General features: G+C 37.1%; 2 protein-coding genes and 1 long non-coding RNA gene across 13 annotated transcripts; 1 reads left to right on the forward strand and 2 right to left on the reverse strand.

Annotated features, from left to right (window-relative positions):
• Positions 1–8,794: 8,794 nt before the first annotated feature.
• Positions 8,795–100,559, reverse strand: PPP1R21 (protein phosphatase 1 regulatory subunit 21). Of its 8 annotated transcripts, none has more exons than XM_072635629.1 (24): positions 100,150–100,380; positions 94,192–94,243; positions 93,780–93,853; positions 87,870–87,938; positions 82,503–82,649; positions 75,885–75,986; positions 67,743–67,907; positions 67,517–67,575; positions 66,341–66,435; positions 66,062–66,114; positions 65,396–65,545; positions 60,920–61,021; positions 60,740–60,828; positions 52,670–52,806; positions 51,762–51,854; positions 49,640–49,767; positions 44,299–44,451; positions 43,216–43,308; positions 41,385–41,633; positions 33,611–33,643; positions 31,134–31,250; positions 24,910–25,008; positions 23,546–23,674; positions 8,795–9,433 (listed from the first exon to the last, which is right to left on the reverse strand). In XM_072635629.1, exons 5-24 carry the CDS (start codon positions 82,635–82,637, stop codon positions 9,404–9,406), a joined length of 2,211 nt encoding a protein of 736 aa, XP_072491730.1. In that variant the 5' UTR covers positions 82,638–82,649; positions 87,870–87,938; positions 93,780–93,853; positions 94,192–94,243; positions 100,150–100,380; the 3' UTR covers positions 8,795–9,403. The 8 variants fall into 8 exon arrangements, 7 of the variants coding, with proteins under 7 accessions (XP_072491730.1, XP_072491729.1, XP_072491728.1 ...); XM_072635628.1 differs by lacking the exon at positions 93,780–93,853 and adding an exon at positions 87,199–87,320 and having other exon boundaries at positions 100,150–100,177; XM_072635627.1 differs by lacking the exon at positions 100,150–100,380 and adding an exon at positions 87,199–87,320 and having other exon boundaries at positions 94,192–98,267.
• Positions 100,560–100,834: 275 nt separating this feature from the next.
• On the forward strand, positions 100,835–139,856 carry LOC140521033 (uncharacterized). Of its 3 annotated transcripts, XR_011972760.1 has the most exons (5): positions 100,835–101,268; positions 117,207–117,287; positions 123,652–123,756; positions 131,047–131,105; positions 132,004–132,212. It is a non-coding gene; the product is annotated as an uncharacterized lncRNA (long non-coding RNA). The 3 variants fall into 3 exon arrangements; XR_011972761.1 differs by lacking the exons at positions 123,652–123,756; positions 132,004–132,212 and adding an exon at positions 137,896–139,856; XR_011972759.1 differs by lacking the exon at positions 123,652–123,756.
• A 19,648-nt stretch (positions 139,857–159,504) lies between these two features.
• Positions 159,505–223,932, reverse strand: FOXN2 (forkhead box N2). 2 transcript variants are annotated; one of them, XM_072635648.1, is made up of 6 exons: positions 223,709–223,932; positions 195,039–195,586; positions 180,195–180,319; positions 176,895–176,959; positions 160,681–160,749; positions 159,505–160,129 (listed from the first exon to the last, which is right to left on the reverse strand). In XM_072635648.1, the coding sequence occupies exons 2-6, from the start codon at positions 195,570–195,572 to the stop codon at positions 159,612–159,614; spliced, it is 1,311 nt and encodes a 436-aa protein (XP_072491749.1). In that variant the 5' UTR covers positions 195,573–195,586; positions 223,709–223,932; the 3' UTR covers positions 159,505–159,611. The 2 variants fall into 2 exon arrangements, with proteins under 2 accessions (XP_072491749.1, XP_072491750.1); XM_072635649.1 differs by lacking the exon at positions 223,709–223,932 and adding an exon at positions 223,506–223,683.
• Positions 223,933–288,358: the final 64,426 nt, after the last annotated feature.

A 288,358-nucleotide genomic window follows, 5' to 3' on the forward strand; every position in this document is an offset into this window, starting at 1 on the left:
GGATCCTCAGAGATCCTTTAGGATTTCAGGAGGTGAAGACAGGGAAGCCAGGAGGGCCATTTCAGACTTAGGACACTTCTGGGACAGAGAGAGGGGGAGAACACTTGGGGTCTATGCCCAAAAAGAGCAAATCCAGATTGGCCACAACAGGGGGTACACAGGATAGGCTACAAATGTAGGCTGGGGGAAAACCATAAAGGTTCTGGATTCCCAGCTAAACAGTCAAAATCCATAAAGTGTGTTCCTCCCAACCCACCCGCTCCCAATATATTATCAGAGACATAGGTGAAAAATGATTCTGACAGAAGAATGGATTGGAGAGATGAAGCTGCAGCACAGACGTGAAACCATTCAGAGAGAGAAGTGAAATGACCTGACAACTGGAGGGATGAGGGAACTGAGAGAGAAGGAAGAATCAAAGGTGACCAAGCGGAAAAATAGGTAACGAGCCAAAAGGTGGTGTCACTAAAACAAACCAACAAGTCAGAAGAAGGAGCTGGTGTAGCTGAGTGGGTTGGGGACTGAGAGAACGAAGAGTTTGGTTTAGACATGAGTTTTTTTAATTAACTGCCTTCATTAGCCTAACCCTGTGCTAACCATTATGAAGGATATAATACATGATTCCTGCACTCAAGCAGAAACAAACCCAAAGAAACTAACTTAATATCATTTGGGAGACAAACATGTTAGAGATACAAGAGATCTTAATAATTAATCAAATATCTCATTTTATAGCCTTGGAAAGATGAAGTGACTTGTCCAGTCATAGAGCAAATTAGTTGTAGAGCTGATAAGAGAACTCAAGTTTCACCAAAACCACCTACAATCTAATGCTCTTTTAACTCTATCAAAGTGGACTCTACAAATACAAATAGAAAAGTTAAAAAAGAAATAACAATTTGTGCTCTGTACTCTGCTATAAAAAAAAAAGCTTTCGGACCAGCAATATCATTTCTAGGGCTGTATCCCAGAGATCATAAAAATGAGGAAAAGTTCCACATGTACAAAAATATTTATAGCAGCTCTTTTTGTGGGTGGCCAAGAACTGGAAATTGAGGGAATGCCAATCAATTGGAGAATGACTGAACAAATAGTGGTATATGAAGGTAATGGAAGACTATTGTGCTATAAGAAATGACTAACAGTCGGACTTCAGAAAAACCTGGAAAGACATATCAACTGATGCTGAGTGAAATGAGCAGAACCAGGAGAACATTACACACAGTAACAGCCACAAGTGTTCGAAGACTGTTTTCTGATAGACTAAGACCTTTACAGCAATGCAAGGATCTAAAACATTCCCAAAGGACTCCTGAGGCAAAATGCCATCCACATCCGAAGAAAGAACTATGGAATCAGAACGCAAAATGAAGCAGACTATTTTCTCGTGTGTTGTTTTGTTTTTTCTCATGGTTTCTCCTATTTGTTTTAATTCTTCTACGCAACATGACTAATGTGAAAATGTGTTTAACAAGAATGTATGTGTAGAACCTGTATAAGATTGCAAGCCTGGAGAGGGAGGGGGAGAAAAAATTAAGACTTATGAAAGTGATTGTTGAAAACAGAAAACAAATAATTAAATTTAAAAAAAAAAGGCTTTCAAGTCTCATCTGATCCTCATAACATCCCAGGGAAATAAGGAGAACAAGTATCATCACCTTCTACAGAATGACCAATTAGCAAGCATTAATTGGGTATCTGTTACATAGTACACTGCTAGGAATATGGAAAAAATAGCCCGGAGAAGAATTTAAATACCTGGAATCTGGGTTAGGCTTTGGGTATTAGTTGTATTATATGGGTTAATCCTCCTTTAAGAGCTATCCCTCCCTCTCCCCATTTAGAAAATCCATCCATTTAAATGCCCAAGCCTTATAAGTTGTATGATGACCTCTCTACTCAGACCCCTTTTCTTCCAGTTATTCTCTTGCTGAAGGCCAAAGGCACAGGATTCCTTCCCAAGCACTATAAGTCTTTTTCTTGGGCACATACTACCCTAGCCCAGCCCCTACTTCCATACTGAACCTTTGCTTCAAGTATTGTTTGGACGTTTTCTAAACACACTACGCCAGCCCTACCTGAGTCAGTCCCAGTAGCCATAATAGATTTCACACTGACTACCTCCAACGCCAAGTGTAGACATAGCAGCTCTTGGTTCCAGGGCCTGGAGATCCAGCTTCATCATTAGAGAGAAAAAAAGAGAAGGGGAACTAATTAGAGTACTAACCACCAGGCAAAAAAGGTTAGTTGGGGTGCCACCATCAATGGAATTAGAAAGGAACTACAGCAGAGGCAGCTACAGAGAGGGATGATGTGAAAAAGGAGGAAGAAAAGACATGCAGAAAGACAGGGAAAAGACTGAGAAATAGGGAAGAGAAAAAAGAAGGAAGTTAAGACAATGGGAGAGGAAGGTAAAAGTGGGATAAAGGAGGTGATGTTGGGTGTTTGTTTAAAATAGAAGAAAAATTTTAAGAGAAGGAAGGTATGAAAGAAAAAGGGAGAGATAGGAAGAATGAGAAGAGGGTAGAAAAAAATAAAAAGGAAGACAAGAAAAAGAAAAAGGGAAAAAAGGAAGGGGGGGTGAAAGAGTGAGAGGGAGAAAGAAAAAAGGGGAAGCAGAGAGAGAATAAGGATAGGAATAAAAAAATAGGAGAACCTGGAAGGAAAGATAAAGGGAAGGCAGGAAAGGAGTGTTTTAGTTCCTTGCCTAAGTGTTTTTGCTGTTGACAAAATGATCTGTAGCACAGATGGTGTAAAGTCAGCTTTCTCCACTATTTACCATTTCATCATCAGACATGCTCAGGGTGCGAAATCCATACCAGAAAAATAGTACCCATTAATAGTGTGGCTTTTTTTTAATATGAGTTAGCTCATTCAATTAAATTCGATAAGCCCCTAGTGTGTGGGAGGCACTGTGTAATAAGCTGAGGATACAAAGACAAAATTAAAAAATAGTCTCTCCTCTCAAGGCGCTTACATGTTACTAGGAGATATAACGTACACAGATATGTAAATACAAGATAATTTGGAAAGAGATCATATGCTAATAACTGGAGATTAAAGAAGATCAGAAAAGTTCCCTGATAGAAGGTAGCACCTGATCTTAAGAATTCTTAAGAGGTAGAGGTGAAGGGATTTGAATGCATTCTAGAATGGAAGACAGCCTACACAAAAGTGTAGAGGTAGACGGCTGAGTTCAAGGAAAATCAACTGGAAGTTTGAGACTGAATATATTGTTTATATGAAAGGAAATAATGTGGAATAAGTCTTGAAAGGTAGGATGGAGCCAGATTTGAATGGCTTTAAATGCCAAGTTGAGGAGTTTGGATCTTATCCCAGAGAATTCAGGGAGCCATTGAAAATTCTTGAGCAGGAGAGATGGTCAGATTTGTTTAGGAAGATTATTTTTTGGCAGCTGTTTAGAAGACAGGATGGAGAGGGAAAAGACTGGAAGCAGGGAGAAGGAATTAGGAAGCCCTTGTAAGTCCTTGGATTCAGTCTTTGGACTGAGTCCATGTTTTACAGAACAAACTCTTTTTTTGAGATTTGTTCTGTTAAGTTTAGATTCAGTGAAAGGGCTGCATTTGAGGACCTAGAAAGCCACATGTAGCTTTGAGGTCCCAGGTTCCCTACCCCTGATCTAGAAGGAGTCACATCCATGGGGAAAAAAAATCAGAAATATACTCTTTGTTACATGTTTTTAATATAATATTGGAACATATAACTAAAATATAATTTTACTTACTTTAAGCCTTTTATTTATACAGCCTAAATTGTCAATGCCATTTAAATATTCTTCTGAGTTTACCTTTTAATTCTTACATCTCTGAAATGAACATTTCATCTAGGCAACAGTTATCAAAATATTCTAGAAAAGTCACTAGGCATTTGAGGGAAATAAATGAAACTATAATTATCTAAACCCTAGACACTAGAAAACAGTTTATCTTTTGCAAGGACATACTGTCCCCATTGCATGTGACTCAGTACTGCCTCAAAGGTCATCCCTTTCATAAACACAAGATTTATTTCCTACTACTTTAGTGCATATTTCTAAAAGTATTTCCGGCAAAGTCTTATTGTATCAAAATGTTGGTAAACAGCCTGGCCTAGACTCAATAGCAAAGCCATTACAACCATTCATCACCAGCTGTGACCTAATTTTATTTTGCTTCCTGCATCCTGAACAATTTACAAGAAGCAAATAAAAAGTGGAAGTCTTGTTCTGTGAGAAATCAGCCCAATGCAGGATTGGAATAAAATTAACTCCTTCTATGACCTTGAACCTTACCTTCCTCCTCTGTAAAATGGGTTGGTTTATCTCTAAGATTACTTCCAGCTCTAAAGTATATGATAAATCCACACATTCTCTAGCTAGGAAAAATTTCTCTTTCCAATCAAACTCATGCTGCATCCCTCTTACGTTCAGCACTACACTGTAGGTGCTACATGGGATATTAAGAAGAATGACATAGATAAAACAATAGTTAGTTACAATACAAATGAAACTAAATAATTAAGCACAAGATTAAGGTACAGACCATAAGGACTATCTAAGAAGATATACAAAACACTGAGGATTGGGACAGTCAGAGGAGCCTTCATGAAGAAGTGAGATTCAATCTCACCCTAGAAAGAGGCAGAATTTTTGTAGAGAAAGAGGTGGGCAGGTATTTAGGAGATGAGGAGGAGATAGTATAGCTATCTTTACGTACCTAGAAGGATGTCACAAAGGGACTGGATTTGTGTGGCCCCAATGGGTAGAGTAATAATAGCTGAAAGTTGAATAGAGGTAAATTTGGATGTGATATAATGGGGGGGAAATATGATTCAATCAGAGCTGGCTCACAGTGGAATGAACCACTCCGCCTAGTAGTGAGGTCCCCCTCAGAGCCCTCAGGCAAAGGCTGAATGACCACTAGGTTATGGTGTGGAGAGGAATCTTCTTCAGTTCTAGACTGCACCAGATTAACCTCTTAAGTTCCCTCTTTCACCTCCAAGATACTGTGATTTGATGACAAATGACAAGGGTAGCTAGGTGGTATACTGGATAGAGTGCAAGGCCTAGAATCTGGAAGATTCATCTTCCTGAGTTCAAATCCAGCCTCAGACATTTCTTAAGCTGGGAGAACCTGGGCAAATCACTTCACCCTGTTTGCCTCTGTTTCTCATCTGTAAAATGAGCTGGAGAAGGAAATGGTAAAAATCCCCAGTATCTTTGCCAAGAAATCCCCAAATGGAGTCATGAAGAATCAAACAAAACTAAAAAACAACTCAACAATAACAGACAAGATGCTTTGAAAAGTATAAAGCATTATATCTTGTAAAGCTTTTACTGTGTTACCACTTGGTAAGAAAATTTATATATCACTTTAAGGCTATCTTATGTTAACCCACTTGATCCTCACAACTCTAGGAGGTAGGTGCTATTGTATCCCCATTTTGCAGTTGAGGAAACTGAGGCACACCACAGTTGAGTGGCTAGCTCAGGGTCACAGTTATAAGTGTCTGAGGCAGGATTTGAACTTAAGTGTTCCTGACTCCAACTTCAATGTTTTATCCAGTGAGTTACCTAGCTGTTTCTAAGGTAGTAAATATGAACCCCCTTTGGTGCAGACCGTCTCCTGCCTCTGGAATTCTCAAAAGTTTGGGACCATTGAAAGCACTGTACAATTGTACAAATGCAATGTAGTCCACTTTTCTTCTTCCGGTCAAATGTGGGTTCAGTTCATTGCCCTTTTGCTGTGCCTGCAACATACACTGATGGACTCATTCAAAGACTTACACAAAAAGGCAGTAAGGCAGAAGAGTTTTGAAAGCAACATACTGAATTTAGTATATACTTTTTTAAAAAGCAAGTTGTACATAAAAAAGATTTTCAGTTTCATATAATATTATTTTTTCTGCTCTTTGTAAGCAGAAAAAAAAAAATCTGGTTGCTAATTAAATTTAGGGAAAAATACTAAACAGTTCATGTAGTGGGGCTGGCCTTAAAGAAAACGGCTACCTCATCACAGAAAGGAGTAAAGGAGAAAATAGTAAACAATAAAGTAAAACAGTTGTGAGATAATAACCAAAGGGAGATCACTGCAAATAGCCTTGAGTTTCTCAGTAGAGTAGGAGGCAAGTCCCTCACCTGCCCTAAAATTTTAGGACAGTCTAGATAGGGCAGTCTACCTAGTCCTATCTACAGAGCACCTATCTCAGACTGAGTTCTTCATTAGACTGAAATTCCTAGTTTCTGTTCTTAAAAGTTATCATAATTTGTTCTGTAGTAATTACCTATGCCAGTTCCTTCAGAAAGGTAAATGAAGATACACGCATATATAGGCACATATGTGTGCACATACTCATACACCCACACAAAGTTCATTGACTACACTTCCAAAATTGAAATAATCAATACATACTCAGAGCCTGAAAAGGAATTAAAATGGCAAAAGAAAAATTTCCCTAAAGTTAGAAAATATAAAGACATGGTATCATTCTGTGGTCCTGGGTTGACTAGCATTTTTCTGCCGACTCCAACGAACTCAACGCCATTTCTTCTTTGCAACCTCCAGAATGGAAAATAATAGCAATTTCTTTAACCGTAATCCTAGCTTTCTCTCAGTTATCACCTAGAATTTTTTATGTATCTAACAAGGGATCTCCCAAATTGGAGGTCACTATAATAAAGGGAATTTCCTTATCAGGAAGTTCCTATTCCAATAAAATCACAGATACAGTCCCTATCCCAATAACAAAGCAGATGGACTTAGGGAACTCTTTAAAATGAAGACTCTGAAAGATAAGTTACAGCTTTCAGAATCAATTTATATAAACTCAGAAGAAGAATATAACATCAACAGATTATTAAGAACTGAATTTCACTGAACTAGGGAAATACATAGTCCTGAATCCTAAAAAAGATTACTCTCTAAAGACTTTTGGAACAATTTCTATTTTGGGTTTCATTCCTTCCCACTGAAGACAGTGGTAGTCCTTTAGGCACCATATTCATAAAAGGTCAGATAACCAGTGGCTTCAATTACATAAAAAAATCTGATAGAGAAAAAGGAAAGCTTAAAGTTTCTGGCCAGGAACATTTTTAGCAGTTACAGCACATGATGCTAGCTAGCCCGAAGGCAGGAAAGCCACTATTGCTAAACCAACTTTCTGACATTGGCCTCTAATTTTAGCAAACCCAAGTATTTTCTGGGAACAGATTTACAGCAAATAAATAACAGCTGTCTGAAACAAAAACGTCAATTGAATACAATGATTTATAGAGCATAGTGAACAATTACCAGGCAAGCTGAATGACCCAGTTGCTGGCTGATCAATTAAATGTAGCAAGCACTATGTTTTCTAATGACCTTCTTGCCTGACCCAGTTGCAAAGTGTAAAGAAAAGTACAAGCAGCAGCTGGCTTCTGCATATGCCTTTGTCATTTGACCTACCCCCCAAAACGTATTCACTCAACAATCAATCATCCAAGAAACATTTATTGTGCGCCTACTGTGTGCAAGGCACTGCGGTAAGCACTACAGGAGATACAGAGACATCTGAGACATAGTCCCTGCTCCCAAGGAGCTTACACTCTGGTTGAGAAGACAAACATAAATAGATGAAAAGCCAAATAAAACAAGACACAGATAATGGCTTGAGACAATAAACAAGGTCACAAAATGTTACACGTAAGCATATTTTTCAGCATTTGCTCCACACAAATTGCCTATGACTCCAAGCGAGACATGAGTTGGGGGAAGTTATGTTCCGTGCAGAATCAAAGTATCTCATTAAGATGTTGTTCTTGAGCTTATGGCATGCCTCCATTTAGACATACTACTGAACATTGTTTTCTATGGAAACAATGGAAATGGACTCAGAAATGAGTTCAGCGCTACCAGTAAAGCAAAACATAAAAGCTATGCCAAGATGATAAGGCAAGGGTGAATGCTAGATCCATTCTGTCTTTTTCTACCTTGTAGCTTGCAAGGCAAGGGCCTTCAGCAAGCTTCCATTTAGAAGATGATTTCTTTCTTCTCTTTTTTAAAAGTTCCAATTATGAAGAGAATAGAATTCTAGAACTATTCATTCAGTCTTTATTTCAAAAGTTCACATGAGCTACCAGCAGTATTATCAAGCTAATTTCCCAATTTGTAACTAATTACTAAATTACTTAAAAATTAAACATAAAGTGGCAGCCATTTTAATGGCAAGTTTTCCCACTTATCTCCTTAATATCTAAGGACACGGCTCTCCACCAAGAACAAAAGCTTCCTCTATTTTAGAACAAACCATCCCCAGACATGGAGTGCTGCTGTGCCAAATGTTTTCTCAAACACCACCAACTATATTACTATCTTTGCCTTCAAATGCTGAAGTTACAAAGGTTACAGAAAAGTTGAAAGACTCTTCTTATTAATGTTGTTATATAAATCTAAAAAAAAAAATCATACCTTGCTATCTGAAGAGGTTATAATAATCTAGTTTTGAGATACCCAAATGATGATCTAAGGTATTCAACTAAGGTATTCAACTACAGGAATAGAAAGAAAGGGAGACAAACACAAGCAACATTATGAAGGAAGGGAGAGAAGCAAAATTTGGAAGTAGTCACATGTGGGGGAATTAGGGGATAAGAAGAAGGAATGAAGGGAACTCTTAAAAAAATAATTTGGAATGACTAAATCTAATTCAAATGACACAAAGAGATCGAGAAAGACATTTTAAAGTTTTGACTAATTTTGTCTTATTCCAAAAGTTTTTAGTTTCCATTATCAAACATATATTAGAAAGACAGAAACAATTTGCTTTAAGTATGAATTTATTGACGTCAACTTCCATAAGCTAATCATTCTAATACAGAGAGTGATTTGGGAAATGGAGACAATAATAAACCCACGAGAACTAAGTTTGAATGGTCAAAATAATGGAGAGGTTTCCATAAAGAATCTGGAGACTGCTTTCAATTATAACAATAAACAGTGAAAAGTTGCTAATTTGAACATTTTATCCAGAAACATACATCTATTGCACTGATACCAAATCTGTTACCATATAATTGAGTTTGAAAATATACAAAATTGTTTTTTGTTCTTAAAGACCGAAATTAAAGCCTAATCTTAAAAAGTGCACAGTAAAAACAGCTTAAGGAAATTTCTACAAGATCCATGGTATTGTGTATTGTTTTGCATTTTACTGTTGACATCAAATTCTATATTTACCTTACTGGTTACAAATACATTCTAATTTTTTCAAAGCCATATACAGCACTGACTTGTTACTAGGTCCAATAATACTTCAGTTTTTTGAAAAGGCCGACTCCAGAAATGGACAAGGATTTTCAGCACCTGCAGTTCTGGGCAGCAGCAGCATCAGAAAGGGCAGTCACCCGACTGACCCAACTATTCGTAAACTATCGACTTTTGTTCTTTTTAGAATTGCCCTGTATGAAGAAAAACATCAACAATTAGAAAACTTAAAGGAAAATATACTTTGTAGTTAGTAAACCAAGTTATAACATTTCATTTCATCAGGTATTTCCCAAAGGTTTTTTGTTCCTGGCCTTCTTCTCTTCCCCTCCAGCAATGTTCTGACTACCCTGACCACTCCTCCTCTTGCATCCACTCTCTTGCCTCTTGCAGGAAACTGCTCTCTTCTTGTTCTCCTATTTGACTCTTGGATCACCTTCTCCTTTGTCTTTTCCTTTTGCTCAATCATCTTTCAACTTCTTCCCCATAACTTTCTTCCTCTAAGGAAATCCTAGGCTTTTTTCTCTGCTCTCCCTGTATCCTTTCTTTAGATGAACACGTTATCTCCCATAGTTTCAATTAACATCATTTTGTAAATGATTCTCAAATCAAGCCCTAGTCTCTCCCCTGAACTTTAGCCTCATACAACCAACCGCCTGCTGGACATGACCACCTACAAGTCCAATAGGCAATCCTAACATGCCCAACATGGGAGTCATCTCCCTAAAGAGAACACTCTTCTGATTCCCTGTTTCTGTGAAGTGCTCTACTACTATCCTTCTAGTCATCTAGATTCACAACCATAGAGTCACCCCTGACTCTTCCCTCTCCCTTATCAATTATATCTACGCAATTGCCATGTCCTGTTAATTCCACCTCTGCATCTTGTGCACCAAATCTCCTCTCCAATCACACTACCACTCCTCTAGTGCAGATCCTTATCACCTCTTGCCTGAATTATTGCTAAAACCTATTCACTGGTCTTACTTCTAGGCTCTTCCTTTCCCATTATATATTCCATATAACTGCCAAAATAATCTTCCTAAAGTCTGCCCATGTCATTCTCCTGTTTAAAAATTTTTAGTGACTCCCTAATGCCTTTATAATAAAATATACATTCATGCTGACATTTAAAGCCCTTCATGCCTGGCTCCAACTGACCTTCCCAGATTTATTTCACATTTCTCTTTCACAAACTGTACGATCCAGCCACACTACACTACCAGCTGTTCCCATGCCATCTCCAACTTTTGTGTACCTGCCTGGGAGCTGCTGTCCATGCTCAGAATGCACTCCCTTCTCATACTGATCTCCTATAATTCTCAGTTTCCTTCAAAACTGAATGCAAGAGCCATCTTCTACAGGAAGCTTTTCCCGAGTAAGTGGACTCATAGTTAGTCCTCCATATCTAGATCTCCCCTTGGGTGCCTTCCAGTCCTAAATCTGTGATTCTCTGCTGTGTTCCCCAGTTGAATACAAGGTCTTTGAAGGCCAGGTCTATTTCTGGTTTGTCTCTGTACCTCCAGTCCCTTGAACACAGTAGGCATTTAATAAAGATTTGCTGAATCGGATTTTATTCACTCTCATGGTTCCCATTACCTTTTCTGAGTCTCCTAAATCTTTATTTCCAGCCCTGACCTGTCTTGTGTGATCTCCAGACATCTTGTTCTGACTGTTCTAAGAGTCACCAACTGATTTCACTGACTACAGGTTCTCCTCTTTCTAGGCAAGGCTTCGTACAGCTCCCAAACTAATCCTCCTAAATACATAGAACTGGCCATTTCCATTGCTCAAAAATCTTCAATGGTTCCTACTTCTCTAAACTCCTTAGTTTGGAATTTAAAACATCCACAATTTGGTTCCAACTTGCCTTTTCAGATTTTATTTCCCATTCTTCTTCTTCTATTTATGTTCCAGTCAAGTTCAACTACGAGTTATTTCCCAACCTGATCCTGCCGTACCCCACCTTGCTGTATGCACAAAGACAATACCCCCCACCCCAGCCCTGTTTGCTGCAGTATATTTCCAACCTTATCTCCACATTTAAATCTTCCTCTTCCCAAAAAGCTCATCTTATGTGCCAGATCTTCCATGACAGTCTAAGTGATAACTACAAATACGAGTGCTGGTAATCTCTGATTCTTACTATTCCTTCTATTCTAATATTCAAGCAATCAGTTACCTAATCTTGTCAATTCAACCTGAACAACATTTCTCAGACCCACATCCTCTACTCTGTTCCTCCTAAAATAAGTCTCTACTAATCACCCCCCTGGACTTTTGTATTCTCTTCTCCCTAAGTCTTCACACCGCTATTCCCTCCCCCTCCCCCCGCCAATTCATCCTTCATACTGATACCAGAACAATCTTTCTGATGTGTATAGTCATGTCTTGCCTCTGCCCAAAATACCTCAGAGTGGCACTCTAACACCTCTCAAACAAAGTTCAAATTCAGTACTTAACATTTAAAGTCCTACACAAACTGAAACCCCTCTAGCATTCCAGCCTTATTTCATGTTTCTTCTTCCTGATCCCTGAACATGCCCTGGAATTTTTTATCTATGTCTCAGCTCTTAATGTTACATAAGCTTAGAATGTCCTTCCTTCCTGTATAACAGCTGAATTTCTGGCCATAATTTAAATTCAACTTAAATCTCAACTGTTATGTAAATATTTCCCTGATCCTTCCTTTGAGTAAGCACCTTCCTCTTTGAGCCTCACAGAACGAGAGTTGTTTTACAACTCTAACATAATTCCCACGTAACGTGTTACAATCCTGTTATTACAGTAACATTACAATCATTATTTTTTATCTTATCCTCCAAATGCACTGTTAACTCCATTAGGTCAATGGCTGTGTCTTATCTTCGCTTCATATTTTCCCCAGGGCCTAGCACTATGCCTATACACGCTTGGTACTTAATAAATATTTACTAAATCTGAACATTGTGTGACCTTGGTCAAGTCATCTAACCTCCCCATTGTGCTTGAGTTTTCCTATCTGTAAAAGAAGGAGATTGGATTAGAGGATTTCTGAAGTCCCTTATAGCTCTAAGTATGTGTCATATTTTAACTTTGGCTTCCAAAAAAAAGTGCTCCATTTGAAAACCAATTGTTATTCTAAGTCATCTAATATTTCTTCTGCTTATTAAATATTATGCTTCTGGACCAATTCTTTCCTTCCCACTCCTTGTAATTCCCCTGCCATTTCCACCCATTAGTTATAATGAGAAAACTACTGACTTGGCATCCATCAAAACTATACATATTTATTTTAATCTGAGGGACTCTATAAAGCTGGCAAAAAAACCCTTTTCTCCAGCACTCTTCTTTGTTGCTTAAATAGATTTTCCCGTTGTTGTATTAAGTCTGAATAAATATACGTGTCTTTATTTGAAAGAGGGGAAAAAAAGTTAATCAATAATATCCTCAGGAAACCATTTTTAATCATATTTCCACATTTAACTATTAAACATAAGTACTTAATGGAATCAATACAAGTGAGAAATGCATATAATACAAAGAACATGCTAATGGCAGCCAAAAATTCTTCAGGATGTTTATATGGTATCCAATGGTGAGAGCACTGACTCAATGATAGGCTGAGACAGACCTGACAAACAGAATTAGCAACAAACACGAACAAAAGGTACCAAACAAAAGAGACAAATCAATACATAAATGTCTAAAGGACAATCTAACAATCTAGAAGGGGAACACATGAAGAGACTTTTATTGTTAGATGGCCTGAGAAACAATGAAAAGTTTTATTAAGCATACTAGATCTCATTTGAAAACTTCCTACATGCTTAAAGTAACCAAAATCCAAACACTTGGAGGGTAATGCAGAAACTAAACTTAAACATTTTTTCAGCTTAGTTAAAAATGTCTGTCCAACCAGTAAGGACAGATCAGTTTCCCAAAAATCTGTTCCTTGTTATCTGGGTAAGGAGATGAAATACGCCCTCTGTTAAAACTAGAGTTAGTGAATTATTTTTATGAGGAAACCCAAAATACAGGCTTCCGTAATGCTAAGTTTAAAGTTACCATCTGAACCAACAAAACTTTTGTTCCCTATCACTAATATACTCAATAGGATATTCCTACTCTAATTTTGAACCTAACCTTGGTTTAAAAGACCTTACAGCAAATCAGGCTTTATCATCATGCCCAAATAAACAATAAGAATCCACAAAATAGCAAACATCACTTGTGATAAAATAGCCAGATAAAGGGGCACCAAGGTGCTGCAGATGAATTCACCTCTCCATCTCATGAAGTAAGCTTGCGTTACTAAACTGAGGGTACTGTAAGAACACGGGTAGATAGGGCCAAAACAAGAGATGCTTGAAAGATATGCCCCAAATACATTTTTCTGAGGTATACATCACTTCAGAAGCCATAAAAATGAATCACAGTGGTTTGTCTCATCTCTTTGCATGATGCTTCTGAGAGACACATACCAAAACAGAGTCCTTGATAACCAGGGGGCCAAGCAAATACCATAAAACTAAAATGAAAAGCAAACTGGTACAAAGTAAAAATTCCTACATACTGACAGAATTAATTTCCAGAGAAGTTATCCACTAATTAGCTAGTCCACTGTAATCTAGATTAGTAGCAATCCCATAATTTGTGACTAGCAAATTTCCACCTTCGACAGAGTCCCCAAACTTTGTTATTCAGAGTTGTAATCCAGCAAGTTATAACTTTAACTAATTGTCCTTTGGTGACCTCTCCCCAGCATGTTAACCTCCTTCCCCAGTGTCTATTTAACAGCCCTCCCTCACTCAAAACAAAGTCAAGTGCAAGTCATGTCATCATTTCTCTGATGGCATGGTTTTCTTTGGCAATGAAGGATGAACACACACACCCTTTCCTTCCATTCAGCCCCCCAAAATCTTGAACCTAAAAATCACCATCTTAGATTTCTCCCTCTCATTCTTTTCATCTTTTTTTTGTGTTCATAGAAATCTAACTTCCAGAAAACACCTCATCTCTGGACATGCTTTCCAGTTCTGGCTGATCCGTTCTTCATGTCCCTCAAGCATATTCCTTGCAGCCTACTATTACTTGTAGGGACTGCCCTACTACAAGCATTCAGAAACCTCTCTCCCTTTGAGACTCTCACAATCTGTCAATGTGGCCCTGTCCAGATCCTTGTGGCTATCATGTACTGGACCAAAGATGCTCACCCTCCTTGCTCAATGAGCTTAGTAGCTGGCTCAGTCTTCTCCGTACCAACTACTGCCCTCTTTCTTAGGGAGGACTTCATATTTGTCTTGATAGCCTCACAAACCCGTCTTTCAGCTCATAAATGAATGTTCTTATTATATCTTCACTCCACCTCAGCTCCCCATAGGGGTAGTCACATACCTTAGACCTTACCATCACCTCCAATTTATACCATTCTCACACACTTGAATGCTGAAATTCCCTTTTCTGATCACAATCTCTCTCTCTGCCTTGACTACTCCCAACCACATTCTTCATTGTCACTGTGACCTGCAATCACTGCTCCCAGTTCAAGCTCAGCACTCCTTCTTTGGTCTCATTTCCTTTTCGTGGTCTTCATCGCAGAGTAAAGCACAATGACCATAAGCCATCTTCCATTCTGGCCTCCCTAGACCCACTCTGCTCTCACTTTTTATACACTGTCAGTCTTCACATCTGGGTCTCACCCTCATCATTCACCTTCTCTTTTCCTAATTGCTGGAGGAAATTATGCACTCTTGCTACCTGGACCCATGACAAGTTCTTGTCACCAGGTCTCAACTGGGCCTTTACTGTAACACAGCAATCTTTTTAGTCTTCCTGGACTTACTCCTGTCACTCACATGGTCGTTATTCCAAACCTTCTCTCTCAATCCTTTATACCTTCCTTAAGGTCCCTCTCAGTAAGGAATCTCAAATCCTTTACTGAATAAAATCAAGACCATCTGCCATCTTCCTCATCTCCTTTACCCCATACTTCAAAATCCTTCTACAATATCTCCTCTTCCTTTCCTCCTTTGTCAACGCCATACACATACACATATCACCTCTATCTCCTCCAGGAATTTGCACTCATATATCATCTTCTCCCTCTCTCGTCTTCAAACTTTTCCTTTCTTCTGGCTCCTTCCCAACGTCCCAGAAACACTCAGATATTCAAAATGTGTAAAAACCCATCCTTTCAAACGACTGTACTCTGTTCTCCTATCACTCAAGGAGCTGTTTGCATTATAGGCTCCACTCACTTCTCCACCCTTTGCAATTGGGCTTCCACTCACATCACTCTACTAAACACACTGTCTCAAAAAGTAACTCAAAAAACTCCAGCTGCTAAATTCTGTTGGGATTGGAAGCTCAATTCCGTGTGGACAGTCTCGGGCAGGTAAAGGTGGGAGCTTCTAAATCTTAGAGCTCTCACAGAGACCCCCCCAGGAAACGGCAGGGAATCGAGGTGAACCGAGCTATCTCGAGTAATTCCGCCTCTTCCCGTGAGAAACGTGATGGGAGAGAGATCTCCCCGCCCTCGAGATTGTCCCGGATCTGGGCACACTATTGTTATCTAACAGCACGGTATTCAGATGCAAACTATGCGGCTGAAGGTTAAGTAGGATTGAGGAAGCCTGAAAGCTCTCTTAGCACGTGAGGAGCCAAGAGGACAGTAAGCTCCGCTTCTCTTCTCTCTCCCCTCCCCCTCTCTCCCCGCTTGTACTTCTACTTCCAATCCCTTAAGATCCTAGCCTCCTTAGGAAATCTCCCCCTCTTCCTCCTAAGGAAGACCCCCCTGCACTTGTAACCGAGACCCTGAAATAAAGCTCAACCCTCGTTCGACTCTGGAACGTCCTTTCTCTCATATGAGCATCCGGTTTTGGCCAACCGAAGACCTCGGAGGTGAGGTAAGAAGACTCGGGTAGCCCACACAGGCCTCTAGGCCTGGCAAAATTCAATGGTCTTTTTTCAGTCCTCACCCTTTGTCACTTCTGACATTGCTAACCACTTCTCATCCTGGCAATGCTCTTCTCCTTTGGCTTCCATGACTTTGCACTGGGTTCTTCTTCCTTCTCTTCCTTCTCAGGCTAGTCTGCTGCCCACCCATGCCTGATGAAGAATTGGTGCTGCTTATGGGTTTGCCCTGGACCCTCTCCTCTTTCTTCAGTCTCTCTCCTATCTCATCAACTCCCATAGATTCAATTTTCCTCTTTATGCAGATGACTCTCACATCTCTAGCTCCAATCTTTGATCAGAATCCCAATCTTACACTGTCAATAACCAACTAGAAATATCCACCTGGACATCCCCTCAGCATCTCATACTCAACATGATCAAGACAGAACTGATTATCTTTCTCTCTAAACTCTTCCTTCCTCCAAAATCCACTATTTCTATTAAGGACACAATCAATTTCCAAGTCACCCAAGGTTTACAACATCCAGGACTTCTAGCTCTCCCTTACCTCTCCTCTCAATCAGTTGCTAAGTCAGGTAATTAATTCTGCCTTCACAATATCTCTCCACTCACACAACAACAGCTTTAATTTAATCCCTTACTAGCTCTTGCCTCTTCTACCACAAGGGCCTCCTAATTAATCTCCTTGCTTTTTTTTTCTACTGTTCTTCTTTACAACATATTCTTCAGGCAATGGCCAAAATAACTATTCCAAGACAAAAGTGTGAATGTCATTCCCTTGCTCAAGTATCTTCAGTGGCTCCCTACTGCATATTTAACAAAATACACATATTTTTTTAGATTGGCATTTAAAGCCCTCTATAATCTGCCTCTAACTTACTACAACTATTTCCCAGTATTTCTTTCACATAATCTAAAGAATACTAGCTATTCCCAGAATTCAACAAGCCACTCCCTGTCTCTATGCACTCATATAAACTGTCGACCATAACTAGAAAGCAGTTCTCCCTCATTTTTCAGCCATGCCTGGCTCTTTGTGGCCCCATTTGGGGTTTTCTTGGCAAAAATATTGGAGTGATTTGTCATTTCCTTATCCACCTCATTTTACAGATGAAGAAACTGAGGCAAACAAGTTTAAGTGACTTGCCCAGAGTCACACAGCTAGTAAGTGTCTGAGGCTGGATTTGAACTCAGGAAGATCAGTCTTCCTGACCCCAGGCTCAGCATTCTATCCACTGAGCCACTTAGCTGCCCTCAGAATCTTTCTCCTTTCTTAAAAGCTCAATTTCGGAGCTACCTTCTCTGTTAGCCAACTCTAATCTCCCTACTTCTTAGTGCTCTTTATCTACTCACACTACCTTTTGTATATTTATATATGAAGATGTTTTACTTTCCTTCCCCCTAGAAGAATCAATCAGGTCCTTGAGGGCAAGGCCTATTCATTTTTCTCTTTATATTACCAGCATCTCAAGTAGTACATTGTATATTTTAAGTGATTGAGAAATATTTGTTGACTTGAATTAAAAGAAAAAGACAACAAAATATTCCAAGACCAAGTTAAAGTCCATGGAGCATGACTTCATATTACTGTTACAGCATTCACAATATGCTCGGTACTAAAGAATATATATGTAATATGGTACCTGACCTTCAAGAGTTTACATTCAAAAGTAATCATATATCTCTAGACGAACACTCTTTATTTGTGTATGTCTGTGTATAGAGTTGATCTTCATTGACCTCTGATCTGAATGTGGGTATAATCCCTCCACAAATAAAGAACATAGCTCATCCATACTTGTCCCGCTAGTGGAATTCCTGTCTGTGTATACAATACAAAAGGTCCACCCAACTCACCAGGGCTCTTCTTCACATACTGTTGACATTGTGTAAATATCAATGGTGTACACAGGCCTGTATATCAGTTATTCCTCAGTCTTTCCATACGATTAGCCTATCTTCTTTTCCAGTCATACATTTCTCTCATGATAGCCTTTGTGCTACTAAGTCCTCATCTGCAGTGTGCTGGAGCCTACTCACCCCCACCAGGTGCTTCTCCATTGCCTTTTGGAGCATCTTCAACTTCCATCCTTTGGCGAATAAGATTCTACAGCTCATATCCATCAATGAATAAAAATGCATTAAAAATGCATTAAGTGCTTACTATGTGCAAGGCACAGGACACTAAGTGTGGGGATTTAAATACACAAGTAACGTGGCCTCTGGCTGAAAGGAGCTTACATTAAAATGTGGGAGTGGTAGCCAGTGAAGGGAACTCTGGTCTCAGAATTAAAGGGATTGTGAGTTGATCCACTGGACAGCAACTGATATATGCTTTCCCCAAAGCAAAAATGTTGATCTGACTACTGTTCAAAGTAAGGGGCAGAAGGTAAGGTGAGGTGATGGAGGGTAAGGTGGTTACTAAGTACGGCAGTAAGGCAGAGAGCAAGATGGCAAGATGGCCTGAATGGATGGCTGGGTGGGATGTGAAGAATGGTCTGGTCAGCATTCAGCTAGATGAGTTTGTGCTCACTCACTTAAGACAGCTCAACCCCTCCAGGAGAAGTTCCCAAACTGAACAGATTAAGTCTTCCAGGGAAGAAGGTTGATTTCTAGAAGGGTAGATTTAGAGGATACTATTCCAGGTGAGAAAAAATGGGGCAATGAGAAGATAGTTCATGTATACAGAACCGTCCTGAGATCAGTCAGACGAGCTTGCACTCACCAATAAAAACAATTTAACCCTACGGTGGGTTCCAAAGTTGAAGAGATTACACTACTCCCTTCCCCCTCAAGGACTAACATACACCATCACTAGAAGAAAACTAAGTTAAAGAGGAAGCCTTGTTTCGGGGGGATATTTGGGATCATTAAGACAATTGTACAATTTCCTAAAGGCCATCTAACCTATGTTCCTGGTCAGCTCCTAGCCCAGCTCACTGTATATGTTTCCAATGAGTTTTATGGAATATTCATGTGATTGTGTATCATAGTCTGGACAACAGGCATTCTAATCTATGATCAATATGATTTTATGTGAATAGGTAGGCTTAAATCTTTTCAATGACCATGACTAAATTTAGGAGGATATGTAATGTTTTAGGACTTGATGCAATCACTACAATGTCATCTGCAAAAAGGAGCCTCTGGAGATCTTTACCATCTAACACGAATTCCTCTTCCATTTGACTCTATACTAGGTATCTTCCTTGATGGCGGCAAACACTTTTGACAAGAATGCATTTCCTTGTTTGCCACTTGATATTAATGACAAGTTTTCTTGGTTAAATCTTCCATAAACTCTTACATGTGTAATGGGGGTCTGGCACATACTCAGGACATCTCTAAGGGCATCACCCCATATGAAGAGAAAGCCTTCAGAAGAGTCATGATGGCATGTCATGGAAGAACCTTGGAGCCACTTCTGTAACTGGTTCTGGTCAGTTACCCATATGTTGGATAGCAATCTCTGACTGGCTGCAAAAGCATTCAAAAAGGACTAGTAGCAAGAACCTCAGCTATTTTCTCTGCAGCTGAACTATGTTGGTTTGACTCCTTTGCTGGTAGCATCTGGTAAAAGACAATACTGTATCAGGAGGTTTTGTACCTTCTCCCCCCTAAGACCATGTAGTCCCATGAAAATGGACCTTGGTTCTTTGCCTGCTTCAGTATTTTCATTCTAGGTAAAGGAAGCAGCATAAGTAGATAAAGCACTGGCTTCGAATTAGGAAGACTCTTCTTCATGAGTTCAAATCTCACCTCACACACTTACCAGCTGTGTGACCCTGGGCAAGTCATTTAACCCATTTGTCCCAGTTCCTCATCTGCAAAATGAGCTGGAGAAGGAAATAGCAAACTGCTCCAGTATCTTTGCCAAGAAAACCCCAAAATGTGGTCACAGAGACAGGGACATGAGTGAAACGACTAAACAACAAAGGAGATTAACCCACATATTCTTGTCCTCGGGAACTTTGAGAGTTCAGGACCATAAACCTCCAGATCCCAGTGGAAGAATCTCAGGAGTCAAAATCTATTCTGAGTTCTATAGCCAGTTTGGCATCAATGCTCCAAGGAGCAAGAAATGACCTTTGAGATGCAGTTCAATGGGAGCTAAGAGTACTCATCCAACAGTCATTCCCCCTTTTGCACATGAACTTGGCAAGACCAATGTTATAGAAGAACTGTGTTTACTCCAAGATCACTCTTCCCAGAGACCAAGGCAGGATAGGAGAATATGCCTCCAAGGAGTTGGAGGAAAATATTTGTACTTTTGCTACTGCTATGTCTTCAAAGTAAATACTCCTTAGAAAAAAAGCTAATTGATATTAATTGGTTAAATAATATTGAGATGCTAGTCACTGGTGGCTAATAAGTGGGGACACAGCTGCTGGGTGCTCAAGCTACTAACATTAGAAAAGAGATATTCTCAAGCCTCTCAAGCCTCTACTCCTAGAACCAACATAGACAGACATAGCCAGCCTGGTTCTGGAACAGTGGGTCAAAGCATACAGAGTATGCATGATTCTGACTTATGCATGGAAGATAGTTTGTCTTTCAGGTGGCATTTTGCTCTACTGAACCAAACTTATTTTTTTTAGTCAAATACAATAAAGCACGGTGGGATCCTCTATTCTCAATAGTCTGAATCAAATGTGGAGAGTAGAGATATGGTCTACTGTAGAATATCATCCATGGAAACTGCCTATTATCTTTTTATAATCTCACAAAATTTTTGTATAAAGAGGAAAGTAAGCATATGGGTCAACAGTTCATGACTTTGGGTTTTTGTGGGGGGAGGGAAAAGGGGACAGGTAAAATAAGCACCTGAGATTTTCCCCCCACACCTTTGGTATCCTCCTTCTCCCTCTTAGTTAACTTGGGATAGATCTCTAACACACTTCAAAACTGTGTGACTGCCATCATGAACCTCCTCTTACCATACTTCATTCTAGTTCAGCTGCTTTTTCTGTCTTTACAAACATCATCTCATTTGAATCTCACAGCAATCCTGGGAGGCAGGGGCTGTCATTATCCCTGGGTTACTGATGAGGAAACTGAGATAGGCAAAAATTACGTGACTTGAGATCAGATGTGAATTCAAGTCTTCCCTACTCAAGACCCAGTGTTCTACTCACTGTGTCACCAGCTGCTTCTAAAAGAACAGGCGGTATTAGTGATAATCAAGTACTGTGTGGTAAGGTGCCCCCCACCCCTTTACAAAGCAGAGACTTTCCCAATCCTCCTCAATGCTAGCGCATTTTTTCTCTACTGATTATCTCCAATTTATCCTGTCTATCACTTGTTTCTACATAGCAGTCTGTGAATGGTCTTCCCCATTAGATTGTGAGCTCTTTGTGAGCAGGGATTGCCTTTTACCTTTCTTTATATCCACAGTGCCCTGTAATACTATAAATGCTTAATAACTATTGATTGACAGAAGTTTGCCATAAAATTTTTTACAGATTTTTGTGTTTTTTAGTCTATTTGTTGTCCTTCTAATTTCATCCTTAAATGTCCCAAGGATGTCTTTGTGTCATTGAATTAATTCTCACCAAGCTTCTTTTAAACTTCTTTTTCCCTCTGTAGTTTCTTACTGTTTTATGAGACAATTAGGTTTCTCTTTATGGTTTAAAATTGAGATTATGTTCTAAACTGCTCTTGGTTATACAAGAATTATACATTCTACGTTTTGCAAGAAGATCAAACGTTTGGTGGTTGGGTAGTTTCTGGGCTCCTTTGGCAATTTAGTTTAAGAAATGGTTGATAGTGACATACATTCTTCCATTCATTTCCTATTTTTCATCATCAAGTTTTTCTAAATGACAATGGATTTATTTTCACTTATACATCACACTTTCTTCTCATTTTGTTCTTCTAGTTTCTTATTAATTTTGATATCTTCTCTTTCTATATATATGTATATATATATAAATATATATTATATATAATTATATATACATATATGTAATTATACGTGTGTGTGTGTGTGTGTGTGTGTGTGTATATAATTAATGGTCTGACTGCACACAGTTCATCCGTGGACTCATACATCAATAATGAGATTTCTCTCAAAATATAAGCAATTTTCTTTCTGTGATGTTATTTGGTGCCCACTATTTCCAGCACCTCCTAATTCTTTCCTCAAATAAAGTATTCATGGTACGTAAGTGCAAGCTTCTCTACAGACCACAAATTATATTTTCCAACACATTTTTTTCACTAGGCCCATTTGGGCATTAAAATTACCAAGTACCAAAGTATGTATATGCTGATTTAATTTGGAGTTTTTTTTATCAAGTCCTTCATAAAATTTCCCTTCTTCATCCTTTGTGACAGAGGTCTAGAAATTTAATTTTTTAACAGTGATCACTTGTAAATAATCCACACGAACCATGCAGTAAAAGATAAGCAATTGTCTCATGAAATGATTCTTGTTTCCTTTGGATTCACAATAAAATCAACTCTGCCAACTCCATTATTTGCCTCCTCAAGGAGGGTCTATGTGCAGTCCTTTCATTGAGTTACAACTTCCTTTTTTGTGCATATTTATCAACATGACCTTTCTAATTATGTATAATACTACAAATATATTACATGATATCTACTTAACCCAAGCCTAAAGAATAAGAGAATTGTGGGAAATTCAAAGGATTTCCCTCTCACAATCAGGAAGATAATCAAGGAACCCTTGCCCTGCACTGCAAAGAACTGTCACAAAAGCATTTTTTTTTTTTACACAAACACAAAGAAGCAGTCTTTTCAGGGACCGAAGCTACTCTGTGCAGTTTGTCACCAAGGTAATAGCAGGCACACTATAAGGAATAAAGATGCTAATCAGCAAACACTGTACAGGGTTTCAGAGTTTTGATCTTCCAGGCATAGAATTCCACAAAGGACCTAATGTTCTACTTTTAGACACAGAATCTATTAAATGAAAGTACACATGCTGTTTGAAAAAATGGTTTACAACTACCTACACAAGATGTTCTTTGGCTTTTCTATTTCATGACTTAGAACTAAAATGCAAGTAAAAATATTACATATAACAACCTATAGACTATATGATATACAAACACACACACACACAAACAGCGATAGGGACTAAACCTATGAATTCAAAGACATAGGGAACTCCCTAGATGAGAAAACTCTCTCTTATTAGTTAGTGAAAATCAGCAGCTTATTTGAAACTTAAAGAGGGCTTGTCTAGAACATTTACTTGCTAAGAGGCACAGAGCCAGTATATGCGAGGCAGAAAATGAACCCAAGTCTTCTTTACTGAGACCAGCTCTTGTCCATTATGCTATGCTCTTTGACTTATCTCTATCCATAGGGAAGATGAGGCATCTACATACACACATACACATATCCATACAAGGAGAGAACAAACACACACCCTTTGTACATACCTTACTAGCCATCTTTAGTGTATCAATTTCTTCCCTCTGTTTCGATAAGGTTTCGTTCATACTGCAAAGGTGATCACTCATCATACTAAGCTGGTCCTCGTAGCTCCTCTTAGTAGTTGTCAATTCATCCTAAACAGCAGAAGAAAAGAATCAAGTGGCTCGCTTGTCAAAGCTCTGCAGTAGTCTCTGCATTCAGTTAATGTAAAATTCTGGAGATCAAACCGTCTCCAAAGAGGCTTTGGCTTAGGGATGGGGAACCTGAGGCCTTGAGGCTACAAGTGGGCCTCTAGGTCCTCAAGTGTGGTCCTCTGACTGAATCCAAACTTCACAGAACAAATCCCCTTAAAATGATTTGTTCTGTAAAACTTGGACTCAGTCAAAAGTCCATATCCAAGGACCTAGAGGGCCACATGTGGCCTCAAGGCTACAGGTTCCCTGCCTCTCCTTTTGGCTGATGAGCGTTCACACTAAGATATGCAGCTGTTGTGAAGCAAACAAGAGAAAATGTGTCAATAAAACTTTTTTATGGCTTTAAAAAATGTTTTCAGTTTCTCTCAACTGATCTTTAAAATTCCCCCAATACAATATTTAAAGTTTTACCATCAAAATTTATTTGCTCAATCTTATTTTCAAGGTGCAAGTTTTTCTAAAATAGGCCAGTTTAAGGTGTCTCTCTTTGGCAACACCACCTTCCTCCATTATTCCCTTTGACTCCCCTTATTCAAGGGCTGCTTTCCTTCCTACCCAGTTTTCCCTTAGTCACAGTCTACTCCTAAATAATCTGATGGAGATAAATGCTAAAGTACTGGCATAATTCCATTCAACAAACATTAATCACCTTCTACCTGCAAAACACGCTAGGCTAGGTACTGAATAATATTTTCATTTTAATAGTTGCTTACTGGAGATAAGGCCTTAATGCAAGTAAGTAATCTAATAGTGAAGACTTTAGAGGCCTATTTTGAGGGAGACATTCTTGCAACAGGAGTGAACTTTCAGCATAGGATACTATTGATCAGCTATGGATTAGAAGGGATAAAAAGAAGAAAATATACAGAGTAATGACACAGAATAATCCCATTTTTCAATTCACCAAGTATTCATGTGGAGCAGTGAAAAGATGTTAAAGTCTAGTCTATTAAATATTGTCACAGTTAAAATATTATTAGAGGAACAGCTAACATAACCTTAACTTTCATTTAAACATTATTTAATTCAAACTACCTGGAAATGAGTTACTAAACAAGCATTTCTTTAAGGACTGACTGCCACCATTCTTGGTAATAGAAAATTGATTTTTCTGCCCATGAAAACCCAAGAGAAAATATAAACTTAAATTACTTTACTAACATTTCTGAACTTACCTGCAATCTGCTAATGTTCTGACTGGCTATTTTCATTTCTTCATTCAATGAGTCTTTAGATTTTTCTGCTAAGGACAATCTTTTACAGAGTGCTCGGCACTGTCAATTTAGAAAACATTAAGTCAGTACAAGAAGAAAGGTTATCTGTGATTCATTTCAACTTCAGGAAGAATTTGAAAACAAAAATTCAAATGCAAAAAGCTACTTTCAGATAAAATTCAATTCAATAAATATTTACTAGATGCCCACCATGTGCCAGACACCATGATAAGCAGTAAAGGACACAAAAACAGGCAAAAGACATTCCCTGCCTTCAAGGAGCTTACAACCTAACATTGGAGACAACATGCAAACATATACAGCAAGCTACACAAAAGATAAATAGGAAACAGCAGAGGGAAGGCAGTGGAAATCAGAGAGGTTGAGAAAGTCTTGTGGGTACGATTTTAATTGGGACTTAAAGGAAGCCAGGTAGTCAGAGTGGAGGAGGGAGAACATTCCAAATACGAGGGACAGTCAGAGAGAATGCCCAGAGCTGAGAGAGGGAGTATCTTGTTCATGAAGCAGTCAGGAGGTCAGTGTCACTGGATGTGACTGGCTTTGAATGCCAAACAGAGCACTCTGTATTTATTCCTAGAATACTGAAAAAGGTTTATTGGCCAACAAAATGATAAACCTGGTGGAGGCTTCTCCACTACCAGGCAGTTACAAATGATATCTATGTAATTTACTAATTGCCCAGCATGCAATATTTGTTATTTATCATGGAACAAGGCAAGGAATCATTTCCAAGACTATTAAAGATTTCTAACTGTGTAAGATGGTTCAGAAGACTTAAGTGCTTTTTCTTTAATTTCTGTCCAGATTACATGAACAATCAATGTTTTCAATCGTCCTACCATTAAATCATATTATATACATATGAAAAAGTAGTCATGAGATTCAAGATTCCTATTCCTTTCTTGGAGGGCTAGAACTGAATGAAAAAGAGGTCAAAAAAGAAATTCTAACTCAGACTACTGTTCAAACAGGGCATATTACTGAAGTACAAACTATAAACCTGGCCACAAAATTTAATTAACTTCCTTCCAAATTTCTGTGATAAAACCAAGGAAGGCAACAAAGAAAATCAAAATGGACCTCATTAAGATTCAGTGTTGGTACCTATAAGTTCAGACTAATTATACCAACAAAGATCTACAGGAAGTCATTATTTTCTACTGATAAAACAAGGCAACACTAAAAAAAATTTTTTAAATGTTTGTTCTATAGCCATATTCAAGTATTAAAAGTGTTTCGAGAATTCGGTAGCAGAAGTTTCTACTCACTCAGAAAAGGGCTTCTTTCTCCACTCCCTGTTCTGAACAGTCTATCACTTTAGTCACTACACCTGTTATTTGGTTGGTTTTTGGTTGGTTTGGTTGTTGACCTTCATCTTCGAAGAGGACCAAAATGACATCATCATGATAAAGTGAAATTTCAGTATGTCCGACTGTGGCTGATCAGACCAATACCAGCTCGGAATAATCTATCATAGGGTGGGCACAGATAGTCCATATGAATATTTGGGTCAGATATCCCAAATCTGCACATCTTGCATTTACTTTGTGCTGTCTCAATTCTGCTTTGCTCATAGAGCATAGCACCCTTTCTGATGTGAGCATGCCAAGCTGAGTGGTCCTATGACAGTGTCTCCCATGTTGCACAGTGAAATCCAAAGTTCTTGAGAGAGACCTTGAGAGTGTCCTTGTATCATTTCTTCTGGCCACCATGTGATCACCTGCCCCATGTGAGTTCTCCATAAATAGTCTTTTGGGCAAGCGTACATTTTGCATTCAAACAACATTGCCAACCCATCGGAGGTGCACTCTCTGAAGCATAATTTGAATATTTGCAGTTCAGCTCGAGCAAGTACTTCAGTGTCTGGTACCTTATCCTGCCAGGTGATCCTCAGAATCTTCCTAAGACAGTTCAAATGGAAGCGATTCAGTTTCCTGGCATGGCACTGGGTAAACTGTCCATGTTTCACAAGCATATAACAATGAGGTCAGCACAACGGCTCTGCAGACCTTCAGTTTGGTAGTCAGGCTTATATCTCTTCTCTCCCAAACTTTTCTTCTGAGCCTCCCAAACACTGAGTTTACTGCAGTTGGAGCTGGATACACCTTTTTCTAAAGTGGGCACAGTGAAAGATAGCACCATGAAGCTGGTGTGAGTTGTGCAATCAAAACTAATCTAATCAGCAAGTTGGTATGCCTGCCCAAAGGAGTAAATGACAGGCTCATGACAATGCGATTGCCACTTGTAGGAAAACGCCATGCCACCATCATCAGTGTCTATGCTGCTACCATGACAAACCCTGATGAAGTCGAAGAAAAATTTTATGAAGACCTAGAGATCCTTATCATCAATGTGCCAAAAGAGGACAAGTTTATAATTATGGGCGACATTAATGCTAGAGTAGGCTCAGACTACCAGACTTGGCAGGGAGTCCTGGGGAGGAACAGAGTTGGAAACAACAATGGTCATTTACTGCTGAAGACTCATGCAATATATGATCTTCTCATGACCAACACTGTCTTTTGTTTACCTAAACACAGTAAAACTTCATAGATGCAGCCTTACACACAGCAAACACTGGCATCTAATAGACTATGTGACTATAAGGAGAAGAGACAGATAAGATGTGAGAGTGACAAAGGCAATATGTGGTGGAGAGTGCTGGACTGATCACAGACTTATCCTTTTCAAGCGAAATATTCACATTCATCAAAAGCGCTGACCTCAAGGCAAAATGACTACCAGAAGAATTAATGTCAACAAATTAGAGCTCTTCTCTGAGAGTGAACAGTTTGTTGCTGACTTGGAGGGAATGTTAAGCCAACACACAGTTGGCAACAGTGAAACAGAAAAAGAGTGGGCAGCTTTCAGGGATTTGGTGTACAGCACTGCATTTGCTCACCTGGGTCAGAACACTCACAAACACCAAGCCTGGTTTGATGAAAACGATGGGGAAATTCAGAAGCTGCTAAATGAAAAACAAGAACTCCACAGGATTTACCAGCAGGATAGTTCATCCACCTCTAAGAAGGCAGCATTTAATTCTATCAAAAGCTAAGTACAAGCAAAGCTTAGAGATGCAGGATTCCTGGCTCAGTAACAAGGCAGATGAAATTCAGTTTTACACTGACAGTAACAATCCAAAGTGCTTTTATGATTCCCTGAAAACTATTAATGGACCAAAAACCTATGGTGCATCACAACTCCTATGGTGCATCACAACTACTCAGTGCTGATACAGCCAAACTGATTAGTGATAAGGACATGATCCTAGAAAGATGGGCTAAATACTTCCATAGATGGTCTCAACAGACCAGAATTAATCAATGCTGAGGCCATTGACCATTTATCTCAGTGTTGAAGTCAATCCCTCCTTAGCTGAACTTCCAACTGAAGAACAGGTTTTGAGGGACATTAGTCTCCTTTCATGTGGCAAAGCACCTGGTGCTGATTCTATTCCAGCTGAGATTTACCAGGTAGGGGGACCATCGCTCATACAAAAGCTGACTGAAATCTTCCAGGTTATATAGCAAGAGGAGGTTATCCCCCAGGAGTTCAAGGATGCCTCCATTGTCCATCTCTATAAGGATAAAGGGAATAGATTGTCCTGTGACAATCACAGGGGTATCTGTCTCTCTTAGTCATTGCTGGCAAAATTCTTGCTAGAGTCCTTCTTAATAGGCTGATCCTTCACCTGGAAGATGGTCATATACCTGAGAGCCAGTGTGGCTTCAGAAAAGGCCAAGAAACAGTTGATATGGTGTGTGCTGCCTGACAACTCCAGGAGAAATGCCAGGAGCAGAACAGAGGTCTGTACACAACGTTTGTAGCTATGACCAAGGCCTTTGATACTGTTAGTCGTGAGGACTTATGGAAAATTATGTCAAAATTTGGTTGCCCGGAGAAGTTCATCAATATTGTATGTCAATTTCATGATGGCATGTTCCGGGTTGTGAATAATGTACAATGCTCTCGTGCTTTTCCAGTCATCAATGGAGTGAAACAGGGCTGTGTGCTTGCTCCCATGCTTTTTAGCATGATGTTTTCAGCCATGTTGACAAATGCTTTCAATGAGGATGAACATCAAGGTCAACTACTGTACTGATGGCAAGTTCTTCAATTTGAAAAGGCTACAAGTCAAGACCAAAGTGGAGGGAGTGTTGGCGCATGATTTTCTCTTTGCAGATGATTGTGCACTCAATGCAGCCTCTGAAGCTGAGATGCAACAAAGTATGGATCAATTCTCTGGTGCCTGTGCTAATTTTGGCCTAATAATTAACACCAAGAAAACACAGGTGCTCCACTAGCCACCACCACACCATCCATACATGGAACCATCGGTTACAACAAATGGAAAAGTTTTGAATGCTGTGGATAAGTTCACTTACCTTGGTAGTATACTTTCTGTACCAGGAAAGGAACAAAGTCAATCAAAGACCCTTTTCCTTATGTACAAAATTCCTTCATTCTCTACCTCCTCCCAATCCATTCGCTTCTTTAGCAAAGAGTATACGTAAGCACATATAAAGCAAAGTTCTACATGTCTTTTCCTACCAATTTCTTTTAAAACTTTAAAAAAAACCCTATAAGATTAAAAACTACAATTTACAACTGACTTTAGATAGGAAAAAAATACAGTAAATGAATAGTGAGGATATGTGAAAAATTCAAAGAAACAGTGATGTGAAGGGAAGATGGACCCCAAACTAAACAAAAATACACAATGACAACATTTGAAGGTAATTTTTAAGTGGCAAAACAAATGGACAATAATGGTACTATCATATTAAAATCAAACTATTTTTTTAAGTAAAGTAAAACTTTCTTTTAACAAATGGTAATCTACTGGCATGTAAGTTTATCCTTAGTCCTAATCTTACAAAGCATTTTCTTCACAATAACCCTGTTAAGGATATATTTTAATTAATTAATGAACTTAATAAAAATATTCAACAGGCTTTTGTTACACACCTAGTTATATGCAAGGCACTATAATATGGACACAACTAATGTACTTTTAAAAAAACAACTAATGTACTTTTAACATTGTTTCCCAGTTAGGTCATCCTTACTTCAGTCCTGGCTCCACTCCTCACTCTCCAGACTTTTCTACTCACTCCCTTCCCAGATCCTTTTTATAAGCTATATTCCCACCACCACCACCCCCATTAGAATGTAAGCTCCTTAAGGGCAGGGGTTGTCTTTTTCTCACCTTTTATTTGTATCCTCAGAGTTTAGTACAGAGTAAGAAATTAAAAAGTGCTTTATCTTTATCTGTGTGTTACAACTTTCTTTAAATATCACAGACACTACCAGGTATCTTGGTTTAGAGATGGTGGTTCAAAGGGAAAGGGATGGCTGAGGAGGAAGGCATAAAAGTGAAGCCTACTGAAGTTTGGATGCCACACTGCTTTTATATACCTCTTCCAACTCCATCCCCACTCCTACTCCTCCCAACAGAGGCTGAAGCCCATAGAGTGGAGTGGGGAAGAGAGTACTGCCATCTTTGGAAGTTAAAAATGAGCTAGGCAAGGGAGGGCCTCATAATTATCCACACTGTTATGTGTTTTATTCTTCCTTCTAATCCGTGTGTGTGTGTGTGTATGTGTGTGTGTGTGTGTGTGTGTGTATGACATGTGTAATTTTATTCCTGTTAAAAAGGAAGAGAAATGGTTTTAAAATATTTTTATAGACTAGATTTTTTCCTAATATTTCCCTGAATTATGTCAAATGCCTATAATTTCATATTTTCCACAAATATTTCTAGGTGTTATTCTATACTTTTAATGGCAATTTTAAAATGCCACTTATTTTAAGTGTTTTGATTTTATTTTGAAAACAATGTATAAGGGTCATATAAAAATCACTGCTAGCTTTTCCACGGTTATCCATCTATATGGACTCTGTAATGCTAAGTTATTCAAACCAAAGTTTCAAAAGGATCACAGAAAAAGCTGAGGATACCTCAGTCTCTAAATTACAAACTCAAAGATGGTCCCTAAACTGAAGTATAGAATTAGCTGTTTGGTGTACAAGACGGGCAATACGAACTATAATCAAGTAACTGTAGAACATACATCTTTGACTTTACTGTCCTGAATCTTAGCAGTGTTCTAAAGGACTTAGAAAGAACATAACAAAAGATCCAATCATTGCCAACTCACCTCAGCATGAAAATGCACTGATTTGCTATCAGCCAATTGAAGTTGGGATGTAAGCTCCACTATCCTTGCCATATAATGGTTTTTTATTAAATCCTCACGGGATTCAACATCTGGAACCTGGGGGAAAAGGAACATTCATGAGCTGGCTCAGTATTAGTGAAGGAGATAACTGTATCACAATGGCAAAAGAGAAAAGGCATTCTATGTTCAGTGAAGGGAGCAAATATACTCCCTTCAATTTGCAATTGGACTTAATACTCAGTAAAGAATCCTACCCCTTGAAGAAACTTCTGAATCTAATAAGAAAAGGAGAATATACAGACTAAACAAGCTCAAACTGTCTGGTGTCCATTATGCTGCTTACTGTCTTGAAATGTAGTTGTAACCAGAGACAAAGGAGCAAGAAACTCAATGTTTTAATAGGCTTTTACCTACTCCTAACAAACTTCCCAGAGAAAAATGTAGATCACCCTATTTAATTAATCTTTATGAGCAATGCTGTTTTCAATTTGGAGAAACTTAATATGCTACAGCACAATTTAAACAGTAACTCAAATTCCAAAATTTGATTGCTTATCTAACAGGACACATTTTGGCAATTTTTATTATAAGGCATTCATTAACACAAAAAATTAGCATAAAGTCTAGCCATGGTTCACACAATGCTTAAAAAAGCTAAACATTTCAGACATAACCTTGAACAAAGAAAAGACAAATCATGCCCAAAGCACAAGTATCAGGATTAATTTACTTTATGTCATCATCAAATATTTATTGCCTATTCACTGAATACATAGCGCTGTGCAAATGAGTCCAATTTTTACAAGATGAAAACTAATAACCCTTGTATAATAACCCAATAGGGATTTGTGTGGAAAGAGTTCATTATACAAGCTCAAGCTGTAGGGAGGACCTCTCTGTGAAAAGTGAAAAAAAAGTTACCACAATTCTATACTTATAAGTGGAAATGAGGCAAAGAAAATAGGTAAGAAAATACCATGGATAAATCCCTTTTTAGAGAAATAAGACACAAAAAGAATCAAAGAATTTTAAAGTCAAACCTCAAGTTTTTTAAAACAAATCCATACCTAAAGAATAAACTCCTCTTTAACATATTTGATATCCACCTTCTGTTTGAATAACTTTAGTGACAGAAAACTTACTACCTTCAAAGAGAGTCAATTAAATTACTGGACAATTCTGTTAGAAGCTTTTCCTTATATGGAGCATGAGATCATCTAGGCTAAGAACTATAGCAAAGACTGTACTATTCTGAATTGTTCAGATGCCTGATAGATGCTTCTGCAAGTACACTGCCATATCAGATACTTCCTGGGAAGGTTTTAATGGGACCGTGAGAATCCTGTTTCAGGCCTCTGGAAAGTTTTCCCAGGCTATAAAAGGGCAGAAAGGACAATAAGAAACAAAGTTCAAGACAGAGGCACAGTATTTCTCCCTAGGTAGGATACAGAATGTAGGGAAGGGAAACATTTTCTTCCTTAAATCTGAAAATGCTCCCAACTGGAGTAACCTCTCTTGTCCTCAATTTCCTCATCTATAAAATGAGGTCAATGACATGGTCCTACTATCTATACTACCCCTCAGATTTCATAAATTGAAACTGGATTTTCAAAGGAGAAATTTCATGCAGGTTTTCTCAAAATCTCAGAAGAGACATAATGTTCAGATATAACTTAAAAGCTTTTCCTATCTAATAGAACATTTCTCCATTCAGTATTCAAAAGTTTCATGGTCCAGAACATTATTTATTATAATGCTGACAGATACAAACTTTTTGGTTTGCTCTAAAACCAAGCAAGAGGCTGGTCAAAGTTTATCCTCAACAGCCTTGTAACAGCATTAAAGATTTGCTAACATGAATACATAATCAGTCCACTATTCACCTGAGACTAAGACTGATAGTAAAATGAATGAAATCCAATTTTAATGGTAATTGCCAAGGATATATTAAAATTAAAAATTTAATGTGCAGAAATTCAATTCATTGGACCAGTGCACCTTGGTTTAAACTCCTTGGATGATCTCTGAAAGAGACACTAAGTATGTTGCTCATCAATGCCCTGAAAGGCTTTAGTGATTTTTCATTGTGAATTTCAAATATCATGCAGTAGAAAGAAAATATGAGCAAGATGACTAATGAATGTAGCTTCTTGTCTTACATGTCAAGCCTCTGAGTTTGTGGAATAGTTTGGCTTGCACCTTGCTAAATTGCTAATTCAAGTCATTTAACAAGGTAATTGCAAACAGAATTGTAATTTGTCACTGACAGTTAAAATTGAATTGGGAGGGGAAAACATATGGATCATCACTGAAAAAAGAAAATTGGTTTCCCATTTATAAGAATCTTCAGTAAAATGAAATGAGATGAAGATTGAGAATTTCAAGGAATTAATTTACACAAATACGCTGCCAGGTACTAACTGAGAAATATGCAAGAGTTATCAACCGCACAGTACCTCACTGTCTGATGTCATCACCAACATTCCAACCTAGAATACAAGAGAAAAAAAATATTTAGAATAAGTTACCATTTTTTCCCTAAGGATTCACTACACAATACTTGGTATGGTTGGGATATTTTCAACTTCAACCCGTGTTGGGAGTTTACTGTTAGGCTATACTAAGGATGCTTTGCTGAGGGGCAATTAAATACATTGATTATTATTGCCATGACACAGTTAGCAGGGAATAAACAATGACTTTTAGCTGTATAACCTATCAAAATGCTCTCTGTTTAGGATTTTTCAAGAAAAATTAAGTTACACTAGATTACTGGATTTATAGGCATCAGTTTCTTGGCCCTCAATTCCTGCCATTTCTACATGCCTGATGTGTCCAGAGAAAAGAAATGATAGGAATGTGTGTCATTCTATGGTAATCATCATAATAAAGACCAGTGAACCCAAACATCAGGAACAAAGTCTCTAGACAAGAGCTCCAGATAAAGATCAGGAGAAAAATGGCAAGAATGGTTCCATAGCTTTCATTTGACAGCAATATGATAGAGACATCAATTTCAGTAAGATTTACATTAACAAAAGTTAAAGTGTAGTTTTAAATATATTGATGTTTCTTAATTTGGGGTCAAAAAGGTTTATAGTTTAATATTTCAAAAGAATATTACAATTATAATTAAAAATTACAATTACAAGAATTAAGAGCATTCTTCACAATGGAAGTATACATTTTGAGTACACTGACTTAAAGAAATGTCTGTAAATTAAATTTAAATGGATTCTCTGGTAATATGACAAGACTTTTTAAAAATTCCCCCTTCTTGACTAGTAAACAGTAGACATCTAACATGAATGTTTATTCTTTGTGCTGATTAACAAATGTTATCATGATCACAAAACTGACAACAGTGCCTTTTACAAGTATTTAGAGGAGCATAATTTTCTATCCACTAGAACAGTAGCTTCAATTAATTTTCCCTTCCAGTTAGAAAAATTTTACAGGAACACACCCATTAATTTAGTCATATATTTTAAAATACATATTTAAATAGGGTCAGTATGGGCAAGCTAAACCATAAAATGTATTTGTTTCTCTTTTTGCCCCTCCCAACCCCTGCTAGCATTTCCTCCTCCTTCTCATCTTCCAGTTGACCGCTAATCTGAGAAAAACTAATTACATCACAGTTCTTCAAAGGAGTGACATTTATATAAATTGAAATTAATTATGATGTACATGATTATGGTTTTTGAAATCATTATCTTAATTCAAATCTAATTCCACAATAACTGAGTAAAATAAGAATTTGGAGGTAAAATAAGAATTGTCTTCATCAGTTGTTCTCTTTTACCACCACTACTGATAAATTATGCTGCATTTTCAAAAATTCTGGAATTTTCACTAAGAGAAACAATTTAAAGGACTTCTTTAAGCTACTATTGGATACGTAATGAAATTTCACTTCTTTCTCCCTCTGCCCTCATCTTTTCCAATGTCTCTTCATTTTTACAGACCTTACGAGTTCAACATTAGAGTCCCCTCCTGGTAATATTAAAATGGAGTGATCATGTTAATTAACCTTGTATTTTAAACCAGACACAAACGTGCTACCAGAACCAAAAAATGAAAAAAGTTTTCACGTGGCCTGTTGAACATTCATTTTCAATACTGAATAATTACTCCAAGACATAAAAAAAGAAAAAAGAGAGGCTAAAAAGAATTATTAAAAAAAAAAACCTCAGGCATAGATCTTCAGATTAGGATGCATAAAAAAGTAGAACACAAAATGGTCAGTTAGCTATACTGGCACTCAGTTTGCTCACTTGTAAAACAGAGATAACACCTGCACTTTTCAGCCAAGCTCTTTGTAGACCATTAAGCAATATGTATTACATCTATCTATTCTAGAGAGGTAGCATGTCAGAGTGGAAAGAGTGAAAGAATAAAATTAGGAAGACAACTTAACCTCTACCTCAAATTATCTGTGTGACTTTGCATGAATTTCTTCACCTGAGTCTCTTCTTCCTCTTCTGCAGAACAAGGATAATAACACCCCTAGGACCTATTTCACAGGGTTGTTGTGAGCTCCAAATAATAATAGCTAGCATTTACATCATGCTTCAGGTTTGCAAAACACTTTATAAATATTATTTCTTTTAATTCTCACAACAATAACAGGATGTAGGTGCTTTTATTATCTTCATTTTATAAATGAGAAAACTTAGACAGTCAGAGGTTAAATGACTTGACCAGGGTCATAAAGCTGAGGCAATATTTGACCTCAGAACTTCCTGACTCCAGGCCCAGCACTTTATCCATTGCAACCTACCTGCCCCAAATGAAAAAGGTATGAAGTTCCATGCAAACTTTAAAACACAATGTAAATGCCAACAATTATAAGTGCTATTACTCAAAAAGACTACACTAGTCTTAAATGGGATGACTCATTTCACAAAATTCACTTGCGTATCAAACCTAGTTTACTTGTGAAAAATATATAGGTTATAATTCCAAATCAGGAAGACTCTGATGACAAAGCTCCCAGCTACTGGGGTAAGAACTCACCATCTGACAAAAACTAGGAAGTAGTCTGGTAGAAACGAGGCATAGACCATGATGTCACACAGTATACGAAGATAAGCTCAGAAGGAGTACATGACTTAGATATGAAAGGTGACAGTATAAGCAAATTAGGAGAACACATTAAAAATTACTTGTCAGAAGTATGGATGAGGGATGAGCTCATGACCAAACAAGAGATAGCGCTTCACAGGAGGTATAATGGATAATTTTGATGAAATAAAATTGACTTTTTTTCACAAACAAAATCAACGCAGCCAAAATTATAAGGAAAGCAGGAAAATAGGGGGGAAATTTTATAGTAAATTTACCCAATAAAGCTCATATTTCTCAAATACACAGAGAATGAGTCAAATTTTTAAAAAATAGGAGCCAATCCCCAATGAATAGTCAAAATATGTGAACAGGGAGTTTTCAGAGGAAATCAATACTATTAAGTCACAGGAAAAAAAAAACCACTCTAAATCACTAATAACTGAAGAAACGCAAATTAAAACAACTTTAAATACCACCTTATACACATCAGATTGGCTTAGGTAACAGACAAGGATAATGCCAAATGTTGGAGGGGATGTGAGAAATCAGGTACACTAAGGCACTGTTGGGAGAGCTGTGAATAATTGTACTGTTCTAAAGGACAATATGGAGCTATGCCCACAGGGCTATAATATAATGCAACCCTTTGACCCAGCAATACCACTACTAGGTCTGTAACTCAAAGAGATCAAAGACAAAGAAAAAGGACCCATATGTACAAAAATATTTATAGTAGTCCTTTTTGTGGTAGAAAAGAATTGGAAAGTGAGAGAATGTTCATCAAGGGGGAATGGCTGAACAAGCTATGGCATATCAATGTGATGGAATACTAATGTGCTGTAAAGAAAGGAAGAAGGGGATATTTTCAGAAAACCAAGAAAGACCTATATGAGCTGATGCAAAATAAAGTGTGTAGAACCAGAAAAATCTCTACAGTATCAGCAATATTGTAGAAAAAAATCAACTGTGAATGACTTACCAATTCTAATCATTACGATCCACCACAATTCCAAAGGACTTATGATAGAAAATACTCCAGATAGTGAACTGATGAACTCAGTATAGACTGAAACCATTTTTTTCCTTTCCTCATTTTTTTTTCAAAACATGGCTATAACGTAGAATGTCTTACATGACTGTGTATGTACAATCTTGCCTTCTCAATGGATGGAGCAGAAGGAAGATGGGAAAGAAGAATGTGAAACTAAAAATAAAATTTAAACTAAAAGAAAAAGGAAGACCTCAACGCAAGCCCTGATTCTGACAGGTACACAACATAGAAATGTGGGGTGTGTGTGTGTGTGTGTGTGTGTGTGTGTGTGTGTGTGTATGAATTTATGGGCACATATGAACACAGATCTTCCTGACTCAGCAGTCTTGCCCTCTAAATTACTTACTGTGCTATGCTGCTTCTCATATGGGTACATTATCTACAGTATATTATTATACTATTACATATGATTATATTATTAGATAATATAAATTATTTCACTAGTTGAACTGGGTTTGATATCCAGTTTGGGTTAGGTGAATTTGTTACATTTGAGACCAGTATAATTAAGCAAAATAATGATTTGGTTAGCTTATTTATCCATAATTCATAATTTGATTTAGCTATTATATATATATATAACTTATATATAATACATAATATATGCAGAACTCATTTAATGATTTATGAGTACATATGATGTACATCCTCCACAAAGTCAATCTGATGCATCACTGTGGCATGGAGGTAGCCCTAAGGCCCACACCGAGAAGCACATAAGCACTGGCTGGTGCCACCTCACTGTACAGACTTCAAGCATTATCTTAACAACAAACTTTTTTGAGAACCAGCCAGGGAGGCTCATCACCGGCAGGTTGACCATGGCAACTCAGGAAACCAAAAAACCTTTACATAGCCCTGAGCTCTGTGTAACCCCTTTCTGCTTTTGGAGTGACAGTGGCAGAAAAGAGGGCTGATGATGCTAAGAATCACATATTGTTAGATGACTTATAAACACTAATTTAAGTGGTTGCATTATAAATGTAAGATCCTTGTCCAGTGACCAACTGACACTAGAGAAAATGAATCCTATTAATCTTAACACTCCTTCTATAAATGAAACCAGAAGACAGAAAGAGTAAAGAGCAGATAAACAGAGAGAGGTCTCCCAGGCTGTCTCTAAAGAGTCAAATAAAGGCACTACATAGTTGGTCTTCTTGTGCATCCCAGAGCAACAAGAAATATTATTTCATGATACACATGATCATCTCACATTGATATGCAGATGGATAAGCATTTGGGGAAAAAAATTATGAAAATAATCATTCCTTAAGCACTAATATCTGCTTCAGAGGATGTGGAAATAAATAAATTCCATAAAGAACTTGATTATACCTCCTAGATCAGGGGTTCTTAACCTATTTTATGTTATGACCACCTTCAGCAGTACCGTGATGCCTACAGACCCTTTTATCAGAATATTTTTAAATGTATAAAACAAAATATACAGAATTACAAAATAAAACAATTATATGCAATTTTCAAAATATTAAGGAAACATGTCCACAGACCACAGGTTAAGAAACTCCTAATTAAATCAACACAAACTTTGACATTCTAATTCAATGCAAAGGGAAAGACAGCGAAAAATATGAATTAAAATGATGGTTCTGGAGTATTGAATGCCAGAAGTCTTTGGCTTCTGAAAACTGAAAACTCATACCTATATATATCCACAAATACTTTTTTCAAGAAGAAAGTCAGGTGACAACAGACATGGCAAACTCCAAATAACATAACAAAAAAGTGCTCCTGATTATACTTTAACAGACAAGAATTTACTAATAACTAGGAATATTTCTGAATAGGTCATCTGTGTACAGTCAGGCAAATAACATCTTAAAGCAAAGATGAAAATCAAAATACATTACAAGAATTAAATTGAGCAGATTTCATGCTGTGCAACAGAGGAAATGCCAACCTAATCTATTTGAGCAAACTATTAATGTCAAAAATAGAACAGGGATAAAAAAATTGACATCAATACAGACTTTTTTCAGCCTTTCCTGAAGAAGCTTAGCCAACACAAATCAATCACAACAGTGAGGGGACCCCCCCCAAAAAAAGCTTCCTCAGCCAACAAACAGCTGGTCTTCTTGCTAAGCACAGAAATTTGGCAATCAAATGCAAAACCAGTTTTGAATGCATACTCATTTGTAAAAGCTTAGAGAGGATGATCCTGTAAGTCTATGAGCAGCACTGCCTCATAAAATAACAAGATGCAGTGGAGGGGAACAAAACTACAGGAAGCTCTCTGAAAAGCAACACAGAGATTTTTAAAATGCAAAGTCTTTTAAAAATTGTTCTAACAAACTCTTTCCTTCTTCAATGATAGTGGAGGTACCACACACCCCTGATGGAATATATATGAATGTAGAAACATCACTTAGGAAAAAAAAAAGATGGATAAAGTAGCTAGTCTACATCCAGTTTATAGTCTGCGCTGGAGGTGAACATTTTGCAGATAGAGAGGGAATTATTCTCAAAGTAGCTAAAAAAGTATAGGATGTGACAAAAGCATGGAAAAAATCCCCGACTTTATTATTACCAAAAATAAGACTGAGAAAATATCAGTAATTGCCAATCATAAACTTATCTTCATATCTATACAAAATATTTAGGAGAATAATTTACACATGCATCAAAGACAATAGGCAGGCTTTTGCAAGTGATAGCCTAAATCAGACCACACCTTTACAGACTCTCAACTGACTAAAAACTAAAGAGAACATAAGATACTACTGTATTTATTACTACAAAAGAGCATTTGACCTAGTAGAGCCAAATATCATCTTAAAGGCTCTCCCCCAATGGGGTGCTTCCTACACCTATACCAAAAATGATGCAAAAATTCCTTAAAATATATAGCGATAAACATAACTTTGTTCAGAGACTTTGTTCTGATTATCAAAATCAAGTAAGGCATAAAACTGGTAGGCATGTTTGTCAAAGGTATTTACTATCCTAATGGAAGAACTACAATAGCAAGGGACTCACTATAGATAATGAGATTCTTCAGATACTCCTTTTGGGGAATCCAAATCCAATCCCTGAAACAGTGCAGCACCTTATAAATGAGAGCTGTAATCACTCAAAAGTTATCTCTGTGTGTGTGTGTGTTAGTGTCTATTCACACAGGAAAGACCAAGTGGATGAAGAATGTCTCTAAACAATACCATGAAATACCAGAGAATGAACAATCCATAGGGACCATCCATCAGTACATATATCTTGGAAAGGCACTGTATGTGGGGAATGTATTGGGACCAGAATGGAAGAGTTTGGACTTCCTTTGAGAAATTTCAGCACTTATAATGACTCACAAGGTTCTACCTAAAACAAAAGCCAAGAAGTTTAAGAACAACATTTTTCCAGTGTTGATGTTTGGCTATAAGAACTGAAACTTAGAATCACCCAAAAGGCAAAAGTAGAAATGAAGAGAAAATCACAACACACAACCAAAGAAGACTCATGCACCTAAAGTAGCACTAAGTATATTATCAGAGATCTATGACTGGAAAAGATGGTTGGGCCAAACATATAGTGAGAATTCAGGATAACCAATGGAAAGTCACATAACCCAATGGTAGCCACTCAATGTTAAAAGAGATGTTGAGGTAGGCCTCTAGAATGTCAGATTGCCCTCTCCATCTCCCACCCCATTCTTGTAGGGGACTTATGGGGAGACACTTAAAAGACCATTTACAACCAGCAAGAATAGAGAGAATACCACATTGATGAGATCACACATCCACTGAAAGAGCATTATATAGATCTGGAAACTAAGGCTGAGAGTGCTTAAGTGGCTTGCCCATGACCACACAGCTAGTGAGCATCAGAGACAGGATTCAGATCCTGGTCTCCCTGATTCCCATCCTGCCCTCTGTCCTCTACGCCATGATGATGCCTTCCATTGGCAGTGTTGCCTCTGAAAACCATTCTGACTAGCAGGCTGCATTTTGCAGGATAGAGGGAGTCTTCCTCCAGCAACATGATACATGCTGCACATATTTTTTATGCTCATCCTGGAAAGGCAGATGAGATCTTTGCCACTGAGGATGAGAAGAACAAGTGAACACCATGAGCCAAGGCAGAACAAAAAGCCTTACCAGACTGGTACTCTGGACAGGTTCTTGCCAAGCCTTGTCTGCTGACTCTTCGTGATCTTGTACAGTGGCATTCACCAGAACAGGATTTTCCTGGGTGGTCTGTACTAGCTGGGGCCCACTTGCATTCTTCACCTTATCTGCCATCCTCTGGTTTTCCTTCTCTAACTTGATTTTGGCTAGCTGGGCTTCCAGCATCCAATGTTCCTTCTCCTGCTCCAGCTTGGCAATCTTCTCTAAACTCTGCTGGACCTTAAGAATTGAAAGATAATTACTGATTTGAACCTGAAATGAAAGCAAAACTGCAAGGTCTAGAAACTATATGTGAGCAAATCAAAGTCATTTCAAAGGGCACAAACATGTTTAGAAAACTGCTCAGACTTACTAGACAAACCACTGGAAGATAAACAGAGTATAACTGTTTTCTTTTCAAACTGCTACTTGGTTTCTGCACTTAATAGAAGTTTTTCCATTTATTTTTAACCCAGAAAGTCACAACCCTTTGTCTCTACCTAAGTGGGCTTTGTCATATGAAATGTAAAAGTGTAAAATACTGAAACAGTAAGCAAAATTTAACCTTATTAGCTATGCTCCCAAAAATTCAAAAGAAAAGGCAGCAGTTGTCTGTCTTGGTGCTACAAAATGCCATCCTCCCCAGAGCCCAAAAGGAACTGGAAAAAAAAAAAGCCATTTCTGAGTTTTCTTCTTAAACACATAATTTTAAATGGAAAACAAAAACTAAGCAGTATATTCAGGAATAATTTTTTTAAGAATTCTACACTGTCTTGTCTGGATCTGAAATTAATTTTGCTGATTGTTTTAAATCTAACGATTGAGTACAGCAATAAAGGAAATTAAAACTGAATGTTCGAGGAAAATAATGGATGCCTATGCAGTAAGTTGCCCCATGTCACATATTTTATTCTTTGATTATAACAATATGACATATCACAAACAAGTAAATTGGTGAAATATCTTAAATTATTATTGTTTTGGAACAACTTAACTAAACAACTTAACTAAAAAAAAGTGACCAATTAAAGATAGAAAATCAAGTAGTTTTCTACTGATGTAAGAAGTGAAAATGGTTCAATATGTCTATAATCATGCTGTCTTAGCACTTTCAAGTCATCTAGTTCTACTGCCTACATAAAGAATCAACGATCAGGGCCAAGTTTTGCTGATACTATTTAAATAATGGCTTTAAGGTCATCAATTGAACAAGATACTATTTAACATTTTAAGCAATATTTTATGCCTATAACAATTTTTTGAATGCAATAAAGTGAAAATCAGTTAATTTAAGCTTAGCAGCAAACAGTTCATGCCAGAAATGGGAACAAGTCCTATTTTTCATTCACCTCTACGAAACTGAAAACTACACTCAAACATATAATTATGAAGGAATTTAGCAATTAGTATAGAGTTCAGAAATGATATTCCATGCTTAATAATAACAACAAAAACAATAGCTACCACTTGCATAACACCTATTTTGTGCCAGGCACTGTGCAAAACACTTTATTTTCTTATTTAATCCTCAGAAAAACCCTCACAGGCAGATGCTGTTCTTAAACGCTATTTTACAAGTGAGGAAACTAAGGCAAACAGTGGTTAAGTGACTTGCCCAGAGTCACACAGCTAGTTTATGAGGCAAGATTTGAACTCAGGTCTTACTGACCACAGGCTGGGCACTCTATCCACTGCTCCACCTGGCTGCCCCACATGTTCATAGCACTCAATAAGCAAGTTTGTCTGTATTCTCTTTAAAAAGTCAACGTGTAAAATCAGTATTTTCATTTTTCTATCACCAGTGTTATTTGAAGTACCATACCTGTTGTGCAAGACCTTCTCTGCTTTCCGTGGAACTCAAAAGAATGCGACGGTTGGCCAGAGCTTCTTCATAAGGCACCGACTCCAAACGGGGCTGCAGCAAAGTCATCATCAACAAGTAAAGGCACGGGGAGAAGCTGAGAAGTGTTTTTTCTATTCTCTCTCATTCTACATGTACAAACAGTAGTACTAAATGTTATATATTTTCAGGGTCACATACACTGTGGAATTGAGAGCAAGCCCATTATCTGTCATGCACTTCTGAGGTTAAAGTAGTTAATTTATTCATTAATATTTTGAATTATGCCCTTGTTCTGACCCGCTGCCAAAAAGAAATGTGTTGAGTCTAAATGTGTTTGTCCTTCACTCCCAAAGAAGACCATGCCATCAGAGAAATGATGACATGACTTGCACTTGACTTTGTTTTGAGTGAGGGAGGGCTGTGCAAAGTCACCAGCCTCACTTCTCCTCCAGGGCCGTCTGAATCCAGTGACCAGATGTCAGAATGACTGGAGATGACCCAGGAAGACGCAATTGGGGTTAAGTGACTTGTCCAAGGTCACAGAGCTAGTGAGTGTCAAGTGTCTGAGATAAGATTTGAACTCAGGTACTCCTGACTCCTGCACTGGTGCTCTATCCACTGCACCACCTAGCTGAGTCTAAATAAATACGGACCAAAAGGACCTTCCTGAAACACCTTGGAAATAATATTTCCTTCCTTTTATTGATTTTAAATTATGGCCTGGTAGAAAAGACACTGGACCTGGAGTCTTGGGATCTGGCTTAGAATCTCAGAGCAAATAAATTAGCCCCTCCTTCTAGCCTTTAGTATCCTTATATGGGAGGGCGCACAGTACAGTGAAAAGAGCATTAGCTCTGGGGTCTGAGGTCCTGGATTTCAAATCCTGCCTCTCATGCATATCTCCTGTGTGACTACAGGCACCTCAGTTTCTCTCACTCTAAAGTGAGACAGTTGGACTAGATGGGCCCCTTTAGTTCTAGAATGATAATAAGAAGGATCTGACTCTAGGTCACCACCCCCAAGGTCCAGTGTGTTATGCCATACTAAGTGCTTTTCTCTAACCTTCTTCAAAGACTTCATGTAGGCAGCAGCTTTCTGCTTGTACAGCAGCATACACTCTGCCGAGAGAGGACTGATGAATCCACCTGCCGCCTTAGGCCCATAGCTCAGCGAAGCAATGAAGTAGTCAACATTGCTGCTGAAGAAAGACGCAATCTAAACAAAGGATGACAAGAAGACAGATTTTGTTTTCAAAGAATATATCAAACATACAGGAATTTCTTTCAAAGAAAAGCTTAAAAGTTGGTAGGAATGAAAATTTAATTTCATTACCCTGCCCCTAACCTCAAATGCATTGATTTGAGGTGACTACCCAGGCAGTGATTGATCAAACTACAGTTTAAATGTCCTAAATTCTGGGAGCAAACCTGTCACACTGTTGATCATTTTTATTCTTCAAGAAGTGACAGAATTTTGCTTGAATGTCTTTTACAACTTTACTTCCATAGCTTCAACTATTGCCTTGAGACTGTTAATATTTGAACTTCTACATTTATATTTTAACTTTAAAAAAAAATCACCTTCCAAATAAAGACATCAAAAACGTGCTGAAAGTTGTAATCTGAACTTTGAAAGTTACTTTATATAGCTCAGTTTAAGAATAACAAGCAAAAGGTACAGTTTGGTAAGAATATATTTCATCAGCTAGATATCAAGTTGTCACTTGAGAAGAACGTTCCTGTTTCTGGTCAAAGCCCACGACAAAATTTCCGTAGTGAAAAAAAAGTGAGATGCATTCTCTAAAAAAAAAGATTCAGCCTTTCACAGAGAGCAAAGCTTTAGTGACTGTAAGTACATAGACATTTAACATTTCAAAGCAAGTTGTGTTAACAAGAAATCATTAACTACGCTGTTTATTGTTCAGGCAGCCAGAGCAAAGACAAAGTCAAAATGTCAGATATGTGTTGAGTTTGAAGAGCAAGCAGACCATCTTTCCTAGAAATGGCTTTAAGTGAATTCTAGATAAAATTATCTAAAAAGATTCATATGAAATAATCAGAATCTATGAAAGGATAACTAAGAAGAAGCTGAGAGCAGTAGCAGTGGTAGTGGCAGCAGAGGCAAAGGCTGCTTCCAGAGCTCTGGGCCCACAGATGGTGGGGGAATCAAGTGACTAATAAAAAATCCTTGAAGCCTGGGACAGTACACCCACCCCCATCCCCACCCCCACTGGAAGAAGGAGTCCTACCTTGACAAAGAGTTAGAAAGTCAAGTGTTTGGCTGGGAAGATTAATAAACATCATAAAAGAACTCAGAATACAGAATCTTACTTTGGTGACAAGGAAGATACATACAATCAGAGGACGACAGCAGAGTCAAAGCTTCTACTCCAAAGCCTCCAAGAGGAATATGAATTGGTCACAGGTCATGGAAGAGCTCAAAAAGGATTTTGAAAATCAAGTAAGAGAAGTAGAGGAAAAACTGGGAAGAGAAGTGAGAGTGATGCAAGAAAATCATAAAAATCGAGTCAATAGCTTGCTAAAGGAGACCCCCCAAAATACTGAAGAAAATAAAACCTTAAAAATAGACTAACCCAAATGGCAAAAGAAGTCCAAAAAGCCAATGAGGAGAAGAATTCCTTAAAAAGCAGAATTGGTCAAATGGAAAAGGAGGTCCAAAAGCTAACTGAAGAAATAATTCCTTCAAAATTAGAATGGAGCAAATGGAAGCTAAACTTTTTGAGAAATCAAGAAATTATAAAACAGAACCAAAAGAATGAAAAAACAGAGGACAGTGTGAAATATTTCACTAGAAAAACCACTGACATGGAAAATAGCTCCAGGAGAGATAATTTAAAAATTACTGGACTACCTGAAAACCATGATCAAAAAAAAGAGCCTAGATATCATCTTTCAAGAAATTATCAAGGAAAAGTGCCCCGATATTCTAGAACCAGAAGGGAAAATAGAAATGGAAAGAATCCACCAATCATTTTTGGAAAGAAATCCTAAAAAAAAACCTAGGAATATAGTAGCCAAATTCCAGTGTTCTCAGGTCAAGGAGAAATTATTGTAAGGAGCCAGAAAGAAACAATTCGAGTGTTGGGGAAACACAATCAGGATAACACAAGATCTAGCAGCTTCCATATTAGGGGACTGAAGGGCCTGGAATATGATATTCCAAAGGTCAGAGGAGCTAGGAATAAAACCAAGAATCACCTGCCTAGAAAAACTGAGTATAATACTTCAGGAAAAAAAAATAAACATTCAAGGAAATAGAGACCTTTCAAGCATTCTTGATGAACAGATCAAAGCTGAATAGAAAATGTGACTTTCAAACATAAGAATCAAGACAAGTAAGAAAAGGTAAACAGGAAACAGAAATCATAAGAGACTTTTTAAATTCGAACTGTTTAGATTCCTACATGAAAAGATGATATTTGTAACTCATGAGACCTTTCTCAGTATTAGGGTAGTTGGAGGGAATAGACAGACAGATTGATAGATAGATAAATAGACAGACAGACAGAGAGACAGATAGATGGCATAGGGTAAGTTGAATATGAAGGGATAATATCTAAAAAATAAAATTAAGGTATGAGAGAGGAATACATTGGGAGGAGAAAGAGAGGGATAGAATGGGGTAAATTATCTTATATATAAGTGCCAAAAAAAAGTTTTACATTAGAGGGGAAGAGCGGGGAGGTGAGAAGGAATGACAGAACCTTACTCTCATTGGATTTGGCTTAAGGAGGTAGTAATATACATACTCAACTGGGTATCTTACCCTACAGGAAAGCAGGGGGGAAGTAGATAAGGAGGGGAATGATAAAAGGGAGGGCAGATTGGAGGAGGGGGTAGTTAGAAGCAAACATTTTAGAAAAGGGACAGGGACAAAGAAGAAAATAGAATAATTGGGAGGCAGGATAGGATGGAAGGAAATATGGTTAGTCTTTCACAATATGACTATTATGGAGGTGTTTTGCATAGTAACACATTTATAACTTAGACTGAATTGCTTACCTTCTCAATGGGGGTGGATGCAGACAGAAAAAAGAGAATTTGGAACTCAAAAGTTTTAAAAACAAATGTTAAAAAACTGTTTTTACATGCAACTGGGAAATAAGATTTACAGGCAAAGGGGTATAGAAATCTATCTTGCCCTTCAAGAAGTAAAGGGGAAGGGTATAAGAGAGAGATAATAAAAGGGAGGGCAGACTGGGAGAAGGGGTAATTAGAATTCATGCCATCGGGGTAGGGGGAAAGGAAAGATGGGGAGAAATTTTGGAATCAAAATCTTGTGGGGAAAAAATGTTGAAAATCAAAAATAAATAAATTTAAATAAAAGAATAATCTACTCAGCAAAAGCAGGTATAATTCTTCAGGTGAATAAGGGTATTTAATGGAATAAAGGACTTTCAAGCATTCTTGAGGAAAAAATCAGAGTTGAACAGAAAATTTGACATTCAAACACAAGACTCAAGGGAAGCAAAAAAGGTAAACGTGAAAGAGTAATCATAAGGAACTCAACAAAGCTAAGATGTTTGAGAAGTGATACATGTAACTCCTAAGAATCTTTATCATTATTAGACAATTAAAAGGAGTTTACATAGAAAAAAAGAGGTGGTGAACCTTTGAGTAAATGAAAAACCAATGATTATTCTGGAGATAAGGAAACAAGAATCCTTCCTCTCCATGGCAGAGAGGTGGCAGACTCATAGGAAAGAATACTGCATAATTTGTCAGGGCTGGAAACTGTAGTGGGTGCATTTGTTTAATTATTTTTGTTACAAAGAAGGGTTGAATCTGGAGAGTGTGACTGGTTTTTTTATTTCTCATTTAGAGGGGTATTTTGGATTTTTTTTAAGATCTTCGTACAAATTCTTTGTTGAATCCAAAGGAGTTTTTTGTTCTTTTCTATTTCTAGAACCATTTCTGGTTGTAATATAATGACAAAAGTCATTAATAAAATTTATGCTAAAAATAAGACTAAAATAAAGTTACTGCTGAGAAACTTATGTTACAGTCAGGACATGAAACAGAAAAAGCCGTAATGAAGAAGGTTTTCTAGCTCAAAAACAGATCTAAAGGAACCCAATAATTGCTGTCTTCAATCATGGTCATAAACATTATTTGGACCAGATTCCTGTGACAGCTTACTGGAGTTCAGATAAAGATAATAAGCTTCATCATGCATATAACATGACCTCAAGAAATTTTTTTTAACCTAGCAGGTTCTACCTGTCAGATATTATTTCAGTCATACTGGAGGAAGGGGTGGATGGGGTGCATGTTGTCCTGGTGTGGAGGATGGGGACAGATGGGGAGAAAATTCTGAATTCAAATTCTTAGGGAAGTGAATGTTAAGAACTGAAAAATAAATACATTTTATATATATATATATCTATATATATACACACATATATAAAAAGAAAAAGAAATCCAGTCACAGAAATTAGTGACCATCTGTGAATTTGCTGAAAGAGAATAAGACTGAAACAATCTCTTTAACAACAATGCTATCCAATCCTTAACATTCTAGAGCTTGATGCAACCATTTTGACATATGGATTACAGCACAGTGTTTTTTAAGTATTTGGTAAAAACAACAGTAACTACAAACATCTAACTACAACTACAACAACTACAACTAAGTTCTAATTCTGCCTAGATCAGAATGGCTAAGACACTAAGGGAAAAATAAAAAAATAATTAAGAAAGTACAATATGGTTAAACTGTATCAGTTAATATTTTTATTAATAACTATTATTAAGTGCTCACTGACAGCAAATTTATTGAACTAGATTGTTTTCTATCTCCAAAGTTCTTTTACTCAATAAAACTAGTTCATATGATTATAGAATTAAAGATGGAATGGACATTAGAAGATCATCCACTTCAAACTCCTCATTGAATAGAAGAGTCAACTGAGACACAGAGAGGTTAATGGGTAGCTGCTAATATGATAATATTTGTAATAGTTGTAGTAGTAGTAGTAGTAGTAGTAGTAGTAGTAGTAGTAGTAATAGCTAGCAGGTATATAGAATTTTGAGCTTTGCAAAGCACTTCATATGTTATGTCACTGGATCCTCACAAGGACCCTATGAGATAGATACTATTATGATCACTACTTTACAGATGAGAAAACTGAAGTTAGGAACAGTTAAGGGACTTGTCCAAGAACACACAGCCTGTCACTGTCTGTGGCATGACTCCAAGAGGTCCTCCTGTCTCTGCTGTACCACCAAGACTGTCAGTATTATCATTCTATCATCTAGACAGATAACAGAACCAGGATTGGACCCACAGTCTTCTATACCACAATTTCAGTACTCTTTCCACAGTACTATACTTTTTTAAAAACTGGGCTTTATGTTAACAGGAATAAAAAGGGAAAAATTACCTTTCCTGCTCCGTTTGTTAATGCCACTACTGAAGACAGGATGCAGTCATTAGTTGTTATAAGCTTCTGAGTAGCTGTTGGAAGTTCATGCTCTATATTAGCTTTCTGACTATAATGCTTGGAAATATCTAAAAGAACAACCAAATAAAAGCTCACATTACTTCACATGACCTCTATGTATATGTTTCTATGTGTGTATGTATCAGACATATGCTAGGTCCTAGGACCTAGGATGTTACATCCATGGTTTTATATTTACTCTTACAAACGACAAAGGGGATAGAGGAAAGGTAATAGTAAAATGGTAAAATGGATTATCTATAGATATCCCTTGCTAATTAGTTTGCCTAATTATAACTCCAACATGCATGAATTTCTTAATTTATGTCACCAAAAGGAATACTATCAAAAAGAGACTTGTCCAAAGATTCCACTCATTCTTTTGAGACAATCTAACAGAAAACATCATTTCCCTTCAGGTGTATGTGAGCCCTGAACTCCCACAACTGGCCAATGAGTTTCCTCCAGGCTGAAAACAGGATTTATAAGGTCCTAATGAGGGCTTAGATATCAACTAAACAAACAAAGTATTAGATCATAACAGATCAACACTGTCACACTTGCCTGGAGTCCTTGCTGGATCTTAGCCAAGAGGTCATTCCATGTCTCACTGGCAAGAAGGGGTTAGCCATTTCAATCTTTAGCTTTAAATGCTATTGCCTCTAATCTAAGGACTTTATAATCATTGGTTCGGGTATTATTGGATGAAAATATTGGAAAAAGAGGCCTGTACATTCACATAGGTAGAAAAGTGCAATAAAACCCTGCTTTCTACAGAACATTAGGTGACTTCCCCATTAATTCTTCCTCTCTTCCTAGAGCTCTCTCTCCTTCTCTCTCATATATCAGTGCTAAGGAACAGACTATATTCTAATATCAGCACAACAGAGTTAAAAATTTAAAACTACAAGAACACATCTCTTCAGAATTTAGAAGACCCTATACCAGTACTAGAACTGAGGATGTCTTGCCATGAGGTCCCTATAAGGAGAGCAACATAGAAAAAATAGCAATTACCTGGCCTTCTTATGGTCCTGACTCTTCAGTATGAGATGGGGGATGAGGGTAGATATTCTGATCACGTCCTATATGCCCAACAAAGTAGCAACTACTGAACAGTCCAAAATAGTTATCTTGGACTATTTCCAGGGTATAATGGTATAATGCCCAATTGACAAAGAAAATAATAATAATAATAAAATACTACCCTTCAGGTCAAATAGTAATCACTCTGATTCAGATTAAATTTTCAGGGCAAGGTTCTTTACACAAGATTATGCACAATGACAGGATACTTTGTACATAACAGATATTTAATAAATGGGGCCCACAACAGGGCCCCAAAGTTACCCAAGTACATGGCGTACAACATACTTATCCACTGTACTGTTATCTATTTCCACATATGACACAAACATTTCATGACTGACATTACTTATTAGGACCTACAATGATATAGTGGATGGGAAAGCTCTCTGTAAAATATCAAGCACTTGTCAAAAAGGTCTTATAGTATCATTGCTATCAAACACGTACTGAGAGATAAAGATAACGCACAAGAGGCATTCCTTCCGCCCTCCTGACTACATTTTCTAAAGTAAACAAATCTTACACAGGCTGATAACGATGAACATTTTAAAACAGACCTCTTTTTAAGCTGGGTAACATAAGATAAACCCTACTTAACATAGCAGAATATGTGATAAAGCAGTAAGAGTTCAGAAGAATTTAAACCTTTGTTTTCTCAAATCTTTGGAATTTGGGGTTTAATAATAAGGACTGTGCATTTTATAAAAGATACCAAAACTGATCACATGAAAGATACAGAGGATACATACTAGTAAAATTCACACACCTTTTCTAAATATATTCAGTATTTCAGCATCTTGGTTAGTTTTAGTAAGAAAAAAAAAAGATGTTAAGAACAGGACAGTGAGCTATATGCACTTAAATAAAAACCAAATGCTAATAATGAGTTTAATCTGGAATTTGTAAGTACTAACAATGTCCCTGAAAAAAGCAAGAATTTCTAAGTTTATCTGCATTCGTTTTTGAACCTTACCTTTCATGACATCATGAAATTCTTGAAGGACTGAAGCAATGTGTGTTAATACTGAATTATAGTTTGCCCGAAGTAGTCCATCTGGCTTTGTACCTGAAGTATCAAAATCACAAGTCTAAACATTTTTGCAACTTACTCTCCCTGAAAAATTAAATACAATCTATCACCACCACCTAGTTTTAGAAAGAGAAGATGGAAGACCACAAAGTAAAGTATGTTGTATAGTGCAGGTACTTACTGAAATCAATGCATGAACATTAAGACATAAATCATGATCATCAAAATATAACACAATAATTTTTGTCTTTTTAAAGAGTACATGAAGAATTTAAAAAATGCATCAAGTTGCATCTAGCACAAAGTATCCACCTAATAAATGGCTGCTGCTTGGTTGAATGAAAAAATCCTTGAATCTCCAAGAACGCTGTGATAGTTTAAAAAGAAAGTAAATCATTAAGAGATACCAAACCTTTCATACCCTTTTCCAAATGTGAATCCTTTAGAAGACTGCTTACTTCATAACCATTGGCTTTTTCTAATACCTTTTTTCTGATTATATTCAGTGACTATACATATTTCAGTATTTATTCAATATTGCTAAATACACATGATAATTAAAACATCCCAACACCAGGGAAGCTACAAAACTTGAGAAAGCATCATAACTAACTACCCATTCAATCATCAGGGGGAAAAAAGCTTTTAAAAATAAAGTGCAGAAGGGAATAAATTATAATTATGCTACTAAAGATGAGCTTATTCAGTAAGAAGTTAACTTGAATTCCTAATGATTGTTCTCCTCCACGTAAGACCTCAGAAGTCTTCATTCGTCTTCATCCACCTTTTTTGTACGACCTAAGAAGAGTAAGTTCTTCCCTTTGAACTAATAAGAGTTAAAACAGACTTACTTGGCAAAGCCAGAAGAGCAACGTAAGCCTGGAGCTTCTCCAACACAGCAGTCATCTTTTTCACATCACTGTATAATTCTAGATTTCTGGCTCTTAATGCAGATGTGCAAACAGAAGATTCACATTCTTCCTCCAAACTAGGAATAGATAAATTTTTTAAAAGTGAGCACCCTGAATGATTTTAAACTAGCCATAGTAAGTTTTTATTACTACCTAGGTTCTGAAACAGTTACATACTGCTAACTGGAAAATAAATATGCTGAAAGGATTTCCCATGGTCTCTGCGTAAGCAGAGGGATTTAACAGAAACAAGAATTCAGTCTCATAAAGTTCTCATTTTTTTCCCAATGATACACAAAACTGATTCTTCCTCTTTTGCTGGAGCTACCAGTGGACCAGTAAGACCAACAACAAAGGTATATATCAATTACCTGAAGTCAGTACTTCATATTACCAAAAAGTCAAAAATTAATTATTACCTAGGATCCTCTCCTGAAGAGGTACTGTCTCTATCTAACATAAATAACCCCCGAAGAAATACTCTGGGATAAAAAAGATCATTTTATAAGACAATTCCTACAGGGAATTCATCAAAACAACAGCAGATATTATTGTCACAGATACAAACAACTATAAGAGGCTTATTTAAAAACCCAAATCAATGGAAAATGGACATTTCACTATAACTCATCACTATCTAAAAACATCTTTCAAGGAAAATAACTGTGGAAAAGAGTAAATCAACATTCTTATATTGAAAATTAACTCCTAACACATATAGTTCACTATTTTAAAACTGGAAATGCTACCTGAGAAAGATTTACTTCAGGAAAGAAAAAAAAGAACCTTTCAGCATAAAAGCCATAGAGAATATCATCAGAAAGACTTCACAGAATTTCTTTCCCTTTTTTTCCCCTCATGACTTAACTATATAACTATTTAGATTTCAGATGTACTTAATCCCCAGGACACTAAACCTTTGTGATATTGAGTATTCTTTTTTTTACCAATTAATTCACCTGAACCAATATAGTAAAGGTTTACTTTAAATGATTGTATCTTATTGGATAAGTCTTAAGAGTTTGTGAAGGACATTCTGGAAAAAAATCTTAGCTCAAGAAAGGGCTTTTCTAGTCAATTAAATCCCCTTTTATAGAGATTCTCAGGCAGATCTCTTCTAAGAATAAGCCAAGTAAGACATGTAACAAAATGGAAACAAAACAACACTACTGTATATGTCAAGTTTCAAAAGTTTCAAATTCAGTTAAGTTTTAAATATAAGTTCAAGTTTCCTGAAATGTTCTGTTTTACACACACAATTCTACTTAACCTCAGGACGTTCAGATCAAAACAAGTAGTTATGGCTGTCATCAAACCTGGTGGTGAGTCACAAAATGGAGGCTCAGCCTGCACCCAGGTATATGTCTCACGTGCAATGATAAATCAAATAGCACAGAACCTTTCTGGGAGCTGCTATTGAAATTTCCAGAAAGATACTACTGCAATGGAAAAGAAATGGCTTCCCAGTATCCCTACTTGGTTACTGAAATGCTGGTCAAGTTCACAGAAAATGAAGCTTCAGAAGCAAAAATTTATATGTGACTGGTGTTAACACAAAGCACAGGAAATTTTCTTCAAAACTAGTTATACTCACAGATGCCCAGAAACAGCTTAGTGTGCTGGCTACTGCAAGTTCTTAGACTATGCCTTAAATGATTCAGGTGGTGGGGGAGTAATCACAAAGAGAGAACAGGAGTACATTTTGGTTTTGATGAAAGTCGAAACGCAGAGTCATTAAATCCCTCAGACCAGACTGTTTCACCTACGATTTGTCTGCTGTTGTCATGCATTGGCAGAAAGAATTTGGCTCAGGACACTATACTACATACTGCTACAATCCTGAAGGAGGGTTCCGGGTACAACACAGTGATTTCAAACTTAAAGTGCACCCAGGAAGAAATGTGTAAGATCCAAGTTTCCATACTATTTTATACCCAAAGAGTTACACAGGAGGATGGACATTCCATACTCTTGGCTGGAAGCCAATACTCCTCTTAGAGAAATAAGGAGCTGATACAAAGACAGTGACTTCCTTTTGTGGCTTGATAGGCTTTGAAATTGACTGAGGTACACTTTTGAACTCTGGGGATTTTTTAGTTTTTTATATCTCTTGTGAATCAGTACACTGTACGTTTATATATACATATGTGTATAAATATATACATATATGCACATGTATGTATTTATACACACAAAGCATTCTTTTTACAGAAATAAAGCTGGTATAAATTAATATTTGTATATTGACAGTATGTAACTTTTAAATATTTTTAAAGTACTTGGAGTTTCCTATATAGCCGAGGTGTTTTTTTTTAAAAAGTCATTTAAATCTTTAATGCTTACCTCAGAAGACTTCATTCTTTTATATCTTTATTTCATGTCTGATTTTTAAAAATCATATAAGACTGTCTCTAAAAATCTGGTTATACCATTTTATGCACACTCATTATTGTATGCTTTTTTCTAGGCTATTCCTACAGGGCTAATTCTCTTAAGCATGAAGATTACTTGCTTTGACAAATCATAACATTTGACCAAAACAGTTGGCCTTATTTTAAGTCAGGTATATATTAACAAAATACTATTTTCACTGAACAAAACATAATGAACGCTACCATGTGCAAGACTCTGGTAGATACAGAAATGTGCTACTCTTGGCCATAGTTGTTTGAAGAGGAATTAAACCTCTTACTATAGATTAATGGTGAGCTTCTCTCCATTCCCACTCCTACCCCCCAAAGACAGCTTTTCTTAAAATTTATCTTAAGGACAGTTCCCTTTGGATTTTATTCTAAATACAGCCAAGTAAATGACTAAATGGCCCAGTTCAGATAGACCAGACTATGTAGGAATGTTTTGGTTTTTTTTAATAAAACAAAAAGAAAATTATTCTTTACAGGGCACTCTCAAATTAAATTAAAGTTCAAATGAAAAAGGCAGCTTACAAATTTCGTATCTTTAAGAGAGCTTAATATCATAAGCATGGGGAAGAAGAGACAAATACAGCAATAGTATCGAGTAGGGTTTAGAATATTATTTGTACAAAATTATTTGTTGTCAACATAAACATCTGTCCAAGTTCCAATAAAGTAGACTATTCCAGCAATCAGATAATGTGAACTTAGTGAAATTGTGCAAAGATTATAAGAGAAAACATAAATATAGTTTGAACTTTTAAGTATCAAAGTTCCTATCTATTTCTTGCTTATTAAGGTTAAATCTCCTAAGGAAGTTTTGTATAGTAATCCTTTTTTATTTTTAGTTCATATGAATAAGAATGGAAGATTTGGAAGGCATGTATTCAAGGAAGGATAACTATTCAAAATAAATGCTTGAGAATTAATATAGTATCTATTGTACTACACCAAGCATTTTTCCTAAGGACTAAAGGGTAAATTATTTATTCTCTTGTTGTAAGTATCTCAAGTGTGGGTTGTATGCTTCTCAAATAGCTTAAAGCCCCAATTAATTTAATTTCCATAATATTTTAACCAAGTTTCCTTTTTCAAACGGTACAGATAGTTCTTGCGTTACATAACTGGACCATCATGTAGACCTCTACATAAACTGATTCTTTACATAATACAAATCTGACCAAGGATGTGGGGAAGGGAGAGAAGGAGAGAAGAAAGGAAGAAAGAAAGAACAGCATGCCTTACGGAGGGAGGCAGCTAGCACACAAGGGCTGGGACAAAGCAGTGAGGACAAGAGGAGGAATACTTGGGGTCAGGGTCAGCCACGTAGGATCCTGGCCAGAATCAACAGGAAGAACACATGGATAAGGACTGGGGGCCAGACATGGACACAGACAGGAGAGGATGCATGACAGATGGGGGCCAGGGATAGACATGCGGTGTCCAAGTGTAGATAGACAGAAGGCAGACATGCAGGGGCTAGACACACAGGTGAGTGGACAAAGTGAGGCAAAAGTCTTCTCTCCACACTGGAGGTCTCAAGTTAAGCCCCCTACTACTCCCATCCAGTGGCAGCAGTGGTCTCTCCATGTATCCATTTTTTTGCTTTCACTTGGAGGATTCTTTTGGTTTTTATTTTTTGGGGGGGGGGCAAGTCATGGAATGCTAAGCTAAGGAGCAGCAGCAGAGAGAGAGAGAGACAGAGAGACAGAGAGAGAGAGAGAGAGAGAGCGCACAGGGTACTGTATATTAAAGTTAACTTAGGTAGTTTTTTGGAGCATAGATTTCTTTCAGAATTCTTTATGAGAAGTGAGTAGACACAGCTTCCTGAATGGGGACCCAGTTAGCTGGGTAACTCAGCTCCTTCTCTCCTGTCTGTCTCCCCCTCTCCTGTCCTCTTCTCTCCTTTCTCAAAATCTTAAATCTACTGCACTCTGAAGCTCATATATTGGAGGGCACTAGGACCCTGCCTAAGAGCTGGCTTCTGGACCCTCCTGGCTTAAAAGTGATTATCAATAGTTAACTGTTGCTGTTTCCCTCCCAGCCTGATGTTTTTTTTCTATGCCTCACTAAAGGGGCCATCCCCTGGCTACTTCTTAAAGAGGTCTATTCACTTAATGGGCACTACCTCACCCTAAGTGAGTTCCTGAATAGACCTTGGCCTAAAAGGGCCAAGGTCTCCCATTGCATCCTGGGTCATCTTCAGTCTTCCTGATGAATATCTCATCACTGGATTCAGATGGCTCTGGAGGAGAAGTGGGGCTGGTGAGCTGCATAGCCCTCACTCACTCAAAACAAGTCAAGTGCAAGTCATGTCATCATTTCTCTGATGGCATGGTCTTCTTTGGCAAGGAAAAACGAACACAACATGAGAAGTGAAATTTACATAGCATGTTCTAAGGGGCCTAACTAGTAAGATTCATGATTAACTTTCCTTGTTCTTCATGACTGAGGACTACTGCATCTCTCTTTCAAAGGGTAGGGAATGGCAACAGTAATGTACAAAGCCTCACTCATAGGCAAGAAAAATGACCCACTTACTACTTTTAAGCTAACTTCCCTTCTTGCCATGACATTCACATACCCCACATTTTTCTTTTAAAAGTTCTTCTAATTTTTCTGCTTCTTAAGGAAATGCAAGTTGGGACCTTTGCTTTGGAACCACAAGCTTTAAGCATAGGAGAAAGAAAAAACAGCCTCTCCACCACTACTACTACTGCTATACTGTTAAGATGTTATTTACCTCCAATAACTCAAAGATTAGTCACAAATGGAGAGAAGTTCCATTGAAAAATTCAAGTTCAGAAAAATATAAGGGCAATGGTGATATTTAACCTCATTCTGTGCAATGAGAATTTACCACTGAACAAACAAATGGTTGTACCAAAATACAACTTGAGTATTAGCTAAATGCTAGCATTTGAAATTGTTCATTTCGTGAAAAAACTATGCAAACTATTACTTCAAATGTTAGATAATTATACTTCATTAGAACTTAATTTGGGGGGAAAAATAAAAAAGTTATTTTAAGTTATAATTTCCTGATGCCAGAATATCTTTTTATAAGCATAATTCCAAGATTCAAAGGTCATCTATATGAAATTATTTAAAGAAAGAAATTAAAGAAAGTTACAAACTAGCTTTTATACACTTTTTAAAACACAAAATAGATATGATTAGGGAAGAATATTTACACCTAAAATTTACTATATCTATTACAAATAATACAATGCTAAAGACCTATCAACTACAATTAGCTGCAGTTTCTCACTATAGCATAAGGAAATCTATATCTAAATATTTTCTAAATTTTATTTTGCAATATATGAACCATGGTTCCTTTGTCTATTATGCTCCAGTCTTGTTATTTCTTAGCGGTTACAATGACAAGACTTACATATCTTAAGGAGAGGAGAAGAGCTAGGAAAATCAGAATTCTCAGTTATAAACAGTGCTGGCACTGATATGCAATAAGGAAGCTGAGAAAACTTGTCTTATACACTAATAATGGATTAATGTTACTGTAGGACAGAGTTTCCATTTTGTATCAGCTTTCTCTTCCCCTCTTTTCCCCTTAAAGGTTAAGCCCAGAGGCAATATTAGGGAAGAACTATGATTTGTAGAAAAAAGGAAGAGTGCCAACTCAGATTTTTATCTTTCAAGTTAACAGTGAGGACAAGCAAATATCCTGTTTTTAATATTCTTTTCCTCTTCTGCTCCAGAAATTTTAAGACTGGAGATTTAAAAAGGAAGACTTTCTGTAAAGATTTGGATGACTTAACATAGTATTTAACTTATTCCACATTATTTAAAAAACTACAAAAGCAATATCTTAAAGAAATATTAGGATGCAGACAATTTTCAGAGGAAGAAATTAAAGATATCTATAGTCATACGAAAAAATGCTCTAAATCACTTTTGATTAGAGAGATGCAAATCAAAACAACTCTGAGGTACCACATCACACCTATCAGATTGGCTAACATGACAAAACAGGAAGATGATAAATGTTGGAGAAGATGCGGGAGAGTTGGAACACTAATTCATTGTTGGTGGAGCTGTGAGCTGATCCAATCATTCTGGAGAGCAATCTGGAACTATGTCCAAAGGGCTACAAAATTGTGCATACCCTTTGACCCAGCAATACCACTTCTAGGACTGTATCCCCAAGAGATCATAAAAATGGGAAAGGGACCCGCATGTACAAAAATATTTATAGCAACCCTCTTTGTGATAGCCAAAAACTGGAAATCAAGGGGATACCCATCAAGTGGGGAATGGCTGAACAAGTTATGGTATATGAATGTAATGGAATACTATTGTCCTATAAGAAATGATGAACAGGAAGACTTCAGAGAGGCCTGGCAAGACTTATATGATGTGATGCTGAGTGAAAGGAGCAGAACCAGGAGAAATTTGTGCACAGCAACGACCACAGTGTGTGAGAGTTTTTTCTGGTAGACTCAGAACTTCACTGCAATGTAAGGACTTAAAAAAAAATTCCCAGTGGTCTTCTAAGGCAAGAATGCCTTCCACATCCAGAGAAAGAACTGTGGAATTCAATCATAGAATATAGCAGATCACGTGTGTGTGTGTGTGTGTGTGTGTGTGTGTGTGTGTGTGTCTTGCATTTTGGTTTGTTAGATGATTTCTCTCACTCATTTTAATTCTTCAACACAGCACGACTATAGTGAAAATGTATTTAATAGGAATGTATGTGTAGAACCTATATAAAATTTGTATGCTGTCTTGGGGAGGGAGGAGGGAGGGGAAAATAATAATCTAAATTACATGGTAGCTATTGTAGAACACTGAAAATAAATAAAATTAATTAATAAATAAATATTAGGATGATATATAAAAAATATCTTTAAAAATTATGCGAATTCTTTGACTAGCACTTATATGTAAATTCGAGGAATTACTATTTCAATATCATTGCCAGATTACAAAATTTATACCTGAAATGTCTATTTATAAATTAAAATTTTAAAATAGGGATTTACAAAGAATATCTGCATATAAAATTTACCTGTCACAACATAGGGACTTGGCTTAATGTGACCATATCGATATATAATATATCCCAAAACACTAGAAAGTAACAAAGAGAAACTATTCATTTTTCATAAATGTATTATTTAGGAATGATAATTACAGTGTTTTTTAAAATTGTTTCCATGCATCACTAACCATTGGAAAGAATAGTTGGAGAAATTATAGTTCAAGACTTTGAACCAAGTTTACTCAGAAATTTAAGTTTATCTGCAGAATGACATGACTTCAAACCCTTGCCCTCAGTCAGTCACTTCCTAAGCCTTAGTCTCCTCCTATATGAAAGGAAGATGGTTGAGCTAAACAACTCACAGGGTTATTGTGAGGAAAGAAACTTTATGAAACATAAAGCACTTTATAAACGTAAGGTATCATTGTTACTCAAGTCATGCTTTTTTTTTTTCAATAAAAGCTCAAACCTGGAGTGTATCAAACAAGTTCAGATATGGCATAAGATGAACATTTTCTATTTTAATAATATTCTGAGGAGATTGGATTACAAGGAGGCAAATCACGAAGACTGACCTCAAGGGAAAAGTACCTTTTTAACTGATAAGGAAGAATCTTCCTAAGAAAAGATACATAGCATGTTAAATGCTCTGAAAAAGTTTTCAATTGCACAGTGGTCTCCTAGAAAAGAAAAATAATCATAGGGTTAATAGAATTATTTGTACCAAAAAAAGTTCCCATTTCCCAGAAACAATAAATGGAAGGTAATTACCAGGACTGTCACAGTATCTTCAGTAATACTCTCAAATAATCGAAGCATTCCTTCCTCAAGAGGGCGAACATAAGATGCATTTTCATGAAGGTACTGTGAAAACTGAATGGAAAAAAAAAGGTCTATGAGATAAATTATTGAAAATAAAAAATGTCAACAAGTTCATGAGTGAATTTACTAGGCTGTATAAGAAATGCTCAATAAAGTTTTGATAAGAATAAATTGCCTTGAAAGACAAGTCAAGCTTTAAATGAAAAGTGATTCCCCTCTCCCTTCCCTATGCCCTCTACTTGAGCTGGTTCCAAAATCTTTACTCTCCATTCAGGGCAAGGGCAGATAGCAGCAAGAAAGAAATCAAAGAAAGCAGTCAGATATGTCTTTTATCTGCAAGGCACAAGGGTCAAGATTTTACTGAGAAATTTTCTGCTTCAAGGAGAAACCATTTGGGAGATTGGTTAGCTCAAGGGTGGGCAACATGCAGTCTTGAGGACACGTGGTCTTGTAGGTCCTTGGATTGTAGCCTTTTGACCAAGTCTAAGTTTTACAAACAAATCCTTTTATTAAGGGGATTTGTTCTATGAAGTTTGGATTCAATTGAAGGGCTGCACTTGAGGACCTAGAGGCCCACACGTACCCTCAAGGCTGCAGGATCCCCACTCCTTGAATAGCCTCCAACATCCCTTTTAACTCTGAGATTCTAGTATAGTAGAGATTCACTACAAGTTGGACCTCCTAACAGAGCTCCATTCTTTCCTTATAGGTATCACATAAAAATAGGAAAAGAAGGGGTATGTGTATGTGTATGTAAATAATCAATCATTCTGCCAGTGAGTCAAGGTGCCAGTACATCTCCCTCTTGTTTAACAACTATAACAAACAACTAACTGTCCTCAGTAGACTTTATTACATGCAGCGTACCACACCCACTACATTCAAATATTGTTAACAATTCATTTTGGCAGAGAAAATGTCTTAATAATGCAAATTTATATAGCACTTTGTAAACCTTATGAAGAGTTTTCTTCCACTACCCCAGTGCAGGTATTATTATCCCCAATTTACAGAGGGAAAAACAGCTGCAGAGTGAACTCCAGTCTACTGAGGCCAACCCTTTAAACACTACCATAATGTCTCTTTAATGATGTCAGGAATTCTTCTGGCATTTTGTTTTTAATTTTGACCACATCTGTGATTTCAAGAGTGAAGAGTCTGATGTTGTTAATACTTTGAGAACTCATCGAACAATTGAGACTGTTTAAAAAATATTTTAAAAGAAGTAAGGACAGTTAAAATGAATAAAAAATATTGCACAGTCCAATAAGAATGGTGTCAGGAATATTAAAAGCCCAGAATGAACTGGGCTTGACAAGGGAACTAATAATAAAAAGGATTGAGAGATTTTTAAAAGTTACATTGGGAAAATTATCAGAAAGAAAGATAGTGCAGAGCAGATGGTACTAAAATAATGGACACAAGAGGAAAGAACTGCCTGTTAATTTAGCTTGTTTTCTTGGGCTGGAAATGACAGAACCAAAAAGCTAACAGACGTTACTAACCAAGACAAGGAAGGAGAGACCATTTAACTTCCCTTTGATTACTGCAAGTCAACAGGCTCAGATAAACTATATTCTATTATTGTTATCACTGCTATCTTTATTGAAAAATGGCATTAGTAACTGAAACAATGGGAAGTTAAAAGGAGGCAAATTAGGCTTGATGTCAGGAAAGAGTTCCCCAAAATTTGAGTTTTCCCAAAGTGTAATGGGCTATCTTACAGTTACTGGATTTCCTGAAGGCCTCCAAGCAAATGAAGCATGGAGTATCCCTTGTTAGTATGTCAAATGTGGATTTTTATTTATACAAGTATTGGCTTAGATGACTTCTGAGGCCTTTCCCAATCCTAAAATTCTGTGATTCTATCTTGGGCCACACTGCCTACGTCCAGGGGTAAAAATCTTGTGAGGAATACACATACTATAACATAAAGTTTTCTTCATAATTCTTATAAGCTGAATGCAAGCAAACATTTGGTTCAAAAACAGATATAATATAGCAACAAACTAAGTGGCATTTAAAAAATGAATGTTCAATCACATAACTTAGCCTTATTCTTAAGCATCAAGTTCTTATAGAATCACTAAAGTTTAGAGTCAGAAGGAACCTATGGTCCACCTACTCCCACTTATGCCTGAAAAAAAAAAAAGTACCTTTTTTCTAGCAAAAAGTCATCCAGTGTTTGCTGAAAAATCTTAAGTGAGGAGGCAGTGCACTACCTCCAGAGGTAACCCATCCTACTTTTGGAAACCTCTAATTAATAGGAGATTTTTCTTTACATCAATCCAAAATTCCCTCTTTGCAACTCTCACCCACTGCTCCTAGCTCTGTCCCATGGCCAACCAGTACAAGTCTAACCTCTCTTTCACATGAGAGTCTTTCAAGTATTTTTCAATAGTAATCACATCTCCTCTAAGACTTATTTCTCCAGGCCACTAGTTCCTCCAACCAATTCTCAAAAGGCATGAATTGGAGAACTTTCATTATCCTAGTCAACTTCCTCAATGTTTTTCCTAAAATACGTCACCAAGAAATGAAGACAGGAATTCCAGATATGATTTGGCCATGACAGAATATGAAAGGACCGAAAGCTCCTTATTCCTAGATACTAGCTATCTTTTAAGGCAGCTGGAAATTATATGAGCTTTCTTGGTCACCACAGCTCACTACTGACTCATAATGAGATTATAGTTCACTAAAACCTCCAGATCTTTTTTTTAAGAAATTATTAAAAAGTCATAACTCTACTTTGAACTTGGGTTAAAAAATCAACTTCATGAGTAGGGAGGGACTTCTTATTTATCCTTATTAAATTTCATCTCATTAGATTCATGCCAATATTCAAACCCATCATAATCTTTTGGAATCCTGTGTCTCAGTGAGTTAGCTCTCCCTACTTTGTGCTATCCACAAATTTGAAAAATATGCCATTTGGGTCTTTATACAACTCACTGTTGTATCATCAATCCTTAAAGCCCTCTACTAGGGCTGATGTAGACCAACTAACAAGGAGGCTTTGCATCTAGTCATCTAACCAACTCTGGATCCATTTATTTGTACCATCACTGAATCCACATCTCTCTATTTTTCCCACATAAACAGCACTAGAGAAGTGCTTCATCAAATGCCTTAGGTAAATGCTGTAATCTATAAAAACTTTCAGTTTTTTCAAAAAAACATTTCCTGTCAAACAAGTTATCTATGGGCTTGCTAGCTCCTCACCTCTTACCTAGAATTCCCTCCCTTTCAAACTGCTTCATCTCTGAAAACTATCCATACTGAGGTACTTAGAACCTGCTGATCTAGCTTTTTCCAGGCTTCAGATATTTAGCCCTCCTTGACTGTAACATCAGAAGCAGAAAACCAGTCAAACTTGCTTAAATAGGATGCAACCTGTCCCTATCAAACAACTAAGTTATCCTGGCACAGATAATAAGGATAATAAGGACCTAGGAGATGCAGTGAGACCTTGATTTAATGATATACCAAATCAGTGGAACAACTTCTCACAAGACTACACTATTTCCTCCTATCATGGCCTAAGGGTCACTGTGCCTAAGACTGGTGACATTCCTAACTGTAACCCTTACCTAAATTTTCAGTCCCATTCTGGAGATGCCACTTATGAACCTAGTTTGCAGGAAAACAGAGGATTACTCCCAGTTTGGGAAGTTTCTCCTGCCTTTTTCAACGCTTCCTTGGGTGTTTCTAGCTGAGCCTTAAAATATACCAAGAACTTAAAATGGCCCATCATCAACAAAATGGTGCCAAAACTTCTCAGCTCAAGGATTCAAAACTCTCTACCATCTGGCCCTATCCTATATATCTGGTCATATCTGCCATGGCTCCTGTAAATTAATTACATACAGGTAAACTGGACTATCACTGTCTCTCCTACCCTACTCCTTCCCAACCCTCACACCAATCCCCCCCACACACACACACACATACACAATCTTTGCACACTAATCCCCAAAATTTTTTGCCCACCTGTCTCCTCTTTGCCTACCAATATCCTACCAATTCTTTTAGAACTGCTACCTCCAATGTGAAACTTTTGTCAATTACTCCCATCCAATGATTCCTCTTCTCCTCTGAACTCATGATATTTTTTCATATTCTTCTTTAATGCATGAACTATCTTGTGACATCTCCTACATTACTGTTACTTAATCCTTGTGTTGTTATTTGACTTGACATGTTATTGGCTTGTCGCCCAACTAGAATATAAGTTCTGGAGGGCTAATCCCCTTCATCCCCTTCATGCACCTAGCACCACGCCCTCTATATAGAAGGCACTTACTAAATGCTCATTAAACTGAATCATAGGTAACAGGTACTAAATATCTGTTGATTAAAAGTGTTTGAAGAGTAAAATGTCTTCTTCATATGAAGGTGAAAAAAATACTGAGACAAATTTACCTTCTGATTTAATGGTGATATAGTATCAATCGCAGAATCGATGGGAAAAATCTGGACTCTCTGTTCTGTGTAGGTATGAAAGTTCAGAAGAGCTGTCACAAGATCTTGAATAAAAGCCAAGGCTTGCCCAGCAATATCCCGCATCTTCAGCTTTAAAATTACAAATACATAATTAAAACTGAAACAGTAATACAACTGCCAAACTACTATCTCACAATATTCTTGAAGTTTTTTTCTCCTTTTAAAGCCATCTTAACATTTTTAAATAAATAATTTCTTAATTTAAGCTAAATTCTCCCACCCCACCTGTCAATATTCATGCCTAACTAATATGAGAGATATGAAAAATTAGGAAATATAGTCCTTTCACTTAACTGAAGTAATTTGTATCACAGATGCCTTACTAAGTCTAACATGATATGTTAATCAGTTTTACTTACCTAAAAGGTGATATACTTAAAGAAGTAGGGGACTTCAAATGTCACACAAGATAGTAAAAAAATTTTAAATGGGCCTTGTTTTTGATGGGTGTCAGTGTGCAAACATCACAAATAAAAACAAGTTAAATCTTCTGGCTGAACGTCCTTCAATGATATCAATCAACTAACTCTTTGGTATTTTTAAAAGAATGAGCACTGAAAAAGAAAAATTTAACTTGGGGTTTACCTGATGTCTCCTATTGTGTAGTGGAACATTCAGAGCATTATACTGACTAAATCCTAGAAGACAAAGAGTTATACATAGGATATGAGAGTTCCATTTTACATAAAACAGCAAAAAAGCAGTTTAACCCCAAAACCATGATAGTTTTTGATCTAAGTTAAACCTCTGGACGCAAAAAAAGACAGCAAAAACCAGCCACAATTAGTCTTCTATCCACACAGATAACAACCATTCAGCCTGGCATATCCCAACAGTGAATTAGAAAAATTTTATGCTACCTACTTGTGTCATTAAAAGGTACTTTTTCATTGATGATAGACAAGGATTCCTCTAATCTACTTGATAAATCCTCATGAAGGTTATTCAGCTGAAGTTGACTGTAAGAAAAAAACCCCTTAATGTTAGAAATCAAATTCTAAACCATATATTTACACACATCAACTGCAAGTTACCTCATTTTCAGATTACCATGTCTTAGACATGAAATAAAGCATGAAGAGCTGTTGGGTTTTGAATGAATAAAAAGACTAAAAAAATACTCAATCACTCACTACCTTAGTCCTAAAAAACTACAGTTTCTAGTGAAAGACTTTAATAGTATGAGATTACTTATAGTATCTTGTCCATCCTTTAGTTTATTTTTCCAAACTTAGATTCACCTTTGATTTCAAAATTATCAATTTTCTCCCTATGATATAAGATATAAAGTAAATAAAGGGATATTAAATTAATCTGATCTCAGAAAAGAAAATTCAGTCATTTAAGTTTTGTATTTAACCTCACCAAAGGTTTGCTGAATCACTTATGTGATCCCTTCAATGCCAAAGAAACCAAAAGAAAAAAATTTAGTTGACTTTACCTTTTTACACTCTACATACATCTACAACACTTTGAGCTGTTCTAAGTATCTAACTGTAACTATAAATTTAAATTTTTGCTTTTATAATTTTAACAAAAATAAAATTTGAACTAGAATATTTAGATATTTCCAAATGATCATAAACCTTTATTTCATTAAAAGCACATTTTAAAAAAATTTAAAGCATAGCCAAGATTTGGTACGGTGCCTTAACTTCACAGACTATCTGCAGAACAGTCAAGTCACTTAGAACAGGAAATAATACAAACCTTACAGTGCAGCTTATGGTGCCCTGCCTCTAAATTCTGAAGCCATTAAGACAAACCACAAACTCTACTCTCAAGCTAGATACTAAGATGCAGTCCACATGAACAAAGTGCTTAAGATTATAAAATTATAGATCTAGGAGATATATTACAAGTTATCTAATCCAACCCCTTGGTTTTTACAGATAAGGAACATGAAGCACAGAGACATATGACTTGTCCATACATAGCTGGTTAATTGCAAGGTCCAGACAAGAGAGGTCAGGTCTTCTAAATTCCTATTTAATGCTGTTCGAAATTTACATTTGTTACATTCAACACGCTTAAACATACCATTCTTCTGTTCGAAGTCGACAATCCTTGGCCTCTTTTTCCAGTGTTTGTGATTTTACCTGAATTTAAAAAAGAAAAGCCAAAAATTCTCACTTTGTAAATAAAAGTATATTAAGAGAGGTGTTTCAAATAAGATTCTCATCTTAAATAATATTCTGTTTTTCAAAGCACACAGAATAAGGATCTGACTCTTGTTTAGACATTTTTAACAAACAGGGAAGCTTACTTCTAATCTGGCCTTGTCATTCTGCAGTTTTTCTATGGTTTCCATGTACTTCCGTGTTAAACCATCTACGACTGCTTGGTGCTGTGCTGCTTCTGTCTCCAGTGTCTCCAGTCTGCTTCTCAGTTCTGCCTCCATGTGTCTATGCTGTTCATCAGCTTCAAAAAACTGAGAAGAAAAAGCCATTATTCTATTATCAAGAATATCTTTGTCTCCTGAAGATTAGCTTCTGGAAGCCAGGGAATCTCACTGGTTAAGGTATAACTTCCTACTGCACTATACTCCAATCACAAATACAAACAAACCTTTTTAAAATTATTCTCCAAAGACCTGAGGTGTTTTTCCCTCTGGTAAAAGTCATTTACCAATTCAAATGGTTATATCAGAACATTAGCCAGAAAATACTGAAGCATTAACACTTTAGCCAAGTTCAAATAAATTTTTAAAGTATGCAAAATGAGGAATTTGAGCTAAATATTCTCTCTCTTTAAAGATCTAATATTGTATAATAAATATTTTCAAAGGCCAAATAATTCTTCACACAAAAATTTTCCCTCACCATTTACATGGAAGCAAAAATCAAACAATATAGTTTCAGACACGTTATATCTTGTGATTTGACACAGTACTTTTAAAAACCGCAATTTAAAGAAAGCTATACACCAATTTCATTAATGAATATGGATGCAAAACTTCTAAATAAAATACTAGCTAGGAGACTATAAGAATATATCACGAAGATTATACATTGTGACCAAGCTGGACTCATTCCAAGAATACAGGGATGGTTTATCATAAGGAAAACATTAATATAAATGATCATATCAACAACAAAAGTAATAAAAGTCATATGATTATATCAATTAATAAGGAAAAAGCTTCTGACAAAATATAATACATTCCTGTTAAAAACATTTGAAAACCTAGGCATAAAATGATAAGAAGCATCTATCTAAAACTAAGCATTACTTGTAATAGGGATAAGCTAGAACTGTTCTTAATAATATCAGGAGTGAAACAATCTCCAATATTATTCAATATTGTATTAGAAATGCTAGTAATAGCAATAAAAGAAGAAAAAGAAATAGAAGAAATCAGAATGGCAATGAGGTAATAAAAACCATCCATTTTTACAGACACTATGATGGTATACTTGGAAAATCCCAGAGACTCAATTAAAAAGTTAGTAGAAAATATAATTTTAGCAGGATATAAAATAAATGCACATAAGACATCAATATTTCTATAGATCACCAACAAAACCCTGAAAGAAGAGATGGTAAGAGACAGCCCATTTAAAGTAATTTTAAGATCTATGGAAAAGGGAAGAATTTATGTCCAAACAAGAGATAGAGAATATTATGAAATGCAAAACGGATGATTTTGATTACATTAAACTGAAAGGTTTTTGCAAACAAAAGCAAATGCAACCAAGATTAGAAGCGAAGCAGAAAGTTGGGAAACAATTCTTACAACCAGCGTCTTTGATAAAGGCCTCATTTCTAAAATATAGAGAAATGATTCGGTTGTATAAGAATACAGAAAGTCATTCCCCATTTGATAAATGGTCAAAGGATATGAACAGGCAGTTTTTCCCACAAAAAAATTAAAGCTATCTACAGTTGTTTGAAAAAATGCTCTGAATCACTACTGATTAGAGAAATGCAAATCAAAATGACTCTAAGGTACCACATCACACCTATCAGATTGGTTAACATGACAAAACTGGAAAATGACAAATGCTGGAGAAGATGTGGGAAAATGGGAAGACTAATGCACTGCTGGTGGAGTGAACTAATCCAACCATTCTGTAGAGCAGTTTGGAACTATGCCCAAAGGGCTATAAAATTGTTGGGCATACCATATGACCCAGTAATACCACTACTAGGTCTGCATCCCAAAAAGATCATAAAAACAGGAAAAGGACCTATATGTACAAAAATATTTATAGCAGCTCTTTTTGTGGTAGCAAAGAATTAGAAACTGAGGGGATATCCATCAATTGGGAAATGGCTGAACAAGTTGTGGCATATGAATGTAATGGGATACTACTGTGCTATAAGAAATAAGCAGGCAGGCCTTAGATAAACCTGAAAAGACTCATATGAACCAATGTCAGTGAAATGAACAGAACCAGTATACACAGTAAAAGCCACATTGTGTAAGGACTGACCTTGACAGACTTCGCTATTCTCAGCAATGCAAGGATCTAAGACAACCCCAAAAAGACTCATGATGGAAAATGCTATTAACTTTGGAATCTGAATACAGATGGAAGCATACTATTTGCTCCCCTTTTCTTTTGCTGTTTTGTTTCTTCTTTCTCATGGTTTCTCCTATTAGTTCTAATTCTTCTTTACATCATGACTGATGTGAAACTATGTTTAATATGAAAGTATAAGTAGAGCCTATGTCAAACTGCACGCCATCTTGGGGAGGAAGGAAAAGAGGGTGTGGGACAAAAATTCAAAACCCAAAATCTTATGGAAGTGAATACTGAAAAACAAAAAATTAACTAATTATATAAAAAATAAAGCAATTGTAGACAGCATAAAATGCCTAGGAGTACACCTGCCAAGACAAATCCAGGAATTACATGAATATAATTATAAAATATTTTCTATACCAATAAAGTCAGATTTAAATAATTGAAGAAATAGTAATGGTTCATGGGCAGGCAGATCCAATACAATAAAAATGATAATTCTACCCTAAATTAATCTACTTATTCAATGCTATCCCAGTTAAGTACCAAAAAATTATTTTATTCGGCTAGAACAAATAATAACAAAACTCATTTGGAAGAACAAAAGTTCAAGACAGCAAAGGAATTAATGAAAACAAGTGTAAAAGAAGGAGATTTATTAACAGTATCAGATCTTAAACTATATTATAAGGCAGTAATTATCAAAAATATCTGGTATTGGCTAAGAAAGCGAAAAGTGTATCAGTGTAACGGAGAAGACATACTGTACATAGTGGTAAATGACTCAGTAACCTTTATTTAACAAATGTAAAGATTTGAGCTTTTGGGATAAGAATTCATTATATGGTTAAAAACTGTTAGGAAACTAGAAATCAGTACTAGAAGAAATTGGGTATAGACCAAAATCTTACAGCATTTACCAAAGTAAAAATGGGTACAAGACCTAAATATAAAGGGAGACATCACCAGACCAAATAAGGACCAAAAAACTCAAATCTAAAACTACAGTAAGTGACTTCTGCAAAACTGCACAAAAAGTCAGTCACTAGCCCATGGGCAACAGGAAAGGGTACTGCCAGCAAATGCAGTGCTGAGGCAAGAAAGCATGCCAAGAGCCTCCCATCTCAAAAAGACAAAGGCCAGAAACATGGAGCCTGTAGGAATCTGTATATAAAGAGGCATTAAGAAAACATCCTCCCTAAACACTCCATCTCTCCAAAGTTCCAGGAAGATCAAAAAATCCCAGGGTTAAGAACCTTGTAAGACCTGAGGACTGTCAATTCAGACCAAGATAATCAAGACTCCAGGGACCCCAAAATTCCTAGTACTCTGTCTTAAGATATCATAGAGGGTCCAAAAGATGCAGTGCTGTGAAACTCAAAGATTCAATGAGCTTAACCCTGGAAAATGGAGGTCAGCTCAGGAACCCAGAGTACCAGACTGAACAGCCATCTAAAAAGCATAGAAGGGAGAGGAGCCTGGACCTGGCACAGAGCCCCCATTCAGGAACTAATGCTAGAGAGATGAGTAAATCTAGTAACAATAAAAACATTGACAACAGCAGCAGCAACAACAACTAACATTCATTAAGCACCTACTATGTGCCAGCGCCTTTGCAAAATGCTTTACAAATACCTCATTTGATCTTCACAATATCCCTGATGTAGGTGCTATATTTTCCCTATTTTACAGATGAGGAAACTTAGGCACAGAAGTTAAATGACTTGCCCAGGGTCACACAGCTAGCATCTGAAACCACATTTGAACTCAAGACTGTGGGTTCAGCTATCCACTATGTCACCAGCTGCTTCAAAGAAGACACCAACTAGCATAAAAAACTGCTGTGGATCTAAATCAAAAAAGAGAGTAATAACTGAAACAACTGCAAAAGTCAAAGGGGAAAAAAAAGGATTTTCCACAAAGACTACATCAATACCTAGAAGAAAAGAAGAGATAAATAAAAAAATAAAATTTTTTCCTAATTTGTCTGTTTTCCTTCTAATTTTAGCTGCATGGGTTTTGCTTGTACAAAATAAATAAAATAAGAACTTTGGAGGAAAGAATTAGCAGCTTAAAAGAAAAAAAGTAAAATTTGCCTAAATAAGAGATACTTTGAAAGCTAAAAAACAAAACGAAACAGAAATCAATGATTCTGTAAATACTGAAACAAAAACAAGACTGAAAAAGCAGGAAAAAATGTAAGATATCTGACACAAAAACAACTGACCTGGAAAACAAGCCTAGATCACTTAAGAACCACTGAACTTCTTGAAAATGATTATTTTTTTTTTATAGCCTAAACTTCATTTCAAGAAATCATACATAAAACTTTCCAGATCTATCAAAAGCAGAGGGCAAAGTGAAGATAGAAAAATTCACCAATCACCCCTCTAGGAAAAGCCCCTAAAAGGAAAATAGCAATGTCATAGCCAATTCAAAATCCCCACATGAAAGAATACTGCCAATACAAATGCAAGCCAATACTATAAAAAATGACAGTGATAACTAAATTATTGTACTTAATCAGTATCATACTAACAGAACTATGAAAGGATTACTTTACAGAGCTAGAAAAAATAATAAAATTCATTTGGAGGAACAAAATGTCAAGAATCTCAAGGAATAATAAAAAATATGGGAAGGGAACATATTAGTAACATCACAAAAACTATTCTGTAAAGCAATAATCATTAAAACAAGCTGGTCCTGGTTAAGAAATAAAGAGATCAATCAGTGGAAGAGATCAGATACACAACAGAAAGAAGCAAATGAACATAGTAGCCTCACATTGGTAATGCTCAAATATGCTCATTATTTAACAAAAACTACTGGGAAAACTGGAAAGTAGTCTGGAAGAAACTAAGTATAGATCAACATCTCATACAGTACATCACAGTAAGTTTTAAATGGATATATCACATAGGCATTAAGGGTGACATTAGAAACAAATCAGAGAAGCAAAAAATTAGCTTAGATCTATGGAAATGCTCGTGATCAAAAGAGGAATAAAAGCAATCACTGAAAGAGAAAAAAGGGCAATTTTGATTATATAAAATTTTTAAGTTTTTGTACAAGCAAAACCAATGCAGCTAAAATTAGAAGGAAAACAAATTAAGAAAAAATATTTGCAACAAATTTCTCTGATAAGGGTCTCATTTCCAAGATATATTAGGAATTGACTGAAATTTGTAAAAAATAAATGTCATTCCCCAATTGATAAATCATCAAAAAATATGAATTGACTGTTTTCTAAGGAAGAAATCTAAGTTACAGTCATATAAAAAGACATTCCAAATCACTAATAATTAAAGAAATGCAAACTGTAGCAACTCTGAGGTTCCACTTATATCCCATTAGATTGGCAAAGTTGACCAAAAAAGAAAGTGACAAATATTGGGGCAGTTGCAAGGAAACAGGCACATTAATGCACTAAAATGGAGCAGGAGTTGGGCCAACCACTTTGGAAAGCAATATGGAACTATATTCAAAAAGTTACTATGCAGTGCATACCTTTGACTCAGAGATACCACTCATTACAAGGTCTATGGCCCACACAGATCAAAGAAAGGGGAAAAGAATAAATATATTCAAAAATATTTATAAAAGCTCTTTTTATGATGGGAAAGAATTGGAAATTAAGTAGATATCCATCAACTGGAGATTGGTTATGGTACACGAATGTACTATAAGAAATGGTGAAGGGGAGAGTTTCAGAGAAACCTGGAAAGACTTTGTATGAATTGAAGCAGAGTGAAGTAATCAGAATCAGAACAATGTAGACAGTAATAACACTATAAAGACAAAGAATTTTAACAAACTGATATTAATTAATAATAAATTCACTAAACAAAGTAATTTTTTTAAAAACAAGAAATACTTCAAGTAGAAGAATCACAGGTGAGATCCCACCTGACAGATTCTATGAAAAATAGCAGAAAATCTTGTAATAATGTGACATTCCAAAAGAAGCAAAAAATATAGGCTTATAACCAAGAATAACCTTTCCTACAATACTGCACACAATACTACAAGGGGTAGGATGGGGGAGAAACTTTAATGGAATAGAAGACTTTAAAGTATTTCTGAGGAAATGACCAAAGCTGAATAAAAACTACAAAATAAAAAACACAACAGTTAAGAGAACCCTAAAAAAGACAAATTTATATGAAGAAATGGAAGATATTATGTAATGATGACGTCTTAATATTATAATAGAAGGAGAAGAAACAGGTATTAATGTTTTTAAAGAATACTAGAATTAAATAAGAAAAACAAAGGACCTACTTTCAATTAGGAGGGTTTTAAGAGGAGAAAAAACAGGAGGATAAAAAGAATATATTAGTGTAGAATGGAGGAAGAATGGAGTGGAGTTTGCTGTTTCTCATAACTAGGCTGTATAAAAAGAATATGAAAACATAGAGGAAGGGGTGGGGGAGGAGCAAACATTAGATAAACCTCATTCTTATCAGAAAAGGAGCAAGAAAGGTCAAACGCATGCAGAGTTTGGTGTAGAAATAAATCAAATTTAACAGGGAAACAAATGGAATGAGGGAAGAGAAGAAGCTAAGAAGGAAAATTAGTCATAAGCAAAACAAGAAAAAAACCCCAAAAACTGAAGAACTGGAATCTAAGGTAGTGTCTATTAATTGGGGAATGGCTAAACTGTGGCATGCCCCTTGCAGAGATGGGAGGTTCTTAAGTCTTGCACATATTTTCAGACTTTTTTAATGTAGTGGAACAAATAAGTTAATTTTTTCCTCTAATGTTTTTTTGTCTTTAAAAGATAGTATTTGTTATATGGGATGGTTATCTGGGAGGGAGAGTGGAAGGAATACCAAAGGAAAATATGGTGATGCTAAAAAAAAAGCTATCAATATAAATGTATAAATTTTTTTTTAAAAAACTGTCGTATGTGAATACAATGGGGTATTATTCTAACTTCTTCTTATTAGTCCTTTGTACTCAAAGAGGATCAATGACATCGTGATGTTGGGGTTGAGGAACAATCTGTCTGACTGTGTCTGATCAGTCCAATATGAGCTAAGAAGACCCTATCACAGGTCAGGCACAATGGAACATTTGGAATAGAGACGTCTCTAGATTTGCACGTCTCACATTTCCTTTGCGATACTGTGATTCCGCTTGGCCCATGGTGTACAAAGCCTTCTTTGATGTGGACATGCCATGCTAGGTGGTCCTGTGCCAGCGTTTCCCACATTTCACAATGGATACTTAAGTTGTTCAAAGAGAACTTGAGAGTGGTCCTTGTATCGCTTCTTCTGACCTCTGAGACAGCCTTGTATAAGTTCTCTATAAAATAGTCTCTCAGGTAAAAAGAAATGAAAGATTACCTTTTCTAACTTAAGAAATGAGAAAAGACACGAATTCAGAGAATCCTGGGTAATTCGAATTGATGAAAAACGAAAAAAGAAAAAATTATAACAAAAACATTGTAATGAAAAACTGAAACACTTAAAAACTCTAATCAATGCAACTCTACAATCATGACTCCAGAGGACCTAAGATGAATGAAGCACATTGCTCACTTTTTGATTGAGAGGTGATGAACTCAAGATACCGAAAAATATATACAATTTTAGAAATGGCCACTGTGTGGGTACATTTCGCTTAGCTATGTATATTTATTAAGATTGTTTTTCTTTCAGGTTTTTAATTGGGAGGAAGGCCTCCCTCAGGGGAGGCGATGATAATAGGGATTTAAAAAAAAAGAAAAGACAAATAGGACCATTAAAATTTCTTTTTAAATGCAAAGACGCAAAAATAAAGAAGTTCAGTAATATATGTAATTTTTTTAAGTATGTTAAATGCAATTCTCTTTTGCATTATCCTCTGTATACTCTTTTCTGGTGTTTAAACTTAGAACAAAAAAATCAAATTAGTTTTTAAAAATTCAACAGAGGAAACAGAAATTTACTCACTTGTATATGCAACCGCTCATTTTCTTCTATCTTCTTTTGAAGGTCTTCATCAAAGACACTTTTCTGCTCGTGACTCAACTGAGAGGAAGATTCTCCACTTTTCTATTGAAAAGAACAAATCATGTTCACATAACTTTAATCTTTTAGAGAAAAATACCAGACAACCCTTTGAGATGACAAATAATACACAGAGAACAGATCTGATTTGGTGTAGCAAATTTCCACACCATGAGTTTCCTGTGCCAATAAAATGCTAGGTCGAGACAAGCAACAACTTACATTCGGTTAGCACTTTAAAATTTACAAAATGTTTTCCTTATAATTCTATAAGACTGGCAATGAAACCATTAATGTCCCTCTTTAACTGGAGAATAAACACAGCTTCAGAGAAACTAAGTGATGTGTCCATGGCCACACACACTCCAAGTTCAGTATTGAGAAAGGAGCCTCCCGAGAAACAAATAACTCCCTTAATCACATTCCAGAGATGAGCTCATCATCCATCAGTCTACTCTCATTTCTAAAGCTCTCTAATTAAAGGGACTTGCAGAGCTCTGGCGCAGCTTTTTCAAAAAAGGTCTACAGTTGGCTATTTTTAATCCTTTCTTAATTTTTTTTACTCACAGAAGAGTAATATTATGCAAATAATCCAATAATGTTCCTCCTTAACACAGGGACCTGGGACTATCAAAGAAACTTGATCTAACAGTAACACAGTCCTTTTCACATTATTTCTGTACTTCTCTGCCTCTCACTTCATCTCATTTCCTCATCCTGTTTAAAAATGGAAATAGTAACAAAAGCAAGTAAAACAAAAGGTCCAAATCCATGTTGTTGTACATGAAACAGGAAAATGCTCAAAAAACTACCAGCTCATGATGCCACAAAACCTTGAAAGGTTTGAGTTTTGCTGAACAGATTCAGCTTAAGGTCAGTGAGGCATGATGTACTAAAAGTATTTTCATGGAAACTTGTAAAAGTTACTAGTCTGAATTCTTTTTCCAGTGAGATATAATGGATTCAATTCTATTTTGTCTTCTTTGAAACTTTCAAGTGCACCAGTCTCTTCTATCAAAAATCATGCGAAAGAAGTTTTACCTTATACTTTATAACAAAAGTAATCATATACTTGTTAAATAGTGTTGGCAAAAAATACATTTTTGGGTTTTTTTCCTCCAATAGATGATATTTTAATTACCAATACAAATAAATGGTCAAGTGAAGAAACACTGACAAACTGCTGGTAATTCCTTCTGTAACAGCAAGAGTATCAATTAATCAATAAACATTTATTAAGCACCTACTATGTGCCAGGCACTGTGCTAAGCACTGGGGATACAAAAAGAGGTAAAAGACAGGTCTTTCCTTCAAGGAACTCACAATCTAATGGGGGAATCAACAAACAAACAGGTTATGTACAAACAAGCTATGTATAGGATGAATAGGAGATAATTAACAGAGAGAAGGTACTGGAATAAGAAGGGCTGGAGAAGACTTCTGGTAGAAGGTAGGATTATAGACAGCTAGGACTTAAAGGAAGCCAAGGAGATCAACAGTTGGAGCAGACAAAGGACATTCCAGACATGGGGCACAGCCAGAGAAAATGCCCAAAATCAAGAGATGGAGTGTCTAGTTTGTGGAACAGCCAGGAGGCCACTGCCACTGGATCAAAGAGTAAGTGTTAGGAAATAAGACTGGAAAGGTAGGAAGAGGTTGGGTTATGAAGATCTTTGAATATCAAATACCAGAGTATTTGATCCTAGAGGCAAAAGAAATCATCAGAGAAAACTGAGGGGGGGTGATGGAGGTGACATAATTATACCTGCACTTTTTGAAAATCATTTTGTAACTGACTAGAGGATAGACTGTATAAAGAGTTTCTGGAATAAAAAACTCTAAAATCAAAAAGGTCTATACTTTTGAAATAAAAGGTAAAATAATCCAAAGGACATTTAATTTTAGTCCTTCCCAGTTGGAGTTAGGCATAGTCCTAACGTCTTAGGTGCTGGCCTCTACCCCATGCAAAGCAGTTCACTACTCTTCAGGTAACAGATTGTAATTATGATCAGAATCCAGAGTATCAAAAATTACCTTCAAAAATAGCAAATTTTTATAGAATTCTTGCTCTCTTTTATCTGACTGAGAAATATACCTACCGAGAAAAAATATGCGTACACAGCTACAATCTCCAAAACACAATTCCACAAAGACAATTACCCTGGAAGAAAAGTCCATAAATATCCAAGGCAAGAAGAGGACCTCAAAGTTGAGAAAACCAAAATTCATGTTGACAGATGGACTCTGCTTCAGCTTCATACAGAGACAAGAATTATAGTAAAAACGTAAACTAAAATGACAAACCAAAAAGAGTAATAAAAACTCCCAAAAAGTAACATACAAAAAGTCTGTGGTCTTGCCTCAGAAAGAGCTTTCTTTGAGCACTTGGCATGGTACAGAAAAAAAAAATCAGATAAAAAAAGTAATTCTAAATGATCCAAAAAACTAGAAATTGGTGATTAACTTCTATATTTATAAGTATTTAAAAAGGAATTCAGAATTTAAGTAGAATTGGAGAGGTGTGAGAAACTGCACAGTGGAAGGAAGTCAGCACAAAGGCCTTGAGGTACATGTAGAGCATACAGTCAAGATCTAGAGGGACATTGGCCAAAAGTTCTGATATATGTCCTGCCTACAGCATGGTGCTTTACACTGGGTGTGACTTTTTCCCATATTCATCATAATACAGTAAAGTACTGGTTTAACTGGTATTGCTTCTCCACACTGACATAAAATCTTACAGAGGTTATGGAAAAGACTGAAGGCTTTGTAGTCAAGGAACCAGGATTCCAATCCTAGGAGACCTGAGAAAAGTCACAACTTCTCTATGCCTCAATTTTCTCATCTGTAAAATGAAGGGATTGAGTGAGATGACCTCCACTAAACCTAACAGTTCTAAACCTGTGAAAATATGATACTACAGAGCACCCAGATTTTGAAAACACCAAAACCATGATGTCATCAGCATATAGTGCTCCCAGTGAGCATCATAAGTGATCAGACAATGTAGACTGGCACTTGTTCTTCCCTGTAAAGAGAAGATGATGAAAGGGTCTTCCTAATTTACAGGTTGGCCTTCTACCCACTATATTTCTAGTGCCTCTCCAATTAAAAATTAGACTTAGGAAATAAGCAATTTCTAAATCATAAAATCTCCAAAAATATGAGTATTTATATATAGCATCAAGAAAACTGTCATGTTGTATTAAAACTTAAGGGAAAAAAAACCCAACTTTTTTTTACCTAAGGGGAGTTCATTTGGCCACAAAAAAGCCAAGCTGGTTTGTCAATGATTTCTTTAAGAATAAACGTTTAGAAACTGTATCCACATCCTTAAATGTTTATGGTAGGTGGATAGTCCAATTATTCCCTCCACATATGATCGGTGGTGATATCTTAAACAGGTTTCAAAATGAACACTACCTTTTACTAGTAGCAACACACTATAGCAAAATTACTATTGTTGCTATTAATTACTATTAGGTATACGAATTGGACCTGTAATTTAATTGATAAAGTCAATTTAAAGGTAAGGAAGTTCCCTTTACCAATGTAGGTTAGCACCATCTCTGTAACTTAGAAGCTTGAAGAGCTATCTAGAGCACTTAGAGATTAAGTGATTTGGCCAGGGTCACACATTGGGTATGTGTCAAAACTCAGTTTTCCTAGCTTTGAGGTTAGCTCTTTATCCACTATAATGTACTAACTCTGTCAAACATAATTGCCAATTGTTACTCCAGATAATATTCATAATAGCAACAGCTGTTATTATTTATAAATCCATATTAAATTTTAAAGTTTACAAAGTGCTTCCTTCAAATCAACCCTTTGTAGAATTTTCTTTCTCATTTTGGCTCTTCCTGGTTTGAGTATCAGCATCATATTTGTGTTATAAAAGGAATATATTTATACCAGGCATGCTGGTTGACTGACCATATCAATAACACCAATAGATATTATATGATTATCTCAACAGATGCAGAAAATGCCTTTGACATAATAAAGCACCCATTCCTATTAAAAACACTAGAGAGCATAGGAATAAATGGAGCTTACCTTAAAATGATAAGTAATATTTATCTAAAACCATCAGCAAGCATTATTTGTATTGGAGATAAACTAGAAGCCTTCCTAATATAATCAGGGGTGAAGCAAGGATGCCCATTGTCACCTCTATTATTTAACATGCAACTAGAAATGTTAGCTCTAGCAATAAGAGAACAAAAAGAAATTAAAGGAATTAGAATAGGCAATGAGAAAACAAAACTGTCATTCTTTGCAGATATGATGTTATACTTAGAAAATCCTGAAGAATAAACTAAAAACCTACTTAAAATTATTAACAACTTCAGCAAAGTTGCAGGATACAAAATAAATCCACATAAATCATCAGCATTTCTATATATTACCAACAAAGTCCAGTAGCAAGAGAAAGAAAGAGAAATTCCATTTAAAATAACCATAGACAATATAAAATACTTGGGAGTCTCCCTGCCAAGAAAACCCCAGGAACTATATGAACAAAACTATAAAACATTTCTCACACAAATAAAGCTAGATCTAAACAATGAAAAATATTCATTCATTGTGGATAGGCCAAGTCAATATAATAAAAATGAAAATTCTACCTAAATTAATTTATACAGTGCCATACCAATAAAACTATCAAAAAAATATTTTAGAGACAGGAAAAACAATAACAAAATTCATCTAAAAGAACAAAAGCTCAAGAATATCAAGGGAATCAACAAAAAAAAAAAAGGGGAAAGAAGTTAGTCTAGCTGTACCAGATTTCAAACTGTTATAAAGCTGTAAATTATCAAAACAGTCTGGTATTGTCTAAGAAATAGAGTGGCATATCACTGGGGAAAAGTAAGTATGAATTACATTATAGCAAATTACCATAGTCATCTACCATGGTAAACTCAAAGATCCAAGCTATTGGAACACAAACTCATTATTTGACAAAAATTGCTGGGAAAAGTGGAAAAAAGTATGGCAGAAACTAGGTACAGATCAACATTTCACACCATATACCAAGATAAGGTCAAAATGGGTACATGATTTACACATAAAGCGTAATATAAGCAAATTAAGAGAGCATGGAATAGTTTATCTGTCAGATCTATAGAGAAGGGAAGAATTTAGGACCAAAGAAGATATAGAGAATATTTCATAATGTAAAACAGATAATTTTGACTACATAAAATTAACATTTTTTTTGCACAAACAAAACCAATGGAACAAAATTATAAGAAAAGCAGAAAACTGGGGGAAAAATTTTTTGCAACATATATCTCTGATAAAGGCCTCTTTTCGCAAACAATAGATTACTGAGTCAAATTTATAAAAATACAAGTCATTCCCCAATTGATAAATGATCAAAGGATATAAAGAGGCACTTTTCAGACAAAGAAATCAAAGTTATCAAAAGTCAAATGAAGAAATGCTCTAAAGCACTACTGAGTAGAGAAATGTCAATTAAAACAACTCTGAGGCACTACCTAACACTTAACAGATTGCCTAATACAAGAAAAATGGCAAACGAACCAGCAATACCACTGCTAGGTCTCTATCCCAAAGACATTAAAAAAAACCGAAAAGGACCTATTTGTACAAAAAATATTTATAGTAACTCCTGCTGTGGTGGCCAAGAAGTGGAAATCAAAAGGATGTCCATCAATTAGGGAATTAAACAAGCTATGGGTATATGATTGTAATGGAATATTATTATGCTATAAGAAATGACAAGCAGGATGATTTCCAAAAAACCTGGAAAGACTTACATAACCAATGCAGAGTGAAGTGAACAGAATTAGGAGAATACTGTGCACACTAACAGCAATATTGTTCAATAAAGAACTGTAAATAATTTAGCTATTCTCAGCAATGCAATGAGCTAAGACAATCCCAAAGGACTAATGATGAAGCATACTACCTGCCTCCAGACAAAGAACTGATATTTATTGAATACAGACTGAAGCATGGTATTTTACACATTCTTTTTTTTTTTGTTTTCTTGTACAAAATGACTAATATGGAAATGCTTTACATAACTGCATATGCATAACCTATATATGATTACTTACTTACTCCTGTCTCAGGCAGGGGGAAGGAGAGGAACAAAATTCATAACTCAAAAGTTTGAATGAAAATGTTAAAAAATTGGAAAAAAATAATTTAAAAAAAACAACTAGCAAAGGTCAGATCCAGAATTCAAAGCCAAGTCTTCCTGACTAGCGGGCTGATGGTCTTTTCATTGTACTACACAATACAATAGTTATAGCCAACATGAGACAATTTAGACAGCTTTTTTCCTCAGGTACTAATGCAACTGTGGATTTAAACTTACACTTGGGGCCTAAGAAATGCTCAAAACTCTTAATTTCTATCTACTTCTTCTCTTAACTAAGTATTGGTGTGATCTATTTTTTGGTAAAAATTTGTCATACTGACCCAGGAATCCAAGGGCATATGACACTTGCACGGGAAAGTGATGAAAACTTTGTAGTCAATACCCGACTGGCAAGTTGGTACTTAATTATTTTTATTTGAGTCTACCTTATTTTTTTTGCCTCGGAGTTCACTCAAAGCAAGTTCATCCTGAAGTAGTTCAACCCTCTTGGCAAGCTGCAGATTGCGAAAAGTCAAACTATCCATTTCTTGTTGCAGTTTTCTCAATGACTGATCCTTCATTTTCAGTTGTTCCTGCATGAACATGAAAAATAGATCACTGTTCAGAATTCAGCCTTCAGGCTTAGAAATAATGAGTTTTTTATTGTTTATTCTAAATTACAGCAAAATACAAATGCAATTCCTTACCTCTAGGAATTTTGAGATATATGTTTATAAAGCTAGGTTCTCAAATATTAAGCTCAAGAATAGATAATAGTTTATCTGTTATGTGACAAACTAATTTGTAGCCAAATTGCATAAATCCACTCATTCACATACTTATCAAATGCAAGCCACAGTGGCAGGAGAGATTGAATAGATTAACTAAAACATGGTTTCTGCCATTATGAAGTTTACAGTCTAACAAATACAAAATAAAACAAATACATAAGAGAGGTTCAAATACTCATGTGAGATACAAGGGAAGGACAATTAACTTATCAGCTGGAGGTAAACAGGAAACATTTCATTTAAAATATATTAGCTGTGTAACTCTGGCAAGTTACTTAACCTCTCTCAGCCTCAGTTTCCTCCTCTGTAAAATGGAAATAAAGGAGTATCTACTTCACAAAGGTTGTTGCAAGGAGTAAATGAGATATAATATGAAAAGAACTTTATAAACCTTCAAGTGCATGTATCTGTTATTATTATCATTACATAGAAACAGACAAATGGGCATTTCAGAAATAAAGAAGAGCATGAGCAAAGACAAAGTGCAGAAAACTACAGGACCTCTAGGAGCAGCCCAGTTCTGCTGAATGCAGACAGTCAGAGAACAACGATGTCAAATAAGACCTAGAAACTGAGGACAGCATTGGGACAGAGAACCTTCAAAGTTATGCTAAGGCATCTGTATTTTATTTGATAGCCACTAGGCAACCACTGAGAGAGACTTTAAGCAAAATGAAATGACCAGATCGACACATAAGGAAGATTAATCTGAAGACTGAAGAATGCTTTGAAGGTGAGGGGGAATGGGAATGGTGATGGGAAGAAGGTCTCTGAGTAGCTTATTACAACAGCTGAGGCAAGTGGTAATAAAGGCCTAAACAAGAGGAATGGCAGTGGGACTAGAAAGGAGGAGACACAGTAAAAGTGTAATTTGTCAAATGATAAGATGTGGTAGGGTAGATGAGTAACAGGAACACAAAGGGTTCAAAAACTACAGCTGACATAATGGTAGTGGCCACATACAGAAATAAGGAAGTCAGAAGAAAGACCAGGTTTTAAAAAAAAAAAGATAACACTTAATTTGGAAGCTTTTTACTCCCCAGATCCAGCCTACTGACCTGTCTGGACATAAAAGTCTCAGAACCAAGCAGGAGAAGGCCCTGAAGGGGCCCTTCCCCTCTCCCAGGCCAGCTCCTACTGCTCATTACCCACCAGCAAGGACTGCCTCCTCGAAGGTCCCATCCTCACTCCCATAAGAGGATACAAGAGCCCTCAATTCTCTCTAAAATTCAAGTCTTCTACATCCTTCCAATAGTTGTGGATGAGGAACATGGCTGTTCACACTGTGGGTGAACAGGGAGTCCCTAACTACAATCCTTGCAGTAATGCCCTGCCATTGTTCCCCTAAGGTGCACTGGTCTTTCACCGTCTGCTCTGTCTCTACATCCTCTCAGCCCCCAGGCCTTGGGCAAAAATTACTAGACCTTTCCCTCTGCCCTGATGAACCCTCCCATATACAAGCTATCTAATTAGAGCTCCTTGAGAGGGTAAATTGTCATGCTCTTCTCTTTGAATCTCCAGCACTTACCAGTTTGGGACTTTTTAAAAGTACCTAACTACTTTTTTTATTGATTCATTTTGTTTATGTTAAATTTAAGGTACTAGCAAATATCTAGACAGTTATGTCCTACAGAAGCTGAAGGTACAGGTCTGGAGATATAGATGTGGGACCTGCATAAAAGTGATGCAAGAAGCTGTCAGAGTGTATGACGATGTACAGGTAGACCATATGGAACAGGAGTTCTTAACCTTAACTTTTTCTTTTATATTCTGACTACTGTATTTCAATACAACTGGTTTCCTATGAACCTCATATGTTCAAAGCATAATTTAGAGAAAGGGTTTATGGACTTCCACAGCCTGCCAAAGTGGTACACGACCTAGATTAGCACAGTGCCTGGAACACACAGTAGGTACTTAATAAATGTTTGGTGACTAACTATAGAAGAAAGAAAAAACAGAGCCAAAGACAAAAACTTTGGGAAACACCAAACAATATTCACAACTAAGGAAGAGGAACGAGCAAAAGAAACGGAGGAATAATTAGAAGGAGGATTTTTAAAGACAGATTCCTTCCTAACTATATTTTGCAAGATAACACGTTTTTAGAAGAACCTTATATTCTTTAAGTTCAATGGCAGCTGATCACAGAATAAGTTTCACTGATATTTCAACACTCCAAATATTCCTTTAAAGAAAACCAATAAAGTACCATTAATTTAGATATATTCACATCTGAATTACAAAAAAGAAGTAATACTTTGAATAGAACTAAAATCATACTTTTTTAGGTAATAATGAAAGTGAGTTTTATTTAAGTCACCAATATACAGGTCTAACTAGTAACTTGTTCATGTTAGGGCTCAACAATATTCTGGAATAATTTATAATTAACATATCAAATTACCATCCTAAGTAGTACAATTCTGTCTACAACAAAGGGCATCATGGAATAGTGGAAAGAAAAACAGATTAAGAATCAAGAAACCTGAGTTCTGGTTCTGACTGCCTAGTCCAAACTATCAGTACAACCTTGAGCAAATAAATCACCTTCTCTCCAAAACAACCATTTCTTTATTGGTAAAAATACAGGGGCTACAGTAGATAATCTTGAAGGTTGCTTACAGCTCTGGAACTCTTAATGTAATAATTATGTTGTCTATATGTAAATTTTTCTTAAGTGACTGATTACAGGGGCTCTCTAAAGCAAACTATTCCCTTGAGAGTTTTACTTACTCATATGATTTTTTCACTAATTTCAAGACAAATTTAGTCCCAATCTAAATAGTTCCAAGACAAATTTGTCCCAATCTAAATGATCATTCTCCAAATGAAAAACATCTGAATGATTTTACTAGCAAATTCTACTAACTACAGAAGCACTCATTCAAATGAAGACCCCAGTGTAATTCTTGTGCAGTTATGCTTCTCTTCCAAGTGGTTCTGCAATGTTTCAAGGATTAATATAATTAGTAAAATGCCATCTGCAAAAAGGAGTTTGGTCTAACTACCCATACAAGAAAAACTGAATGGATGAAGAATGCCTATTCTCCAGATATTCACTTAAATGAAAAGCCAGCACAGCCTAGATAGATAGACAGACAGACAGATAAATAGACGGACAGATGGATAGACAGATATGCACATTTTATATGGACAATGAAAAGAGAAAATGAGTCAGGACCAGAATTAAACATAAGGAAAGGGGAAGGATAAGTAATTTAAAAGCTCTTTCAATTACACCCAACTTTTCCATGAAACAAAGGCCCATCTTTTTTAATACCAATATTCTATTGATGATACTGCATGATTGTGATTCATAGAACACTAGTTTCCAAACCCTCTATAACTAGCCAGGCATCAGACTGGACCTTATTGCATTCAACCATCATGCCTCTAGCCCCTGAGTAGGATATCCAGGCCTCACTAGTGTAAGTATGCTGCCAAATTTACCACCCCCCCATACTCTGCCTAGGTGACAAAGTGGATAGAGCACTGGGCTTGGAATCAGGAAGACTCATCTTCCTGGGTTCAAACCCAACCTCAGACATTTACTAATCTGAGTAAGTTATTTAACCCCATTTCCTCACAGAGAAAATGAGCTGGAGAAGGAAATGGCAAACCATTCCAGTATCTTTACCAAGAAAATCCTAAATGGTGTCACGAAGAGTTGAACACAACCAACGCAAACGAACAACAACACCACTCTGCCATCTCTGTTTCCCAGTTCTTCCTCTGGAAATAACAATCAAATTACCATTTCTACTGAAAAGGTTGTGAACATTTAACTGCTCCATTCACAATCCATTCAGCTAAAGACTACTTAGGTCAAAGCTCTTGGCCTCTCTTCCCTGTTCCAGCGCACACAACCATTTATACCCTCCCCTACCCCTACTCTCCCCACTTTCCAATGTGCCTCTGGAACATCTATTCTATTAACAGCCCTTCACATCAGACTTCTTCTCACACTCCTTTTATCTCCTTGCAAACATGGAAACCTGGCTCTTCCCCAAAAAAATGGCTCTCTCTCTCTAGTCCTCCTCTCTAGTTCTGGAAATACTTTCACCAATGCCCCTTAACACACTGGGCCAAGTGGGGGAGTGACATGCTCCCTGCTTCTATTTTCTCACCTCCCACTTATGTCTCAACCCCTTACAATCTGGATTGTCTTCAGCCCTTGACTTAAAGTCTAAATTCAGTGTTCTCTACCATTAAACCCAATGACCTTTTTCCCCATACTTATTATTCTTGACCTCTCTGCTACATCTGACACCACTGACCACCCCCTTCTGCTGTATACTCTGTCCTCCATGAGTCTGGTGATGATGCTTTGCTGTGGTTCTCTTCCTACCTGTCTAACCAATTTTCTCCGTATTCTCTGCAGGATCATCATCTATGTCCCCTTCTTTTCATGGAGATATCCCAGGGTTCTGGGCCCTCTCCTCTTCTCTCGTTATATTATTTTGGTGACCTCTATAATAAAATACAAAATGGCACTGAAAGACCTTTACAAATCTAGCACCAGTCTGTATTTTCAGTCTTAATATATGTTTTTCCTCCTCACGTACTCTACACCACAGTCAAGCTGATTTTCTTTTACTCCTACATGACATTCTATCTCTTAACTCTATCTCTGCACAGGCCACTCAAACGGGGAAAGCTCTCCCTCTTCACCTTGGCCTCTTAGAGAGTCAGTTCAAGTACCACCTCCTTCAAGAAGCTTTTCCTAACTCCTCCAACTGTTAGCGCCTTCCTCCCCACAATCCCTCACCAAAATCACTTGGTATTTATTTTGTATGTATCCTGTGTTTAACTGTGGACATACTGTATCACCAGAGTATAACAAGAGCTCCCTGAATGCAGGAACTATTTCATTTCTATCTCTGCAAACACAACACTATCAGAGTGCTTCTTCGTGAATAGTGGCAGAGCTGGGCCTTTATCCTAGTAGCCATTTCTTGGTAGCCTACATTAAATACAATCAAACTCTAACTTCAAATATAAAACACAAGCCTCTTATACCTTTAAAGCAGCAGAATTTGCTTGTTCATCCACAACACCTTTTTTTAGGACCTGGTTCTGAGCTCGAAGCTGAAAATATAAAAAAAGTATGAATTAATTCCAAATGCACATAAGTACAAAAATAATTTATAATTTGTTTCAAGAATGTTTCTGAAAAGAACTAAATACTCGATCTTCCAAATACAGTAGCAAAAATACTCAGCATGCACACACACGCACAAAATGTAAAAAACCTCAATGCATTTGCTAGTTTCTTTTTAGTCCGAGCAAACCAATTTTCATTTCCTTCCCAGTTCTTAGTTTACCAACTCTTCAACTGTATGACACGAATTATGTCACTATATTAGAATAAAGCACCCAAGGAAGATGTGCTACCGTGCCTATAAATGTAATTGCTCATACAAACTGACAAATATTTATCGAGTGTTTGACTGGACATCACAGGATCACAGATGCAGAGTTGGAATGGACCTCAGAGATAGGTACAAAAGAGACATACTTATAGTTGCTAGGGAGACAGGATATATACTGATAACTAACAATATGTGTAAGTGCTAAAAAAGAGAGACAGAGAAAGAATATACAGTTGAGTGCTACAGGAGTTTAGAAGAGGAAGAAACCCAATATGGACTGAATGGGGTAGTCATAGAAAAGATAGGAACTGGGCTGATTTTCAGAGGAATGGTAGAATGCAGATAAAAAAGAGAGGTAATAGAAGGACATTCAACTACAATGAGAGAACAGGAACAAAGACAATGTGTTTTATTCAGTTTAGCTGAGGTATGGAAATCAAGTACTAGAACCCTGGTAAATAAGTATCAGAATTCTGAGAAATCAAAGCAGGTTCTTTTCTGAGAAACTGAAAACTTAAAGAGTATGCCCATTCCTAAGTCTCCATAGATTCAGGCTGTCATTTAGAAAACAAAGAATAGAAATGCTTCTCTGTTGCCAAAAAAGAACCAAGGAATTTGAAAATATTGAACACTGAAGTTGAGACCCCACAGAAAACTAGATAAAGTGATATTATAAAGGGAATTAAACAGGATCTTCAAAAGATAAACTAAAAGAATATGGTGACTTCCGGCTATAAAAATAACAACATACATTGAGATTGTATCATCCATGTTAGTTTATGTGAAATGATTGCATCTGTATATGACAACTAATTAAAGTATTATGAGATTGAAAGAAGAGAAAGGTCTCCAGCAATCTAATTGAAAGTCTAACCTAAAAAATCAAAGCATAACTATATTCAAACCTCACAGCCACAAAGAAAAGGCTGAAACTTAAGACACTGACACTGGTTTTTCAATTACCCAAAATGCAATCAACCAACCAGTATTTACTGAATGTCTATTTTGTATAAGACACATCTAAGAGCTCTGAAGAAAATAAAGAATAGAGTGAAACAGAGATCTTGTCCACAAGGAGTTTTCAATCTAGATAAGATGAATGGACATATGCACATGTAATGGTAATTTAAATGGGAAGATCTTTCCCATCCATTAATAGGCCCATGTAACCTGCCTGGGTCACATGGAAGTCTGAGTCACATGGAGCCTGTGGTGGGAGGAGTTTGCTGAACAGGTAGAGCAGGAAGGAGTTGAGCAGAAAGTGAGTCAGAGCTGGGAAAGAGAGAGCAGGCAGAAACTAGTGTGAATGGGAGAGCTTTTTGTGATTTAAGGGAGCTGGTTTGTAGGAAGTCTAACAGAGGGAAGGCTTGGAGATGGTAATACCCCCTGAACTGTTACTGTGCATAGATTTCTTTGTTGCTATGATGGATTTGGTTTTCTGGTGTTGGTTCAGCTTTCTGGTGTTTGAATAAATGTTCTGTTTTTGTCTTCCATGTGGAGAGTCTGTTATATTTTGTGATTCAGAACTGTGCTGATATATTCACAGCCACCATAGGCATTGTGAATATCGCACTGGCGCTACAACACATGAAAAGATGTGTGGGGAAAAGAACCCAAGAGAAGGAAATTAAAGTCTGAAGACATGCAGAAACAATTTTTATTCCAATGGGATAGAAAAAAAGGTTAAAATGATCAGTGAGGATGGGATGCACATGTAAATCAACTGCCAGATTAGATTTTTTAAAAACCATGTATAAAAGATAGTGCAGATAAGAAAAAGTGAATACAAAAACATGGCAAGGTCTAATAATAGTAATAATAGCAGCTAGTATTGATGTAGCATTTTCAGATTTACAAAATGCTTTACAAATATTATCTCATTTGATCCTCACAACAACCATGGAATTCGATGCTATTATCATACCCATTTTATACATGAGGGAATCGAGGGAGACAGAAATTAAATGACTTGACTAAGTTCACACAGCTAATAAGTGTCTGAGGCTGAATTTGAAAGACATGTTCCTGACTCCATGTCCAGGGCTCTGTCCACTTTACCACTCAGCTGTCATAAGGCAGCTGCAATTGAGAAATTTCTGAAACTCAGAAATGCTAAAGTTCAGAATGAATTAAAGCTGGCAATAAATTCTAAGGACAAGAGGAAAATTATTTTAGCTATATAAGGAAAAAATTAGGATCAAAGGAAATATAAAGCCACTGCTCTTAAAATAAGAAAATAAAAATACACAAATTTTCTAAATCTTATTTTACATCATTTGTTTTCTCTGCCAAGAGGAATGATGACTGTACTAGAGGAAATATAATTAAAATTAATAGGGGCTTGTAATCCAAGATAAAATAAGAAACTATTAAGAGAGTGAGCCCTGGATGGTTTTAGGTCACCACGCTAAAATGAAAAACATCCTAGTAGACTAAAAAAATAAAAATCTGGCAAATATGATTCCTGAGCTACCATCAAGGAGCTTAGAAACATAGTTGAATATAAGCCATAACATAGGACTAGGAAGGAATAAATACTGTTCTGATTTAAAAAGAGAAAGACAGAGAAGAGAATGGAGAATGCAAAATTGAGGCCAGTGAGTCTGACTTTGTCAAATTTTAGGAAGAACTTGACAAGCTGGAGAACACCCACAAGAAGATAACTAGAATAGTGAAGGGCCTTGGACCATGCTATAAACACAAGGATTAGCTGAAGAAATTGGGGGTGTTTAAAAAAAAAAAAAAGGCTTAGGAGGGACATGATAGCTATAAGTATCTGGAGAGAAGTAGTATTAGATTTGGTGTGTTGGGTACCAGAGAAGACAACTAGGTCAATGGATGAAAGTTGAAGAAAGTTCCTTAATTGTAAGGGAATCTTCCTATCAATAGAGCTATAGAAATGTGGAATGGGCTGCACTAGATCATATGTTACCAAAGTGGGTGATGTCACCCCCTAGGGGGCTTTGGAACGGATCCGGGGGGACAGCACCTCAGGTACAACTGGGGGGCATTGAATAAAAATCAGGGGGCAGTGGAAGCATAAGGAAAGAAGAGAATTTTGATAAACCCTTTGTACATGTTTCATCCGTTGTGTAACAGAATTAAAGTTGTAATGATATCGTAATAATATTATTTTCCAAATAAACACACTAAATGCAAGTTATAACCCAATCAGGGGTAAAATCTACCAACAGGTCTTAACAAGCAAGTGTTGGCAGGCCAGATCATGGTGCATTGTCAGGAAGTCCAGCATGCATCAACAGAAATGTGTGCATATAATGACTTGTTTATAATATCATACTATATGGTTATATCACGTAATACTGTGTCATCAAAATTTCAACATAGGTTAAAAACCCATAAATTTACAATAATCGATTATATTTAGGATGTATCATGTTTAAAAAAATAAATATATAAATATAATATAAATAAAATAATATAAGTAAATATATTTTTTATATTTTTGAAATGACACAAATTTCAAAAAACTGTTAAAAGGGTTTTAAAAAGTAATTCCAGAGAAGCACTGAGTAATTTTTTTTTAAAAGGGAGCAGTAGGCCAAATAAGTTTGGAACCTCTGCACTAGAACATGGTGAACACTAACCCCACCCTCCCCACCCCCATAATGAAGTTCTCCAAGAGGAGAACTCAAGTTCAAATTTGGTCTCACTTACTAGCTGTGTGGCCCTGGGCAAGTCACTTAATCCTGTTACCTCCAAATAAACAACAAAAAAAAACCCAAATACTGTTGTCATTAAAGGATATAACTGAAATTTTTTCTAGCGTATCTATACTGTCTCTCTCTTGTTTCGTAGATAGAGAATGATATAGGTAATGATACCTGACAGTTTCAAGTCATTATAACTGTATTTTTTAATCCTAAGACATCTGATAAATCTATGCTTCAGCATCACTATTAATACTAGTCCTCTCAGTACTTCCATTTCCTGATCTGCAAAATGAAAGACTTAAAACATAAGATTTCTAAGAACGTTTACAGCTCTTCATCTTATATTTAGCATTTAAAACCCTTCACAATGTAGCCCCTTCCTACCTTTCAATACTACCTACATTTTATTCCCCTCTAGGGACTCTACAATCTAGCTGCACTGTCTATTTGTTATTCCTCAAACCCAACACTCCGTCTCCTAAGTCATGCATGCCTAGAATGCTCTCATTCTCTATCTCTGGCTTCCCTTCAACACTCAGTTCAAATTTCATATTCTACAAGATATTCGGGGCCCCATCCTCCCTTAAGCTCAATGCTAGTGCCTTCCCTCTGAGAGTATCTTCATTTACAAGGTATAAATCTTGAATGTACATAGTTATTCATATCTTTTCCTCCTTGAGCAGAGGAACCCTGTTTCTGTTTTCATCTTTCTTTGTAGCTCTGGCACTTAGCAGAATGCCTGCCACATAGAAACACTTAAACTCCTGCTGACCGAATGACTAACCAAAGAGAGGTTAGCATATCTCTACTGGTTGTGCATTAAGAATATCACCAACTCTGAAAACAAAGTCTGTTATATATGTTTTTGCATCAGCTTCTTTTGGAAAAACTGGTTAGTTCTGCTGCTGCTATTTTCCTATCATCTTCTTCAAATGAGATAAAATGCATAATCCTAAATAGAAAGCAAACCTATTTCCAAACTCTGCCTCTTCAGCTGCCTCTTCCTGTACAGATTTTTTGTTTGTTTGTTTGTTTTTTGTTTCAGGACACTCGTCACTGACCAGACCTCTGTGTGTTGTTTTTCCAAGAAAAGCAGTGAACTATACAGAGCTATTCACAAGCTCTCTCTCAGCCTCACTTTGATCAACAAAATTTCACAAAATCTCATCCTTAGAAGAGGCCTTCAAGACCAGTTGTCCAATCTGTGCCCATAAAAAGAACTCCCTCTCCGATATACATAAAAAATATGAACATTCAGCTTTTCCTTGAATACTTCCAGTGAGTGTGAATACAACTTATTGAGGCAGACTCTTCCATGTCTATACAGTACTAATTATGAAAAAAGACTCCCCTTACAGGGAACCTCAATTTCCCTCGTAACTTCTACCCATTTCTCCTGGGACTGCCCTTTGAGGCCAAGCAGAGCAGAACAAGTTAATTCTCTGTTGCATATAATAGTTCTTCAGATACCTGAAGGCAACTATCATGCCCCACAAATTTTTTCTCCTGAGTAAACAATCCAAACTTCAACCCATCCTCAATCAACATTTACAGGATGGCTTGTCAGGGAATTCATTCTGAAACAGGGAATTTTTTGATATCTCCTCCTTCAATAACCAAAGCTGGGCTCTCATCCACTTATTAGGCTATTGGTAACTGAAGCACCTCCCCCTACAGAAATTTAAGATGGTAAGACATCATCCACTTGGTGTTACTTTAGTTAATCCCCATTTCTGAAGTTTGAAGGTATCAGAGAATATCGCTGATGAAATATAAGTTATCAACCAACTCTGAACTTAGGAACAAGTAGTGTAAGGCACCTGATAATGTGAAAAAATTCAGATACTCTTTCTCCTATGGGCAGGGTCTCGGGAAACTCTCACCTTGTCTTCCAGTCTTAGCCACTGATGAAGATAGTCTATCCTTAACTTATCACTTCAGGGGATAAGATCATCAACTGGTTAAGACAAAATCAATTAAAATAATTTCAATAACCTGAACCACATCTTTATCTGGAGTAGGGCTCTATGGTATTCTATCTCTAGTACTTTGATTTGAAGGACTCTTATTACAAGACTCTCAAAGAGCTTAAAGATTAGAGTACTCAAGGTAGTGATTAGAAGAACATCTAAGTAACTACCTCATTCAGAGCCTCACACTAGACTGTAGGTTAGCCTCATTATAAGATGTCAGGAACCCTAGATATTACAGACCACTCCATGTAATAGAGTGGAAAAGGTAATGAAATAGGAGTCAGGAAATCTGGGGTTGGGCCCCAGCTCTACTACGTATTACCTGTGAAGCCTTGGGTAAATCATTTAACCTCGTGGGGCCTCAGTTTCCTCATCTGAAAAATGAAAAAGAGCATGAGGTAGTGTAAAGAGCACTGGATCTGCAAACAGAAGACCTGGGTTTGAATCTCCTGACTTGGCTTCTTAATATTTTTCTAACCTTTCAGAATCTCAGTTTCCTCATTTGTAAAATGAATGAAATGATCTATACAATCTTTTTTTTAAAATCCCTTCTAAAAAATATAATCTTGTCTCTGCCATTAACTAGTTGTGTGTATCATTGAAAGCTAAGGACCTCAATTTTCTTCAGCTGTATAATTATGACATGGACCAAATGGTCTCTTAAGGGTTTTTTTTTAACTGAAATTCTATTGTTTTAAGTCTCTAAGTGTCTGGAAAGAAAAATATATAGTATCATAACTCTATTCCTACCTCCCCAAATATCAACTATCCTATAATCACAAGTTTAAAATCCCCCCAAAGGCAAATTTAAAAAACAACATGATAGAAGGATAGGCTCCTAGAGAAATAATTGAAGTTCAATTTCCCTAATGTTTTTCCCTGCTCTAAAAGGAATTTTGAAAAGAGGCATCTTATTCTAAGTGCAAATGTACCACTCCACATACATTCAGCCAGCCCTTGCCTAAGAACAACACAAACATCTGAAGATATCCTGAAAACTTTTTGGAAGGACACCAATGGGTCCCAGCAGGAATGTAAAAGCTCCAGCAAAAAACTGAGGATCCACAACAGATTTAACAAAAAAGAAAAGGATAAAGGATTTCTGCTGCAGTGGGCGCAGAAGAAAGATAGATACATATCTTTGTGTACATAAAATAGAATATGTACATAAGACCAGGTTGTGAAGATAGTATTTGTTCTTGGAACAACTAGTTTCTTCTTGAATCCAATACTGACTGAGGAATCTGAACTCTACTGGCTTCAGACTAGAAAACTCTTCTGAAAATGTATTCTTGAAATTTATTAATAATCTCCTAAATGGCCAAAAAAATGGCATTTTCCTCCATCTAAGTTTTCCCTGATCTCTCTATAGCATCTGACTTTGACCACCCCTTTTTCTATAAACTCTCTCTTCCCCTTGCCTTACAAGACACAACACTATGCAGGGTTTCCGTTAGTTCCCTGATCAATTATTTGTGTGTCTTCTCGGCTAACTCATCTCCACATCAAGGGAATAACTCAAGGTTTAGTCTTTGGCCCCAGCTGTCTCTCTTTATATTCTCTTCCCTGAGAAACTAATTATTCTCATAGTTACAACTCTTTTCTCTACAAAGATGACTCCCAAATCTTTATCTCCAGCCATGACTTTTTATTCCCAGACATATATCCAACTGCATACTGGACATTTTCACTTAGCTGTCCTCCTCTCACTTCATGCGGCTTGGATGATCTCAGAAATAGCAATGCCTCTCAGACCACCAGCCCTCAATACCATCAAGTAGAATAACTTCTGTAGAAAAGAGGACTTCCATTTCAATTATCACAAACACTAGCCACTGACAAACTGCCACCAATGAACAGGTAATTGGAAGAGCCAGAGAAACAGCAGTGCCCTTGAGATCAGGAGCCCTGCTTCTAGCTTAGCCCCTGCAGTCATAGTCCAGGAAAGGAATGCTGGTGGATAAGGAGCCTGCCATCTCTGCCAAAGGCAACCTAGAGCCAACTACTTAACCAACTACCACGGACAAGCAGGCTAAGTCCCAAAGCCAGAGACAGAGAATCACTCTCCACACCCCACCGCTAATCCTTACAGCCACAAACCAATTTTTTCTGCCAGCCCCAACCTCCTTGGAAGCCACAACTACTAAAGATCTGGAAAAGAAAGTTCTCACCACTGTCAAATGGTTCAATATCAGAAAGCTATATGGTTTTATGAATGAAGGTGGCCTTAAATAAGATGAACTGCCATCTGCTTTGCCTGTGCACCCAAGGGCCATGGGCCCTTTCACGTAAGGTACAGTTGCAATCTCAGATCTATGCTATCTCCCCCATTAGAATACAAGCTCCGCAGGAGCAGAGCCTGTCTTGCTTTCCCCAGCTTTGTATCTCCAGCTCTTTACACACAGCTTTAAGGCTTATTATATGCTTTCTCCTTTCATTCATGCATTCATTTTATATGCTAGTGACACTCAACATGTCAAACTCAACATCTTTCCCTTCCAAAAAATAGTTTCCCTCTTCCTCTCCTGATCTCTCCAGCTGCTAGTGCCCTGTTCAGCAAAGTCCCTGGGACAGAGAAAAGTACCATAACAGGTTAGACCCTACCATTCCCACCTATCATTAAAAATAAACTTGTATTTATTTTGTATATACTTATTTCTAAATATGTTGCCTCCCCCAACAGAATGGAGGTTACTTGAGGAGAGAGACTGTTTGATGTTCCTCTTTGTATACTCAGTGCCCAGAAGCACCTGGCACATATAAGTTACTTAATACTTGCTGATCAACCTCCTCACTTTTGTCAGTAGCACTACCAAACCTCAGGGTCATTTCAAAATTCTCCCTCACATCCAAAAATCCAATTAAACACACAGACTTGTCCTCCTTTCTCCTAAATATCCCTTTCTTCTAATTCCCATTTTCAACACTCTAGTCTAGGGTGCTGAAAATGGGAATACCTTCATATCTCACTAAAAGATTATTACTACAATAGCCTTCTCAGTATTCTTCCTGCTTTCATTGTCCTCTAATATACCTCAACTACACATAACCACCAGACTGACGTTTCTGAAATACCAGTCATTATGTCACTCTTTTGCTCCAAAACCTTCTATTACTCACCACAGTCCGTAGGATGAAATCCAAACTCCCGCAACTTGACTAGCCTTTTAATAATCCTACATCCTAATAATAGGAGTAAACTTTGTAAAGTTTTCATCATATTGCTTCCCCAATCAAAACCTTCATTGGCTTATCAAACAGAACCCCAACAATTCAGCACAGTCTTCCAGATCCCATCTTACTTTTCTATTCTAGAAAGAGAAAAGAAAAACTCCCCATCATATACTCTCTAGCCTGGACATACTAGTCTCAAAACACGCCCTGTGCTTTCCTATCGCTGTTCCTTTGTTCCCATGATTCACTCCATCTAAAATGCCCTTTTTCTTTCCCTCTCAAAATTCTGTATATTTTTCACAATCCTACTCAAATTCTACTTTCTCCATTTCTTCCCCAAACTCACAGATGAAAGTAAATTCTTCCTCCTCCAAATTCCCACAGGATTTTGTAAATAACTCCTTTATGTCTCTTTACATCCTACATGGTATAGTTATTTTCATTTTCATCATATTTCCATTAGGTTTTAATGAATGTGAGGAAGGGAGGGGAAAATTCTTGATTTTTGTAACCCCTAAAGGTCAGAGCATCAAGCAAAGAATAGACATAAATTAAAGTCTGTCACATGATAGACCAGGCCAGGACTCTGTTCAATCTTGTTTTCCAATATTCTTCACCACTCAGTCAACGATCATTTATTAAGCATTTACTATGTTCCAGACACTGGGGATGAAAAGAAAGACATAAACACAGTCCCAGCTATCAAGGAGCTCACATCCTAATGAAGGAGACATACAAATAACTATGTAAATTCAAAATATATGCAGGGTAAATGAAAGGTAGTCCCTGAGAGAAGGTGCTAGCAGTGAGGGAAGAGGAGGAATGGAAAAGTTCTGCAGAAGGTGAGATTTAAGTTGAGTCTTAAAGCAAGTGAGAGAAGCCAGGAGACATAAGTGAGGAAAGAAAGCATTCCAGGCATGAAGGACAGCCTGTGAAAAGACATTGAGTTGGGTGATTGAGTGTCATGTGGTGTATGAGAAACAGCAAGGAGGTCAATGTATCTGATCACAAAGTTCTGTGGAGAGGAGTAAAGTATAAAAACACCAAAAAGGTATGAAGGGGCCAGATGGTGAACCCTCCCTAATGTAATGGCCTTATCCAATCATGTCACCCTGATCTCTTCACTCATAATGCTCCTATTCCTCACCCAACCAACATGAAATGTCATCTCCTCTAATAACAAATCTTAGCTGACTTTTAAATTCAGCTACAAGGTTCCATGCCTTCCTCAAACTAATAACCTGCACTCTTCTTCCCCTGTATTCCTAAACCTTCTATGTTGGCATTAATCACATCTTGCCTTGTACCTTAACTTTTTAATGTGTACATCTTGTCTCCTTGATGAAGCTTATGTTCCTCAAAGGACATGCCATGTATTTCTCTGTATCTCCCTCTGCATCTAGTACTACACAAGTCAGAAAATGGTTTAGTATAGTCACTACCAAGTACTGTATCAAGCAGAAATTCAATATATCTAAGTGGTATGTCTACAGTGTAAGGAAAATCTAGTATGGTTGCTTGAGTGTGGGTATTTTATTTTTAAGATCCCAGCCTTTAAACCCCGTTCTATATCTTTTCCTACACACTTGTTCCAGGACTGATAAAGGGGTTTTTGGAACTCCTTCAGGCAAGTTTATCAACCAGAAAAGTTAGTCTCCTTACTCTATTCACACCTTGGGAAGTATGTTGTTTCACTGTCACTGTTGTTGTTTTTAAGCAACAAAAATGGAATGATCTAGTTCTGTCCTATGCCAGATGGCACAACGAGAGAGGAATGCTGGACCTGGAGTCTGAAATCTGGCCATTAACAAGTTTCCTAACATGTACAAGTTTCATGATTCAGGGCAAGACACAATCTCTGTCAGCTTCCTCACTATAAAATGAAGATAACAGCACCTAACTCCCAGAGTAGTTCAGAAGATTAAATGAGATATTTGTAAAGTACCTGACTCCACACAAAAGGCTTGTTCCCACTCCCTTCTAACACGGTTTTTTTCATTTTGGCCACAAAGAGCTTTTCAATTTTTCAAAAATACAAATAGCACAGAGATTTGCCACCATTTCAGATAGTATGGGATTCAGAGTTGAATGGGACCAAGGAGGAAAATCATCCATTCAAACTCCTTCACTTTACTGATAAAGAATAGTATCTCGGAAAGTGCGTAATCGCCCAGGGTCACATAGGTAGTTGAAAAGCTAGGGTCGGAATCTGGGTATTCTGAGTACTGCAAGTCCAGCACCCTTCCACCACTACCGCATATTCAAAAGGAGGTGATCCGTACTCGGAAGGCAAAGACAACAGTCTGAGAGGCAGATCTGGAGTCACAGATCCAGAGTCAGAAAGGCCCTCGGAGAACACCGCACCCCACCAGGGGCTGCGCCGGCTCAAAGACGGCTACTTGGCTCCAGGAATGAAGCACCCCAAGCCACACAAGTCTTCCAAGGCTCGGCCGCCCGGGGGCTTCACTCCCCGCCCCAGGGCGCGGGTCCTCAGCACGTGTTCTTGGAGGGCCCAGGAGCCTGGGCTGATGGAGGTCTCCAGACCCCAACCCCGCCCGCCGGACAATTAGCGGGGCGGGGGGGTCCCCCTTTAATGTCATTCAACAAGTGCAGGAGGAACGCGTCACTGTGCAGGGACGAGGCCCGCTTCCTCCAGGGGCTTTCACAGCCCTCTCGGAGGCTCGGAATAGATCCAGCCCCTCCACGCCCGGGCAGCCCCCAAGGAGGACCACCAACATCCGGATGTCGGCGCATCGTGCTGGCCCGGGGAAACTGAGGCCAGGGGCGGGGGAAGCAAGCCACCTGCCCTCCTCCCCGAGCCCCCAGGACCCAAGGCGGGGCTCGCAGGCGGAGGCGCCCAACTCTGCCGCTGCCCGTCCATCCCCGAGGGGCCCCGGACCCCGCCCAGCACCCCCGCCCCGCGCCCTGGGCTGCAGGTGCACCGAGCATCATCGCGGGGCCGGGCCGCTCCGGGGGCATCCGCCCGCCCGCCCCTTCCCCCGGGAGGCTGCCCTGGCCGCTGCTCTGGCGACGGGAGGCGGCGGGGCCGGGGGGCTGACGAGGGGCTGACGGGGGGCTGGCGGGGGGCTGGCGGGGGGCTGGCTACCTTCGAGTACTCCTGAGCCAGCTTCTGGTACTTCCCCTGCAGGTCCGCAGCGGCCATCGCGCCCCCCGCACCGTCCAGGCCGGGCTGCCCGGCCCCAGTCCCGTCCCCTCCACCCCCAAACCCTGGAGGCTCTCGCCGGCTCGGCTCCGCCAGCGCCCTCCTCGGGCACCCGGCTCTCAGCAGGTACCGGCCGCCGCCTCAGCCCCGCCGCCGTCGCGGAGCCTCCACTTCCGGGTTCGCCCAAGGGGAGAAAGGCGGGGAAAAAGCCCGAGAGGGGAGGGAGGCGGAGCGAGGGCGGGCGGACGTCGCGGGTCCCCGCCTACTCACGCAGGGGACGCCGGCGCGCAGCCTCGCCATCGCCAGCGCCACGAGGCTCCGCCTTTGGAGCCCCGGGGGGCGCCATTTTGACGCACGGCCCAAGATGGTGTCAAAGGCGAGGAGGGTAGGAGCTGCCAGAACCGGAAGAAGCGTATGGGAAGGGGGGCAGGGAGAAAGGAGGAGCGGAAGAAGGAGTGACGGAGACCGCTGGTGAACTCATCCATCCGCTCTTTGGTTTCCATGGCAACAGCCTGGCCTCCCGAGGGAAGCTCCCCCTCTCTGCAGACGGAAGGTCGGTGCCGCGCTACGTCCCGTCCCAGGGCACGGCCCTCCCCGCCCCTCCTTGGAATCTCCATAACTAGAACCACAGCCCCAGTCGTCGTGGACTTTGTACGTTAGGGTCTCCAGATGTGGTCCCCCCTTTAGAAAGACCGCGAGCTCCTGGGGCCCCCCCGGTGCTCGGCCCGAGCGGACACGTGGTAAACATTGATTAGCTGCTTCCCAGCTCCCTCAGGGCCGTGGGGCAGTGGGAGCATCACTGTCCCCGATCACGCCAATGGCACCTCCTTTAGAGTTGGTCCCTCCCGCTGGATGATGTGCAGATGTGAGGCGCTTTCAGGAAGAGTTAAAGGAAAAGCAGACTGGTCGGGAACCTTTCAGGGTCTTTTTGCTCTCCTTAATTCCATCATCCTCAACACCACTGCCCTAAGGGGTCCGCTTTGTGGCAGAGGTAAAGAGTGGGTCAATGAAGACTGAGCTCCTGCTCTGTGCCAGGCTCTGTGCAAGGGGCTGGAAATGCAGGTATGAACCAGGAATACGTCCTCTGCTCTCTAGGAACTTACACTGGAATGGGGCATCATGGGGGAAGGCATTGTCTGCCACCTAGAACCCAGGCAAGCATGCCATCATGAAGGTGACATACAATACTGATGAACTTCTCCGGGCAACCAAATTTTGACATAATTTTCCATAAGCCCTCACAACTAACAGTGTCAAAGGCCTTGGTCAGAGCTACAAACATTGTGTACAGACCTCTGTTCTGCTCCTGGCATTTCTCCTGGAGTTGTTGAGCAGCAAACACCGTATCACTGTTCCTTGGCCCTTTGTGAAGCCACGTTGGCTCTCAGGTATATGACCATCTTCCAGGTGAAGGAAGACTCTACCAAGAACCTTGCCAACAATGACTAAGAAACCCCCCCCATGACTGTCACAGGACAATCTATTTCCTTTATAGAGATGGACAGTGGAGTCATCCTTGAACTCCCTAGGGGATAACCTCCTCTTGCCATATAACCTGGAAAATTTCAGTCAGCTTTTGTATGAGCAGTGGTCCCCCTACCTTGTAAATCTGAGCTGGAATAGAAACAGCACCAGGTGCTTTGCCACATGAAAGGAGCCTAATGGCCCTCAAAACCTCTTCTTCAGTTGGAAGTTCAGCCTAAGGAGGGATTGACTTCAATCTGAGATAAACAGTCAGTGGCCTCAGCATTGATTGGTGATGGTCTGTTGAGAACACTGTGGGATGTTCAGCCTACCAATGTGGCTTCAGAAAGGTCTGAAGAACAGTTGATATAGTGTTTGCTGCCCGACAACTCCAAGAGAAATGCCAGGAGCAGAACAGAGGTCTGTACATGTTTGTGGATCTGACCAAGGCCTTTGACACTGTTAGTTGGGAGGGTTTATGGAAAATTATGTCAAAATTTGGTTGCCCAAAGAAGTTCATCAATATTGTATGTCAATTTCTTGATGGCATGTTCCAAGTTGTGGATAATGGACAATGCTCTCGTGCCTTGCCAGTCACCAATGGAGTGAAATAGGGCCGTGTGTTTGCTTTCATGCTTTTTAGCATGACATTTTCAGCCACATTGTCAAATGCTTTCAATGAGAATGAACACTGCATCAAGGTCAACTACCATCCTGATGGTAAGTTCTTCAATTTGAAAAGGTTACAAGCCAAGAGCAAAGTAGAGGGAGGGTTAATGCATGATTTTCTGTTTGCTGATGCAAGCAGCCTCTGAAATGGAGATGCAACAAAGTATGTATCAATTCTCTGCTGCCTGTGCTAATTTTGGCCTAATAATTAACACCAAGAAAACACAGGTGCTTCATCAGCCACCACCACACCATCCATACATGAAACCATCAGTTACAACAAATGGAGAAGTTTTGAATGCTGTGGATAAGTTCACTTACCTTGGTAGTGTACTTTCCAGGGATGTACACATTGACAATAAGGTTGATACATGCACTGCAGAGCTAGCTCAGTGTTTGGGATGCTCCAAAGAAAAGTCTGGGAGAGAAGAGGTATTAGACTGACTACCAAACTGAAGGTCTACAGAGCCGTTGTGCTGACCTCATTGTTGTAAGCCTGTGAAGCATGGACAGTTCACCAGCGCCAAGCCAGGAAACTGAATTGTTTCCATCTTAGGAAGATTCTGACAATCACCTGGCAGGATAGGGTACCAGACCCTGAGGTCATTGCTCAAACTAAACTGACAAGCATGCAAACGTTTTGTGGCCAAAATGAGAAAGCCTTGTTAGAAGTGAGTGGGAACAAGTCTTTTGTGTGGAGTCAGGTACTTTACAAATATCTCATTTAATCTTCTGAACAACTCTGGGAGTTAGATGCTGTTATAATCTCCATTTTATAGTGAGGAAGCTGACAGAGATTGTGTCTTGCCCTGAATCATGAAACTTGTACATGTTAGGAAACTTGTTAATGGCCAGATTTCAGACTCCAGGTCCAGCATTCCTCTCTCATTGTGCCATCTAGCATAGTACAGAACTAGATTATTCCATTTTTGTTGCTTAAAAACAACTTCCCAAGGTGTGAATAGAGTAAGGAGACTAACTTTTCTGGTGCCTGAAGGAGTTCCAAAAACCCCTTTATCAGTCCTAGAACAAGTGTGTAGGAAAAGATATAGAACATGGTTTAAAGGCTGGAATCTTAAAAATAAAATACCCACACTCAACCAACCATATTAGATTTTCCTTACATTGTAGACACACCCCTTAGATATATTGAATTTCTGCTTGATACAGTACTTGGTAGTGACTATACTAAACCATTTTCTGACTCTTGTGTAGTACTAGATGCAGAGGGAGATACAGAGAAATACATGGCATGTCCTTTGAGGAATTTTAGCTTCATCAAGGAGACAAAACATGCACATTAAAAATTTAAGATACAAGGCAGGATATGATTAATGCTAACATAGAAGGTAACTGCTTTAGGAATACAGAGGAAGAAGAGTGCAGGTTATTAGTTTGGGGAAGGTATCATGGAACCTTGTAGCTGAATTTAAAAGTCAGCTAAGATTTGTTATTAGAGGAGATGACATTTCATGTTGGTTGGGTGAGGAACTGGAACATTATGAGTGAAGAGATCAGGGTGACATGATTGGATAAGGCCATTACATTAGGGAGGGTTCACTATCTGGCCCCTTCATACCTTTTTGGTGTTTTTACACTTTACTCCTCTCCACAGAACTTTGTGATCAGATACTTTGACCTCCTTGATGCTCCTCATACACCACATGACACTCAATCACCCAACTCAGTGTCTTTTTGTTATGTACAACTTTAAACGAGATAGAATTTTCCTAAGAAAATTGGGTTGCTTATTTTCTTGTACCTGATCTTATAAATAAATGGGTACTGAGTAACGAAGTCATCTTTGTGATTCAGAATCTCTGATGCTGGCACCTCTATAGAATCAGTATCTTCTGTGATTTCTAAGTTGTCTGTAAACATATAAAAAACCACTCATTTAGTCTTTCATGGTTGAAGTGAAAAAAGATCTGAGGATTTTAGTGGATTGAAAGCTCAAAAGAAGTCAATAATTAACCGGGTTTTTGGGTCCAGACTTATGATTTCATCAGAGTGGGGAGCTCCAATACACACTGACAACTGCTCTATAATTTATATCATTAGTGAGTTGTCTGGGACACTGAAAGGTCAAATCGCTTGCCCAAGTCACAGTGTGTGTCAGAATTGGGACTTGAACCTATGTCTACCTACTATACACCAATGCCAATATGAAATGGCAGCCAAAAAAACCTAATGCAATATTAGTCTTAATTAAGAGAGACATAGTAAAAAGCCTTGAGATTATGAAATAGGATAATGGATGAAGGAACTCCTGTTCCTCCTGTAAAGACAATAAGGTTTAAAGGAAGTATGATTGGTGTGTTCAAGTTTCCAAGGGGGGGAATCTGCTTAGCACCAAAGGGTATAATTTGAAACAATAAGTAGAAGTTAATAATAAAAAAAAAAAGACTTTAATGAAAGAAAAACATTCTAACAATTAGAGGCATCAAAAAGAAGAATGGGCTACTCTGGAAAGCAATGGGTTTTCCTTCATTGGAGGTCTTTAAGTAGAAACTAGATGACCACTTCTCAGAGATATTTTGGAGAAAATTCCTGTTCAGGGATGGGTTAAATTGGATGATATGATCTCTGAGAGTACTTTCTCAGTACTTTCTTAAACTATTTCATCAGTTCTGACTTTACTTTCCTCCCTTATCAAAGTCTACCCTGTAGTTAACTGGCCAGCTGATTATCAAACATTTTTTAAATGCTTACTGTATGTCAGACACTATACTAATCTCTGGGCTACAAAAAAAGTCAAAAACAGTTCCTGCTCTCAAGGAACTCACATTCTAATGAGAGAAGCAACATGTAAATATCTATCTAGGTTCAACTCCATGCAGTTCTCTAATCTTGAATACCTTGTTTGTTCCCTTGTTCTATGCTATTAGACTCCAATCCTTTCCCTGATTACTTCCTCCACTGAGACCTCCCGAACACTGAGTATAGACAAGTTGATTGGGTCCACTACAAATTGGTTTATTCACCTCAACTGGATCCTCAGTACAATAAAGCAATCTTTTTGTCTCTTCCCTAAATGATTTCCTGTCCCCCTCTAGCGGCTAGTTCAAACCATTTTTAATTTCATTAAACCCATGACCTCCCATTCCTTACTTCATACTGAAAAAATGGAGGCCATTCTCCAAAACCTCTCTTTTCATTTCCCTTAATCTCAAAACCTCTTTACACCATCTCCCTCTCTTTCCTTCCCTCCAGATAACAAGATGATCCTTCTCTTTATCAAGGCCAACTGTACTCTTAATCCCCTACCATAATCGGCCTAGAATCAAGAAGACTTGTGATCACATCTAACTTCAAACACTTACTAGCTGTGTGACCTTGGGCAAATCATTTAACCTCTGAGTGCCTCAGATTCCTAAACAAGAAAATGGGGGTAATAATAGCATCAAACTCACAGGGTTGTGGTGAGGATTAAATGAGATATTTCCAAAGCACTTAACAAGGGTCCTACTATATAGTAAGTATCTAATAAATGTTTGTTTCCTTCCTTCCTTAATCTCCTTTCTCTAACTTTCACTCCCTCCCTATCATCTGGTTTGTTGCTTGATGTCTTCTTACATATCCAAAAGATTCCTATCTTTAAAGAAAATTTTTCATTAAATACTCAGTTCTGATCTCTTTAAGCTTTGATCCCATTTTTCTTTTCCCTTTCTCAGCCAAACTCCTAGAAAAAAAGATGTACTGACTCCTACATCTTTCTCTCCTCGTTCTTTGTAGTCTGGCTTCTAACCTCATCCCTTAACTGAAACTACTCTCTAAAAAATTACCAATGATTTTTCTGAAGCACCTCCTCTGGCTCACTCTCCCAAATCTCATAACTGAGTCCCCAGAGAAAAGCTGTTCCTCCCCTCAATGTTCTAGGGGTAACCTTGAGTGTTGAAGGTGTCCAGTACTATTTCCCTGTAGCTCTCATCCAGTGTGTTTCCTAATACCAGTTAATTATCGTTAGTTTATAAGATGTTAGTTTATAGGAGAATATTTGTTGAGAAAGTATAGCAGGGACAAAAGTTACAAAAATATTCCCAAACCAAGAACATACTCTCATCTCTTCATCCACTCAGTACCTGGGGAAAGTGGACTCAGGTTTAAAGTAGTTGATACAAAGTACTCCCTCCTCCAATCCCCCCAACCTGCTGGGCATATACTCCATCCCTGGGGATAGAGGGCTCAAATTCAAAGCAAAAAAAGTAGTGAGACATTTGTGTCAGGGAAATGTGTGGCCAAGTGGTACCTCCTGGACCTAGAAGTCTTTTTCTTTTTTCATAGAGTCTCAATTAAGTTCACCTCTAGGTGTAGTAGATCTGACAGATTAATTGCTACTTTGCTCAGCTAGCATCTTTGCTCAACTAGTTTCTTGAATTCAGTGTCCATCCACTGATAGACTGGATCAAGCAGATCTTCATAGCTCTATACTCATTAGACGCAGCTAATCATGCTACCAGCTCTAGTGGTCTCTGCTATTCTGAGGGGACCTTTAATGGCTCTTCCAATTTTTAAAAACTCACAAGGTGGCAGTCTGGTCCAATCATCTCCAGAGAGTCATTTCCCTAACATTAGGAAAGAATAAACAGAAAAAAAATAGCCACCATGTGCTGAAGAACACATAGCAGCCAGATGAGTAATAGAACTGGTCTAAGTCAAGTCTACCCATTATGTCATCTTAGCTTCAGCCCCCATCATTTCTCACCTAGACAATTATAGTGGCCTTTTCATTGGTCACCCTATCTTAAGTATCTCCCTATTCCAATCCATCCCCCAAAAAGTTTCCAAAGAGATTTTCCTAAAGCTAAAGTCTAACCATGCCACCATACTTACTCAATAAATTCCAATGGCTCCCTTTTGATTCTTTGATAAAATATGAACTCCTCTGCTTTGGCTTTGAAGCCTTTTTAAAGTCCTCTACCACCTGGCCTCAAACTAGCTTTCCAGCTTCATATTTATCACTTATCTTCCTGTACTATATAGTCCATTCCAACTGACCTCTCTGTTCCATATGCAGCACTCCATTTCCCACTTCTATGCCTCCACACTGGCTCTCCCCATCCCTAGAATGCACTACTTCTACCTCATAGAATCCCTCACTTCAATCATCTGCTACATGAAGCCTTTCCTGAGCCCTCCAATTATAAGTGCCTTTCTACACTGTATTATCTTTGATCTGCATTATTGATTACATATTACTTATAAATCAATCAGCATTTATTAAGCACCTACAACATATTAGGCACTGTACCCAGTGCTAGGGATACAAAGAAAGGCCAAAGTCAGTCCCTGTCCCAAGGAGCTTATACTCCAATGGGAGAGACAACATGCAAACAAATATATGTAAAGCAAGCTACATACAGGAAATAGTATATAATTAACAAAGGGAACATAATGGAATTAAGAGGGGTTGTGAAAGGTTTCTTTAGAAGGTAGGATTTTAATTAGAATTTAGAGGAAGTTAGAGAGGGCAGTAGAGCATAGGAGGAAGGAGAGCACTCCAGACATGAAGGAGAGCCCAAAACAAATGCCCAGTCAAGAGATGGAGTTTCTTGCTCATGGAACAACCAAGAAAGACAGCATCATTAGATCAAAGAGTATGTGTTGGGTAGTAAAATGTAAGAAGACTGGGAAGGTATGGGAGGACTAGATTATGAAGGTTTTTGAATGCCAACACATGTTGTACTTGATCCTGGAGGCAATAGGAAGCCACTAGAGTTTCTTGAATAGGAGGTGGCATGATTGGACCTTCACTCTAGGAAAATCACTTATTGGTTGAAAGGAGGATGTATTAGAGTGAGGAGAGAAATGAGGCAGGCAGACCCACCAGCAGGCTATTGCAATAATCCAGGTCTGAAGTGATGAGAGCTTATACTAGAGTGGCACTGTCAAGAGAGAAGGGGAATATTTGAGAGATATTGCAAAGGACTTGACAGTAGATTGGATACAAGAGAGGGTAGTAAAATATAGTGAGGAATCCAAGATGTTATCTAGATTGGGAGACTGAGGGACCAGGAGGATGGTGTTGCCCTCTACAGCAAATGGGGAAGGTAAGGGAGGGGATATTTAGGGGGAATGATGAGTTCCATTTTACACATATTAACTATAAGATGTCTACTTGACATCCACTTTGAAATTATGAAAGGCAGTTTTAGATGCAAGATTGGAGGTTAGCATATGTTTGTGCATATATACATACATATGTATGTATGTATGTATGTATGTATGTATAAATGAAAGAGTAGGAATTATTTAATTTTTTGTCTTCATTCCCCAGCTGTCTGGCACATTGTAGTTGCCTAATAAATGATTATCGACTACTGAGTGAAATATTAAGGCACAAATGGAGGTGAATTGATTCAGTTCTGAGGATCTTAAGAGGGAAAGTAAAATGGAAGTTAAAAACAATACACTAATATGGAAAGGAGGATGAAGGAGGTGGAACTTAATATTTCTTATCATTGAGTGTGAGTATACATATATTGAAGAAGGGGTAGAAGGAACAAGCATTTAACAAACCTCACTTGTTTCCTTCAGTTTCCTTATCTATAAAACGGGGGTAATAATAGAACCTACTTCCTAGAATTACTGAGATATTTGTAAAGTTCCTTGCAAGCTTTAAAGCACTATATAAATACTAGCGAAAAAAATCCCAAAACAAAACAAAAGAGAATAGGCAAAGAAGGGTTGGACGCACAGAAAATTTGGGGTAGAAATATATCCAGCTCAACAGGGAAATAAGGAGAATGGGGGCAGAGGAAGAAGGAAGAATTTAGAGAAAGGGTAAGGTGCATTCCCCCAGAAAGAGGACCACTGAAAAATGTTTTTAATTGCACAGAAGAAAACAAAAAGAAACAAACCAGCAGAAAAACTTTGAAACTAATGTTTTGAATTTATCATTGTTGTACTTCAGTTATTTTTTCAGTCATGTCCAACTATTTGTGACCCCATTTTGGGATTTTCTTAGCAAAGACACAGGAGTGGTTTGCCATCTCCTTCTCCAGCTCATTTAAAGATGAGAAAACAGAACAAATAAGGTCAAGTGACTTGCCCAGGGTGTTTAAGGCTATATTTGAACTCAGGAAAATCAGTCTTCCTGACTCCAGGCCACCTAGCTCATCCCCGTCTTTTAAAAAATCAAAATGGTATGTGATAGATTCCGTTTCATATACAATCCTTTTTTGGTGTTTTGTTTCATATGTGGAAATGCTCATTTTTTTGTTTTCTCTTCAGAAAATTCTGGAATAAAAATACAAAAGTAAATATTCAAGCTCTTTGAAGAAAACATTTTTAAACTTTCCAGGATGGTTTCTATTCTGTTTGTTTTAAATGGCACCACCAAATGACAGCGTTAGTATTACAGTTATGTTGTTGTTTTCTGTGTGTAATATTATTTGACTCTGATTACAATAAAGTTTATCAAATGTACACATTGGTCAAAGTATCTATCAAAAGTCCAAGCTAACTGTATAATTTTAATTTCTAGTAACTAATCTGAGATGTTTGTCAAATTTACTGCAATGAAATCCCAATTGTCTAATATATTACTCTGTCATTTTTTGACTTTATTAGCCCATTAATTGGCTTACTTTCCCCCAGTCATGTACCTTTTTGCAGTGTTATCCAAAAAGAGAACAAGGAAGGAATGTTGCTATGATAATTATAACCTAACTATAGGTGATAAATTCTAGTTGGTTTAAAATCAGTTTTTAAATAGAGGAAGAGGCAGAAGAGAAGGCAGAAGAGGTTTACATTTAAACGTACTGCATATTTAGTCTCACATCTATAGAAACTCAAATTCGCTAAATAAAAATGGAATTTTACCAAGTTATAGACAATTACCTGTTTGAAGTAATTCATGTCTATTATGTATAATATGGGATTTCCCACTAGCAAATAGGAAAGCACCTATTGTTAAATAGCACTGCATATCCAGTTGTTGTTCACTCATTTCAGTTGTGTCTGACTCTTCATGACCTCATTTGGGGTTTTCTTGGCAAAGTTACAGAAGTGTTTTGCCATTTCCTTCTGCAGCTCATTTTAGAGATGAAGAAACTGAGGCAAACAGGGTGAAGTGACTTGCCCATCTAGTAAGTGTGTGAGACCAGATTGAACTCATGAAGGATGAGTCTTCCTGTTTCCAACCTCAGTGCTCTATTCACTGTGCTATGCTAGCAAACCATGTTACTTTAGGGCAAAGTAGAGCATAGTTGTCTGATATTCCATTGTGGGCATGTGATTCATTAGCTTTGTTTGCAAAGTCAAAAGCTAGGAACTTCTCTCAGAGAGCTTAAATTGTGTCAGTCAAATAAAGTATTTTATTTCTAAACTGAATGTCTTTTTAATATTGAGGCTAAGCATTAGGCTTAGTTCCTAGTGCTTGCCTAAGTAATATTTCTTCCTGTTCCTTAATCCCTTAATCATGTACCGATCACTCTTATTGCCATTATTAATTTCATTTGTGCATGTATCTTATCTTCTGTACTAAATTTCAAACTCCATGAGAAGCTTGAATAAGACTTTATTATTTATCTGCATATTTTTCACCATTCTATCTAACACAGCAGACATTTAATAAATGTTTACTGTCATTAAATAGTCTGGTGTAATGGTAATTTAAATGAAGAGATCTTTCCCATTCATTAATAGGCCCATGTGACCTCACTGGGTCACATGGAAGCCTGAGTCACATGAGTCTGAGTCACTTGGAACCTGTGTTTGCTGAATGGGTGGAACAGGAAGAGGCGGAGCTAGAGCAGAGCAGAGAGGAAATTGGTCAGAGTCTCATCAGAGCTAGGAAGGGTGCAAGCACTTGGTTAGCATGAGTGAAAGAGCTTGTTTGTGATTTGTTTAATAGAGCTGGTTTGTAGGAGGCCTAGCAGAGGGAAGTTTGAGGATGGTGTTGTTCTCTGCATTGTTATTGTGTGTAGATTTTTGTTACTATGGTGGATTTGGCTTTCTGGTGTCTGAATAAATGTTTTGGTTCTGTCTTCCATGTGGAGAGGCTATTGTATTTCGCAGTTCAGAACTGCACTGTGATATTAATGGTCGTTGTAGGCGCTGTGAATATGGCATTTTTGCTACATCTAATCTTTTAGTTTTATATGTATATATTCACATGTGTACATACACATATGTGTATACACATGTATATGTGCATACATACTATAATAGACATGTACACTGCATGCATATACATACATACATATCTGTGTGTATGTATGTATATATGCATACACACACACATATGGCAGCATGGCATGGTGGATAAAGAGCCAGCTTCAGAATCAGGAAGATTTGGGTTCAAGTCACACCTCTCACACATATTGGTTGTTTGTAATCTTAAGCAAGTCAATTAGTCTCCGTTGTCTCCATGTTCTAAGTCAGTGGTATCAAACTCAAATGGAAATGGGGGCCACTAAACCATACAATAAGTATCCCCATGGCAGCATAGTGACTTAGAAAATCACATATTAACATTCTCTATGTTATCATTATTTATGTTCTACTCTATTTTCATTTACTTTGTTAAATGTTTCCCAATTACATTTTAATCACTTCTTATGCATTTAACATCTCTGTTCTAGGTAACTCTCTTAGACCATAAATTATTGAAAAATTGTTGATCCTTATGGACTTTTCTCACCTGAAAGTTCCTTACATGAAAGAAATATCAAATACAGTCCTTATCCCTATGTTTTAGAGCAATAAGCTTTTCTTGACTCCCATTTACACAATATAACATTTCCTCCTGCCTTCAGTATTGAAACTGCTATGTAACATTACATATGTAGACATTGTCATTGACTTTCTACTTTCTCATCCCAGTCATAAAGATAAGTTATCAAGTTTCTGCTATGTAATGATTTCATACTAAAGGAGAAAAACAACAGATAGGGACCCAAAGACTTGGATGTGAGTGTTGGCTCTGCTACTTATTCCCTACCAGGGAAATAGCTATCTTGAAATAAGTCATTTTCCTCATCTATAAAATGGGGTGGTTGGACTAGATGCTCTCTAAGATCCCTTCCAGTATGAAATTGTTTCTCCTATGAACATCAGCCATGTTCAATTGAGAATAGGTAACAAGTAGTAAGCAAGGGAGGAAAGTGTTGGGTTTGATTATAACACGCTTTTTCTATAATGATTTCAATCATGTTGCAGAATTTGTAGCACTCAACCATGAAATGAAAAAAGTTTCCCAACATAACCTTCCCCTAGATAATTTCAAAGGCTGGATACATGAATGATATCATCAGTACAATGCTTAATGGTGCATAACTCTTAACATTATCAGGGGATTTTCAATTTCAAGGGCCCTAACTAGAGAAAAGAATGACTATAGACTATTAGTAATCTCATGCATTTGTATCAGGGTGTCTGTAAAGGTTAGTTATATACGATGAAAAAGAAAGTTAGCCATTCTCTCTTGGGTGCCTCCACCCCTCTTGGAACATAGGTGTCCCTGGTCTTTTCCAGACATGTTATCACTCCTCTCATTGGCTATGCCTTACTCCTACTGGAGCAACTCTGAATATTTGGGGAAGGATACAATGGGGAGCTACAGTCTACCATCTACACTGAGTCATCACAAAGGGAAAAGTGCAGACAATTAGACCTGTCCCTTTCCTTAGCCATAGGTATGTCTTATGTAACCATAGAGGTTGAAGGTGGCCCCCCAGAGCACTGGACATGGTTTAATACTGGTCAAGGTCTCTCTGCCTTGCTCCCATCTATTATCTCTCAATCTGCCATCACTTGAATTTCCTAGCATCTCCCTTTCTTGCTCAACTGGCCAAACTGAAAGCAAAGCCCAAACTGTGTAGCCTGTTATGGAGGCCCTCAAAGAACTACACAAAGTCATTATGTGTAAGAGACAAAATTCGAACCAAAGTCTTCCTGATTTCAAGGCTGTCTCTTTATCTGGAGGTGCTTCTAAAATATTCAAAATTTAAAAGGCCAGACCATTCACTGACAATGAGCTTTCTCATTTCTCCTCTTTATATGATTTTCTTCTCTTGTTTTCCTTCAAGACAAGGGAAAAATAAATTGCCTTTTCCAGAGATGGGCAGAGATGGCAGAACAGTTGGTAAAAGTGCTAGACTCTAAATCAAGAAGTCCTGAGTTCAAACTGACTTGGATATTTCCTAGCTGTGTGACCCTGAGCAAATCACTTACTCTCTAACTGCCTTGGTTTCCTCATCTATAAAATGACAATAATAGCAGCTGCCTCACAGGACTATTACAAAGATTGAATAAGATAGCATATTACAATCATAAAGTGATACATAAATGCTAGCTATTATTATTATCATTATTTTCCAGAAGCAATTGCTGCCTCCTTATTTTTAGTCTCTATATAGACAAGTGTTAAAAAATATTTTTTTCCACCCACAAAAACTAGTCTCCAAATGCTCCACTGCACTTTGTATTGGCATGACCTAAACATGAGCAATTACCTTTATTTCTATAAAGAGAGCTTTATGGTAGAATTATATATAATATAGTTGAATATAGTTTCAGTGTATATCTTGGTAGGTAGGCTCCCAAGTATTTTATACTTTGTATAGTTATTTTGGGTAGAATTCTTTTTCTATCTCTTTTTTCTAGATTTTGGTGGCAACTGGCAGGTTGGTAAAGCAGTATATGGAATGATGAATTTGGAGTCAGGAAGACCAGAGTTCAAACCATATCTCAGTCCCTTACTAGCTATATATAACCCTAAGCAAGTCATTTAACCTCTGCCTGCCTCAGTTTTATGTATAAGATGAAGGTAATAAAAGCATCTACCTCACAGGGTTGCTGTGAGGATCAAATGATATATATGAAGCACTTTATAAACTATATATACATATGCACACATACATACATGTACTTATTATTATACAAAAATACTGATGATTTATGAGTTGATTTTATAATTTTACAGTTTTACTGAAGTTATTGTTTCAATTACTTTTTAGTTTACTCTTTAGAGTTCTCTAGATTATATATCATCTGCAAAATGTGAAAGTTTTGTTTCTTGCCTATGCTTATTCCTTCAGTTTCTTTTTCATATCTGATTGCTATAGCCAGCATTTCTAGAATTATATCAAAAATAGTGGTGATAGTGGACACCCTTGTTTTAACCTTGATTTTATTGGAAAGTTCTTTAGCCCTTCTCCATTATATATAATATTGGCTCTTATTTTTAGATAGATACTACTTAGTATAGTAAGGAAAATTCTATCTATTCCTATGCTTATTAGTATTTTTTAACAGAAATGAGTGTAAAATTTTGACAAAAACCTTTTTCTGGCATATTGGTATAATTACTTTTTGTTATTAACATTGTTTATTGGATTTAAAGTGTTCCTTATATTGAACCCAACATGTATTTTGAATTTAAATGCAAACTGGTCATAGTATATAATCTTTTAAATATGTTGCTGCTAGTTAATGTGAATTTTCCTTTTTTCATTTTTATGTCAACAATTTGATTTTCTACTATCTTTTTAAAATCAGACTAGTTATTTTTCTATTGTATATTAGCTTTTCTCAAGATCTTGTTAGTTCAACCAGTCAGTCAGTAAAGATATATTACACATCTATTATGTGTCAGTCACCCTGCTAAGCATTGAGGATATAGAAAAAGACAAAAATAAAGTCTCCCATGAAACACATAGTCTAATAAGGGAAATAACTTAAGGATAAATGTACAAACAAGATAGATAGATATAGATATAGCTAGATAGATATAGATGATAAATTGGAGATACTCAACAGAGGAAAGGGACTGCTTCATTTTTATCATTGTATTTCTAAGGACCAGCACAATACCTGACACTGAGTAGATGCTAAATATTTGCTGAATTGAATTGATTTTCTATTTTCTTGAATTATTAGTATAATGAATAGAGATATTTTGAGAAACATGATTATTATGGAACTATTATGGTAGGATTCCTTTGAAGGTGTAAATTCCAATGCTGTGGCCAATCCATGTATCTTTTCTTCAACTCCAATAAGTAGTCAGCTGGTATGCTTACAATCCTTGTAATATGGAAACCTTTACTCTTCTCTTTTTAAACAGCCCTAACTATTATAAAGTTTTCCTTTATATTAAGAACTACTTACACCTTCTACTAATTGGTTCTAGTTCTTCCCTCAGAAGCTACGTAGAAGAAATCTAACTTTTCTTTCAAATGTTCATCCTTCAAATATCTGCAGATTTCTATCTGGAATGAGAGGATAGGGTTTAAATGACAATTTCACCACTTCCTTTTTTTTTTACCATTTACTTGGCCAGTCTCTGAATCTGTCTGGTCTTCAGCTCCTCATATGTAAAATATATGAGTTAGACTAAGTGACCTCTCAGGCTTTTTTTTAATCTGGTTATTATTTTTTAATTACATGTGAAATATATTTCAATCCCAGCAAAAATAAGATATGAAATAATTCTGTACTTCCTTCTTGCAAAGGGGAACAAATAGGCTGAATATTAAAAAAAAAAAACCTGCTCTCATATTCCAACAACATTTTGTGGTGACAGTATTTTCTGATCTTAACTGTTGTTAGATTTTCTTATCATCAGTAAAACAAAAGATCCGCCTTGAAAAAACTGAGGAGATAATTTAATATACTGCAAAACAGGAAGCATTTAGAGTTTTCAAAACTAACTTCTCTTTTCATATCAGTCAAGAAATCACCTCTGACAGTTATTTTTCTTTCCAAGCTGAGTTTTCAATTTTTTTCATCAAAAATCTCACATTTCAAGATTAAAATCACATGTGGAGAGTAGTGTTGGGTCATTTTTTTTTTATTCCCTCATTTCTTCTACAGATATGCATTGGGTGCCTATTATGAACCTCTCAGAATGTTCCAGCGTAAATAGACCCCACAAAGTCAGTAGCCATCCAGTTCACTAGACCCTGATGGGCTTCTCTTTCTGCATGGTATCTTTCCAGAGCCCACTAGGGGGAGCCTCCTCATTGGATTTTCTCCTTTGCTGTAGGCCTTTTAGTGATTAAATCAAAGTCTACTGGCACTGGAGAGATGAGCATTTGCCAGAAGTAGCTAACCGTGGTTTATAGTTCTCAGGTGACCTCCTCTCACTACACCTGAGTCTTTTAGGGGAAACAATTAGCCTGTTTGAACAGAGCAAGTAAGGCAAATTAATAAGTGGAAAATTACTAAGTTGTTCAGTAGGGCATGTTGAAACATCTCATTCTGTGAAGCTTGAATTTAGGGCGTGGGTGTGGCCACCTCACCTACTGGGTATTTGAAAAAAAGTAAGTGTCATTTCCCTGTCTTTGTAAGGCAGCTCTGTCTGAAGGAAGGAGACAAGGCTATGCTTTCAGAAATCATGTTGACCAAGCTACCTGGGGGAAAAGCTCTATTTTCTGTGCCATAGGATCATAAATCTGGAGCTGATTGCTCAAGATCTCAATAAATATGAAGTCTGGTCTCCTCATTTTAGAAATGAGGAAAGTGGCATTCACTGAGGTTAAATGACTTGCCCAAGGTCACACAGGTAGTAAGGATTCAAATTCCAGTCTTCTGGGAACTTTCCTCAGTACCTAGGACCTTCTTACCCTAGAACATTCCTCCTTCACGACAACCTTCTCCTAGTGATGAGGAAGGGGCCTCCATTTGGGGGATTGGCCAACCACACTTAGTTCCCCTCTAGTTAGTGTTTCCTATTCTCTGAATTTCACCCAGCCCTAAAGAAAGTATTTTTTCCTTTCCCCACCTACCACTTTGTAGCTCCCTTTTGTGAGTGTCTTCCTTCATTAGAATGTAAGCTCCTTGGAGCTGGGACTTTGTTTTTTGCTTGTTATTTTTTTTGTCAATCAACAAGGATTTATTAAGTGCCTATTATGTTTCAGGTACTGCAAGAGCTGGGGATACAAGTATAAAGAATGAAACAAGTCTTACTCAAAAGGCGACTACATTCCAGTGGCAAGCACGTATGTAAAACATAAAGAGAATAAATACAAAAATGAACACAAGATGGTAAAATACAAAGTAGTTTGGGAGAGAGGACACAGAGGGTTGGGGAGTAAGAATAAGGAAAGGCTTCATGTAGATGATAGTGCTGGACCTGTGTCTTAAAAATTTTAAGTTCTTGTGAGGATAAAATGAGGTAATGTGGAAAGCACTTTGCAAATCTTTGAAGTGCTATATAAATGGTAGCTATAATTAATAATAATAATAATTATGACAGTTCACCTTTCATTACAACCCTCAGGTTTATATCAGGCCTTGAAGTTTACAAATTATTTTTCCCATTCCACCTTTCATTCTTTCTCATAAACTCTTTGAGGTTAGGAACTATTTTCCTTTTCTTTCTTTCTTTTTTTTTTTTTAATATTCCCAGTGTCAGGTGAATAATAAAAGCTAATTGAATTGAACTTTTTGAATCGAACTACACTGGCCATGGAGGGAAGCAGGACAAAGATGACTATTCCAGGAGCAGATTTGCAATCTTATCCCTGTGGATTTTTCTTCCAGTCATGGCCCTTTGCATCCTATGTATTTCTTTAGCATGCCCTCCCGGAAGTTCATTATGAAGACCTATCCAATATATTGAAACCTTGTTCAGTTTCTCTTGATACCATCAGGATGAATGTCAGTGCAGCACTGGTTTTTTTTTGCATTCCTAATGTCTAGTACCTTGCCAGTAACACAGTAAGCACTTCAATGTTTGTTGCCTTGCCATGCCTAACTCTTATCTGCTATAACACCTAGCTTCCCATCATATATCTTCTGTAGGCTCATGCTCAATGGGTTTCAGGCCATTTCTGGTGTTTTCTACAGGAAAAGTACTTTTGTACTGCTCTGACATCCCCTTCTTCACAAAGTCAAGCTGCTTGATAGAATCAATTTCATAGAAACCTCTTGATTCTTTATGAACAGGAAAGCCTCACCTTGTAAGGGGCTGGCCCTTAGCAAAATCATGAAGCAGGGAAAATCCAATTCCGGCCTCTCCCCACCCAAATTTGAACTTTTTTTTTCCTGTCTCCCATGAACCCAACCCCCATCTTCACCACTACCCTCCAGACTTTTCCCCAAATCACAGTTTTTGAATGCTGAGCCTAGAGTCTTCTTCTATGCAAAACTCTGATATTAAGCAGTTCCGGAGTGTAGGTTTTCTTCTCAGAGAGTGGGCAGGTACTGGGGAGTGGCCCCATATAGTACTGAGGGAGAGTACAGAAAATGAAGGCACAAAAGGTGAATAATTTTCTGACTCACAATATTATCATCAAAGGCCAACCCTAGATACACTGCTGAAAAGCTTATGAAATCTCCTTTTCCTGCTTTTGGCCAGGAGCTTCTGAAGACTGGAAAAATTTTAAACCTTCTAAACAAGAAAAGAAAAATAAATTCTGTCCCTTCTCTAATGATAACTCCTAAGAGAAAGATACTGTGATTCTTATCTCATCCCTGGCCTTGTGTCATCTGCAAATAATACTCCAACTCACAATGAGCTTTCTTTCCCAACTCTCATCACCTAGCAACCACAGGAGAAAGTCCATCTCAATACTCCCTGGATCCCCTTCCAGCTCCAGCCAATGCTGGGAAGACTTGCTTTCACTTATGTTGTTTTTTGTTCTTTGTTCTGGAATAAGACCAATGACACCAGAAAGGTGACTTTCAAGTGAATTGGATTTAAGTGAGGCAGGGCTGTGCAAAGTCACTAGCCTCATTCTCTCCTCCAGAGCCTTCTGGGTCCAGTGGCAAGACATAGATTGGGATGACCGGAGATGGCCCTGGATTCACCTAGAAGTGAATGCAGAAAGAATAAGCCTGAAAAAGGAAGATGTTCCCAATTAATGTTGGAGTATCAGGATAGTGTAATGGATAGTCTGCTAACCCTGGAGTCAAGAAAATCTGGCTTCCACAGACACTTATTAGCTATATGACCTTAGGTAAGTTACTTAACTTCGGACTGCCTCAGTTTCCTCAACTATGAAATAGGGATAATAATAGTCACTCTCTGGGTTGTTGTGAGGATCAAATGAGATAATATTTATAAAGTATCTGCTATATAGTAGATTCCTAATAAGGCTCTCATTAAAAATTTGAAAATAGTTCAGATGTTTCTAAAAATCTCTTCCTCCCTCTCCATTTCCCCTTCCCTTCTTTGCCTTAGCAAATTTATGACCTGGGAAACATACTGCTTGCAACTTGGCCAATACCTTATAACTTGGTCAAATGAGTACCAGCCAGAAAGTTACCATTCTACATTTATATAGTGTTTTAAAATTTATAAAACTCTCTCAACAAACCCATGAGATAGGTATTATAAGTATTATTATCCCCATTTAACAGATAAAGAAACTGAGGAGGTTTGGAGATGTTAGGTAAATATCCAAGGTCACAAGTCTAGTAAATGTCCAGGATAGCCCTCCGTTTACCATAACATTCTGCCTCCCCCATAAAAAATCCCTATGAGTTACATCTTCAAATGTTACTCTCAAGGTGACTGGCCTAGGAATGGACAGGGTCCAGAGACCTTGCTACAGATGTATCCACAGGGCTCTGGAGATAATCACACAGAGTGTTCTCAGGATGCAGCATACACTGACCCTTGGCCACATTTTATTATCACCTTCCTCTCCAAAAGCAAACTTCCTAGCTACTAGGTGGTAGGTGACATGGCTAGGTACACACAGAGAGCATCTCAAAGCTACAAATGCTATAGCTTCCTGGAACCATTGCTAAGGCAGGACAACTAGGAAAGCACATGCAGCGCCATGGATAGGTCCAAGATCTGCTGCCCCCTCTGCCTTTGCCTATACTAGCTCCCTAGACTCTCTCCATTCTCCATTACATGTAGGTCAATTTGACTAATATTATATAACTTCTATTCCTTCTGACTCTCTTAAGAACCCTAGATGACAATAAGACCTGGTCCTTGAAACCCTAGTAGAATAGAAGCCTCCCCTGACATCCATATCAACCAAAAAGTCAGGGTTTTGTCCTTTGACATACAGCTTCCAGTACTGGAAGCTGTGGATGAGTGACCTTGACCAAGTTACTTAATATCTCTTGAGCCTCTGTGTCCTCATCTATTAAAGGGAATAATGATGCTTGCACTGCCTCTTTTATGAGTAGAAGAAGGGTATTCAAGAAGTGAGACGGGCCAGATTTTTGGATTGAATCAAGAAGAATAAACTAGATGTGAACAAGGCCTAGACATCTCTCTCAATCAATCAAAGGCAAAAATTAGTTTCTTAATATCAATCAGAAGGAGTGAGTATTGCGTGAAAGCAAATGAGGACACAGGAAGTGTCTTGTGACTGAAAAGAGTTGGTCATGGCCAGTGGGCCTTGGCTAAAAACAGCAAGCCTGTTCAGAAACCATGATTCCAAAGCAGGCAAAACTAGTTTTGGAACAGTGCCTGCCAAGCCCCTGAGAGTGAATCACTTTTGGGAGAACAGTAGGGAAAGGACAGGGGCTGGGCAGAGAAAGTATTCTCTATCTCCTTCCCTCTCCCCTCTATCAGAAGATGACCTAGTGAACTTTGAAAAACTTGGACTTCCCATCATATCCTAGCAATATCCTTGGAGCAGCAGTGTCTGATGGCAGTATTAGAATTTGAGGACAAACTAGACACTTAAAAAAAAAAAAACCAGCTTCAGGACTATATAAAGAACACAGAAGAAAGTAATACCAAAGGAGAACTTCATTAACCAGGATGATTTCCTATTTGCCACATGTGCTCTCTAGAACTAAGCCTACTTTCTCCAGTACTCTGTATGAATTTGTGGGAGAGTATGTCCTAAATTTTGGAGGGGGAGATTGGTTTTATACCAATTGTTCTTTTAGTAAATACCTCTAACAAAAGACTAACCCTGGGTGGCCAATTAATATCAGTAATAATGAATGGGGAACACACTGTTGGGGACTTGTGAGTAATGCTGTTAGGCACCTCTAGACTTTGCCTAGAACCCTGAGAAGTAATCAGCTGTCTATTGGAGACTAGACCTTCCGTGGAAATAGGAATTAAGAAGTCATTCAGACCCTGCACTACAAGAGGAAAGTGTTTTGCAAACTATAAAGCATTTTATATCTAGAGAAAGGCAATGATTTGTAATGTCTAGAGTCAGCCTCAGAATGAGGAAGATCTGAGGTCAAGTCCTGCTTTTGACACAAACAGGTTTTGACCCTGGGAAATCATTTATACAGACAAATCTCGAAGGTTATTAGTTGCAGAACAGGTGCTGATCTAAATTGGTGCAAGGAGTTTCCTCACTGGAAGTTCTATATATCAATATAACCTATATATCAATGAAATTAGTTCCTCCCCAAAGTGTGATTATTACTATATTACATCATTAAAATAAAATTATAATAACTATACCGATAGTTATTATAGTACATTGTCTGGACCGCTTTTGCCCTTTTCAAATACTTCTTTGTATCAGTTATTTCTGCACCTTAGCTCTTCTTTTACGTTACATAAGCTTCTTAAGGACAAGAACTATGCAGTTTGTCATTTTGTATCCCTAGCACTTAACATAGTACCTTGCATATAGCTGGCATTTCACAACTATCTGTTAAATTGAATGAAATATTATGGATCAATAGCAGATAGGGTCAGAAAGATAAAGCACAGACAAATTGTGGTGGAAGAATTTGAAACTGTATCAAATAATGGTGTGAAAAGTAGACATCCTTGCTTCATTCCCATATTTACTAGAAAAGATTCGTGTGTCCTCATTGCATATTGCTTTTGGTTTTAGATGCTTTTGATGATATTGTAAAAAATCCTTCTATGCATATACTTTGTAGAGTTTTTAGCATAAAAAAGTGTTGTATCCTGTCAAAGGCTTTTTCTGCATCTATTGAGATGATCATATGGTTTGGAATGTTTTTATTTTTAGCATTAATTATTAATTATGTTGATTGTTTCCCTAATGTTGAACTATCCTTGCATCCCTGGTATAAATCCCACTCAGTCATAATGAATGATTTTTTGGGTAAATCATTGTAATATGTTTGATAGGATCTGTCTAAAATTTTTGAATCAATATTCATTAACAGTACTGGAATAGTTTTCTTTCTGTGTTTTTATCTTTCCCTGTTTCAGGTATTAGGACTATATTTGTCTCATAAAGCTAATCTGTTAGAGTGCTTTCTTTCTCAATTTTTGGGAAGAATTTGTGAAGTATATAGGTACTAAGTGTTCCTTACAAGTTTGATAGAATTCTCTTATGAATCCATCAGGACTAGGAGTTTCCTCCCCTCACTCCCCTTCTCACTTTGTTAGTTTCTTTACAACTAGATCTATTTTCTTTTCTGATATTGATTTATTTAAGATCTCTGTCTGGCCTTCTGATAGCTTGAGGATTTTATATTTTTGAAGGTATTCCTTTATTTCTTTTGTATCTTCAGTTTTGTTAGCATATAACTGTATATAATATGTTCTGACTATTCTTTTTATTCCTTCCAGTTTTGCTGTGATTTAACCCTGCTTATTTGCTATTTTATTGATTTGATTTTCTATTCTCTTCGTTAAAAATCAGATTAGCTAAAGGTTTATCAATTTTGTTAGTCTTTTCAAGAACCAGCTTTTAGTTTTACTTATCATTTCTATAGGTTTTTTGCTTATAATTTATTGCAGGAACTTGAAAATCAGACAAAAGGTTTGTGGACCACAGGTCCTACTGAAGATTAGACCGTGTTCTAAACTAAAGGCCATCTCTTGATTATTTATGGAAATAAAGATAGACTTACCAAGTAACAGGCATATCTTGCTTCAACAATTCAAGGATGTGATTGTATCCCTGTAGGTAACCTCCCTGACTCCTTCCCTCCAATGTAGATTATAACCCCTCTTTACGTTAGTAGATCCCTTCATAAGCTGCTGTGGCTTAAAAAAAAATCATATCATCTCAGCCTTAGAATAATAAACCTCTTTGTATTTAACTAGACTGGTCTTCAAATGACAGGTGTAGTCTTTTACTGGGCTCATTTTCAAGTTTTCATTTTGCTGGTACCACCTTTAAGAACTCAAAGTCACCTCTAAGTTACAATGAGGAATTGGAATATGACTTACGTGAAGAAATCACTGAATTCTTCAATTTAGTAACTACTTTTCCAGCAGTTATAAAAAGTAATAAGAATGAATATTTTTCCTCAGAAACTCCAATGGATCTGGTATCTCCATTCATTTAACTGTTCCCTTTAATGATGCTGAGTCATAACTCATCAATGTCTCCCATTCTGTGTGACTCCAGTCCCTACTGACTCATAAATTTGCTCAGTTTCTGCTGGCACATAGCAGATGCTTAACAAATGTTTGTATTATGCTGTATTGTACAGGGAGTGCACCCAGTGTCCTGGAGAAATTCCTCAATTTCTCCTGATATTTCAAGGATATCAGTGAAACACTCAGGCTGTCCACCTGTCATCTCTCACCTTTTCCAGGTAACCCACCCATCTTTTCCTATATCCGTTCCATAATGTTCCATATTGACATCTTTTACTCCTTTCCTTGAAGTTTCTCATTTCCACTTCTTCGGAGAAAGCTTAGTTTCATGTCTCACAGCCCTCTATAATACCACCAGTAAAATATTGATGTTCAAAAGATTATATGTTTATTATGAAAAAGCACTTGATAGAGCAAGGCTCTTTTCTAACAGTGTCTTCCATTCATACATCAAAATTCCTTGAAAGATATAACACTGATAACCTTATTCAATGATCTTATCACAAATATCAGAGGAAGTATAAGGCAGATGAATGTTTGCCAAAGGTATTTGCCACTGTGATCCAGCATAGAGTCTAAGATGAAAGATTCACCTATGCATGACAAAGTTCTCCAGACCCCTTGTTTGTGGAGTACATCATGTTGGTTGTATATTGCAGATGCTTCCATAAAGGATCTATAGAGACTCAAAGTAATTTGGGCTGAATTTCCAGAAGGGAAAGTACATGAGGATGAAGAAATGTCTATTGCTCAAATTTTGACATAAAGTTAAAGAGGCAACCTATGGAACTAGTTCATTAGTATGCATATCTGGGTTAGTATAAATAGACAACAAATTCGGCCTAGAAAAAGAAAAAAGCAGAAGGAAATGAGTATAGAAAGTGGTGAAGTTAGGGAAGTTTTAGAAATCCTTTAAAGACCTCAAATTTCTCTTAGAAACTAGTATTTATATAGCTCTTTACAGCTTACAAAGTGTTTTATAAACCTTATCTCATTTGATTTTCATACCTGGGAGGTGAGGTCTATAGGTATATGATTATCTGCATTTCAAAGATGAAGAAACAGGTCCAGAGAAGTTAAATTACTGGCCCATGGCCACATGATGAGTGTCAGAGACAGTACGTGGATGGACCTCATCTTGGGGAACCTAATTCCAAGATTCAATCCATTATGCTTCACTGCCTCTCATGGTCATTAATACTTAATAGTTTTTATCAAAGAGAATGTAGGTCATGGACAAATCTCTACTTTGTTTCTTTCAGAAGTCATACAGGAACACCACTTTTTTCTAAGGCAAAAGAACATAAGAAATGCCTCCATGGCCAGCTCCATATTACTTCCAATCCAGGGATCCTGATTGAAGGGATACAAAAGGGACACTTATAAGAGACCACAATCATCCTTCATGATAATATCCTTAATCATTTCCAGCTATCATTAATGATTCATTCTTGATCTAGAATCCATTCATTTGTTTTAACCCTATGAAACCTATTTATACATGTGTAAGGGGGGTGGGGTTGATTAATGGATCTATGATCAACTGAGAACCCCAATCCATTTAATGAGATTGCAGGGTGTCAGACTTCAAGTAGTTCATTTGCATTTGTAAGAGTGTAGGCAAACTGCCCTTTCAGACGTAAATGGTCAATTTGCATATGAAAGGGTCAGAAAGGAGCTGAGGATTGTCAGAGACAACAGATTTGCCTTAGGTCTAGAATTCCCTGGCTTCCAAGGATGAACTGGGGAAGATGGAGTTTAGGAATGGAAGAACAGACTTTTGCCATAGAATCATAGATTTAGAGGTGGAAAGGACCTTTGAGACCATGAAGTACGACTCCCTCATATTACAGGAAATTAAAATACAAGAAGGTGAGTGACTTTCTAGTTCAACAGCTAGTATTTGAAACCAAATCACTCTGACTCCAAGTCTAGCATTATATCCACTATTGTATCTCTAGTGGCTCCCATGTCCTTTTATGAAGAAGGAATTACCTCACTGGTGTTTCTCCTTACTCCTGTCTCCTCCTTGTTGATCTCCTTCTTTATCGAGTGGTCTTTGCTTTATCGTTGCTCCTGAAGTGATTCTAGAGCCTAGGCTTAGTTGGAACCTTTCATGTGGCTACCTTTTGTAGAAATCTTCATTACTTTCATGTTTATTTTTTCCCATAGTAGGAATCCTTCCCCCTCTGTCGTCCGCCTATCTAAATGCTTCAAGCTCCAATTTCTTCTCCAGGAGCCCTTCTTTTTGGGTTGGTGTCAGTCCCTGATATTTCCCTGACTCCTCTAGATTTCACTGATCTGGCCTGCATTCTACGTTACATAGAGTCACAAAATTTTAGAGCTAGAAAAAAGACCTTTACGATAATTAAATCCAACTCCTTATCAGCTCAGAGTTCACCACTTCCAATCCCCAAATCAGCTGACGTAGTCACGGGATTTCATCACAGATAATGAGATTATAATTTGGTAATATAGTGTTAAACTCACAGTAAAATTGAGACCACACCTTTATGAGGTAGGAATAAATCTCCTAAGGGAATCCGAAGGGAATGGGGTGATTAGGTGAGCAAACAAGTTAGCTATGCCCCTGGGGGCTTTCAATAGCTAAACTCCAGGGAGTTAGAGAGAGGGAAAGAACTAGGGCTTTGATGGAGAAAACTGAGGGGGTGGGGGAGGAAAGGATTTCTCTGCCTCTTTTTTTCCTCCCCTTCTACCTTTTCTTCCTTCCCTCTCCCCCAATTAGCTAAGTGACTTGTGCAGAAGAAGACAACAGCCTCCACTACTTGTCTCTGTATTTCCTTTGCTGTTTGCCTTCATACCTGTTGTAGTTATTAAAGTGTGATTGCTGCCTTATTTCCCTTTGCCAATCATGCTCTTTTCTGGTGAGTGCCCAGAGAATAGGGTGTGTTTGCTCTTATTTCATAATTTCATAAATAAATTATCAATCCAGTATTTTTATTCCATGAAGTGTCACTGGCCCCATTAAAGTGTCTCTGGATGGAAGAAAAACTTCAGTGTTTCTTCATTGGCAAAATGAAGACATTGGACTAGATGGTATCTAAGGTTCTGTTTTCATTCAGTTTTAGAACTCTAGGAACAGAAACACTGTCTACAACACCTCTTAAATGTCACTATAGAGCCTCACACAGATATACTCCATTCAGAGTTCTAGATGAGTGAGGCAAGGTCATGGAGAGAGAGTTTAGTTGATGTTAATGATGATAGGACCACCTACCATCTAAGCCCATATGCCAGATCATCATGCAGTTGTGTCATGATTGGGGCTACTCACTGACCCAGAATGAATTAGCTCAGACCTTAGAATAGTTCAGTTCCCAGTTTGGGGCCAAACCTAGTGAAGTAAAGCTTTGAAGCACTCATCATACCATGTTTGTAGGCTGCAATGATGACTACATCAACCTGATGTTTGTCTTCTTTCTAGAGAAACCAAAGATTGATAAAAGATTTACTGTAATAATGTGGGGCAGCTAGGTGGCACAGTGGATAGAGCACCGGCCTTGGAGTCAGGAGGACCTGAGTTCAAATCTAGTCTTAGACATTAGTTGTGTGACCCAGTGGCACAATACTTTGGAATAAAGCAAGGGCAGTTGGTGAAATAAGACCTAGAGAGAGACTACAGGAAGACATATTATTTACCAGTTAGTGTAGTAACTGGCTGCTTACTCCCTAAGGATATCTCTGGAGATATGGAAGCCTCTGATACCCTTCTCAATGTGCAAGACAAATAAATACTGTTCAAGAGGAGGGTCTGTCTCCTACTCCACTTATTTGTCAGCTGCTGTCTATGCTGCCTATCCCAGTGAAGACAGCATGGTGCTTTCTCTCTCACTTGTTCAACAGACTGTTTACACACTGGAGACTAAACACCAGTGGATAGTTATTTCTATGACAAAATGAAAATTCTTTATCCTTGCATTTAAGACCCTCCACACCTGGCTATGACCTACTTTTCACATTATTTCCCTTCATGAACTTGTAGTCTATATTCTAGCCAAATAGAATGAGTAGCTGCTTCCAGATTCTTGTTCTTGTTCTAGACTGCAATGCCTTTGTGTAGACTTTACTTCATGCCTTAAAACCCATTTGCTCATTTCTGCCTGTTGAAATGATTCTCATAAGAAATATATACAAGGATACATTACTAATTAGCTTCACCAGTGACTCAGAGGTTTCTGTGAAGCAGTACAAAATAATAGTCACAGGGAAACAGTCTTCTCCAGAGCTAACAGGCTAGGTCTAAGTGGTCACATATTGTTTTATAGAAAAAAAAAATGAAGTGACCTGGAGCCTTTTTCAAATGTACCAATCTAGGTTAAGCAAATGCCAGCCACCTTTTATATGAGCTATTTTAGAGTACATAAACAGGATTAGTGAAATTTATTTGATGTCTGAAACCACACTCATGGACTCATCAGTTATTCTAGCAGTTTCTGTCTATCTGTTCCCACACCCACCTCTCTGGCTGGGAGAAGGGACTGTCTGGCCAGTCTGCATCAGATCCCTTCAGTTGCATCCAGGGTTGTGTTGGAGCCAGCTCAAACCAACTCAAGAGAGCTGATTGTTAAATGTTCAGTATGAAGATTTATACCTCAGATATCACCAAATGCTACAAACTAGAGCTTAATTTATTGTTTTGTTGATTTTCTAGACTTAATAAAGTGATGGAGAAAATGTTGATAATGCAGATTAAACTTAAAAGTGTGTCCTTCATAATTCATTTTTTTACCAGCACACATTCTGTGATCTGTGAGTGATAACTGTAATTAATAAATGCTGTAGATATTCAGAGAGAAAGAGATCAGTGTATATTAGCAAGGTTATAGAAGAAGCATGACTTGGGCTTTGTACAGAAAGATGGCTGGATTCAAAGAGAAGAAGGAGGGATATCCCAAGTGTACAAGTGAGCACAGAAAGTCATGAGAGCGACCATTTTAAAGATCCGAATCAAGTGTTTGCTCCCAGCCCTATTCTCCACAATCTCCCCAATTGCCTGAAAACCCTGGAGAAGCTTCTGCCCTGGTTGGAAGCTTTCCTGATTGGCTACTGCCTCTCTCAGACCACAAGATTAAGAAAGCCCCAGGCAGGCTTTCTGGCCATCTTCCCTAACAGCCTCAGCAATCGCCTTGCCACAGTGTGTAAGCATCTTTCCTTCTCCTCCTTCCCTCCAACTCTGGAATCCTTAACTATGATCACATCAAATCTGCTGTTATTTCTGGATAGGTTTTGTCAATCTACCAAAGCCCCAATCACTGTCTTCATAGCTTTCAGTACCCAAGTGACCTTCCCCAGCCACCACTCCTCTCTGAGAGGGGAAGGGGGTGTGGAGGTAGTCTCCCACATTAGAATGTAACCTCCTTGAGAAGACACTGTATTTCCTTTTGTTGTTATATCCCTAGTGATCAGCATATATTGACACATAGTAAGGCTCAAGAAATTTTTTTTTATTCATTCATTTAAGTGTTAGCCTAATTTTTTTAGTACTAGTGTTTATCGTAGAAAGCATCAGACTGGAAGTCAGCATGGCACTTAACTTTGTGTGACATTGAGATAAGTACTTCACCTATTGGGCCTCTGTTTCCTCGCCTGTGAAATGAGACAATTAGGCAAGATAATTGCTAAGGTCCTTTCTAGCTCTAGCATTTTGTGCCAATGAATTTATGAGGACCAGAAAAATAGAGACAAAATAATTCCACTTCTAAAAGTTTGGACGGCAAATGTGCTGAATGCCTGTATCTTCTATGTCTGAGAGATGTCTCCTGACATTTGTCAAGTAGTCCCAGCTCATTTCTATTTCATTTAACCTAGTCTGATTTTCTTCGACATTTCTCAAGGTATTTTCTCTTTGATGTATGTACTGAACCTCTGTTTCATGCTGTCTGGTATCCAGAAAATGACATGGTATCTTCTCTACACTAAGTTGCTAACAGCTTCTGACACTACCTTTGTAACCTTGGGCAAATGACAACCTCTGGGCCTCAGTTTCCTCAACTAAGAAATTAAGGTTTGGATTCTAACGTCATTTCCAGCTCTAGATCTTTAGAGTTAGAACTTTTGAGGAATAGCCACTAACCAAATAGAGAGTAGCCAGAGTCTAGAGGGACCATACCTCTGAGGTCATCTTGTGCAATCCCCTCATTTTATAGACAAGAAAACCAAGGCTCTGAGAGGTTAACTGGTTTGAGGTCATCCTTGAATAGATTAGTAGGCTAATGGCAGAATCCGCTCAGTCAAGCAGGCAATTAAAAAAATGACTGATATTCTTCTGTTTCTTACATCACCATAGTATCCCATATATGTTTTCTCTTTCCCCTACCAGAAATTCATCTCATATGATGAACAGTATATTTTGGAGAGGGAAAAGAAAGTCAGCACAACTGATCAATTCACTGAAAAATAGTTGTACAATTTTTTTAAAAAATGATGCCTTTTGTTTTTGTATGACATTTATTTCTAAATATAGCTCTCCCCATCTCTACTCTCATCCAGTGAGCCTAACCTTATAATAAATATTTTAAAGTAAAGAGAAAAAATGCCTGGACAATTTTAAATTGAAAAGAATACCTTTCATTTAAGAATTCGTGGTATTTGTAATGTACTTTATACTCTCCAAAGTGATTTTATATCAATAAGCTCATTTGAGCCTTACAGCAACTCTGTGAAGTAAACAGGTGGAAAATATTATCTTCATTTTACAGATGAAGAAACTGAGGTATTAATAGGTGAAGCAATTTGTCCCACTTTACACAACCAGTTGGTAACAGAGACATGACTAAAATCCATGACTAGTTCATTGCTGTTTCTTATAAACTGTGAAAAGAGGAATTCTAAGAAAGCAAAGACTATCCACTGTGACCACATTCTGTCTGGGGACCAAAATGCCTCCTGGCTTCGTCTGAGAACCTCCTGAGAACTCTCCAGGAGCCAGCTCAGTGGCAGACCCCAAGGAGCAGGATTCTTTCTGAAGGCTCTGCTGATTCCCCGTTCCTCATCTCATCCCAGTGTTTAGGTGTTGATGAGATACAACTGTATCACTTCCAGTCCTGAACACATTTTTACATCAAAAGGATTTCTAAGAAATGGATTTACTATAAAACAAAATATTTGGAAAAGAGCCATTGACAGTTATTGGGGAGAACAACATACAAACCACAACCTCAGAAATGGTAACACCCTCAGTTTGTGTTTTCTCTTCTTTTTTTCTTAAAAATCATAGCCACAGCCATATCTGAGCAGCTCTTCTGCTCCATCTCTGAAAGATGCTGGGTGGTGAGTGGGCTGGGATGTCAGGGCATCTGATGATTCCGTATCTGATTTTTCTGCTTCCATAAAGGAAACTTTGGAGAGAAGGCAGAGGTTAAAACTTATGCAAGGCTTCTCAGGGTCTGAATATAACTGACTATGTAATCATACCTTACACTGCATATGTAGCAGGCACTCAGTACTTTTTGGGGGTACTATCCTTATGCTCTTCAAATATTTTTCAGATACCTCATCTGATCCTCATCATGGCCCTCTGTGACTGAGTATTCTTCATGCTTTACAGGTGAGAAAACTAAAGAAAGGAGAGGTTACTAGAGTTTACATGGCAACTGAGTAACAGTCAAAGCTATAACCCAAATGTCCTGACTTCTAATATAATTTTGTTGCTATGGCACCACGCAGCCTCTCCTAGAAAAAGTAGACTCTGGAGAAACAAGGCTGTCCACACTCTTGAGATATTCATGTAGTTTTTGAAGTTTTGCTGTTGATCAACCCCTCCTAGAGACTTTAATATTCTTTACATGGAGCTGTGTCCGCGGTAAGATGTATGAGTACACATGGGTTGCCTAAATGTGGTTCATGGGGATGTATATAGATATCTATCTCCAGAATCTGGCCTCCCCTTCTCCAAGAGAAATTTTGACTTCTCTCTGGAGGGGAAAAAGGAGTATGGGCCCAAGGCTGGCTACTCTATTCTCCACTCAGAGGGAGTACTAGACCAGAATTATATCTATCAGCCCCTCCCCCTAATATTAATGGTTTAGGGGTATGCTTTTTTTTTTTTAGGTTCAAAAGCAACAGAGCTACTGGCTTCCCTGGTTGCTATCCTTTAAAACAGAAGTGAATTGCAAGTTTACAGCTATCTGCTTGGCTCCTTCCAAATGCTAGTTACACAAAAGACTATCACAAATAATGAATATCAAGTAAACCTATTGATCCAACTAGATAGCAAAGAAAAATAAAAGATCAATAGATGAGAATATACCAGGAACTACACAAAAGTAAAGGAGTTCTTTAGACTCTAGCAGACTGATATTCATATTCAATGAAGACAGAGGCTAACTTAACCAAGAGGAAAATGACCAAAGTCTCTAGAAAGGCAACTTGGAAATCAGCAATAGGTTAAGGAGTTGCATTTCCCTTTTATGTCTGCCTTCCAGTGTCTGTCTCTTTCTCTCCAGGTTTCTAGAATTTTTCCTCAAGAGGATCTGGAATTACTAAAAGAGAAATGAAGAAAATCCTCTCCAAAGCTTGCACATTAACTCTACCTTTCATGCAGGTGCACAAGGCAAGGCAACTAGCTATCAGAGCACAGCATGGAGTCATTATTTTGTCCCCCAAGTAGGAGAGTCTTATGCAGCAATAATAAAAATGACAATAAGCAATGATATATCATGTCAAAGTTTGCAAAGTGTTTTAGAAATATGTCATTTTATTCTCACAACAACTCTGGGGAATCAGGTATTATTATTTTCTCTATTTTACAAATGAAAAAATTGACGCAGACATAAATGACTTGCCCGAGGTTACACAACTGAGTGTATGAGACTGGAGTTAAACTCAAGTGCTCTTGACTGAGAACCTGAGCTGGGCTTCCTTTCCTTGGCTTCCAGGATGGATACTACATTTTCACAGCTTCCTTCCTCTCTCTAGTTGCTGCTTCTGTCTGCTTTGCTGGCTCCTCATCTTTCTCTCTCTTCTTAAGTGTGACTTCACTATTCTTTTCCATTTCGTATACACTCCCATAGATTTGGTTATGGTCTTTATGCCTTTGACTCCCCAATCTGTATCTCCAGCTCTGATCTTTCCCTAGATTTCCAATCCTAAATTTGCCTGCTGAGTAAGTAACCTTTGCCACACTTGGATTGTCGATCTTTTTTCACTTGCTCTCACTACATGATTGGTCTACTTCCTTTTCCAATCATGCATTACCTATAGCACACCAATTCCACTATAATTCATTTACCCTCACTGAACATTTCTCCATTACTCTTTGGTGACTGGCACTTGGTTCTTTAGAAACTGTGGTTAGCTGATCAGGATTATCACATACACACATATATACATATGTATGCATGCATATGTATATATATATATATATATATATATATATACACACAGAGAGAAATTCATTAGAAAATATATATTTTGCGAAAACAAGATATCAATGTGTTTAATATATGTATAAAATATAAATATATACAGGTGTATACATATGTAAATATGTATATACAAACACACACATATATATTTAATATTTAAGTATTATAGATGGACAGTGAGCCAGGCCCAAAAGTGAATAGGAAGAAGAAAGTAGATTGGATTGTATTACAAAAAAACTGTGTAGCCCTTTATGTGAAACAAAATGACACTCTTAAAAAAGTCACAGTCTTCTAGTGATGTTACATGGCCACAAATGATGGAGCATCTCAAATTTACCATGTCTAAAGCTAAGTTCATTAATTTTCCTTCAAAATCTTCCTCTGCCCAAAATGAACAAATTATCAGTTTGGTCTTTGCTATACAGATTACAACCTGCCCCTAGATGTTCATCTCTTGTTGTGGCTTTTATTCCTGTTATTCCATAAGTTCACCACATGGGGTCCACCCAGTGTTCCATCGCACCTTTTTTCATTCTCTGACATCATGAGAAACCAGTAGAACCCTGTGGCTGACAACCTGACATCTCCTGCCACTTGAGCAGCCCATCTTCTCCTATCAAAAATTTTCCTGGTGATGTCTTTCACCTCCTGTCCTCCTTTAAATTTCCTCATTGCTTACATATTGCCTCACTCGTAGCCACCATACTCCTCTCCATTGCCCTCTGTATGACTTCAATTTTCACTTCTTTGGAGACTGTTGTATTCCATGTTTTGCTGACATATGAGATAGGAGTAGATACGTCCCCTTTCCATCTTCAAAGTGGTACAGGGATATGGGTATAGAACACTAAAAATAGTATCAATCTTTTTCCATGTGCTAATTACTTTTTTAACTATTCTTTTTTTCACCTTTTAATTTTTTTGTTTTTTTTTTTTGCTATAAAGGATTCCTCTCTAGGAGGGGAGGAGTGATTCATTAGGAAATGTAGGTGATTATGAGAACAAAAGATATCAATAAAATGTATTTAAATTTTTTTTAAAAAAGATAACCTTCACTGGCTCCCCATTACTTACCAAACGTATTGCATAAGACTCTCTATCTTGGATTACTCAATGTTCCATGGCTGAGTAAAGGGGAGAGTTGACAAGAATTTTGAGAGAGCTCTTTTTCTCTTGGCTTCAAGCTTTGTGAGAACTCTGGTTCCAAATTTTTTTTAAAAGAATGTTAAAAATTGTTTTTAAATGTAATTGGGGAAAAAATAAAATATTATTTAAAAAGAATTGCTGCTTTGTTTATTGTTGTGGGTAGTGTTTTTTTGGGTGTGCATTTTTAACATACATTAATGAGAACTAGGAAAACAAAGTATGGCCTCATAAAAGCCCTTCAAACCTCTTTATGCATCAGTAACTAATTACTTAAAATTAGATAAGCCAGAGCAGTACACAACCATTTGTTCTCTTAAGTACCTCATGCATTTCCCCTTCAGATATTATTCACAGTAACTACATCAGACTCCATTTTTTTGTATTAAAAATTTTTTATATCATGTGAAAAATGTTTATTCCAATCTTTAAAATACACTTTGTTCTTTGTAACCCCTGTACAATTTTAAAGTCTTTTTTATTTATTTATTTTTATTAATTTGTTTGTTTTCAGTTTTCTACAATCACTTCCATAAATCTTAGATTTTCTGCCCCTTCCTTCCCTCTTCTTCCCCCTCCCTCCCCAAGATGGCATGCAATCTTATATGGGTTCTACACATACATTCTTATTAAATACATTTTCACCTTAGTCATGTTGCATGGAAGAAGAATTAAAATGAATGGGAGAAACCATAAGAAAAAAACAAAAGAGAAAATAGTCTGCTTCATTCTGCAATACAATTCCATAGTTCTTTCTCTGGATGTGGATGGCATTTTGCCTCAAGAGTCCATTGGGAATTTTTTAGGTCCTTGCATTGCTGTGAAGGGTTAAGTCTACCAGCAACAGTTCATATAAGTCCTTCCAGGCCTCTCTGAAGTCTTCCTGTTCATCATTTCTTATAGCACAATAGTATTCCATTACATTCATATACCACAATTTATTCAGCCATTCCCCATTTGATAGGCATCCCCTTGATTTCCAGTTCTTGGCCACCACAAAGGGACCTTTCCCTTTTTATGATCTCTTTGGGATATAGTCCTAGAAGTGATATTGCTGGGTCAAAGGGTATGCACATTTTTGTAGCCCCAGATTCTATTTTCAAAGAAACAGAAAGGGTAAACTTCATCCCTGCCTTTAGGATTCTCCAAAATTTTGTTTTAATGAAGTATGAACTAATGAAATTTAACAGGGTGCACGTCTAAAAGGGCAGATACATTGTAGATTGTAAGTGCCTAGAAGGCAAGAACCATTTCCCTGTCACTGTCAAAGGATGCCACCACTATGCCTGGGTACTTCATTCAACGGTATTCATGCAACAAATATTTAATACACACTTCCTTTGTGCAACATACTGTGTTGGACTCTGGGGGAGAGACAAAGAGATAAAAATGCTATTAAATAATAATAACTAAATAATAACTACATTAACTAAAATATAAAATAAAACAAGTAAGAGACTGATAGATACAAAAGAAAATTCAAGCATGGAATGGAGTGGTCATTATTTACTGGGGAAATGGGATCATAAAAATTCTTATCAGAGAGGTAGTGTGGTACAGTGACTGGTATTGGATTTGTCTATGACACTGAGTTCAAAAAATGTATGCCACCTGTGTGGCAGGTATCATTTAACTTAAGTCATTTAACTTCCTTGGCACTCATTTCTTCATGTACAAAATAAGGGTAGAACAGGTAACCTCTAAGGTATCTTATAAGCATGATCCTATGTATGTTAGTTCCATCTCCCCAACTAGACAGAAGGTCCTTATTTTTAGAGACTTCTTATCTTTTTCAGCTATTTGGAGTCTTAAAGATTTCACAGAAGAGAGATGGGAAATGCAATTTTATTACAGGGTATTTTCATGTATTGAAAAGAAGGCACGAGGAGATGTTTGGTAGTGGGAATACAGAGACAACGAGGGAAAAAAATAACTAGGGCAGCATCTGTAGATCTCTAGGCATGCTAACCACCTGATACCTTGATAGCCAGATAGGGATAACTCAATGAAGCAGTCAGGGGTCATGGATTTTAGTAGGAGAGGGTAAGACATTTCTGGTTGATTTCCTATCTCAGGACAATTCCAAGAGTAGGCCAGTGAAACCCTGATGGGATAAGCATGAAAGTTCCAGAAGTCAGCCTGACATCAGTGTCCAAAAAACTCTCCCCCTGCCCAAAGCAGAAAGATTTTGCACTATCACAGGAACCTTCTGTCTAGTTCTTTAAAAAAAATTGGTATCTTTTGTTTTTGTCACCTACATGAGCTTTGTAAACTCTAAAGTGTTATAGAAATGCTAATTGTTATCATCATCATCATTCTATCCATTCCTCTCCTTTCAGAGAGCCATGCCTTATGATAAAGACTAAAAAAAAGAAAAAGTTAAACAATACTCACCAACATACTGAAAAAGTTTGACATTATATGCAGTCAGTGTTCCACACTTATGGTCTCCCATCTGTGCAAAGACTGGGAGGAAAAGGTCTTCTCATATCTCTTCTTTAGGACTGTTTTTGGTCATTATAATCATGCAACATTCAGTTTGGAATGTTTGTTAGTCTTCTTGTTTCCATTTTCATTTCTGTAGTCATTACATATACATATATATATATATATATATACATATATATATATATATACACATACACACACATACACACACATAATATAATCTTCCTGTTTTGGCTTACTTCACTTTGGAACAGTTCATATAACTCTTTCCACAAGTCTTTGTATTCATCATATTTATCATTTCACACAGATAAGAACATTCTGGTATTGTACTATCACAATTTCTTTAATTATTCCCTAATCAATGAATATCTACTTTGCTTCCAGGTCTTGGCTACCACAAAAGTGCTGTGATATGAGTGTTTCAGTCACTTTCTGACATAATTCCAAATTGTTTCCCAGAATGATTGCACTAATTCATAGTTCCACCAACAAATGGCATTAGTATTCCTGTCTTCACAATCTTTTTCCAAAATTGGCTATTCCTACTATCAATTTCCTACCGTGAGAACAGAAACCCCAAGATTGTTTTGATTAGCATTTATCTCATTATGAGTGAATTGGAGCATTTTTTCAAATGGTTTTCAAAGATTTACAATTCTTTTTAGTACTGTTTCCTTCATATCCTTTTATCACTTATCTACTAGGCAACGGCTTTTGCTTTTGGTATTATTTTGGTTTTCTTATATGATACTCTTGTCAAATATGTTTGATACAAAGGTTTTTTCCCAGCCAACTTCTTCCCCTCTTATCCTAGTTGCATTAATTTTGTCCATGCAAAAGTTTTACAATTTCATATAATTGAAATTATGTTTTATCTCTATTCATTCCTCATGCTTACAATGAGCATGGATTGATCATGTTCTCCTTTTAAATGGAAAACCTTATGAATAGTTCAGGCTTGAACCCCAGATTACATTTGCATGGGCTGATGCAGACTAAAATGAGCAGAACCAGAACAATTTACACAATTATAATCACATTGTACAGACAACTTTGAAAAACTGAAGAACTCTATCGATGCAAGAACCAACCAAGCTTCCAGAGGAATATATAAAACAGTCTGCTTTAGTCTATGCCCTCAAGAAACTTACATTCTATTAGGAGAAAACAACATAGACACAGGAAAGTAATTTTTGAGGTTGGGAGAAGACATCAGCAACGAGAGATCAAGACAGGCTTTCTTATAGGGGTGGAATCTGACCTAACCTTGAAGGAAGTTAGAGATTCAATGAAGCAGAAGTAAGTTGGGTGTATATAATATAGTGCCTGTCACATATCAAGTGCATAACACACATTTTATCTATATATTTTTTCCAGGTATCATGGATAGCTGATACAAGGCATGGTGACAGCTGATATCCCCTCCCCCACCTGATGAGATTAGAGGATGGATATATAACAAAGAACATGTCCCTTTCAGACTTGAAGTGAAAGTTATCAAATTTGCCAACTTAATAGTCCCAGAAAGAAGGGGCCTTTGAAATTAAAATAACTGCTTCTCAGTATAAACTGAGAAGGATGTTTTTTCTTCTTTAGGCTGCTCTTTTGTGTTAGTCTTAAGTGGTCACTATGTCTATTCCCCTATGGAGTTATCCACAAGATAGAAAGGAGACTTGACAACTTTCTCCCTAGTCTGTCTGCAATAGGGTTTCATTGTATAATTTAAAATTTAAAGTAAAACTGTAAAATTTAAAATAAAAGAACAGCAGAAATGCCAAATTCAAGTATAAAAACAACACCTTTAAAAATCAAATGTTTCACTTTTGCATTATCTACCACTATTCCCTTCCTCAACCATATAGCAAAACCTTATTAATTCACACATGGGGAGATAATGATGCCTGAATTCTAATATACATAAATGAACTTTTCTAACTCCCAAACTGTCTGATACATTTGATGTTGTTTAGTCATTCACACCCTTCTATCCTCTACTATCTCTCAAAGTTTGCCCAAGTTCATGTTCATTATTTCCATGACACTATCTGATCTCATCCTCTGCCATCCCCTTTTCCTTTTGCCTTCAATCTTTCCCAACATGAGGGTCTTTTCCAAAGAGCCTCATCTTCTTATTATGTGGCCAAAGTACTTAAGCTTTAGCTTTAGTATTTCACCATGCAGTGATTAACCTGAATTTCTTTAAATATTGACTGATTTGAACCTTTTAGTTTCCCAAAGACCCTCAAAATTCCTCTCCAGCACCAAAATTCAAAAGCGTCAATTCTGCAGTGCACAGCTTTCCTTGTAGTCCAACTCTCACACTCACACAATGCTACTGAAAAAAAACAAAGCTTTGAATATAAGGACCTTTGTTGGCAAGGTGATGTCTCTGCTTTTTAGTATGCTTTCCAGATTTGCCATAGCTTTCCTTCCAAGGAGCAAGCATCTTTTTAATTTCATGGTTGCGGTCACCACCTGCAGTGATCTTTGAGCTCAAGAATATAAAATCTAGCATGATTCCCTTTTCTTCTCCCTCTATTTGCCAGGAAGTGATGGGTTCAATTGCCAAAGATTTTAGGTTTTGTTTTTTTTTTAATGTTAAGCTTCAAGCCAGCTTTTACACCCTCCTGTTTCACCTTTATCAAGAGGCTTCTTAATTCTTCCTCACTTTCTGCCATCAGATTGTATCTCAGATTGTTAATATTTATTTCAGCAACCTTAATTCCAGGTTCTGATTCATCCAGCTTGATATTTCACAGGATGTACTCTGCGTATAAATTGGATAAATAAGGTGACAATATATAGCTTTGTTGTATTCCTTTTCAAATCTTAAATCAGTTTTTCCATGTTTGGTTCTTATTGTTGCTTCTTACACTGAATACAGTTTCCTCAGGAGATAAATAAGATGATCTGGTACTCTCATCTCTTTGAAGATTTGACACATTTTACTGTGGTCTACAGAGTCAAAGGCTTTAGTGTAGTCAATTAAGCAGAAATAGGTGTTTTTCTGGAACTCCCTTGCTTTCTCCATAATACAGTGAATGTTGGCAATTTGGGCTCTAGTTCAGTAATTTCCCACATTCCTTGGTATTGTTCTTCTTTGGAATTATTTGAACTCTCCATTAAGACCCATCCATCCTAAGTAAACTTGCATGACATAGCTCATAGTTTCATTGATCCACGCAAGCCCTTTGACGCAAGGTAGTGATGGAGTGGGCAGAGGGATATCATAGACAATCAATAAATGCTTGTTGCTTGATTCTAAAAACAATTGGAACTAAGCCAAACGTAGTGGATATGCTGAATGAGTTGTAATAAGCATGTGTGAAATTGCCTAACGTCCTTTTTACAATATTGTTTCTCTTGTCTATTTATTCTAGCAGTCCTTTCCTATACAGGGCAAAGTTAAACTTTAGGTAAACTCATGCTTAAATGACCACACATTCTAAATTGTAGGCATGTAAATTAATGAAGTATTTAATTACTTCTAACAAATCAATCAACCAGTAAACATTTATTTAGTGCCTACTTAATGTACCAGGCACTGACTCTTCCAAAGCTCTTCCAGAAACAACTACTCTTAGCAAAACTCCCTAAGAATTCAATTTCATATTCTTCTCCCATCCTCAACTGAGCAATATTTTCACCTAAGAAACTGTCCATACATGCTTATCATCAGACCTACAGTAATAACTCAAGCATTATCAATTTACCTGTCTATACCAACTTGAATTTAAAAACACACACACACACACACACACACACACAAAAGTTGTTTCTCCTGAATAAGGTGGGAAGGAAGAGGATGAAGAGAATATTTTTCTTCAGTTGGGCCAAAACAAAATGGAAATGTGAACCTTTTTTTGATCAGAATCGTAAGTAATTAAAACTACCTGGTACAAGTTCCACTAAGGAGAGAGTTATGCAGCTGTCCAAAAATGGGAGAAGGGTTAGTGTTTCAGAGCATATTCGAATCTTGGATGCATTTGCACTAGGAGGTAGGGGCCTGTTATTCAGGGTCCTAGCCTCTCATCCAAATGCGGTTGGAATGGATAAGACAGTTCTGCCACAGCAACAAGACCTTGGAGTGGGGGTGGATTGCTGGCTTTGTCTCCAGAGTACCTTGAAGCAACCTCACTGGTGCCCCTTCTTTACGGAAGCACACCCCCCCCTCCTCACAAGATGTCAGCAACCTAGGACAAAAATTCTTTCATTCCTTGCCATTTATGGCTCTGTCTTTGATAGACAGATTTGTTCTCTCAAACTTGCCGCTGCCAATCTATTCTTAGTAGACACGTGTGTTGTCTTTATCCTTTGCTTATGCAAGATAAAAATCGCTCAGGCTTAGCAATGGAGTTTGAAATCTGCAATGGTTGAAATGCATTATTTTCAACTCTGAAATGAAAGGCACTCAAGAAATGTATGGAAGCCTTTTAATTCACAGTAAGAACAATGTTGGTTATTAAAATTGGAAACATCAGTGCCACAAATGCTCTTAGCCAGCTTTTAAGAAGTGATGTATGTATGTATCTCAGCAGACACACTGCAAGCTGCTTATAAGTTCAAGTAAAAGCAGAGCCATATATATACATATATATGTAATTAACAAGGACTGTCTCCACAACTGCTTTTCAACGAGACTTTAGGAAAGATTTAATTTTCACTGCTTTTACCCACCCATGAAGGTTTGTCTTTGTTGCCACTAAGTTATATACTTTATACGGAGTCATAGACTTTGAAATAGAGCATTAATTGGAGGCAATTATCCTATTATACCAGCTGTAACTATGCTTTATACTGGTTGTTTATCAATGTTTAGTGGTGGTGCATATTTAACAAATTATTTATTATAGAATTGTGGCATAATGAATCTGTTACTAGATGTTACAATCTCATTGATAACATCTTAAATAGTTGGAATCTTCAAAGAACTAAGGTAACAATCTGTCTTCACATAATAACTAGTCTATTAAGTTGTGATTTAGAAGTCAGCAAAGTATGTAGCACAACACAATTTTTTTAAAAACCCACATATTTGTTCTTTAACCAGAAAGAGTTTTCCAACTATTGTTAAAAACTAACAAACAAAAAACCCCCACAATGTACTTTTGTGGTGCTTTTTTAACCTTCCAAATGACATGAACTTGTAACAGTGGAATCTTGCACCAAAGTCCATGGAATTGATGCCATGAGATCATCTTGTATCAGGGTTCTTTAGATACTTTGGTAACCAAACTCCTTCAATGGACCCCACAAACAACCTACCTAATAAAGAAGTTTTAAGTTACATAAAGGCAGGGACTGTCTTTTGCTTTTTGTATCCCTAGAGCTTCTCACAATGTCTCCACATTGCAGCGTTTAATAAATGTTTATTGAATGAATGCAAATTCTCTCTAGGAGATGTCAGTGTATTGTCTTTTGCTCGTGTTCATTTAGTTTCTGAAGTGGAGAACAGCAGTCCGAAGCTCTGAAAACACTTGGGACATAATGATTTGCTGGCACTAGTGCTGATTTAAGAAACACAAAGAATGAAGCTGAAAATATCCTTTAAAACCTGAAAAGGGGTGGGTTGTATGTGTGTATATGTGTATGTGTGTGTTTTAAAGGGGAAAAACATCCTCACTGAACCTTTGCTGTATATTAAAAAGAATCATCCTATGGCTATGGGTCATATAATGGAACTGTTGAATTGTATGTGTACATTCAAACTGTTCAAAGGAGTCTGGGGTTAGTCGGTCTGCTTTTGATCAACATTAAAGACACAACAAAAGAATCAAAATGCCTTGCTACGAAATCCTGAATGACTTTATCAGGCACTGCTTAGACAAAGACAGAATTACATTATTCAACATGATGTCACCTTTATCCAATCATAACCTGTCTTTTAAAAGCAGGAGAGTAACGAAGTCCCTAGAGACCATGTGAATGACAGCAGCAGCCAACGCAGCAGTCACTAGGCAACAAGAGCCAGTGAAAGGGGAGAGCTAATTTTATAACGTTTAACCCTCAAGTTGTCAAGGATCTTTATTGTAAATATAGTCAGTAATCTCCAAATATTAGCTTTTGGTCAAGGGACCTACTATTCTGAATCCAGCTATGTCATTCTCTAAAGACAAGAGTTAGAAATTTTCTTTACAAGATTTCTTGAGATATCTTGCTTTGACTAATGCTAAAAAAAATTCCATGTTTTTAAGATTATACTGGTCTACAATCTATTTGTCTATAATGTACAGTCAATACATTAGTAAATATGGCTCAGGGCAGCTAGGTGGCACAGTGGGCTTGGAATCAGGAAGACTCATCTTCATTAATTTAAATCCAACTTCAAATATTTACTAGTTATGTGACCCTGGGAAAATCACTTCACCCTGTTTGCCTCAGTTTCTCATTTGTAAAATGAGTTAGAGAAGTAAATGAGTCAGACACCACTGAAACAGCTGAACAATACTAAAAACATTGCCTAATTCTGTTTCTCATATGTATGTTTTGTCTCCTCATATATAAATTGTAAAATCCTGGAGGCCAATGACTCTATCACCTAGCATGGTAATTGGCCACATGACAAAGTCAGATCTGGGTTTAGTTTCCCTGTATTGTTCCCATTCTAAAGGTGTCAAAGGGACAGGGAGTATGTGGCTTGTGAAAACAGAGGTCAGAAAGTTTTTCAATGTTTCACTTTGTATCCAGACATCGAAAAACAGCTACTGCTTGCTTTATGGGAAATACACCAGAGGATAACATGAGGACATGCTTTAAAGTTAGAGAGGCACACACAGACTGCAAGCCTGAGGCACAGCACAAGCAGGAAGATTGTAGTGTGGGGTAACTGATTGGGGTAGGTGAGGGTGATGTTGGAGATACCAGGGAACCTCTAGTAACCATCTAAATCTAGGTTTCCTTTGGTAAGTGGACTAAAAAAAAATACTGTCCTTGGAGAAGCAAAGATAGGGGACAACTACCAGTCATATGGAGAAACTGTTAACTGTTTCCCTTTAGGACTTTGATATTGGGAAGCTGAAGGGCAGTGATGACAGTTCTTGATTGTACTCATCTGTAAGAACCCTGTTCCCATAGTGAAAGTCAAGTTGACAAAACAGATCTGAACAGAAGAGACTGTAGCTTTTGGAAAGTTGAGATTTCATACCATTTTAGGAGTGACTGGTTCAGCCACTTAGAAGTTTTAATATTATATCTTTTGATTTCAATTTCATTCAATAAATACACTTTAATTTAAAATGTAAGGCATGGGGTGGGGATGCACCCAAGGTGGTAGCGTAAAGGGAACATTTTTGCTAAGCTCTCCTAAAATTCCCTTACAAAGGGAATCTTTTTAAAGCACATTAAATTCTAAGCAACAGAGCTAACAAAAAGTCAGAGTGAGTAATTTTTCAAGTACAGGACACTTTAGGAGGACAGAAAGAGAGGTTTGAAGGACTGGGGTGCAGGATGGTCAGGAACACAGCATGGTGGAAGCAATACCAGTTGTGGGATTGTGAGGTGGTAATAGTAGCAGCAGCAGCAGCAGCAACAGGTACCAGGAGTGCTCAGCACCCAGTGACAGTATGGGGATTGAATACCTGGTTAGAAAAACATTACAGGGGATTCCTGTTCTATCACTGGAAGTTGGACTAGGCACTATCTGGCAATTCTATTTCCCATTACCAGTTCCAGGTCACATTTCTAGGGAAGAGAAGAACTCTTTCAGTCACAAAGGAGCAGGAGCCTCACTTGGATAAGGATCATAGTATAGACCAGGGTAATAATGATCATCACCTTGGAAGCACCAAAAACTTACAGGCCCCCCAGAACTAGCCAAGAAAACAGCAGGATCAAAAAGTTTGAAGCTCAAGACAGAGGTAAGTGGAGCCCAACTCTAACATAAAGTCCCAAGTCAAGAAACAGGCTAGGAAAAATGAGCAAACAACAAAAACAGGACCTGACCATAAAAATCTAATACAGTGATAGGGCAGCTTAAGATACAAACTCAGAAGAGTACAATGACTTAAAAATATCTACAAGCAAAGCCTCAAAGAAAAATGCAGATTAGACACAAGTCCAACAAGAATTCCTAGAAGAGTACAAACAAATTTAAAAATAAGAGAACTAGAGAAAATTTGGAAAGGAAATTAGAGCAATGTGAGAAAATTATGAAAAGAGAATTAATAGCTTGATAAAAGAGACTCAAAAAATACTGAAGAAAATAACTCATTTAAAAGAAAAACTGATAAAATGGTAAAAGAAGTACAAAAACTCACTATAAAAATAATTCCTTAAAAATTATAACTGATCAAGTGGAAGCTACTGATTCCATAAGACACTAAGAAACAATAAAACAAAGTCAAAAGAATGAAAACAATAGAGGAAGATATGGGAAATCTCATTAGAAGAACAACTGATTTAGAAAATAAATCGAGGAGAGATAAATTAAGAATTATTGCATTACCCAAAAGTCATGACTTTAAAAAAAAGAAGAGCCTACAAATCATATTTCAAGAAATTAAAAAAAGAAAAGTGTCCAAATATCTTAGAACCAGAGGGTAAAACATAAATTGAAAGAGTCCACCAATAATGTCCTAAAAGCAATCCCAAAGGAAAACTTCTAGGCATATTATAGCCAAATTCCAGAACTCCCAAGTGAAGAAGGAAATATTGCAAGTAGCCAGAAAGAAACAATTCAAATAATATTGAATCACAGTAAGGAACACACAAGATACAGCAGCTACTGTGTCTAAAGATGCAAAAGGTTTGGAATATGAAATTCTAGAAGGCAAAACAAGAAATCAAGAATAAGCTACCCAGCAAAATTGAATATAATCCTCTAGGGGAAAAAAATGGATATTTAATGAAATAGAGGACTTTCAGGCATTCCTGATGAAAAGCCCAAAGCTGGATAGAAAATCTGACATTCAAATACAAGATTCAAAAGAAGCATAAAAAGGTAAGCACAAGTGAGAAATCACAAGGAACGTAGTAAGGATAAACTGTTTACATGACTAAATGAGAAGATGTTATATGTAACCCCTAAGAGCTTTGTCACCATTGGAGCAGTCAGAAGGAGTCTTCTTACAAAGACAGAAGGCATGAGTGTAAGTCAACCATATTGGGATGATCTCAAAAGTAAAATGGAATGGTGAGAATGAGGAAAGGGAGAAGAGAAAAGAAGAATGGCAAAAATTATCTCACAGAAAAGAAGCATGCAAGGAAACACTTTTACAGTGGAGGAGGAAACAGGGCAGAATGGGCAACACTTGAACCTCATACTCAGCTGAACTGGCTCAAAGTAGAAAGAATATATTTTATTCTTACCCAGTAGGGAAGTAGAAGAGAAGGGGATAAGAAAAAGTAGGGGGTGATGATAAGAGGGAGGACAGATTAAGAGAAGCAGTAGTCAGAAGCAAAACAGACTTTTGAGGAGGGGACAAGACAAAAAAGAGAAGAATAAATAGAAGAGGATGGAAGGAAATATACCATTAGCAATCATAATGGTGAATGTGAATGAGATGAACTAATCTATAAAATGGAAGTGGATAGCAGAATGTATTAGAAATGAATCCAACAATATGTTGTTTATAAGAGACATACTTGAAAGAAAAAGACACACACAAAGTTAAAATAAAAGGCTGCAACAGAATCTATAGAGATAATCAGAGAAACTACATTCTGCTAAAAGGTACCATAGGCAATGAATTAATATAAACACTAAACATATATGCACCAAATGGCATAGTATCCAAATTCTTAAAGGAAAAGTTAAATGAATACAGGAAGAAATAGATAGTAAAACAATAAGGAAAAAAAAACTAACCAGCACCAGATGGATTTTCAAGCAAATTCTATCCAATATTTAAAGAACAATTAATCTCAACACTACATAAACTATTTGAAAAAAAGGGGGGGGGGAAGTAAAGAGGAGTCTTACCAAATTCCATCTATGACATAAATATAGTTTTGATTCCTAAACCTAAAGAGCAAAAACAGAAAAGGAAAACTATAGACCAGTTTTGCTAATAAACATTAATGAGAAAACTTTAAATAAAATGCTAGCAAAGAGACTATAATAACATATCACAAAGATCATACACTATGAACAAGTTAGATTTATACTAGGAATGCACAGTTAGTTCAATAGTGAAATGCAAAATAAAACATACAATGGATGTCATATTTTTTGTCTTCTCGGTGAGTTGGGGAGAAGTTGGAGGGAAAGCGACAATTTAGAATTGAAAATTTTTAAAAAAGAAACCATGTAAGAACAACACACACACACATATGTCTGTGTGTGTAGATAGATAGATAGATAGATAGATAGATAGATAGATAGATAGGTAGGTAGGTAGATAGAGGATGTGCAAATTTGGAGTACCCATCCCAAATATTCACACGGACTATCTGTGCCTAATCTGTGGTAGAGCATTCCGAGCTTGTATTGGTGTGATCAGCCACAGTCAGACACACTTAAACTTCACTTTATCATAGTGATGTCATTTTGGTCTTCTTCGAGAACGAAAGACAACAACCAACCTCTGTCTCTTTCTCATATATATATATTAGGGTAAAACAAAATTCTAATGTAGGCAAAGACTTGATCTTCTTTGTAATTAAAATATTTATATGGAATACAACTGAAAATCATAACTTATAGATCATCAAATTACATGAAATGAGTTTCTTCAGATTGAAAAAAATTATAATGTGAATGGAGAGTTTTTTGGAGCTGTGGGAAACTGGGAAAGTTAGAATCTTAACATGAATGTGAATAAACAAATCAATTATGATAATCTTCATGTTTTCTGCCCTAGACTAAATGAGATAAGATAGAATCTGGGTTGATTTCTAAAGCACTAAATGGTTGGAAGGTAGGGAATCCAAAATCTTAATCTTATGTCAACAGACATCCTGTAAATATGTGAAGCCCCTCAAGCTTATAGCACCATCTGGTGGCGCTTATATGTGTGTGTGTGTGTGTGTGTGTGTGTGTGTGCGCATGTGTGTGGTACATGTACACACACACACACACACACATATACACACATTTCATTCTGATTAGTTTTTTTTCCAATTCCACTCCTGGGAGGCACATGAGCAGAGGTTCCCAAACTTATTTGGTAGACTGCTCCCTTTCCATAAAGAAAAATACTCAGCATCCATCTAGAAATCTACTTTCTTTAAACCTTTAATGGTTTTTTGAAATTTCTGTCATTTCAAAAAAATATAAAATATTTTTAAAAAGATGCATCTTAAATTTAATAATTTATTGCAAATTTGTGAGGGTTTTTCCTGCACTGAAATTTTGATAATACAATATTATGTCAGATAACTGTTCGTATGGTACTGCAAACAATGTATTACATGCACATATTTCTGCCAATGCATGCTGGACATCTTGACAATGTGTGACATGGGGGCCTGCCAACACTTGCTTGTTAAGACCTGTTGGCAGACTTGACCACTGATCCATTATTACTTGCATTTTGTGTGTTTATTTGGAAAATAATGTAATCACTATGACTTTAATTCTGTTACACAACAGATGAAACATGTACAAATGGTTTTTCAAAATTTTTTTATCTTTTCTTCTTTCCCTATGTTTCCATCACTCCTTTATTTTTATTCAACACCCCCCCAATTGCACCCAAGGCTATTACTACTGCCCCCTTGATCATTCCAGCACCCCTGGGGTGGCATCACTTACTTGGGGAACCTCTGAACATGGTCATTGTCTGTCCATTTGCTACCTGTTTCTGTTTCAAATACCACAAGAGTTCCAATGGAAAGAAACTCTTGCTACACTAACATCTTATTTAAAAAATCCAAATTTTGTCTCCAAAGAACAAAGGGTAAATTAGGGTTTGGCCACAATTAGGCTAACAGAATGGGGAGAACTGAGTAGGGTTTGTGGCAGCAACAGTAAGAGATAATACCACTCTCAACTGTCCTGGAATATTGATCTAAAATAAATCTCATATTGGACTAGCTTATAAATTCACTATGAATTCAGATCTCTTTCTATGTGAGGTTATCAAAGGGTGGGGACACATGAAATGTTCAAGAAATCTTTGGTCACTGGTTGGCTGCGTTTCCATATAGTTTCCAAGGCTAACTCAGTTCAAGGTATTTAGATTTTTACTTCTTGCCTCTAACTTAGAGACCTCACTCTTCTATCTGCTTCCTCTCACCAAAAAGATGTCTTGGCACCTATTTTTTCCACCTCCTGAAGATGTTATTTATAATGAAAGTTGTTAGATATCAAGAGATAGGAACTGCTGTTTACTTAACATTCAAAATTTGCAATTAGGGTTTCTTCAGTTGGTGAGCATGGGATTGGTTGCTAGAACTGGACAAGTCAAATAAAATAAAGGGATTAAATAATGTTTCTAGAAGGAATCTTAGTTAAGATTTAGGCTAACCATCTCATTTTACAAATGAGAGAAAAACTCAGGAAAGTTAAGTGAAAGGTTTAAGTTATGCAGTTAGTTAGTGGCAGAACCATGATTAAGAGCCCTGGTGTCCTGATTCTCACTCAAGTGTTCTTTCCACTACAATGCTGTATTTCCTTGGAGCTTACCCTATAGCTGGGATAAACCAGAATATCACAAGGTTCTAAATTTTAAGAATATGTTGATAGAGCAAAGGTGGCCCAACTACCATTGAAACTTTAACATATATATATACATACACACACACCCCCCCACCCCCACCCACACACATATATACTGATAATTATATCTCTGTTGATGAAGACCTAACAAATTAATAAATAACTTGATATTTTAAAGTTTGCTTTGAAAACCTTTTCATTGATATTCACTGATGCCTGGTAGCAGAAGTGAGGTGGCGGTAGGGAATAACTTCTCTCTCAGATTTGGGCTTGTATATTTAAGGACTGCTACTCCATTTCGGTTCTGAGTCCACAATTCAGACTTTTTATCCCATCTTTTCCCTTTCCCTGGGCAATCTTCCAGGGCTTTGAAATCACATCTTTAAACTGAAGCAACAAGTTAGAAATCTATGACTGGGAATATTCACCCTAAAAGATGAAGCAGAAATAGCACTGGATTTGGAGATAAGACCTGAGTTCTCCAAGGGAGAGAGGACCTTGGACAAATCATTTTATCTCCTGTGGCTTCAGTCTTGTTACCAACAAAATGAGAGGGTAGAATGGAAGGAACTTCTGGAGTTCCTTTAAGCTCTAAATCCTATGAATACTCTCCAGTCAAGATGGCAGCCTGAATAGGAAGCAGATTATTCAGCTCCCACATACCACCTCCAGCAAAACCCTGATGTTCACACAAGACCAAAAGATGATCAAAAAATCTCATGAAAAACTACAGTGACTATTTTCATCCCAGAATTGCACCAAAAGTTAGCCAGAAGTTCATGGGCAAGAGGAAGTAACGGCCAGTGCAGGGTAGCCTCTTAGTGCAACTAGAGATAGGACATGTGTGGTTATCAAGGCTTTGTATCCTAAGAATGCAAAAAGAGAGGGTTTTTCTTCAAAAGTTCCAGGGTAAAGACCCCAGAAGTCCAGGCATAGCCAAGTACCAGGCATTCTGAGGTCCCTAACGCTCTGTCCTGAGACATTAAAGGACCAGGAAGTTCAGTACTCTGAACATTGCCTAGTATGTGCCAGGCATTGTGTTTAACATTTTACAAATATTATCACATGTGATCCTCACGACAACCCTGGGAGGTAGGGGGCATTATCATCCCCATTTTACAGTACAAGAAACTAGGGCAAACACAGGTAAAGGGACTTACCCACAGTCACACAGCTAATAAGTTTCTGAGACCAGATTTGAATTCAGGTCTTCATGATTCCAGGCCCAGCATGCACCATTTAGCTGTTCCTAGGCAGTAGTATCAAAAATTATTACAGATCTGCTTTAAATCATAAATAACTAGAGAAATGCAAATTAAAATAACTCTGTAATACTACCTCACATCTATCAGATTGGCAACATGACAAAAAAAGGGGTTGTGGGAAAACAGGTCCATTAATGCACTATTGGTAGCACTGTGAACCAGTCTAGTCATTAAGGAAAGGAATTTAGAGTTATGTTACCAAAGCTATTAAACTGTGGACATTCAGCAACACTTCTACTAGGTCTATGCCTCAAAACAATCAAAGAAACGATAAGGACCAATATGCACAAAAATATTTATAGCAACTCTTTTTGTAATGACAAAGATTTGGAAACTGAAGAGATTCCAATCAATTAGGGAATGGCTAAACAAGTTATGGTAAAAAATTTGATGTAATAATACTATTGTGCTGTAAGAAATGATGAAAGGGACAAGGTTAGAGAAACCAGGGAAGATTTGTATGAACTGACACAGAATGAAGTGAGTGGAATCAGAACAATGCGTACAGTAACAACAAAGACTTAGGGACTTTGATGAACACAACAACCACATACTATCCATTTCCAGAGACAGAGATGTGATGGACTCAGAATGCAGACTTGGGCATATTTTTTTTGACATGGTCAATATGGAAATTTGCTTGACCATACATGCTTGTAATGGGTTTTGTTTTTCTTGCTTTCTCAATGAGGGTTGCAGAAAAGAAAGGATGCATGCCTGAAAATAAAATAAAATTCAGAAAAAACAATCAAAGTAGGAGTTTTAAAAGGAAAAAGAAATGGATTTTCTACAAGGAATGTATGCTTCATAGATGAAATGAAGTGAAGGACAAAAATTAAATAGAAGTTCTGGGAGGAAAGAACTGGGAGAAGAAGTAGCTCACAAAAGAAACATGGTAAACTTTATCTAAGAAATGGATTTCTGAGAATTAGACTAGACCAAATAGAAATCAATAATTCCATGATATAGCAAGAAACAGAACAAAATCAAAACACTGAAAAGATATCCAATCATAAAAACAATTGACTTGTAAAACAAACGAGAATTCAAAACTCCAATTGACTCCCTGAAAACTATAATAGAAATTATAAATAAAAATTGCTCACATTTATGCATAGTGAAGACAGAAAGAATCCATAGATGAATTAAGATAGAGGTGCATATCAAGGAAAGAATGGCTACAAACAAAACCAATTTCTTGATCCTGGAGGGGGAATTAAAAGCAGTGGGGAGAGGAGAAAGAAAAACAAAGCTCTAGAATCTAAGGTGCTTTAAATTGTCTCAAACAATAGGGGAACAGCTGACTTCACATATATAATGGGTATCACATTTCTTGCCTTCTTAATGGGTATGGTAGGGAATGGAGGGAGAGAATTTAAAAGTGATAAAAGAAAAAAGTAAAAGACAAATTAAAAAAAAAAACAACCAGTACACTAATGTACTGTTTCTGGAGCTGTGAAATATTTCAACCATTCTGAAAAGCAATTTGGATGATGCCCCAAGTTACTGAACTCTGACTCAGCCATTCCTAGGACTATCAATACTCTGAAGAAATGAAAGAGGAGGAAGATCCATTTAAATAGACATCAAAACACACGTATCAATTCTTTCCACAGCAGTCAAATATTGTAAACTTAAGTGGATGCCTTCCTATTTGGTAATGGTTAAACAAATTGTGGTATGTAAATATAATGTAATGTTATTATGCTACAAGAAATAATGAAACAATTTCAAAGGAAATTGGGAAAAGCTCTAAGATGACACATAATGATGTGAGCAGAACTAGAACACTTTTTGGGGCGGAGGATGACTTTTTCAGTAAATATCTTTCTTGGTTGCAAATAAGATAGCCTAGTGTAACAGAAAGTGTGCTAGGCCTGAAGTTAGGGGCAGCTGGGTTCACATGCTGTTTCTACGATTATTAGTTGTCTGATCATGGGTAGCTCCTTCATCAATAAAGTAAGCACACATTCCTGTAGCTACTACTTTACAACGTTTCTGTGAAGATCAAGGGGTATGTTGTATATAAAACCCTTCATGAACCTTAAAAGAAATAAATATCACCTCATTATTCTTGCTTATAATAATAGCTAATATTCACAGAGCACTTACTGGGTGGGAGTTGCAAAGAAGCAGATACAGGGTCAATGTAAGAGAATGACTAGAGCTATCTAAAAGAGGTGGTCTACGTTGGCCGTTGGTGGGTTCCTCCTTATTGGAAGGCTAAATGACTCCTTGTTACGAATGTTGTAAAGAACATTTTGTTATATATTGATTGGATTAGAAGGCCTTTGAGGTTCCTTCTAAACCCTTAATATTCTGTGACTTTGTAATAGTACATTTATAAGGTTGACTTTAAAAGTGAACAAGAAAATAAGTTTTCATTCCTAATGGTTTACCATGATTTTATCCAGTCTTTTGTCGCTGTGTAAGCTTTATCACCAGATGTTTAATAAAATGTCAAATTAGGATTTCCTGGAAATCTTGGTACAAAGTTTGAACTCATAATTAACATGCATTTGAGTAAAGCTAAAAATGTATTTCCTACAGATTTTGCACAAAAAAATCCCAATCTATCCTTTCTCAGAACAGATACTCTTTAGGAAACAATCATGGAACTGACAATAACTTTTTTTCTCAAAGGACAGGTGCATTGATCTCCAATTTAAAGTAACTTAGTATTATACATCATAAGGGTACCATGTCATGAGGTTTATGTTGTTTACAAATGCTGTTGGTTACCTGAGTTCCTACTTGGACTGAGACTAATTGTTGCATTTTACATAATTATAACAAATTGGTGCTAATTATTTAGATTAATCAAGACCTTGCTACGAAGGTCACATTAAAGTAACAAAGACTCGGTAGACACTATAAAATATCTGGGAGTCTACCTGCCAAAACAAATCCAGGGACTATATGAACACAATTACAAAACATTTTTAACACAAATAAACTCAGATCTAAATAATTTGGAAAAAAAACATCAGTTGCTCATGGGTAGGCCGAGCTAATATAATAAAAATAACAATTCTAAATTAATTTACCTATTCAAACTACCAGATAATTATTTTCTAGAGTTAGAAAAAATAATATAAAAGTTCATCTGGAAGAACAAAAGGTCCAGAATATCAAGGGAACTAATGAAAAGAAATGCTAGGGAAGGTGGCTGAGCCCTACCAGACCAGATCTCAAATTGTATTATAAAGCAGCAATTATCAAAACCACTTGGTACTGGCTAAGAAATAGAGGGGTAGACCAATGGAATAGGGTAGGTACTCAAGACACAGTAGTCAATGAATATAGCAATCTACTGTTTGATAAACTCAAGAACCCCAGCTTCTGAGGTAAGAACTCACTGTCTGACAAAAATTGCTGGGAAAATTGGCTAACAGTGTGGCTGAAATTGGGCATAGACCAATGCCTGACATCATACACAAGAATAAAGTCCAAATGGATACATGATCTAGGTATAAAGACTGATACTATAAACAAAGGGAGCAAGGAATAGTGTATTTGTCAGATTTATGGAGAATGAAGACATTTTTGACTAAACAAGAGACAGAGAACATTATGAAGTGCAAAATGGATTATTTTGATTACATTAAATTGAAAAGTTTTTGCACAAACTCAATGCAACCAAAATTAGGAGGGAAGCAGAAAACTGGGAATTTTTGCTACTAGTATCTGTGATAAAGGCTTCATTTCTAAAATACATAGGGAACTCAGTCAAATTTACAAGAATACAAGTCATTCCCCAATTGATAAACAGTCAAAGGATATGAACAGGCAGTTTACCCACAAAGAAATCAAAGCTATTTATAGTCATATGAAAAAATACTCTAAATCACTATTAAAGAGATGCAAATCAGAACAACTCTGAGGTACCACATCACATCTATCAGATTGGCTAACATGACAAAACAGGAAGATGATAAATGTTGAAGAAGTGGGAGATTTGGAACACTAATTCATTATTGGTGGAGCTGTGAGTTGACCCAACTATTCTGGAGAGCAATTTGGAACTATGCCCGAAGGGCTACAAAAATGTGCATACCCTTTGACCCAGCAATACAGCTTCTAGGATTGTATCTCCAAGAGATCATAAAAAGGGAAAAGGGCTTCACATGTACAAAAATATTTATAGCAGTTCTCTTTGTGGTGGCCAAGAACTGGAAATCAAGGGGATGCCCATCAATTGGGGAATGGCTGAACAAGTTATAGGATATGAATGTAATGGAATACTATTGTGCTATAAGAAATGATGAACAGAAAGACTTCAAAGAGGCCTGGAAGGACCTATATGAACTGATGCTGAGTGAAAGGAGCAGAATCAAGAGAACTTTGTTTACAATAACAGCCACTGTGTGCAAGGAATTTTTCTGGTAGACTTAGCCCTTCAGAGCAAGGTAAGGACCTAAAAAATTCCCAATGGCCTTGAGGCAAAATGCCTTCCACATTCAGAGAAAGAAATATGGAATCGGATCGCAGAATGAAGCAGACCATTTTTTCTTGTGTTATGTTTTGATGGTTTCTCCCATTCATTTTAATTCTTCCTTGCAATATGACTAAAGTGAAAATGTATTTAATAAGAATGTATGTGTAGAACTCATACAAGATTGCACACCGTTTCAGGGAAGAAGGTGAGAGGGAGGAGGGGGATAAAACTCAAGATATATGGAAGTGACTGTAGAAAACTAAAAACAAATAATATTAAAAAAAAATAAACAAAGACTTAGTTGAAAATAATAATAGTAGATTCATATCTTGTAATGGCTATTCAGAATATTCTAATTTAGGTTTATAAGATGGCAGTGCATGTGGAATCTAGCTCAGGATATCATGGATTTTGTATATTATATACAGAAATATTCCATAGCCAAGGTGCAATGAAATTGATACTTTGTAGGCCAATAGTAATTATTTTTTAATTGATAATATCTGTATTATTATAAGTAATTCTACTGCATTCATTAAGTTTCTAGAAGTTTCCATGTGTAGCTAGTGCTTCTGGAGCTGGGTTTTTTTTTGGGGGGGGTGGTTAATGAGTATTATAAAAGAAACATAGCTCATCTTGTAGAACAGGATTGATTTTGATTAGCTAACATTACTTCCATCAGTGGTCTATGAGAAATAACACAGGAACAAGAACATCTTTCTATAAATAAAAGAACTGAAATCACTTTACAATGACATTTGAACAGTATTATTTCTTTTTCAAAGCAACAGAGATAACTCATGCATTTATTAAGCACATTCTATGTGTCAGTCCCTGTGGTAAGTGCTGGTGATGCAAATAAGTAAGTAAGACAGCCCCTCTCTTCAATACGCTTATTCTTAAAAAATAAAACAAAACACTGTATTAAGTTCTTTTGTTCCTATATCAGTTAAATTTCTTTCCATATGCCTCCCAGAGAGACATCACATATAACAATTTTTTAAAAGACAAAAAGAGGTGAAAAAAGTTGGCAAAATTAATCAAGATATTTCCCCAAACCCCTGAAAGTTTATGTACTATTCTACAACCAGGGATTTCTTGCCTTCCTGCTGGTAGGGGGTGGGGAAAGGATAGTCTTCTCACATTTCATTTTTAGGGTCATAGCATTATTTTTCAAGATGTGATTCCAATATTGCTATCAGAACAAGATACTGCAACAGTATACCATCTCTACTCCCAGAGAAAAAAGCAAACACAAATGTTATAAAACAAAGTTTATTCTGCAATACTTTATCATAATGAATTGCATCTCTTTGGTAAAAATAAACTTTATAAACATTTTAATTAACAGAGATTAGATACAAAAACTAAACATTTTGTAAATTGTTTGTAAAATGAGCAAAAGATTTGGAACTGAAAACAGGTTCACTCATAACTGGTCATCTACTGGCAGAGTTATTCTACAGTCCAGGACATTCCTTATGCTACATTTGAAAACAGGATTAAGGGATAGTGTAACTCAAATTGCTTTTCTACATCTTTAAATAAATAATAATTAAAATGACTTGGCAATTGTAAATTGTTTCATATCACTATATGATGGCAACATAATACTTTAAAATTAAGTACTTCAGCTGAATAGAACCATACATTTATATTTTAAAAAAAAGTTTTGATAATGCTGGCACTGGCAGTTAGATACAAAGAATGTGCTTAAAAATAATGGCAGGTACAATGCTTAAAATATTCTACTTTTCCTGTCAATAAATATTTGACTACATCATTATTAACAAATTTGAGCAAGTTTTGCTTTAACCAAAGCTTTCCCTTTCCAGCCTAACAAAGGACTCTAGAGAAGTTGCAAACCAGAAAGCCTCAAAACTTCAACAAATTTTATGGTCTCCACAAAATGTCAAAAAGTTGCTGTGGAATTCAAGACAATAAATAGTCTTTAGAGCTCAGTGAAGTCTCCACATTTGCTGCTTAAACTGGCAGGAAAGACCTCCCGGTCCACCAAGTCTCTGACACATTCTTCCAGAAACACCTCCTCCTACCTTTGAATTCCTGCTAAAATACAATTTAGTTGACCATTTGGTATGAACCCTTTACATAATATCATGAAAAGTAGCCCAAAAAGAGAAAGGAAAAAGGGGAAAAAAGTAAGCAAAGGAAAAAATTATGCCCCCTCCCCCCATTCTGATTACATTAGGTTTATACTATACACAAAAAAAAATTCTTTAACTTAAGACAAGCCATGCTAGATATGAGAGGGATAGGAAAAGCTCAATGTTACAAAGCTGGAGAAAAAAGGAGATGATTCACTACAAGAAATGCCTTCTATATATATGGAAAGGCTGTGTTCTTTCTCTGTAGGTGAAAAATTAAATGAAAATATAACTTTTGGTAAGACATTGCACATGCAAATTAATATGTGTGTATATATACATATACATATGTGTATATATGTATATATTTAGAAGACACTGATTTCTATTTGGGATAAGAAAAATGAATACTAACTATGGCAAGTAAAAAAATTTAATAGGGGAACATTATATGGATCAGTACCAATTTCAATACTATTTCTATTATTTTGATATATGGCAAATTATTGAAAATTAAACTGAAACTATGGTTTTTAGCCACAATGACAAAATTCCATTGTGACAAACTCCCTGGGACATTTAAGTGGTTGTAGAACTTTGTCATAAATAGATTGCTAGACATCATGTACCCAGTCTCTTGGGCCTAGCCATGAAAGACAGCTAACTTCCCAATCTTACCAAGTAAAAAGCCCTATTTTGAACCTAACAGGAGAAAGAGTACATTGTAAAAACTGTGGTAATAAGCACTTGTGTTATATTTACTACCTAACAGTTACTAACTAGGGATACTAATGTCCTCTGATAACTGCATCATATATGATAAAATAAAAAATACTCTAAGAAATATAACCTCGTTGTGCTTAAGAGCCATTTTTCATGAACAATAAATAAAATGACTACCTCCACACTCCCACTAATTCTACTAACAAGGCTGAGTAGGCCCATTTATTACTAAAATAGGTGACATTAACACAGAACAGAGAACATTTAACATTACATATCCCTGCTTAAGGTTTCTGTGAAAGAAAGATATTTATTATTAACATGCATTTTATTTGAAAATTATGCCCAAACAAATTTTAAAAATTAAACAAGAGGGTTGTTTTATCCCTTTTTACAGTCCTAAGAGCTTGAAATTATTTGAAAGCATCAAGGCAACATCATCCTGACAAGGCAGGAAGGGGAAGGAAGTTTTTCTGGGGAAAAAGACAGTCTTACAGGGAAAATCTTAAATAAAAAGGAGATGACAGAGGACAAGGATAAATTTTTAAAAGATTTCCTTCCAAAAGCCCAGAGTGGGAAAAATTTCATTTAATGAATACTGAGTTTACCTCAAATTCCTCGATTTGTTTTGAAGAACTATAACTTCAAACCTAGAAATGTAAGTAGAATTATTCAAATAATACTTAATCACTTCAGCCAATGAATTCGTTATTAGAAGCAGTAATATCTATTAGTTAAAGATTAATGGCACATTTGGATATTATACTGCTTTTTCCAAAGGGGTTTAATTTTTCTAATTCTGAAATATCAAGATTATGCTTATTTTACCCTGGGTTTGGATAGATTTTCCAAAATTACCTGTCATTACTTAACTGTAAACATTCAAAACTTTTATTCATATAGACTATGTGTTCCTAAAGAGCAAGTATTGCTTTCTTTTTTTGTCTTTATATCTCTAGTGCCTGGCACATAGTAGGTATTTAATTGCTGAACTGAACCAAATTCTAGATCACACTCCATTCAAATTATAATGATTATAACTTGTAATTATAACTGTTCCTGTGGAAACAAGAAAATATAAGGAAGAGAAGAGAATCTCTCATTGCAAAGGTCTGCCAAAAATGAAGATTAATACATGCTATCATCTCACTGGCTATCTGCCATACAAAGAGAACTTAATGATCAACAGAGAACTGACCAACTAATTATTGATTTAAAGCACTTCGGAATAAGCAAAAGTGCCCCCAAAAAAGTCTATATAATAATATCTTAGATAAGCCAAAGAATTTCAAAAGATGATGTTGTAAGAGACATGGAGTGGACTTAGAAATTACATTAAAAATCAAGTTTTCCCATCTTCTACTTGTATAAGCAGAACTTTCTAGCAATCATTCCAGTTTAGCTATTAAGATCTTTTCACATTTAACTTTTTTCCCCACTGGGTTCATGTATGTCTCAACCAGCATTCACTAAAAAATATAGTCTACATTGGTGAATAAAATAGGTAAATTGCGTAAATGGGAAATATCATTGTTATCCAATTCATCCACTGTATTCAGTGGTTTAAAAAGAATTGAAAAACTGCTATATTGAGTGGCTAGTTATCCCATTTTGCTACATCAACAGAAGATATTTATGCGGGAAAGATTTTATCTACAATCTTAAGAGGGAGCCTGAGTATTTCTCTGTGGAAGTTCTCCAAATCTCTGAATCAATGATTAGAAAAAGTATGCTATTAGCACTTCAATCATGCATTGATTGGCCCAACTTTAGGTAAGCATGACCCTAATTGCAGTGATTAAAAAAAAAGTGTAAAGGAAAAAAAAGGTAATTAGCACACCCCCCCCCAGCCCCCACCCTACCTCCCAGCTAAAGAAGTCCATTATGGCTTTGATCTCCCTTGCGAAGAGAAAGTAGAAGAGTATTGCCACATTAAAAAAAAAAAATCACACTATCTGGTATTACTATTTCCTTCTTTGCTTTTGGATCTTTGCAGTACTTATTAGGGAACCCAGACATGTGCGGATTCCAGCAAGATGCAGCAGAGATCCAGCAGCCTCTTTGAGCTCCTCATCAATTTCCTGACATGACTCTCTTTTAGGCTTCTTGATAGGCGGGTCTTTGTCAGAGGTATTTGCACAAGGCTGGGATACGTAGCCACTGTCTCCAAGAGGGTCATCTTCATACTCTATGTCTGTATCTTCTTCACTGTGAAACCCTTCACTTCCATCACTTCCTGCAAGGTTATTCTTTGGGATAAACTCATACACCTCATCGACAGAAGATAAGGAAGACACGCTGGATCTGGATGCACAACGCTGCGTTGCTATGCTGCTCGCGCTATAATTGTGATCCTCCTTTGGATCAATATTGTTGACTGCAGAATCACTCTCTTGTAAATTTATGGCACTGGGATGGCTGAATGCACTAACAAAACTCCTTTTCTTTTGTAAAGCCGATTTGAGTGGCAGGGGCTTCTCACCTGCATAAAATGAAGTTCAGTCAATGAATAAAAGATTTACCTCAACATGAAGTTACTTATATAGATGATTTTCTTGTTGAGACAATTATACAACTACCTTGGATTTACACAGGATCTTTCTTCAGCACCTATAGGTTATCTAAAATTGTAATTCATCTTCTCAAAATGCCGGTTATTTCACCATTTATTAGTATAACTGAAAAATTCAGCTAAACATAGTATAAAAGGCACTAGATGTTGGATTCAAAGGATCTGGGTTTGTTAGTGTGGCTCCACTACATGTAACCTTCCTTGCACGGGTGAGTCATTGGCCCAACTTTCTGGGTTTTAGTTTTCTCAAATGAAAAAGGTGTGGGACAAAGGTGATTTCTAGTTCTAAATCCTTTGACCTATAATAAAATTAATTCTGCAAGCAAACACAGCTCACTTTAACCAAGAACAGAGAGCAACAGAAATCTAAGGTCATAAAATAAAACTATTAAATACTCTACATTCTAATTAAAAACATTCAAAAGTCCAAAATGTTTTACAGTAAAAAAATTATTTCTTACATTCTAAAATTCCTTGTTCAATAGATGTATTTAAAAGCATCATTGCAGTGGCTGCATCAATATCAGATTCTGTAATGAGAAAAGTTAATATTAATAACATTTTAGAAATTTTATTAAAAGAGTATCTTTTAAAAATGTAACACTTGCATTTATAAATTTCAAACTACTGAAGTCTGTGTTTAAAACTTTACTACTGCTCTCTGATCACAGCTGACCAAACTACAAAGTATCAGCTTTCAAGCTTCCAGCTTTGGAGAAAGCAAGGGACACAAGTTCAAGAATTAACTAGTGCAAACCTCACTGCTCAAACAGCCAAGTGTGTAAAACAAATGAAGTTGTCCATGATAGCCTTTTGTTATGAATAATGTTCTTACCCACAAATACTAAAATTATTTAAGGACCTGAGGTCAAATCCCAACTTGAGCACTCAGTGGCTCTGTATCCTTGGGCTAGTTAATCTTCCTGAAGCTCAATTTCCACATCTTTAAGATGGAAGTCGTGACATTTACTTCACAAGGTTTTTGTTGTTCAGTCATTTTCAGTCATGCCCAACTCTTTCTGATCCCATTTGGTTGTTTTGGGTGTTTTTTTTGCAAAGACTCTAGAATGGTATGCCATTTCCTTCTCTAGCTCATTTTATAGATGAGGTAAACAGGATTAACTAACTTAGAGCTAGTAAGTGTCTGAGGCCGTATCTGACCTCAGAAAGATGAGTTCCTTATTCCAAGAATAGCACTCTACTCACTGTGCCACCTAGCAGTCCACATGGTGGTGAGGCTCAAATGTGATCATACATGTAAACAGCTGGCATACTTAATATGGTGTACAAATCTCAGGTATTATAAGCATCACATATCAGCTATAATGGCTACGCAAAAAGAGACAATTAACTAGCAATCACTAAATGCTTACTATGTATGTGCCAGACACCTGCTAAAGACTGGGTCCTCAAAGAGCTAACATTCAATAATGTGTACAGAAATAGGTACATGCAAGACACATAAATAACAGATGGAGAAGAAAAGCCAAAGAAGAAAAGCAAATACATAGGAAATACAACTGGTCAACAAATCCTTTATAAAGCCATAAGATAAAAAGTGACAATATAAAAAACATTAGCTCAACGGCAATATCTTCTCACATAATTTACAAATGTAGTTTTCTGTAGGAGCATACATAAATGATAAATTATTGCAAAATTAGTTGTCTCCATAAGAGAGAATGCTATTATGATCTTTGGCCTATTGAGGTGTTCACTGAAACATCTGTTTAGTGCCTATTATGTGTAAGGTATTATTCTAGGTGCTAAGGATTACAAATACGAGAGTTTATAAAGGCATGTGTATACAACAGGACAGAGAATGGAGTTAAGTACAAGTACATGTAAAGCGCTAGTACATTCACATCAAAGAGCTGCCGTGACACTGAGAGAGGACTGCCCCATGGTTAGTGAGGCACGGCAGCGAAGGTGAAGGTACTCCAGATCACTGAAATGAGGGCATTCCCTGAACTGTCTAGTAAGAAAGGAGGAATAAGAAGTAGGGATCTAGGAAACCTAACTCTAATTGTGCCACAGCATGAAATCAGCTGGGATGGGAGATGTCTGGTCTCCAAGGCAGTAAAGCCTTAGCAAACAAGCATTCTAAGGATGAGGGACCAGTCAAACTTAGTTTTATCAGTTCACATCAGTAATCAGTCTACTCAAGATAACTTCACCTCAAAAGGTGACGTGAAAGAAATCAATAAAGGTCTGGATAAGGCAAAACAATTACTTCATATTATATGATTTCAATTTGAAACAAGGTTCAAGTATAGGAAACCTTCCACTCCTCTACTCTTCTTCAATGTGGTAAGATGAAGCTTAAAGGGCAATAAAAAAAATTATGACCACTTTATCTATTCCAAAGTTCTTTCAGAGAAACTGACTCTTAAATTGTAATGGCCAGCCTTACTAATTTGATAAAGATGACAGGATTGAACAATTCAACAGTAACTATTATTAGACAACAAATAATTCTCCTCCTAAAAGTTTTATTTATGAAGTAAAATTTTATAACTTTAAACTAGAATTTAAATTAAACTTACAGCTTGATGAACAAATATTATGAATTAAAATGAACTAAAGGAAAGATGGCAAAAGGAAAATAATGAATACCAAAATACACGAGAAACAAAACTGAAAGTATTACAAACCACAACATCAACTTGGATAAATGCAATTAAGAGAAAAATAAAATTAGCAAAGAACAAAGGAGACAAGATGATGATGAAAGATAGCAATTTAGTAAATATCTATGGAAAACATAAATAATGAATTATAACATAAAAACTTTTGCTGGATTGTAATCAAAATGATCCATTTTGCATTTCATCATATTCTCTTTCTCTTGTTTGGTTATAAATTGGGAGGAGTTCTTCTGCAAATGGGAATTCTAAAAGGATAGGAAGACTAAGAGCTGGTAGAGGTATCCAAGCAGTTGAGGAATGAGTCCAAGCAGAGCATTAGTGGACAGGAGGGACTCCACTAATGAAAGCAAAAGATAAGGTTGAAGGGCACTGTGCAAGGGTTGTGCAACATAGATACCATGAAGTCCAGCCTCTGAAAACTGCAAGCAGGGCAAGAAAGTATCTGTTCTTTAGTCTTCAAAGACCCAATTCCTTATATGAAACCCTTTATCACCCAGTTGCTCTTCGCTGGTCACTCTTCAATTTATCAATGTCTTTCCTAAAATGTCAGTACTGCAAATGCGGCCTGAACAAGACACAATATAATACGACCACTGCTTCCTTATTCTTAGCTGCTATGTGTCTATTTAATAAAGCCAAAGACAGCAATCCATTAAATCCTATAAACCATTTTTTTAAACCATGCCTCCCCACCTTATATTTAGGAAGTTGATTTTGTTAACAAACTGTATGCCTTTGCATTTAACTCTATTAAATTTGTCCCAATGTTATAGCCTGTCAAAGGAGTTTTAAATTCCAATTCTTTCACTGTTAGCTATTTCTCTCAGCTTTGCGTCATCTACCCCTTTACGCAAATTGACTAAAAAAAAAGTTACAAAGCATGAAGTCATTCATAAATCCTTGGGCACGACACTGGAGATCTTTCAAGCTGATATGGAAACGTTAATGATTATTCAGTGGGTCCGGTCATTCAACCAGTTCAGAATTCACCTAACAGTAACAATGTCTAGTCAAAAATTCCCTATCTTTGCCATACGATAAGAGAGACAGAGAGTGTGAGTGTGTGAGTGTGTGTGAGTGTGTGTGTGAGTGTGTGTGTCTAGGTCCTGATTACTGTGAATAATGAATCCTCCTAAAACAAATGAATTCACACTGCATACATTAACTGATCAAATGAACAAATGACTATATTTAACATAATTATAACTCAAATATTATGAATTCAAATACATGTGAACACTTTGTAGGATTTCCTGCTTCTTTGTTTGGATACTCACTAAACACAGTTTTCAATAATACATTCTAGAATTCTGCTGACTCCATTCGTTTCCCTTGTTTTCTAAAATCAGGACATCTGCTTTTCTCCAGTTCTACCACATTTTCCCCATCCTCACTGTGATCTTTCAAAAAAAAAACCCCTAATAATAGCTCAGAAATCATATTTGCCAGTTTGTTTAGTGCCTAGGATATACAGGACAGCAGATTTAGAGTGGAAAGGGACCATAAAAGTTCAAACTTCTTCTTTACAGATGAGGAAGATGAGGCTCAGAGAAGCTAGGAGACTTATCCAAAGTCACAGTTTGTAAGGCTTGGAGGATATCTGTGAGCCCACCCAGTCCAGCACCTGGAGTGACAGACCATGAGTTTGTTCATTTGAATCAAGAAACTTAAATTCATCAAGGTTGACTAGATTTTTTCTTACTTTATTTCATTACATATGTTGGGTCAACTCCCTTTGAGTCATTTTTGCTCTATCCTTTCAAACAACCCAAGGACTATTCTTCTATGAAGAGAAAAATGAAGGAAAAGGAGCACTGAACTGTCTTTTGTCAGTTATCATCTTCCCATCTACCCTAGGCAGTGACCTTCCTTTTCTTTCTTCATTCCATCTAATTCTCCCAATATAGCTTTAGAAAAGCTTAACTTTTCCTATTACCTTTAGTGCATGACTTAGCACTCAACGCTAATCTTACAGTCTTGTGTCAGGCATTGTGTTGATCCTCCACTGTCTTTCTGTTTTCATTTTTTTCACGTTTTTAAAAAAATTTAGTTTATTGGACTACAGTAATCTACTGTTTAATAAACCTGAAGAATGAAGTTTCTGGGATAAGAACTCATTATTTGTCAAAAACTGCTGGGAGAACTGGAAAATAATATGGCAGAAACTAGGCACAGACTAACATCTCACACCCTATACCAAAACAAAGTGAAAATGGGTACACAATTTAGATTTAAAGGATGCTACTCTAAGCAAATTAGGAGAGTAAGAAATAGTTTACCTATCAGACGTATGGAAAACAGAAACAAGAGATAGAAACAAGAAATGTCAAATAAATTATTTTGATTAAAGTTTTTTCACAAAAGACAATGCAACCAACATTAAAAGGGAAGCAGAAAGCTAAAATATAGAGAGAACTGAGTCAAATTTATAATACAAGTCATTTCCCAAATGATAGTCGAAGGATATGAACAAGAAGTTTTCAGATGAAAAAATTAAAAGGTATAATCAGATGAAAAAACACTCTAAATCACTGTTGATTAGAGAAATGCAAATTAAAACAACTCTGAGGTACCATATCACAACTATCTGCTTGGCTAACATGACAAAACAGGAAAATGATAAATGTTGGAGAAGATGTGGAAAAACAGGAACAGGAATGCACTGTTGGTGGAGCTGTGAACTGATCCAACCATTCTGGAGAGCAATTTGGAACTATGCCCTAAAGGCAATACCACCACTAGGTCTGTATCTCAAAGAGATCATGAAAGGAAAAAGGACTCACATGTACAAACATATTTATGGCAGCTCTTTTTGTGGTGGCAAAGAATTGGAAATTGAGGGGAGGCCCATCAACTGGGGAATGCCTGAACAAGTTGTGGCATATGAATGTAATGGAATACTATTATTCCATAACAAATGATGAGCAGGTGGATTTCAGAAAAACCTCTAAAGCCTTACATGAACTGATGATGCGTGAAATGAGCTGAACCAGGAGAACATTATACACAATAACAGCCAACACTGTGCAATGACCAACTTTGACAGACTTAGCCCTTTTCAGCAATACAATGATCTAAGACAATTCCAAAAGACTCATGATAGAAAATGCTATGGATAGCAAGATATCATAGAAAGAACTATGGAGGCTGAATGTAGATAAAAACATACTATTTTCTCTCTGTTTTTTCCCCTTTTGCTCTGATTCTTCTTTCACAACATGACTAATGTGGAAATATGTTTAATATGACTGAACTCAAAACGTTATAAAAGTGAGTGTTGAAAACTAAAAATAAATAATTTTTTAAAAACAGAAAAACAAAAATTTAAGCTGACTGGCATATTTTTTTTATCCCCTCAATGGAATCGTTTCTGTTTTTACAGTGCTTAGCACATAATAAACACTTAAAAATATTTTTGAATGAAGTATCTTCAGAACTGACTCCACTCTTGTGCACCCCTCCTCTCCCCTCCACCCCCTGCAGAATTTTTAGTCTATAGAAACCTATCTACCTTATTTCTGAACCCTTTGCAATCTGCTGTCCCAAAACTTAGAGAGTTTTCAAATATATTTACATTTCATCTCTTCAATTACAATTCTAAGATGCAATGGTTAGTTAGCAAGCTAAATATACAACAGCCTGTTATGGAAGCCAAGAAGGATAAGGTGATAGTTTCAATGTAGTCTGCCAAGAGTAATGATAAACTTGAGTGTCCAGAAAAACAACCAGGATGATGAAGGGAATTGGTTGATAGCATCTTTAGCCTGGAGAAAAAGACTTAAGGTAAGGAAAACCAGAGAGCTGTTTTCAAGTGTATCAAGTTCTGACTAATGGAAAAGGGACTAGACTTGTTTTGCTTGGCTCCAGAAAACAGAATAGAAGCAATGGATGCTAAAGTTGCAAGGATGATAATCTGGGCTTTAAGAAAAAACTCTCTAGCAATTTAAGCCACCGTAGGTTGGTACAGACCAGGGGTAGGAAACCTGAAGCCTGGAGGCCACATGTGTCCTTTTAGGTCCATGGGTACAATCTTTTGACTGAGTTCAAGCTTTACAGAATAAATCCTTTTAAGGGGATTTGTTCTGTGAAGTTTGGATTCAGTCGAAGGGCTGTACTTGAGGACCTAGAGGGCTACTTGTGGCCTCAAGGCTGCAGGTTTCCCATCCCTGGTATAAGCTATTGGAAGTTCACCCTGACCTGATTGATGCCTTAAGGTGGGATGTCTGCTATGTTGCAGAAGGGATGCTTCTTTAGGTATGGTTTAGACTAGTTAGTGACTGAGATCCTGTCCATCTATTCTCCCAAGGTTCACTTCATTTCCATACCAGTAACTTCTTCCTTGGTTATTCTTGTACCTTTTAAAGGATAAAATCATCATTGAAGTAAGACAAGAAATTATTAGCACCCCTGCTCTGGGCAGAAAGGGACAGCTAGCTCCTACACGAATCCAAGGAATGGAGTCCCACATCATTCTATATAAATGCTTCTGGAATAGAACTATCATCTGTTTCTCAAAAACACCTACTTCCTCTTTTGGTTCAGTCAAGGTAAACTACAGCATACTTCAATGGCAATATTCCTTCTATTTCTGCCTCTGCTGATTTTTACCCAAATGAAGATTTTCATCCTGCCCCCATTTTGTTTCCTGGATTTACTCGTGAATATATCTCCTCAAAACAAAGTGTTACCACTAAACACCAGATTCAGACTTTACCTATGCTAATTATTTGTAGCATGGTATGTTCTTTCAGAGTTATATTTTAGTTCAAGATCTCATTCCACCAAGTCTCAATAATATAGTCACTGAAGTCAAATTTGCCCTCTCACTCTAGGATTTCTAGTGCATCTTTATTGTTATTTTGTATATTTCTGTACAGATATTAGAGGTCAAGGTTTTCAAGGCTCCTTTATCAATTTTGTCTCCTCTGTGAAGGGGATATGGGGCAATACTTCCTTTTGTTCTTTTTCTACTTTGCTATTCTTTTTGGTATCCAGTGTGGTGAATATACACAGGCAGTTATTTTTCCCTTCTACTTCCTTTTCATTTTAAAATTTTTTATTAGATTTGTAATATTCTAAGCAAACACCTCTTTACCAGCACTCCACCCCTGGCAGGAAGCCTGTCATTCCTATATTTTAAGCTATGGCCCATAAATCCAAATCCTATTCTTAAGCATCATCTTAACCAGCTGTTCACTTCTCAAATTGCCTTTTTCTTCCGAACTCCTCATCTTAAACGGACACCAGTGATGAAAACAACTGTGTCCCTAAGATTTTCAGCTTCTTATCCAAGACTTCATAATTTTCCACCTTCTTGAAAAATTGATGTTTTAATACTGTCTATTCATGCATTCAAACACCCACTATGTGGAAGGCACAAAGCTAAATATGACAAAATTCCCTGCCTTCAAGAAGTATATATTCAAGCAAGGGATAACAAATAACTATAATAAGTAACTAATACATAAAGACAAGAAAAAGTTAAATTGGAAGAACAGACACAAAGTGCTATGCGAGCTGACTACACGCCCTGAGTTCCTTTCTAGCTACGATTCCCAACTGGTTTTATAGAAGAGGTGAGTAGTATCTAAACTGATCACTGAAAGGAAAGATTTCAAAAAGTAAAAATTGGGGTTCGGACATTGCATGAGTTTGGAGTGCATTCTACATATAGGGAATGGTTTGAGCAAATATACATTTAGAGATGTGATGGGGAAAAGTTAGGAATAACTTAAGCTGTGAGGAGTAATTCAGGTGCACTATCCCTACTACAACTACTGTCAGCACCACCATCACTGCCACCAGCATTTATGTATTTATATAGCACTTTAAGGTTTGTAAAGACCTTTACAAATATCTCATTTGATCCCCACAACTCAGGAAGGCAGGTATTATTACTGTCCTGATTTACAGATAAGGAAACATATATAGAGGTTAAGTGACTTGCCCAGGGTCATACAGTTATAGTGTTTATGACAGGATATGAACTCAGATCTTCCTGACTTCAGGTCTATCACTTTACTCACTATGCCACCTATCTAGCTGCCGCAAAGGTATATATTTCTGACTACTAGATTAAAAGTGTTATGTTTATTAGAGTGGTAGTTAGGGCCAGAATGTAGAAGACAATAATGATGGGCTAAGAGATTCAAACTTTAATTAGCAGGCAGTAAAGGATAACTGAAGGTTTTTGAGAATTTTTTATCTGTCCTGTGCCTCCTGTGCACAGTGCCTTCCGTGCACAGTGCCTTCCACAGACACTGAAATACTGAACAAAAGATACAAAAACAAAAACGGGCAAAGGTCAAATAATTGGGGGGATGCTTCCATTTAACAAGGAGGAGCAAGAGGTAAAGATAATAAATGCAATTAGATATATAGGAAACATATAAGAGTAGATCTCAAAAGGCACAGGAAAAATCAAGAATAAAAGGATGGTCGAACGTCAAATACTGGAGTGAGGAAAGAGAGTAAAAGGTTGAAAAGACTATTCTATTGCAGTGGGTGACAAGGTAAGTTTTAGTAGAGTGATATAGACAGAAGCCAAACTGAACTTCAGAGTAGATATTTAATGTAGTCTACTCTTTCTAAATGATTGGAAGTGAAGAGAAAGACAAAGAGGATGAAAACAAGGAGAGCAGACTGGAACAAAGATTATTTTTACAATTGTGAAAACCTAAGCCAAGTTGCAAACAGAGAAAAGGCCTGGAGGTGGGGGGAGGGATAGATTGAAGATATTCAAGAAAATAAGGATGGTTGAGGGCTCTGCAAGTGGAGAAGAAGACGAGGTCAAGGGCACAAATAAAAAATTTCAAATCCTTTCTTTACTTATGCTTTCCTCTTTTTCTGCTATTAAAGAAGGCAGTTGATGAAATCGATGTTAAAGGTCCTTCATCTTTTAAAGTAAGAATCAAAACTAACACTGAGAATGAAAGGGATATTTACAGGACAGAGGTAAGTAAGCAGCAAAACTTCTGAACTAATTGCTGGTAATACAAGAGGAATAAAAACTCCCACCATGCAGTAATCTTGGCTTAGTGGACGTTAAATAACATGACTTTCTAGTAGATCCAATTGAGACACTTTCATGACTTTCTTCAGTGGAACTCAATGGCATGGGAGCCACCTTTAGTCATCTTTATTTTTATCTTGCCACTGCAGCCAGATGGCTCCAGAGGAGAAACTGAGGGTGGTGACACTGCACAACTCTGCCTCCCTTAAAACCAATTCACTTACAAGTCATGACATCACCTTCCTGATATCATGGTCCTCTTCAAAAACGAAGGACAAATAACAACTCAATGGCATATAATAAGCAGGATAAGAAGGTAGATGCAGAGAGCTACTAACCCAAACTGGAGATTATTAACAAAGTAGGAACATCTTTAATGAGGAATTAAGATATAGACATGAACTTAACATTATAAGGGATGCTAACTTTAAAATTAAGACTGTGCAGGGAGTCAAGTCAAACCATTACACAAATTATAGACTGCTATAAATAACAACACTGCTTACTCTCCAATATTTTCCTGTAGTGAATCTAAAATCTCCAAAATAGAGTTTCAATGCCCTATCACTGAGTCTGTCATTAAGTTTAAATTTTAGAAAAAATAAATAAATTAAATGTAGACTTCATAGTTAAATCACAAATACCAGAAATTGAAGTATTATGGTTATTATGCAAATAGTCTCTGGTATATCCCTGAGAACTAATTTGCTGATCCTCTGAGACTATACCACCCTATTATGAATACTGATCTTCACATTCACATAAAAATTCAGGTTTTCCAAGAGACTTTCCCTGAAGCAACAGTCAGATAAATGGCACAAATACTATTACTACCTATTTAGAGATAAAGAAACTGAGCTTTGAACAGCTTAAAGTCATGATAGTATCTAGATTCAAATAATGGATCAGAGATAAGAAGAAACTATTAGAAAGTCCTATGAAATGAGGCAAAGTGCCATGGGATAGAATTACCTTTAAAATTTTACTGTATTCTTATACTTCCCCAAACTGGTCTAACCTGATGAAGAACAAGGGAGAAGACATTAAAGTGGACACTGGGTCTGGTATAGGAAGATAAGGTTATGTAGGAGGGACATAGTTGCCAAATTGGATCAATAATTTCTAATTTTTAAAGTATGAAGTCTCCTTTTAATATAAAAATGTTTTAATGTTTCCCAAATAGGAGCTGCAATATTAGAATCTCTTGATCAACAAAATGACAAAAAGCTATTATGAATTCAGTAACAAATTCAAATAAATTTGTAATTTATTAATTACAATAGCACATGTATATATCTGAAAACTAATATGGACTAAACATTATTCATTCAGTCTACAGAAGATACATTTGTTTATCATTATACTAATCTCTGATGCATAATTTGTTGGAGTTAAAGACCAAAATAACAATATTTGTTGCAATATGAATCTGGGTACCCCTTGAGATAGTAACTGCACTTTTGATTTTAGCTTTCTAAATTTCACACAAATTTATAAGTGTGACACCTTCTAAAATCCCCCTAAAACTGTAGTAATCAAAGACCCCTGGCTTACATCAGTTTGGACAAAGTATAATCTTAGAGGAGTCTAAAAAAAAAAAAAAAAAAAAGATAATCTCTGAGTGAAATTTATCTTCAATTTCTACTTATAGTACTCAATCTATAATAGCATTTAAAATTAAAGTGAAAATATATCTTTACAACTACATTTAAAAACATTTAAGAATCCTACATTTTAATTGATGAAGTATCTTGTATACATTTTAGAGGAGACTGCTTTTAATGGCTTCCACAAAAGTCCAATGCCTATGTCTCATTGTGCCATAGAGATGAACCTGAGATTTTAAAGGCTATAACAGAGGAATGTATCACCTGACTACAGATTCCTTTGATGGTGCATGTTGCCTGAGAGTCAATGTAGTTAAGTTGGGAAAGGCTAATCACCAGTAAGTTGACCACTACTGTGCACAAAACGGAAAAACAATACAAAACAATCCTCCGTTCTTTCAGGCCCTTCCCTTTCTTTTTACACTTCAAGTATATTTACAGTTGAAACAACGAGACAACAAATAGGTATAAAGTAGAACAGAACTGCCAGCATTTCTACAGCTTTATCTCACTATTGTGCCTTATAAGGAAGTGGAAGTAACGTTCAAGAAAACGAAGTCAGGAACAGCAGCTGGACCTGACCAAATATTTTGATGAATATGATTCCTGATCTCTTCCTATAAAGCATGCAAGGTAGGTTCATTTAAGATGTTAAGGACCTTTCTCTAGATCTCTTAACATTTCATGGATACCAGGATGCTATTTGATTAGCCCTTGCTCTCATTACTAGACAACCTATCTATTTTTCCAGCCAAACACAGCTCTAATAAGAAAAATCTTTATGCTCCTTCTGCAGTTTTTCATTGGGAATGGAAAATCGTATATTTCCATTTAAAAAATCAACTCCAGTTACAGGAGCAAAGAAAATGACTAGCTGGCAATGCATGTAAAAATGGGGCCAGTTCAATAAGAACCAACAACATATTGTGATATGGGAAGCAAATAACAAAATAATGAAAAACTAAGTCAATCTTAACAGCGATGGTCTGCATTAATTGAAATCTTTGTGCCCAGACCTATAGTGGTGATAGACTCACTCTAGTCTAAATGTATCTGAAGTAGAAGAAAAGCAGAGCTAAATGTTATGAGGATGGGGCAGGATCTCAAGCTCATGACCGGAAAGGATCAGCTCAAGGAAAAGAGAACACTTGGCATAGAGGTTGGAGAGACTTTTACCTGTCCTCTAAGCACTGGAAGGGACTGTTATATAGAAGGAGTAGGCTTTTTTGGTTTGGTCATATAAGGTAGGACTAGGAGCAGTTGGTGGAAGTTGCAAACAAAGAGTCTGGTCTGATGTGAGAAAAACTTCCTGAAACCAGAGATTTCCAAAAGTAATGGACAGCTCCTCATTTATGGTCTTCAAGTCAAGACTAGATGATCATTTGTAATGGTGATTATAATGCTGACTTTTTTTTTTTTTTTTGGTGATGAAAGCTGAGGTCCATTCCAACTATAAACTTCTGTGATCGTGTGATTCCCCCTCTTGAGGGTTTTGAAGCAAAGACTGAATGTTCAGTGGTCTAGCATGCTATAGGATTCTTGCTCAGGTACAGATTGGACTAGATGGCTTGTGGGGCCCTTCTAACTCCTGAAATTCTTCAATATTACCCTACTATACTCAACTGCACAGAAAATAGGCATTAAGTCTCATCTAATACTTTACATCTCTCCCTAGAATAGTTCTCTGAATGCAGTAAGTGAATTATTTGTTAAAAATGAATCATTTAACTATGGAAAACTTAATATCTGTGCCTCATTTTCCTTACCTGTAAAAATAAATGGGTTAAAGTAATTCCTCTTTAAGGTTACTCACTCTATGAAGAATTTTTAAATCATCAATTTGCCAAAGGTTTTAAGTAGGTACAATAAATGAGAATACTAATAAAAAGAATGTCTCTGCTGTTGATTTTACAACCTTGTTAAAAAAAAGCTTTTCATGACTTAAGAACTCTGATCAATACAATAACCAATCATGATTCCAGAGGAAGGATGAAGAAGAAAACTATTCACCTCCTGACAGAGAGGTGAGACACTTATAAATATGTAAAATGAGAAGCATTTTTGCACCTGGACAATTTGAGAATGTTTTGCTCTACTGTGCATATTTGTTATGAGAGATGTTTTCCTCTCCCTGCCCTTAGGTAGAAATGAAAAGCAAAAACAAATGCTTAATAACTGAAAAAAATTTTTTTCAATAGCTTTTATTACATTGTTTTGCTCAACATAAATGCAAACTATGCTAATTACACACCCCTATATGACCACAGCATTAAAAAAAATTGAACTGTTCCTCTCTTCATTAGTTTTTTAAGACAGGTTTTCCTAAGTAAAACTCTAAGGAAAAATCCTATAAGACTATTAATTCTGGGCTCATTCAAATAATAAAAGGCTGATTTAAAAAAAAATTTGACTAATATTATTTTTACTTCTTTTTAACAACCACAGTACCTACTAATGCATTAGGATCTCACTGAAAAATGGACTAGTGTAAAGTTTGGTGCAATGTTTGCTTGTGTGTATTTGTTTCCTTAATCTCAGTGTAGTGTATCGGCAGGAAGGGATATAAAAAGCTTTGTGGTCCTATCAATTTAAAAAATTTGAGATGCTATGGTAATCACTGATCTTCAGAACTGGTAAGAATCTCAGGGATCATTTGGTTTAGCCTCCATCTTTCTACAATTTCCTAAGAATTCCATTTCCTATCTCCATGTGTTTGTGCTGGTTATGCCTATCCCTGGAATGCCTATGCTCATCACCTCCACCTATACTTTCCTTCAAGACTTCACCTTTCCTTCAAGAATACATCACCTTTTCCATAGTAATTGTTTCTCTATTACCCAGGAACCCTGAGGGTCTTCTCCCAGTTTGATTTTTTTTTTTTAATTAAAGGGGCCAACCCTTGAGCAACTACTTAAAGAAGCCTATTCATTGAATGGGTTTATCTCAGGTTGTTGTGTTTGTCCTTTGTTCTCAAAGAGGACCATGACATCAAGATGATGACATGACTTGCAGCTGACTTTGATTTGAGTGAGGGAGGGCTATTTATCTCACTCAAAGTGAGAATGCTGTAAGACCTTAGCCTGAAAGAGCCAGGGTCTCACACTGCATCCTGGGCCATCTCCAGCCATCCTCCAGATGGCTCAGGAGGAGAAAGTGAGGTTGGTGACCTTTGCACAGCCCTCTCTCTTTGAGAACAAAGCCAAACACAACAACAACTGAACTATAAGCAGAACAGAATGTAATTAGGTCCACATCCACTCCAAAACGATTAAAGAGTGCAGTATCCTCAACATCACCCTTCCCTCTGATCCTCTTTGCCTTATCAGCGCTGAGGCCTTCAAAAAACTTCCCAAAGTCTACTGGCTGTGCTCCATTGTAGGCAATGTCTACCTCACATCTCTGCCTTCCAGCTTCCCTTTTGGCGCTGTCTTTCCCTATTAAACCTATTGAGGGCAGGAACTCTTACTTCCTTGTTTTTTTATTCCCAGCACTTAGCACAGAGCTAGGCACATGACAAGTGCTTAATAAATGATCTACCTAGTCTGTATTTTGTACACAGCTTAAATGGTGATAAAATGCCAGCAATTTTAAAATAAGACTAGTAACCCTTAAAGACCCCTTGTTAGTCTTATAATGGTGAAGCTTACAAGACAGACTAGTAACTTTTCGATGTCTGCTTCTTATTTAATCAGGTTAAGGAATGATATAAGGAAGGGAGCTAAAGTTCCAATGTGTAATTCTTTAGTTTTAAATAGAAAAGGCCCGATAGTCTCTCAAAACACACCTATAAGAGAATCCTAATGGAAAAGATTATATATGTGTGTGTATATATATATATATATATATATATATATATATCCCTACTGGAATTATTGGCCCAGAAAAATTTAAAGTGATATGAGCATTATTTCAAATAACTGTTAGTACTTTTTAGCTGCTTTGATTTTTTTACAATTTGATTAATGCAGTCCCTAACCTCACTATATATTGCTAACTTCTTAGCCATAGTTGCTTATCACAGAACTAGACTTCATCTTAAATTAAATATACAAACAAATGTTCATAAGATCATACATTTAGAACTGGAAGGTACCTTAGGAACCATTTAATCAAATCGTGTCCTTTTACAGATGATGAATCTAAGGCCCAGGTAGGTTAAAGTGATTTGCCCAAGGTCCCTCAGGTAGTTAAGCATCACAGCAAGGATCTGTGCCTAAGTCCTTAGACTGTAGATTCATGATGCTAATACTACTTTCCAAACTCATCAAACAATCCATTTTATTCTCTTGCTTACTCAGTATATAATTCCTCTGAATCTTAAAAACTGGTGTACTGTGATACAAATATCCAAATAATGATAACAAAGCTAACATATAGTGCCTACTATGCTCTATGAACTTTACAATTATTATCTCATCTCATCCTCACAAGATTCCTGGGAGGCAGGTGCTTTTATTATCCTCATTTTACAGATAAGGAAGCTGAAGCAAACAGAGGTTAAATGATTTGTTCAGGGTCACACAGCTAGTACGTGTCTAAGTCTGGATTTGGCCTGAGATATCCCTGACTCCAGGTCTGGTGCTTTACCCACTGTACCACCTAGCTGCCCCAAAGTAATTATGTAAGTTGGGGGGGAAGGGGAGAGAAATTCAACTTGTATAAAAACTCAGTGGTTTTCCAGGTTTCTAGATAATCATATTTTCTGTTAAGTCTATTCTCACAAATGAAAGCTGGCTACCCTAAAAAAAAAGGAACAATCAGCCCCACTGTTCTAGGTCCATACTTTTCTCATGTTTATTGGTGGAGGAAAATACAGTTATCACTATAGTAAACAGTTTCATGAAAAGCCGGTAAAGATAGAGGTATAAAACGAAACACAGCCTATCCATTAGCTCCATTAAGGGAGTACTAGTATGCAGAGGGAAGGCAATAGTACTACTAAGGTGGTTTTTTAAGGGGGGAAAAGGGGGAATAGAGGAGGTAGAAGAGGTAAATTGATGTACAGCCCCCCAAAAAGAGGAAAACATGACTAAGTCTACCGAAGAGTTGTGCCTGAGGTTGGTAGGAAAAATCTGTAAAAATGACTCTCCTCAAATTAAATGATAGGACCTATTGAAATGGGAGATGAAAGAAGAACTCTTGGAGGTACAAGCCAGATACACCAATGTCAAACTCTTGACACCATTCCTTGCACACAGTTTGTGCTCAGTCATCTTTTTTATGAACTAAGCTGGTAAAAACAAGATAAGGAACTGAGACAAAAAACTAAGCTATGTGCTGATCTAAACAATAGAAACTGAAAGAAAATTTATGATGGTATTATTGAGAAATTAAATTCTACAGGAATTAGTAACATGTTTTCAGATGCCCTGTTTTAAAAATTTATAACATCAAACTTTTATACATACCTTTGAGAGTTCGAACTTGGCTCTGCTTTAGTACAGAGGTTATATAATGAGGTGGTGATGATCCACTAAAAAAAAATAACAAAAGTTTTATTTATGTTCCTTTTTGTATTTAATTCTTAACAGTCAATTTTTTTTTTTATTGGCTAGCATATGTATTTGTTGGAGGATAGAGTGTTGTAGTAGAGGACTGGCTCACATTTTGACTCACATTGGCTGTGTGACCCCGGACAACGTCTCAGAACTCAAGGCAACTCTCTGAGATTGTAAGATTCGAACAGTTGCTGATCTGTATAGGTGGAGGGAGTTTTCTTAACAGGAGATCCCCACACAGATGAAATCACAGGTCTAGGACTTGTTACTTGAGTCTTCCCCCTACAGCACCCTCCCATTACAACAATAAGAAAAAATTTCTTACTGTCCCTATTGTTTCCTGAGATGACACTCAGTTCAGTTTAGTACTGGAGAAGTTTAGGAAAGACTCAATGCTAAAATGATGAATTACCGTAGGGACAAAAGTTTCACTAATCTACAGGGTTAAAAAAAAAGTCTGCTTTGTGTAGACTTAATTTCTGCTGACAACCAATTACATGTATCTACATATTGTGAGCACTTTTAAAAAACATTTATACTAACAAAGATTGTAAACATTATTCTCATACTCATTTGTATTCACTAATAAATACTTATATTTAGTAGATGGAATTAAGCACCAACATTTAAAAATTAAAGTAATCACAAGAATCTAGAAACTGGACAAAAAATAACCACTTCTGTACTGATATTTATCTTAGAATAAATGTGTTTTATCAAATAAATTTTCCAGCTTTTTAAACAACCAGAATGTTGTTTATTATTCATGTTTTAAATACATTAAGTCTTTTCCTTTAGACTTGTGAACTACAATTTTATCTCACAAGAGGATCTATGCATCATCAGCAAAGGAAGGGGCTATACAGATCACCTAGTCTTAATTTTTTCTTTTATAGAGGAAATCCAAGGCCCAAATTGGTGAAGTGACTTGCCTTAGGTTATACAGATAAGTAGGAGAACCTGGATTCAAGCCCAGATCCACTGACTAAATCTACTGCCAACTCTCATGTGGGGAATTCTTAAGTTGGACTTGATGGCTTCCTAGTCCCATGATTCTGTGTTGATAGTGGTAAAATGTTGTGGTGATTACAGTTATGGTGAAGTTAGTGGTAATGGTCTAGAATTCATCAGTTCCCAAATGGGCTATACTACCACCTGAAGCAGTATGGAGGAAGGGAACTTGGGAGGGATGACAGTAGAAGGATCAGGTACAATGGGGGGGGTGGTGGTGGTGGTGTTAAATTAAAAAAGGGTTAACCTAACCTAACCCTAGGAGGACATTGAGTAATGTTCTTTTTGAAAAGGAGGAGGTACCTCAAGTAAGTTTGGGAAGCTTTGGTGATGGGTGATATAGCAATGATGATGATAATGGAGGTGGTAAAAAATAAATGTGATAGGATATTAGGAGTTCAAAGAGAGATCATTTGGTTCAAAAATTTATTTCTATTGAAAATATTTCTGAAATAAAATCATCAAAACAAGAGAGTAATCTGCCACGACATCTAGGCTGTATGCCTACAGGGCTGGTCACTTCAACTCTCTGAAACTTAGTTTTGTCATCTGTAAGATGAGTAAATTATAAGAGAGTATATCTCTAAGTTTTTTTCTAGAACTTATTTTTCTAAATGGAGAAAATTTTAACAATATAAAGTTGCTAATGTAGAATGAGTTAAGTAGAACCAAGAGAACTTTAAACACAATGACTAAAATAAACAACCTTTCTAGTAGGCAGTCAAATTTAGATCAATTGCTGTGACCAATCTCAAGCTTAGAGATCACAAGTCAAAACCTACTTCCCTAATCTAGGACGGGAAGGAAAGAGGGAGAGTATTTTCTACATTGCCAGACGCAGCCTAACTGTTTTTATTTATTGAGGGCATGAGTGGTGCTTAGAAAATGACAGTAATATTAAAAGCAAGATGCAGAAACAAAAAAATTGATGAGGTTACATCAAAAAAGGTATCCTTTATTGTTATCATCTTTTTTCTTTGTTTTAGACAGGGCAAAAATTCTAAAATTCTAGTAGGCTCAGTAAATCTCTGAATATACGGGGAGGAATAAAAAAAAATTAATAGAATGATAAATATTGAAGTAGAAACATAAAAAAATGTGTTATATGTGGATTTCTGGAAACAGTGCCAATTAAACCCTTAAAACCCTAACCACCATCATCAATTTCAAAATTTACTGTACTACCAATTCTTCAGGCATATTAGTAAGTATCAACTGATCATTTCCTTTACTCTAGGAAAGACAGCTGTAAAAACTGCCAGGGTTTATTTAAATTGTATTAGTTAGAGCTAGACCTTATTGATACACATTCTTCCAATCTAATAACAGTTCAATGGAAAGCCAAAAATATTTAGTAGTTTCATTATAGACATGTCAATTTGGCTTTTTATAGCATCTGTCCAAATATATTTCCTCACAACCCCCACCACCGTAGTTGGATATATTTTTATTAAACTCCCAGTTGAAGCTTTAAATTCTCAATGAACAAAATTTTTAATGGAATATAGAAACATTAAAAATAAACTCTGTTGTATGAGCTGTTATACACTTTTACAAGCTGCTACACACTCTTGCAAGCTCATTACAATAGCTGCACAGACTTCTGACTCAAATACAATAATGATTGCATATAGCTCAACAGACCCAAAAAGCCTACAGAATGCTTCTTTGAACAGAAATATCAAACCCCACTTCAAGGATATAATACATTTAAGATCTGGATTAGGATGACATATATAGGGGGTCAATAGGAGAAGTTTTACCCAAAGGCAAAGGTTCAAACAATCACAGTAAAATTTTATTTTACTTGGCAAATTTCTTTAGCACTGGAGCGTTGCAAATTCAATGTGATATTTATTGAGAAAAGAAACTCTGAAAACAGAAATTGTGAGATTTCACTAATTCAAAGTTGAATACAAAACTTAAATAAAATGACAAATTAAAACTTTTTATTTTAACAAACTTAAAACATATGTTCCTACCATATCCTTTAGTCTCAGAAACATGTATTCAAAAAAATTTTTTAAATGATTACTTATTTCTCACAGGCATAAATGAAATAATTCCAAAGTAAAAGCAGGAAATGTAGACCATTCTCTCATCCTAAAATCTTCTTTCAATGAAAACTTTGCCATTTCTCCATTTCAAAAACCCCAAACACTTAAACCACTAATTATTTGTAACTGAATAAACCCTTACTTTTGTGGTGATGCAGGAGGGGTGTAAAATGCAAGTGCTGAGGAAAAAGGCTGCTTCTTCAGTGCTTGTATAAGATTGGGTTTATATTCTGGATCAACACACCATAAGGAACCTTTTCCATTCACCTAGCAGTAGAGAACCAAGAGGATTAATGTTTTTTTTTAAGCTTTTAGAGTACACAGATAACAAGAATTTAAATTCTTTATTCCAGTCTTTATGAGCTTACAGAGAAGGAAGAGGGTAGGAAATGAGGAAGTCTACAAGGGTGGGGGAGAGAATGTGTAACAATACCATGTCCTACTCTTTCCTTAAGAAGGTGAAAAACCTAACTGGGAAGACAACTTATACCAGCATTTTCCAAGATGTTTTCTGTGCAATGTTAGTGTCATATCTTCCTCTCAAAATATTAACGGTGAAACTGTATATAAAAAATAGAGATGACATATGGCAATTTTTCTATGCATTTAGAGGATAAGCATGCCAAGTCTTAGGGTCAGGAAAAACTTGGCTTCATTTGACAAGGGGTGTCAAAACACAATTAATTGCTAAATGAATAGTATCAACAATAAGTACAATGAGTTCAAACCAAGAAGAAAGCACTACTGGCCACAGCACCCCGAGTAGGCAAGATAGCCTTTAATAGAGAATGACAGATCATAGGCTTAATCCTGAGTTTTACTAAAGTTTGCTAACTGAAATACATAAACTCTGCAAAATATCCAAAGATTATGGCAATCAGATCAGGTAGCTTTTTTGGTAAAATAAATGCCCTTAAAAGAGGATTAATAAAATTGGATTTATAGCACAAGACAGCAGGAAACTGGAGGAAGGGGGTAAGAAAGCAATTAGATGGAAAGGTAAAGCCTTATACTGCTGAGTCAGAATATTATAAAAAAGAACATTACCTATACAAAGAAACCTGGCAAGTAATGTTAAATTATATATTACTAACAAGATTAGAAAATCAAGATAAAAATATCACTAACCAAAGGGTTTGTTTGGGGATGGAGAGAGTATGTAGAGAAATCATTATTATCTTATTCGCATACTGGAAAAAATCTTTCTAGCTATAATTTTTAGGAACAGCAATTATGATAGTAAGAAGGTTAAACCTAAAATGAAACTATTTCATACTCCATTTTCAAATGGTTTATTATATTAACTTCAATTCTTCAGGGATCTGGGATTTTACTGGCATGGGCACTCTCTCCACCAGTACACATCACAATTATTCTTTTCCATAGTAGAAAACTGCTTTGGTTTAAAAAAAAAACTGATCACTCTAAAATCAATCTCTTCAAACTAGTTAGATTAATTTGTCCTATAATCAAAGAGCAGTGCCACCCGCTCCAGGGTATACTACAGGTTGCCACAACCAAAACAAAGCAAAAACTATCTCAGAATTTAGAGTAACTATTTCATTAGAACTCTGAGATTTAATTCTGCAACAAAGTGATACATATGAAAAGGCAATACCTTAAAGAGGCAATATATTAAAAACGCAATAACCACGAGGTTGTGGCAAGACAGGAACACTAATAGATTGTTAGTGGATCAGTAAATTGGCATAACTATTCTGGAAAACAATCTGGAATTATGCAAAAAAATAAAAGTGACAAACATTTAGACCCTTTGATTCTGAAATTTCACTAGTTGTAAATCCCAAGGGAATCAATGAGAAAAAGATCCCATAAATACCAAAATATTTGTAGTCACATTTTTTGTGAGAGCAAAGAACTGGAAACAAAGGAGACAGACATTGCTTAAAGAATGGCTAAACAAACTGCTATATACGTAGCACTCTCCCCCCACTCCCTCCCTACCACTCTCTCCCCTTCTCTCATACTTTCTGTCCCTTAAGATTCAATTGATGCAAATCTCTGAGTCTCTATCATCTAATGATTAAAGAACAGGCAGTTATCACCTTACAAAGGAGGACAAAAAGACTGAATTAATGCAAAAAAAAAAAAAATGGAGTTTTAGAAAAAACATTATTGTACTGTAAGAAATGCTAAACACAATGAATGTGTGAAGAATGAACATGAAGCATAGAAACTCATATATAGTAAAACATTTAGCACAGTGTCTCTGACACTTAGCAGGTGTTTAACAAATGCTTACTGATTGATTGGATACGTACAACAATTATAACAATGTACACAAAAAAGAAAAATTAAACAATCTAAACAATGATATGGAATTATAATAACTGAGCTTGGCCTCCAAAAAGGTAGGAAAGGGCACATCACCTAGCTCCTTTGCAGAAGTGAGAGAACAATGGTTGTGGGATACTACATATAACATCAGTTTTTGGATAAACTGTTTTGTTTTTAGGAATTTTTCTTTCTTCCTTGATACTTTATTATTAGGAATGTCTCTCTAGTAGGGGGTGGAGGAAAAATAGAGTAGAAAATATAAGGAAAGATCAATAAATTTTTAAAAAGATATATTTTAGTACTTAGTATATATTTTAGTTGATATATTACATCAACCACTTAAAAAAATCTCATCTGTAAGCACTAATGTTTGAGTGACTGAAATGTGGATGGTAAGAACATAAAATTTTAAATTAAAGTACAAATAATTTGTTGCTTTTGAAATCATATCAAATTACAGAAACTAGTACTACTGCTTGTTAGATACCTGCTCAGTTTTAGATCAGGATAAATTCTAAACCATAAGAACTAATGTTGTTAGGTAAAAAAAGCATAATAATTTAATCACCAATAAATTATCAAATTTTTTAAAAAGAATTATCTACCTAAATGTCTATTTTGGCATAGCTCTTCTGACTATCAGAAAACAAGTTCAAAATTGCATTTCACATTGTTTTGTGGGAAGACTGTAGTTGTTACGATCACTATGAACCGAGTTCTTAAAATATAAAACTAGGAAAATCAATATTAAAAATGTACTGCTAGAGAACAGTTAAGCTTCTTGATTGTGGTCTCAAGTAATTCTGGTTGTTTCCATGGTAGTATTTCCTTTCCCTAGCTCTGCTATTGGTAATATGAGATGACTATGTACTTACTGCTTTGTGTTTTAGATTATGTAGCTAAAATACACTCAACAACTTACTAATATTCATCTAAAATCTCATCTATATATTATAGACTCATGAGGTTGTGATACAAGATGAAGAGATTTTGAGAAAGTGCTGTCAAAAGTAGATACAAAGAGAAGACATTTATGTGACTGGAAACAGGAGACATAAACACATCTTCTCTCAATTTGTTGAAGTTTTGAAACAAGGTACAGTTTTTCACAGAAAACTGATTTAAAGGGGCAAAGTTTATTCCCCAACAAATAAGTAGCCAATGATATGAGCACTTTCTTTTTCCAAAAAAAGGAAACGTGAGCTTTCAACAAATATAGAGGGGAAATGCTAAAAATCACTGATAAAGAAATGCAAACTAAAACTCCTGAAGTTTCACCTCTACACTCAAACTGGCAAAGATGATTAAAAACAGAAACAATCAACATAATAATACTCCTGCTGAGGGAGTTATAAACTGTAAATATATTTTATAGAGAAAAGTTACTGAAATGTGGATGCTCTTTGAACCTGCAATCTTACTAGCAGGCATAAACCCTAATGAGGTCAATGACACAAAGAAGGTCCTATACTATATACACTAAAATATTAATAGCAGTTTTAGAAATAGCAAAAACTGGAAACAGTATGTATCCATCAATTGAAAGATGAATAAATTGTGGCAAATTAATATAATGGATTATTTCACTACAAAGAATAATTAATGTAAGGAAATAAGAGAAACATGAGAAAACTTGTATGGACTAAGGCTAATACTAATAAAGTAGAACCAAGAAAATATACACACTATCAGAATTCAGTTCAAATGCAATGATCAATATTGGTTCCAGGTAGTTGATGATGGATCTTTATTATTATTGATATTATTGATATTACTCGTCTCCACTGTAATGGGACAGATGGTGATAAGTGTCATGACAGGAGACAAGGATCTCGGTTGGGGGATAGTCCAGTCTTATCTCCCACCCCCTCAACCCTACTTCCTCTACTTGAGCCTGTCTTCTGTCCCTATTCAACAACTCTCATCCCTATTCCTATCTCCATTCAGGTTGTGTTTGTCCTTCATTCTTGAAGAGAACCAAGACATCAAGATGATGACATGACTTGCAGTTGACTTTGACTTGAGTGAGGGAGGGCTGTTCAAGGTCACCAACCTCACTTTCTTCTTCTGAGCCATCTGGATCTAGTGGCCTGATATTCATCAGGATGATGATGCAATGTGAGACCCTGGTCTTTTCAGGTTAAGGTCTTATCACATACTTACTTTGAGTGAGATATACCCATTCAGTGAATAGGCTTCTTTAAGTAGTTACTTAAGAGATGGCCCCTTTAATAATAATAATAAAAAAAAATCAAACTGGAAGAGGAAGACCCTCAGGGTTCCTGGGTAAAAGAGAAACAATTACTATTTCTTCTCCATTCAAGTTCCTATTTGGAGCTCCATCTCTAGCTCTCACTGCTTTTTTTTTCTGTCTCAATAGAAGAGGCTCCTATGCACATGATCTCATATTCTCTTCCTTCATCTAAGGATCTCATTCCACTCTTCCTACAAACACTAAGGTGTCCCCTATTTTTTTAAGCACACAATACAAACAACAAAATAATTGTTCTTTTATTTTGTCAATATTCCAACCTTCCTTCACCAATAAACCTCCTTCTTGTCAGATCACTGAACCTAAAGCTAGGATGAAATCATAAGAGATCATCTATCTAGTAGGCCCACTACAAATTTATGTTAATTCATCTCAACTGGGCCCTCACTAAAAGGAAAACTTTCTATTTTCCCTGACTGATTTGTTGTACCACCCCAGAGTGGCGTTCCAAACTTCATCTCCTCTAGTTTCTCATACATAGCACCTGCTCTCTCCACCCTCTCAGCTAAGCATCTTGCCCAGCACTTTAACCGAAAAAACTGAGATACATGCTAAAAGTTCTTTCTTCCCCTTTCCTTATTTCACTCAGACTACATTTTTCACTCTTGTCTCAGATGAATAGTCCTATGCCCTTCTCTTAGCCAGAACAAAAACCCCCCTATACTCACTTTTTAATCCAATCACCTCCCTATATTCTAGCCCCCACTATCATTCCTATTCTCTCTCTACTCTTCAGTCTCTCCCTTTCTGCCACCTACAAATAGGCCCATCTCTCCTCAATCTTCAAAAAACCTTCAGTTGATCTGATCATTCCCATCAGTTATCATTCTTTATCTTCTTTCCCTCGGTGGCTACATTCTATGCTGGATGCCTCCACTTACTCCCCTCACTTTCTCCTAAACCCTTTGCACTCTGGCTGGCTTCAAACCTCATTCAACTAAAATTGCTCTCTCCAAAGTTATCAATGATCTCTTGCTAAATTTAATGTTCCTTGACCTACGTAGTATTGGATACTGTCCATCATTTTCCTCCTTCTGGATACTTTCTCCTTTCTAGGTTTTTGTGACACTTCTCTCTCCTGGTTCTCCTACCTAGTGATATATATACTCCTCCTTTGTTAGTTCTCCATGTTACACTTATTAGGAGTGTCTCCCAAGGCTCTATTTTGAAACCCCCTCTCTTTTTCCTTTATACTATCTCACTTAGTGAATGCATTAGTTTTTATGGCTTCAATGACCATCTCTACAAAGATGATTCCCAGATATATTGAGGATACAAGCCTCCTAGCTGTCACCCACATTTAAAAACTTGATGACAGCAATTCCTTATTCTTATTTACCGCCATAGTTATTTACTTTACCCACACACCCAATCTGATGACAAATCTTGTGATTTCCACCTTCATAAGAATTCATGGAGACAATAGGTGGCACAGTGGATATTGTACCAGGCCTGGAGTCAGGAAGACCTGAGTTCCAATCCAGCCTCAGACACTTACTAGTTGTATTACTCTGGGCAAGGCATTTAATGCTGTTTGCCTTCAGTTTCCTCATCTGTAAAATGAGCTGGAAAAGGAAATGGCAAACCACACCAATATCTTTGCCAAGAAAACCCCAAATGGGGTCATGAAGAATAGAACAATGACTGAAATAGTAAAAAAAAAAAAAAAAAAACAAAAAACCCCTCATATCCTATACATCTCCTTTTTTCCATTCACACGGCCACCACACGTGCAATTCTCAATACTTCATACCTGAACTACTGCAAAAGCTTTTAATTGATCTGCCTATATCAAATCTCTCCTTATTCCAATCCATCTTCTTTAAAATTTTAATTTACTTTTAATGAACAAAAATCTTTGTTTTCTCCCTCCTATCTTCCCTCACTGAAAAAAACAAAATTAAATAAAAAACAAAACCATTATGACATGTAAAGGCAAGCAAAACAAATTTTGATAGTGGCCATTTCCAAAAAATGTCTCAATCTGTAACCTATCACCTTTCTATCAAGAAGTATGGGTCCTTTGGAATCACGGTTGATCAGTTCTTTCAAAGTTGTCTTTACAATGTTCTGTGTATGTATTATGTGTAATATGTATAATACATACACACATATAATAGCTCTCTTGGTTCTGCTTACTTCATTCTGCACTGGTTCTTGTAGGTTCTTCTCGGGTTTCTCTCTGAAACCATTCTCTGTATCATTTCTTATAGCATAATCATAGTCTATCAATTTATCATAATTTATTCAGTCATTCCTCTATTAACGAACGGTAAGTACCCCTTTAGTTTTCAGTTCTTTTCTACCACAAATAAGAGGTATAAATATTTTTGCACTTACAGGTTTCCTCTTTGATCCCTTTGACATATAGGCTTGATAGTGGCATTGCTGAGTATGCAGTTCAGTAACTTTTGTCAGTTCCAAATTACTTTCCAAAATGACTAGACTAATTCATAGCTTCATCAATAGCATATAAATGTACTTTCTTCCTACAGTCCCTCTAACTTTTATCATTTTCCTTTTTTGTCAAACTTTGTCAATTTTAAGGACATAAGGTGGGACCTCAGAATTGCCTTAATTTGTATTTCTTTTCATTATTAGTAATCTGGAGCATTTTTTTCATATGGCTATTGATAGGTCAGATTTCCTCCTCAGAGAACTACCTGTTCATATCCTTTTTATCATTTATCAGTTGGGGAATGACTTTTATTCTTTTAAACTTTGAAGCAATTCCCTATTTATCCTAGAAATGAGACCTGTATCAGACAGATTTATTATAAAGATTTCATTTACTGGTCTTTCTAATTTTAATTACATTGCTTTGTACAGAGACTTTATTTTACATAACCACCAAAATGATTTGTTATTGGTTAAGAAATAGAAAGATAAGATTAGTGGAACAGACTAGGTTCACAATATAGAGAAGCAAGTAAGCACAGTAGCCACATATTTAGTAAACCCAAAGATCCCCTGCTAGTGGGGCAAGGATTTATATAACAAAAAGTGCTGGGAAAACTGTAAAGCAATCTGGCAGAAACTAGGTATAGATCCATATGTCATCCTATTCACCAAGATAAGCTCCAAATGCATAGATGTAAAAAGAGACATCAAAAACAAATTAGAGGAGCAAGGAAGAAATTATCTTTCAAATCTATGGACAGGGAAAATAGAGAATTACAGAAAAGGAAGTTTAAAAGTTTCTGCACTCTAATTCATCTTTCACATAGCTCCCAGAGTGATTTTCCAAAGTGTACCCAATAAATTCCAATAGCTCCTTATTACCTCCAGGATCAAATAAATGCTCTGTCTGGCATTATGCTGTTCACAACTTGGCTGCCTCCTATCTTTCCAGTCTTCTTACATTTCACTTTCCTCTAGCACTCTCTGGTCCAACTACAGTGGCGTCCATCCCAACTCTGTCCCTTGTCACTAGTTGTGCATTAGCCTGGAATGCTCTCCCTTCTCACCTCCACCTCCTGGTATCTTCCATTTTCATAATCTTGTATGTACATATTTATCTCTATGTTATCTCCCCCTACTTAGAATGTGAGTTACTTGATGGCAAGGACTCCTTGATCTCCAAAGCTTAGCACTGTGCCTGGCACACAGTAAGAATAATAGTAATGAATATTATTACACATAGTAATAAATGCTTGTTGAACTGACTGAAGTTGTTAGTTGACGTCAAATATCCAAAGTCAATTCTATTTGGAATCTTGGTATAAACTTTTCTCTTTCTCCACAGTGCTAATTATAGACTCAGAAAGCCCGGGGTCAAATTTTGGCTTTGTTGATTCCTAATTATCACTCTTGGTCAAGTCACTTAACTTCTCTGGACCTAAACAGTAAAATGAAGGTGTTAGAATAAATGAGCCTCTAAGCTTGAAATATGATTTACCTACAAAAGACTATCAACTCCTCAGCCTAACATTTAAAGCTCTTCATAATCTAGCCCTACCCTATGAATGAATGAATAAAAAAGCATTAAATGTGTTCTATGCATCAGGATTTCTTCCTCAGAGGAAAGTCAGTTTTCTCATCTGTAAAATGAGTTAGAAAAGAAAATGGCAAAACACTCCAGTATCTTTGCCAAGAAAACCCCAAAGTGGGACAGGAAGAGTCAGACATGACTGAAACAAATGAATAACAACATGTTATCAGGTACCATGTGCTAATTGCTGAGTACACAAAAACAGAAAGAGGTTCACTACCTCGAAGAACTTACATTCTAAGAAAAAAAGACAAAGAAGGTAGGAATGGGGGGCAGGAAGGGGTGAGCAGGTCAGGAAAGTTATTTTTAGACTGGGAGATAAGGAAAGGGTGGCATTTTAATCAGTAGCATAGGGATCTGGCCAGGGTCAGAAATGGTGAAAGCTCACAGGTCTCTAGGTCAGTAGGTGAAGTACGAGGCTGAAGAGAGAGTGTGAAGTTCAAGACAGCTGTAGGAAAAGTCAGTCTTCTACATCACTATTAATGCCAAGTTAGAGACCCCTTTTCTCTCCCCTCAATTCACTCCCTGCCTGAAATATCTTTCTTCCTCTACTTTTCTGCATAAAACTCCTCCTTCAACATACAGGTCAAGGTGTTAACTCCTAAATGAGGCCTTTCCTATCAATTCCAGTTCTCTGATCTCTCTGACCTCTATATCAAGATTTTTTCACTTAATTTTGGCATTTAGGGAACGTTTTGATATTTCTACACTGCCTCATGTTATTAATTCCTCTAGTCTTTTCTAACTACCAGTAGGCAATTATATTTAACTATTCCAGACAACTAAGTATAATTCCTTAGGAAAAAATATTAATTCATTAAATTGATTTCTCTCCAGTATAGTAAACAACATCCTGGATCTGAAAGGATTAGAGTACTTCTCAGTGTTTATTCACTAGGGCTGTCAAGTGCACTATTTGCTCTTCTATTGTTCCACTATCTTCATTTAATAGCATGCCAAAATTTATTGTTCTTTTGACCTGGATCATCCCATTTTGGCAATTAAGGGAGTAGACAGTGCACCAAACAGTTATAAATAGCTGTAAAGTGATGAACAAATGAAAGTTTGATGAGCAATGAAGCCAACATACCATTCAGAACTTAAAATTATGAGTTTTCCAAACCATTAGGTGAACTAAGATAAGCTAAAGCCTTTATTCTAACTTTTACTTAGGATCCTTGCTGCTTGTTGTTGCTCGTCCTTCATTTTCCAAGAGAATCAATGATAGTGCATGAATAGGATTTACGTAAGGCAGGGTTACAGAAAGTCATCAGCCTTACTCTCTCTTCCAGAGTCATCAAAGTCCAATGCCAAGACAAAAGTCAAGATGACTGCTGACATCCCAGGCAGCAGTGGATGACCGTGGCATCTTGGATGTCTAAGCCCTGACCAAGTTTTCATGGCTGTTGGAATAAATTATTCTCAATAGCCCATTATTCCAGGGTAAGTCTTTGATGCTTGAGGTAGACATCCCCCTAACTCACTGATGGGTTTGTGGCCCATTGGTTACCCTTCATTTGGTTTAACTCATCTGTTTTTCCATGGTGTGGATGCTACCATACATGCTACAGCTCCTTGGAGCCACAGGTCAGAGTTGAGTGCCACATGGACACCAAAGGTGGATGAGCAGCCCTGAAAAGTGCTCAGCAAGCCCTTATACCAGAGAGCTAGTCTTCTCTGAACACCCCATATACCTCTGGACCTTTGCATAGGAACTAAAGAAAAGAGTTAAACTCAAGAGATACCTGTTGCAAAACGACTGCCACAAATTTATAAAGATCAAAAAATATCCATGTCTGTTTGAGAATTTCAAGATTAAATTATCTATCCATTGCCAACCTTCTCTACTAATCTTTTTTCTTTTAGATGGAACCTGTTGTTATACTTCATCAGTTTATATAGCTCTCACATAGACTCCTATCCTCTCTGCAACTAACAGTACAAGAATGCTAAAAGGTTAACTTTCTGAGAATTCTATACATCAGAGACAGGCTGTCAGCCCAGGTTATTCTGACTTTAAAGCAAGTCACTGATCCACACTACCTCAACTGCCCCTCATCTACCTAGCAAATATTCAAATAATGGCATTACTTTTTTCTAGAAGGAACACAGCACTCCTGATTGCATTATTCCGTAGAAACGCCAAGAATGGATAAAAAGAGAAACAAGGAAGCAGCATTACACATTGCTTTACAAACAGTCACTTTCAAAGTTTTCAATATATAGTATCTTGTCATATATGACCTTTTTCAAAGCTTCTAAACAACACAAAAATAGCTTTCTGCCCACTGAACATGCAATGAGGTGGTAGAGTGGTTAAGAGAGATGGACTGAAGTCAGGAAGACTTGATTTCAAATTCTTCCTTAGACATAGGCCATGTTGTTTGCCATGGGCCACATTACTTAATCTCTCTTAGATTCAGTTTCCTCATCTATAGCACCTACCTCACAGGATTGTTCTAAGGATCAAATGAGATAACATATGCAAAGCACTTTGCAAAATTTAAAGCTCTACACAAATACTATTATTAAAATATTTCTTTTAGAAAGAGTAATTCAAAACTTTAAAAATGGGGGTCTTCCCAATTAGAGTTCCCTTAAGTGACAAGTTGCAATTTGTTTTGGTTCAGACTCATGATTTCACTACAGTAAAAAAACACCCTCAAAAATAAAGATCAGCAACTGATCTACAACTTATTAAGAGAATTGTCTGGGGGCATCAAGAGGTTAGGGAGGATACTTAAGAGTCACACAGCCAGGTTGTATCAGAACTTGAACACAGGTCTTTCTGATATCAAGACTGACTCTCTAGCCACCTTCTTATGAGGTTGCAAAGGGAAACAAAAGTAATCATAACATGAAAAACATTCACTAATGAATCACTTGTAAAACTAGATTCAATTTAAACACCCCTCTTGCCTTAGGGACAGAATATATGCCTATCCTGGCTCACTGTCATACCTTGCTTAATCTCTGATTTTTGGTGGGTCTTCAAAAGGGAATGATACAAATATCAAAGGATTAACAGTAGTCCCTAAGAAGACTGATGAAGTCCTACAATATTTTTGCAACAACGACCAAGGTTATCTCAAATTTATCACATTTTTTTCTTTAAAAAAAGCTCTAAACCTTCAATTTGTTCATTCTATGCTTCTGTGTTTCTAAAAATTATGTTTTGATTATTTTGCTAAAAAAGGTAAATAACTTTTTTTTAAACTATTTCATTTTTCAAGATAATGTCCCAATAACATTCTCTCCTACCTTATTATGAACTGTTGGTTCTCATCTGAAGTAGATTTACTTTAAGTGGACTTTTCTGGTACTAATTATCTCTACCCACAAAAAAAGAACCTATTGTACCTTAAAATTCACTTAAGGTATAATTTTCATACTGTTCCTTCCCAATGCAATTTATGTTTCAAAACTCTCACCTGGTTGATTCAACAGCACTTTTGTTTGCTTTAAAATGTTACATAGGTAGATACTACTTTTACTCAGTAGTATAAGATTATTTTTATGAGGGCAAAAGAGTAACTTTATCCAAAAAAAAATTAATAGAATGAGATTAGGAGGTATACTCTGAAATTGGGATTTGTCTGGAAAAGTGAGACTAATTCTTTGCCTATTACCTAATACCCTTTACCTATATGGCATGGATAATTTGTCTATCACCTACATCTCAATATCATGCAAAGCCCTTAGGGAGCTTAGTGAAATGTACATGATGTGCATTCTCAAATAAATCTGAGAATGATTCTAACAGTTAACAATCCATAAAGGAAGAGTGAAGGAGGAATGAATTCATCTATTTAAATATCTGACTACAATTTTGGGAGGGGGAGGGGTTTGCAAAGGAAGAGGAACTTATTCATGCAACAAAATCTGGTCAGAAACCAATATGCAAATCTTTGTTATCTTATGAAAATCTCATCTTTATCAACTGGTTGTGGAATATGCATCCTTTTGAGTATCATTAAACAAAAATGGAAGCAAGAACACTTTAGTATTAAGTTATACAATTTCCAGACTAAAGTGGGTATAGTATACTATGATGCAAACCTTAAAAGTAAGAAGTTATGATCACCCCATTCACCATGGTAGAACTTAACATAGTTCAGTAACTTAGGCATAATGTACTATATAACACCCCACATCAAAATGATAAGAGTGAAAAGTAAAATGTAAACTCACTGAATAGCAGGGATTACTTCATTTCAGTCTTTGCATCCTCGGCACCTAACAATAGTAGGTGTGCCATAAATGCTTAATGAATTGAATTTATGTCCTAAAGCATAAACAGTAAGAGGAAGAAAAAGGGAGTTGCCTAAAGAGACCAGTACAAATACAGAAAGAACCCATCAACCAAGTCAGATTTTAAAGACATATTTAGAAAATGGAAGCAATACTTTCTTGACTCAAAGGAGTCTTAGATTATTAGATTAACATCTGAAGGGTAAAAGCCCAGAATGAAATAAGGATACTGACAACCGCTGAGAGAAAAAAAAGGGGGTGGGTGATGGGTGGTTTGTTTTTTAGATATGTTGGGAGAAAGGGAAAAATCAAAGGTTTGGGAGCTGCTTAGGGTTAATGATAAAGAAAGCTAACCTACTCAGACTCCTTTGTGGCTTTTGTTTTTCTCAATCAAGAATAATGACCCCAGAATTGAGAAGGATAAAATATAAATGTTTATGAGAAAATCAACCATTTAACTGTCCTCATACTAAAAAACTGCAACAACTAGTAGACAAGTATCCAAGATCTCTGAATGGAATTTGCACAAATGGAAGACTAATGTTGACCTTATTTTCAAAAAAAGAGAATGGAATCAAAAAAATTATATACCCGTGAGCCTGAGCTAGACAGATGACTTGTCCAAGGTCATACAGGTCTTTAAAAATGGAATATATGGAATTCAAAACAAGGCTCTCCAATTTCCAGATTTAGGGCTTTTAGAGTACGCAGAAAGTGAAGCAGTGGCCACTAAAAGTCAATCTAGCTTCATCAAAAAAGTATGTCATGACAGTTTAATTTTTTTTTTTGAAAGGGTAACTAGATAGTAGGTAAGGAACCTTGTGTCCCTATTTCCTCCTTTTTTTCAATGTGAACTCTCGAATTTTCTAACTGTCCTTCACAGTAAACCTGTGCCCTCCCCTCGGAAATTATTTGTATTTATATACAGTTGTTCGTCTCTCAGATTTAAGCTCTTCAATTTATTATGGACTACTTTGTCTTTGTATCTCTAACACAACCCAGATCTTGACAACTAGGAGATCTTAATAAGTGTCTGTTACACTGATATTCAACAACCTTCAAGAAACTGGTAGAAAAAGAGTAATGTATATTACATTAAAAGCTATTCATATCAATGAACTTGAGTCATCAAGATAAAGCTATGTTCACTCTCTTCTGTTTATATAAGCCAATGAAAATTTTAAAAATATTTCGAGAAAAACTAATTTCATAAAGTTTTGATTTTTTTTTTACCTCCCAGAAAACTGAAATTTACTGCATTTACTAACAAAACTTATGTGATGATGGAGAGATGAGAGTAAATGAATATGACAAATACTACTGCCACAACAGAATTCTATATATTATCACTATAGTATTTTACTTTATTGTCCAACATTTAAGAGTTTTTCTTAATTGACAACACACATTTAGTCAGTCTTTTCATCATGCCTCAAGCACACAGTTTTACTTCCATCAGGAATGAAGCACAGAAATTTTACAAAGTTAGCAAATCAATAGTCAATTTACAAACTTACAAATTCCAAATCTCATGATTGTGGTGGCTATAAATGACAGCAATGATGAAAAGAAATCAGAATACTTCGTTGAAACTTAATAAAGCTTAAGAATTAGATCTTACTGGCTAAAATTTAAAGTGAAAAGCTTACTCCTTTCATGATGGAAAAAGAAAACAATATCTGCACTGTCTCCTCGAGTACTGGTATATCTTTATTTAACCTTTCTATCTCATTGCCTTGTACATAGGCAATTAAATAAAAAAAATTTTAGTCATAATTTTTTTCAAAAATTTCTACTTTTGAAAAAAACTGCAGAAGTCAAATAATTATTCCATTTCTTGTGGCTAATTCACCTAGAAAAAAAATTTGCCCTTACGCCTTAACTTCTCCACAAAGAACAGTGATACCATTAAAATTACTGAGGCAAATATAGTATTAAAAACATTGAAGGGACTTCGTAAAACTAGAATGTATAAAGATCTTCTACTATAATTAAATATATCCAGTACTGAAGCAAGAAAATGGAGTTTAGAACTCTGAGGTTAAAGTCAATAATGAGCTTGCAGCAAATAGTTTGATTTAAGGAATATATTTAATCTTCTTGATTGCTTTCACATTTAAAATGCTAAATGGATTCCCCCAACACACAAAAAAGGAGTGGTCAAAAAATCTCACCTTGCCATGGCTTCGCTCCACTTTCTGAAAACATTTATTCAAAGAAAGGTTGTGTCGGACAGAATTCTTCCAGCCTGTTGGTGCTGTGGCAAAATATGGAAATCGTTCCAAAATCCAACTGTAGATTTCTTTGACTGGCAAACATTTATTTGGAGAATGCTCAATAGCCATGTAAATGAGAAGACTAAAAGAGTAAGGGGGCTTTGAATTCCCTGATTTTTTTTCTGTGTTCTGGTAGGTTGGCACAAAAGATGGCACATTATCACCTTCGATGTCATATATTGGACTAACAATAGGAAGACCCTCATTTCCAAGGCTGAAGTTTGTTAGAAGATTAGTACTTTCATGAAGCCAGTTCAAGTTTGTGAGCTCATCATCTGCTGATTCACTGGCCACTAAAGTGGCTTTTGGCCGGGCAGCATCTACTGCTTCAGGCAAGCTTCCCATTCTGTAAATCTGGCTTAATCCAGCAACCTTTTCTGCTCCAGGAGTTTCAGCTCTCTTATCTGGAGTCATTCCAGTTACTGGACCCATTTAATCCTATGGCTCTGCAACAAAGAAAATAATTATAAATCAATGTAATCCTTAAGACTTTTAACCTGTTTGTGCACTAAAAGTAGTGATTTAATTGTCCAACCAACATATATGTGTGTATGTATCTTTATATATAAAATAGTCATATAATGAAATACACTTAAAGAATAAGGAAATCAAAAACATCCCACATTCATAATCAAAAGATTACTTGTTGAATGTTGTTATAGTCCTTCCACATGAATAGGCAATAAATAGAAATTCTATACAAAAAGGTTTCCTATTAATTATAGACATAAAACCAAGTTTTTAGTCCCATTTATAATATATAAAGAAAGCTAAATAAGAAATAACAAAAACTTAATATTTAGAATGGTCCCTAGATTCTACTACTTGAGATCCTTTTCTAAAAGCAAATTCTAAATAATTAGTCCAATTATCACAGTAAAGAAATAAAACAATGAATGTGAATGGACCTCTATCCCTGAGCAGAGTGAGGGGGGTTATGAGGGCAGAGCTCTTCTACTTGAGAAACCAAGGAAAATGTCCCCCCAGAATCCATCATTATTTAGAATAATCCAAACTACTCATTTTACAAGGTTGTTTTGTTTTCTTTGCCTTTATACCAAAAAGAAAAAGACAGGTATTTACTAGAAAGCCACTGTCTACTTTAATGTCATTTTAATAGTCTGATGCACTGAATTTCCAAATATGGTTTTCTTCTTTAAATTCAAATTTTTAAAAACTACAATCTGTAGCCTATAATTCCAACTTTCTCATGAAAAATAAAGTGAAGTGTTAGCATATCTGTATGGAGATAATCAAAATTATAATCTTTGTTGGCCATGTAGGAAATAAATGAAATTATGTAAGCATTTTATATACTCATAATTCACTCACTTTCTCCCTTGATGTTTTCACTTCAAAAAGGTAGTGAGCGGGGTGGGAGGTAGGGGTAGGAAGCCCAAGCAAACATTTGAATGCTAGTCTATAAGTACTCAAAGTTAATTGTAATGCAGGTCTATTAGCATTTCTCCCTCCTTTGAGCAACTTCTGGGCTTCTCAGATGGTAAAAATTTGTGGGAGGGGAAAGTAATTTTTAAGTGATTGAAAAATAGTACTAGAAAAAAATTCTAAATGTAGAGTTCCAGATTTAGTCTTTTACATCAAGGAAGGACAATAGACACTCTAACTCAAAGGGACTTTAGAAAACATTTAGCAGATGAGGAACACTAAAGATGAAAAGGGGTTATTAGTTTGTGTGGTTTTTTAAAAATAAAATGGAGAAAAGTGAAGGATCAAAGAAGAGACAGAATTATGATAACTGGTCTCACAGAGTAGATAAAGCTGCTTAGCCTTTATTTTGCTTCTGTTTTCTCTGCCAAGAATGATCTGTGGACTAGCACAAAAATGGCTAATCTGGGATTTGATTCCCAAGACAATTTGGGAGAAAGTAAGAGAACATCTAGTTACCCTTGACAAGTTCAAGTAACCTAGCCCAAATGAACCACATTCACAGATTCTACAAGCAAGCTTCAACAGGTTAATACTCCAATACCCCATATTTCATGTCTGTCTTGTCAGATCCACTACAAAGCACTCGGACAAAGTGTCTTCATCAGATAAAAGCCTTCTTCTAGGAGAGAATTAATATATTTTATTTGAAAGTATCATAATCACAGAAAGTTTCTTACAGAAAAAACTGCTTGAGTATGAATAAGTGGCAATTTTCATGTGTAATTTTAAACCTATTTAAAAAAAGTTAACAATAAAATCTAAATGATTATTGATAATACAATTAGCTCCACTTTTATTCATTCTATTCTTCACATATAAAGTTGATATATTAAAAGGACTGTTATTTTCAGGATTTGTATCAACTAATGGAATACTTCTGGACAATTTGGTATGACCAAATGGGCAAACCTCCTGTTGAAAGTCATCTGACAATGCAACTAAGATTAGGAGGGAAGTAGAAAACTGGGGGAAAGTCTTTACAACTAGTCTGTGATAAAGGTCTCATTTCTAAAATACATAGAGAACTGAGTCAAATTTACAAGAATACAAGTCATTCCCCAATTGATAAATGGTTAAAGGATAGGAACAGGCAGTTTTCAGATGAAGAAATTAAAGCTATCTATAGTCATAGGAAAAAAATGCTCTAAATCACTATTGATTAGAGAGATATAAATCAAAACAAGTCCGAGATACCACATCACATCTATCAGATTGGCTAACATGACAAAACAGGAAAATGATACATGTTGGAACAGGAGAGTTGGAACACTAATTCGTCATTGGTGGAGCTGTGAGCTGATCCAATCATTCTGGGAGAGAAATTTGGAACTATGCCCAAAGGGCTATAAAAATATGCATACCCTTTGACCCAACAATACCACTTCCAGGGCTGTATCCCAAAGAAATCATAAAAATGGGAAAATAACCCATATGTATAAAAATATCTATAGCAGTTCTTTTTGTGGTGGCCAAAGACTGGAAATCAAGGGGATGCCCCTCAGTTGGGAAATGGCTGAACAAGTTGTGGTATATGAATGTGCTATAAGAAATAACGAACAGGAGGACTTCAGAAAAACCTGTAAAGATTTATATGAACTGATGCTGAGTGAAATGAGTAGAACCAGGAGAAAATTATATACAGTAAGAACCACAGTATGCCAGGACTGTATCTGATAAACTTAGCCTTTCACAGCAATGCAAGGACTTAAACATTTCCAAAAGATTCATAATGCAAAATGCATCGACATCCAGAGAAACAACTATGAAATTGGAACACAGAATACAGCCGACTGTTTTCTCTTTCGTTATGTTTTGGTTTTTCTCATGGTCTCTCCCATTCATTTTAATTCTTCTATGCAACATGACTACTGTGAAAATGTGCTTAATAAGAATGTATGTGTAGAACCCATATAAGATTGCAAGCCATCTCAGGGAGGGACAGGAAAAGGTGAAGGAGAAAAATTTAAGACTTATGGAAGTGATTGTTGAAAATGGAAAACAAATAAATTACTTATTTAAAAAAAGTCACCTGACGAGTTAAAGAACAGCCTGTGGTCAGGGAAAAGAATAAAACAGAAACTTTTGGTTCTCTAAAAAGTGCTGCAATTTGGAATTCACATTTTTGATAACAGACTTTCATTTCCTTGTTCTTTAGACTTGTGGTTCACTGCACTCATATGAGTGAAATGTGGGCTTAAAATATAATCATACTATGGACTCAAACTAATCTTAACAATTCTCAACTTTAATTAACTAAAATTTTTGGAAACATAAAAACATTAAGGATATTATCTATCCTCCCTCTTTATATCTTTTTGGCTGATTTGATGTATATTCACAGCTTTGAAAAAAAATACAAAAAACTGAGGTATATAACTAATCTCAAATTGAACACAGAATACTCATGAGGGGAAAAATTATATAATCAGTCAAAGATGATAAGCAGAAAGTTTATGTTTTATTCTAAAAGGCTATGGACAACCACTACAGTTTCTCAAGCAGAGGAGAGATATGATCCAACTTATGTTTAAATATTATCAGGGGCAGCTAGGTGGTGCAGTGGATAAAGCACCAGTGCAGAAGTCAGGGGGACCTGAGGTCAAATTTCACCTCAGATCCTTGACACTCACTAGCTGTGTGATCTTGGGCAAATCACTTAACCCCAGCTGCCTCATCCTGAGTCATCTCCAGTCATCCTGATGAATATCTGGGTCACTGGATTCAGATGGCTCTGGAGAAGTGAGGCTGGTGACCTGCACAGCCCTCCCTCACTCAAAACAAAGTCAAGTGCAAGTCATGTCATTATTTCTCCGATGGCATGGTCTTCTTCGGCAACGTTGGATGAACACAGACAGAAATATTATCAACAGGCAACAGTATGGAGGATGGATAAGAAAAGGCACAGACCAATGAGGAGGCTATTGAAAACAGTCCAGGTGAGAAATGGCAAGGTGCTAGACGTAATTAGACAGAAGGGGATAGATGCACACAAGGATGTTGAAGAGATGGAATTTACAAGACTTGGCCAACTGACTGGATATGGAAGGGATGGGGTGGAGAGAGTAAAAAGTCACAAATGACTCAATTCATAAATCTGGGTACCTGAAAAAATGTTGCTGCCCTTGAGAGAAACGGGGAAGTGAGGAGGAGAGATGGCTTTGCAGGAGGAAGATTTCCTTTCCTTGTTTTGGACAACTTGAATTTGAGATGTCTACAGGACATCTAGGTAGAGATGTCATAAAGACAGTTAACGCAAGACTGGAGCTCAACACAGGAATGAGAGCTGCATATGCAGACTTGGAAGTCATTTGCATAGCTCTGCTATACCTGCTTATTTTGAAAACGCAAATCTAATATATATGTTTGGATATACTAGGGAACAATGAGCATAACTCAAATTTTGCATTTGCTTATGCATGATTATCTCCAAAAAAAAGAACACAGAAAACTGCACCATTTCACAAAATTTACAGCTGCAACCCTTCTAACTCCTACTTTCACAAGCACACTTCAGTTCTCTTTCCAAGCAAAGTAGCAAATTTATTGTATAACTTCTAGTAAAGTAGGAGCCATGGGCTGAAGACATCTGGTTGATTCCTACCACCCCCAGGAAATTTTCCACGATGGCTAAGGCCTCTAGCCCCCAAAGTGCAGTTCATCAAGGGCACCCCTTTACTGGCAAAGACTCAACTTTGTCAGACCCTGCCCTGTGAGGACCAGAACAAAGGGTCAGCAGTAGCCCAATTTATGTATTTCTTGACCATGTGACATGCATAAAATTGTGCTACCACTTTTATTAAAAAAAAATAAATAAATGTGTCACTGATGAAGTTTGAGTATTGGACCCTTAACTCCATTTTTCCCATCAGCCCAGTGGTTTTTATGCACAATTTTGCATCGTAATTTTTAGTAATGTATATGCAATGTATAACAGAACTGATTTTAACTGAATCCATGGAAGATAATGGGATCACCAAGAGAGAAGAGGCAGAGAAGAAGAAGAGGACCCAAGACGGAGCCTTGAGGAATAACTAAGTATAAGGGACAGGACACAGATAATAAACCTACAAAGAAAACCAAAAAGGACTGATCCATCATGAAGAAGAAAAACTCTTTTGATGTAGAGAATAAACATTTACATAGTACCCACAATACACCAAACACTGTGCTAAGTGCTTTTTACAAATATTATTTCATTAGATCCTCACAACAATCCTGTGAGGTAGATGCTATTATGATCTCCATTTTACAGTTGAGGAAACTGCAAACAGAAGTTCACTGTCTGAGGCTGAATTTGAATTCAGGTCTTCCTGACTCCAAGCCTAGGGCTCTATCCTTCATGGCACAAGCTGGTCACAACAACTCAAGGGAGAATATAGGAGGGAAAGTTCAAAAGTAACAAAAACTGCAGAAGTCTAAAAGGATAAGACTGAGAAAAGCTGTGGGATTTAGCTTTAAAGAGATCAACAGAGACCTTAAAAAGAACAGTTTCAGAGGACAGTAGGAATGAAGTCATATTGCGAAGGGGTGAGAAGAGTACCTTATTTGATTTTAAGAGAATTGCAAAAGAAATTTATCTCAACCTAATAAGTAAGTAAACATATGATTCTAACATATGCATGAGAGCTACCTTCTTGGAGTCATCAAGGCTATGTTATGCTCTATGAAATCGTTTTTAACATCACACCATAGTGGGAGCAATTAAAAACATTCAAAGTAATTCTTTCTCATGTGACATTTCCATGGGTTGTGGGTTTTATTCATGGAGGTTAAATTCAGTCAAAGGTCTATACAGTTTTTTCAGAAAAAGAAATCAGGAAACTAAATATTCTTTCAAAACATTTACTGGCTCCCCTCTCTTGTTCTCCTCTCTCCCCAATATTGAAAGAAGAAAACCTTTGGAACAAATATGCACAGTCAAGCAAAACAAATTCCCACATTGTTTTCAAAAATTATGTCTCCAGTCAGGATCTTGAATGTTATCATCTCTGTCAGGAAGTAGATAGATAGTGTTCTTCTTGATCATTGGTCCTGTAGAACTGGTTGGGTATCAAATTGGTAAGTGTTCTTAAGTCTTGAAAAGTTGTTTTTTCTTACAGAGTTTTTAACTGTTCTCCTGTTCATACCAAGTCTTTCACTAGGTTTCTCTGAAACAGACTGACATTCCTTATGGGACAATATCCATGACACTCATACACCATAATTTGTCCAGCCATTCCTCTAATGGGATTATTTTCTTAGTTTGTTGCCCACTGCAAAGAGATTTGCTATAAATATTTTTATACATATGGGTCTTTTTCACTGAATCGAAGAATATTCACTTTAGTAACTTTTTCTGCTCAGTCACTTAATGTGTGACACTGAGCAAGTCACAACCTCTCCGAACCTCATTTTTCTCATCTATAAAATGAAGACGTTGTACTCAATCGTATCTAAGGTCCTTTCCAGTTCTAAATCTATGATATTATAATTACATGGCAATAATAAACAATGGAAAAGGGTCATTTTCTCTATCAAAGAGTAACATTTTGAGACTGGAAGAAACAGAACAAAAATGGTTTATAGGGAATTAAAACACGAGAGAAATAGGGAATACTCCTCACCACTTATCATATGTAGCATCTATTTTCAATGAGTTCAATTTACCAGCTTGAAACAATTATATTTGGATTATCACATTCAATTTGGCATTTATATTTTAAGAACACTGACAAGCTGTACTGTGTCCAAAAAAAGCGGGTCAGGATGGTGAAGGTTTCACATGAGAAAACTGGAACAGAAGGGGGAACATGATAGCTTTCTTCCTGAATCTGAAAGGTAGTCATGTAGAAGACAGATTTAAAAGTTTCACAGAGGGAAGTTTTAGTTGGACTTCAGAAAATGCTTCATAATGATCAGAGGTGCCTCCAAAAAGGAACGGACTGCCTGGAGAGTGGTTAATTCCCTCTCATGGATTTCATCAAGGGAAAACTAAATAACTAGTTGTCACTTCAACAGAAGTGATTTTTTTGTTTAAATTCTGGTTAAATCTCTGAGGTCCCTTCCAAATCTGTAAAATCATGTAACAGAGGTCTTGTGTGAACTGTAATACTCATTAACTCCACTAAAGCCCTACTTACCATCATATAGAAGTAATCACAGATACTCTAAGGTTATGCTAGTAGAACATAAGTTCTGGCAGGTGCTAGCCATCAGGATGGAGGGTTTTGCATATCAACCTTGCAAACAGACTGTCATGGGAAGACTAAGTACAAAGGCTTATCATCTGATTAGGCACTGGACGCTAAATTTGAGGTGCCAAAACAATTCAGAAGAGTTTCTGCTATGAACAAGTTGGATTGCAAACCATATGCGTAGATAAATTATCTGCAAGTAGTGTGTTAACATGAAATAAGCAAAACAAGTAATTAATTTCTCTAAACAAGCAACTTAAAGAACCTCCAAAGAGAAGCCTTTTAAGGAGCTATAATCTGTGCAGGTGGAAAGTATGCCCAAAGGATCTTTTGAAGAGTTTAAGTAAATTGAAACTGTTATATGTGAAGTTCTTATCTATTAAAAGAATCAATCAACAAATATTTTGTTAAGCACCTACTATGAACTCGATGCATAGCCTGATTTCCCTTTCCTCCCTCATTTGGAATGAGAGACTCTCCTACACTAAAACAAATAGAAAAGGACAATGAAAATTCAAGAATGAAAATGTTAACACATTTACTTTTATTTTGGATTGTATGACTATAATATATTGTTTCTGGAGTTAAGAACTTAAGGTGATTTCTAAGCCCTGTTACTGTATAATTCATTACAGACAATGTTTTGTATCCACATCAAAGCAATACTTTACTACGGACTATAGAACCAGTCAGAAAATTGGTTAAACAAAACCCTTAACTGTACTAGATGCAAGAGAACGTTTATTTTAAGACAAATCTAAAGGACTTTAGGAATCATGCATAATTAGCATAGTTTTCCTTGACTGTGGTTAAAGAACTGCTTTTAGACTAATGGAGGTATTCACTTATGTAGGCTAAACATTTTCCTTGCTTAAACTATTAATTTACTTTGTTCAGCAAACTTGTCTCCCTTCCCCTCGAATCCCTACAAAGAAACTTCAAGGTGGATGACACCATTATGACAAATTCTGAATTAATAGAATCCAAATTAATTTCATTCTGTGATATGGGCAAGTACATTTTGGGAAGAATTAATTTACATTTACTTCAAAGATATATATGAAAATTTATATTGAATAAAATTGCAAAGACAGTAGATCTATAAGCATGGTAGTCTTTCATGCTTGAAGAGGACCAAAATGCCATCAAGACATTGGGAGTCAAGGTAAAGTATGTCCACCTGTTGATGAGCAGACTACTAGGAACTTGGAAGACTCTACCACTGACTGGACACAAATAGTCCTGACGAACATTTGGAAATCCATAAAATATACCCAGTTTATATACGAAATACAACTGAGTAAATTATGATACTATTACAATGTAACAAAAGTCAGACTAAATTCAACACATATCTTAGTAATACCCCGTTAAAACATAGCTTTCTTTTCTTTTAACAATTACAAAAGTATATGTTGTCATGTTAGCAATTTTTTTTGAAGAGTTTGGCTTTTTTGCTTATATACTTGGGAAGTTGTTTGTGGTTTGTGTATATATTTTTAAGCTATATTAAAGCAAAACAGCAATTAAAAAATGCTAGTCTATTTTACAAAATTGTTTGCTGTGTGTTATTTCATTATCTTTTCAAACTTTTTTAGGCACTTAATTTCTTTGCTAGCTTTATTTCCATTATCAAGACATTTTACAAAGAGGAGTATAGTGTCATCTACAAATTTCAAAATTTTCCCAGGTAAAAGGACTGTCCTGAGAGAAAAGGGTCAATTGTGCCTCTCATATTTTGCTTCTTTCCAGAAACCTATTTATTTGACTAAGTAGGCCAGGTATGCCCTTGTAAATAGAGAGCTGAGCTATTAATTCCGACCTTCCCTAGCATGCAGAATACAATGGTACGAACATAGAAAGATCTCAAAGATGTTTACTGAATGGAAACAGTTTTTTGCTTCACTAGTCTATTCAACTGACTCAGTTCTACAATTCACTCTACTTTTGTAAACCTAGCCTAAGATTAGCATCTATTATAAAGGGAAAAAGAAGTTTCCATGAGTTCCTTCTCTTCACAATCCCATTCTTTTAAGAAAGGATCATTAAATCAGTTAGTTATGAGAAGATGCTACCTTCCCTCTAATAGTTAAAACAGGACACACAAAATATTTGAATATATTAAAGATACTAAACATAAGTATGTCTCAGTTTGGGGGAAAGGGAAAAATAACATTCTTACTAACCATTCATTCCCAACATTTAAGGTGGGAATTCATTTGAGTGATGAATAATTTATTTCATTTAAGTTATTAATCAATAAATTTAATAACTGTTAATTAATAATTTAATTCATTTAAGTAATTAATAACTTAGTAGCAAAAATTATAAAGTCACATCACAATTTCAAAACAACTTGGAATGTAAGAGTCTTTTGACAAATGAAAATCCATAAAGGAGAGTAATTTTTCTCATCAGTTTAACAATTCTCAATTTTCACTTTCTTTTTTCCATTATAAGACACTGTCCACCTCATGAAGACCCGCTACTCAGACTGGAGATCAGATATAAATCCCAAGTGTACTGCAAAAGGCTTCTATCTGATTACAATACAACATGATGTCATGTATCCAGGACAACTGAAGCATTATGGTCTCCTAGGGATAAAACTGCTTCTTGGTCATAGATTTAGGTGACATGGCATGTGATCTGCTCAAAAATGTGTGCAGCTGCAGTTTTAAGCAAAACAACAAAAAGGAACAAAAGACAGAGGTCAAAGAGCTGTTTTCACAGAAAAACTTTTTTAAACTGTTTTTTTAAATGGGTAACGAACCACGGTCATTTAAAAATTATTTTAATCTTTCAAAGACAATACAATAGCATTTTTTAAAATTTTATTTTGATATATTACACTGAGTATTCCTGCTCCCCAGATTTGTTTAAATAAATTCTCTTAGAAAAGTAAGTGTTTAAGATCCAGATCTACCTAAATAATTTCTCTAAATCTTAAGAAGGATCATTCTTAGAGATTAAAAAAATCAAAGTGTAATCAAAAATGACACTCACTAGAAAGTAAAAATAAATAAATAAATAAAACCCTGCAATTATATAGTCTGAATGTGGAAAACAATAGCTTCAACTTAAAAAACAAAACTCCTGAATTCTGGGAAGATTTGATTTACTGGCAAATACTTATGAAAACCGGAAGCTCTATATTATTTATACATCATGTACTGTGTTCCTTTTCCTCATGGTCTCTACGGGAGTCAGAAAACTGGGGTTCATTATCACCTGTGATGCTTGGGCAAGTCATTTTATATTCTAATCTCCACGAGCACCTCAATATATCTGTCATATTCATTAGTCTGAGAAGTGAAATGGCTATGTATCAGTTCAAAGTATAATCTGTAAATATCTTACGAAAATGAGGCAATGCATTTAACTTTAGTTTTAGAGAGGTTACTAGACTTGGAATCTAGAAGACATGGGTGCAGACAAATCTCTTTCCAGATATACTAATTATATGTGTGCCCTTGCTCAAGTCACTTCATCTCTCTGAGCCCCAATTTCCTCAACTGAAGAATTTGGATTCACTGGACTCTAAGATCTATTTCCAGCTCCAAAATCTCTGACTCTAGAACCTATTATGGTGAAGGGGGAGATAGGGTAAAGAATACCTTACAAGGGCCGGAGACACAAAGACAAAAGTTCATGGTCTCAGGAAATAAATTTTATATAAAATAGCTCTTATGGTGTCAGCAAATACTTCCTTTCCCACAGGGGGGACACAGATAATTCAAAAAAAGCATTATTATAAAAGACAATGCAGATCCAAATTTAAAAAGCAAAAATATTTTCTACTAAGAAATATGGCTGTTTCTACTGTATTTTGCTAAGTATATTACAAACAGAAACTGAACTTAAAATCCTGCTATTATCTAGAAATTTCATAAGTACATTGAGGTTAATCTGAAAATTATAAATCATAATTGGCAAGCAAATCCAAATCTAATAATCCCTACATTTTTAAACTGTCACAACAATCCATACAATCCTCAAACGAAAAATTATTTGTTAAAAGTGGAGAAAAATTAAAGAGATAAAATGCTAAATCTCACATAATTAGAAGGATTGCCCACTTGTTATCTGCTTCAAGTGACAGCACTGGTTAAACTAGCTCTTTGTTCTCTGACAGATAGCTCTCAATGACACTTTTAAAAAGTAATGTGTACACACTGAACAAAGTTCATTTCAGAAATGCACAAGTCAACGAATCTAAGGTACAATAAAGTGCAAGGGTAAATTCTGTTGGTGCTTGACAGTGGCCTCTGTTTTTTTTCCTGTCATCAAAATTTATGTGTAATATGGTTTCAATGACCTTGAATCTTTGCCATAATTAGTGTGTCATGCAAACAAACTACAATCATTTTTTACTCACTTCACTCTATTACTGTCAGAAAATAAGCAACTATTTAAAGTACAATAATGATCAGAAATAAATTTAATAAAGGTAGAGGGTACTTCATCTTATTAACAGTGTTGATCTTTTCTGTAAAGTTTTAAACAGAAATAAGACAAACCTCAAAAGGAATCTGGTTCTAGAAATTCTAAATTACCATACTGAACTCTACAATTTGACAACATTCAATTATTTCCTAAGCTCACCATAAAGGAAAAAAATTTAGAGGCAATTCCATTATAACATCATGCTTAATTTAATAGGAGATAGTTAAATCAATCCTACTTAAAATGCATTTAGCTCTAACCCAGTACAATTATCTAAATAAAAAAGTCTTAGATATCTCCCCAAATGCTGATGTGATACTCAGCATGAAATATCTAGAATTTTTAAAATAAAAAATGACAGTTGTCTTTATGAACTAGCTAGATGCCATGTAGCCATCCCATTAACTAGTAATAATATTTGTATATGTAATAATAGTATATAACACATATACTAATCAGGCAGAATAAATTTCAGTTAATTCAGGATTGCATGAAGTTTGAAAACATGATGATCTACAGAATACTTTGAAAACTCTCCCAAATCCTATTCCAAATACCTATTCTAGATCTCCACAATGGTGGAATAGTTAACTAGTATGTTTGGTTCTACCTCATGATCAGGCTTCTCACTGCCAAATTTTTTTAAAAAGTTTAGACCATCCATATACTTTATGACTCATGTTTTGCAGTACATCATAAGGACTGCTAAAGTTTGTTTGTTCAGGATTAAATAACCATAAGATCATTCTTTCAATTCAATGGAACCACTTTCAAAAATGGCAGAAATTCATGAAAACTTCCCAGTATAACAGAAGGAGCAATCAAGAACATGGGAGTCAGAAAACTGGGGTTAATTATCACCTGTGATGCTTGGGCAAGTCATTTTATATTCTAATCTCCATGAGCACCTCAATTTCCTCATCTGCAAAATGGGAGTGTGTATAGACTACATTGTCCCTCATATCCCTTCCAACTCTACGTCTATTATTCTATAATTTTGTGTGTGCAAAAATATATACATATATGTATTACATATGTGTGTATAACCAAAAGCCAATTCCCAACAGATAGTTTTTAAAAGGATGTGAACAGTTCTCAAAAGAGGAATTACAAATAATTAACATCCACATTAAAAAATGTTTCAATTCCCAATAATAAGAGAAATGAGTATCAGAACAAATCTAAGGTTTCACCTCAAACCCAGCAAATGAGCCAAGATGACAAAAGACAAGAATGATCTATGTTGGAGAACTTATGAGAAGATAGGCACACTCATGCACTTCTGATGGCACAAATAACCACTTTGGAAAGAAATCTGGAATTATACAAATACTCTCTGAAGCAGAGATTCTATGCATATATATATATATATATATATATATATATATATATATATATATATATATATATATATATATTCCAAGGAAGTCACTGATATGAAAGTTTCCAAATACACCAAAATATTTAATGCAGCAATTTTTTGTGGTGGCAATGTATTAAAAACAAAGTAGATGTCCTTCAAGTGGAGAATGGTAATGGGATATTACCATGATATTATATTATATATTACTTCATATATATGAAGAATACAGAGAACTGTGGAAAGAACTGATGCAGAGTAAAGTAAGCAGAACCAAGAAAACAATATACATAATGCTCACAACAATTTACGTGGAAAAGATAACCACAAAAACAACTGAAATATGAACATTACAGTATTACAAAGAACAAATAGGATGCCAAAGAAGATATTCCTGCCCTTTTTCCCTCCCCCCAATGCCCTCCCACTCCTTTGTAGAGGTGGAAGATTCACAGGTATAAAACACTGCATACATTTTCAGACTTTTCAAGTGTATAGACTGGTTTTGTCCATTTTCTTTTTCATTAAAAACATTTTGGTTTTATATGGGAAGGCTCTCTGAGGGGTGATGGAGGGATACTGGGAATTAAAGACTGCAATAAACTTACTTTTTAAAATAAATAAAAATTTAAAAAAACAAAAAAGGAAGGTTTCCAGCATATCAGGTATACTCCTATACTGAAGTTATAGGAGAATATGTTCAAGAGTTGCACAGGATAGGATAGGTAGGCCTGGATGGGTTGCAATTTTCATCACTGGAGTGAACTCCTGAACTGATGAGGTCACAAAACCATTTGAATATTATTATTACTAGAAGAACAACATGGTATAGTAGAAAATTAGCCTGGAATCAAGACTTGGATTATAGGCCTACTTCTACTATTAACTGTCTGTGATGACTCTGACAAAATAAAATTTCTCTGAATCAAGAGAAACTTGTCCAGAATCTTGTATGCATTTTTGGACAAGGTTCCGGATTAAATCCTTTTAATTGTTTTTATCCCTTTGGAAAACATTTAAGCTGCAGGAAGAGTGGGAAATGACTTGAATAAAGACAAAAGGAATCAATAAAACATTCAAAGTAAAATTAAGCCTAAAAGTAAAACAAAAAAAAGAGGAGGGAGAAAAATTACAATTCTTCTGGGCCTCAAGTTTCCACAACTAAAAAATGCAGGACTGGATGAGAACACCTCTAAGGTTCTTTCCAACTCTACGATAATCCAAATGCTAATCAGAAATAAAACTCAAATAATACTGATTTTCTTCTAGGATGAGCTATATATCCTCTTCCCAGTTTACAGCAACCTTTCCCACAGCATTTTATCTGTATTTTCCCCTTTTCACTTGGGATTACAATCTGGTTTGCATCTCAGCTATTTGCATAAGTATCTTATCCCTCTATTTCCCCATTAGATTGGGAAGCTTCTTAAGGATGTCTGAAGTCTGAGTTTTACTTCATTTTGCATCTTCAGCACCTATCCAATGTCCTGCACAGAGCTAATATTTACTGAAGTTTGTTTTATATATATATATATATATATATATATATATATATATATATATATATATATATATATATATATATTCACATGTAAAAGAAACAAGGCAGATTTTTCTTAGAAAAACTTAACAAAGAAGCAAGATGGAGAAGTGTATTCCACAAAACCAGAGTGGTTGATTGTTGCATGTTACATGACTCACTATAGAAAAACTCCATCAACATGAAAATTCAGATTATTTTCATTCTGTTAACATATTAAATCCAAGCTCCCCTACTAAACAGAATGTTATGAGAAAACACATTTTAATAACAAGGTATTTTCTGTATTCTAAATTAGTAACTTAGCCAACCTGCTTTGAGTCTACATGCAAAAAAAAAAGTAAGGAAAGGCTGTGAAATTCCTCATCAAAAAAGAAAAGAAACACAGGGATAGGAGGAAAAGAAAAGAAAGTACAGATTAAGATAACTTGTTATAAGCCTGTTTTCAGTGACAGCAGATTTGCCTAAGAGTATCTGTGTTGAAAATCCTTGGTAATTTGTTCATTAGACTATATTGAGGTAGTCATATTAATGCGATGAATATTTATTTTAAAACTACAAATGAGATGTCATGTGCTATGCTAACACATGTAGAAATAACATAACATTGAATGATTACATGATCAAAGAGATAAACTTATTTCACACCCTAAGTAGTATCAACATTAAACATGCAGACTATTTTACCAGAGCCATGGAAAAGATGGCTCAAAGCTCAATTCACAGAGAGGATGTTGGCAGATGACATTGTGCTAATTATATCAATTCCTGGAAGGCTACAGGGACCTTCTCCTCGAGATCCACTGTCCCTCAAAAGACACTGCTTTAATTCTCCACATAGGAAAAACAAACTATGTACTTCTGGGAAATGAACTGCACACAGACAAAAAACTGGGAGTTATGGAAGAGATCAGCCCAAATGGTATTTAGGAACTTTTACAGCATTTCCTATGATGTTAAACTACAATTAATGTTAAAATTCACCTTGTTACTATTGCCACTATCACCTTCCCAAAAGTAACTATACCAAACGAAAATGAAGATTTATAGCTGCAGGTGAAGCAAAGATCAAGGAAAAGACACGTAGAAAGTATAAACAGATTTCAGTATATATATATAAACTGGGGATATCTAAGAGAAGAATTAGAGGAGTCATGATAAATATCTTCAAATAATAGCTTGATGAGTTTCATGAGAGAGTAATTGAATTTGTTTTGCTTGACTTCAGAGGGCAGAACTAAGTTCAATCAGAAGAAGTTTCAGAGAAACAAAATTTAGGGCTGCCATGAGGAAGCATGTCCCAAAACAATTAAAGCTATCCCAAAGTAGAATAAGCTGCCTCAGGAAGTAACAGCTGGCTATCTTCATACAGACTATTTCCTGGGGTTGTAGTTGAAAACATTCTTTAGCAGGTATGGACTGAACTAGTTGAGAATCTCTGGAATTCTGTGACATTACCTACAAAAGATATCACCATACTCATGAAAGACTGGAAAAGGAAGTGGACTGGTTAAATAGCAATAATAAAGGTAAAGTAAGATTTGGACAATTTAGCTTGTTGATATGCATGAAGGCCTCTAAGAAAGATCTTCTGTAGAGAATTTACAGAAAGAGATGGACAAGGGATGCAGGAGACAAGACTGTTGGATAGAATACTCATGGCAATAAAAATGAATCCAATGAAGTATATGCAGATATAAATCTACTATTACAAATATATTAGAAACCTGTAAATGGAAAAAACCATACAGATTAAAAAGTAATTTACACATAGAAAGCATTATCTTATTTGACCTCCTAAAAATGCTTCAAATAATACTACTTCAAACCTCTAAGTTTTATTTATAATTAAAAATATATTAACAAACACCATGAAAAAAGTTGCTCTTACAAAATTATTCATCTATTATCTTGTTGCCATGCATATTTTCTAAGCAATGCTACATTTATTCATTCACACAAACATCTAGAATACACCTAAAAGCAAAGAAAAGTATGTTTCCTTTTCCAAGGTCTGTTTTGTGAACTTAGCATTTCTTATATTTCCCAAACATCTCAGTTCTCTACTTAACAACAATGTTTACACTTTAATGTATTTCCTTCACAATATATAAGGATTTGGGGCACGGGGACAGGACTGTTGCTGGATCTGTGATTTCACTGGCATAGAACTCCTGATATGAAAATTCCCTCCATTAATGGCAGAACAACTCATCTCTAATGTAAGGAGCTATCTAAGGCAGTGAGAGACTATATTTTGCTCCCCCTAGTATGTGTCTGTGACAGGTCTTGAACACAACTCTTTTTGACTCCAAGGCAAGTCTTCAATTCACTATATCATATATCACAGAGGGAAATAAACTACTTTATAGTAACTGGTGAAGATGTGTTTTACAGTAACTGATGTATCTTGCATATTCCACTGGTATCCGTACAATGTCAAAAAGATCTAGATGAGAGGGCATGGATGAGTTGCGATCCACAATATTGGCAGCTATACCCACATTGAAATCATAAATCCAAAGTTAAGTAGCAATGTTAGCTGTTTCACTCTAAAATTTTTTGTGAATAAGATTTCTGTCATTTTCAAATACCACCAAGTAAGCCACTATTGATGCTACACCATGTATTCCATTTACAAAGACTATAAACCAATACTGAATCTTTCGAAGGTGCTGATAGCATAGATCTAAATATATGAAAATGATGTCTTAGCTCATGACACCCATTGCACCTGGTGATTCAGGTAACTTTCCTTATCTCTGCAATATACAAAAAAGAATTCCAAATCAAGCTTTATATTTTGTTCCTCTGTGTGATTAACACCTCTCAAAGGAAAAAAGTCATCCAGCACCAAAAAATTTATCAGTTATCACAGAGTATTCACTAAATTCTTGCTTCACAGAACTTCTAGATAGTCTATGTATATTTAAAATTCAGTCTTGTTTTTTAAAAATAGGGAAATGTGGGGTAATATCCTCAAACCACAAACACTTAAGGGCATCTACAACAGAAAAATAATCCCATGACCCCTCCACATGCTCCCTAAAGGCAATAATTGATTCTTAAGTGCTCTCTCACTAGAGAGAAATAATCAAGGCCACTGAACAGATTTCAATGCTTTTGGGTATATATAACCTGTGACAGACAAATTAAAGCTATAAAGTATGATTTTAAAAGAATTAGCCAGGCTTGAATATGATTTTCAAAGAATTCAACAAATCTGTAAAAAGGTTAATACTTCCCAAAATTTTAGTGAGTATAAAAAATGTGACAAGAACATCCTCCAAAATTTTAATTTTGGAAAATTAAAGAACTTTTAAAAAAAATTTAAATTGTCTTAGAATTGAGATTTCTTTAAAAAATGTAATGAAGGAAGGAAAATTTAAAAAGTCTTTGAGAGGGCCTTTCTGGAGCTTCATAACTAATAGAGGAATACAAAAATTAAGGATTTTTTCAGTGGCAATCCCTGATTCTCAAGGATATGCATCAGCAACCAAACAATTCACTGATATCTTTATCTCATTTATTGTATACTCAGTGTACCTCAGTTTCTCACAAGTAAAATGATGAAAGAAATTGCCATCTAGCTTTTTAAAAAGGATATTATGAGATCCTTTGAATAATTAAATTATTTTTGTAATGCCTCATACTATAAGAGGAGCACTATCAAATTGACAAGGATAAATAACTGTCATTAAACTAAGTGTATTAAACTTTAAACTAGAACTCTCAACTAGACTTTTTGTTTTGCTTTCTCAAATTAATTATCAAATAACAAGAAAACAACTTAATCAGGGATTTGTTCAAAAAAATCTACTTTGAAAATATATCCTGCACGATACAAATTCAGTGCATTCTTCTCAATGTATAGCAACATAGAGAAGAACAGACTTTTCAGAATAATGACCCTGAGGAAAAGTCAGATCACATTATATTATTTTCAACTGGTTATATGTAAACAGGAATTATATCCATGCACCTCAGTTTACTCAATTTAAGCAAAAATTATAAGAAATGAGATGAGAAATGATAAGCACAAAAACATTTTGGAAAGAGTTTTAATAATGATTAAAATTTAAAGCAATTTTCTGGATTACAAGTCAATCAGTTAATTAAAATGTCATTCACCGAGTATTGTTACTTATTGAACAATAATTTTTCTATAGACTTTCTATGGCATTGTTCTAGTATTAGCCATCACTGTCATAATTAAGAAGGCTAACAATACTCTATTATTAAACAAAAATACCTGAAAACAAAGTATATCATCACTCTTCCAAATATCTTTGTTCCAAATAACTTTGGATTTTCTAGTTCCTCAACCTAAATTTTTTTTCACTGTGTAAGCAAGCATGCACCATCATAAAGTCAGGTGAAGAGGAAAAGATTTCAGAATTGCATAAGTGATCTTTTAACTTAAATGTTGTGAAAATACCATCAAGACAAAAAAGAGTTAAGTCCTACTTTTTTTTCCCCCAATAACCAGCTTAGCTCTCTTAAGTCCTACATGCAAACTTCCTAAGGAACAATAATAATTATCCACTCCATGCATTTAGGGAACACAGGAATAGAATATTCACTTTGGGAGAATCTAAAGCGCCTTCCCTCTACAGTTACCTTTTACCTACTTTGTAAGTATCTTGTACATACGTTTTATGAATATGTTGTCATTCCCAGCACACACCCCCCCCCCCCCCCCCCAGGACTTTAAGGTCCTTAAAGACAGAGGGACTATTTTTGCTTCTTCTTAGTATTCCCTGCACTTCTTAGCACAGTTCTTGACATGTGTTAAATGTCTGTTGGTTGGTTGAAAAAAGTAATTTTATATTACCAATATTGCCAACAAAACAAGGTGTGTGTCTTAAAAATTATATATTCTTTTGGTAAAATGCCCAAGGACAAAGTTATCTTGGGAAGATATGTGGAAGCAGGATTCATCAAGACCTAGTAACTGATTAGATATTGAGGATGGTGGAACACCAAGGAAGGAAGAGAGGTAAGAGCAGGTGGTACTAAGGATGTACACCTGGGTTACTAGAAGGACAGCGATGCCCTGCATAGAAATAGGATTTGTAAGAGTGCTAGGTTTAGTGGGAAAGATGAGTTCTACTTTGGACATAATGGGTTTAAGATGGCTATGGGAGATGTCATACAAGCAATGATGTAGGCCAAAAGCTTAGGAAATGGATGATAAGGGTTAGATATATACATATGGAAATTCACTTGAATAGAAGTAATAATTAAAACCATGGGATCACCAAGGGAGAGTACAGACTAAAAAGGTCCAGGACAAAGGCATCAGGAAACTAAAATGATCCAGGAGCAAAAGACTGAGTAGGAAAAACCAAGAGAGCAGAATCACAGAAACAATGTCCAAAACTGCAGAAAAGTCAAGAGAGATGAGGTCCAGGAACTCACTGGTTTTAGGAATTAAGATGGTTTTGGTAACCATACGGAGATGGCAATTTGAATGAAGGGATAGATATGATGTGCCTCAAATTTGCAAATGACACAAACATTAGGAGGAGTTAGCACACTGCATAGTAGTTAGTACAAAAAAGATGATAGGCTAGAATATTAGGCTAAAACACAAGGATCAAAGATAGTTCCAAAAGACTTAAGATGAAAAATGCTATCTACCTCCAAACAAAGAATTGATGGAGTCTGAATGTAGACTGAAGAATACATTTTTTTAACTTTATTTTTCTTGGGTTTTTTTGGGGGGGTCTGTTTCCTTTTGCAATGTGGCTAATGTTTTAAATGACTGCACATATCTAATCTCTATCAAAGTGCTTGCCTTCTCAAGGAGGGGTGTAGGGAGGGAAGAAACGAGACAATTTGGAACTCAAAATTTTAAAAATGAATACTAATAATTGTTTTTACAGGTAATTGCAAAAATATAAAAATTTTCAGGAAAAAAACATTAGGCTGAATCAAGTTGAAATGTAACCCCTCAAAATATCAGCTACACAAATATAAGAAGTAGGAGGCTTGCCTAGAAAACAATATGTGTAAAAAGATCTAAGAACGTTAGCAGATGAAAGCTCAATTAAGTCAACAACAATGTGCCTTGACAGCCAAAAACGCAGAGTGTGCAAGAGTTCTAGTTCTACCATAGTTTGCCTTGGTCAAACCACATCCGAGTCCCACTTTTTAGTAAAGACACTGACAAGCTTAAGAGCTCCTAGAGAAAAACAACTAGTATGATGAGGTGTCCTATAAAACACACAATACTGACATTAGTTGAAATAATTAGGGACAGGTAGCCTGGAGAAGACTTAGATGAGTCAATATAAAGACAGGTCTTTGAAGAGCTCTCATCAGGAATGGTTACTTGTTCTATTCAGTTCTATTAGACTGATCCAGGAGCAAACAGCTGGAAGTTGCAAAGAGGCAGATTTGGGATTTATCTAAGGAAAAACTTTTCAAGGATTAGCTCTGTCCCAAAGTCAAAGAGCTTGCTGGGGAAAGCAGTGGCTGTCCTTCAGAGTTCTCCAAGCAAAAGCTACATGAAATGTTATTTGTAAAGGGAATTATTGTTCTGGTATGGATTAGGTTAGACAATCTGTGTGATCTCTTCCAAATCACATTTTTTTTCCCCCTCCATTCTCACGCTAAACTGGCTTCATAGCACATTTCCAAGACCCACACTCTACTGACCAACTAATCTTTCTTTTTTTTATTAAATTATTTTATTTGTTTTCAGTATTCTACAATGACTTCCATATAGCTTAGATTTTTTTCCCCTTCCCTCCTCCTCATTATCCCCTCCCTCCCCACTCCCTCCCTGAGACAGTGTACAATCTTATATAGGTTCTACACATATATTTCTATTAAATACATTTTCACCTTAGTCATGCTGCATAGAATTAAAATGAATGGGAGAAACTATAAAACGAAACAAAACATAACACAAAAGAAAATGGTCTGCTTCATTCTTCAATCAAATTCCATACTTCTGTCTCTGGATGTGGAATGCATTTTGTCTCAAGAGTCCATTGGGAATTTTTTAAGTCCTTGCATTGCAACGAAGTACTAAGGCTACCTGAAAAATTCCTTGTACACTATGGTTGTTGCTGTATACAAAGTTCCCCTGGTTCTGCTCCTTTCACTCAGCATCAGATCATATAAGTCTTTCCAGGCCTCTCTGAAGTCTTCCTGTTCATCATTTCTTATAGCACAATAGTATTCCATTACATTCATATACCGAAATTTATTGAGCCATTTCCCAACTGATGGGCATCCCCTTGACTTACAGTTCTTGGTCACCACAAAGACAGCTGCTATAAATATTTTTGCACATGTGGGGCCCTTTCCCATTTCTATGATCTCTCTGGGATATAGTCCTAGAAATGATGTTGCTGGCTCAAAGGGTATGCACATTTTTGTAGCCCTTTGGACATAGTTCCAAACTGCTCTCCAGAATGGTTGGATCAGCTCACAGCTCCACCAACAATAAATTAGTGTTCCAACTCTCCCACATCTTCTCCAACATTTATCATCTTCCTGTTTTGTCATGTTAGCCAATCTGATAGGTGTGATGTGGTATCTCAGAGTTGTTTTGATTTGCATCTCTCTGATAAATAGTGATTTAGAGCATTTTTTCATATGACTATAGATAGCTTTAAATTCTTCCTCTGAAAACCAACTTCTTAAAAAGTTTTCACCATGTCACTCCAGTTCAAAAACCTTCAAAAGGCTGTTTTCTATTAATTCAAATCTAAACTCCACCAGGTTTTCAAGGTCTTCTACAATGTGAACTCTATTGTATCCAGTCTTATCATCCACTACAACCAAAAAAGCTTCTGCTCCCTCCACACTTGCTCATTAGCCCCATCTGGAACAATAAACTGTTCTTATTTATAATACCTTCACTTTAAAGAGCAGCTTGTTATCTCATTTAATCTTCACAACAAACAACTCTATCAAGTGAGCAGTCTAATTATTATCCCACATTTTACAGAGGAAGAAACTGAAGCAGGATTACATGGCTACTAGAAAATGACAAAGGACTAACATTAGAACCCAAAACTTCTGATTCCAAATTCGGTGCTCTAACGCTTACCTCTTACACTGCTATTACAAATCTTTTAACCAACAAATTATTTATGTAAGGCCTGCTGTATACTTCTGAGAAATAGAAAATACAAGACAAGGAAGCTAATAAGTACTTTATAATTTCATTGGGTAGACACTATAAAAGATAACATTTATATCTTCATGTTACTTGTTCTGAACAACAAATGTATATATTAACATAGACAGTAGATTTTTAAAGACTACTAATAGCCAAATGGCTAACCAATATGGTGAAGAGTCAATGAAATAAACCAATCTTCCCCCTTCTTCTGTAGAAAAATGGGAAACAGTAAAAACAGGTGCATTAATATTGATATCTGGGGGATGTTAGATCAGTTAGAGCAGTGTGTTTTACAAAACACTTTCCTAACTACCCTATTAGGTAAATAGTAAAATTACCTATTTTACAGAAGAGGAAACTGAGGCTTAGAGTTTCAGTGACTTGCCCAGAGTAACACAGATAATACAAAGTGAAACTAGGACAATTCCTGGTCTAATGCTCTATGAAACTGGCAGCCTCTCATAGATTTACATAGCAATAGAAATTATCAGTTAAGGGCTAAATCAGTGGTACACAAAATTTCAGTTTGTATAATGAAGGAAAACTTGGACCTTGAAAACGGATGAGCTGGGCCTTAAGGATAGGATTTCATAAATGAAGAAATGGGAGAGTACTACAATAAAGCAGAACTGATGTAAACCACCTGGAAAGCAGAAAGTACAAGGTATATTTTAGAAAAAGTGAGTATCAGAATTCTGGCTGTCATGTAGAAAAATAAAAAGAATGGGCTTGAACGTTTCATGTAGGTGACTAGGGAGGAATGAGGTTAGAAATGAACATTACTGATAGCCTTAAACATTAGTCAAGAGTAGTTTGAACTTTTGTAAGTAATGGAAAGATACCAACAATTTCGGTGGTATGAAGAATGGACCAGAAAAGGAAAAAGTTCAGGAGATAGAGCAATTGCTAGGCTAAGTTCGATTTTCTCCATGAAGCTTTACCCTCATTACTCAAGTCCTCAAAAGGTTACCTATAGTATTTAATTTGCAACACAATTTAACATTTAAATTATAGCATCACATATTGTTTTTTATTAATCACTGTTCTTTCATTCACTTTCAACACACTGAACAAATAAACATTTATTAAACTACTAAGTACAAGGCACTGTGGTAGAACGCTGAAATTACAAAAACAAAACATTCCTTGCCTTCAAGAAGCTTGCATCCTTCTAGAGGGATACAAAACATTCACAGATAAATACTGAGTAATTCAGGAGGGATAAAGCATTATCAGCTCTCTGACTAAGTGGAGAACCCTGGCTCTCAACAGCCAGCGGATTTTGATTAAAATCTACCTGTGTGCCCTTGAGCAGATCACTAAACTTCTCATTTGTAAAGTGAGAAAAGATGGTTCTTAAGGTTCTTTCAGGCTTGAGATCTATGATCCTAAGAACTCAGGAAATGAGTGAGGGTACCGGGGCCTGGAAAGAAGTTAGTGATTCAAAATGGAAGAGGGGAGGATGCAATATAGAGAATGACATGTAGAGTCCAGAGAACCACTAGTAACCTAGTTGGGCTGTGACACAGAATACATGAATGGGAGTAATGTGAAATTAGTTTGGATGGAGAGGTAAAAACGAGCCGTAGCATGGAGAGCCTTAAGTGCCAGACTAACAACAACAACAACAACAATAATAATAAAATTATAATAATCAAGCTTGACCCCAGAAATGAGACAAGAAAATTATCTCCCTTCTTTGGAGAACTGTGGATATACCATCAAACTAAGCTAATGCAGGTTACTTCTGCTAAATTGTTTTTCCCCTTTTCCCTTTTTATTTATTCACTCATTTGTTCATTTATTCTGTCCCCCACTTAGGTCGTTGGGAAGGGAAAGGTCAGAGGACATATTCATATACAAAAAGTAAAATTTATCAGTACCAAATTTATTTCAGTTCTAGGATAAGAAGCTTGAAACCCCTCTTAAGAATATCAAATTGGCAGTTCTTGTTAATATGTCAGAAACATTAGTCTTGCCTCTCCAATGTGAGTGCAAAAACAACTTTTAAAACTTATTCTGTTTTCCTTATAGTACCTATTCACTTACTGATGAATTTTTATATGACCACAATAAGGCAGATATTTAATTTATTAAGAGCAACACAGAAATGAAGATGACAAAGTAATAGATAAGTTTCTTAACAGAGCTACCAGATTATAACATGGGGGCTGGGGGAAGGATGGGAGCGGATTTTACTTATCTTTGTCTCACTTTGCAACAATGGACTTTAACAAATGTAGAATGAGTCAATCAGACCAAGATTAAATCTTCGGAGCTAAACCTTTCTAGGTTCGACACTAAGAACTCTAAATTTAGTAACCAAAGAAAAATATTCCAAATATAAGTTTCTTAAAGATTACACACGAAACCATAAATTCTATTATTTACAATTTGTTTTAAAATGTATATGTTAACAAAAAACATTTTATTTCTTTCCATGACTTCTGTACTTTTTGGTACATTTCCCAGTTTTGCTGTGGCTGACTTTTTCCTTTTCAGATAAATTAATTATGGATATTATTGACTGATGTCCCTATGATATTCTGATCGTGTAAGTTATTAGGCACATTATATTGCCTGTATGGTACTTATTTAATTGAGGAGAGATAACAGGATGATCAATTCAGTTCTAACATCATTATTTCGCATTCCTTTTAGATTTATTTTCACATGCCTTTCCCTGCACAGTTATCTTGGTGTTAGCCTCCTGTTGTTGTTCAGTCATTTCAATTGTGTCTGATTATTCCTGATTCCATTTGGGGTTTTCTTTACAAAGATACTAGAGTGGTTTACCATTTCCTTCTCCAGCTCATTTTACTGATGAGGAAACTGAGGCAAACAGGGTTAAGTGACTTGACCCAGTTCATACAGCTAGTGTCTGAGGTCTCATTAGAACTGGTCTTCCTACTTCAGAGAGGCCTGGAAAGACTTATATGATCTGATGCTGATCTAAAGGAGCAGAACCAGAACTCTGTGCACAGCAACAACCACAGTGCGTGAGTTTTTTTCTGGTAGACTTGGAACTTCATTGCAAGGCAAAGACTTAAAAAAAAATTCCCAATGATCTTTTAAGGCAAAATGCCTTCCACATCCAGAGAAAGAACTATGGAATTCAATCGCAGAATATAGCAGATTATTTTGTGTGTGTATTACGTTTCTGTTTGTTACATGATTTCTCCCATTCATTTCAATTCTCCTATACAGCATGACTATAGTGAAAATGTATTTAATAGGAATGTATGTGTAGAACCTATATAAAATTGTATGCCATCTTGGGGAGAGAGGGGAAAAAAATCTAAGTTACACGGTAGTGACTGTAGAACAACGAAAATAAATAAAAACAATAAATAAATAAAAGTGCTTTCTCTGTTCCATCAAAAAGGCAACTGAGGCAGAATTAAGTATTAATTGTGCAATCAATTAATAAATATTTATTAAGTTAAAAAAAAAAGAACTGGTCTTCCTGCTCTATCCTAGCTTCCCCATTAGCCTCTTACATGTTTTTATCAATTGACTGTCATTCATCCAATTATTGCATTCCATTGTTACCTAGCCATCATTCAGAAGACAGATCATAGAAAGTTTTCTATTTGAACATTGTGCCCCTTTTAAGGCTTTTCATAGGTTAGTTTTTAAAATAAAAACCTGATCAGCTAAAAACAAAAGATAACTTAGAAAAACTTCATAGGATAAAACTTTATGTAGCTAGGTAGTCTGTTCTCCAGGTAATATTTTTAGTATACGCAATACAAAGTTACGAAATTCAGCACATAAATATCAAATCCAGGTTATGCTTTCATGTTTAATTTATCTGCACATACATTGCTGCAGCTGCCACGCACTCTATTCAAAACTACAATTTCATTCACTGAAAATCCATTTCGTCTTCACGGTAGTTCCAAAGACCCAAAGAGTTCACTTCCAAAATCAAAGAGCGTCTCCCTAACATAAACTCACTCGACAAGCCGTTACTGAACTCCAAAATGAAGGCACTCTGCTAGCTGCAGACAACTTATCCAGATCCTTTCTGGTAATCGTTCCATTTTAAAAACAGAAAATACAAGCTAGAGAGGGGAAGTAAAGCACTTCCGACAGCACACAACAGCAAGTCCACTTCTTTTCTATCAAAGCCAGTTTCCGTGTCCAGCGGCGGACCCCCACAATCAGGACACAAGGCAGCTTCCATCCCGAGCCGGGGAACGCCGCCGCTCTAACAACTCCACCTCTCCCGCCTCGGACCTTAAGCGTGAGTCAACACCAAGGCAGAGGGCGTGCGGAGAGGTGAAGCGCCACCCGATCCGGACAGCGCGCTGCCAGGAGCCCTCCGAAGCCGGGCCGGCCGCGCGTGCGGCACCGCGCGGAGATCCGGCGGAGGACCTTCCCGATAGGCTTCTGCTCGGAGACACAGGGCGGGGGAAGAGAGCGGCTGAGTCACCTTCGCACAGTCAAAAGTTGCTTTTTGCAGACGACAGGAGGAGGGACGTCGGCCCGTCCGCTCCTCCTCGCGGGGGGTGGCCGCGCCAACCAGGAAGGGCCCGAGCGGGGGCTCCCCACCCCCCACGAGCCCCGGGGCTGGCTGCGGGGGTCACTACAGTCCCCCGCCGGGCAGCACCCGACGCTCGGGTCGGGTCTCTTTCTTCCTCCCCCTCCCCCCGCCCAGTTCCTCCCAGTCCGGGCTGGGCTGGCCGCGTAAGGCGGAAGGGCTCAGCATGTGCCTGATGACCCCTACGAAGAGAGACCTTCCTTCCGCCCCCCGCTTGTCCAGGGGAAGGGTCCGGGGGGCAGAGGCCACCGCGTCGCCGCACACGCGCAGGGTCCGCGGTGCCCAGCACGAACGCCCGCCGGGCCGGGCCGGAGCGGGCCGGCGCCACTAACCGCTCGGGCAGCTGCCGACACGGGGGGGCGTCCGACAGCACCCCCTCCCCCCACCCCAAACTGCAGTTCCCCACTTCTCCAATTATTTTTAGCTCCGAGTACGAAGCGATCGTCCTACGCGGTTACTTCCTTCCTGCCCCGCCAGCCCCTCCCGGCACCGCACGCCTCACAGCGGGGTGCACGCGGGGGGGACTCCCCGCCACTACGGACCCCTCCCGGGCGGTGGGGACAGCGGGACTCAAAACCTCTCCTCAAAAAACTTCTCCTACCCAAGACCCCCCCACCCGCTCCTGCCCCAGCCCCTGGAGCCCTCCACCTCCGCCCCCCGTCGGGGCAGGCTCTGCTCCCAGACGCCGCCCTCTCAGACCACACGGACCTCCTCCATGCCAGCTCGCGTCCGTCCCGAGCCGAGTCCGGGCAGCCCCCTGGGGCCCCTCTCCCTCCGACCCGGGCCGAACTTGCGAGGAGGGGGCGGGGGAAGAGAAGGCGCGAACCGCGAGCGAGCGCCGAGCAGCTGCCGCGCGGGAGGGGGAGAGGAAGGAGGGCGCCGCGACGGCGGTGGCGGCGCTCGGGACTCACCGTCAGGCGTGTGCCTCCGGAGGGTGGGGGTGGATGGGAGGGAGCGGGAGGGAGGGGGACGCACAGTACGGCGGAGACCCGCAGCTGCTCCCTTCGGCCGCCGCCGGGAAAGAGACAGCGGCGCTCGAGCAGCTGCGGCGGCGGTGGCGGCGGCGTTGCCACATCCCCTCCCTCCTCTTCCTCCTCCTCCTCCTCCTCCTCCTCCTCGTCTTCCCTCCCTCCCTGCTACCATGGCAACGAGGCGCCCAAGTCCCTAGCCCCGCCCTCTGCCCCTGGGCTCTAGGGAGAGGCGCTCCGCCCACCTTCCTCCGGGGCTCCTCCCACTTCCTACGGAGCGGACTCGCCCCGCAGTCCTCGCCGGCCCTCCCCCAAAAGGGCGAGCCCGCTAAGTAGGCGGAGGGGAGAGGAGAACTAGGGCGGGGCACTGAGCTCCGAACGAGACTGTAGACCGAAAGAGCTGGGGGCGGACGTTGAGGGCCTGGCCCGGCGGAGAAGGGGGCAAGGAATAAAGCGGGAAAATGGAAAGGCCGCTCAGGGGCCTGGGCTGGGCCAATGGGAGGGTGGCGGAGGCGGGGCAGCATTCCTGAGTGGCCTAGCTGGGAGCCGTGGGGCGGGGAAAGGGGAGACGTCCCAGCTGGACGCTCATTACGATGATTGAGGGGCGGGGCTTAGCCAATTCCTAGAGGCGGTCGGGGCCCCGCCCCTGGGGTCCGAGCTTGCTCATTTCGAACGCGGCTAAGCCCTAAAACGGATCGTCCGTGAGCTCCTGTTTCCAGGAGTTTCCAGCCCGAGCTTGTTTGAATCTCTCTCCCGTTTATCCCGCCCACCTCGTGTTGATCCGTAGCTGTTTAAATGTTATCTCCCCCTTCAGACTCTGAGCTCTTTGAAGGCAGGGACGGTGCCTGCTTTCTATCTCCTGGGCGCTTAGCACTGTGCCTGGCATAGCATAGGTGCCATATAAAGGCTTATTCTTTTCTCCCCATGGTGGCATAGCAGTATTTAAACACAGGTCTTTGTGGCTATAAATACAGCACACTGGTCTCTACTCCCCCTCACCTATTTTATACATGAGCTGTCAGGTACCTTTTAGCCCTGAATCCTATAATCTATAAACTGGAATCAATTTCGTATTGATAGCATTTGTACCGTAATCCTCTGGTCCTTGGCTCAACAAATACTCATTGAGCAGCCGCGAGGCATTGCGGCAGAAGAAACCAAGAGGCGAATCCCAGGTCTCTCCTCTCCCTGTGCTGGGAGAGGTGGATGAGCTTGGAGAGACAGAAACAGTTTTAAAGTACCAGTAGTACTTGAGTGTTTGACCGGATGAGCCATCTCTTTGATGCCCTCTTTCTCCAGAGTCATAAAAGGAAACCCATCAATGCCCTCTCATCCTGTGCCATTCTCACAGACGCCCCCCACAGAAATTCCATCCACCACCTTGGGAAGCCTTTACCTAGTTTCTGGTCTCTTGAAGTTGCTTGGACAGTAAGGCGGATTGAGATCTCATTTCCTTACTCTCTACTCTTGATCAAACCTTTTATACCGCTTCTTGTATGTAACTCCTCCTTGGTAATATGCCTATTTTGCTCACCATATTGTTTTAAATTGTGCTTCGAATGACCCATAGTTTTGGTTCTTCGGGGAATGTGTTTTCCATGGTTCTAAACCATGTAGCATCGTTAAAAAGGCAATTACTAATATTTTTTAGAGAAATCCACACATTTTTTCCTTGTTCCAGACATAAACCTGGAATCATTCAAAGCACTGCGCAGTTTCCCAATGGCAGTCCAGCCTCCTCTTTTCCTTCTGATCAATGCTCTGGGTCCAGCTCTAGGAGCTGTCCATCCAATTGCGTATCAGAACCTAGTTAATAGGCATTTTTTATCCACATTATTTTACCTGTGCGGATGGGTAAGCTGAACAATTTTGAGTTGTGTCGGATTTCTTTTAGAAGGCTCTGCGGTGTTCCAGAACTTGATTCTGTTATGCAATAACATTCACAAGCAGGAGCACTTGAAGAACCTCACCATCTAGAGGTGATACCTCTTCCTTTCCGACTTTTCTTGCTCCACGACCATGGCAAACACCTTTGGCAAACATTTATCTTCCTGTTTCATGCTTTGCTTGAATTAGTAATCACAGTATCGGCATATAGTTATCTCTGTCAGTGTGTCTCTCTAAGAACCTTGTACAAGCTTATAATATGTATGAATAAGAGAATATTTTCCTCTACAAGGTATAAATGGCCAACGTCTTACAATCCTTCTCAGGCAACCAGAGAGGTTGATTCCAGGATCTCCTAAAAAAGGAGCTATTTCCTTTTCCCTCATTCACTTTGAAAAGAAAACCTCATGTTCCTCTCTGGAACACATCCTATAAGTGTATTCCAAACCCAAGTCATGCTTGTTACACATGGGGTTGGGAAAACCACTTTAAGGTTGCATGTCACTTTAACCAAAAAAAAAAAAATGCAATGCAGGTCTTTATTCTGAGCACCAAACGTTTGCCTAAAGATGTAGTCTGTAGTAGAATATTGTTTACAAAAACCTGCCTGTTCCTTTCTCATATTTTCATCAAAGATGTCCTAAATGTACATGTAGAGTTTGTTCACATTTCACATGTTGTTGGATAGTAACCAGCATTAAGAGGATGCGCTTAGAAGAAATACAAGCAGGCTACGGAGGTGGTGTTAGAAATCTACCGTTGCTGCAAGAATAGGCTACGTTAGAATAACAATAGAACACGCGAGGATATCACTCATGTAGTATTATAAGAGTGTTCTCATATTTTCACTGATTCTTCTCTGTCCTACTCCTTTGATGATTTTTTTTTTTTTTTTAGCAAGGCAATTGGGGTTAAGTGATTTGTCTAGGGTCACACAGCTAGTAAGTGTCAGTGTCTGAGACCACATTGGAACTCAGATCCTCCTGACTCCAGGACTAGTGTTCTATCCACTGGGCCACTTAGCTTCCCCTTCCTTAATGATTAAAGCTGTTTGCAAAGTGAAATATGCTATATGTGCCAGATCGTTATTCACTGGGGGAAAAAGCGATGGTGTGGTGTCTTCAGGTAAAGTCCGGATGTTCATTTGTTTAGGACACAACAAAGAAATTTCTTGATTAGTTATAGGTTGGATATATGGCCCTTAGGATCCCCTTCAAATCTGATTCTACAGTTGGGTGATTCTCAGGGTTCTCTCAGTACTCTTGTACTTACCTTATCCTTTGTTAATTTTTACTTGTTCAATGTTACTCTCTTAGAGAGTTTTTAAAATTACTTTCAGAAGTGCTCTATCTCACCAACTGAATTGGAAAGTTTTTGAGAAGAGGAGACCTGAATTTGATGTTTTATATATATACATATATATAGACCCATACACACACATATATACATATATATAAATGTATATGCACATATAGATATATATACACACATATATGTATGTACATGTGTATGTATATATGTGTATGTGTGTGTACATACACATATTTCCCTTGCAAACTCAGAATAATACTCTGTATACAACTGGTGCTCATCAGCTACTAGTTAATCTTTCTACTCACAAACTGAACACACAGGTGTAATGGGGTCCTAGCTCATGCACAGAGAGCCACTGAGGGTGTCTCCCTACATGGAAGAGACTAGGAGGGCATAGGGGGTATTGTGATGACATGTAATGGAAGTGCCTTGGAGAGACAATGAGCATATGTAGACATTCTGTAACTGGTTTTGGCCTATTAACCACCTAATTAAGTAACGGTTTTTCATTTTCTGTATAACCAGACCTAGGACTGTCTTCCAAAGTCTTTAGTGTGAGCCATCATTTTCATTCTGTTTGGTTCTTCTCTCTTGATTTGACTCCATCCCTAATGATGTCTGGTGAAAGACATTCATTTAAAGGAAAAGGCTTAGGGTCCGCCCACAAAGACTGACAGATGGCCTGTGAAATAGTTTCTTGGTATCCAAGTTGTGCAGTCAGTTCAGCATCAATGTCACAAGGAGTAAGGAATGACCTTTTGGAGTGACCTTCAAGATCTATCCTTAGTTTGATAAGTATCCGTCTAGCATGGATACAATATCTGGACATGAATTTGGTGGGACCAGTGTTATGTAGGAACTAAGCAAGTCTCGAGTCTATTCTCCCAGAGACTGAGGTGAGAGAAGGGACAGTGTGCCCATCAAGGGGGTAGTGGCGGTGGTGGAGTTTGCACTTTTGTTCTTGCTATGTGTGTGTGCTTGTCCTTCGCTGCCAAAGAAGACTGTGCCATCACAGAAATGATGACATGACTTGCACTTGACTTTGTTTTGAGTGAGGGAGGGCTGTGCAGGTCACCAGCCTCACTTCTCCTCCAGAGCCATCTGAATCCAGTGACCAGATATTCATCAGGATGACTGGAGATGACCCAGGATGAGGCAATTGGGGTTAAGTGACTTGCTCAAGGTCACACAGCTAGTGAGTGTTAAGTGTCTGAGGTGAGAATTGAATTCAGGTTCTCCTGACTCCTGAACTGGTGCTCTGTCCACTGCACCACCTAGCTGCCCCTGTTCTTGCTATATCTTGGAAGTAAATATCCCTTTCCAAAAAAAACCAAAAAACTAATCAATGTCAGAAGATTAAATGGAATTGGCATGCTAACAACTTGTGGCTAATAGTGAGGGAAATATAAACAAAGGCAGTAGAAAAGAGAAACACCTCAAACTTCTCAGGTTATCTGTAGAGTTCTGAGGGGGACAAATTTGCTACATATAGCTGTGTCTAGGTACTCTTCAATGTGTGGCAAAATCACAAGTTATTTTCCTGGAACAAAATCTACCTCAAGTCATCAATTGACTCAATAATAATGCCTTACCTTTATAAAAAATACCTGACTTCAGTGATTCAAGGACCCAAGAAATTGAAAATGTAGATACTTCCTCTACCAATGAAGATCACACCTCTTCTACAAGCAAAGAAACCATCTTTGAGTCTCATAGTGGTCAAAATGGTGATAAGCTTCTCTGACTTTAGCTAGGCTAATTCTTTGATGACATGGTCCTTCACTATACAATGCTCCAACACTCTCCAGTTTGGTAGAACTTTCTAAAATTTTTACTCCAATAACTGCCTTCATGAACCCAGAGTCAACTCTGTCATGCTGAGGTACCAGAGGATGACTCTACAAGAGGTAAATTTTGACTTTCTCAAAATGCTTTTTCGTACAGTATGTTGTTGGAACCTAACAAAAAACTCAGAAACCATATATTTGGAAGCTGAAAGCAAAGCTAGAGGACACCTCATCCACAATCTTTATTTTACAGAGAAGGAAACTGAGACCCACAGAGGTTAAGTGACTTGCCCAAGGTCACAGGACAATAGCATTGGGGATATAAAAAGAGGCAAAAGACAGTCCCTGCCCTCATGGAACTTATCAACAATTGATAGCATATAGTAGGCTCAAAAAGCCTTTGTTGAATCAATAATTGTTAGTTCCTACGTCCTGGGTATACAAATAATTGCTATCAATATTTGCTAAGTACCAGGCATTCTTTCCACTTTCTAGTCTTTTCACCATACTGTGCAATCCATCCCTTCTCTAACCCCTATTTTCTTTTCTTGTTTAAAATTAAATTAACTTATTTTTAGTTTTCAACATTCACCTTTATAAAATTTTGAGTTCTACATTTCCCTCCTCTCTTTCCTTTCCTTCCCCCTCCTCAAGATGGCATGCAATCTGATATGGGCCATACATGTACAATCATATTAAACATATTTCCACATTAGTCATATCTAACCCCCATTTTCAAACACCCCTCAATGTCTAGCTATTCCCCCATTGGAATGTACGTCTAAGTTCCTTGAGGGTAGAGGCTGTCTTTCTTGCTTTTATTTGTATAACCAGTACTTAGCAAACATTTAATACTCAGTCTCTCTGTCTCTCTGTCTCTGTCTCTCTCTTTCTCTGTCTCTGTCTCTCTCTCTCTCTCTCTCTCCTTCTCTCTCCTCACCTCCATCCCCCCTCCCCCAGAGTTAAGGAGGTCAAAGACAAAAAAGAAAGGTCCTGCATGTAGCAAAATATTTCTGGCAGCACTCTTTGTAGTAGCAAAGAACTAGAAATAAAATAGATGTCTATTGAATAAAGAATGGCTAAACAAATTGTGGTATTATAAATGCAATGGAATTTTACTGAACTGTAAGAAACTGAATATGAAGAAAAAGGAAAGCAAGGGAAGACTTAAATGAAGTGATGAAAAGTGAATTAAGCAGAATCAGGAAAAATACACAGAATATTTTAAACCATATAAATGTAAACAACAACAACCAGAAAAGGAAACTGAACACTCTCTATTTTTAATGACCAACCTTGGCCTAGAAAAAGTGATATGAGAATATAAATCCCTGTTGTTGTGGCTTTTGCTGCTGCTGCAACTGCTGCAGAGGAGGTGATGATGAATGAAGGACCTGCACGTAATACCAGACTCAATTGCTTTGTTGGTTAGTTTTGCTGAATCCCCTCTCCTTTAAAAATATCTTTATGATAAGAGATGATGCTTTGATTGGAGGAGGGGGAAGAGAAGAATATGAGTGAATGTGATATGAAAAAGCAATAAAAAGCCCAAAATAAATCCAATGACTAATCGACCACAGGTCTTTAAAAACATTTTGAAATTTCATTGTATTTTCTCCCTCCCCTTTTAAAAAGTTTAAAAAGTGATGTCATATTTCTTAGAGATATAAGCCTTTCATATGGTAAGTCTTAATTTCTAATAGATCTCTTGAAGTTACTCATTTATCTGAAGAGCTTCCACCCTCAGTATCCAAATCTTTTAAGCAGCCTAACTCATACTTTCAGCAGCGACCACATCACGCCCTATTTGCCTTCTTTCCCCATGGGCTTTAACTTCTACTTTCATTTTCAAATCCAATTAAGAGTTGTTGTGTTTTTTTTTAAGATGGCAAGCTCTAGGTCACTCAGAGTAAGAGGAATTATTCTCCACCCAAGTAAGGCTTTCACTGAATGTAGGTCGTTTGAAAGATTAGTTGTCTTGAAGTCAAGAAGTCTTATGGGACAGTGAAAAGGGCCCAAGATTTGGAGTTAAGGGAGCTAGGTTCAGCTCTCATCTCTCACTGTGTGACCTTGGGCCAATCACTAGGCTTCACTGGATCCAATGTCTCAAACTCTTCCCCTTCCCCCAGCCCTCTCCCTCCCATACCCCCAGCAAAATGAAAGGATTGAACTGGATGATTTTTAAGGTCCTTTCTAGTTCTAAATCAATAAATCTGGGCTCCTAATGAAGGAGGTTGCTTAGAAAACCTTAAAGTACTACCTAGGTATGAATATATACCCAGATTTCAGAGACCCAGGATCATAGGGACTTTGGATGACCTTCTTGGAAGGATGAAGAGTCCTTGGGCTAGAGAGTTCAGGTTGTTTGGGATTTCCAGTGGCCTTCAGTAAGGGACTGTATCCTAAGTTTGGGGGTACCAAGTAGAAGGCAGATAAGTAAAACACAAGTAGATAAATATGTGAGCTAGAAAACGTGGATTTGTGGCAGAGGAGTGTATTAGAGCCAAGACCAGGGAGAACCAGCAGTTGTGACAGTGGGTGGTGGAGGGCTGAGTCTAGTCGGTAGCTTTCCTTTCAACTGCTTTCCTACGACACAGAGATGACTGACTTGGAACCCTATGATAGCTTCTATACTTTGTTTAAATGCTTATTTGCATATATTTATTATTTGATAATGCTAATAAATTCCATGGAAATTAAAAATAATATGTGCTTAAGGTTAAATATCCGTGGTTTGCTTTTGGGTAGGAGACATTTCTCTAGTTTACTCTGGAGCTGATCAGATAGAGAAATTTTGTGATGTAAGTAATTTTGGAGAATATTCTAAAGTATATCTACTAAACTGCTTTTGGACCCAGTGAAAAAGATAATTTATAAACAAACACACTATTAGCAGACTGATGTGAGATGGAAACTGTGATTGTCTTTGAGTAAACCTAAAGGGCACTGTCCGCAGCCTGGTGTCCATAGACCCCAAACCCATAGGTTTCCACAGATATATTTTAATTCCATTCAACTATACTTCAAAAGGCAGAAATAAATTTATGTATATATTTTAATCATTTTAAATTTATTTATTGCTTTTTGCTAGTGGTGGGACTGGTTGGGAGGAAAAGGTTAGGATTTGGTAAACTCTATAATAGCATTTTTCAATCTCTATTTCTATCTGGATGATCAAAGATCTTAGATTTGAAGTTATAAATTGTTCTTGAAGGATTTCAAAAGGAGCTAGGATACTGGGCATGGCTTAAACAGAAACAACATTAAATTCCTTAAAAAACAACAACATCAAGTTCCTGGTTTTGGTAAAGAAATCAGTTAGTTCCTTTCCTTCTCATTCTTATTTTCCACAATGTAATCATTTCTAAGTCTACTTGATTCAAGATGTCTCCTCTATCCGGAGACACCTTGAGCATCGTAAGCTATCTGGAGAGCTTTTTTAGCATCCTTTCTGGAGTAACTTTGTAAATTATTGAAAGAAGGAAATCTAGTTGCTCTATAGATCTCCAGTCACCCTCCTTCAACCCCCAACCCACGGGTACAGTGACGGTACAACTAGGTGCAGATTGGTGCAAATATTTAGTTCCCCTCAAGTAGTCAGATCATTTGAATTTGCATTGGGTATTTCCTTTGAGATGATACCAGTTACTTGTTTTTGCATAATTATGACTTCAAATAGTAAGAATTGAAATATACGCAATCACATCAGGAGATCCATTGTTTGCAATAATTGGAAACTAGCTGTACGTCCAGAATTTTCTGGGGCAGTCTTGATTTCAAGAATAGGAAGTGTAGTTTTGACAAGGCTTTGTAGAAGGAATATCCTTTGTCAGATCATGTATCTCAGTTTTTGATTAGGAAAATATAGTCACCTATGCTTTTCTAGTTCAACTCTGTTAGAAGTGAACCTGTCTGACAAGCCCCCAACAGTGAGAAACATGCTCACCTTAAATAAAGAACAATGCCTGTTATGAAATCAGGAAAGTTTTTATTAATCTTTGTGTCTGTTCCCACTGAATGGCCGGGTAGCCTTCCCAGTAAGACTGCAGGAAGACTACAACACGGTCAGAAAGATGGGGCTTCTTATACTGTTTTCTGAACTTTGGATCTCCTGCGATAACAGCCCTGGCCATGTGCCTCCATGTTTTCCTCTCTGATATGCCCTTCCTCATACAGGTCCTTGGGCCTGCCCATTTGTCTCTGACCTCTAACCTAGGAATGTGGAGAACAGAACTTTCTTGCTCCATCTACCTTTGCAAAATTTGAAAAAGAAATAATTAGTACAGAAATCTTGAGTACAGAGTAATATTTCTATCTGACCAAGTCACTCCCCTACATAAAATGCCTCAGAGGTTCCCAATTATCTCTACAATAAAATACAAACTCCTTTGTCTGACATTTGGAGTTCTTCATACTCTGGCTCTAATCTCTCTTTCCATACTGATCACATATTCATTCCCACCCATGCACTTTATGGTCTAACCATACAGGATGTTCTGTCTTCTGCCCCTGTGCCTTTTAATAGGTTAAGTCTCCTACTTGAAATGCTCTCCCTCCTCAACTTTGCCTTATAGAATCTCTCATTTCCTTCAAAGCACAGCTCATTTACCACCTTCAAAGGGAGATCTTTCTTCCCCTCACTCCATCCCACTCTCCCAAATTACCTTGTGTTTACTCAAATGTATCCATGAGCTCATTCATTTGGAAGTTCCCTTCAAAAATGTCAATTGTAACCTAGTTCTGCCTACCCATTCTGTTTGACTTGTGTCCATAACCTTCCATAAGTTTACCACAGGGAGCCACTCAATATGTTGGGGAGCTTTCATGCTTTCTCCTGCAATCATAAGAGTTCTAGTGAAACATTTTGGTCATCCATCCTTATACTCTCCACAGGATCAACCCATTTTCTCTTCTGTTTATACAATTCCTTGTTGACCTCTTTTATTTCTATTGTTGTTTGCAGTTCTTCATGGGATAGATGTTGCAGCCTGCTCACACCCATCATATACCTTTCTTTTGCCTTCAGAAAATATAAGAATATTCATTCTTCATTTTTCAGAACTGTTTTATTCCACATTTCACTGCCATCCTACAACACTGATAAAATGTTGGTATTAAAAAGATAGATCTTTGTTTTCATGGGAAGCTTGGCTTCATTAAGGAACTTGGCAAATTATGGAAGGCAAACTCTCCTCCTCTTGTTAAATTCTGGGCCCAAATTGTTGAGCAGTACTGGCTGTCCTAGATATACATAATGATGGGCAAGCTCTGTAGGCTATCTATTCAAATTCATGCTATAATCTGAGCAGTAGACATTCCTCTTCCATTTGGTCTTTCCTGTGTGAAAGCTCAGGCTAAACTCCTTTGCATGAATACAGTTATCTTTAGTGATTAGATGGTAAGTACTTTGTGTTACTCAAGTTTTACTTTATGAATATAGATATAGATATTGATCTATAGACATATTATTTTCCCCCAGTAGACTCTAATATTTGATGGCAAGGACTATTTTCTTTTTGGCTTTTTATCCCCAGTGCCTAACACAGTGCTTAGATGCTTGTTAAATGATGATTAAATTAAGTTGATTCCACAAATATTTGTAGAGTCATACCTTCCGGTTAAACTACAGAAAAAAAAACTCTGACACTTCTTAGTTATGTGATTCTGGGCAAGTCATTTAACCTCTGTCTGCTGCAGTTTCCTCACCTATAAAGTGAGGATGCTAATAGCGTGGGGTTGTTGTGAGTATTAATGACTAAATATCATTATTATTAATATCATTAAAGGCATAGTGCCTTTCACATGGCAAGTTCTTCATAAATCTTTATTCCCTTCTTCCTTTTCCCAGCCTCTTCTATTTCCAGGCCTTTGTATATGGATTTTCTCATTCCTAAAGTGAATATCCTTTACAACTCTCATGTTGATGCCCCTCTCTTCTTTCATGCAGGATCTCACGTCCCATGTCCCATGTGAAGTTTTCCTTACTGACCCTTTCTTCCCTCAGGTGAAAGTGATTTTGCTATTTTTTCTAGCCCTTTGCTGAACCTCTCCTCGGCAGCTGCTTTACTAGTCCTCGTGCACTCTTTGAGAGTAGAAACTGTCTCCCTTTGATGTTGTTAATGTGTAGCAAAAAGTCTTACGCTAGCCAGTCTCTCAGCAAACATTTCTTATGTGCTTAATATGTGTCAGCTGTGCTAAGCACTGAGGATACAGATAAGATAAAGAACGGGAGTCCCTTAAGGAGCTTACAGTCTAGTGGGGGAAGACAATATACAAAAGAAAGCCGAAACAGGGTGGAAGGTGAGGAGACGGGAGTTTGTTTGTGAAGTCAAAACCGAGTAGAAAAGTTGGTAGGAAATAAAGAGCTGGAAATTCTGAGTCCTCTATAAAGGAAGGACTGGGGAAGATTTACTGTCGTTGCTCTACCCTCCACTCAGAGGACAAAAGCAACTGAAGCACCAAGGCTGAAGCAGTCTCCATGATGGTGATGAGGTTATCCTGGGGGAAGGATGATGTTCCTGGAGTCAAAACTAAGCAGAACAGCTGGGTTTGTGCTTTATTTATGGTTTATTATATTTATATTTATATATTATATTATATTTATATATTATATTTATAATTTGTTGAATTCCTTTTGTTGTTCTTCTAGTACTATATAGAGGGTCATTTGCCCTGCATATTGTGATCAATTATTTCTCCTCCCTCCAAAATATGTATATTTTTACTGAGATGACATAGTCATTGAAATGTTGCAGAGTACCATGTGAAGGAAGAGTTCTAAGATTCACTGTTAAAATATTTTTGTAACTCAAGAGTATTTAGATATCATCTATACATTTCACCATTTATAATTTTTATAAGAGGCAGTCTGGTATAGTAGATAGAGCTTGGAGAGAACAACACCGGGTTCCAAGTCCTGCCTCTGACTCTTAAAAGCTTGGTGATCTTGGGCAAATCACATTTTTAACCTCTTTAAGTTCTTTGAGCAACTCCCTAGGATTTATCCACTAAGCCCTAATGCTGCCTCTAAGCACTGATATCCCTAAATTCATAGAGGAGGTCCCTACTTCTTGAAATCTATTGACCAAGCCCCCGGTAGTTAAGGAAAGTTAGGTTCCCTTGTATTTACTTCTCTGTGTCCTTAGATCTTTTACCTAAAGTAATCAATCCACAAACACAACATTTAAAGGAACTAAAATTTAAAAAAAAGTAAATAGTTTATTCTCAAGTAAGTGCTACATTTTGCAAGAAGGTGAAAAAAAGTGCAAGAAAGTCACTCCTTTGCCTGAGGGAGTTCATTAAAATGCTAAATTAAGAGTTGTTGTCATCTTAAGTACCTTTAAATAACTCACTTGTGGCAAATTTCCCAGAACCTCACTGGTTAGAGTTAACTCTAGCTACACTAAACTAGCTGAGACACTGCATTGACTGTGTAAACAGTGATTTTAAAAATTATGCCCAAAAGGTTAAACTATCTGACTAAAATACCCATGCATCCGTCTAACTACATAGAGGCTATAGCTATAGATGGGGTTTATTTCCCCCCAAAGGCCGAAGATGTAGTATTTGTTGTTTTGGTGAATTTCAGATCATTGTGAAATCCTTTTTAAAAATGAAGGGTTATTAGGTAGGGGGTGAAGAATGACGCAGAATTCTGGAGATAAGGGGGATCATAGTTCAATTCAGTAAATATTTTTCCCTTAAATCCCTAATTTACAAATCAGGAAACTGAAACCCAGAGATTATAAACTCTTTTAACTTAATATTAATATCACCTCATAATGAAAAACAGTGAAATAAAACAAATAACAACGATCACTGGTGCAATTGGAAAACTGAAAGAATAATTAGATTTTGAAAAAAAATTAATAGTGAAAAAATCCACATTTCCCTACCAAATGTAAATCCTTAATAAATGTAAAAAAAAACCAACATAGCCTATTCAAGTTTTTAATACTTAAAGAAATTAATTCAGGCTATTCGCTGGATGGTCAAATACTAAAGATGAAGCTTAAATACTTTGGCCCCATAATGAGAAGACAGTATTCATTGGAAAAGACCCTGATGTTTAGAAGATTACAGGCAAAAGGAAAAGGCAATGGCAGAGAATGAGATGGATAACGTCATGGACACAATGAAAATGAACTTGGATAGACTTGGAGGGATAGTGAAAGAGCTTGACATGCTATGGTCCATGGGGTCACAAAGAGTCAGACAAGATTGAAAAGTTTTGGAATTTACACACAAGACTTGTTAAAATTAATTCAACAAATGATTATTATTAAACTCTTAAGCGTATGCCAACTGCTCTACTAGACATCTCTTCTTCACACTTAACTAATAATTTTTAAAAGACATAGATTTTGCCCTAAAGGACTTTACCTAAAACCCTAATAAAGACTGAATAAGATGTTCAAAACATATATACTTCAACTCATTATGGATTGTTTAAGTACCTTCTGTATGCAAGGCACTATGCCAGACAAATGGTTAAGACTCAAAACCCTCAAAGAGTTTATAATCTATGGGGTGAAGTATGTGTGTATATAAAAAAATATAATCAAAGATAGACTCTGTAAAGGCTAAAAAAGAAATACAAAGTGCTCCAGGAAAATTTGAAAGAGAGATCCACTTTCATCTGAAGGACGGGCACTGATTTCTTCAGAGAGAAGATGACATCTGAGCTGCCCTGTGAAAGAAGAGGACTTCATTCAGCTGGTTAAGATAAAGTGGAAGTTTCTTTCAGGCACTAGGTATGGCATGGGGATGACCTGCCAAAATGTACAGAGGTAGGTGTCAGGATGCGAATAGGAAATAGTCTAATTTGGCTAGTGTATGAAGTAATAGTAGTTACATTTATAAAGTGCTTTAAGGTCTGTAAAATGCTTTACACCATCTCATTTTATTCTCATAACAAAGATGCATAATTTAAATATAGAGTTTTTTATTTACTTAAACAGAAGAGCAATTTTGCAGGAAGATTACTCATTCCCAGATTGAGAGGATTCCCCTTTCAATCTGATCTAAGGTGAATGAGGAGAAACCTCTCTAAATTGGAATAAATATGAGGCATTCATTTTCTTAGTGCTACTATAAATGAGAGGCACACTAAAATCCCTAGTTTCTGGGAATCTAGATCCTTTCCTGAAACTGACTACGTCTTCTATTCTGGAGAGACCGAATAGATTGTTGATTCAAATGAGACCAGGAATTTCAGACTAGGACAATGCCATAATATTATTTCTGAGTATTTTATAATACAATTGAGGCCTTAATGATGTAACCTTCCACAATAGTTTATACTTTTATCTTAAGGCAAAATATAGCCATTGAAATTTTCAAGCAGGGAGTGACATGGTCATGCCTATGAATCAGGAAGATTATTTTGTCAGTTTGGAAAGGTATATTGGAAAGGGGATAGATGACAGAATATCTATTAGTTGCTTATTATGCACCAGACACTGTGCTCAGGACTGGTGATACAAATACAAAGGAGCAAGACAGTCCTTGACCTCAATTAGTTTCTATTCTTATAAAACAACACATAAGTGGGAAACTGAAAAGGGGCTTGATGGCTGGGGTTAGAACCAACAAATGGAAAGTATGGCAAAATAGCCACCTATGACAATCCAGCGTGGTTCCAGGTTTAAGTTTCAGAAGGGTAGAAAGTGAAGGTGGAGTCCAGGAATGGAAACAATGTAGTTTGGAGTTGGTGGATGAGAAGTAGAGAGACCATGTGGTTTAAAAGTAAAGAGCATCAGAACTAGGATGATGACAGTATGAGTAGAGATGCAGGAGTGGATGTAACTGATCAATAAACTATCCAGAATTTAATAAGCACCTACTACGTACTAGGTACTATGCTAGGGTTAAAGATAAGTGATAGGCACTGGATCTGTGATTTCATTGGTATAGGAAATTCTCAGGTAAGAAAGCTACCTCTGCCATTGCAGATTAACACCTTCTCTGAAATTTATGGTCTTAAGAGAGTTGACTAGTACCCTGAGATTTTAAATGATTTGTTGAGGGTCACGCTGTCAGAGTATGTTAGGGGCTTCACTTCAATCCAGGTTTTATTGCCTTCTGTACCAGATCTCTATCTATACTCTTTCTCCAAGACTGGGGATCAGGTAAGCTTTCATCTACAAGGTAGTACTTGAGTTAAGCTTTGAAAGAAAATAGCGGTTCTAAGAAGTGAAAGAGTGAAGGGAATACATTCCAAATACAGAGCGGCACCAAGATGGCGAACTGAATGCTATATATGAGGAAGAGTTAGCAGGTCAGTTTGACTGGACCAAAGAGTATACAAAGGATATCTGGATCATGTAAGCAACAAGGTGGAAGACTAGTCATTTTCTCTGATAACCCTAACCTCTTAAATTGCTCTAAAACAGAAATTATGTGCCAAAGATAAAGCAACTTTAACAATCTCCTTGTCCTAGGATATCCAGAATCCAAAAGAAACATCCATAAAAATCACTAGGGGGTTAGGGATAATTGGACCTTTTTAGGGCAAATGGAATCTGGGGGGAATGTGAGAGCATGGAATAGGGAAGGTATAGATTAATAGTGGGCTGCATAATCAGGAATGTGGTAGAAGATGGGCCCAAATGTGGGCATGTGTTTTTCTGACACCTGCAATAATTGACATTATAATGGAAGTAAGGCACAATGGAGAGCCTAGAATGGATACTTTGGGATCTTTGATTGCATAAGGAATACAAAGAAAAGAAAGAGAGAGAACAGAAAATTATTGGGATCATGAATCAGAGAACAAGAGTCTAGATTAAAAGAAAGAATGGATGGTGGATAATGAGGAGAATAAGAAATTCTTTTTGGAAAGGGACACAAAAAGTGATATTTAAAAAACTAATGAGCAGAACTATTGAAGGAGAGGAGAGGAAGGAGGACTCTGTTTAACTGGGTAGAAAAAAGTATGTGTGGGGGAAGAATATCACCAGATAAAATCGGGAGAGAAAAAGGAACTAACAAGCAAAACCCCAAAGGGAAAGGGGATAACAAAGAAGATGAGAAGATTAGGAGTGAGGCAAAGAGAGCCAGTAGAAATGGGACCACCTTAAAAAAGATTAAGGAAAAGTAACTGTACAATAGATTGTGTTGCTATAGACTGATGTTGATCCTCAGGTGGTTGGAAAACATGAGAATAAGAATAAAAGGATGAACATGGACAAAAATATTTATAGCAGCTCTCTTTGTGGTGGCCAAGAACTGGAAATCAAGGGGATGCCCATCAACTGGGGAATGGCTGAACAAGTTGTGGTACATGAATGTAATGGAAAACTAGTGTGCTATAAGAAATGATGAGCAGGTGGACTTCAAAAAACCTGGATAGACTTATATGAACTGATGCTGAGTGAAGTGAGCAGCACCAGGAGAACATTGTACAGAGTAGTAGTCACATTGTGGGATGAATGACTTTGATAGACTTAGCTCTTCTGAGCCATGAAAGGACCTAGAACAACACCAAAAGACCCATGATGGAAAATGCCATTCATATCCAGAGAAGGAAATATGGAGTCTGAATACAGATCGAAGCATACTATTTGATCTCTTTTTTGTTTTGTTTTGTGTTTTCTTTCTCATGGTTCCTCCCATTCCTTCTAACTCTTCTATACAACTAGACTAATGTGAAAATATGTTTAATAAGAATGTAGAGCCTATATCAGATTGCATGCTGTCTTGGGGAGGGGTAAGGGAAAGGAGGTAGAGAAAATTTAAAACTTATGGAAGTGAATGTTGAAAACAAAAAATAAATAAATAAAAATTTAAAAAAATTACAGGATGAGGGAGATTTCTGGTAGAAGGCCAGAGCAATAGAAGAGATTGGACTGGCCATCAGAAACCAGCAGAACTGGGAGGAAGAAACACATGTCATAACACACACAGAACCTGATGCTGCTGGGTCCAGAAAGGTTAGAGTGTTTGTCTTCTGTTCTATCTTGACTCTCTCTGCATACTCTGACCAGGTTCAGTCCTGGGGGAGCCATTGTCCCCATTGCAGAGAATAAGTTTTTTTTTCTTTTTTTCTTTTCATCTTTGACTCTTTACACACATACCTCACAGTCCTAGAGGGAGAATCACTTTAGTCATTGGTTTGACTCATGTCTAGGGCCTCCCCAGAAGGGGGAGATAATAGAAAAGTACTCAGGATTCCCATAGATCAGATGTAGTCTAACTATTTACTTAAATAGATGCTACAGAACCCAAAAGACTCACAAGCACAAACTGACATTGTTGTTTTTGTTGTAAGTTCTTTATTCTCGGGGGAGGAGCCAAGATGGCGGAGTAGAAAGACATACCTATGCTAGCTCCGAAACCCACAGCCCATAAAACACCTGTAAAGAAGAACTCCCAACAAATTCAGGAGCAGCAGAAGCCACAGAACAACAGAGTGGAGGAGATTTCTGTTCCAGAGAGCCCTGAAAAACCCACAAGAAAGGTCCGTCACACACCAGGACCCAGAGCGGAGCCCAGCCCTGCCTTGGCCACGAGGCACCGAGAGGAGTAGATCAGGGAAGGAATCTCCAGCAGCCGCACAGGTCCCTCCACCCACAGGTGCCGAAGGTCAAGGTTGGTGAGAGGGTCTCTTTGGCTGGTCGAGAGGGGAGTGGGGTGTTCCCATGACTCAGGCCCCCTCGGGAGGCAGCAATGGAGGCAGCAGCAGACAGGGGCTCCCAAAGCAGTCAGGAGCTTGGATTCATTGTTGAAGGTCTCTGCATAAACCCCCTGAGGGAACTGAGCCCTGAGTGGCAGCCCTGCCTCCACCTGAGCACCTGAACTTAATCTCACACTGAATAGCAGCCCTGCCCCTCCACCCAAAGCCCTGAGGCTGGGAAGCAGCATTTGAATCTCAGACCCCAAGTGCTGGCTGGGCGGATCTGGAGGTGAGGTGGGGGTGGAAAAGACACTCAGAAGTCAAGTCACTGGCTGCGAAAATGCCCAGAAAAGGGAAAAAAAATAAGACCATAGAAGGCTGCTTTCTTGGTGAACAGGTATCTCCTCCCTTCCTTTTGGATGAGGAAGAACAATGCTTACCATCAGGGAAAGACACAGAAGTCAAGGCTTCTATATCCCAAACATCCAGAATAAATATTCCATGGGCTCAGGCCATGGAAGAGCTCAAAAAGGATTTTGAAAATCAAGTTAGAGAGGTGGAAGTTCTTTGCTCTCAAAGAGGACCAAAGACATTATGGCGATGATGCCTTGACTTGCACATGAATTGGATTTGAGTGAGGTGGAGCTGCACAAAGTCATCAGCTTTACTCTCTCTTCTGTAGTCATTAAGGTCCAATGGCAAGACAAAGTTCAAGACAACTGATGATGGCCTTTCTAAATTAAGGTCTTTCCCAGGTCTCAGTTTGTCTGAAGTCACCACAAATTGACAAATTGGCAAGCAACTTATAGCTAGATGTTTTTATACTTTCCCAGAAGACTTAAAACTATCAAAACACGAAGCAGTTGTAAGCCTGCTGAATATGAATTTTCTCTTACACTTAGCTCTGCACTGTCTCCTTCAAGAGTTGTGATTTTTGGTAAGCCAGGTCAGAGCTTGGGCTCATTTTCCTCTTGGGGCCATTTCTCCAAGAAGAGTAGAGTTGAAGATCACTCCTCGTGTTGACAGTTAGCTCTGAATGAGGGACTGGGGATTCCCTGTCCTTTCAAAGTCAGAAAATTGCCTCCAAGGCTGAACATATTCATTTTAGGATCACTTTTTGGTTACCTATGCTCCCAGAAGGCAAACAAAATAGAAGAGGCAGCCAGGGGTTTAAAGTCCAGGTTCAGGCTCACCTAACCAACACATGTATTATCACTGCCCCATGTTAACAGCTACCATACTGTGGTGAGGGAAAGTTCAGATGCCCCTCCTCTTTCACCTCTAGAGAGATATTTGAAGACTTCTGACAATATCCACAGAGTGGGTGAAAGGGGGTCTCTGGAGGATGGGATCACTTCCTTTAAAATCCAATGAGTTGAGAACTCCTCCTGGTCAGCAGTCAAACTATGTCTTTTACAGGGTAAAGACCCAAGGTTTGCCATATAATCCCAAAGTGATAAATCCCTGAGCATTAAGCCACATGTTTTCCTAGAAGTTATTAGTGCACAGACTCAGCACTCCATGATGTGTGCTCCAGCAAGAACAGACCAGAAGGTTTACTTCTTATGACACGTAAGAATCCCAAAGTCCAAGTACAGATTGAGAAGTATACATTACTGAGGATTAAAGGTTAATACTGAAAGCAACATTAGTAATCCAGGTGTGGGGGAAAAAGGATAATACTTATGATTCTTATTATTACTACAGGGAAGATGGGTCACTTTTGAATTAGACCAAAAAGGGTCTTGCTTATGTTGAACCCACTACAACCTTCATAACTTCATCCCATTCCTTTATCTGTTCCCACCTTTTCTGGGAGATTACCCACTATCATCACCTCTTTTTTTATGATCTCCAGTTTCTTCCTATCCTCTTCTTCCTTCATAGCTGTCTGCAAATGTGCTCATGTCTCCATCCTTAAAATGTGAAAAACCACAAAATACAGAAACAAAACACAAGAAACCCTTCACTTGACTCTACCATACCCTCAAACTACTTTCCTGTATTTCTCTTCCCTTTCTCAGATGCAAAGAGAAAGACGCACATTCCTCTCCTCTCATTCCTTAACCCTTTGCAATCTGACTTCAGATCTGATCACTCCACTGTAACTATTCTCTGATGGCCTTTTCTTACTTCTTTTTAACTTCTTACAACATTTGATGCTCTTGACCACCTTCTCCTTCCAGACCCTCCTTCAACTCTGAGCTGCTGTGACTCTGATCTCTTTCGGTTCTCCTCCCAATTTGACCACATCTTTTCAGTCTCCTTTGCCAGATCATCAACTGTGTATGACCCTCTTAACTATGGGTATACTCCACGACTCTGAACTTAGCCCCATTCTCTGTATAACTTTCTTGGTGACCTCATCAGTTTATATGAGTTTAAGTATCATCTCTATGTTAAAGACTCCCTGATCTATATATCTGACCCTAATCTCCCTCCTGAGCTATGGTCCCTCCAATAATAACAGTATCAACAATAACTAGCATTTATATTGTGCCTATTATGTGCCAGGCACAGTGCTAAGCACTTAACAATTATTATCTCGTTTGTTCCTCACAACAACCCTGGGAGGTAGGTGCTATTATTATCCCCATTTAATAGATGAAGAAACTGAAGCAAACAGAGATTAAGGGACTTGCTCAGGGTCACACAGCTAGTTAAGTGTCTGAGGCTAGATTTGAACTTAGGTCTTCCTGACTCTATGTCTGGCAGTCTATCTTCTGCACCATATATTGAACTAGAAGTGTCACACACATCTCAAATTCAACATTTTTGAAATGGACCTCATTATCTTTCTTCCCCAAAACCTCCCCTCTTCCTAAGCTCCCTGTTTCTTTCTAGAGTATCACCATTCTTCCAGTCAACCCGGTTAAAAACCTCAGTGTCATCCTCTAACTCTTTATTCTTGCTTATCTCACATATCTAGTGAGTTATCAAATGTTACCATTTTTCCCTCTATAGCATCTCTTATTGTCCCCTTCTCTCCTTTCACACGGCTACCATCCCACTTAACATCCTCATCACATTTCTCTTGAACTATTGTAAGAGCATCCTACTTGGACTCACTGTTTATAGTCTTTTCTCAACTCCAAGCCACTCTCCACACAACTATCAAAATGGTTTTCCTAAAGCATACCTGACCATGCTCAATAAACTCCAGTATTTCTTTATTGCCCCTAGGATCAAACATAAACTGCTTTGTCATTTAAAGCCCTTTAGCAACTGGGCTCCATCCTATTTTTTCAGCTTTATTTCATTATTCTCTATAGCCCAGCCAAGCTGAACTTGTTGTTTTTATTCACAGACATTACATTTCCAATTTCCATGCCTTTGCATTGGCTGTCTCCCATATCACATGCCTGGAACAAACTCTTCTCATTACTACATTTAATAATCTCTTGTTTTCTTCAACTTTTAAGCTCAAATACTATCTTCTACAAAAAAGCCTTTGCTGAGCCTCCTGGCTGTTAGTACCTTTTCCTCCCCAAAACCTTGTATTTGTGTGTGTGTGTTTCACACATATATACATATGTAAACATATACATACATACATGTGTTGTCTCTTGGGACAAGATCATAAGATCCTTAAGAACAAATGCTGTTTCTCTTTGTCTTTGTATTCCTAATTCCTAGTACAGTTCCTGATACATAGTTTGTGAAGGATGACAAGACCTCAGGGAGAGACTTCGTGGCTGTGGATACAAAGCCCCATGTGGGGAGATATTCTGAGGCATCACTTCATGATGGGAAGACAGACATCCTGGGACATAAGGCAGTTGCTAGAGAGATGGCCACTGGGAAAGAAAGCAAGCAGGTTTGGCTAGCCCAGTGGGAGCTCACCTTGGGTACAATCAGGTGTGTGTGGTGGTGTGTGGGAAGGAAGGTCTCCATCTGTTAGCTTCCTATTTTAACACTTGCCGAGGTTGTTAGTTCAGTTGTTTCTGCCTCGTATGGGAGTACAAATGCTGTCACATGTCCTCCAAATTTTGGCTTCATGTAAACAAAACATTCCAGCCTTAGCTTGATGTTTAAGTCAGACAAAATGATCGTTATGGAAGACATTGATTTGGTGATTATTTTGTACATTATTTTATTGGATTCTGGACAACTAATTGATCTATCCCACAAGATCCTTTTGTATACATAGGCATGAAACCCTCAGAAATAGATGCTGCTGAGCACTCAATAATTTTTCCCCTTTTACACAGTGTCATGATGTTTGGACTCCCCTGGGTGAGCTAATGTCTACTTGCTATGAAGTATGTGCTTATAAATATACAAATGTGTGAAGTAGTGTGTGTAAGAGGGTGTGTATGTTTGTATGTGTATATATGTGAGTATATATATACTAGAATCGATGATAACCTTTAGATAATAAAAAGTCTTTATATTTTTTTGCTTTGTTAATACATCTTGGAAAACTGGAATTCTATGTCCATTGGTGATTTGTCTCCATTGCTCTCCTTTCTCATCTCAGGGCATTGTTCAATTTGGTCTGTTGCTATTTGACAGATTCTGCTATTGTTTTCCTCTTTCTCATTTCTAAAAAAATACTTTGTAATATCAGAGATGACAATAAATCTTCCCTCCCTCAAAACATTTCTTATTGAGAACATTGCCAATCTATAATGGCACGGGATAGGTTCAACAGAAAGTGAGGTATTTTCATGCCCATAAGGCTCACTGAGTTCATTTTATTATAGGATTTGGGGTTGGTAATCAGCAGAGAGGGAAACCATTGACTAGTTATAAGTAAAATCTCCCTTGAATTTTGTATTCATTTTTTTTTTCTGGACATCTCTTTTAGCTATAGTAGCATAAAGTGCTGCCTATGCAGAGATGTGAATTGCATCATAATTTTTATTTATTTATTTCCAGTGCTGGAATAATAGTTTTTATAAGCATTTTCCAATGGTGAGGTCTTTGCAAATGTGATGAAATGAATGAAATGATTCATGTGTCTGTATTAGAAGTGACCCTCACTTTCCTTCAGCCACTTCAATAGATACATTTCATTTATTTGGATGAATGCTGATTTATGGTTTCTTTCTGTACCTCTGAGGATGGCGCTAGGCATGTCTAGTTTTGCTTATTGCTTTACACTGAAGTGATTGAATAAAAAAGCTGGAGATGAGATGGGATAATGCAATGTATTTCCTGGTTCAGCCAGTGGCTTAGTCCCTTAACATTCATTGACTTCGATTTTCTCAGCAACAAAAACTCATAGAACAAATTATTTTTAAATTACTTTAAGATCTCAGAGGGAATTTTTTTTGTTACCAAAGTCAAATAATAATAATAGCAAGCATTTATATGGTGCTTCTATGTTGACCAAGCACTTTCCAAATATTATCTCATTTTATCCTTATAATAACCATGGGAAGAACAGATGAAGAAACTGAGGTAGAAGTCACATATATTTGACTTCACACTATTAAAAATTGCTATTATGTGAAATATATTCACTGATTCTAACTCAGTGGGTGTACGTGGGTTATGTGTGTGTGGGGGGGAGTTATGGGATGTTCACAGAGTACTAGCACTTCTACTGTGAGGGATTGCCAAGCCCTTTTCAATGTTACTTTGCTAACCCAATATGCACCTGTGACTCCAAGAAGCTGTAGCATGTGCAGCAACCACACCCTTGTAAAAGCATCTCAGCAGACTGATAAACCAGGTTGAGGGTAACTGATGGGCCTCAAACCTGTTGGTGAGTTAGGGGGATATCTACTCCAAGCATGTAAAGACTTCCCCTGGTGATGAGAACAACTTGTTCCAGTGTTTAGAGTCTGGTCAGATGGCCAAGTTGCCAAGGTCATCCACTACATCCTGGACTATTGCCAGTGTCTTGACTTTTGACTTTTCCCTGGGCTTCAGTGACTCTGAAAGAGAAAGTGAAGCTGACATGTTCACAACTGCCTCACTTAAATCCATTTCATTACCTTCAGGATGTCATGGGTCCTCTTTGAAAACAAAAGATGAACAACACCCAAGCCATGGAACACTAGGAAAATCATTTCACCTTCCTGGCCTTCAGGTTCTTCTTCTGCAATATGGGAATAAATAATACTTGCTCTACTTACCTCATAGGGCCGGGGTGAAAACCAAATGACATAATCTTTGTGTCCCCAGAGCCTAACCCAGTGCTTCCCATCATGAGTACTTGACAGACTTGTTAATAAATGGTGAACTACAAAAATAAGAAATGGCTGTATTATCCATTGCAATTACTCTAATTGGCAGTGGTTTGCTTAATTGTTTGGGAGATAATGCTCTTTCATGAGTGTTTGCTAGGATGTTTGTTGGATGTAAAATGGGTCAGTTGTTGTTTTTCAGTCCTTGAGTTCTGTCTGACCTTTCATGACCCCATGGACATGCCAGGCCCTTCTCTCCTCCATTATCTCCTGAAGTTTGTTCAAGTTCATGTTAACTATTTCCATGACACTATTAATCCATTGCATCTTCTGCCATCCCCTTTTCCTTTTGCCTTCAGTCTTTCCCAAAATGTGGGCTTTTTCCAATGACTAATGTCTTCTTGTTAGGTGGACAAAGTATTTAAGCTTCAGTTTCAGAAAATGTATCAATACATTATATACCAAGATAAAGTCAAAATGGGTACATGATTTAGACATAGTGATACCAAGGGCAAATTGGGGGAACATAGAATAATTTACCTATCAGATCTATGGAAAAGGGAAGAATTTATGACCAATCAAGAGATAGAGAGCATTATAAAATGTAAGATGGATCATTTTGATTATATAAAATTAAAAAATTTTGCACAAACAAAACCAATGCAGCCAAGATTAGAAGGAAAGCAGAAAGCTGGGGGAAAAACTTATAGCAAGTGTCATTTCTTAAATACGTAGAGAAATGAGTCAAATTTATAAGAATACAAGTCATTCACTAATTGATCAATGGTCAAATAATATGAACAGAGTTTTCAAACAAAGAAATCAAGACTATAGTCATGTGTAAAAATGCTATAAATTATCACTGAACAGAGAAATGCAAATTAAAACAGCTCTGGGGTACCATCTCATGCCTTTCAGACTGACTAATGTGACAGACAAGAAAATGATAAATGTTGGAGGGGATGTGGGAAAATTGGGACACACACTATTGGTGGAGTTGTGAACTGATCCAACCATTCTTGAGAGCAATTTGGAATTATGCTTAGGGCTATAAAGCTATGCATACTCTTTGATTCAGCAACCACTACTAAGTCTGTATACCAAAGAGATTTTTAGAAAGGAGCCCGGAGAGAACCTATTTGTACAAAAAAATATTTATAGCAGCTCTTTTTGTGGTGGCAAAGAAATTAGAAACCGAGGGGATGCCAGTCAGTTGGAGAATGGCTGAACAAATTGTGTTATGTGATTGTAGTGGAATACTATTGTGTTATAAAGAATGATGAGCAGGATGCTTTCAGAAAAACCTGTAAAGACTTACATGATCTGATGCAGAATGAAATGAAAAGAACAGGTAAGCATTTTAGACAATAACAGTAATATTTTACAATGATCAACTATGAATGACAGCTATTCTAAGATAATGCTAAAGGATTCATGATGAAGAATGCGGTCCATTTCTAGAAAAAGAACTGATGGAGTCTGAATACATTTCAAGCATAATATTTTCACTTTTTTTCTTTTTTCTTTCACAACATGAATAATATGGAAGTGTATTTTGCATGATTGTACATGAATAATCTATATTAAATTGCTTACAGTCTCAGAAAGGGAAGGTAAGAAGGGAGGGAGAGAATTTGGAATTCAAAATTTAAAAAAACCAAATGTTAAAAATTGTTTTTACATGTAATTAGGAAAAAATAAAGTATTATTAGAAGACAATAAAATAAAATAAAATGTGTCAGTGACTATCTCCCAACTCCAAAACTGAGAAGATTAATAGATTTCTGGCAAGATGAATACATGTAAGATACTTTGTAACTCCAATGTTCAGCATATATGTAAGATTTTATAATAATGATGATGATGGGTACTAGTGTGAAATTAACTACCCCCCTTATTTTTTAGAAATTTTTGGGTTTATATCATCTTTACTTGTGAATATATTCTCCCTCTCCAACCAGTGAGCTATCTCTTACAACAAAATTTTTATTTTTAATTTAAGAGAGAGAAAAACAATCATTTTAGGGAAAACAATTAAATATAAATCACATCTGACAGTATATGCAATATTCTGCAGGCATAGAATCAGCCAAGGACAATGTCTTATAATTTGGGTTCCACAGACTGCCAAGAAATTTAGCAAGAATGCAAAACAATAAAAATGAACACTACCATAGCACCCTTGGTGTGTATCAATACTTAAATATTTCAAGGGCATAAGGATTGCTACATGTACTTCTTATACAGAAACTGTTAGCACATGTTTGTAAACAGTTTTGTTGAGTTAATGTAGCTAAAAAAGAATTCTTTGTCTCATAGACCCAAAGTTCATTCATTTCTTTGACTTTTCAACTCCTTAGAAACTGCTATAGTTGTGAACTCCTCTGGCTTAACTTTCCAGGACTCAGGGTCTCTGCTCCATTAGTTAGCCCTCCAGCTAGTGAAGAGAGTACCTATGTAACAGAGAAGTCAGTCAATGATAATTCATTAAGCACCTCCATGCAAAGTGCTAAGTCCTGGGGATACAAAGAAAGGCAAAAGATAGTTCCGCTTTTGAGGAGTTCACAGTCTAATGGGGGAAAACAACATGTAAACAAGTATAAACAAGCAAACTATAGACAGGATAAATTGGAGAAAATCAACAGAAGGAAAATAGTTCCAAAGACAAAAGGAGAGTGAGTCCTGGAGCCTAAACCAGGGCATAGAAAGCGTAATTCGAATCTATTTCTCCCAGGGCACAAGCAATTTCCTGTATTTCTTTAAGTAACTACATTAGGACTTAAAATGATATTGTAACATTCTAAAACATAAATGTAGCTTGCCAAGAGTTTAATTAATTCTCAAGAAAAGTATATGGTGACAATCTGGCTCAAATGGCTCTTCCAGCTCTGACTTTAAGTCACCGTACAGCGTGGAAAGTGGGTATGTCATTATCATATGTCATTTTAAAGGAGAAAGAGAAAGCAATTATGTTATATGCAGAGAGTTCCTTTTCATAGAGTCGTTGGGGCTGTAACAGACACACAAAATACATCTTTAAAAGGAAAAAAATCCAAGCCTCAGCTTTCACCTGATAATGAACATAACCAGAAACCCCAAGAGGATATACCAAGTTAAAAAGGAAATCACTCGAGGTTTCTCTATCCTCATCTTGTCCACATTTTGAAGTTAAACATTTTTTAAGTCTCTAGTGGCAAAACATCAACTATCAACTTTCTCTCCTCTACCATCCTTCCTTTGGGCCATTTTTCTTCCCAAATTTCCTTTGACTAAACAAGACAAAACAGGAAAACTCAGGGGGAAAAAGAGCATTGAAAGCTCACAGTTTGACTTGGTAAGAGCCTAACTAATACACTGGTTCCATCTGTGTCATCTTTCATCATAAACTGTAAATTCCCAGGCACATAGATGCCTCATTTTAATTTACTTCTGTCTATTCCATTTTCATGTAGTCAAGCACATATTATACCCAGAATAAATCTTAATTGTTGTTGCTACAGCTAAATTTCCCCAACTGCCAGATATTTGGCAGAAAGCACTCAGAAAGGCAGACACATGCCCTCTTTTCAAGGACTATTCAGGTTGAAGAAGTGGAAATTTGACCTACAGTTTATCACTTACCTTATTACCATACTAATGTCACCAAGATTTGCATTTGACTAGGGAGTTGTTCTGCCACTCCCATAATCCAACTGGTCTGAAAATCACTGTTTTCTCTTCATTTTTAAAGAAAAGGTGAGACAAATTGTGGTCTACTTACATTAGGGAAAATTAAAGTAATGCTAATATTAGTAGCTTGAAGTGAATTAATTGCTTCCAAACAATCCTTATTGGTTTAGCCCCTTAGGTAATGTTATTTACACTTGTCTCTCAAATGCTAATGACCAATTTACTTTGGCAGTTAAACATATTACCTTTAGAAATTCCTTAAAAAAGACTAATGGATGATTTCTTTTGCTTAGAAGTAGGTTACCCGCCTGCATATAGGAATAATGCATTAATGACTTTTCAAGAATTGTCCTAATGAATCCAAAGCAGAAGCCTCCAGACCCCAACCACTCCCAGTTTCAATACCCAATTATTGATTATTCTTCTTTCTAAATGCTAAGACCCAGTCAGATTGTGATTGATGTTTAGTCATTTCAGTCCTATCCAACTCTTCTGGCTCCATTTGGAGTTTTCTTAGTAAAGATATTAGAGTTATTTGCCATTTTCTTCTCCAGCTCATTTTTACATATGAGGAACTGAGGCAAACAAGGTTAAGTGACTTGCTCAGGGTCACACAGCTGGTAAGTGACTGATGCTAGATTTAAACTCAGAAAGATGAGTCTTTTTGGTTCACAGCTCAGTGTTCTATCCGCTGGGCTACCTAACTGCTCCCAGAATCTGACACATATTAGATGCCATATTAATAAATGTTTTTGATTGATTAATATAATTATATATGTAAATGTTCTCTCTCCCCAACTAGATTATAAGCTCCATAAAGGCAAGGAATGTTTCATTTTTTCCTTTGTATCTATAATGCCTAGCAAGTATTAGACACTTAATAAATTGATTGATTGACGTTAGAATGAATGAAAAAAGCATTTATTAAGCAAGTATTATTTGCCAAGCACCATACTGAGCCAAAAGCTGACTTCTTACCCTCAAGAAGTTTACATTCTAATAACTGCAACAACATACAAAGAGGAGGGGATAGTGCCTACGAAGTAGCACTTTGGTTAGGAAGGAGGAGGTTGGAGGAAAGGATTCAAGCAAGGCTGTCAGCAGGAGGATGGTTGGAGAGGATTAAGAGTAAAGTCTGGCAAGGAAGCAGGGACTTTATTGAAATATTGATCCTAGAAGCAACAGTCACCAATCATAACCAAGAGGAGCCCCAGGATAGAAGTTTCTCCAGAGTGGTGAGATGTCTGGAGAGTAGATAGGGTAGGACATTTAAAAATAATACTACTACCTCACAAGTGCCTGGAGAGACAGAGAGAATGTGTGTGTGAAGGTAAAAGGCAGGAGATTTTTAGTACACATCCTCATTTGGGACCTGGTTTCCCAGTATTTCAAAATGGAGCAATGCCCTCAAGTCTCAATGTGAGTTAGAGCATGTTCTGTTATAATTTTTTATTCCTATTAAAAATGCATTTTATTGGATGACTTTTATCTTTTACATTATAATCATTTTAACCCTACCGCCAGGTTGAATTCTTTATTGTGAAAAAGAAAATGTATTTAGTAAAGACATCCACATAGTGACTGCATCTCCGTATATAGACAATGTTTTCCCAGAAAGTACACTGGTTTTTAGTTACTCAGAGTTCAACTTCTTTTTAGTGATTTTTTTTATTTTTTACATTGCAATCATTGTGCATATTGTTTTCTTGTTTTGGCCTATTTTGCTCTGTATCATTAGGACACATCATCCCATGTTAAAATGACAAATGTTGGAGAGGATGTGGGAAAATTGGGACATTAATGCACTGTTGGTAGAATTGTGAACTGATCTACCTATTATTGAGTGCAATTTTGAACTCTACCCAAAGAGCTATAAACTACATTTCCTTTCCTTTGACCCAGCAATATGACTGTTAAGTCTATATCCCAAAGAGATTTCTTTTTTTACAAAAGGAAAAAGGCCTATATGTGCAAAGATATTTAAATATTTATAGCAGTTCTTTTTGTGGTAGTAAAGAATTGTAAATTTAGGGGATGCACATCAATTGGAGAATGACTGAATAAATTGTGGTCTGTAATTATGATGGAATACTATTGTGCTGTAAGAAATGACAAGCAGGATACTTTCAGAAAAACCTGGAAAGACTTGAATGAACGGATGTAAAGTGAAGTGAGCAGAACCAGGAAAAGATTGTACATAATAATTGCAATATTGTATGATGATCCATTGTGAATGACTTACCTATTACGAGTATACAGTGATCTAAGACAATTCTGAAGGACTTATGATGAAAAGTGCTATCCACCTGCAGAGAAAGAGCTGATGGGGTCTGAATGCATTTAGAAGCATACATTTGTAACTTTATTGTTTTATTTGTTTGATTTTTTTTTCACAATATGACTAAAATGGAAATATATTTTGCATGATTGCACATTTATACCTGTACCAAATTACAGTCTCAGGGAGGGAAGAGGATAGGAAGAGAGGGAGGAAACTTGGAATTAAAATTTTAAAAAATGTTAAAAATTGTTTTAATATGTAATTAGAATTTTTTTAAAATGAAGGCTTTCAGATTTCCCTTTAATTCTAGAACCTTTTTCCTATTGATTAAAAAAAAATCTTTACATGATTCTCTGGATTCTTCTTGCTCCTCAAGAGTATTCTATTTACATCACAGTTTTTTAAATCCATGTTTCAAATTAAGGGACACTCATATTTGTTCCTAGTTCTTTGATACCCCCAAAGTGTGCTACTGTGGATATTTGGATATGTATTGAACTTTTGCCTGTCTTTCACTTCCTTGGGGAAAACGCCCAGTAGTGGAATAGATTGGTCAAAGGATATGAAGGATTTAGTTACTTTTCTTGCATAATTCCAAGTTGATATTCAGCGCAGTTGGATCAATACACAGTTCCACAGTATATTAACAAGTCTGTCTTCTCACAGTTCCTCCAACATTAACTATTCCCATTCTTTTTTTTTCTTTTTTTTGCCTTCCTTGCCAATTTGCATGGTTTGGGTGAAAGCTCTAAAGTGAAGCAGTCTTCCTTTGACATGCAAAGTGGGTAGAAGCTTTCTTATCTCCTTGGCAAGCAAGATATTCTGCATTTAAAAAGGCAGCCTAGTTTAGTGAACTTGATTTATTATTTTGTTGATTGTCTAGACTAAAGAAAATTGGGAAGAAATGTTAATAATGCAAATTAAACTTGAAAGTGTGTCCTGAGTACATATTATTATTATATTATTGCTGGATAGCCTATAAAACATACCCCAGCACATCCTGTTTTTATGCACCAGTTTTCTCCCTTTCCAATCTACTTCTCAACATTATTGCCCAAGTAAAATTTCTAATGCCACTCTGATCATGTGACTCTTCTAAAAAATAAAAATAAAAAACAACAAATTTAGCAACTTCCAAACTATCTCTCTAGTTCCAGTCTAATTGAACTATCCCCATGCTGTATTCTCTCTTTTCACTAGTGCCAAAGGGCATATGCTTTCATTCATGGCCTATACCAATCCTCCTTTCCACTTCTGTTGTAGTCTCTTCTTTTAATTTCCCACTAAGTTTCCATCTTTTCCTCTGAAACACCACCGCTACACCTAAGTGAAAATGAGCTCTCCCTTTTCAAAACATTTTTCCTGGACTTCACTTTTATATTTATCAGACACTTCATTGTGTGATCTGGGTGTGTAGCATGTTTGGAAATCATTGGCTTACTTGGCTGAGGGAACTAGCCCACATGGAGAAGACAGTTTCCAAGGGAGTTATGATGATGTGAAAATACTTTAGGGAAATACTTTGGAGAGTTTGTAGAATATGTATAGATTTTCTGTAACCAGCTTCAGCCTGGTTGGGAGGAGACTTTTTCAATTAGCTACACAGTCAGAATTGATAGTGTTTTCAGAAAGACCTGAATAAGTTTTGGCTGCCTCTCTTCGCGTCATCTAGTGACTCCATTCACAGATAATGGTAACAGACCATGCTACAAGGAGAGGCTTTGTGCAGCAGAGAAACAGGTCTTGGTCCTTGGCCTCAGCATTTGTTCTTTCCCCTTTATGTGGGGGACATTGGAAGATTCCAGCCTTGTGAATTTAAGAGATTAGAAGGGTGCTCCATCATCTCAGGTTCCAGACCCGTATAACATCAATGTCTTGAGGAGCAAGCAGTGAGCTTTGGGACCCCCATCTCAGTAGTAAATAGAATAAGGAATCATCAGGCTGCATCTGGATATGAATCTGATGGGACCAAGGCTAAATTTTGAGCTTCCCCTCTTCCCCGTCAGAGAATGAGGTGGTATAGGGGAGAGAGGAACTGAGGAAAATATTTGTTCTTCTATTCTTGCTATATCTTAGAAATAAATTTCTCTTTCTAAAAGCTAATTGATGTCAAGAGGTTCAATGGAACTGGGACACTAGTCTTTGTTGTCTAAAATGGGAAAGGAACACTAAGGTTGTAGCTGTAGTCAATGGCATGAGAGAAGAGTCTACCCTAATTGCCAAAGAGTACCTTAGAACCCTTAAGGGGAGCTGTAGATGGCATGGCTCTTGGAGAGTGAGCTAGAGCACACATGGGATAGTTATTTGTGAATATGTTGAAAGGAGGATCATAGGATTCAAAGTTGGAAGGAACTATAGAGATGATCACCTAAACCTTTGAAAATCCTTCAACAATGCTCATATAGATATATTCTTTCCTATATATAGATGAGGAAACCAAAGCCCAGAATTGCTTGTTCAAAGTCAGATAGCTAAGAAATAGCATTGAAGGGATAGGAACACTTATTCTGTGATTCCAAATCCAGTGCTCTTTCTTCATCCCCCTTCCCCTACCCCATTAAATTGTAAATTCCTATGGGGCAGGAAATGTGTCCCATCTTTGTATTGCTCTTGCCTTGCCCATAGACTTTTAATTGATATTAAAGGTTTGATTTGAATTGAAATAGTACCTTCTCACATTTTTCTTTCCTATCACCAGGTATCAGAACACATGTGGTTTCATTTCTTCAGATATCAAAATATCTGAATTATATAATTTAGTTTACAGTGTAGTGTTAAAAACTTAATATAGTCCATTCCTTCCCCCAATACCAAGAATATTTAATTTTCAAAAAGAGGACATTGATTTATGAATGGTGGAATTTTACCCTTGGATAAATGTGGTAGGTATCATAGAGCCTTCTTGGTGACCTTCAGATTATATCATATAGGGGATTTGCATATTCTATTTACACTTAAGGTCACAATCCAATTGTGATTTTTATAGCACTTTTAAGTTTGAAAAACACTTTATAAATAATGTCTCATTTAAATTCAGAGAAAGTATATTCCCTTGATCCTGGGTTAGAATTAGAGGAAGAATATTTTCCTTAAAAGGTAGCCAGCCACAGAATAGAACCCAAATCTATTAAGAAACATTATTGATCATTTACTACTTAATCTACAAGGCCCTGTGCAAGACCATGCTGGAAGCTAAGTGTAAGGCCCCATATCTGATCTTGAGAAACTTATATAAGTCTATAACAGCTTTTGAAGGGATCCCAGTGGCCATAGCCCAGTCCATATACCAAAGGAATCTCCACTATGATATAGACCTAAGGCCCTTTAATATCCTGGTTACCTTCCTCTGGACATTTTTCAGTCTGTATAGTCCATAGAAATGGGTTGTATAGCCCAGAACTGAGTATAATACTCCTGGTACAATCTGATGAGGGAAGAGCACAGGGGACTATCATCTTCCTATTTCTGGAAACTTTGTCCCTCTTATTGGAGCCCAATATCTTATTAGCTATTTTGAGGACCACATTACACTACTAGTTCAAATTGAACATGTGGTCCTCTATAATCATGAGATCTTTTTCAGAAATTACTATTTATCTATTCTTCCTATATCACATCCTTGTGCAATTGATCTTTTTGTACTCAAGAGCAAGAGTTTACATTTATCCTTACTGAATTTCATCTTGTCAGATTCAGTATGGTGTTCTAGCATTTTTTTTTTGTCCTTGTTGTTCAGTCATTTCAATTGTGTCTGACTCTTTGTGATCCCATTTTGGGGTTTTCTTGGCAAAGATACTGGAGTGCCATTTGCCATTCCTTGTCCAATTCATTTTTTTTACATGAGGAACTGATTTGCCCAGGTCACACAGCTAAGTGTCTGAGGCCAGATTTGAATTCAGGTTTTCCTGACTCCAGATCCAGCACTCTGTCCGCTGTACCACCTAGCTGCCTGTGTTCTAGCATTTAGTTGAAGAGAAATCACATATATGCATATCAAAAAGTAACCAAAGGGACCAGGCAATTTAAGTGGGGGAATGCTACCAGAGATTGCAATTGGGGAGGAAGAATGGTTCTGGAAAGTATTGGATGGTCAGGGAAGTCTAGGTGGAACTGAAGCAGGACCTTAAAGAATGGAGAGGATTTGGATAGGAAACAAGAGGGAAGAGGGAAAATTTCAGACTGAGGGCATGGTATGAACAAGTTCAAGTTTGGGGACATAAAACATGATGCAATTGTAAGAGCAGTGGTATTAGAGATAAAAACAAAAACCAAAACCCTGAGATTCAGATCCGACTTGGACACTGACTGAGAAAACTTCTCTGAATTTCCTTATTTGTTAAATGAGGTTACTTGAGTGACCTTCTTAGTGGTGTCAAACTCCAGTAGAAACCAATCCCTATCTGCAAATATTGATTTAGAAAACCACAAATTAACATTATCTCTATTATATTGTGTTTTTATTTATTTTGTTAAATATTTCCCAATTACATTTTAATCCAGTTCCTCCTGCACGGGGAGGAAGCCAGGGAACGGAGAGTTTGATATCTCTGAACCTCACAGGGCTATTGTGAAAAAAGTGCTTTGTAAACCTTTGTGCTCCATAGAAAAATATGTTAAGCATTATTACTGATCCCTAACATAAGTATTATACTGGTTCAAATATAGGTTTTATCCCCATAATAGCATTTTCATTATAGAAGGAAGGCATATAGGCATAGCTGAAATATGAAAGTAAAAGGAATTGGCCAAGGAGGAACCAGTCCTTGGAGAATGTGCAAGTGACTCTGCTTTATGGTAACCTATCAGTATGCTTCAGGAACCTGTTTCTGCAAGTGCATGGAACAGAAGAACCTTGCCCGCATTTGAGAAGATATGCAAGTATTCTGTGACTGCTTGCTGTTACCTGGTAGCAGCTAAGCGGTGTACTGGACAGAGGGGGTACTTGGTGTCTAAAATACCTGAGTTTGAATCCTGCCTCAGGCATTTAACCAGCTATGTGACTCTCGACAATTCATTTAACCTCTGAAGGCTTCAGTTTCCTCATCTGTAAAATGGAAATAATATCACTTACCTCTTAGCGTTGTTGTGAGGATAAAATGAGATATTTGTAAAGTGTTTTGCAAACCTTAACATCCTATATAAAAACTTGAACATCATCCCCATCATTCTTTTACTATGATGATAGAAAGCTTTTTAATCGGGTGCTAAGGAAAAATTCAAAAGGCACTAATTGGCCCAATTTAATCTATCTTTTCCAGGAGGCAATCTAGGCGAGGACCATTAAGCCTTCAAATGTGGGGACAGAGAGAGTGTGCCGGCAGCCTCCTTCCTCTACCTGGGTTGACATTGAGCCATGAGTACATGTCAAGGCTATTTTGCTCTTCCTGCTGTATTTTATTCTTTCCTGCTCTTAGGCAGATGAGTGTTGGAGATGTTGGAGACTACATTATGAGTTTGTGATTTTCAAAAGTTCAGAAGAGCTCCCAGAGCTCCAGAACCTGGAGTTCTATACCGAATGTCCATATTGTTAACAGCAACTATAATAATAAACATTTGTATAGCACTTTAAAGATTTGCAAAATACTTTACACATATTATTTTATTGGATTCCTACAGCATTGTGAAGTAAGTGTTATCAATATCTCTATTTTATAGATGGTGGAATTAATGGTACATTTTATACATTTTCCCTTTAAAAATTTTTTATTTTGTTCTTCATTTATGGAATAAAATAAGCATTTCCATAACATAGTACAGTAAAAAGGTGATTGTACATGAAAATGTAAATATGCTATACACACCCTGTTATTCCTTTCAAATATGCAACAAAGGTTATCATGTAAATTTCCTTTTTTTTTTCTTCTCTCCCTTATCCCTCATACATTTTTGAGAAAGGAAGCATGCTTTGAGGGGAGAACCTAGACATGAGCCATCCCTAAGCTTTGTTTTATTTGAGAATATACTTCCCTATCTTAAAATATAGCATAAAAAGAAGGAAAAAAACAGGTCAGCCAAATTAACCAATGCAACGAGTGTGACATATGTGGTGTTGCATAGCTATAGTCCCCCACCTCTGTGAAGAAGGAAGGGAAGTACATGAACATTTCCTTTTTTAAGCCAAGATTAGTTACTTAATTGCATGGATGGCACTCCTTGGGGAGTGCTAGCCTCCAAACTTGTACTCACACTCATGGAGTGCATGTGCTACCTTGGATTCTATGAGTAGTCCCATTGATCTGAACTCCTATAGTTTGCGAATCCCTACTGGAGTGCATTCCATTAACAGTCAGTCAGTAAAGTTGATTAGCTCTCAGCAAAGATGCACTCAAATGACATGACAAGAATAGTAGCTTCAAAGTATTGCTCCCATAAACATGGAACTCATTTTCCTACAAATGCATGCAGGTTTCATGGGAGTGGTAGGCTCAAATTCCAAGTACAATGGTAGTGAGGCACACATGTAGGATAAATGTGGATATAGTGTATTTCCTGGTTGGATTCCTCAGGTGAGTTCCCATGGTTTATTTCTCTCTATAGTCTTTCTCTCTTTTCTGTAGCCAAGGGTCACATTCCTGGAAATTTCTTTCTTTAAGTGACTGTATTTCTGTATCCGTGTCTTTCTAGAGTCAATATCTCTGCTCCCTTGTGTCTCCTACCAATTGAGCAGTTCCTCTTAAAAGCTATATGATTGATGGAGAGGAAAGAGAAATTCCCTCTCCTCCCACACAGGTTTCTTTCCCAAAGGAAGCTCCTGGCTTGCAATTTCTCCCTCTCTCCAAGGACTACAATTCTGCCAGAGCTTAATTATTTAAAGCTCCCAGGAGTGTGGTTAGTTTGCTTACCCAATTGAGTTATTTCCTTCTTGACTCTCATAGGGGTTTGTACTTCCCTAAAGGAACAGAGGAAGGAAAGAAAAAAGAAAGAAAGAAGAAAGGAAGGAAGGAAACAATTATTTATTAAGCCTCTACTATATACTGGGTTATATGCTTTGTAAATTTGAACCTTGCAACAACTTTGGCAAGAGGTGGGATTCCTATCCTCATTTTACAGTTGAAGAAACTGAGGAAGACTCCAAGCTTGGTACTCTATCTATCGTCTCACAGAATATTATATCTAGTTAATAGTCAATAAACACTTAACTATTTATTATGTTAAAACTTCATATGCGTGACCTTCTGTGATTGTCAATTGAATGTGTTTGTGGACATTCCTCTCTTCTCTCTCTTCCACCCATACTCATCATGTGTCACTTTCTGTGATTGCATCAATTGAATGTATTTGTATAATTCACCTCCTCTTCCCTCTCCCACCTATACTTAGGAGGCAAATATAATTGTTTTTTAGGTGTCCTTTCTATTTCCATTGTTGTAGTGACTGCATACTGTTTCCCTGGTTCTGCTTGCTTCACTGTTTCAATTCATTGCTTGCTTTCTTGCACTCTTCATAGTTATTGTTTTTTCCAGTACAGTAACATTCCATTATATTCATGTGTTACATTTTGTTTAGCTATCTCCCAATTGATGAGCCTTTTATTTAAAGTCCTTTGATTCTATAAAAGGTGATGCTAAAATACTTTGCTATATATTATAGCTTTCTTTCTTTTTTTTGACCTTTTTGGGGAATATGGCTAAAAGTAGATTCTGCTTCTGAGGCAAATGGTATATAGAATGTTGGACTTGGAGTCAGGAAGACCTGAATTCAAATGCTACTTCAGGCTCTTATTAATTATGTGAACCTGGGCAAGTCACTTAACCTCACTCTTGGTTATTTCATCTGTAAAACAGGAATAATAATAGCACTTACCTCAAAGCGTTGTTGAGAAGGTTAAATAAAATGATAGGTACAAAATTCTTTGAAAACCTTCAGGTGCTTTATAAGTCCTGGTTATTATTATTTTAAAGACAGCTTTTCTAGGTAAGATCTCAGAGAACTGATTAATACCAAAAGCAAACTTAAAATTCTGGAATAATGGGGCTAGAACGAGCCATAGAGGTCATCTGATCCAGTCCTCTCATTTTGTGGCTCAGTAAAGCAAGATCCAGAGAGGAAATTGTTAGTGAATGTCTCTTTACTTCTAGTTCAGTGTTTCTTCTATGACAACATGCTGCCCTCTATAATACTCACTTTAACTCAACCTATTCTCCACCTGAGAGCTAGTGTGGCATAGTGGATAGAGAACCTGAGTCAGGAAGACCTGGGTTTAGGTCCCACTTTTGATCCATAGCAATTGCCTACTTGCAGTGGTAGAGTGTGTTGACTCATCTGGAGTTCTGTATATGTGTGTGTGTGTGTATGTGTATGTATATATGTATATATGTGTATATATATATATATATATCCATAGGTCTGGTAAAAACAAAACAAATAACTCCAATTAACTAGAAAAGACATCCAATCTACACCAGTTCAATCTAACTAGCATTTATTAAGCTCATCCAACAAATAAGGCACTGTGCTCAGTATTAAAGTCAAAATTGAAGGGGAAAAATAGTCCCTGCCTAATTTTAACAGGGGGGACATAATAGGTGCATGAGTAATTTTATATATGCTAACTTGATGAGAACTGAGAGAGCACCAAAAACCAGGGGCTCAGGAAAATCTTCCATAAGAGGTGGCACAGGAACTGAGCCTGAAGAAGGCCAGGAGCCCAAGGTGGAGGTGAGGAGGGAATCCATGTTCATTCTAGGTCTAATGGGGACAGCCTATATAAGGACCAGGAGATAAGGAATGGAAGGCAGACCTCTAGGAATAGCAATTTTTCAAATAGCTTGACTAGAATACAGATTGAGTAAATGGCAGTAATGTGCAAACACTCTGGAAAAGTAGCCTAGAATTAGACCATGAGAGGCTTTAAATGTCAAGCTGAGGAGTTTATAGTTTATCCTAGAGGCAATTGGGAGCTATTAGCATTTGAACAGGTCTGTGACATAGTCAGAGGTACTTTAGGAAGGTCTTCAGTAGCTGTGTGGAGGATGGCTTGTAAAGCACAGGCACAAGGAGCTAAGAATCCAGGTAGGAGGCTATTGCGATGATATGTCTTGACTTGGGTGGTGCCATATAGGTAAAGAGTTTGGGTCACATCTGGGGAGATGCATGAAGGAGAGGGAAAATCAAAGGATGACAACATTACATGCTACAGCTGTAATACATACTTCTTGCTTTGAGTAGCCACAGTCATGTTGACATGCAAAATTCTGGGTTACATAAAAAAATAGTCCATAAATCATAAATCAACCAGGACATTGACATTTGGTCCTAGAGGGCTCTAACAAAGCACATTCATAATTCTCTCCTAACCAGAAGGACGCAACAAGTAAAAATAGCATTTTTATATACTGCTTGGTAAGATTTTGCTTTATTAAATTGACTAACAAGGTAATTTTCTGGGCCTAGCCCATTTGTGGAAGATCCACCATGAATCTGAACAGAAAATAGCAGTAATTTCCTAAATACAGCCAAGTCAATCGTATCTGTTGTGCACAAACAGAAAGACTCCTGGGTTGCAGTACGTGGCCTGCTATGTAATCATCCTGGCTGAATAGCCAGAGATACTTTGTTTTGAAGGGGGTGCAGAAATCCTGCAGGTTTAATTGCCAATAAATCAGCATGACCTCCACTCCCTGGCAGGCCTTTTTTACAATGATCTTTTCAACCAGAAAATGAAGAGACTGAGTTTACAGTGTGTTCATACTGCCTATGGTAAGATAACAGCCATAACCCATGCAGTTCCCCCCATTAGAGGCCATACTAGATAATAAAGGACTCTATTAATGACATGTTCTGTTTGCTTTGGGGTTATTTTCCATTCCTATTATAGCGATTTCTTTTTGTTGTTATGGAGAGAGTAGTACTTTTTTTTTTTAAAGCAATCCTCTTAGCATTGGTTAGTTCGGTATGTCTCTAACACTTGAGATCTCATTTTCCAGTTAATTCTCATAAATTTGTATTTAAAATAGTCTCCATTGTTCTCAAAAAGCTATTAGAAAGCTTTGAATGTTGCTTATTGTTGTATTTATGATTTGTTAAGAAATATTGTCTGCTTTTAATTCATATTTCAAGTTCATTTCTATGACTAATGAGCCATTTAATACTTCTCTATAGTCGGGTACCTTTCAAATGTTGCACATTTGTAATTGTATTTATTACATATTTACCTTTCACTTCCATAATTTACCCTTCCCCATGCCCTTCATCTTTGCAGAAGTGGAGGGGCCATGGGTATGGAACTCTGCATCTGATGTCAGTTCTTTTTTGTGTTTTTACTGAACTGTTTTTTTTCTCTCCTTTTATATGTTGGGGGGGGGAGGGTGGCCCTGGAAAGGGTGGAAGAAGGACACATTGGAAAATTTAAATCATGATAAAGCAAAAGAGAATGTATACAAATAGTCATATATCTATATAAATACACAAACATATCTTTAAAATATTCTTCCCGTAAATGATTTGTTTCAAAATGACAATCGATTCTTATATATTTTTATACTAGATTTTTATTTGTTGGGAAATTTAAGCAAAGCTATAACTAAGGTAGAGTAAAAGGGCTTTGGCCCAGATTACCACCATTTAAAGTATACTGACAACATTAGAAGCCCAGCACACAGTAGAAGAAAACAGCTGAGTTTAGCATGTAGTCCACAAGAATAATTAGTTAAAAATGGGAAGTTACCAGATGGTAGACTTTTTGCTGTGTTCCAAACCCTTCTCCCTAAGCAGAGGTCTTTCCATAGTGACCTCTTCCTTGTGTCCCAACATCTTCCAACACCTTCCCACCCTGCAACTGAATTTCTCTTAACACTTTAATTTTTTAAAAAATATATTTTATTTCCCCCAATTACATGTTTAAACAATTTTTTTAAATTTTTAAAAATGTTTTGAGTTCTAAATTCTATCTCTCCATCTTCATCTCTCTCAGAGATGGTAAACAATCAGATATAGGTTATACATGTGCAATCATGTAAAACATTTCCATATTAGTCATTTTGTATAAGAACACTCAAATAAAAGCAAAAGAATAAAAAAAAGTGAAAGATAGCATGCTTCAGTCTGTATTCAAACAATATCAGTTCTTTCTCTGGAGGCAGAGGGTATGCTTCATCATTAGTCCTTTGGGATTATCTTGGATCATTGTATTGCTGAGCATAGCTGTCATTCATAATTCATCTAACAGTATTTTTGTTAGTGTAACAATGTTCTCCTGGTTCTGCTCACTTCACTTTGCATCAGTTCATATAAGTCTGCTTGTCACTTTTTTGTAAATAGTATTTTATTTTTTCCAATTACGTGTGAAGATAGTTTTCAACATTCATTTTTTATAAGATTTTGAGTTCCAAATTTTTTCCCCTCCCTCCCCTCTTCCCAAGACAGCAAACAATCTGATAGAAGTTATATATGTGCAATCATGTTAAACATATTTCCTCATTAGTCATGTTGTGAAAGAACACTCAGAGCAATAGGGAAAACCACAAGTAAAGAAAAAAACCTCAAAAAGTGAAAAAAGTATGCTTCCATGTGCATTCAAACTTCATTGTTCTTTCTTTGGATGTGGATAGCATTCTCCATCATGAGTCTTTTGGAATTGTCTTAGATCATTGTATGGCTGAGACGAGCTAAGTCTATCATACTTTATCATCACACAATGTTGCTGTTACTGTGTATAATGTTCTCCTGGTTCTGTTCACTTCCCTTTGCATCAGCTCGTGTAAATTTTTCCAGGTTTTTCTGAAATATACATGCTCATCATTTCTTATAGCAAAATAGCATTCCATTATATTCATATACCACAACTTGTTCAGCCATTCCCCAATTGATGGGCATCCCCTCAATTTCCAGTTCTTTGACACTACAAAAAGAGTTGCTATAAATATTATTGCACATGTAAGTCCTTTTCCTCACCTTTTAAAAATATATATCTTTGGGATATACACCTAACAGTCAAATTGCTGGGTCAGAGGGTAGGCACAGTTTTATAACCCTTTGAGCATAGTTTCAAATTGTTATCCAGAATGGTTGGATCATTTCACAACTCCACCAACAATGCATTAGTGTCCCAGTTTTCCCACATCCCCACCAACTTTCATCATTTTCCTTTTTTATCCTATTAGCCAATATGATAAATGTTAGGTAGTATTGATTTAATTTTTATTTGATTTGGTTTGTTTTAATTTGCATTTCTCTAATCAATGGTGATTTAGAGCATTTTTTCGTGTGATTATAGATAGCTTTGATTTCTTTGTCTGAAAACTGCCTGTTCATACCCTTTGATCACTTATCAATTGGGGAATGACTTGTATTTTTATAAATTTGATTGAATTCTCTATATATTGGAGAAATGAGACCTTTATCAGAGATGCTTGTTGCAAAAAATTTCCTCCAGTTTTCTGATTTGGGTTGCATTGGTTTTGTTTGTATAAAAATTTTTTATTTATATAATCAAAATTATTATATTTTGTAATGTTCTCTATATTTTCTTTGTTCCTAAATTCTTACTTTATCCATAGATCTGATAGAGAAACCATTCCATGCTCTCCTAATTTGTATCACCCTTTATTTGTAAACCATAAGTCCAGTTTGACCTTTTCTTGATATATGGTATGAATACTCTCATTTTTTAAAACGCTTCCTTTGGTGTAAAAATTGCTAGTTATGGCTCTGAGAAAGGTGACATTTCTGAGCTGTCCTGTAACAACAAGAGTGATGATTTGGACACAGAAAATCTTAGTTTGAATCCCTCCTCTGCTGGTTATTAACTATGTAATTTTCAGTCCTTTGACCTCTTAGAGACTATTTTCTCATCTATAAAATGAGGGAATTAGAGTACATCAGGTGTTCTTAAAGTGGGATCTCTGAGTTTGTTTTTTTAAAAACTTATTTATTTTCAGTTTTCAACATTTACTTCCACATAATTTTGAATTTCAAATTTTCTTCCCCCTCAGGACAGTGTGTGTTCTGATTACCTTTTCCTCTGATCTGACCTCCCTTCTGTCACCCCTCCCTCCCCATTTCCTTCCCTTCTATTTTCCTGTAGGACCATATAGATTTCTATATCCCATTGCCTATGTATTTTATTTCCTAGTTGCATATAAAAGCAACCTCTAACATTCAGTTTTAAAGCTCTGAGTTCTATATTCTTTCCCTTCGTCCCTCCCCACCCACCCTCTTTGAGAAGGCAGGCAATTCAATATAGGTTATACATGTGTAGTCATGCAAAACACTTCCATAGCAGTCATGTTATGAAAGACTAACTATATTTCCCTCTATCCTGTTCCACACTCTATTTATTGTGTTCTCTCCTTTCACCTGCCCCTCTACCAAAACGTTTGCTTCTGATTACACTTTCCCCCAATCTGCAGTCCCTTCTATTAACCCCTTCCTCCTTCTCTGATGCCCTTCCCCCACTGCTTTCCTATAAGATAAGATAAACTTCCATACCCAATTGAGTGTGTATGTTATTCCTTCCTGAAGCCAAATTTGATGAAAGAAAGGCTCACTTATTCCCTCTCACTTTCCCCTTCTTCCCCTCCATTGAAAAAGCTCTTTCTTGCCTCTTTTATGTGAGATGATTTACTGCATTTTACCTCTCCCTTTCTCTTTCTCCTAGTACATTCCTCCCAACACTTAATTTTCTTTTTTAGATATCATCCCTTCATATTCAGCTCATGCTATGCCCTCTGTCTCTATCTCTGTCTCTCTCTCTCTATACATACTTATACATACACACATATATGTATATATATGTGTGTGTATATATGTATATGTATACATACACATGTATACATACACACACACACACACACATTCCCTCCAACTATCCTAATACTGAGAAAGGTCTCATGAGTTATAAATATAATTTTTCCATGTAGGAATGTAAACAGCTCAACTTTAATAAGTCCCTTATGGTTTCTCTTTCCTGTTTATCTTTTTGTGATTCTCTTGATTCTTGTACTGGAAAGTCAAATTTTCTATTCAGCTCTGGTCTTTTCAGCAAGAGTGCTTGGAAGTCTTCTATTTCATTGAAGTTCAGTTTTCCCCCCTGAAGTTTATACTCAGTTTTGCTGGCTAGGTGATTCTTGGTTTTAATCCTATCTCCTTTGACCTCTGGAATATCCTATTCCAAGCCCTCTGATCCCTTAGTGTAGAAGCTGCTAAATCTTGTGTTATCGTGATTATGGTTCCATTACATTTGAATTGTTTCTTTATATCTGCTTATAATATTTTCTCCTTGGCCTGGCAACTCTGGAATTTGGCTACAAAATTCCTAGGAGTTTTCCTTTTGGGATCTCTTTCAGGAGGTGATTGGTGGATTCTTTCCATTTTTATTTTGCCTTCTGGTTCTAGAATATCAGGGAGGTTTTCCTTGATTATTTCCTGAAAGGTGATGTCTAGGCTCTTTTTTTGACCATGACTTTCAGGTAGTCCAATAATTTTAAATTTATCTCTCCTGGATCCATTTTCTAGGTCAGTTGTTTTTCCAGTGAAATACTTGACATTGACTTCTATTTTTTCATTCTTTTGGTTTTGTTTTATAATTTCTTGATTTATCACACAGTCATTAGCTTCTGTTTGCTCCATTCTAAATTTTAAGGAGTAATTTTCTTCAGTGACCTTTTAGACCTCTTTTTCCATTTGGCCCATTCTGCTTTTTAAGGCATTCTTCTCCTCATTGGCTTTTTGGACCTCTTTTGCCATTTGGGTTAGTCTAATTTTAAAAGTGTTATTTTCTTCAGCATTTTTTGGGTTTTCTTTAACAAGCTGTTGACTTTCTTTTCATGATTTTCTTGCATCACTCTCATTTCTCTTCTCAGTTTTTCCTCCACCTCTCTTACTTGATTTTCAAAATCTGTTTTGAGCTCTTCTGTGGCCTGAAACTGATTCATATTTTTCTTGGAGGATTTGGATGCAGGAGATTTGGCTTTGTTGTCTTCTTCTGATTGTATGCTTTGATCTTCCTCATCACCAATGACATAAGAAAATATCTCTTCACCAAGAAAGTAAGAATCTATAGTCTGTTTCTTTTTCCCCCATTTGCTCATTTTCCCGGTCAATTACTTTGCTTTTGAACTTTTTGTTAAGTGAGGGGCTCCAAAAGCTTCTACTGCTTCATCAGTGCTGCCACCACCCTGGGACTGAGTCTGGGGCTGAGGATGGGCTGGGGCCAGAACATGATCACATCTCAGGCAGGTGAGAGAGCCTTCCCACTGACCTTTGAATCTGTCTAGGTTTTGTGGGTTGAGAAGTCTGGAAACTGCAACCACTGCCAGCAATTCAGTCCCTTAATGTGTGATCCAGCTCCATCCACGCTGGTATGGCCCACACCAAACTGTGTTCCACTGCCAGCCTGGTGTGACAGACCCTTCCTATTGACTTTCCAGATTGTCTTGAGCTGGAAATTTGCTTCAGTCTGTCATTTTGTGACTTCAGCTGCTCTAGAATTTGTTTAGAGTCATTTTTTTACAGGTTTTTTGAGGGGCCTGGGGGGAGAGCCCTAGCAGTTCCTTGCTTCTACTCCTCCATCTTGGCTCTGCCCCCTCTGAGCTTGTTTTTTTTTTTTTCTGATCTTGCTTTTTAAAAAACATTTTGAGAAGCAGAGCTAAGATGGCAAAGTCTAAGCAGCAATTCAACTGAACTCTCCCCACATTCCCCTCCAAACAAGTTTAAAATAATTCCTCAAATTTAATTCTGGAGTGGGAAAGACAACGAAGTGTGACATTTCCCCAGTCCAAGATGACTTCAGACATTGGCAGGAGTGGTCTATGATGCTTGGGTGAGGGTTGGCCTGGAGCTCAGTGCATGCCTTGGTAACACCAGCAACAGGTCTTAGAGGCAGCAGCAGCAGCAGCAACAACAGGAGCTTAAGGAGTTCACAGCTCAGAGATAGCGAAGGGGTCAGACAACTGGTCAAAAAGAAATGACAGTGGACCCTTTGCTGGCACTGGGTAAAGGGCCATGTTGCAGTGGCCATGTAGCTCTGGGTTGCAGTTCCAGAGTGAAGAAGAACACTAGCATTGTCAGCAGGAGAGCAGAGGTCCTGGTCACAGCTCCAAGGCAGAAAGGAGCAGTAATGCTTGCATTGCAAGAGAGCAAGATCCTTTTTTGGGTAAGGACCAGAACACAGGCCAGGAGAGCAGCGATCACACTTCTTCTTGGATCATACCACCTTGGAAGCATGACAACTTACAGAACCCCAGAGCTAGTTCTGAAAACAACAGCACAAAAACCCTGAAGCTCGGGAAAGTGCAACCTTCACCCTAGGAGAAGAATCTAACTTTAACATAAAGTTAAAAGTTAAGAAATAGGCTGTAAAAATGAGCAAACAACAAGAACAACAAAAATCCCATGACTGTAAAAAGCTATTATGGTGACAAAGAAAATAAGGGCATAAACTCAGAAGAAGTCAACAATGTCAAAATGGCTATAAGCAAAGCCTAAGAGAAAAATGTAAATTTAACACAAGTCCAACAAGCATTCCTGGCAGAGCTTTAAAAGGATTTTAAAAAACAAATAAGAGAGGTAGAAGGAAAATTAGAAAAAGAAATGAGAATGATGCAAGAAAATTATGGAATGAGTCAGCAGCTTGGTAGAGAGGCACAAAAAAAAAACCACTGAAGAAAATAACACCTTAAAAACAGAATTGCACAAATGGTTTTATAAAAAGGAACAAAAATTCACTGAAGGATTCTTTAAGAAGCAAAATTGACTAAATAGAAGAAGAGGTACAAAACTACACTGAGGAAAATAATTCCTCAAAAATCAGAACTGGGCAAGTAATGACTCCATAAGAATCAAGAAACAATAAAACAAAGTCAAAAGACTGAAAAAAATAGAAGAAAGTGAAAAAATATCTCACTGGAAAAACAACTGACTTGGAAAATAGATAAAGAGATAATTTAAAATTTAAAATTTAAAAATTATTGGGCTACCTGAAAACCACAACCAAAGAAATAACCTAAACATCATATTTTAAGAAATTATCAAGGAAAACTGCCCTAATATGCTGTAACCAGAGGGTAAAATAGAAATGTAAAGAATTCACCAATTATCTTCTGAAAGAGATTGCAAGATCAAAACCCTCAGAAATGTTCTAGCCAAATTCCAGAGGTACTGGTTCAAGGAGATAATATTGTGAACAGCAAGAAATCATGGAACCACAGTCAGGATCACACAAAATTTAGAAGGAGTGGAGGTCTTGGAATATGATATTCCAAAAGGCAAAAGAACCAGGATTACAACAAAGAATAACCTATCCAGTAAAATTGCAGATAATCTTTCAGGGGCAAAATGAATATTTAATGAAATAGAAGACTTTCAAATAATCTTGATGAGAAGATCAGAGCTGAATAGAAAATTGACTTTCAAATATGAGATTCAAGAGAAGTATAAAAAGATAACTACGAAAGAGAAATCACAAAGTACTCAATAAGGTTAAACTGTTCACATTCCTATAGGAGAAGATGATACTTGTAACTCTTAAGAGCTTTATCATTATTAGGTCAGTTAAAAGGAGTATATATATCAAAGGGTACAGGTGCAAGTTGACTATGATAGGATGATCAAAAAAAAACTGAAAAAGAGGGATGCACTGGAAGAAGGGGGAAAGTAGAGGAAGAATGGGGAAAATGATCTCGCGCAAAAAGAGGTACATAAAGAAGAGGAGGCAGGAATGGTAGGGGTAGTGGGCAATGTTTGAATCTCATTCTCATCAGAATTGGTTCAAAGAGGGAATAACATATATAATTATTTGGGTGTAGAAATACATCTTACCCAACAGGGAAGTAGAAAGGGAAAGGAAAAAGAGAAGGGGTAGGGGACTGATGGAAGGGAGGATAGATTAAGTGGGGCAATGGCCAGAAGCAAGACAGACTTTTGAGGAGAGGCAATGTAAAAAGAGAGAGAAGGATAAACATGGACAAAATAAGATGCAGGGAAACACACAATTACTAATTGTAACTGAATGTAAATGGGATGAACTCTATAAAACATAAGCCAATAACAGAATGGATTAGAAACCAGAATCCAACAAGAGGTTGTTTGTGAGAAACACAACTGAAACAGAGAGAGCCACATGTTTGAGGGGATGTGGGAAAATTGGGACACTAATGTACTGTTGGTGGAGTTGTGAACTGATCCAACCATTCTGTAGAGCAATTTGGAACTATGCCCAAAGGGCTGTAGAATTATGTATACCCTTTGATCCAGCAATACCACTACGAGTTCTGTATCTCAAAGAGATTAAAAATTAAAAAGAAAAGGAAAAAGATCTATAAATACAAAAATATTTGTAACAGCTCTTTTTGTGATGGCAAAGAATGAGAAATTGAGGGGATGTCCAGCAATTGGGGAGTGACTGAATAAATTGTGATATATAATTATGATGGAATACTACTGTGCTCTAAAAAATGGTGAACATGATGATGTCAGAAAAACCTGGGAAGACTTACATGAATTGATGCAAAGCAAAGTGAGCAGAACCATGATACAATACACGGTAACAATAATATTGAATAATCAGTTGTGGATGACTTACCTAGTCTTAGCAATACAGTCATCTAAGACAATTCCAAAGAACTTATCATGTAAAATGCTATCCACTTCCAGAGAAAGAACTGATGGAGTTTGAATGCAGATTGAAGCATACTTTTTTTACTTTATTTTTCTTGCTTTTCTTTTTTATAATATGACTAATATGAAAATATGTTTTGCATGATTCACTTGCATAATTAATATATCTTTTGCTTTCTCAATGGACAGGGAAGGGATGGGTGGAAGGGAGATAATTAGGAACTTAAAATTTGATATTTTAAAAATGAATTACAATAATATTTGGATTACCATATTTGAATGTAACTGGTTTCCTTGGTATTACTGTGGAGTTTCTGATGTATTTAAAAATGTGATTCTGAGAGTGGGTTCAGAAACTCAGTAGACTGTCAAAGGGAGCAAAACATGAAAAGGATAAGAATCCCTGAATTAAAAGTTTTCTAAAGTCCTCAATAGTTTTAAAATTCTCTCATTCATTAAAAGTTAAATTATTTTTAATAAATATTTGTGTTTTATAATAATAATAACTAGTATTTATATGATGCTTAAAGGTTTGCAAGTGCTCCATACATGTTATCTCATTTCATCTTCACAACAACCCTCTAAGGTAATTACTATTATCATCCCCAATTTACACATGAGAAACTAAGGCATGAGAACACTGAAGCACTTAACATGAGAAGCCAAGTCACTTGCCCAAGGTCACACAGTTCATAAGTATCTGAGCCTAGATTCAAACTCTGGTCTTCTTGATTTTAAGACCAGCTCTCTACTGTGCCACCTAGTCACCTAAATAAGTTTTCATCAGTGTCTTTAATTTTTATTTTACAATCATTCTGGAAATATACCCCTAAGCCCTTTGATTGTACCCTTCTGAGTTGCTAATGTAACATAGCTGATTCTGGCTATGTTCTTTCATCTGTTAGGGGACCAGTGACTAGCACTCTAGTTTCTTTTACTTAATATCAATTATCTTTTATAAAATTATATTTAATTCACAGATATAGAAAGAATACACAAAGGTTGCCCCAACATGTTAGGGGCATAATTTACCCTATATCACTTCTGTCTTGGGGTTGAGGGGAGGAAATTAGACTCATTACTTAGCTCAGTTCCTAGCCTTGGTCCCACCAAGTTCATATCTTATCTGGCATGACTGCCAGATAAAGTCTTCTGCTGGGCTGAGCATCTTCAGGGTACTCCCAAAGACTGTTCCTTCCTTGCCTTTCCTCTTCAATCCCTCCCTCCTCCCTCCCCCCATCAATGCTATGCTACTTGAATCCTCACTGACTTCTGGGGCTTCTTCTCTTAGATTGGAGATTTCACTCCCTTCCACAGATGCCATGGGCTAAATAATCATCAAACCCTGTTGCCCCGGAAGCAAATGAGGCCAAGAGACCATAGTTGAAGCTGAAAGGACTTTTTGAATGCCTCTGTAGCCAATCAGTCTCCTCTTCAACCTATGACTAGTTGAAACAGAACCAGTTATAGATTGATTACACACATGCTCCACAGTCTGATTCTACAAGGCACTTCCTACATGATTCTCTTAGAAGCAGCTTCCTACAATCTTCCACATGGAGACATTCCATCTTCTCCCTAGAATGCTCCACATCTGATGCATTGGGTCCTCATTGCACTAAAAAAAACAATTAAGCAAAAACAACTGAGTTAGTGACATGGTCTGATAAGGAAGACAACATTTTGTCCTAGTTGTTTACCATCTCTCTGCCTTGAGAAGGAAGATATGTTTGATATTACTGAGAATATAAAGATGAGAAAGACATAGTTGCTTCTCCTTTAAGACACATAGTCTAACAGGGATAAAAGGCAGGTATACAAATCAGTCATCAAGCATTTTTTAAGTGACTAGTATATGACAGGTATTGTACTCAGCACCCAGAGATACAAAGGAAGACAAAAATTAGTTTCTACCTTAAGGAGCAGATAATCTAGTGGGAAAGATAGCATGCAAACAAAAATGTATAAACAAGCTATATATCAGATAAATCGGAAATAATTAATAGAGAGAAGGCACTAGAATTAAGAGGGATTAGCAAAGATTTTTTGTAGACCGTGAAATTTTAGCTTGGACTTGAAAGAATCCAGAGAAACCAAGAGGTGAAGATGAGGGTGGAGAGAATCCCAGGAATGAGAGACAGTCAGTGTGTTGCTCTGGGAACTGCAAGGAAGCCAGTGTTATTGGATTAAAGAGTATATTGGGGTGGCGTGTAAGTTATAAGAAGACTGGAAAGGTTGGAGAGGGAGGATTATGAAGGACTTCAAATGCCAAAAGGGATTTGATATTTGATCTTGGAAGTGACACGGAGCCCATAGAATTTATTGAGTAAGGGAATGACATGTGCAGATTGGCACTCTAGGAAAATCACTTTGGCAGCTGAAGGGAAGATGTACTGAAGTGGGGAGAGACTTATGGCAGGTGAACTCACCATTAGGCTACTGCAGTAGTTCAGGGGTGAGGTATAGTAGGAGGATGGAAATGACACCTGTGGTTACCTTTCCTCTTCCCTCCTGAGGCTGTTGCAACAGGAGAAAACAAATGACAAACAAGTTAATTAAACTCTAAGAGAAATAGGCTTAATTAAACTCTACTTTAAGAGAAGTAAGCTTAATATTAAAGGAGGTCCAAAGTATTAGGAGTTTCAGTAGGGAGAAAGAGCTTCCTGGCTTTATTCTTGGGAGTCACAGTTAGGACATCAGCAACTTTAAGAGACATTAATAAAAAACTAGGGAAAGTGTTGACTCTATGGGAGGCAGCTAGGTGGTAAAGTCAATAGAGTGCTGGGTCCACAGTCAAGAAGACTTGAGTTCAAATCTATCTTCAAATACTTACTAATTGTGTGATACTGGGCAAGTAACTTAACTTCTGTCTGCTTCAGTTCCATCATCTATAAAATGGGAAAAATAATGGCCCCTACCCTCCAGGGTATTGTGAGGATCAAATGAGAAAACATGTTTAATGTAGTTAGTACAGTGGCTGGCACACCGTAAGTATCATATAAATAGTGGTTATTATCATTTTTAATATTTTTATATGCAGCTATGATTTCTGAGTGCTTGTGTTCTTTGGGAAATCCTTATGTGTCCCTGCTTCACCACTCAGTATGGCAGAGGCAGTCCTTGGCAGAGCAATTTGAGCAGACAAAAATCTATTTCCATCTGCTTCTGGGGAGGGAGAAAGAATAGGAGACAAAAACAGAGACAGAGAGCAGACAGAAACAGAGGCAGAGAGCAGACAGAGACATAGAGACAGAGACGGAAACAAAGAGACAGAGACAAAGAGACAGGAACAGAAGGAAACATATCTTGCCTTTCAAATTGATTCCAGCCAAATTGCAAACAAGTTACTCTCCAGGGAGAGAAAGAGAAAACCACTAAGAGAGGGTAAAATGGGCAAAGACCTCATAAACCCTTAAACTATGTCATTAGGTCTTAATCTGTGTTTTACGAATTTGTTGTAAAAATTATTTGGATAGCTGCATTTCAACATAATTGGTTTCCTTTGTGATCCTTTATGTTTTCCTTTATATATTTAAAAACCATTATTCTGAGGATACCGTAGGCTTTGCCAGATTGACAAAGAGGTCCATAAAACACAAAAAAGTAAGAACCCTTGTTTTCTGTGAAGCTTGTAAATCTTTGTTTGTGTTTTCAAGCCCATAGGCTCACCCCACAGTGATTAAGCAAATGGAACAGTGGTCAGACCCATTCACTCCTTTTGATTTTTTGACTTCCACCTGAATGAGGCTACCTGGGGCTCAAGTTGCATGCTAGGTCCGTTTATCCTCAAGTCTTTCTTCTGAGTGGTCACATAAGTTGTGTCCATATTGTCAAAATAGTGTGCTGTAGAGAACAGTGGAGTTGGGAAGGAGCATCCTCAGATTCTATTCAAGGTCTTATATACACGCATACATATGTACATACACATGCACATATATATTCATATACATATATACACTGCAGATAAAATGTATTTTATATCTATGTGTATACATACACATATGTGTATACATACATATATATGTATGTGTGTATATATTTATGTTTATCCAAGACAGAATTGCCAGTGGCCCACTTTAAATCCAAAGTGAAAGGCAAGAAGTTTTTATTCTGGGGGGAAATTTAATTTAAAGCTTCAGTGAGGCCAGACATGTTCCAATTTAAAACACTGAGAAATAGAACCATCTTTGAAAAGTGAAATGAAATTTTACATGGACCAAAAGAGATGGAGGGCAATTTGTTGAAGCACAGGAAAGCCTATGACCTATTCCGTGGCACATTCTGCAGATACAAACTAAAACCCAAATCACTCAAAATGCATTTATTAGAAAGACTAAGCAATAACCTCAGTTATGAGTTGACTGATATTTACTTCACGCACATTCTCTATGGAAACACATGGCCATTTTGTGTGTAGTTCCTTATGCCACTGAACAGGTTTCAACTAAAATGATACCGAGTACCCATCTGTACGCAGATCTAACAGAATGACTTTCCATCTCCAGTTGACAGAGCTGCCAATGGTTTCCCGATTGTTTCAGCTGCCTTATCATAATCCAGATAAACATTTCAGACTTGTTTTTTGTTAGTACTGTTATTTTTGATGCCAGGAATAACTTATATTCATATTGCACTTTCAGGTTTATAAAATGCTTTCCAGACATGTTTCTTTAGTATTTGGATGGATATGTTGTTGCAGCAATGTGGATATTCCCTTCAACCACAAAGGATGCAACTCATCCATGAGTGCTTGACTCTTTGTTTTCCTCACATGTACAGTCAATCAGCTAGTAAGTATATATTAAACTCCTACTATGTGTCAGGCACTGTGCTAAGTGTTGGGGATACAAAGAAAGACAAAAGACAGTCCCTGCCTTTAAGGACCTCACAGTCAAAAGAGGGAGACAATGTGCAAACAGCTATGTACAAACAAGTTATTTACAGGATAAATAGGAAGTAATCGACAGAGGGCAGACACAGAGCGCAGGGTCAGGAAAGGCTTTTAACTGGAACTTAAAAGACGCCATAGAAGGCAGAAGATAGAGATAAGGAGGAAGGACAGTATTCCAGGCATGAGGGATAACCAGAAAAAATACTTGGAGTCTGGAGATAGTATCTTGTGTATTAGGTGTTTTTTGTTTTTTTTTGTAAAGGTGCTGGCGCTGTCACCTTAACAACCACAATAATTCACATTCATACTTGCTTTACAGTTTAGAAAGGACTTTCCTTACAGCAAGCTGCTGAGGTGTGGAGTACAATCAATCAACAATGCTTCTGCAACACCTACAATTCAATTTGGCAAATATTTATTGAATATTTACTATATGCAAGGCACTTAGCTGGATGATTTATGGATCTGTAACAACCTCAGTTGAAGAGAGAGAAAGGAGAAAGGTTGAAGCTATCCTGGGAAAAGTATAGACACTACTAAATATGATAACAACAAACCGAATAGCCCTTCTTTCTTCCTTGATAATATAGATTTATTTAATATATATTTTTGAATAAGAAGCAACTCCCTTAGGTTGTGTAGCCAGGAAGTGGAAGTAATTTTAGGTACACAGAAAAAAAAAGGCACTGGATCCTGGTTCAAGTCCTTATCGCTTCTCAGCTGCATTATTGTAATAGCCTCATATTGAAATAATCTCCCTTCCTCAAATATCTACCATCTCAAATCCATTCTCCATACACAAGCCAAAGTGTTATATTGTAATAGCCCAGCTCTGATTCTGTGCCTCTCCTGCCATGGTACCATCCATAATTCTAGATGACCACTGATGGTGAAGAATGTTACCTATCTCTTGACAGAGAAGTGAGATCTATCTATCTATCTATCTATCTATCTATCTATCTATCTATCTATCTATCTATCTATCTATCATCTATCTCTGTCTAGATCTCACCTCTGTCAGGATATAGATAACATACACACATAGACACATATATACATGAAAGTATAGACAATTCTCTCTTTACATAAATTAGCATTACAGAAAATTCTACTTTACATGAAGAATTCTGAAAAAAATCAGCATTCCAAAAAAAGCACCTATGTGGGCTCAGAGATCCATAGCTTCTCCCACATAGGATAGGAACAAACCCTTGGACCAAATCTTTCCTCAGTGTACCATACAGGAGACCCAGATCAATCCATCTATCTGGATTTTCCCTGGGCAGACTCAAATGAAGGTTGGGGCTGATGTTTCAGCTGAGAGGAGAACCTGGTGATCTTGAAGACCTAGGCTTCCCGTAGCAAGTCGGTTCAGGCAAGCCAAGGGTTGCAATAATGATGTAGTGAGTTGAGATCTGGATCTTGAAGAGTCTTCTTCACTTTTATTACCATCTAAAGAATAGGCTGCATTACATTAATTTGCATGCATTTAGTTTATGGATAAGGCCCCTGGCATTGATTTTAATGCCAGGAAGTTAAGTTGTTTCAACTATATCTAATAAAGCATGTCAAATGATGTAATAATTTTATTTTATAGCACCCACTACTTCTACTCTACATGTCCACCTTGTGTTTGACAATGTCGTAAAAATTTTCAATGGCATTCCTTATGAAATCTTCATTATTGCATTTCCCAGAGGACTCACTTTCATAGAGGCACGAGCCTGAATAGTAAAAAAAAAAAAATCAAAGACAAGTCTGTTGGGTTTACTTCAAGTACTTCCATCTATTAGAACAAGGATCAAACCATGCTCCCACTGTAAATGTGGTCTATGTAAGTCCATATCTGGGTCTCTATGTAGGAGATGGTCTCTCAACTGTCCAGGCCCATTGGGATTGGTATGATAGGGCCATATTATTTTTGAGTATATTGATTAGTTTTAGAAACAAATTGTTCTCAAAGCTGTCAGCCTCTCCATTGTGACCTCTGAATGGTATCACACCTTTTGTGAACACAGAACAGAAGCAATCATTTGCTCTATTATACTTCAGTTAGGATTTTCTTTTTCTTGTTTAGACAGATAAGCCAGCTGAAAGGTTCCTTTCATTAAAACTTGACCAGGAAGAAGTTTAGCTCAACACATGAGATTTTGATAGTTGGTGGTTTAAAAAAAAACATTTGTTAGCTCTGTCTACATCCCTTATTAATAAATTCAGATGCATCGTTAAAGAAGTAGCACTTAAAGGAGAATGTTCCATCCTTTGATGGGCTATATTCTAACCAATTTTTTATACCAATTGGTATGAAAATCTCTTTGTTTATTCTCTGTATTTTGCTTCTAGGAAACAGGCACAATCTAGGCTGATAAGGAATTCTAGATAATAGAGAATAGTGTTCTAATATGTCATTTGGAACACCAAAGTGTGGTTCCATAGGTGGACCTTTGATACCTTTGAATAGGAGCTAACAAAGTGAATTGAAAGACAAAAGTTAGTTTCTGTTGGTCATTATTCAGTTTATTGCATCCCCTGGAAATGGTGGCATCATTATCTTAATGTAAGATCTTAATTGAGTTCAAAGTATTCAAACTACCACCAATACATTCATTATAATTGTTTGCTCCTTTTCTTAACGATGAACTGACCCATATTTTAAAAGATGAGGTGTATTAAAAGGCAGGATCATACAACTATATTATAATGTAAAGTTATGAACTTTCACTGTTGTATCTACAACAAAGATTATAAACACTACCACACTAGGCATATATCTTATATAGTTTGAAGAATTTTCTATAGTAATAGAGGGGTAGGGGAGAATCAGTGGTTATGTGACGTTTAAGTGGCAGGGACAAGCTGTGTACAAATATGGACTTTTTAAAAAAATATATTCCTACAATATCTGTATTATACAACTGTTTATTGAGTTGTTCAGTCATTTCAGTTGCGTCTGATTCTTCATGACTCCATTTGGACTTTTCTTGGAAAAGATACTGGAGTGGTTTGCTGTTTCCTTCTTCAACACATTTTATAGATGAGGAAACTGAGGGAAATAAGGTTAAATGACTTGCCCAGGGTCACAGAACTAGTAAGTATCTGAGGTCAGATTTAAACTCAGGTCTTCCTGACTCCAGGCTTGATAATCTATCCTCTGTGCTACTGAGCTGCCTGTACAATAGCATGCTTATTGCATAATACAATATTCATACTTTAAAATTTCCCTGGCTATTGGGAAAGGTGTAATAGTCTGTGTTCTATAGTACTCTCCCCTCCTTCTCTTTAAATTCCTGTGATTTAAAAGAGTTGGAAATCAAAAGATCCCTAAATGAAAATTCACTTCCCCTGCTACCACTTCTTGTTTCCTTGTTTCCCCATTCACCTCAGTCCTACTTCTCCTTGTATGACACCTATAGTGTTCTTCCCTTCCCATCTATTATACCCTCTGGAATCATTCCATTATTAACAAACTGCTTTTCATATTTGAACTTTTTCTATCTTCTTTTAATTCTAGCAACCTGGCCTCCAACAGAAAACACTGTATCCCTGGCCGCCTTCACCAGGACTATCGGATTCACTTATACTCTAACTCCATACATCTACACTGGGTCAAGAAAAGGAGTGGGCGTGCTTCATGGCTCTAACCACCAACTCCTGATTCTCCCCTTACTCCAGCTCTATCTATGGTGCTATCCACACCCTCATGGGGCGTTCTTTCCTATAACTAGGAAATCTTTGTCATTGAAATCACCAAATATTTAAAGTAAATGTGATTAAGAACATAAGCTAGAAAAGGGAACAAAATATATGTTGACTTAATTTGGAATATCTTATTCTTCATAGAAGAAGAATATTAAACTCTTCATAGAAGCACTCTACTTTCTTATCCTCTGTAACAGGTATTGGTACACAAATTGCAATTATCCTCAAAGAGGTCTTTTTTGTTCATGGCCTGCCAGATGACCAAGTGTCCCATGATCTGATTACCTATTTAACTTTGGATGCACTATAAAAAAAAAACCTCAACTCCTCCAACTTCTTCATTTACCAGTCCAGTGAGGACCTGTCAGCTATTCCTTAATTTAGCTGCAACTATTGACAAAATCTTTTCGTTTCAGAGCAAAAATATCAACATCCTTCATTTTATAACAAGAATATCAGCTGAGGACTATAAAGGTAGAGTGTTGCATCTATCCATCTGTCTGTCTGCCTGTCTATCTATCTTTAGATATATCTTTAGATACAGTGATATTATTAGATTTTTTCTTTATTATAAGGAAAAATTCAATTTTGGCCTATAGGATTCTCTCCAGAAATGACTGATTTAAAAACAAAAGGTATAAACAAATTTATTTTTTAAAGGAATGTCAATAGAATGTCATTTCTCCCAGTGTAATGCCCCCTTCATCGCTGGACAAGGATCTCACATTTAGTACACCAATAGTTAAGAGTTTATTGATGGTCTAATCCTACGTGATCCTCTTCCTTCTTTTCTGACAATAGGTCAGTCACTGTACTGAAGGTCATTTTGCATTTGTGTTTGCTTTCTTTGTTTTCATAGTCATAGAATTTATCAGCTGGTGGTCAGCCTACTGATGATCAGTCTCTCTCTCTCTAGCTAGCTAGACTGGTCCATGGAAAATGGTCTGTCCCTGGGGCAATACAGTAAACCTTTCCAGCATGACTCTAACCTATCTCACTAGTGAATACTCTTTGAGAAAACAAAGTGACATGCATGCCACGAAACTAGAATATCAGAGTAGATTTCTGTGGAGACCAGGTAGCAGCATTTCTAGGAAGTATGAACAATTCCATAGAACACATGTTCAATGCATGGTCAGATCAAATCAGAGTATTTTTCCTTCTCCTTTAACAAAGGGGGACAGCTAACAAAAACATATTGGCAACTCTTGGACTTTTAAAATGGCTATATGACAACTTTTTAGCGATAAAAATGCTAAAAGAAAAAAGAGAAGAAAGAGAAGATACTTGAAGTAGTACCAGTATTTGAAGGGTTTTCACAAGAACAAAGAGTTGGGCTTGTCCTGCTTGCTGCCAGAGACCCAAACTAGGAGCAATTTTTGTTGTTTGTTCACTGTTCTGGAAGAGGACCATGACATCAAGGAGATGATGCCATGACATGCAAGTGAATTGGATTTAAGTGAGAGAAGGTTGTGCAAAGTTACCAGTCTCACTTTCTCCTCTAGAGCTGTCTGGGTCCAGTGGCAAGATATAGATCAGGATGACTGGAGATGGCCCTCGATGCAGTGGGAAACCTTGGCTCAGGGGTTGGGGATCCTGCTGGCTTTTTTAAGCTAAAATCTTTAACAGATCTCAGTTTGAACTGAGGCTATGCCCATTCAGTGATTAAGGTTAGGTGAGAAATGAGGAAGAGAATGCCCTCTAGTAAAAAAAAAAAAAAAATCAGTCTGGGAGGGGAAGACCCTCAGGGTTTCTGGCCAAAAGAGAAACAAATGCTATATATATTCACTCTGAGCCAATCAAGGCCCAAACAATGACCAAGTGGGGCTTGGCCTGGGACCTATTGTTGGCCAATCAATGAGAGCCATAGTGATTTGAGTTTGAGGCATGGTCCTTAAGAAAAAAGTCCAGCCACTAAACCTCAAAATATCTTGTGAAGTTTCAGTGATCAAAATCAACGTTCCTTTGAGCAGAACACCTGTAGGCAAGGGTATGATACCCCATGTGGGCAGGGGGAGTGGAAAGAAAAAGGAAGGAAGGAAGGAAGGAAGGAAGGAAGGAAGGAAGGAAGGAAGGAAGGAAGGAAGGAAGGAAGGAAAGACTCAGAGCAATGAATGGATGGATGCATCAAAGAGGCAAATTTTAGCTTGATATCAGAAATTAGAGCTAAAGAGCTGCCTCTGAAGCTATTGAGTTCCTTTTCATTGGAGGTCTTCAAGCATAAGCTGATGAGCACTTTTAGGTGTTTTTGCACCGACGTCCTTATTAGTGTGAATGATGAATCTGGTGAAATGGTCACATATATTTGAGTTTGCACTATTTGATTATATAATTACGTAAAATATGGTAAGTGGTTCCAGCCCAATAGAAATATGCAGTGTAAATTCAAGTAATGTGATCACTTCCCAGGATTCTTTGTTCTAATCAGGCCCATCTGTTCAGGCACAGGTTGGACTAGATTATCTCTGAGGGTCGCATCGTATTCTGTGATTCTGTGAAAACTCCTGGGAAACTGATTATTGATTACAAAAATAACTACAGAAAGGCTTAGCTTAATAATGCTAGCTGATCAACTGAAGATTCAAGTATAAGAAGGGAAATGTGGTAAAGTTTCTGGGGGCCTCTGAGCAGTGAGGATCATGGGTGTTTGGGGCTGTCAGCCCAGCACTCTGCCCATTACTGCTTTCTAACCCCTTCCCCAGGACCTTTATTATCTTAAACTGACACTTCCCCCACAGATATAGTATTGTCCCTTCTTTCCTTTTCCAGCTTGCTCTGTCAACTAAGTATCTAAGCAATGTAATTATCTTAGGAAGCATTTTAGTTGGAAAATAAAATGGTAATGAAATACAAGCAACAGATTTGTTTATCTTACAAATGGCAATCATTTTAATTCCCCCTTCCCCCATTTCCCCAGGATGGGACCTTGTTCTACTAGCTTTTCTGTAAAGTAAGAGAAGCTAAAAGTTTGGGTTTCATTTAACTCTTGCTGGGTAGAGGAAGGGAGTTCTTTTAGCCACTCATAATAATTCATCTTTAGAAGCTGGACTTTATGTTCATATATGAATGACTACAGGAAATTCAGTCCCATCCCTCCTTGTTTTTCCCACAGTTCACTGATAGGCTTAGTTGGACAGAAACTCACCCAGTGGCTAGCACTTTTCTCTTTCTTTCTTTCTTTCTTTCTTTCTTTCTTTCTTTCTTTCTTTCTTTCTTTCTTTCTTTCTTTCTTTCTTTCTTTCTTTCTTTCTTCTTTCTTTCTTTCTTTCTTTCTTTTCTTTCTTTCTTTCTCTTTCTTTCTTTCTTTCTTTCTTTCCTTTCTTTCTTTCTTTCTTTCTTTTTCCCTTCCTTCCTTCCTTCCTTCCTTTCTTCCTTCCTTTCCTTTTCTCTCTCTCTCAGACCAAATCTTAAACCCCTTTCACTCTGGAATTCATATGTTGGATCACAATAGGTCCCTGCCCAAGCAATACTTTTTTCTTTCTTTTTTTAACTTTCTTTTTTTAACTGTAGTTTTAGATTACAATATTCATTTCCACAAAATTTTGAGTTCCAATTTTACTCCCCATCTCTCCCCTCCCTCCACCCCATAACACCTTGCATTCTGATTACCCCTTCCCTCAATGTGTCCTCCCTTCTATCACACTCCACCCTTCCCTTATCCCCATCTACTCTCTTTTCTTGAAGGGCAAGATAGATTTATATATCCCATTACCTGTGATTCTTATTTCCCAGTTATATGCAATAACAATTCTCAACATTCATTTCTAATACTTTGTATTCCAACTTCTCTCCTTTCCTCCCTCCCCACCCATCCCCACTGAGAAGGCAAGCAAATCAATACAGGCTACATATGTGTCATTTTGCAAAAGACTTCCATAATAGTCATGTTGTGTAAGAATAACCATATTTCCCTCCATCCTACCCTGTCCCCCCTTTATTCTATTCTCTCATTTGACCTTGTCCCTCCCCAAAAGTGTTTACTTCTAATTGCTCCCTCCCATTTGCCCTCCCTTCTATCATCCCCCTCACCCCACTTGTCCCTTTCTCCCTACTTTCCTGTAGTGTAAGATAGATTTTCATACCAAATTTAGTGAGCATGTTATTCCCTCCTTAAGTCATATGTGAAGAAAGTAAGCATCACTTTCCCCCCTCTCACCTTCTCCCTTTTCTCCTCCATTGAAAAAGATTTTTCTTAACTCTTTTATGAGTGATAGTTTACCCCATTCCATTTCTCCCTTTCTCCTCCCAATATATTCCTCTCTCACCCCTTAATTTTATTTTTTATAGATAGCATTCCTTCTGATTCAACTCAACCTGGGCTGTGTGTGTGTGTGTGTGTGTGTGTGTGTGTGTGTGTGTGTATAAGCCCTCCACCTACCCAAATACTGAGAAAAGTCTCAAGAGTTACAAATATTATCTTTCCATGTAGGAATGTAAACAGCTCAGCTTTAGAAAGTCCTTTATGATTTCTCTTTCCTGTTTACCTTTTCATGCTTCTCTTGATTCTTGTGTTTGAAAGTCAAATTTTCTCTTCAGTTCTGGTCTTTCCATCAAGAATGCTTGAAAGTCCTCTATATCATTGAATGACCATTTTTTTCCCCTGAAGTATTATACTCAGTTTTGCTGGGTAGGTGATTCTTGGTTTTAGTCCTAGTTCCTTTGACTTCTGGAACATCCTATTCTAAGCCCTTCAATCCCTTAATGTAGAAGCTGCTAGGTCTTGTGTTATCCTGATTGTATTTCCACAATACTTGAATTGTTTCTTTCTAGCTGCTTGCAATATTTTCTCCTTGACCTGGGAACTCAGAAATTTGGCCATAATATTCCTAGGAGTTTCTCTCTTTGGGTTTCTTTCAGGAAGTGATCAGTGGATTCTTTCAATATTTATTTTACCCTCTGGTTCTAGAATATCAAGGCAGTTTTCCTTGATAATTTCATGAAAGATAATGTCTAGGTTCTTTTTTTTTTGGTCATGGTTTTCAGGTAGTCCCATAATTTTTAAATTGTCTCTCCTGGATCTATTTTTCAGGTCAGTTCTTTTTCCAGTGAGATATTTCACATTATCTTCTATTTTTTCATTCCTTTGGTTTTGTTTTGCAACTTCTTGGTTTATCATATAGTCACCAACTCCCCTGAACTCCACTCTCATTTTTAAAGAATTATTTTCTTCAGTGAGTTTTTGAACTTCCTTTTCCATTAGGCTAATTACGCTTTCTAAAGCCTTCTTCTCCACATTGGCGTTTTGGACCTCTTTTTTCCAATGAGTTAGACTATTTTTAAAGGTGTTATTTTTCTCAGCATTTTTTTGGATCTCCTTTAGCAAACTGTTGACTCTCTTTTCAAGCTCTTCCATAGCCTGAGCCCATTGCATATTCATTTTGGAGCTACTGAATGCAGAAGCCTTGACTTCCCCTGACAGTATGCATTGTTCTTCCTCATCTGAAAGGATGGAAGGAAATACCTGTTCACCAAGGAAGTAACCTTTTATGGTCTTATTTTTTTTCACTTTTAAAGCATTTTCTCAGCCAGTTACTTGATTTCTGAATCCTTTATTAAGAGGAGAGTCCTAGTGCTCCTGCTCACCCCATAACTGTCCTCAGGGCTAAGATTCAGATCAGCTGCTGAATTCCTCAGAGACTTTCTGCTCAGTGCTCCAACAATGGAACAATGGATGTCAGCTGCTGCCTGCCTGCCATGGCTTCCAAAAGCCTGGCCTCCAGAAGCCTTGCCTCCGCCACCACCTTGGGCCAGGGCCAGGGGTGATCTCTGTTCCCTTCTCACTCAGGTTGAAAAAGCCCACTCACTGACCTTTGGCACCTATGGGTTGAGGGATCTGCAAACCACTGCTGCTTCCAGGGATTTTGTCCTGGAAACCTGCTCTGGTCCTGCTCCTCCCAGAGTTGTGTGGCTGAGGCTGGACTGGGCTCCACTCTGTGTCCAGTGCAACAGACCTTTCCTGTCAGCCTTCCAGGTCACTCTGGGCTGGAAATCTCCACTCCATCTTTCTGTGACTTCTGCTGCTCTAGAATTTGTTGAGAATCTTTCTTTACAGGTATTTTATGGACTGTAGGGGAAGAGCTAAAGTATGTATATCTTTCTACTCCACCATCTTGACTCTGCCCCACAAAGGAAAGTTATAAGGAAGGCGGAAGAGACTGTGTGGATATGGAGGTTGGGGGCATATTATGGTAAGGCAAGATAAGAAGATATCCAGAATTTTGCTGAGATCTGCCTAAGGAACATTAAGTGGCAGAGCTGAAAGAGAATTTAAGGATAGTATCATCTAGTTCCTTCATTTTACAGATGAGAAAATTGAAGATCAGAAGGTATGGGACTTATCCAAGATCAGACACCAAGTTAATGGCACAGTCACTGCTAAAAACAAAATCTTTTGAAATCTCACTGAGTTCTCTTTTCAGTGCACCTGTACTTAAATATGACACTAATGTTAATGACTTAGCCTTCCTGAGTTTTCCTTCCATTGCCTTATAGGATGCATCAAGAGACCTGGAGAGGACTCCAGGTTGGCAGGAAAAGTGTTGTTCCCCAAAGAAATAAGAAAGTCACCTTCACAGTGGGCAATCAATGTGGCAAAGCAGCCAGACACCATGAGTTGGGTGAATTTCAACAATAGATTGATCATTAATGGTTTTGATGGTTTTGCAAAGGCAAGGCCTACAAGAAGGGACTTGAGAAAAAGTGTATGTTAATTCTTTAGTGTGGAAGCACACCAAACATGTGCATCCCAGTATTTTTTGTTATTTGGCCAAACTGTATATAGATTTTCTTTGGTTTTTCAAACACACACATACATATGCACACATATACACACAGAGTGTTCTTAAAGCATATGCAAATCAAATCATTTCAAAGTATTAGGAAAGTCTCCTAGTTATCCAAAGGAACACTGTGAAACAGAACTTCTTAACCTGTGTGGGATTATGGACTCCTTTGACAGTCTGGTGAAACCTATGGATCCCTTCTCAGAGTACAATGTTTTTAATGCATTAAAATAAAATATTAAGATTAGAAAATAAACCAATATTGTGAAAAGTGAATTCATGAGCCCCAGCTTACAAATCCCTGCTATAGAAAGTCCTTTGTAAAATGAAAGAAAATTGTTTGATTGATCTGTTGTGTAAATCTGTGATAATAGTACTTTACATTCATATATACTAAAAAACCATAAATACCTATCATAGAAATATGGTTTTAAAAAAGCTTTTTATAAAGTACATTGTCTCATTTGATCCTCAAAACAATTCTGTGGGTGGGCACACAATGTCAAATTCAGAGTAATAATGTAGTCCAACACATTCATTTGACAAATGAATGAACAGAGGCAGCAGGAATTTGGGATTAGAGGTTTAACAATTTGTCCTAGTCACACAAGTAGAAAGTGGCAGAATCAGAATTTGGATTCAGGTCCTCTTATTCCAAATTCAGATGTCCATTGCAGCCCCATTATTGTCTTCCTGTGGCGGATGAGTTCCAGAGAGTTTAAAGAACTTATCCAACCTCACACTGATGGTAGATGGCTGATCTGAGATTTAAACTGAAGTCTCTTGACTACTAATCCATGTTCTAGAATTAAAAGATAACATTTCTGATTAAAGCCCAATCATAAAACTGGAATTGCATTTTGCATAACAGAAACCTATTTCTAAATAATCCTCCTCATATGGATACGTTGTTGGCTCTGTGCCCTTTGATACAACCAAATTCCCTCTTTCCCTTCATGAAATTGTCTAAAAGGT

The sequence above is a fragment of the Notamacropus eugenii genome, chromosome 1 (genome assembly GCF_028372415.1).
Source record: "Notamacropus eugenii isolate mMacEug1 chromosome 1, mMacEug1.pri_v2, whole genome shotgun sequence".
NCBI classification, from domain to species: domain Eukaryota; kingdom Metazoa; phylum Chordata; class Mammalia; order Diprotodontia; family Macropodidae; genus Notamacropus; species Notamacropus eugenii.

Bases quoted from the DNA above. Each gene is read 5' to 3' on its own strand.
- PPP1R21 (XM_072635625.1), bottom strand. From the start codon at position 100,206: ATGGCCGCTGCGGACCTGCAGGGGAAGTACCAGAAGCTGGCTCAGGAG. The intron at 67,908-75,884 runs GTGAGTAAATTT...TTTTCTTCTCAG, and splicing joins ATGAGCGGTTGCATATACAA to TTTTTTGAAGCTGATGAACA. The intron at 66,436-67,516 runs GTATGTTTAAGC...TTTTTCTTACAG, and splicing joins CGACTTCGAACAGAAGAATG to TCAACTTCAGCTGAATAACC.
- FOXN2 (XM_072635648.1), bottom strand. From the start codon at position 195,572: ATGGGTCCAGTAACTGGAATGACTCCAGATAAGAGAGCTGAAACTCCT. The intron at 180,320-195,038 runs GTGAGATTTTTT...CTCTACTGCTAG, and splicing joins TGGAGCGAAGCCATGGCAAG to GTGAATGGAAAAGGTTCCTT. The intron at 160,750-176,894 runs GTATGTATAAAA...TTCTCATTACAG, and splicing joins CCAAGTTCGAACTCTCAAAG to AATCTGATATTGATGCAGCC.